A 288,358-nucleotide genomic window follows, 5' to 3' on the forward strand; every position below is an offset into this window, starting at 1 on the left:
GATAGATATTTACTTTTTTTTTCATCAGGTGTCATCTGATTTAAGTGTAGAAGAAAATCTGCAAACTGCATGTGCAGTACCTTGTCATAGCATTTACATACAGTGGCCTAGATATACTACTAAATATACTAAAAGGCACTGCAATTCTGGTACAATTTACATCAGAAAGTTATGCGTTTTTGACACTTTTGTGTACATATCTGTCAGAGAAGTTTAGTTTCGATTATAGCACAGTTCAATCCAAATAGTAGGTTTGTCTAAAACTAAATCTACTCTGTATCCACCAACCCACCTCACCAAACCACTAGTACCATCCGTTTGATGAGAGTAAGTCCTTCCCGGTTTTGTTTTTTAAAATGTGCCCGGTGCCTTGGTTAGAGCAAAAATAAATCTTTTAATCTGCAGCGCTGTGTCATACTGGCGTGACCTAGAATGTCTGTGCCTCAGGTCTGCAGCGCCTCTCCTTTCTTCCTCCCCACCCTCCTCATCATTAGGAACGCCCCCAGGCAGGATTTCTATCCATTGCTCGTCTAAACAGTGCACCTGTGTCGTGAACAGATGAATAGAAATCCTGTCTGGGGTGTTCCTAATAATGAGGAGGGTGGGGAGGAAGGAAGGAGAGGACTCAGACCTGGGGCACAGACACTTTTGGCCATGTCAGTATGACACAGCGCTGCAGATTAAAAGATTTTTTGCTCTAACCAAGGCACCGGGCACATTTTAAAAAAACACGACCGTTTTTAAATAAACATAGCATTAATGGATATACTTCATTTACACACATTTTGTGATGCTATTTCAGTGCCATTGTGCTGGATAATAAGACTCTGCCCCCCTCGTTTCCACTGTCATCTGGACGGCTTCTCCATCAATAAAATGGTTTTATTATAGTTATTGGGAATACAAGGAAATTGTGAGTGGTGCCCATTCTATTTTACCTTGTATTCCACAGACTTGCTGGTTGCAGTTCTCCCCGTCTGTCATTATCACAGCTGATTCAGGTGAACTACGGAGTAACAGGATGTAGTGTGGTGAAGGGGATTGTGGGCCTGAGTAGCGTCGGGGCCCGTTGCGACCCTTATAGCTACGCCACTGCTTATTCTGCCACTTATCAGCTCGAATAAGCTCTATATGCATGAATCTGAATTGTCTGCCGGAAAGTAGATTAGTCACAACGGCCTCGCATGTTAAACCATATTACAGGTCTATATACATATATATACTATAAGCTCTCAGTTGGGTAGAGGCCTTGTGAAGAATAAATTTGGTTATTGCATGACAGAAGAAGGAATTATTTTAGCTTCCTTGACTGCTGTCCATTACTTCTGTGATGTCGCCTGTCTTGGTCTCATGATTGTTGTTCTCGTGTTGCATGACTGTCAGCTGACCAGCTGCATTCGTCTGTGCAAGCAATGTTCTGTACAAATTGTCTTTATTTGAAAAGTTTTAGAAACATCAGTGTCAAGGAATAGAGCCCGCAGCTATTTGTAACAGTACACAGAAAACGTTTCTATTTATTTATTAGAATATACACAGATTTTGCTTTAACACGTATAAATATGATGATTTATCTGATATGACAATGTGTGCAGGGGCAGAACTACCGCCGTAGCAGCCGTAGCGGCTGCTACGGGGCCCCGCCGCATCGGGGCCCGTGGCGCAGGCCCCCGGAGCTCACGTAGCCTGCAGCACCCGGTGGCCGAACAGGCCTCCCGGGTGCTGCATCTGTTTGAGATGTCCTGGGGGTTCCTGGGCAGCACAGGTGACAGGCTCAGCGTCCGCCAGGGCAAGTACTTCCGAGGCAGGGAGCATCTCTAACAAGCGCTCCTGTGCCGTGCCGGAAGTACAGGCTGGGGGTGGACGCTGAGCTCACTGGTACCTGTGCTGCCCGGGATAGGACGGGACGTGCGAGATCGCCGTCCCGGCAGCACAGTTACCAGTGAGCTCAGCGTCCGCCCCCAGCCTGTACTTCCGGCACGGCACAGGAGCGCTTGTTAGAGATGCTCCCTGCCCCGGAAGTACTTGCCCTGGCGGACACTGAGCCACGCTGATCCCGTCACCTGTGCCCAGGAGAAGACAGCCGACGGTGGAGTTAGGTGAGTTGTGTTTTTTTTTTTTTTATCTGCTTTGCAAAGGGGGATATTCAGGGGGGCATCTATTGGGGATAATACAGGAGGGGATTTATTGAAGATAATACAGGGGGGGCATCTATGGGGGATATACAAGGGGGGCATCTATTGGGGATAATACAGGGGGCATTTTTTGGGATATACAGGGGCCATCAATGAGGATATACAGGAGCCATCTATGGGGGATAATACAGGGGGGGAGCATCTATGGGGGATAATACAGGGGGACATCTATGGGGGATAATACAGGGGGGCATCTATGGGGGATATACAGGGGGCCATCTATGGGGATAATACAGAGGGGGGGCCAATCAAAAGTTTGATGTGGGGCCCAGCCATTTCTAGTTACGCCCCTGAATGTGTGTCATTAGTAGGGGTCTTCATTACCATAATCTATGTTAGGGGTGTCAAACTTAAAGTGTCACTGTTGTTTCATTTTTTTTGCAGAAATCAATAATAGAGGGGATTTTAAGAAACTTTGTAATTGGGTTTATTAGGCAATGCCATTATCTGCATTCCTCCTCTCTCTCTCATTTACTGCCCATTATCAGGAAATCTCGACTCTTACATCAGTCGAGCCCTGTCTGTCTATGGAGAGGGGAGGGGGAGGAGGGAGATTAGTCGCCAGCAGAGAACAAAGGATTACACAGTGGGAGCTGTATGAAAGCCAGTATTTAGAGGTCAGTGCTGACTTCAGAGTAGATAGCCTAGTGATGTAGCTGTAAATTAACTATTTGTTGTCGTGTTTCGGTGCCTCATCTCCCTCCACCCCTCCCCTCTCCAGAGAGAACAATGAAAACAGGGGGGTGAGCTTCAAACTGCTTTTTCATGATAAAAATGCATTTTCCGGCTAATAAACCCCTAATACAAAGTTTCTTAAAATCGCCTGTACTATTGATTTCTGCAACAAAAAATTTACGACAGTGACACTTTAGGCTTTATTTTTGGCTTTCCAGGAATGATGGGAATTGTCGTTTTGTAACAGCTGGAGGACCTGAGTTTGACACCTGTGATCTATATAAATTATGAATTTTAAGTATTTATTTCTATGTTTATATACAATAAAAGTCCAATGCACACGAATCGGCTGTTGCCTTGACTTGCCAGCGTCCATGCCCCACTTTTAATTGCATGGAATAAAGCAAGTATTTTTATATCAGCAAGATGGTGAGTGCCGCCTCTTGTCTACGTGTGCATCACTAGCGACCCAGTGCCACTGGCAGTCATGCATGCCCAAGCCAATACACAGTGTACGCCGTGTCTTACAGATAGATAATGTGTGTTATGCTTTGGATCAGGAGCTATACCATGCCTTCACAGTACTTTTCTTTCCATCATTCTGGGAAAGGTTAATCTTGGTTTCGTCTGTCCAAAGAATGTTCTTCTGGAGGTTTAAAAATCAACTTTTATGACATAACAAAGGAATTGCCATAACTGCCCATGAAACAGCCTTCAAGTCAATTCTCCAATTGCTTTTGGTCCTATTTAGGGTCCATTCACATGTACAGGTTCTGCAGCGAAATCTGCTGCAATCCTGTCTCCTATCATTTCCTATGGCTTTACGTACTGGCAGCAGACTTTTCATTCTGCTGCGAGAATGTAAAGCCCCTAACCACTACCTGCCCTCTCCTACTTGCTTCTCAAGCTCCCAGCTCCCTGGTGACCCGCTCAGCCAAACAGTGGGTGATAGGGAGATAGAACAAATGATGCTTTTGTCTTTGCTATTGGCCATTGCAGTTAGAAAATTTCAGATTTCCTTGGAAGCGGAAGTGCCGCAGAAGTGATACTGAGCCACAGCATGCACACCTCCTCCCCCACCTCTCCCTGCAGTGTTTTAGTGTTCCATGTGGCACTCATACTCAAAACTGAATGAATTAAGATGTTTTGAAAATTTTGTTTCCATTTATCAATCATCTGCCTATTATTAAAGGAGAAGTACGGCAAAAATTTTTATTTAAAGGACAACTCCCACGAAAATTTTTTTGGGCTTATTTAACACACATTACAAAGTTATATAACTTTGTAATGCGGTTTAATGCCCGGTCTGCCCCCCCCCCGGAAGTTAAAGAATGTATGCATTACCTATTACGATCGTCACGGTCCTCTTCTCCCGGGAGGCATCTGGTGACGACAACGTCTGATTGGCTGAGCTTGCTGGAAGCCATGTGATGCGCTCCAGCCAATGAAAAGGCTGCCGGTGCGCAAGCGCACTGGCAGCCTTTTCTCTCCCATGGACCCGGAAGTAAGAGGCATCGCTGAACGGCGGACGCAGGTGACGGTGAGGCGTATGGCGGGCGAATGGAGTGGCGATCGTCACCGGAGGGATGCTGAGTATGGTGTCTGTGTGTGTGTCTGTGTTTTTTTTTTTGGGGGGGGGGGGTCCCGCCGGAGTTGTCCTTTAAAGGGGTTGGCCACTTTTTAGTAAAATAGGTCAGTACAAAGTATTAGTAGGTGTACTCACTGTATATACTGACAGCAGTTCCCTGTGTACCTCATAGAGATAAAATCAGACTCCCCTTCGCCAGGCTGGGCTGCCCTGCTCTGTTTTGTTTCAGTCCATAAAAAGGCCGACATGGAGGAGCATGTGACCATGCCCCGTCCCCTGTGTCCTCCATAGACATATACAGGCTCTGTGGTGGACACAAAACATCACTTATGGACCAAAACACCACAGAGCAGGGTAGCCCAGCCTGGAGGAGGGGAGTCTGATATATACACAGTGTCAGTATATACAGTGAGTATACTTACTAATACTGAACACAGCAATTTTACTATAAAGTGGCCAACCCCTTTAAGTATTGTATTGCCCCCCAAAAGTTATACAAATCACCAATATACTTTTATTACAGGAAACGCTTATAAAGTTCTTTTTTCCCTGCACTTACTACTGCATCAAGGCTTCACTTCCTGGATAACATGGTGATGTCACTTCCTGGATAACATGGTGATGTCACTTCCTGGATAAAATGATGATGTCACAACATGATGATGGCAGGGGGACACTGAGGGACACAGGGCACTGGAGGGACACTGAGCATCCCTCTACCTTCATCCTCCAGCAGCCACAGCCCACACAGCTCTGGGAGTTGGGTTGTGACATCATGTTATCCAGGAAGTGACATCACCATTTTATCCAGGAAGTGACATCACCATGTTATCCAGGAAGTGACATCAGCATGTTATCCAGGAAGTGAAGCCTTGATGCAGTAGTAAGTGCAGGGAAAAAAGCACTTTATAAGCATTTCCCGTAGTAAGTGTATATTGGTGATTTGTATAACTTTTGGGGGACAATACAATACTTCAATAAAAATTTTCGCCGGACTTCTCTTTTAACATGTATTAGTCCTGTGACTTCCATGGTTCCATGATTTTTATTTCTTGGTTTTGCAGTTTCAGTGTTGAAGAGTGTATTTAGATATAGACAAGTATAGGTGGTATATAATATACTTTGTATATAATTTATTGTTTTGATAAGAATAAAGTGAAAAAGTAGATAATCAGGTGGAAAAAGTAGAGTGGCATGCAAAATACGGTAATAATTCTCAAATCTGCTAATGTTTGTTGTGCAATTTCTTGAATACACATGTTAGGAAAGTCAAATAGTTTAATGATTTTGAAGACTTAAGTATAAACTTGAACTTTAATGACGTTAATAAACTTGAACTTTAATAACTTTAATAAGCAGTTTTCTTCCCTTTTTTTTTTTTTCAGAATATTTCTCAATAGCACTTGTACTTGTGATGAGCGGCAGGTAGGTCATACTTTTTACTACAATGCACCTGGTGTTAAGTTGGACCTGCAGTTTATAGGAAATAGTTCTTTTACGCTAGATTCACATGTAACTGATCTGCATCTGATTTCAAGCTGCGAGTTTTCTGTGAAATCCACTGCGGATCCCTTAATGTCATTCTGAATAGGGTTACATATTCGCAGCAGAATTTTCATCTCGCTGTTAGCAAGTAAACTCCATCCCCCATAACCTGGGGCAGCCCGGTGCATACATTACCTGGTCCACGCTCCGGCCTCCTCCTGTCGCTCCTGGCACCCTGACGTCCCGCTCAGCCGATCAGCATCCCCATACGCTTGGTTGGCACCATATGTGCAGCTCAGACCCTCTTTTGCCTACATCAGTGGCAAGTAAGATCACCTAATGATTCCCCAAACGGGAGAAGAACGTTTTTTTATTAGCATTTAACTAGGGTTCCTAGGGGTGAGAGTGGCGGAGTCGTCGTTATTAGGGAGGGAGCTCAGTCCTAAGGGACAGAACGAGTAGGGTGTACTAGGATAGTGTCAGGGACCGGCTGTCCTATTCTCCCATAGAGTGTGCAGCCTATCCTATCTTCTGTTCACATCATTTATTAGAAGATTCCTGCCGCCTACTGTGGAAGTTCGTCCACCTCAAGACTTTACCCTTTCTGGATTTGAATGGTCCACAATCACTCCAGTATATACCGACTCATCATCACCGGTTGAGTGGTAAGAATTCTTTTTTCTAGTTTACATATTTTTTTATTGCTTGGTTTATTATTTTGATATCTTTGTATACATATTTTAACTAGAGATTATTAAAAGTCACATTTAAATGTCTCATTATTAGTTACTCCATTTCAGTGAATTTTGTATGTCCTGCAGGAAGTGCTGTATTCTTTCCAGTCTGGAGAGCAGGAGAGGTTTTCTATGGGATTTGCTGCTGCTCTGGACAGTTCCTGACCTGGACAGAGGTGGCAGCAGAGAGCACTGTGTCAGACTGGAAAGAATACACCCCTTCCTACAGGACATACAGCAGCTGATAAGTGCTAGAAGACTTGATATTTTTTAGTAGAAATTACCACTTTCCAAGCTTAGTTGATTTTTCAAAATTTGTTTGATTTTATTCATTATTTTTATTTATTATTTATTTATACTTAGGGGCTATGTTCACACTACGTGAACATCCGCTCGCTCCGTGACCCCGGCCGGGTCACGGAACGGCCGGTCTTAGATGATCTTTCCTCCGTGGAGCTCTGATGCAGGCGCATCAGCGCGCGCCCGCATCAGATCTTCCCATAGCACAGAGTGAAGCGAGCGGCTGGAGCCGCCCGCTTCACTGTGTGAACTGACAGGTCCTTCTGCGGGCGGAATTCATTGAATTCCGTCCGCAAATAATGGACCTGTCAGTTGTTTGCAGCGGCGTATGGGAACCGGCCGGAGCGTATACGATGTGTGTACGCTCTGGCCGGGATCCCATAGCAATTAATGCTATGTTCCACCCCGCAGTGAGGAGAGAGGTAGTAGCCGTAGCAGCCAGGCTCCAAGGGTAGATGCCGAGATCCCAAGCCAGGAGATCAGGGAATGGAGAATGGTAGATGAAGTGTCGGATCCTCGGGGTAGGCGGGGACCACAGGAGCCAGAATGACGGCGCTTCACGGCTTCAGGTTTAATGAAGTAAAACAATGAATTTTAATGGTCTCATAAACAACGCGTTTCGAGGCATAAATTGCCCCTTTGTCAAGTAGGAAAGACATAGTGTATCATAGGCAGAGGGTCCTTTATATATATGCCAAAGTATCTGTTTGGCAGGAAATTGTAAAAAAGGTGCCGCCCCCTGGGGTCAGAGGTGACTGAAACAGATCAAATCAAATGATAACAATATACACTTGAATACAACATGATTACATTTGTTAAAAGTATAAAAGACTCTTATGTGCATACAATCACGATTTCTATTATTTAAAATAAAATAAAAGTGACATCACAGAGGTCCGTATCACATGTTCATTTTTTTGGTGGGGATTTTGAATAAACTTTATTGTGTGCACTTTTTTCTTTGTTGGTAGAGACATAACTTTATTTATAAGACAAATGATAAAAATTACTTGATCAGTTTTTTATATATATATATATATATATATATATATATATATATAAAAAAGGGGTTTATAGATTTTAAACTGCATGCAGGGGACAATTATAAACACGGCCAATAATTGCTTGGTGTAAAAGGGCCTCTAGAGATAGTCAAACCTTACAGCTGACCAAATCAGAAGAGCTGACCAAATTTGTATTTTTTTCTGTAGTCAAACCTTATGTAATAATTGAGCCTTGTCCTTTAAATTAAAGGATTTTTCCAGATTTAACTGGCCACTATTTTCCTTTTTTTTGTTGCGAGAAACACAACTTTTGCCCTTAGTTTGGTTGTGATTTTGCAGCTTAATTTTATTAAAGTGAATGGAGCTGAATTATAATACCACACACAGCCGGAGGACGTATGTAGTGCTGCTTTTGATAAAAATTAGCTTTTTATAATCCTGGATAACCCTATTAAAAGAGTTAAAGAATCACTCTGGAAAAAAAAAATACACATATAGTGATAACTGTAATTCCCTGCGCTTCCGTTCCTACCTACTTGGAATTCCACCTTAAGGGCCCATTCACACTGGGTAAATAGGCGGAAATTCCAAGTGGAATCCCCGCTGCGGACTCCACTCAGAATCCACCAGTGTCTCAATGTAATGTGTTGCACTTTTCCACTAAAAGAGGGGCGGGGGTTCCACTCGGAATTTCCTCTTGTTTTCCTCCTGTGTGAACATACCCAAGAAGTGACAGCCCAACTGGGAGGAAAAAAATTGCGTCAGAAATCCAGCAGATCAGCACAATACCAAGAGCAATAATGATGCAGGAAACTACAATCGCAGTTAATACCAGAGCGTAATACCAGCCTTAAAGAGGTTGTCCAGGAAAAAAAATCACTTTTCTCCTATCCACAGGATAAGAGAAAAGTAGGAGGTCGAAGGGGGGAAGGTTTCCAACCTCTGTATCCCCGGCAATCTCCGTATGGGGCCCTGCCGGCCCTGTTATGACTAAAGCCACGGGTCCAGCATGTGACCCACGGCTCTATTCATTCCTATATAGCCAATGGAAAGAGCAGAGTACACCGGAAGAGCAATGTACTCGGCTCTTTCCGTCCACTCCATAGGAATGAATAAAGCCGTGGGTCACATGCCAGACTAGTCATAACAGAGGCGGTAGGACCCGATTTGGAGACCTCTGAGACCTCCTACTTTTCCCCCTCTCCTGAGGATAGGGGAAAAGGGATTTTTTTCCTGGACAACCTTTTTAAAGTAGAAGTCCGGGTTCTGACTTTTTATTTCAAAAGAGCTGGAGAGGAGGTGGCTGAACATAACAATATGCACCTATGTTCCCAAGACCGGACCCAGCTGGGCTGGCCTGACAAATGACAACCCGGGTCCCCGCTCAGACCAGGAAGCAGCCGGGGAACCGGGAACTGGAGCGGAGGACAGTGGACTCCAACACTGGAGCTGGGGAGGTAGGTGCATGTTGTTATGTTCAGCCACCAGCTCCCCCTCTTTTTAAATAAAAATAAAAAACTCTGTCCCCCAGACTTCTCCTTCTAATTGAAGTTAGACTGAAGAGCTGAATTAAAGAAAAAAAAAAAAAAAAAAAAAAAGGGACGCAAGGAAAACAGCCAAGCCACATTTTCGGGCTAGTTACATTATTATAAGGCTGGGTTCACACTACGCATATTTCAGTCAGTATTGTGGTCCTCATATTGCAACCAAAACCAGGAGTGGATTGAAAACACAGAAAGTATCTGTTCATACAATGTTGAAATTAAGTGGATGGCCGCTATATAACAGTAAATAACGGCCATTATTTCAATACAACAGCCGTTGTTCTAAAATACCAGCAAATATTTGCCATTAAATGGCGGCCATCCACTCAATTTCAACATTATGTGAACAGAGAATTTCTGTGTATTCAATCCACTCCTGGTTTTGGTTGCAATATGAGGACCACAATACTGACTGAAATATACGTAGTGTGAACCCAGCCTTAGACATAAAACCCAAAATATTGAAGACCATTTTTGTTCTCAATTCCTTTTCATAAATGAGGCAGCAACCCTTAGTAATAATGCTACTATAGCATGAAACCTCAAAGACAAAGCGAATGTACCAGTAGGTATATTGTTTAAGATTTTAACATCAATAGACCTTCTCCGACACGGGGAGGCCTGCCCGCCCTTAGTGGGAGGAAACACCCTCCCCTCTGTGATGTGGCTTCATTGATTTTAATGGAGCCGCGTCACAGAGAGGAGGGCAGAATGTCACACTGGCCCTGCCTCCAGTGCTTCAGACAGGGATGATGGCTGGGATTAGACCGGCACCATGCATGCGAACCAGGCTGCGGTTCAAAAAAAGGACCATGGCATCGGCATCCCCATGCCAACATCGATCTATTGCTGATAAAGTCTTGGTTCATTCGCTTACAATAATGGAAATTTAGTTGTGGGCTCCATGTTAATATTAACAAAACAGTCACACGTTACAGATGAGAATCAAAAAAGTTAAAGCGAGTTCCAGTAAATTGAACCCAAAAACACCACAGCTCTTAGAAACATCATTTTATTGTTTTCGCTATTAATATATACAATACATAGATAAACATGGCTTTTTTGCTGCCCTCGTTGATAGAATGTTAGCGGTTTAAAAAGATGTATATATTGCACTTAGAAATGTTATCCTGTACCGAAAACATTTTACCAACAGCAGTAGACGTTATGTATACATTATATATATATATATATATTTATATTTATATTTATTTATATATCTTCTATTGAAGCAAAAAGAGAAACAACCCATGATTTATACATGTCCAAAGAAGTGGAATTTTTTTCTTTAAATACCATATTAAATACAATATAAATGAGTCAATGAAATTAGCTTTTTTTTTTTTCTTACAGGCCCTGTTTCAAATAGTAGTGGCTGGTTTATTGATAATACAGTAAAAACAGTTACAGGTAATAGCAAAAAAATCATGTTCACGTGATATGAGATGAGCATTTATGAAAGATACCACAGCTTAATGGCATTGTATGAGTGCAGAAGCCGTACATAACTCTTTGTATTCTAGTTTACACTATAAGATATGTTTATTATTACCGATAGCAGAATCGTACTCAAAACCGAACTAACTCATAGACAGAATGTGTGGTTTGGTTACAGTAGGTCGGAGTATATTGTCATTCTCATAAACATCTATCTCCTATATTTAGTATAAAACAACGTCTTCCTTTATAACAAGAAATGAATAAAACAGAGACTCAACATCAGGGATGGGGAACCTTCGGCCCTCCAGCTGTTGCAATACTACAATTCCCATCTTGCCTGGACAGCCGAAGCTTTAGCTTCGGCTGTCCAGGCATGATGGGAATTGTAGTTTGGCAACAGCTGAAGGGCCGAAGGTTCCCCATCCCCGCTCTACATGATTGAATGGGAACCAGTCAGTATGATCTGCCCTATAATAAAAAAAAGGGTAGTGCACATAAAATGATTCCCCAATAACTTTTCCTAATATGTTTTTTTTTTTTTTTTCTTTTGAGGTGTCAAAAGTGCTGAAATAATAATTTTGTGTGATATGCAAATTATGTCTAAGTAGACATCAGTGTGGAAACTGAGAGGTGACTAGTCACCGAGCTCGGTCTGTAATCGCACTGTGCGTACATGATTGACAGGCAAAGAGGCTTCTAGATCGCATGATGCCGGGACACACATGCAGAGTGCAATTATAGACTGAGCAGGGTCACTAGTCTCTGGTCAATGCCTGCTTAGATATCATTTACGTGTGCTGCATTAAAACTATTATTTTGACACTTTAGATTTAGGCTGGATTCACACTACGTTTTTGAAATCTGTTTTTTTTTTTCATCCGTTTTATGCAAAAAAAAAAAAAAGGAAAAAAACTGATATATTTGTATGCATCCATTTTTCCACCTACTTCCATTATAAAAAAAAGGATCAAAAAAGCATCCATTTTTAGGCTATGGTCACACATAGTAAGAGACCAGCCGTTCCGTGACCTGGCCGGGTCACTGAACGGCCTGTCTCAGAAAAAATCATCCCGGCCGGTACTGCAGTACTGGCCGCATGATCTTTAGCGCTGCTGAGTTCTGATGCGGACGCATCCATGCGCGCCCGCATCAAAACTCACCACTGCACACAACGTAGCGTCCGGCGGGAGCTGCATGCTCCATTTTGTGAACTGACAGGGTTTTCTGTGGCCGCAGAAAACTGACATGTCAGTTTTCTACGGTGCCGCTAGGGATCCCGGCCAGAGTGTATACTATGGCCGGGATTCCTCAGCCTGCAGCACTACGTAAGTACCGCAGAAATCACAGCCGTTGTCACAACAGCCGTGATTCCTGCGGAACTTACATAGTGTGAACATAACCTTTTAGCGTATACAAAAATGTGGTCGACATTTTGATTTTTTTCTTTATAATGGAAGTCAATAGAAAAACTGATCGAAACGGATGCACACACATATATCAGTTTTTTAATCTTTTTTTTTTTTTTTTTTGCATAAAATAGATCAGAAAAAAAATTGCAAAAATGCATTGTGAACCCAGCCTCAGCACCTCGTGTTAGGAAAAAAGTTATCAGGACACCCCTTTTGTGTGCTGCCCTTAGTGTCACTGGACAAATCGTGCTGACTGGTCAAACCAAATTAATTTCAATGCTGTCAACCTTTACAGTGTCACAAATAAAGGCGGCAATGAAGTAGACACTACTCTACATTGCAGATGACTTTTATCATTTTTGGAAAACATATGACACTCCATAGAGGGAATAAATAAAAAAGGGAAAACCAACAACCAATCACAGCTCATATTTCATGTCTGAGTTTTGATGGGTTACTATGGGCAAAACCAGGCAGTTCAGCATTTATTTACTGAAGGAGAGGTCCGGGGAGGGAGACTGAAGGAAATAACATGCTTTCACCTCCCCAGCTCCAGCGCTGATGCCGCGTACCGCCACTCCGGTCCCCCAGACCCGGGACCTGAGTCGTGACTTGTCAGGTCCTCTCAGCCAGTCAGCGGCCATAACGGGGTCCTGCCAGGAAGCAACTGGGTGACTGGAGCGTCGGTGCATGGCATCAGCAAAAATTCACCCTGCCTGGACTTTTCCTTTAAAGGGGTTATCCAGTGCTACAAAAACATGTCCACTTTCTTTCAGAGACAGCACCTCTCTTGTCTCCAGTTCAGGTGTGGTTTGCAATTAAGCTCCATTCACTTTAATGGAACTGAGCAGCAAAACCCTGCCCAATCTGGAGACAAGAGTGGGGCTGTCTTTGGAAGAAAGTGGCCATGTTTTAGTAGCGCTGGATAACCCCTTTAAGTCAACTCACTATAATTACTAACTTAGATTTCAGATTGTCCTTCAAACTGCCCTGGAAGAGATCAACCCATCTCGTAGCCATGAAGCCCCCCGGTTACACATACTATCATTGCTACATGCACAATCTTTGAAATGTTCATTTAGCAGCTTGACATGATGGCCTGAGTGCCGTTACTGGAAGGAGATGCAGGATTTGTAGAAAGCAGCAGCAGCAACCTATAGAAAGCATTGCAGACCCTCCCAGCATGGCCTTCACATAACAAAAACCCAGCAGCAAACCTCATATACCTTCACTTGTCAGGTTTTACAGTAATCAGAATTATTTTTTTTTTTTAATTGCCACATAAAATATGATCATGGAATGTAGTGTAAAAAAACAAAAAACATTTCACCTTTTCTGTAAGTTTTAGCAATCATGCATTCAGTATAATGTTTGGCACTAGGTAAAGGAGAAACATTAGATAGATAGTTATTTATTTTGTATAAGTGAGTTCCTCAGCTGTGGCCCCCTACACTGCAATAGATAGGAGGTAATGAGAGGTCTAAATACATTTGATATAGTGTCCCCATTTTCCCAATTCTTTCCCTATATTTTCAGTCTCTACCTTCTATACTAAGAATAATTACATAGGTTATTCTTTTGTGTCTTGTAACTTATACTCATTGGCCCAGTAAAATATAGACTGGTATAAACGGCTGACAGCAACCAATCACAGCTCAGCTCTCATTTTACCGGAGCTGAAAGCTGAGCTGTGATTGGCTGGTGGGGGCAGTTTACATCAGTCTATGTTTTACACTCTTTGATAAATCCCCCCCCCAATAATTATGTTTAAATAGCATTTAGATAATGTTTCATTGCTGGTGAAATTTTGATATTGATATAAATGTCCCATTTCCCTCATTTCCCTTGAAAGCTATTATTTAGGCATTATTGAACCTTGGCTCTCTAGCTGTTGCAAAACTACAACTCCCATCATCCCGGGACAGCCAAAGCTTTAGCTTTGGCTGTCCCGGCATGATAGGAGTTGTAGTTTTACAACAGCTGGAGAGCCCTGGTTCCCTATCCCTGCTATAGTGGTATACCAGGACCGAGATGAGACACAAATTGTTTGTGAATTTGCTTACATGTAGTAATGAGTAAGGATATAAACCAGTATGGACTGGGAGGCTTGGTACAGTGTATGCCCATTCCTATCATAATATTGATTTCTTATAATCCTCTGCTCTGATTACTAAATATATTTACATATATGCATATATATATATATATATATATATATATATATATATATATATATTCATTAAAAACATATACATTCATCTTTCAATTACACTTTAAGGCGATATGGTAATTCATCTTTCTAGATAAGACCTTTCAGAATTCATACTGTTTCCTCCTATCTAGTCAACTGGAGACAATGAATGGAGATGAGAAGTGAAAGATGCATTTCTAGGTTAACTCCATAGACGTCACATGCTTTAGTATCTGCCTTCTGGAAACACCTTAGGGTAACATATATGTAACTTAATATTGCAACCTTCATTCCTCAGTGTCTTCAGGCAAATGACAGGCTTGGTGGTATGCGGACCGATAAGTAAAGTGCTTTTCAATGTGATATTATGCTACGTTCACACAATGCACCATTTTGAAAGGAACGGACGTTCTTTTAAAAAAAAAAATAGTATGTTGTGTGAACATAGCCTAAAGGTTGTAGTCTGTGATTATATTATTTGCTCCTAGAATAGCTACCATTGTGGTAGTATACACTAACTTGTGTACACCGGCCTTATCAGAGTAAGTATCTCATTATTAGGTTGATACAATCAATGTTCTGTTTGGCACATTAACACATTTTATAGTAACATTTTTTATAGTTATTTTGTTTGTCTCTTGTCTCTAAAAATGATAGAAAATTATTCTACAGTTGTAAATTATGGTTGGTAAATAGGTCAACGCTTGGTTCTTTTTCTTTCCCATTCAAAAAGATTACTGAACTTCAATAAAAGACCTAAAAACACTATTGTTACGTTTTGACACGTCATTAAAGTGTAACTGTCATTTAATTTTTTTTTTTTTTGCAGAATAGTACAATGATACAAGCGATTTTAACCCTTTCACGGCCTGGGGTCATTGATGCCTGGTCGTTTTTGGACATCAGCTTATGGGATCATAGTGATCCCATATAGATGCTGCGGTCGTGCTGACCACAGTATCTATAGGGTTAACTCTCAGCACCGGAGCGTGGCTCTGGTGCTGAGAGTTGTGGCGGGTCACCTGCTATCACTGATATCCGGGACCCGCCGCGGATGACACAGGTGCAGCTCCTGCGTCTGTGTCATCGTAGATCGTTAATTAACATCGCTGCAGCCTTGGGCATAGGCTGCAGCGACATTAATTAACAGTGGAGTGGCGGGAGAGGATTAAGAAACTCTGTAATAGGTTTTATTAGGCAAATAAGCCTCTTTCTGTACCCAAAAAGCTGTTTTCCTACCTCCCCACCTCACTTATGATCTGTTGATTATCAGGCAAAGCCATCTTCATGACAGAGAAGCAAAGTGAAGACGGGTTTGCTGAATCCATTACAATCTATGGAGGGGGGAAGGGATGAGGGAGATTAGAGAGCAGACAAGCAGCTGTACAGTTTGGAGACTGTCTGGGCACATAAAACGCTGAATTCACAGGTCAGAAAGGTCAGTGCTTATCTTGGAGCTTGGCGAGAGAAGATTGCAGGATGTTGGGTTTTGCAGGGCTGCCTTTTCTCCTCTCTGCGCTACCTCATCCCCTCATCCCCTCCCCCCTGCATACAGTATAATTGACACAGAATTCTTGCTTCTTCTGAAATGAGGGGGGTAGTAGGAAAACAGGTTTTTGAATACGAAAGGAAACTCTTTCGCTTGTACTATTGATATTTTTTGTTTTCTAAAAAATTACATTTAAATGATAGGTACACTTTAATATTACTTAGTGTCCAGTTGCTATTACTTTTACTGATGTAACAATAACTCCACTGAAATCTGTGGGTTTCCCAGCTTCAGGCTTGGCAGAATTTTCCAAGATTACATGTGTTGGCCATGCTTCACTTTAGCTTAGAAGAGTTTTCAAAAGCAGCATTTAACATATACTGTAAGCTGTTTGGTTATATTTAGCTACTGATATTCTCATTTGGGAAATGTGCTGATGATAGTTTAATGTCTTTATGGTCTTGTTAGATTCAGCACTTTAGACTTTTGGTCATAAGGTAAATGACACAACATAAAGACTATGGGTGACATCTATCAAGACTGCCCCCACCTCCCCGCCCATGAGGTAACTTGGGATACGGCAGGAGTATGCCAGGAGGAAGGGACGAATCTGCACCTTCTTTCTGGCATACACCTGGGGTTCAATGATAGTACATGTCTGTCATAGAGATCAATGCAGTACATATATATTGCATTGATCTCTGAGAACCATTACTATGGGCTGCTGGGTGAATGCAGGTGAATTTCAAGCCATTTAAAGGAGAAGTCCAGCTGGCAGGGAGAGGGGGGGAAATTGATTACAAATATCTGCTTGGTTTAGGACGTTCATTAATATAATATTTTTGTTATGATAAATAGTACCTTGCTTTGTCTGGAGCATATGTAAAGCAGCTCTCTGGTGCCAATGATAGATTTTTTTTTTTTTTGGATATCAAATTTCTAAGATGACATAAAAAATGGTGTGGAGGTTAAGAATGGTGCAGAGTATTTAGATGCATATGTTAGTGTACAGGGTATAGTATGTATCATATGATATATATTGCCTTATGGAGCTTCCATGTGTCTCCTTGGGTCATTGAATTCTTACATGTAATCAATGCACTTGAATATGGATGTGCGGTCATATGTGTGAGACCTCATAGGGAGAATGGTTCATATTAAAAAGATTATTTACATATAAAAATACCCTATAGATTATGTATGCAATAAAAATGGAAGTACTACTTTATACTATGCTGACTATATTGATTTGGTTTTGAGCAATTGCATGTACATTACTATGTTCCATTCTAAGTAACTAATGTTATAGTTTTACTGTGCTGCTAATAAGGCCTGTACTGTCAGGAGGAGCACTTTTTTTTTTAAGTGACCCTTTAAAAGTGTTCGGCCCTTGACAAATTGGCTTCAGGCAGATTTTGCCAGTTTTACATACAGATTCAGTTTTTCTTCATTAGTAGCAGAATAATAAGTATTCTTCTTTTTGTTGGTTTCTAATTTCAGCTGGTTTCTAACCAAACAAGTAGTCACAAGTTGGTGTGAATATCCAAATGGCCATTCACACTAGAGAAGAGTAAATTGTTGTAAAATAAATAGTTTGGGAACAACATAACATAATTCTCTCTAAGCCGGCAAACAACGGATAAGTTCCTTGCTTTTCCTATTAATATAGGGAAGTTTACATATTCATTGGGAGAGAGTTATCAAACATGGTGTAAAGTGAAACTAGCTCAGTTGCCCCTAGCAACCAATCAGATTCCACCTTTCATTCCTCACAGACTGTTTGGAAAATGAAAGGTGGAATCTGATTGGTTGCTAGGGGCAACTGAGCCAGTTTTACTTTATACCATGTTTGATAAATTGTCTTTTTTTTCCCCCATTTAAACTTCGCCATTTGGGTAGATACATTTGTATATATATATATATATATATATATATATATATATATATATATATATATATATATTTTATAGATTATATTTACAAATATATGTCATGTAGTAAATAGAAGTATGACATTTGATTGTATTTCGTATTATATTTTTGTTATAATGCTATAGATTAGACTTAAGTATTTGTGATAAAATATAAAAAAAATAAACAAATTTTATATGGTTTATTTATTTTAAGAGAATAGATTATTATCTTTTTTTGGTTATTCACTATGTATTTTCTAAACAAATCCCTAATTTATTTGGAAACACAACTATTGTATTTCAAGGAAACAACATTGTTTCTAAGAAGATTGTTATTTAGATCCTTTTTTTTTAAGTCAAACTTTTAAGTCAAGCATTATTACAATGAATGACCAAATAACTGTAAGCTTCAATAAAACTTGATCCAAAAAAGTATGAAATGTAGTAGACATATACAGCTGTATAGGCATACGCTTTCATATGTCTAGCCACACATTATGCATTTGTCTATTTGAAATGGTACCACCGAAAGTGAACACTGCATGTTCCATTAGGGTCCATTTACACAGAAAGATTATCTGACAGACTATCTGCCAAAGATTTGAAGCCAAAGCCAGAAACAGACTATAAACAGAGATCAGGTCATAAAGTAAAGCCTGAGATTTCTCCTCTTTTCATATCCATTCCTGGCTTTGACTTCAAATCTTTGTCAGATAGTCTTTCTTAGTAAATGGACCCTTTAAGCCTACTTTAGCAATTTGCTTAAATGGAATGTGTCACCTAGATTTTCTTTTACTGATTTGAGCCAGATACTAAAACTTGTTCTTTTATTCTAATCTGTTTCTATTATCAGACTGTAATTTTTTTATTTCACTGTTTCTACATTGTTATGGGGAGTTGTTTTTAACAGCATTTAGTTACATGCTTTACAGCAAGCCTCACAGACATAGACAACAATAGACAGACTCTGTTCCCTTGAGATGAATGTGAAACATTACTGAGCGTGCTCTGTGACCTGTGAAGAGGTCATTCCAGAGGGAGCCGCAATTGTCTCCTCTATCTACTGGTGTCACATGATGCTGCAATGCTGTACAGATCACTTTACAGCAGCCTCCTCTTATCACCACCGACACAACAGGAAGTCTCAGCTTAGTTTTAGCCCCAGTGACGAGACTATAAACTGCAGAATATCAGGATTATTTTATAATATAGCCGGCAACATGGAAAATTTGAAAAAAAGTCACAAAAAATTCTTCAAAAATATGTTCAACATTAAATCACTTTTTATACAGTAAGTCATTTTCTGGTGACACATTCCTTTTAAGAGGTTAAATTACTTCAATCGAATCTCTAACTGCAGGTCTCCCCAATTGAACTAGAAGGCCTGCTGCTGGAAAAATTAGGCATTTAATGGTACAAAAAAGTACCATTAAGTATTGGGGCCCAAACACTTCCTTTAATTGAATGCTAAACACTCATTCAGCTGACATCTGCTTCTGCCCCACTTCCCCCATACATGCTTAGGGTGCCTTCACACGTACCGTATCGCTGCGTTTTTAACGCTGCGTTTTTATGCTGCCTTTTTTACATGCGCATTTTGATTTTCACATGATTTTCATATGAAAATCAAAACTTGCATGTAAAAATCGCACCAAAAACGCAGCAATAAAAACGCAGCGATACGGTACGTGTGAAGCTACCCTAAAGGAGAACAGAAAGCCACAGCTAGACACCTCCGGCAGCAGCTTATGTCTGGGGAGAACAAAGGGATCCGGTTTGAATATACCCGATCCTTCTCCTCCCGGACATCCTCTGCCGAGAAAGATCCGGTAGACCACCCTATGGATATTAGACAGTCACATACTTAGGGCCAACTTGTATGGGGGCCTTTAGCCTTTTCAAGCAGAGTATATAGAAATAGTCTAAAGCAAACAACCACTGTAACTGTAAGGCTTCAATTAGGAAAAAAAGGAGCAATAAACCAACACTACTTACTAAAAACACTGTAGGTAGTCTGTGGGTTAGAATTCTTACTAAATATTATGAATGCATTCTATTACGGGTAATACTATTTAAGGCTTTATGTGTTTGGGTCTGAACGCCTTATATCTGTCCAGTTTGTTTTGCAACCACAAATAGCTGCCATCTTGGAAGGATATAGCAGCTAAAGTTTGCGACATTTACAGTTATATATTTCCCCCCCCTCAACCAAGTTGCAGCTGTGAGAAAAATAAGCCCTTTCTGCTAGTCAGCCACACACATAAAGGGAAGCTTTATGACAGATCAGACAAGAAACTAAACCGAACACTGAGGTTACATGGTTCCTCTTTATATTTTTGCATACAGGAGATGTGAAAAAAATTTGCTACATTCCCTTTTATTTTTGCATGTGCCGTGCTGCCGTATTCCGAGACAATCAAGTTATTCATGGTAATTCTGGTTAAGGAAGAAAAATAATTTATATAAAAATAAATAAATTAATAAATTACAGGTGTAAACCACATATCACTATTACTATACCTTTTAAAATAACCATCAAAATGGAAAGATATTTACCACTTATAGTCATGATTTAAAAAAAAAAAATAATAATTATTTACCACTTTACAACCGGCATTTTTTTTTAAACAGCAAACATTCATATTTGTAAGGATGCCCCTGTCGACATGAATAGCTTTGTGTGGGTGGGTGTTTATATAGCATATACAACAGTGTATTAAATTATATACCTAATAAAATAAAGACAGATGTAAACAGAAGTGTAGGGTCCATGGAAGGAACGATTGACTATCCGTTTCACACTGGGTCTTAGAAGGTCTTTTTATTAAGGCATTCTGTTTGTTTCTTTCCACCGATACAATCGGGAAGTCTTCTTGTATTGAGATTAAAAAGTGGAAAGGGGTTCGCCCAACGTAGGGTTCCATATCAGATGCAAGAAGCCAAATTTCTACATTTCCAAGGAACTAAATGCATTAGATTATTAGTGACTGGTTGTGCAACCCGGTAGTGTGACTAGGAGCAGCATAGGAACCTATCGTATATAATGATCTACATGGAATAAACAGGAGGTCAGAGAGCAATGCATTCATATTCCCCTGCATTTCTAATGTGTAGCACCTTCTACTTGGAAAAGCTAATGCCTCTAATGATTGGTGAGATGTACCCATTTAGTTATTCTTGTTTCTAAAGATCATGTAATTTTATAAAAATAGAAATAGCCAAGAATTTTACGCTGGGTTCCATCTTGAGAGGTTTTTCACGTTGTCCTCTGAGAACATGTCGGAGAAGTGAGATCTCAACAAGCCCTATGCGATGTGAGCTGATCTAAAGTCAGGCATGGAGTAACAAAAACGAGAAGTTTTCCGCGATGAGTTTAGCAAAACTCGGAGGAAATGAAAGAGCATTCCACTGCGCTTATGGCACAAAGAGCACAATGACAAGGGCATATTCAGTAGAGAGATTAACTAAAAGGACCAGGTGTGCTACAAACTGTACAAATATGGTGTTTTTTTTTTTAAAAAAGACCTATACAGTGCTTTGTTCTTAAAGCCTAGTTTGGGCTTCAGGTATGTATATTTCAATGCTGTCTGCACGCTCACTGGCTGAATTCTGCCGAAATGAAGCCGCTCGTTTTGCAGCCATTAGCCGTCTTCTGGCTTCTTGTCTTTGACGGTCAGGTAGATCCAGAGATTTTTCTCTAGTGACAGGGAACTTTCCCCTGGAAGGTTTCTTTGGTATTGGAGGTGGGGGTTTCTTGTCATCCTACAATGATATAAAATGGTTATATTTTTTGGAGGAAAGTGGTTAGACTGGATAACTCAGCAGGGAATTATCTCCCATCTATAATGCAATCATGCTCTGGTGTATTGCATGTTCTTCTTTATAAACACACAATTGAGCCAATTATTGCACCATTGTTAATACAGGCAAATTTGGGGTGTGTTCATACATAACGAAATCTCAGCGAAATCCGCTGTGATTCCCGTACTGTCAGTTTGAATAGGTTTACAGCGAGTATGTAAACCCCACCCCCACCTTAACCCCCTGTGGCCCGGTGAATACTTTGGCGTTCTGCGCTCCGGCCTGCATCCAGGGCTCCTGGCTCCCTCACGTCCCACTCAACCAATCAGTGTGCTGTCCCGCTGCACCCACTGATTGGCTGAGTGAGACGTCAGGATGCCAGGAGCCACAGAAGAAAGCCAGAATGTGGACTGGTAGAGTATTCATTGGGTGGTGGCAGGTTAAGGGGGTGGCGTTAACATACTCACAGTGGGATGAAAATTCTGCTGCGAGTATGTAAACCTATTCAAATTGACAGTACGGGAATCACAGTTGAGTTTGCTGCAAACTTGCATTGTGAAATCTGCTGCAATTTGGTTATGTGTGAACACAGCCTAAGGGTATGTGCACACTAAGGAAATTTGATGGAAAATCCGTCGCGGAATTCGCCGCTCGTAGACTGTGGCAGGCGCGAACATCTTCACCTGTGTCATAGACTCCATTATATGCACAGGCGGATTCCGTCGTCCGTCCAAAGAATGAACACATTCATTCTTTGGACGGATAAAGGAATCCGCCTGTACAGAATATGTATAGAATGGAGTCTATGACATGGACGGAGACACGCGCACCTGCTGCAGTCCACAAGCGGCGGATTCCGCAAAGGATTTTCCGTCAGATTTCCTAAAATATATGCAAACCCATCAATAATAGAATAATAGTCACATAGTACCCCTTTAAAGGGAACCAATCACGCCGAAATTGCCCCCATTGATAAGGAAGCGTGCTGGTACATCAGCCAGCACGCTTCCCAAACATCCCCCTGTCCCCTCCGTCCCCTCTTTTGTTAGCCCGTAATCTTACTTTTGTGATGTCCCGCGCCGTATGCTAATCAGCCCTAAGTAGTCCGGGTGGGCTGAACTAGTCAAGGTGGGCTGTACTAGTCACGGGCCTGGGCGCTGTAATCACGCCCAGAGGGGCGTGATTCAAAGACCTTCGCTCCACCGACGTCATCTCTGGCCCGCGTTCACGTTGGCGGCGCGCCGCGTCTTTCGCATGCCGCGCATGCGCAGTACGGCGGGAGAAGACGCTGACGTACTGCGCGTGCGCGGCGTGCGGAAGACGTTAGCGGCGCTTGCGTTCCAACGCCGACGTCTTCCGCACGCCGCGCACGCGCAGTACGTCAGCATCTTCTCCCGCCGTACTGCGCATGCGCGGCATGCGAAAGACGCGGCGCGCCGCCGACGTGAACGCGGGCCAGAGATGACGTCGGTGGAGCGAAGGTCTTTGAATCACGCCCCTCTGGGCGTGATTACAGCGCCCAGGCCCGTGACTAGTACAGCCCACCTTGACTAGTTCAGCCCACCCGGACTACTTAGGGCTGATTAGCATACGGCGCGGGACATCACAAAAGTAAGATTACGGGCTAACAAAAGAGGGGACGGAGGGGACAGGGGGATGTTTGGGAAGCGTGCTGGCTGATGTACCAGCACGTTTCCTTATCAATGGGGGCAATTTCGGCGTGATTGGTTCCCTTTAACAGCACTGTTACTATTATTACAGATGACAGCAAGATTTGTAGTACAATACAGTCTATAGAAGATGAGCATAAGTTAGGGTCCCCATAAACCTTCAATAACTGACGTCTGTTATTTCTCCTGCCAGCCACCCGTCCTCCCCATACACGAATGGACGTTCGGCAGAGCACGGCACGGCTGAATGGGAGCTGCTGGGACAAGCTGAGTGTTGTGGTATGGATTTGGAAAATGCGGTTCAATGTTGATAAAAGTTATGGTAAGTTGTGCATCTGGGTACTAATAACCTGAGATTCACTGGTAGAGAAGGACATGGATGTTCTCATAGATAATAGACTACAGAACAGCATGCAGTGTCAATCAGCTGTGTCGAAGGGCAGCTGGATATTTTCATGTATTAATAGAGGCATGGACTCTCTTTTAGGCACTGGTTCATGGAAAGGATGTCCTGGAACTGGACAAAGGTGCAACTGAACAAATAAGGGGAACTCCATATATGGAGACAGGGGAACCTAACTACTTTATTGGGGCACAGAGAGGGTCTAACTACTATATATAAGGGCACATGGCAGACCTAACTACTATATAAGAGCACATAGAGCACTTACAATATACAGTATGAAGGCACAGAGGGGCTAGAATACTATATGTGAACACGAGGAGGCCTAACTAATATATGAGGGACACAGAGGGGTCTAAGTACCGTCTGGCGGTACAGGGGGTGTCCCTACTATATAAAGGTAAAGTGGAGCTACTACTACTATATGGAGGCATATAGGGGCCCAACTTCTATATGAATACACAGAGAAGGCCTAAATACTATATAGGGAGACAGAGTGGCCTAATTACTAAATGGGAGACTGAGGGTCCTCACTACTATTTCGGGGGCACAGAGGAGTCTACCTACTATATGGAGACAGAGAACAACCTGAGGGCCCAAATTGGACGTAAATAATACATGGGACACAAAGTGTGAAGCAATACACATAGGGACTGTATAGAGGTAAGGATAGTGTTGGAACTAAGAGAGTCTAAAATCGTGGAAGATTCTGCAGAGATGTCACCAGGAGAAATTTTCATGATGGACAATCCAGAAGAAGAAAAAGGCAGAGAAGATGACCCCCCCCCCCATCTCTCCTTTGTCGCTGGATGTAACTGCACTGTAATCACTTATATGTTGTGCAGAGCCTGTGTACAGTTGGTATGTACTTCTTTATGGTTCAGTGTATGGAGGGATACTGGTATTTGTATAGTGGATGTTATTTAGTAATAGTATGGGATATTAGTTACTATGTGGTGGTGAAGGTGTGGCAATAATGTTTATTTCTTATGCACTGGTATAATTGGTCTTGGTATACTGGATTTTAGTAATTGTAAGGTGGTATTGGTTACTCTGTAGTGGTAATTGTAATGGTCATGGTGTGTTGTTAATACAGGTACGTGTTTTTCATATACTAGTAATATTGGTCTTGTTGCTCGTATTATTGGTCTTGATATACTCAATTTTAGTAATGGTATGGTGGCATTAGTCACTATGTGATGAAGGTGTAGCTATAATATTTGTTTCCTATATACTGGTATCATTGGTACACTGGATTTGATCAGTAACAGTGTAATTGTACTGTGATATGTATGGTGATATATTTATGTGTGTGTATATATATATATATATATATATATATGTTTTTATTTATTTATTTTTTACTTGCACAGACAGGGGCCTAACTACTGTATAAGGGCACATGGTGGACCTAACTACTATATAAGTATATATATATATATATATATATATATATATATATAAGGCACAGAGGGGCCAAAAAACTATGTGAAGGCACAGAGGGGCCCAACTTCTATATGGATGCACGGAGAAGGCGTAAATATCATATGGAAGCAGAGGGGCCTAATTACTGTGTGGGGACACAGAAAAGCCTAACTACTATATGAGAGCACAGAGAGGCTACTATTATATGGAGGCATGGGGGGGGGTTATCTTCTAAATGAGGGGACAGATGGGGGCTACTTACTACTATGTTGATTTAAAAATAGAAGATTTATTACTCTAAAATGGCAGGGAGGAAGAAATGAAACAATGAAGAAATTAAAACTGCTACCTTAAGGGTTTTGTAAAATTGCAAATAATATTGTGCAAGCTATGTATGTTTTTTATGATTAGATGTTTTGAGCAAAAAATTTATAGGAGCAGAAATTTTGATGTAATTTTTTGTGTGTGGTGAATATATGTAAAGCTATGATGAATGGGACATGTTCCTGCTATGCATGCTCCCACCTTCTTTTCAGGAGAATCCATTGGTTTCCAATCATTGGCTTTCAACTGGTGCAACTTGTCAAACTTAATGCTTACATCTTCAATTGATAACTGCAATAGGTCCCAAAATCCTGCCAAGTCTTGTGAAGTAGGTCTAGGCATTGCACTCGGATCCTTAAGGTAAAAAGATAGAATCATTGCATAAAATATGAGTTAATATACTACAAAGTAATAGTTTAAAAAAACGCACAGATCCTGCTTATTGGCGCTCATTTGCGTCATGCTAAAGATCGTCATGTTTAAGAGGACCTTTACAGATGGTCTACCTGAAGATAGGACATCAATACGTTTTACGGGAAAACTTAAATGGGTTGGCCACTTCTTATATATTATTTTTTTTTTAGAAAGGGCCAATACTTAGATCTATGGTACCTTCAGGGATTCGCCATTTTTCCCTTTAGGTAAGGTCCTCCGGCCACTTATTACAGTCGCGCGTCCCTGCTGTGCTCCTCCTCTGTCCCCCGGAAGTTTGGCCCAGGAGAAGCATGTGATTAGCAGGGATGGAGGAGGAGCGCAGCGGGGACGCGCAGACTGTAATGAGTGGCCGGAGGCCCTTGCCTAAAGAAAAAAACAGTGTATCCCTGAAGGCACCATCAGTCAAAGTATTGGACCTTTCTAAATAAATCAGTAGTGTAATAATGTATAAGAAGTGGCCAACCCCTTTAAAAGATGAACTGATGATTAATTCATTGCCAATGGTTCAACTTTGAGGTTCTGAGAGGCTGACGTCTATATGCTATATGCAGTGGCGTAGCTACCATAAAAGCAGACCACACCATTGATACTGGCCCGTGCACCAATGGGGCCTGCAGGACCCTGGCCCTTTAACTGTTAAATGCTGTGGCGCTCTGACTGATAGAGCAAGAAGCCCTTGGCTGGAGGCAGCATTGCACCTCCAATCATAAAGACTCCCCCATACACATACCCACCTGACCCGGTGCCGTCTCCTGACGTTCATTCCCTCAGCTCACGAGTGATGTCTTTCTTGCACACGGGAACTGGGAGAAGTCGTCCCTGGGCACTGCACCGTGCCAGGTATGTATTTGTGTGTGTGTGGAGGGGGGGCATACAAGATCCATGGGGCCCTGTCCAGTTTTTTTGCTATAGGGCCCCATGAATCCTAGCTACGCCCTTGGCCATATGTAATATGACAACCACCTTATTGCAGTCAGCATAAAAGCTATGGACACTTTTGAATGCACTCTTCTAATTGTTGCTTTGAACTTATAGTACAAAAATGCATTTAAATGTGTGTACAGCATTTATGTTGCAAATCCCTGTCTCTGAAACTGACAGCACTGGTTAGCTGTGGGCACGATGTAAAGATCCTATCTGTGACGGGTCCTGTGCTGTCTGTATAATTAGCAGATAATTTAACCACGGAGCTCCTTGGCACTGCACAAACCTAGCCATACTGTCCTGAACACCTTAATGAAACGCTCCACCAATGGGCAAGTACATTCATTTAAGAGATATAAATGCAAGATGTGTCACTATAAAAACCAATACGTAACATATATTCTTTATCATTGTTGATGAAAACATTTTACATCTGTAAAGTTTAGATTTTCCACTAGATGTCAGCATCTCCCTACTTTGTATTATAGTATAATTACACTACTATATACACAGTCAAAGAGAAAATGTCATTTGGGTTTTGAGCTTCATATTGGTGGTTTTCCTTATGGTCCTTTTACACGATCATCGATCATTTAACGATTTTGAGGCACCGATTTAGTTTTTATAACAATCAGTGTTTAGACAGAAAAATAAACCATTTGAAAAATCATTATAGCGATAGTTTTAAGATCGCTTAGGCCCATCTCACACATAGGGTGAATCTTTGAAAGACTGTTTAGACGAAGTGATCTGCGAATTTTCAGTGACCGACTAACAACGGTTTGAGAACATATTGAAAGATCACGATGACCGATTTGTCGCTTTTCGCTGTTCTAACAGCATTTAGTGACATGCTTTACAGCAAGCCTCATGGACATAGACGACAATAGACTAGGTCTGTCCCCTTGAGATGAATGTGAAACATCATTGAGCATGCTCTGTGACCCTTGAAGAGGTCATTCAACAGGGAGTGGCTATTGTCTCCTCTATCTACACGTGTCACATAATGCTGCAATGCTGTACAGATCACTTCACAGCAGCCTCCTCTTATCACTACAGACACAGCAGGAAGTCTCAGCTTAGTTTTAGCATCAGTTTTGAGAATAAAAACTGTTTTATGTGTAACATAAAAAACATTATTTAACCCCTTAAGGACCGGGCCAATCGTTGCTTTTGCGTTTTCGTTTTTACCTCCTCGTCTTCTAAGACCCATAACACTTTTATTTTTCCACCTACAGGGCCATGTGAGGGCTTGTTTTTTTCAGGAGCAGGTGTACTTTGTAATTGCATCTTTTAATCTGCCATAAAATGAATGATGGAACCCCCAAAATTTGGGTCAAAAAATGTGGTTCCGCAAATTTTGGGGGGGTTCCATGTTTACGTAATGCACTTTATGGTAAAACTGACATTTTTCCTTTATTCTATAGGTCAGTCTGAACACAGCGATATGCATGGTTACTAGGTTTTCTAACATATTAATATTTTTATTAGCAGTAAAACTTTTTTTTGCAAATAGGTATATTTAATATGGCCCTATTGTGACTCTTATTGCGCTTTTATTTTATTTACTTACGGGGTTGTTTGGGGTGTAATTTTTTGTGCCAGGATCTCTAGTTTTTATTAGTAACAGTTTTTCTAGGTCAGACGTATTGATCACTTTTTGTTCATTTTTTTATACATAAAATGTAATTTAAAAAAATCAATTCTTGCGTTTTTTACCGCTTTTTGTTCACGCCGTTCACCGTGCAGGAACAATATTGTTTTATTTTAATAGATCGGACGATTACGCACCCTATGGTATATTATATGTTAATTAACTTTATTATTTTTATGTGTTTTATGTTATAAAATGGAAAGGGGGGGGGGGTGATTTTCACGTTTATTGGGGGAGGGGGCTATGGGACATGTATTAAAACTTTTAATAATTTATTTATTTATTTTTACACTTTTTAAGTCACCTTAGGGGACTTTTACATTCATACATTAGATCAGTAACACTGATCTCTGCTATGCCACAGCATAGCGGGGATCAGTGTTATCGGCGATCTTCTGATACAGCCTGCCTGTGTGCAGACTGTATCAGAAGATGGAAGATCAGACTGCATGGAGGTAAAGAGCATACCTCCAGCAGTCAGGCCATGCGATCGGGACCCCCGCAGACACGCTGCGGGGGTCCTGATCTGTAAGTGACCGGAGATGCTCCGCCGCGGTCACAGCTCGATTGCGGCGCTTAAGGAGGGTTTAATGGAGGGCGGCCACACGATCGTGGCGGCCCACCATTGAGGGTGAGGGCTTGGCTGCAGATAGCAGTCGTTCCTTACCTGCTATGGGGCGAGTTAAGCTTGTGAGCCCGCTCCATAGCCCGGGACTGCACCAGGGCGTACATTTATGCCCTCCTGCGTCAAGGCCCAGGCAGTGTGTGTGTGTGTGTGGGGGGGGGGCGTAAATGTACACCCACGGTCGTTAAGGGGTTAAGCAATAAGCATTTTCTCGTGACATATTCCCTTTAAGTTTACACTATGTATTAGTTGGCTTATTTTATACCACCAATGTGAGCTAAATCTGCTGCATTTGTGGTACCTGACACAAACACATTTAAGCTATGTTCACACATAAAAAAAAAATTAGAGATGATCAAACCTGGAGCTGTGGCTGCTGAAGTTGGATAAAGCCCTAAGGCTATATGGAAATCATGGATATAGTCATTGGCTGTATCCATGTTTTCCAGACAACCTTAGAGCTTTATCCAAGTTCAGCAGCCCCAGCTAATCAAATACCGAATGTTCTGGTTCGGATTGACTCGAACCCGAACCCGGTTCGCTCATCTCTAATAAAAATGTAAAATAAAAGAAAAATACTGATGTACCTGTCATCAAAACAAAACTTTCCATATTCTGACAGAGGAATCAAGAATATGTGTAATTCAATTATTAATATTATTTTTTTTTCCTGTTTGTAATTTAGTTATAACATTGGACACTAGGTGTTACTGTTTTAGCTCCAATGCCCATTGTCAGTGAATGCTCATCCATTACAGCAGCACTGTTTGGATGTTTGGATGGTTGGACAGGAAGTGAGGGCAAGAGATTCAAAGCTCTGCTCCCATGCTGTCAATCACAGTGCAGGGATCCAGCAAGAAGGGACATCAAATCATCAGACAGCACAAAGAGTCATCAGATAAGCTCCTGAACTAATCCTGTATACTTTATGTATATGATTGTGACACCTAGGATTTGATACAAGAATTGCTTTCTTGTATGTTTTTAAAGCGAACTTACCATCAGGTACATCGCTCTGGGTTTTTTACATTAATAGATCGGCACAGGGATGCCGCTGGCACGGTCCTTTTTTTGAACCACTGCTCAGTTCCCGCACACAGAGACGGTCTATTCCGGAGCACCAGCCGGCTTGAAGCACTGGGTGTGGGCCCGCTGGCCCCCAGGGTGACCTAACCCCCTCTCCTCCTGTGACATGGCTCCATTGATTCTAATAGAGCTGCGTCACAGAGAGGGGAGATTGTCACACTGGGGGGCTGGCGGGCCTACACCCAGTGCATCACACTGGGCTGGTTCTCGGGAATAGACTAGACTAGTGCTGTGCGCTGGAATTGGGCGACTATTCAAAGAAAGAGATCTCCTCAACAAGGGTTTGGAGACCCTTTTGGTTCAGAAAAGCTGTGGATTTTCCACTGCAGGAAACTCATAGTAAATGCTCCACTTGTGGCCGGACTCTCTCTATGGTATCTGTGTATAATATATATATATATATATATATATATATATCTAGTATGGAGAACCTGAAAATTGGTCACATGATCTGGTCTGGATAAGGGGTGGTCCTTCCTGTTGGTCCATGTATGTACTCTCCTGTTAATACAATTCTGTACAGAAGACAATGTTACTATATTAAAAATAATAGCGATGGAGTGTTAAGGCGCTGCCAGTGGCGTGATTAATTACAATTCTTTGTCACGGCTTCATCAATGACTGCAGTGGGATGGCAGAGAGCACAATCTGCTCTGCCTGTCATTGAATGACACTTTTAGGTATTAATTCATTTTCGGATGGAATTAAATATGCATGACTGCCTCCCAGTTGAAACTTTTTGCATAGGAGAACCGTCTGTGGTGTGTTTGATATGCTTTTCAGATTAAGCACAGTAGCAATGCCAAACACTAATGGAATTTAAATCCTCTGCCACTAAATACATGCAATGTAAGGCTAATTTATGCATCGCAAGCCGTATTACTTTGAAGCTAGAGATTGCTATTTAGTTCCTCTAGTGCTACTGGGTGAAAGTCTGCACCGTATTTGTTCTCCTTCAGACTGTGCAGAAGTTCATTTTGTGTGTGTTTGTTGTAAAAAAAAAAAAACTTTTTAAAGAGACTGAGTAGATTTATGCTGTCCTATATAAGAGTAGCATAAACTAGTGACAGAGAAGCTGAACAGAATGATGTATCACTTACATTGTTCTGTGCAGCTGATGCAGAGATCTCCTCCTGAATAACATGGACAATAAGTAGTCCTCTCCATTATGTGCATGAGCCCAGTAGTCCTGGATATTCATGAGAAGCAGAAAACTCTGCCCACCAGCTGCTGATTGGCAGTTATCTATCCATGCTGTGTATAGGCAGTCAACTGTCAATCAGCAGCTGGAGGGCGGGGGGAGGGGTGTGGCATGAATCCTATTCTCCTGCATATTAGGAGAATGGCTGAACAGAATGATACAAGTAATACACCGATCTGTTTAGCATTTCTCTCACTAGTTTATGCTGCCTTCATTTAAGGTGGAATAAACCTAGTGACAGATTCCCTTTAACCTCCTAATGACCAGGCCTGTAGAGATCCTAATGGCGTTCTTTTACTTGTGCTCCTCTGTATTTTAGCAGCCATAATTTTAGGCTGAAGAAATTGTTTTTCTTTTTTCTTTTTTAGGAGGTGTTTATTTTTTTTTTGGGTGATAAATTTCGGTATTAAATTCCCATTACATTTTTTAATCCTATTAGCATATACTACTATTTTACAACTCTGTTCTATACTATTATGTATTAGCATACTCCTGTATGTTAATATATTCAGATTTGTATCACTATGACAGAAGCCACTGTTATGACAGCACTTGGCATGCTTTACCAGCTGAATAGACAGCCCTGACATCCCTTGTACAGTAGGTCCCCGGGGATGACTGCACAAGGTTTCACCAGTCTGTGCTGAGAAGAGCAGACCGTGCATGCCCTGTGACAACCTCAGAACTCTACACTATTCCTACACTAGATTTCAGGCATAAATTGTAATAAATTAGGTGCATGGGGAGGCCAAGTGCCCTTCACACAAATCCATCTCCCCTTACCACCCACTTGGTGAGCGTGGTGCAGACCAACAAAAAGCTAAAAAATGTTGGTGCAAAGTTAGTGTCTGCGCAAAATGTGGCGGTTTTTTGTTCCAGTCTGCAACAGACGAGCTCTATGCTATGTCCTGTTTTCACCTACCGACAAAAAAATATTGTGACCAGTCACTCTGTTTGAGACGTTTTTCAGTAGTAGTGTACACCTTACACTTGGGTTACCATTTTTACCTCGCAGTGCCCGTTGGTCCAGGGGTGGGTTCCAGCACCATTCCTGGCCACTGTGACAAGTGCCCAAGTGACCCAGCACCCACCTGGCTGCCACAACACCTAACAGCTACCCTGGCATATGGCACTTTAATATACCTTGTATCCACAATAGTGATTCCTTAAAGCGTTTAAACAGCTTTTTCACTTGAAAATACTGAATCTAATCTTACCTCTTGCTTTGACGTCCTGATATGCCTGATGCAAAGGTAACCATATTTGAAAAAACAAAACAAAACACCAGAACATGATTCTGTAATACTTACGGGAGCTGTTTAAGCTATCTGTGTCTATGTGGGGCCACCCGGTGGTTCAAAGGTGAATTGCATTGTGCTATAAATGTCAGTTAAAGGAGAAGTCTGGCAAATATTTTTATTAAAGTATTGTATTACCCCCAAAAGTTATACAAATCACCAATATACACTTATTACGGGAAATGCACATAAAGTGCTTTTTTCCCTGCACTTACTACTGCATCAAGGCTTCACTTCCTGGATAAGATGGTGATGTAACTTCCTGGATAACATGGCGATGTCACTTCCTGGATAACATGGTGATGTAACTTCCTGGATAACATGGTGATGTAACTTCCTGGATAACATGGTGATGTGACATAACCATGTTATCCAAGAAGTGACATCACCATGTTATCCCGGAAGTTACTTCCTGGATAACATGGTGATGTCACGACCCGACTCCCAGAGCTGTGCGGGCTGTGGCTGCTGTAAAGGATGATGGCAGGGGGATGCTCAGTGTCCCTCCAGTGCCCTGTGTCCCTCAGTGTCCCCCTGTCATCATTGTCTCCAGCAGCCACAGCTCGACAGCTCTGGGAGTTGGGTCGTGACATCACCATGTTATCCAGGAAGTGACATCACCATGTTATCCAGGAAGTGACATCACCATGTTATCCAGGAAGTGACATCACCATGTTATCCAGGAAGTGACATCACCATGTTATCCAGGAAGTGAAGCCTTAATGCAGTAGTAAGTACAGGGAAAAAGCACTTTATAAGCATTTCCCATTATAAGTGTATATTGGGGATTTGTATTACTTTTGGGGGGCAATACAATACTTCAATGCAGACATTGGTTACATACACTGCCTGCCGAAAATCCTATACATATCATATAATATTAAACCAAATAGGAGATGGGATTGTAGTATTTCTGTACACAGTGTTTCTGCTTATGTGTATTTTTGATTTGATTTGTCTTTTTACAAGGAGAAAGAAATGATAATTATATAGGGATTTCTCTGGGGATCTATGTGATCAGAATATGTGCAACCCAGTCACCTGTACCAAAAACCAAGCCATTCTCTTACCAATATGAGGTACTTTGTGTGAAGCACTGCACTACTCTGACAGAATGGAAGCTTTTACCATGGTCTGATGGATGCAAAATCTATTCTGACATTTAAGGCACTTCAGCCTCATTGATTTATGAACTGTCTTCTGCTTCAAACTATTGAGTGACATTACAATGTGAATGTTCTTCTGGACACCGACGTATCTTATGAAGTTAGATTACATAGGGCAGGAAATTTGACAATTCAGATGCTACATAACTGAGCTCCTTTAGTCATCTGAATAAGGATCCATTGTCATACTCATTACTACCTAAAAGCTATGTCCACCTTTGCTACAGATACTGTTTTATTGCTTTGATGCATTTAATAAAAGAAGTAAACAAGTCTGAATTGAAAACATTCTACTTTGAAATTTAAAGGGGTACTTCGGTAAAAAAATCTTTTTCTTTCAAATCAACTGGTTTCAGAAAGTTAAATAGATTTGTAATTTACTTCTATTTAAAATTCTCAAGTCTTCCAGTACTTATCAGATACTGTATGTCCTGTAGGAAGTGGTGTTTTCTTTTCAGTCTGACACAGTGCTCTCTGCTGCCACCTCTGTCCATGTCAGGAACTGTCCAGAGCAGGAGAGGTATTTGATGGGTATTTGCTGCTGCTCTAGACAGTTCCTGACATGGACAGAGATGTCAGAAAGAATACACTACGTCCTGCAGGACATACAGCAGCTGATAAATTACAAATCTATATAACTTTCTGAAACTACTACTTACCCCTCTCTGTGTCCGTGCAGTGCTGCCTTAGCACTCCGGGACTCTCACCGAGCTCCTGGACCTTCTTTTCCAGCGACATAACAACTGATAGATTTCCCGCTCGGCTAGTCAGTGACACGGGCAGGACACTGCTGCAGTCACTGATCAACTGAGCGTCCTATCTATCAACTAGGTCAGGTATTTTCTTCCAAGTCATGACGATAATGGAAAGGGGGAAAATTAGTTTTAGCGGAGGTCTAGGAGCCTGTGACACTGCACTTTAGGGGGATGGGGAAAGGTAAGTAGCACTTGCTTATTATGTTCCCCCCTGCCCCTGCCTGCTGGGGAAAAAAATATTTTACCAGACTTTCCCTTTAAGACACAGAATTTCTATAGACACCAAATGAAGGATTTTCTTAATCAAGATTATGTGAAGTGACAGAAGTCGATCTACAACAGAAACCCTTAAAGTTTACCTGTCATTATAATTTTCAAAACCTACATCAACAGTAAATGTGATATAAAGCAAGTTTGCAATTTACATTCATTATTTTTTTTTTTTTTATCATGGAAAATACAGCGTTTCCTGTGTTCTCTGTCTAAATACAGGAAGTCCAGTGTTTCCTAGGTTATCTGTGCTCACAGAGAAGGCAGTCATGTGATTGATGGACACATTGAGCTGCGACTTCGTACAGGCCAGGATTACATGTGTGTGTTCAACCAGCACAGAACTAAAAATCTTCAGGAGACTGGACCTGGATACAGTAAGTAAAGCTGTTATATAGCTGCGTTCAGGATACTGGACCTGGATACAGTAAGTATAACTGTTATATAGCAGCCTTCAGGAGACTGGACCTGAATACAGTAAGTATAGCTGTTATATAGCTGCCTTCAGGAGAATGGACCTGGATACAGTAAGTATAGCTGTTATATAGCAGCCTTCAGGAGACTGGACCTGGATACAGTAAGTATACCTGTTATATAGCTGCCTTCAGGAGACTGGACCTGGATACAGTAAGTATAGCTGTTATATAGCAGCCTTCAGGAGACTGGACCTGGATACAGTAAGTATACCTGTTATATAGCTGCCTTCAGGAGACTGGACCTGGATACAGTAAGTATAGCTGTTATATAGCTGCCTTCAGGAGACTGGACCTGGATACAGTAAGTATAGCTGTTATATAGCAGCCTTCAGGAGACTGGACCTGGATACAGTAAGTAAAGCTGTTATATAGCTGCGTTCAGGATACTGGACCTGGATACAGTAAGTATAACTGTTATATAGCAGCCTTCAGGAGACTGGACCTGAATACAGTAAGTATAGCTGTTATATAGCTGCCTTCAGGAGAATGGACCTGGATACAGTAAGTATAGCTGTTATATAGCAGCCTTCAGGAGACTGGACCTGGATACAGTAAGTATAGCTGTTATATAGCTGCCTTCAGGAGACTGGACCTGGATACAGTAAGTATAGCTGTTATATAGCAGCCTTTAGGAGACTGGACCTGGATACAGTAAGCATAGCTATTATATAGCATGTCTTTAGGAGACTGAACCTGGATTTCTGGTAAGGATAGCTTTGTTTTACAGCATGATAAAAAATAAAATAAAAATGAATGTATATTGCAAATTTCTTTATTTCACATCTACTGTTAATTTAGATTTCGAAAGTTTGAAACGACAGGTACACTTTATGGTACTCATATGCATAAAGGCTAATGAAAACGACTAACTTTATCCAAAACAATCAGATAGAATTTTACAATAAAAAACAACTGGTGGCAAACTGTGAATATCTCAAAAATATTCCCAGAAAGATTGTTTGCCCTTTACTAATCAGGTAATAGTCAATATGTACTGAACTGTATACGGCTACACCAGCAAGACTATGGGTTATTAGATGATCATTCATTTAACAGCTGTTCAATCATAAACCTATCTACACCTATGTATAGAGAAAATCTTATTCCAAGAGTGAACTACTTAGTAGATATTAGTACTATTATTTTTTGCATGATTTACATGGTGCCATTATATACATAGGGCAGTACAAAAAGTGTAAGCAGAAATGCAATAATGGTAAAATAATGATCACAAGCAAGTTGCAATCTATACTGTAAGCATGGATGAAACTGCAGTAATCAGTTACTATGGAGCGGACTTAAAGGCTATGGACACCTTTTGTATTGATTTTTGTTTTGATTATTCGTTTGTTTACTGAATACAAAATTGAGCAACTTTCAAAATAGTCTCAATAAAATATTTCTACAAATAGAAGGAATTACAACCTTGCAGATTTTATAGAATAAACCCAATCCAACTGTAATAAAGCAATTATGTAAGTAAAAACTCCTTTAAAATTCAATTTATTCAGGAGACGTCTATGAAGACTATATTCTATCTATTAGAATATATTATATTATATTTAATCTGCTGCGGATTTCACACTGCAGATTTCATGGTGTGCATTTAATGCTGCAGATTTAATGCTGTATTCATATTGGTTAGAGATGAGCGAACCTGGAGCATGCTCGAGTCGATCTGAACCCGAACGTTCGGCATTTGATTAGCGGTGGCTGCTGAAGTTGGATAAAGCCCTAAGGCTATGTGGAAATCATGGATATAGTCATTCGCTGTATCCATCCAACCTTAGAGCTTTATCCAAGTTCAGCAGCCACCGCTAATCAAATACCGAACGTTCGGGTTCGGATCGACTCGAACCCCAACCCGGTTCGCTCATCTCTAATACTGGTTAAAGAGGACCTGTCACCCCCCGCGTCGGGGTGACAGGCTCTCGACCTCCAGCTAGATCCCCTTATAGTTACCTCATGTCGCCGAGCCCCGCTGCCGGAGCCGCTCCCGGGACGGAGATATCCCGGTGAGAAGCCGGCGCGCGCGCTGTGGAGATGGGTCCAGCGCCCATAGAGAATGAATGGAGCCGGACTCATCTCTGCTGCACGCGCACGGCTCCATTCATTCTCTATGGACGCCGGACCCATCTCCACAGCGCGCGCGCCAGCTTCGGACCGGGATATCTCTGCCCCGGGACTGGCTCCGGCAGCAGGACTCAGCGACATGAGGTAACTATAAGGGGATCTATCTGGGGGTCGGGAGCCTGTCACCCCGGCGCGAGGGGTGACAGGTCTCCTTTAAATCTGCACCATCAAATCTGCAGCATGAAAATCTGCAGCAGATTAAATGCATTTGAACATATCCTAAAGGAGATTTTTTTTTTTTAGTTATCAGAAAAGATGTCACGCTTGTTCATGGTTGGCTATTTATTGAAAATTAAAATAACATTGTGTTCTATAGAAGTCCGACCAGAGTGTATACACACTGTATACACTCCAGCTGCGATTCCATGTGGCCGCACAAAACTGACAGTGCAGACAGTGTAAAGTGCGGCTCCAGACGCACTTTACATTGTCTGCTATTGTAGGGCACATGGCATTAAATATTTTTACCCGTTAGCCTACCCCCTGATCAATTGTCTAAAAGGGCCGTGCGCGCTCAAGCGAACACAGAGACCTTTTCTTTGTTTACGTGGCTCCATACCCCTGAAGGCAATAGTTTTAGTAGTGGCTGTGCAGCCTTGTCACTTTTACTAAAATTAGACAAGGATATTATGCCACACATCCTCTGATAAGGCATCCATATTCTTATCTCAGAAAACTTTAAGAATCTTATAGCAATTTAATGTATTAATATGCTTTTTACTGTTTTCTATTTCAGTGTCCACTGTATTCAGGTCCCCCCCCCCCAAGCTGAAGGTACCGTCTGTCTGCTGAGATGAAGTCCTTCCCGGGCATGTGTCTCATAATGCACCTAGTACCTTGGCTTGCCAAAAAAAAAAAAAAAAAAAAAAAAGATCTGCAGCAGCTGAGTCAATGAGGCATGGCTCAGGGCTTCTGTGCTCTAGGCCTGCTACACCTTTGCTTCTACTTCCCAAGGGTAATAAAGATGATAAGGAGGGCGAAGAGAGTTGTAGCAGGGCTAGGGCACAGATGCCCTTGGCCACGCCTCAATGACTCAGCTATTGACTGCAGATGAAAAAACATTTTTTTTTTTGCCAAACCAAGGCACCAGGCACATTTTGGAGCACACGACCGGGAAGGACTTAAGATTAGCAGACGGACGGTACCTGTGGTTTGGGGGAATGGGTAGCTGAATACAGTATTACTTTAACTAAAATCTGATAGATGTCAGAACTCTGTTACCTGTAAGACCACATGATGTTTGGACATTATATGAATAATCCATTACTATCTGATCTGTGCTTTTTATCACATGAAGCTTATATTTTTGGAACATTTATTATTATAAAAAGTGTCCTATAACTAATAAAGTGACAAAATAATCTCCAGGCACCTTCATACCCCCCCCCCTTCCCTTCCCTTCATTGGCAAAAGTGCAACAAAGATGAAAATAAAGCAATATTCACTTACCAAATTTTGCTGACAAAGCCAATAAAACTGTTGAAACTTTTGGGACATGAGCAGCTGAGCGCTTCCTACTGCACTCCGGATTTTCCCTAGAACTGAACATAAAAACACTTTGTTAACTGCATGTAAACAATATAGGCCACACTTAAAGTGAATCTGTCAGCTGCAATTCATGTTTTAAACTGCTGACTCTTCTGACTTTTCCTCGCTCCCCCTCCCATCACTGATTTTGCATGATTGACAACTGGAAGCTAAGTCCCAGACAGGTATATGGATAGGAAGGGGAGTAAGGAGGCATTCCAGCTTGCAGATATTTATGGATACTCATCGATTTCATAACATCCTCACAATTCCTCACATTGCATTGTAAGATTATGCAACATAATTCTGCTTCTGATGTTAAAGTTGTTGAGTAAAGCAAATAGGCTAAAAAAGGTCCCTCGTTCTCCCCTACTTATTCAAATATTATAGGTATGCACCACAGAAAATACCCGACTATGGGGGGAGACTTGTTACAACTGGTGGAGGCTATAGTAAGAGGGAAGATCTGCTGTAAATACTATAGAGCAGATAGACTCTGTTGTGACTGTTGTTACAGGGGTTATCCAGCCTTATATAATTGATGGCCTATCTCCAGGATTTGCCTTAGTAAACCGGCAGCCATTGGCATTAAAAATCCATACTGGGTTGATTATCGACAACAAGTGTTCCTAGAGACACGCATTCAGCCGATAGTTGGCCCTTGTAAAAGTGCCAACGAGCAGAAAACCGCCGCTTACTGGTCAATCGCCTCTTTTTTGTGGCAGCTAAATTTATTGTGTAATATGTTGAATGAATGTTAAAGGGGTACTCGGGCAAAAAAAAAATTCTTTCAAATCAACTGGTTTCAGAAAGTTATATAGATTTGTAATTTACTTTTATTTAAAAAATCTCCAGTCTTCCAGTACTTATCAGGTGCTGTATGTCCTGCAGGAAGTGGTGTATTCTTTCCAGTCTGACAATGTGCTATCTGCTGCCACCTCTGTCCATGTCAGGAACTGTGCAGAGCAGAGGGAGATTTTCTTTGGGGATTTGCTACTGCTCTGGACAGTTCCTGACATGGACAGAGGTGGCAGCAGAGAGCACTGTGTCAGACTGAATATAAAACACCATTTCCTGCAGGATATACAGCAGCTGATAAGTATGGGAAAAATGGAGATTTTTAAATAGAAGTAAATTAAAATCCCATATAACATCCTGAAAAAAGTTGATTTGAAAGAAAAAGATTTTCACTGGACAACCCCTTTAATGGGATCATTTGTGCAGCCCAGCTGTGCGATTAGTCATGCCTTGTGCAGGCTCTGCAAATGAGTGCCGATCTTGCTGATTGGTGTTCGTTTGAAGATTGTTTCATGTCAAAGGATCATTACAGCAGGGTCTGCTTATCCTGGAGTAGATAATGAAGTCAGTGCAAGGCCTTGCTGACAATCAGCCTTTATTATGTATACACATATTGTATGTACTGTATATGTCTGTAAGATTCGGTGGCCTAGATTTACTAAAACTGTCTAATTCTTAGACCTGATTTGAAGCATTTAGGGCTGTTTGATAAATATGGCATATATAAAGACTGCCTAGTAGGCTTAGGGGACAAACACACTTGCCGGATCCGCAGCGAGTCCTCTCGCTGCGGATCCCGGCCCTATTCTTTCAATGTTAGACATAATCGCAGCAGGGATGTACAACCCTGCTGCGAGTTTGTCCCCAGCCCGCCCCGTTAACCCCCCGGCCGCCGGAGCATATACTTTAGCTGATCTCGGCTCCGGCTTGCTTCGGCGGTTCCCGGAGTCTTCAGCAAGCCGGAGCCGGGATCAGGTAAAGTATATGCTCGCTCCAGCCGCCCGCCCGCAGCCCCGGCCGGCTCCCCCGCAGCCCCGATCGCCCGCCCCCCCCCCCCCCGCAAACACGGCCGTCTGATCACCCCCCGCAGCCCCGATCGCCCCCCGCAGCCACGGCCGTCTGATCACCCCCCCGATGCCCCGATCGCCCCCCGCAGCCACGGCCGTCTGATCACCCCCCCGATGCCCCGATCGCCCCCCGCAGCCCCCGGCCGTCTGAACCAAGTGAAGGAGACAGATAATGTAATGACACGTATGGAGTAAATTGTTAGTCTCCAGGAGGCGGGATGATTCAACAAATATTTTCTCGAACCAGATAACCCCTTAGTCAATCAGCAATATTGCTAAATAAAAATCTGAATAAGATTGCAAGTAGCGTCATCTATTTATTACTGAACATTTAATAAACGTCCATAATATTTTTAATGGTCGGTGTAAATTGCTCAGTTGATTTATCCAGTTATCATTACAAATTCTGGAAATTGGATCTGGGCAATAGTGACTGTGTGAAGGGGCCTGTAGAACTTTTAACAAACGTAAAACAAATCAGCCACCAGCAGCCAAGTCTGAATAAATCCCGCTAAATGGGAATGTGTAGGAACCGTGAAACAGATTGATGAAGCCATTCTAGGGGATGTGTAATTATGCCTCTTAATAGCTTCATGTACATTTCCAAGCACAGGCGTGACAGCAGAATGCATTACTCTATATCAGGTGTTCAGTATACTGAGTCAAAGTAAGCTTGGCATGTTATGTTAGAATAGCACCAGGCACGGCAAAATCACAACTATATCACTACTACAATGTATCTATAGCCGTATATATACATATAATATTTATGATTCTAGTGGTTCTCTCTATTCCTCAGGAGCAAGACAATCTGCCAATAAACTTGTCTCTATGACAGTCCTTGTCCCTTGACCACTAAGGGTACTATTACACGAAACGATTTTTCGACGATTAACGATAAACCAACGCAAACGACCACGATGGCAAACGACCTGAAATCGTTCACCCAATTACACGGAACAATGATCGTTACTTATTATAGTTATTGCGGTCATCCTGTCGTCGCCACTGCGAACGACCAAATGACGTCTTATTACATGCGTACGATTTGCAAATGATCAACAACAAAAATAGGTTCAAATTCTATTAAACGACCAATGATTTCTCGTTGGTCGTTTAATCGTTGTCTGCTATTACACTAAACGATTGTCGTACAAATCCGAACGATTTAACGATTTTTTGAATGATAATCGTTTAGTGTAATACCACCCTAACCCTCACTCCCAGATTTCTGATCCCTATCTAATCCACTTTAGTGTACTACCTGTAATAGGCACTGTACACATTATGAAAGGGGTAGTTCATAAATTTTTATTTATTTATTTTTTCAAATCAACTGGTAGAAGAAAGTTATATAGATTTGTAATTTACTTCTATTAAAAAAATCTCAAGTCTTCCAGTACTTATCAGCTGCTGTAGGTCATGCAGGAAGTAGTATATACTTTCCAGTCTGGAGAGCAGGAGAGGTTTTCTATGGGGATTTGCTAATGCTCTAGACAGTTCCTGACATGGACAGAGGTGGCAGCAGAGAGCACTGTGTCAGACTGGAGAGAATACATCACTTCCTGCAGGACATACAGCAGCTCATAAGTACTGGAAGATTTCAGATTTTTTTTTATCATAGAAGTAAATTATAAATCTCTGGCACTTTGTGGCACCAGTTGATTTAAAAGAAAAAAAAATTGTGAACTACCCCTTGAAGGAGAAAGAGAAAATCTTAATCCCTTTGGTGCCACAGCAATTATAGTCATATTCTTTTAATGTACATTCTCACTTCCATTCACTGGCGAAACGCCCCCCTCTGCTGCCACCAACCTCGGTAACTGCAGGGCCATCTAAGCCAGATACAGCAATTGTTATCTGTAAAATATTCTTATTATTGAAGAAATATTAAGTTGATGTTTCTATTTATGTTGCTTTATACTTTCAATATAACCCAATGAACTAATATCAAGCCGGCAGATTCATCTGACAATGGAAAATAAGCCATGTAGACCAATGTCACTTTATCTTACCATCCAAAGGCAAATCAGTTTATACGCATTCAACAAACTAAATTACAGCTCCTCAGAATGTCATGGAACACGAGACATAATGCAGATTTTATGCCCTTGCAGTTTTGTTCATTAACTTTATAGGCGCTGATGAAACACAGCCCTTATGGTGTTTTTTGTAGAAGAAACATTGATTAATGCCTTTGGAGCTGGTAACATTGGCATACAGGACAACCTTTTTTTTTTTACCGTAGCTGTACTACCATAGGCCCAAAACCAAACATATCAAAGCTAACATCTAATATATTATTACTAGAATTAAAGAAAATGGCTAGGAAATAAAAGAGGTAATACATTGCATATGTGGTATTCCACCACAGGTGTTTCTTGTCTTTACACCCCTCGCAAAAGTCTGTAATTCAAAGTAAAAGTGGTATTGAAGTAGTACCTAAGTTTTGCCACTAGATGTCGCTAATGTGTATATTGTGTACCTAAATATTGCACAGCTGTAGGTAATAAAGGGTTATTTTTTCTAGGACCTGTGCACTAATGGGAGCTCTTTCTTTTTTCTACCTATCTCTATTCTTCTCTTTCTCATGCACTCCCTTCTCACCCACTCACAGCACACATTACAGATGCTGTAGGAGAAAGTCACATGGGGAGAGGAAGTGTAGTCGCACCTTAGTAAATCTTACTCTGGCTTTGGTAGAGGAAGGATGCAAGCCAGAACGGTCCATGCAGTAGCCAAGTAGGGCCCTGGCTTATGCCAGGTCCCCTGTGGAGAGTTTTGGGTTAGTCTCTGTAGAGCACGGACGCACATGGGATACCTTAGCACTCTTTTCCAGAAAGCGGCACTTCTATACACTATGCAGTGCTGAACGCACACCTAGAGAGGAAAAGTCAGGGATCACCCCAGCCCATGCCGAGAACCAGTCTAAAAGTGCAGGACAGTATCCTGAAGAAAGAGGAACTGATCCGGATAGAGCAAAGTTGCTAGAAGCCTACGTATCTATCTTGCAGCGCGGGTGTCATCAGAGAACTCTGACCACTCTACTCATCCCAGATAACAAGGTCTGGGGCTTGTGTCACCCTCTAGGACGGGTCACCAGACACTAGTGGGCAAACAATGCCTCTCAAACAAATATTTAGATTATTAGAACAGCACAAATACTAAAAGTTTTTCAACATCAATGTAAGCTACTTGCCTGGGAACAAAAGGGGGCATTAGGCTAGGTTCACACTAAGTTTTTGCAATTTGTTTATAATATAATGGCATGTGTCAGGAAGAGTTTGACTTTACTCGATTTTCTAGCTAATTTGTGCACTTTCGGTATATTAACCCTATTTGTATTTACAAGTGCCGGTCATTGTATTGTACCGAATGACATAATATAAGTGTCTAGGTCCAAGTATAATGCTTCTGCACACATTTAGAATAATTTATTCAAGTCCATTGTCTCTGTGGGACTGTTTATGATAAAACCATCACACAACTCCACCTATCCACTCTTCTTCATTACGCTTTGGCTTATATACAGTGTAATAATTTGAGGTTACTATGTTACGGTATCTTGTGTACATTAGGAAACATAAAGTGTGTCAGCTGTCAGCAGGAAAGATTTACGAAAGGAACAAACAGTGAAATCTATTATACTGGCTGAGGAGAAAATAAGCAACATATATACCACTAGATGCTAATCCTATAATCTTGGCATGCAGCACAAACATGCTTTGCTAAACCCGGCTAAAGCTCTGGGGAAAGATGAATTGAAAGAAGTAGTCACTCGTAATCTTCAGGCTTTTAAATTAGATGGTGGCTGCTAAGCAGTTAACCTCCCCAGACCTTAATGGTTTTTGTATTGGTTCCACCACTAAGGGCTATCACATTAATGATTAGGTGGCAATCATTGTAGCTCCATCTATTACACTGGCAGTTCGTTAAGACTCTTTTTTTTCCCATAGCACTTCAGTAAATTAAAAGTCAGCATATTTTGGAGGGGTGCTCCACTTTGGACAGTCCCTATATCAGGGTCTCTCTGATATAAGCAGATAATATAATTTACTGCCCTTGAAAAGGTATTTGTGGTGCAAGAGTCAATTTCCCTGCAGCATCACTATAGAAAAGTTTAAATAGGTCCAGGTCTTATAAAGCGATCAACGATTTCTCGTTCGGTCGTTAATCGTTAACTGCATTTCAACCGAACGATTATCGTTTAGATTCGAACGATTTAACGATAATCTGAACGATAATCATCCGGTGGAATAGGGCCCTTAGAAAGAGAATGAGAATCTTAAACAGAGGGACGGCCCTTATTAACCTCTTCAAAGGGGAACAGGGATCAGCAGGTTTAGAGATGAGTGAATTGCTCATCTAAACGATGCGAGACACTTTGTTTGATCAATTATCCGCTCATCAAGCTGGCTGCTTTTCAGTGCTTTTCCGCTCCACCCTTGGTGCTTGAGAAAAGCTGGATACAATCCTGGGAAACTAGGAGAAGTTTCCCAGGATTGGATCCAGCTTTTCCTGGCATCCTAAGAGGAGTGGCAGGGAGTGGAGCAGCACTGAAAGGCAGTCAGCTTGATGAGCCGAGCGCTGATCAAACGAATCACTCATCTTTAAGCACATTAGACGAATCTAACTTGATAATACCTCCTACTGCACAGGAAATGCCAAGGAGGAAGGTATGTCTTTTACCTTCCTCATCAGCAATGTTCCGGTGCAGTTAGTACTTTGTCCCATGGTCTGGTGAGACCAGTGGGAGCACTGGGACACATAGTGCTGATCCCACCAGCACAATGGGGACAGGCAGTGCTCCTAATGGTCTCACTGGACCACGGAGCAAATGACTAATTGCACTGGAACGGCGCCGAGGATGAATGTAAGAGACATACCTTCCTCCTCAGCATTTCCTGCGCAATAGAGAGTTAGCAAAAGGTTAGATTTGTCTAACCTCCTGCTGATAGTGCCCCCTTTAAGGCCATGTTCCCACTTAGTATCACACCGGCCGTTCTATGTCGCCCACATCCAAATTCACCACTGCACACAATGGAGCGTGCGGCTGTGTGAGCTGACAGGTTCTCAGCGGCTGCTATTCAGTAAATGGCGGCCGCAGAAAACTGATATGTCAGTATTCCGTGTGGCCAGATGGAATGCCGGCTGAAGCGTATACTACGCGTATACGCCCCGGCCAGGATTCCATTCATTCCAATAGAACGTATATGTTGTATAAATCACGGGCGTTGTTGAAAATTGCAACAATGGCCGTGATTTATACAACATATACTCTGTGTGAACATGGCCTAAGGATACAATGTGACAATTCAAGAATTTATTCAATGTGTCTATCTTTAATAAAAAAAAAAAAAAAATTTATATATATATATATATATATATATATATATATATATTTATATATATAATGTATATATATATTTTTTCTGCAGCCTTTGGAAGACCAGCAAACAATATGCAGATAAATGTTTCTTACTTTCTTCAGACAGGTCATTCTCCTCTGCCTCTCTCTCCATGTCCTTACACCAATCTTCCATTCTCTTTGTTTCAGCATGAAGCAACTTCATAAACCACGTTCCATCTTGTCGGCTGGGCGATATTCTGCCCGAGTCCACGATGTCATGAGCAGGCTCTAGCCAGGGATCTGGTGGGGGTAGATTTGAAGTGTCCACAGGCGTCCTATAATCTTCCCTGTAACTAAACAAACCCTGAGTCCGGACTGTTCTTACTGCCCCGTACTGAGTTGGAGTACTAGGTTCAGAATGTCTTTGAAATGACGAACCAAACTGGAGGCCTTTATCTTCCATTGTGATATGACCTGGAAAACCTTCTAATTCTAAGTCCGCTTGAACGGCCGCTGTCACGCTGTTTGACCTCTTGAAACGTCCTTGGCTACAGATGAGGAAAGAGAGAATAGTAATAGTATAGTAAGTACAATAGGCTGCAGTTGTAAATAGAGTAGAGCAGAGTAGAAACTCTGACTTTCTAGTCAGTGCTTTCAAATGATTCTCCATATTCATGCCATCTGACCTAGACAACCAGACTTTAAAGTGTCACTGTCGTTTAAATTTTCTTTGCAAAAATCAATAGTACAGACGATTTTAAGAAACTTTTTAATTGGGTTTATTATCCAAATTATGCATTTTTATCATGAAAAAGCAGTTTGAAGCTCTCCCCCCTGTCTTCATTGTTCTCTATGGAGAGGGGAGGGGTGGAGGGAGATGAGGCACCAAAACAGGACAACAAAGAGTTAATTTACAGCTACATCACCGGGCTATCTCCTCTGAAGTCAGCACTGACCTCTCTGACCTTGGAATACCGGCTTTCACACAGGTCCCGCTGTGTAATCCTTTGTTCTCTACTCTCTGCTGGCGACTAATCTCCCTCCTCCCCTCTCCATAGGTTACACAGGGCTCGACTGATGTTAACAAGACACAATTTCTTGATAATCAGCAGAGAATGAGAAAGGAGGGGGGACCTGGGGAAAGTCTTTTTGAATGCAGATAATGGCATATTTGCCTAATAAACCCAATCACAAAGTTTCTTAAAATCACCTGGACTATTGATTTCTGCAAAAAAAACAAAAAACACGACAGTGACACTCTGAGCTAACAGTTTGTACTGAAACTAATAAGAAGCAGTCCCTACATAGCATCCTATCCGTGTGAAGGTCTAATAGCTGAGGAGAAAACCGTAAGAGGAGCTGCAGCCATGCATACTCACTCACAGACACACACACTCTCACACACAGCATATTTGATACAAGTCAGCAGGTGCCAATCATACAATCAATATCTTATAGTGTACTTTAAAGGGGTTATCCAATAAAAAATCTTTTTCTTTCAAATCAACTGTTTTCAGAAAGTTATAAATATGTGTAATTTACTTCTATTTAAAAAAATATCCTCCTGTACTTATAAGCTGCCGTATGTCCTGCAGGAAGTGGTGTTTTCTTTTCAGTCTGACACAGTGCTCTCTGCTGCCACCTCTGTCCATGTCAGGAACTGTCCAAAGCAGCAGCAAATCCCCATAGAAAACCTCTCCTGCTCTGGACAGTTCCTGGCATAGACAGAGGTGGCAGCAGAGAGCACTGTGTCAGACTGGAGAGTATACACCACTTCCTGCAGGAGATACAGCAGCTGATAAGTACGGGAAGATTTGAGATTTTAAATAGAAGTAAATTACAAATCAATATACTGTAACTTTCTGAAACTAGTTGATTTGAAATAAACGTTATGGACGTTATTTACCAATAAATGACGGCCATTCACTAAATCTCAGCTGTGTGTGAACATAGCCTTTCTGTGTTTTCAATCCACCCCTGGTTTTGGTTGCAAAAATACTGTGTGTGAACATAGTCTAAAGCTGTGGAACTGGGATAGAAGATCGGGATGCTCAGGCCAGTGGTGCCCCCTTCAGTAGTAACCTCAGATCTACCCAGTGCGACTCCAAACTTCCTTAGGCCGACCCTGGATATGGATATGTTTAAGCAGTCTCGTTTATAAGACAGATACCTAGCCATCTGAATGACCTTTTGCTCTCATACATTATCGGCACTTGATCATCACATAAACTGGTTTGAACAATACATGTTCCTAAGTTTACAGGTAGCTGTAATGGGAAAAAGAGCGAAAGTCTTGAAAACATGTATTTTGCATCTGATAGAGGCTTCCTGCTGGGTATTTTTTTAGTATCATAGGTTCTATGTTGTCACTGTCGTTTCAATTTTTTTTTTTTTTTTTTGCAGAAATCAATAGTCCAGGCGATTTTAAGAAACTTTGCAATTGGGTTTATTAGGCAAATATGCCATTATCTGCATTCAAATAGACTTTCCCCAGGTCCCCCCCCCCCCCCCCCCTCTCTCATTCACTGCTCATTATCAGGAAATCTCGACTCTTTTACATCAGTCGAGCCCTGTGTAACCTATGGAGAGGGAAGGGGGGAGGAGGAAGGAGGGAGATTAGCGGGCAGCAGAGAACAAGGGATTACACAGCGGGAGCTGTGTAAAAGCCATTATTCAGAGGTCAGAGAGGTCAGTGCAGACTTCAGAGGAGATAGTCTGGTGATGTAGCTGTAAATTAACTCTTTGTTGTCCTGTTTTGGTGCCTCATCACCCTTCACCCCTCCCCCCCTCCATAGAAAACCATAAAGACAGGGGAGAGAGCTTCAAACTGCTTTTTTATGATAAAAATGCACTTTTCGGCTAAACCCAATGACAACGTTTCTTAAAATTGCCTGTACTATTGATTTCTGGAAAAAAAAATTTAACGACAGAGACACTTTAAGCTTATATTTAACTGCAGGGGGATTCTGAATTTGCTAAAAACTGATGAAGACCTGAATACGACCCCCCCCCCCCCCCCCCCAGAGTGATCCTGTGCAGAATAGAGGGTCTTACCGTTTCTCATCTTCTACCTGCACCCCCACAGAATGATATTCTCTCCCTTTGCTTTCTGTGTCCGAGTCAGCAGCTTCCACCTACAGAAAGAAACATGGAAAGATTCTTAGGAAATAAATTACATTAAGGAGGTGATAATGAATGCATGGTCACCTTGAAGGTCACATCTATTATAGAGACATCTCTTTGGTAGTGTAATAAAATTATTACATATACATTATGCACTTGAATTCACCAAAAAATATGTAACATTAAAGATTAAAATGCAAGTTGGTAACATGTTCATACAAAAAAATCATAAACAAAAGTGGTTTTGAATAAATTATATTAAAGGGGTACTCCGGAGAAAAAAAAATTCTTTCAAATCAACTGATTTCAGAAAGTTTTATAGATTTGTTTTTGAAAATCTCCAGTCTTCCCATACTTATCAGCTGCTGTATGTACTGCAGATAGTATTGTTTTATTTTGCGATCTGACACAGTGCTCTCTGCTGCCACCTCTGTCCAGAGCAGGAGAGGTTTTCTATGTGATTTTCTACTTCTCTGGACAGTTCCTGTCCTGTTCCTGCATTGTTCCCCCTCAACTTGGCATTGTTAAAGGGGATACTTTCCCCATTTTTTTTTTCTTTCAAATCAACTGGTGCAAGAGATTTGTCATTTACTTCGAATAAAATATCTCGAGTCTTCCAGTACTTATCAGCTGCTGTACGTCCTGCAGGAAGTGGTGTATTCTTTCCAGTCTGACACAGTGCTCTCTGCTGCCACCTCTGTCCATGTCAGGAACTGTCCAGAGAAGCAGCAAATCCCCATAGAAAACCTCTCCTGCTCTGGACAGTTCCTGACATGGACAGAGGTGGCAGCAGAGAGCACTGTATCAGACTGAAAATAATACACCACTTCCTGCAGGACATGCAGCAGCTGATAAGTATGGGAAGACTTGAAATTTTTAAATAGAAGTAAATTACAAATCTATATAACTTACTGAAACCAGATAATTTGAAAGCAAAAGATTTCCGCCCTTTAATATAATCTTCTCTTGCTACGAGATTTTGGGAATGTGCCATAACAATTCTCTGTACCGTATGATTAAATGAGAGAATTGACATTATAAATTAAGTGAAGCGCTTAGTTATCTCAGCAGTCGGCCTATCAGTTATTATTATACTCTGTGCCGCTCCGGATGCCTGGAAAGCTGAATCCAGTCCTGGTAAACTCCATTCTGTTATACTGTGTACATTGCTGAGTAAAGTAACAGAAATCGCTCCGCACAATGTGCCAACCAGTTATTAATGAAGATTGGAAGGGAAATATTTGCAGTTTTAGGAATCCTCTGACCCAATAATATTATGTACGCTCGCTTCACTTATCTTTAAGGAGTTTAATTATTAAGATTAATTCCTCGAGCTGCGGCGACTTTTCTGAGGAGGGTTTTGATCTACCAGCACACCAAATTGCTGTGCTTTTTATTTTATTTTATTTTTATTTTTTTTTTTTTATGTTGCCTTCTATCTTTATTCATTGGGTGAGAAGGAAAGTATAATTCATTAGCAGCCTGTTTTTTTTACAATTTCGCCTCAGCATATTGATTTCTACAAAAACACCCAGCTTACTTATGTAAATGGTAATATACCTAAGGGCTGAGCTATTACCATAGATCGTATTATAATTCATCATTACCGCGCTTCTACTTAGATCCTAAAAAATAGAAGCAAATAAAATCACTCATCATCCAATGGGTCATAGAATACAAATATATTTATTCTTCCCCGCCTGAGGTGCAGTAAAGCGCATTACTTGCACAGCAGAATCTCAAGGGTTCTGTTTTGTTTTTTTACCTACCCTTACGGAATTCTCGCGGATAACATCCCGCAGATTCCGCCGCTCGCCCCTGCTTGACTCTCCGCCCCACCATAGATTCCATTCTATGCTTGAGCAGATTCCGCTGTCCGCCTGAAGAACAGTGGTGCTGCCTCCGAGAGAAAGTGGACGTGTTTTTGTAGCGCTGGATAACCCCTTTAAGAAATTGAGGTCTATAACGATGCATTATATTACTGCCAGGTGGTCCATAGCAGGGACCTGTCTTGGCCGCTGACTGGCTGAGTGGAGCTAACACATCACCACCCGGGGCCCTACTCAGACCAGAACGCGGCCAGGGATCCGGAGGGGCTGACAGCGGACTCGGGGAGGAAGGTGCATGTAGTTAGCTTCAGCCACCTCCTCCCTGACTCTGAAAAAAAATGTTGGGCGCCAGACTACCACTTTAACCTGTTCACACAAACAGTCTAACACATTATTAAATGGCCACATTTCAAGGCCCACCATAATTGCATGTGTATTGTAAGGTATTACTCACCCTAATCTACATTATTCTGCAGGAAAAAAAGCGTGTAATGTAGATGTCGGTATAAAATTCTAAGCCCCCCTGCACATGGCCTCATTACACTCTTAGAAACCTCCAAATTGTACTGTATAGAGCTGTAACGGAGGAACCATGAAGGAAAGTAGAAGACTGTCAGCATATAAAGACCATCTGGTCCATCTAGTCTTCCCTTATACCAACCATATTAGGCTTTAATGCACTGCTGTGTGACCTTGACTTAAAGGGGTTATTCAGTGCTACAAAAACATGGCCACTTTTCCCCCTCTCTTGTCTCCAGGTCAGATGTGGTTTGCAATTAAGCTCCAATTACTTCAATGGAAATGAGTTTCAAACCCCACCAAATCTGGAGACAAGAGTGGTGCAAAAGTGGACATGTTTTTGTAGCGCTGCGTAACCCCTTTAAAGGGAATGTGTTACCTAAATTTTCTTCTGATTAGAGCCGGGTACTTAAAACTTCTTCTTTTATTCTAATCATTTACTATTTTCTAACTGTAACCTTTTTTTATTTCATGTTTTGTACATTGTTATGTGGGCCTCTATCCTGAGCTGTTTTTTTTTTTTTTTTTTAACAGCATTTAGTGATGTGCTTTACAGCAAGACTCATGGACATAGACGACAATAGACAGACTCTGTCCCCTTAAGATGAATGTAAAACATTACTGAGCGTGCTCTGTGACCTTTGAAATGGTCATTCCACAGGGAGCTGATATTGTTTCCTCAATCTACTGGTGTCACATGAAGCTGTAATGCTGTATAGATCACTTTACAGCAGCCTCCTCTTATCACTATATACACAACAGGAAGTCTCAGCTTAGTTTTATCCCCAGTGGTGAAAATGAAAACAAGAAGATATCAGGATTATTTTATAATATCGATAGAAAAATGGAAGATTAGTAAAAAATGTCACCAAAAGTTCTTTAAAAATATATTTAACAGAAAAACATTTAAACAATAAGTAATTCCCTGGAGGTTTAGGCTAGGTTCACACAACGTCAAAAAACAACCGTTTTTATATATATATAAAAAACGGCAGTTTTTGCTGACTTAACTGACTGCAATGGCAATTCATTAAAGTCAATGGGAGGACGGACGTCCAATGCACACAATGCATTGAAAAACTGACTTTTTTTTAAATATAAAAACAGCCTTTTTTTGGCGTTGTGTGAACCTAGCCATACAGATTTTTTTTTCTGACATTCCATGTCAGTAGGAAGCCGCAGCAGACCAGATGTATAGCCCAGCAGCCACCTCATGTTGTGTGCGTGAAACCCAAATTTAAAAACAAAAACTAATTCTAACAAAATTACTGACAAAAACATAATTTTTTTAGCAGTTTAGTCAGTTGTTTCTAACTTACTTTGAACAACATATGGATAATCATATTTGCTGGCGCCAATGTTCTGCGACAGATAATAAACACTGTCTACAAAACATTGTTAAATGGCTGCGATTCTATATGCATTTACCGCAGTGGCCTCTGACTGGCAAACAGGAAAGTAAGTAATTCCTTTTTAAGTGCTAGTTAACACGATTGGCCCCTTTAAACGATCCAATTTAATGCGTGAGTGGTAATTGTTCAGTTTTGTTCTCTCCTAACATTTCGTAGAGCTTAAATGGAATGGTGTGTCTACAAGTCTTACCCGTAATAAACTTGTATTAACTCATTGCTGTTTGTTATGTTATCCGCAGAGATTCACAGTGTAGTAAAGGGGCACTCCGGCGAAAATCTTTTTCTTTCAAGTCAACTGGTTTCAGAAAGTTATATAGATTTGGAATTGACTTACTATTTAAAAATCTAAAGTCTTCCCATACTTATCAGCTGCTGTATGTCCTGCAGGAAATGTTGTTTTCTTTTTAGTCTAACACAGTGCTCCCTGCTACTACCTCTGTCCGAGACAGGAACTGTCCAGAGCAGGAGAGGTTTTTTTATGTGGATTTGCTGCTGCTCTGGACAGTTCCTGTCTCAGACAGAGATGTCAGCAGAGAGCACTGTGTCAGACTAAAAAGGAAACACCATTTCCTGCAGGACATACAGCAGCTAATTAGTATGGGATGACTTTAGATTTTTCAAATCGAAGTAAATTACAAATCTATATAACTTTCTGAAACCAGTTGATTTGAAAGAATTTTTTTTTGGCAGAGTACCCCTTTAGGCCATGTTTACACAACGTACATTTTCTATTACTCACGGCCATTGTTGCAAATTGCAATACTGGCTGTGATTAATAGAAAATGTACATTGCACTGAAGTCAGAGGAATCCCAGCCGGAGTGTATACACATAGGGGGACACTTATCAAAGGTCCGCCTGAGGCGTACGCTAGGGAGAAGGTGCAGATTCGGCCCTTCTCCCTGGCGTACACCTGCAGTATGCCCACTCGCCCGATTAGCTTAGGGGTGTGTGATGAGACGGGGAGGAGGCGTGGCCTCCTCCTGCGCCTCACTTACCATGATTTACGCCTGCTCACAGGATGGTCACCAATGCATAATATAATATGTATAGTTTTCTTTTGTCTAAATATCAATAGTGTTGAAACGTGCATGTGGGTCAGATAATTTAATAACTATGAGGGAGATTTATCAAACACGGTGTAAAGTGAAACAGGCCCAGTTGCCCCTAGCAACCAATCAGATTCCACCTTTCATTCCTCACAGACTCTTTGGAAAATGAAAGGTGGAATCTGATTGGTTGCTAGGGGCAACTGAGCCAGTTTCACTTTACACCATGTTTGATAAATCTCCCCCTATATGTTTTTTTTTTAAACTGCTGCTCCTATAGACGGAGGCAGACCTCTTTTTTCAAACATGACAAATCCTTTGACATTAAAGTGGATGTTGTTCACAAGAAGGATATTTTCCCAGAATCGTCACTTTGAAAACTTCAATATATCTAGAGTGCAGTATAAGTGCGGTTTAAATGAGATTATCTTTCTGAAACCAATCCACTCTTTGAAGTTATCCTTGAATTGTTTAGCACTCAGATACCCTTATGAACCAAGTCTATATAAGTACTCCTCTGATTTTTAAGTCAATAAAACCCAATTACATTTATTTGAATTTATACTGTTCATACTTACCATTACTTACCATTATATTCTAGGAATTCCAATGCTACCAACATATTTTTTTATTTATATATTTTTTATTTATAGCATAGCATTGCACCAGAATTAATATTTATTCTGTTTATTACGTTGTGCTGGTTTCTAATTGTTTTTGCTCCTATACAGCTATCAGAGCTATAATCTCAAATGATGATTCCAATTAAGAGGGATATATGTAATATAGTTTCCAAATTATTCATCTTAAAAATGGCAATATTTTTTTTTCTTTTTGATAAGTAGGATTCTATCTTATGCTGTAATTCAGAGAAGGTCCTCCTCGGGATTGTGGGGAGAGGTTCTTCATTTTGTTTATTTAAAGAAGAACTCTGACAGGACCCCTTTTTTCGGAACGCTCGGGGAGTGGGTAAAAAATATAAGATCTACTCTGGGGCGTAACTAGAAAGGGCTGGGCCCTATAGGAAACTTTTGATTGGGTCCCCCTGCTTGCCCCAATCCCACTGTAGATAATCCCCCTGTTTGTTAGCCCTCCTCCCAGTAGATAGCATATGTTAGTCATCTCCCCTGGTATCCACTCCAGATAGTGCCCCCCATAGTAGACATCTCCCCTAGTGTCCTCCATGGTAGGCATCTCTCCTACTGTCCCCCATGGAAGGCATCTCCCCTACTGTCCCCCACGGTAGGCATCTTTCCTACTGTCCCCCGTGGTAGGCATCTTCCCTACTGTCCCCCATGGTAGGCATCTCCCCTACTGTCCCCCATGGTAGGCATCTCCCCTACTGTCCCCCATGGTAGGCATCTCCCCTACTGTCCCCCGTGGTAGGCATCTCCACTAGTGTCTACCATGGTAGGCATCTTTCCTAGTGTCCTCCATGTTAGGCATTTCCCCTGGTATTCCCCCAAGTAGATATTAGCTAGTCATGTCCCCGAGTGATAGGCATCTCTCCTAGTGTCCCCCATGGTAGGCATCTCTCCTAGTGTCCTCCATGGTAGGCATCTCTCCTAGTGTCCCCCATGGTAGGCATCTCTCCTAGTGTCCTCCATGGTAGGCATCTCTCCTAGTGTCCCCCATGGTTGGCATCTATCCTAGTGTCTTCCATGATAGGCATCTTCAGTAGTGTCCCCCATGGTAGGCATCTCCCCTGGTATCTGCCCTGTAGATAGTGTCCCCTAAAATAGGCATATCCCCTAGTATCCTACCCCCCAGTACATAGTGTCCACCATGGTAGGCATCTTTCTTGGTAGTATAATGACAGCTCAGGAGACCCAGTGTAGGGATGGGCCCCCTGAGGCGGCGGCCCTTAGTATTAGTTACGCCCCTGCATCTTCTTACCCCCCTACTGCCGCCTGCAATCTGCCCATCCAGACCCCGGCTGCTTTGTGGTCTTGAGATGAGACATGGGATGTGACATGGCGTGCCTGCTCAGCCATTAAGCAGTAGAGGCGGGACACAGTGGCTGAATGCTGGCCAAAGTCGGGGAGGTAAGTGGATGTTATTGTTTTCACGATCCCCATGCTTTCTAAAAAATGGTTTCCAGATGGAGTTCTCCTTTAAGTTAACCACTTAAAGCATACCTATCATTCTGTGACCATGGCAGGAAAGGCTGAAAAAATTCTGTAGGTGAACTGTCTTATCTATTGGGAGCAGGGGAGGAAACTTCCAGTAGCGCTATAGACTACATTGTAATATACAGTGGTGCCTTGGATTACGAGCATAATTCATTCCGGGACCGTGCTTTTAATCCAAATCCACTCTTATACCAAAAGAAATTTCCCCATAATAAATAATTGAAAAGCAGAAAATGGTTCCACAACCCAAAAATAATGATTTTTTTTTAAAAATTCTGAATAACAGGTAAAACAAATGAAACAAACATTTAGAAAGCTGGATATTTCATATTATAAGTTACTGTACAGTATAGCAAGCATGTGGCGTATAATGTATAGTGAAGTCTATAAACCTGAAAAACAGCAGCAGTTTGTAGATACAGGATGGAACTGCAGATCCCAATATTGTAGGAGTGTAGTACAACAGGCCAGAATAGAGAAGCGGGGCTGCTGTCAGAGGTCTGTGTGGTCACATTACAGCAATGGGGATGGGGGGGGGGGTGTTCAGCATGGGCCAATCAGAAAAAGTGAGAATCACAGAGCTGTGCAGGAGGACAGTGAAAGAAACTTTTCTATACAGCAGTGTAAATAGCTAAGTGTAAGTGCAGGCACATTATAGCAGCAGTATGTATAGCTGAGTGTAAGTGTAGGCACATTATAGAAGCAGAATGATAGATACACTTTAATAACCTACAATATATCCTGTGTTTTAAGAAGAATACTTCACCATCAACCTATAAAAACAAAGATTACATGGAGATCTTGCTACAGATTGACTGCAGACTGCACCTCTGTGCAATCCAAAGTCTGCTAATATTTCTGTGGGGAAATTCAGAAAATCTCATGTACTGTATCATCTGCAGAATATCCACCATGCAGGAACTTAGCTTAAAAAGTAACATGGACAAGTAGAATCATACCTGGATCCCTATTGAGGAACGCCGTTTTTTAAGGAACTCATCTGACTTGGTCACAAGAACCGCTTTGTCGCTGGTGCTCCTACCAGAACTGCTTTTGCTCTCAGAGGCATGACGCTGTGCTGCAGCTGATTCCAAGGCAAGGTTCATGGCCTTGTTACTATCCAGGCTGTCCGTGGAGTTGTAATGGCCCCGGCCATCATGAGGCCATGGGGATATCCTTTGAGTCCGGCTATCGTGATAGGCATCCTGGGTAGACTCTGTACTGCTTTGTGCTGTCACTGAGATAAGCGGTTTAGAGGTGGTGCGTGGCGGAACCGGAGGAGGTGTCTTCTTATAATTTGGGTACGAAACAGCTGTAAGTAATATAAATCATAAGTGAGAAGGTTATTTATTTCTAAATGTCAGGTAAGAATAATCCAAATGATTTTTACTCATGCAAAAATGGCTGTTAGGGTGCCAATAATAATGATCATAATAATAATTTTTATTTATATTACGCCAACAGATTCCGCAGCACTTTACAATTCTGGGGACACAAACAGACAAAAATTAGACATTACAGACATATACATATAATTATCCATACATGAGGAGTGAGGGCCCTGCTCACAAGAGCTTACAGATTATTAGGGCACCCTTAGATCTGAATGGAAAAATGCCAATACTTCTGCAAAAGACACACCATGACCAAATGTTTACTATTAATTCCCAATGACACAGGACGATTATCATGCAAATTATCGTTAATCAATTATTTAATTAAAGCAATAATCGCTTTGTGTAAATGCAGGCATTGATCAAACGACCAACAAGAAAATCGTTCATCGTTCTTTTGATGCTGATACCAAAATGATCGCTAATCGTTTAAAGGGGTTGTTCACCAATTTTTTTTTTCTTTCAAATCAACTGGTGCCATAAAGTGCCAGAGATTTGTAATTCACTTCTATTAAAAAATCTTAAGTCTTCCAGTACTTATCAGCTGCTGTGTGTCCTGCAGGAAGTGGTGTTTCCTTTCCTGTCTGACACTGCTCTCTGTTGCCTCCTCTGTCCATGTCAGGAACTGTCCAGAGCAGCAGCAGATCCCCATAGAAAACTTCTCCTGCTCTCCAGACTGGAAAACCTCTCCTGCTCTCCAGACTAGAAATAATACAACTTCCTGCTGGGCATACAACAGCTGATAAGTACTGGAAGGCTTGAGATTTTTTAATAGAAGTAAATTACAAATCTCTGGCACTTTATGGCAGCAGTTGATTTGAAAGAAACATTTTTTTGGTGTACAACCCCTTTAATATTTCCCGCTGTTTGCAGGTCCCTGAAGCTCCAGTTGGTGGCTTCATTTTTTCTTTACTTCCTGGTTTGGGCTTTCCCATGATGCACTTTGTCTCCTATGATGTCAAACTGAATCTGTAAAACTGTTATATAGCTTACATCTTATTCAGCCAATCAGAGCTGAGCAACCTGAGTCATCTGACAAAGGGAGGCAGGCTTAACAGGGCTTAGACCTGCCTCCCTCTTGATGATGTCATTGACACAAAATGGCTTCCTGGGGTCAACAATCATTAGGTAAGAATGAAATTACTTCACTTCCTGGTGGGGGGTTGAGGGGGGAAAAGACAGGGAAGGGGGGCAGATAGGTGATTGAAACATATGACAGAGTTATATAACTTTGTAATGTGTTTCAATTACTGGGAAAAAGCTTTTCGCTGGAGTACCCCTTTAAGCCCATCTCACACATAAGGTGAATCTGTGAAAGACTGTTTACACAAATCGATCTGCAATCTTATTGCGAACGACGATTTGAGAACATGTTGAAAGATCACAATGAACGATTTCTCGCTCATCGCTTGATTGTTCGCTGTGTTTACATGAGCCGATTATCGCTCAAATGCGATCGTTATTGTGAAATTCGAACGATAATCGTTCCTTGTAAGCGCACCATAATTCCATATTGTTCCTTCTTTTGCTGGGATCAGATGGAGTAAACGATCATAGTAACGGTCATAACTAACGCCTATTGTTCTGTGTAATATGGTGAACGATTTCAGGTTAATGATAAACAATCTCGTTTGCAATCGTTTATCATTAAAAATGGCTTCTTCTAATCGGACCCTTTAGGCTCTATTAGACAAGTGATTATCGACCGTTGGTCTAATAGCTTCTGTTAAAAGACAACAATCAGCCGACATGCACAATGTCGGCTGATCCTTGTCTTTCAAGATGTTGAAAAAAATAGAACGATAACAATGGTCTGCTGGTCATCACCGTGTAATAGGAGCAGTGGCAGCAGACTGCCACTATCTTCCCTGGGCCCCTCCCGCAGCCCCCCTGCTTGCTATCAGTGCGTGTAATAGTGCCTGCAGCAAGCAGGGAAGGAGGAGCAAGCGAGCACTGACCTGACAGGCCGGGGCTCGCTTGCTCTTCCAGATCGGCTGTGTAATAGGGGCTTTATTCTAAAGTATGAGTCACTGATATACGGCCATTTCTATATCTTTAAAGGAGAAGTCCGGCGAAATTTGTTATTAAAGAATTGTATTACCTCCCAAAAGTTATACAAATCACCAATATACACTCATTACAGGAAATGCATATAAAGTGCTTTTTTCTCTGCACTTACTACTGCATCAAGGCTTCACTTCCTGGATAACATGGTGATGTCACGACCCGACTCCCAGAGCTGTGGCTGCTGGAGAGGATGATGGCAGGGGGACACTGAGGGACACAGGGCACTGGAGGGACACTGATCATCCCTCTGCCATCATCCTCTCTAGCAGCCACAGCCCGCACAGCTCTGGGAGTCGGGTCGTGACATCACCATGCTATCCAGGAAGTGACATCACCATGTTATCCAGGAAGTGACTTCACCATGTTATCCAGGAAGTGACATCACCATGTTATCCAGGAAGTGAAATCACCATGTTATCCAGGAAGTGAAATCACCATGTTATCCAGGAAGTGACATCACCATGTTATCCAGGAAGGGACATCGCCATGTTATCCAGGAAGTGACATCACCATGTTATCCAGGAAGTGACATCACCATGTTATCCAGGAAGTGACATCACCATGTTATCCAGGAAGTGAAGCCTTGATGCAGTAGTAAGTGCAGGGAGAAAACACTTTATAAGCATTTCCCATAATAAGTGTATATTGGTGATTTGTATAACTTTTGGGGGGCAATACGATACTTTAATACATTTTTTGCCAGACTTCTCCTTTAAATTGAACACAGTAATAGGCAAAGTCTGTAAGTTCTTAGTGGTAGAATGAAGTAGAATTTAATGAAATAGGAACCAGTCTATTACGGTCTTAAACATATGTAGAAGGGTGAGGGCCACCTAGGCAATGCTGGTGGCTGTGTCTCCAATATTCCCATGAGGCTACAATGTAACGTAACACATTGACAGAAGGGCTCGGGAAGGCTTTACTGCCATATCTGCATGCCATACACAGCACAATTCCTTATTTAAAAGAGGTATCCGAGAAAACCTTTTAATGGGAGAAAATGAGAGCAGATCGCAGAAGACGGAGACAAAGAATTGCAATTTATTAAATGATAGATTAAATAGATTGCTGGAAAGCTCTTTGCATCCGTCTTACGGTTTACACAATCCCCAATTACCACAAAGTGTTGATTAGCAGAATTTTTGCATTTCTTAATTAAAAATGTCTCTTTTTTTCCCCAAATGTGATCAGGAAAACCTGATTCAGGGATGACACAATCTGCCCCGGGGCAGAACGACGGTACAAGAGTAGGAATGGTTTGTGACATCAGAATGTGAAGCCGTCCATTGACATTGGATCCGTGTGGCGAGCTGTCTCCTTCCATTGTCCGCTGGATGATTGGACCTGTCTTTTACTATTGTAAGTAAGTGGCAGAATGAGATGGAAATGGATGCCATATGGTAGCTGCTCATCTGCCTCCTCTTTAGTCTATCATATCTATTAGCACTCGGGCTGTAAGTATATGCAAGAGACATGTCAGAATCTTCATTGCTTCTATCTAGTCTCTTTTTCTATTGGTTGTGATGATATATTTTACAGAACAGGTTTTGCCTCCAGCTTTTCTGATTAACAATTTTTGGTTGGTGACTGATCGTCATGGTTTATTAACAAGTCAGTGGGAGTGTTATCTGCCGTACCCATCGCTCCATTTTCCCAGTGTAGATATGACTAAATCTGGCACCGATACAATAATAGAATCATCTAGAAGTTATTAGTTATTTACTGGGAGCTTCTTTAATATTAGAGATGAGCGAATTTACAGTAATAGCGAAGTGAAGCGCTTCATTATCTGCAATCCGCTCGTCAGCCGGCTGCCTTATAACTTACAGCTGCTCCGTGTCGCTCCTCCCCGGGTGCTAAGAAAAGCTGGATCCAGTCCTGGGAAACTTCTCCCAGTTTCCCAGGACTGGATAAAGCTTTTCCCCACACCTGGAAATGAGCAACATGGAACGGCGGTCAGTTTAAAAGCAGCCGGCTGATGAGCAGATTGCAGATACTGAAGCGCTTCACTTCGCTATTACTGTAAATTCGCTCATCTCTAGTATTAAAGGGGAACTATCAGCGGGTTAGACAAATCCAACCTGCTGATAGCCCCCTATAGTGCTGGGGTCGCTGAGGAGGAAGGTATGTCTCTTACTGTTCCTCCTAGGAGCTGGTCCTGTGCTGTTAGTCGGGGGAAAACTCCGCTCTGTAGCACCCTCATCCGGCTCCCCCCTCTATTATTTATAATTTTAAGGGATTGGCCAGATGACGTGGCAGGGCCCCTAACGGTGCTCCAGAGCGGAGTGGGACTGTTGCAGATGAGGAAGGTAAAACACATATTTTCCTAATTGTCCCGGCCCCCCCTCCATTGATTATCATTGGAAGGGGTGGGTCGGATAATGCAACAGTGCTCCTAACGGTGCTCGGGAGCGGACAGTGTGGGACTGGAAGGTAAGACACATATCTTCCACCTCAGTGCCCCAGTATCTAACCTGCTGATAGTTCCCCTTTAAAGGAGCTCACAGTAAATAACTCATCTCTATACTGTAGCGTGCATTATTGTCCGATCTATTAAAATATAACAATCACCATCCCGTACGGCGAACGGCGTAAACGAAAAGAGGGGAAAAAGTGCCAGGATTACAGATTTTTTGTTACATTATATGTAAAGAAAATTAATAAAAAGTGATCAAAATGTCCGATCTACACATATATGGTGTTAATGAAAACTAGAGATCATGGCACAAAAAATGACACCCCATACAGCCCCATAGGTGAAAAAATAAAACTGTTATAAGAGTCACAATAGGCACAATAGTCAAAAAAAATTTGAAAAGTTACAATACTGCATTCTTTTTTCCAATTTCACCAGTTTATATCTTCATAAATAATAATTTTGGGTTTACATCATACATGTTATGGTAGAATGAAAGACGCCATTACAAAGTACAATTACTACTGAAAAATACAAGCCCCCACATGGCCTTGTAGATAGAAAACTGAAAGTGCTAGAGCTCTTAGAAGAGGAGGAAAAAACGAAAGCGCAAAAATGAAAATTAGAGCCGTCCACTGCGTCATTTTGGGGCTGGTCTTCAAAGGGTTAATACTCCACTATTTAATAGTTTTCTTTTTTTGTATTTATCATTTTATGGAACAAACACTACAACGCTACTTACCAAAATTCACGCAAGGAGTTTTATGGAAACTAGTGCAATGGAAAAGTGGAGGGGTTGTTCAGGGCGACCAATAAGGTTGGCGCTATCTGTGTTGCCATAAGCAATGTCTCCACTTTTATATTCCATTACATATGACGGATCACCCCATTTAATCTAAACAAACAGTGTAGTAAGCCCTCCGGCACGCTTCGATTGGAATACAGTGAGAGTTCCTATAACAAGGACACTCTATACTTGCAGCCATATTATTAACATATTCCTTTTTTTTTTTATTATTATTTGTGAAATGTGTTTATTTCCTTTCTCACAGCAATATTCTTTATTGGCAGCATTGTTCATTGTTCTATTAGACAGGCTGATGGTAACCCGATCACTAGTGTAATGCTAGATAGGCGCTCGTTTACTGGGCCTTTTACACAGCTCAATGATCGTTTAGCAAGGGAGATATATATATATATATATATATATATATATATATATACACACTACCGTTCAAAAGTTTGGGGTCACCCAAACAATTTTGTGTTTTCCATGAAAAGTCACACCTCTTTACCACCATACGTTGTGCAATGAATAGAAAATAGAGTCAAGACATTGACAAGGTTAGAAATAATGATTTGTATGTGAAATAACATTGTTCTTACATCACACTTTGCTTTCGTCACAGAATCCTCCTTTTGCAGCAATTCCAGCATTGCCCACCTTTGGCATTCTAGCTATTAATCTGTTGGGGTAAGCTGGAGAAATTGCCCCCCACGCTTCTAGAAGCAGCTCCCACAAGTTGGATTGGTTGGATGGGCACTTCTGACGTACCATACGGTCCAGCTGCTCCCACAACAGCTCAATGGGGTGGTGATCTGGTGACTGCGCTGGCCACTCCATTACCTATGATAGAATACCAGCTGCTGCTTCTGCTGGAAATAGTTCTTGCACAATTTGGAGGTGTTTAGGGTCATTGTCCTGTTGTAGGATGAAATTGGCTCCAACCAAGCGCTGTCCACTGGGTATGGCATGGCGGTGCAGAGTGATAGCCTTCCCTATTCAGAATCCCTTTACCCTGCACAAATCTCCCACCTTATAGCACCAAAGCAACCCCAGACCATCACATTACCTCCACCATGTATAACAGATGGCGTCAGGCATTCTTCCAGCAACTTTTCATTTGTTCTGCGTCTCACAAACGTTCTTCTTTGTGATCCAAACACCTCAAACTTGGATTCATCCGTCCACAACACTTTTTTCCAGTCTTCCTCTGTCCAATGCCTGTGTTCTTTTGCCCATCTTAATCTTTTTCTTTTATTGGCCAGTCTCAGATACGGCTTTTTCTTTGCCACTCTGCCCTGAAGCCCAAAGTCCCGCAGCCGCCTCTTCACTGTAGATGGTGACACTGGTGTTTTGCGGGTACTATTTAATGAAGATGCCAGTTGGGGACCTGTGAGGCGTCTGTTTCTCAAACTAGAGAATCTAATGTGCTTATCTTTGCATCGCGGCCTCCCACTTCTTTTTCTACTCTGGTTAGAGCCTGTTTGTGCTGTCCTCTGAAGGGAGTAGTACACACCGTTGTAGGAAGTCTTCAATTTCTTAGCAATTTCTCGCATGGAATAGCCTTCATTTCTAAGAACAAGAATAGACTGTCGAGTTTCAGATAAAAGTTCTCTTTTTCTGGCCATTTTGAGCGTTTAATTGACCCCACAAATGGGATGCTCCAGAAACACAATCTGCTCAAAGGAAGGTCAGTTTTGTAGCTTCTGTAATGAGCTAGACTGTTTTCAGATGTGTGAACATGATTGCACAAGGGTTTTCTAATCAACAATTAGCCTTCTGAGCCAATGAGCCAACACATTGTGCCATTAGAACACTGGAGTGATAGTTGCTGGAAATGGGCCTCTATACACCTATGTAGATATTGCACCAAAAACCAGACATTTGCAGCTAGAATAGTCATTTACCACATTAGCAATGTATAGAGTGTATTTGTTTAAAGTTAGGACTAGTTTAAACTTATCTTCATTGAAAAGTACAGTGCTTTTCCTTCATAAATAAGAACATTTCAATGTGACCCCAAACTTTTGAACGGTAATGTATATATATCTAATGTATATATATTGTCAGTGATGTCTGTGCAGCCCTTGCTCTACACTCTTAGGCTATGTTCACACTACGTAAGTTCCTTGGAAATCATGGCCGTTGAAACAACGGACGTGATTTCCACAGAACTTACGTAGTGCTGCAGGCTGAAGGGATCCCAGCCGGAGTGTATACACATAGTATACACTCCGGCCAGGATCCCTAGCGGCGCCGTAGAAAACTGACATGTCAGTTTTCTGCGGCCACTATTCAGGGAATAGCGGCCGCAGAAAACCCTGTCAGTGCACACTATAAAGTGCAGTGGAGAGTTCTGATGCGGGCGCGCATGGATGCGCCCGCATCAGAACTAAGCGGCGATAAATATCATCTGGTCTGATCTGATCTGAGCAATATGAAGGGTTTACCACATATGACCATGTATGATACCCACCACTGATGAACCAGCACCACAAACATCTATGTTTGACAGATGGTCAATAGGTTTTTGTATGTCAATGAGCACTCCTCCCACTCCTTGCCCTTAAAGGGGTACTCCAGCGGGGGGGCACTTTTTCGCTGGGACCGGGGACGAGGTGGCTGAGGGAAGATGTCCACTCACCTCCCCGGTTCCAGCGGCGGGTCCCGCATCGCATCGTGACGTCTCAGGTCCGCTCAGCCAGTCAGTGAAGGAGGCGGGATCCGTTTCAAGGACTTGAGACGTCACGGCTCGGGCCCCCGTCAGACACCAGGAAGCGGCCGGAGCGCCATGATGCGGGAACCGCCGCTGGAACCGGGGAGGTGAGTGGACGCCTTTTCCCTCAGCCACCTCCTCCCCGCTCCCAGCGAAAAAGTGCCCCCCCCCCCCGCTGGAGTACCCCTTTAAAGGGGAATTCCACTCAAACATAACTTTTGATATATTGCTATCCATAGTAAACTGAAAACACAAAAATCTCTGTGTGAGCTTTTCTCTGTGTCTCCCCCTCTTCCCCCCTCCCTTCTGAGACAACTGATGTTAACAAGTCCCAGGCAGGCTTTATCTACAACGTTGTACTTTTTTTGTAATGCTGGGACAGTTCATCAGCAACTTGTCCTCAGAGCAGGGCCGGCCTTAGGGTAGATGGCGCCCTGTGCAGAATATTCTTTTGGCGCCCCCCCCCCCCCCCCCCCCCCGGCTGATTGTAGCCCATCCCAAGCCTATCTCTTGGAGACACACACTGTATATACTGCTTACACAGATAGATATACACATACAGACACACAGGGGGAGATTTATCAAACATGGTGTAAAGTGAAACTAGCTCAGTTGCCCCTAGCAACCAATCAGATTCCACCTTTCATTCCTCACAGACTCTTTGGTTTCTAGGGGCAACTGAGCCAGTTTCACTTTCACTTTACACCATGTTTGATAAATCTCTCCCACAGTGTATATACTGTTTACACAGACACATACAGACACACAGTATATATATCCTGCAAACACAGACACACATACAGCCACATAGAAACCACACAGGAGCATGCTGGGAATTGTTGTCCACACACAGCCGCACAGGAGCATGCTGGGAGTTGTTGTATTCCACACACAGCCACACAGGAGCATGCTGGGAGTTGTAGTTGTCCACACACAGCCACAGAGGAGCATGCTGGGAGTTGTCCTACCACAAACAGCCACACAGAAACATGCTGGGAGTTGTTGTTGTCCACACACAGCCACACAGGAGCATGCTGGGAGTTGTTGTATTCCACATACAGACACACAGGAGTATGCTGGGAGTTGTTGTTGTCCACACACAGCCACACAGGAGCATGCTGGGAGTTGTTGTTGTCCACACATAGCCACACAGGAGCATGCTGGGAGTTGTATTCCACATACAGACACACAGGAGCATGCTGGAAGTTGTTGTCCTACCACACACACAGGAGCATGCTGGGAGTTGTTATCCTACCACACACACACACACACACACACACACACACACACACAGCCACACAGGAGCATGCTGGGAGGAGTTGTCCTACCACACACAGCCACACAGGAGCATGCTGGGAGTTGTTGTCCACCACACACAACCACACAGGAGCATGCTGGGAGTTGTTGTCCTACCACAAACAGCCACACAGGAGCATGCTGGGAGTTGTCCTACCACACACAGCCACACAGGAGCATGGTGGGAGTTGTTGTCCTACCACACACAGCCACACAGGAGCATGCTGGGAGTTGTTGTCCTACCAGACAGCATGCTGGGAGTTGCTGTCCTACCACACACAGGAGCATGCTGGGAGTTGTTGTCCTACCACACACAGGAGCATGCTGGGAGTTGTTGTCCTACCACACAGCATGCTGGGAGTTGTTGTCCTACCACACAGCATGCTGGGAGTTGTTGTCCTACCACACACAGCCACACAGGAGCATGCTGGGAGTTGTTGTCCTACCACACAGAGCATGCTGGGAGTTGTTGTCCTACCACACAGCATGCTGGGAGTTGTTGTCCTACCACACAGAGCATGTTGGGAGTTGTCCTACCACACAGGAGCATGCTGGGAGTTGTTGTCCTACCACACAGAGCCCTAACACACACAGAGCAAACACAAACTCCACTAACACACAGACATACACACAGAGATAGACATATATACTCACAGTCACACAGAAGGATCAGTAGAGGATGTCTCTGCCCATGAGGAGGTAGAGCGGAGGATCACACTGCTGGTGTCTCCGTGGGGAGAGGGTGCGGGGTTATGGGCATCTGTGAGCCGGGAGACGCTGTGGGGGGCGGGGGATGGGGCCAGGCTGCAGTCACATGTACAGGGAGAAGGGCTTCTTCCTTGCTGTCTCTCAGCAAGGCCGCTGTGCAGAGGCAGGGCCGGATTTATGGGCTCAGGGGGGCGCAGGTGGCGCCCCCTTCCTGCTGGGAGTGCACAGCGCTCTGTGCGGCCGCACTGCTCGCACACCCCTAAGGCCGGCCCTGCCTCAGAGTAATCCTCCCAGCATTACAAAGGAGCTACAATGTTGCAAATACTGCCAGTCAGGGACTTGTTTACATCAACTGTCTCAGAAGAGAGGGGAGAAGGGGGAGACAGAGGCTCACACACAAATTTTTGTGTTTCCAGCAGAAAGCAGCAGCTGAGAACTGGGGGAAGGAGACTAAATAGATAATAACAAGTATGGAAGGAATTGTTAGTCTCATCATGGGCAGCAACATATCAAAAGTTATGTTTGAGTGGAATACCCCTTTCATATACATTTTTGGCTTGGCCAAAACGGCTTTTTAATGTAGGTAGAGATTGTGTGTGTGAGTGGAACTGCAAAATGCATAATCTGTCTCCTGTCCTAACAACAGTCCCAATGTACATCTAATTGTTAAAAACATGGCCACTTTCCCTCCCTCTCTCTTGTCTCCAGATTGGGTGGGGTTTGGAACTCAGTTCCATTGAAGTAAATGGAGCTTAATTGCAAACCGCACCTGAACTGGAGACAAGAGAGGGGGAAAAGTAGCCATGTTTTTGTGGTGTTGGATAACCCCTTTAGGGTACGTTCACACTTACCGGATCCGCAGGTGATTTTCTGCTGCGGATCCGCAGCAGATTTCATTTAATTAACTGAACACAGCATCAAATCTGCACCATCAAATCTGCTGCGGATCCTGTAGGTGCGAACGCACCCTTAAGCGTAAAGGTAAATATCTGTATACCACTATAGATCAGCTCTGATCCTTACTGTCCTGGGACACTTGTATGCAGTGCCGGACTGGCCTACCAGAGGACCGGAGAATCTCACGGTGGGCCCCCAGCTTTACAGCCTGCACTAACACTGACTGACATGTTGTTTCTCACTCGTTCCTTATTGGTGGGCCCCCAGGATCATTTCCACTGGTGGGCCCAGATACCCCAGTCCGACACTGCTTCTGTGTGACACATATCAGTAACCCTCTAGTAACAACCATCAGTTCCGATCAGATTCCCGTTTATGATGTCTTGCTACAAAAGCTTCCAGTGATTGAGAAGAGAACCGAATTACCATAAACCATGTTCCATAATTTATCTAAATAAATTAATCCAGTGATATCATTTTCAAGAGACGAACATGTAATTAATTCTTGTCATGGAACGTTTTACAACTAAGTAACCAGCAGTGAAATATACCAATGAAATTCATCTACATTTAATTATCTATTGGCATATTAAAAGTGCTTGCGGAAGCAGACTTGATAATGAGGAGGAGAATGGATTGAATCAAGTCCCTTTACATATTTAATCATCTCTCTGTAACATTCTCCGACAGTTCCTATATAATTACTGTTATACCGATCTACTGTATAGAGACAGTGGAGGAGATTTATCAAACATGGTGTAAAGTGAGACTGGCCCAGTTGCCCCTAGCAACCAATCAGATTCCATCTTTCATTTTCCAAAGAGTCTGTGAGGAATGAAAGGTGGAATCTGATTGGTTGCTAGGGGCACCTGAGCCAGTTTCACTTTACACCATGTTTGATAAATCTATCCTATTCAGACAGATAAAGATTTCAAAGATTATTCTGATTATTTTAGAGTGCCCTTGGTTCCAAGGGCTTACAATCCGTAGCAGGGGTAGGGAGGGACACAGTAGGTGGGGAGAGCAGCTGGTCTTAGGGTCCTATTACACGGAGCGATTTTTAACAATAAACGATCACAAACGAGATTGTTTATCGTTAACCTGAAATCGTTGACCATATTACACAGAACGATGGTCGTTAGTTACGATCATTACTACAGTCGTTATTGCGATTGTTACTATGATCGTTTATTCCTTCTGATCCCAGCAAAACAATGAACAATGTACAATTACACTGAACGATTAGTGAAAAAATGCGGAACTTGAACGAACGAACGTGGAATTACAGCGAATGATTAGCGGACGATTAGCGATCATTTTAGGTTCCGATTTAAATCAACTATGAATGACATATGAACGGTTTTTCGATTGTTGCCTGCAATTACACAGAACAATTATTGTTTAAATTCAAACGATATAAAGATTTTTCGCACAATAATTGTCCCATGTAATAGGGCCCATAGTGTGGTGCAGTAGCAGCAGAGTTAGGGCCCTATTCCACCAGACGATTATCGTTCAGATTATCGTTAAATTGTTCGAATCTAAACGATAATCGTTCGGTTGAAATGCAGTTAACGATTAACGACCGAACGAGAAATCCTTGATCGCTTTATAAGACCTATTTTTATCGTTGCTCGTTCGCAAATCGTTCGCATTAAATAAGACGTCGTTCGCAGTAGATACGAACGCAATAGCGAAGAAATAGCGAAGAAAAACCGATCGCAAATACGATCATAAGTAACGATTATCGTTCCATGGAAATGAGTGAACGTTTTCAGGTCTTTCGCAATAGCGGTCGTTTGAGATCGTTAATCGTTATCAATTATGCGAACGATAATCGTCCGGTGAAATAGGGCCGTTAGGGCCCTATTACACCGGACGATTATCGTGTGAAAAATCGTTATATCGTTCTGTGTAATTGCAGGCAACGCTCAGAAAATCGTTCATGTGTCGTTGATCGTTGATTTAGATCTGAACCGAAAATTATCATTGATCGTTCGCTGTAATTCCACATTCGGTCGCTCAAGTTCCGCATTTTTATACTAATCGTTCAGTGTATTTGCACATTGTTCATTGTTTTGCTGAGATCAGATGGAGTAAACCATCATAGTAACGATCGCAATAACTGTCGTAGTAACGATCGTAACTAACGATTATCGTTCTATGTAATATGGTGAACGATTTCAGGTTAACGATAAACAATCTCGTTTGCGATCGTTTATCGTTAGTCGTTAATAGTTAAAAATCGCTCCGATAGGATTGTAAATTGAAGTCTAATCTGAAGATACAGGTTTTCAAGTTTCTTTGGAAAGACTTTATGTTGGGTGGGAACCAGATGAGTCAGGGCCCTATTCCACAGGACGATTATCGATAGCAAAATTGTTAGATGTTCAAAATTGAACGATGATTGTTTCGTGGAATAGCAGACAATGCTTAAACGACCAGCGAGAAATCGTTGGTTGGTTGATTGATAGAATTTGGACCTCTTTTTATCGTTGATCGCTTGCAAATCAATGCAGGAACGATCATAAGTAACAATCGATGTTCTGTGTAATTGAGTGAATGATTTCAGGTCGTTCGCGTTCGCCATAGCGCTTGTTTGAGATTGTTTATCGTCATTCGTCGAAAAATCGCTTTGTGGAATAGGATCCTCAGGTAGTGAGTTCCAGAGTATTGGGGGAAGCTTGGGAGAAATCCTGGAGATGTCTGTGTGAGAATCGGACGTACTGTACTAATATCAGGCTTTTATGCAAATACTGGAGTGCAGATAAGGCTGGGTTTACACTACATTTTTGCAATCTTATTTTTTTTCCTTCTTTTTTTTTAAGTGGAAAAACTGATGCATTTCCATGACTTCCATTATTTTAAAAAACGGACGCATTTTGATCAAAACAGGTGCACAGAAATGCATTAATTTTTTCATCCGTATTTTGCAAAAAATTAAAGTAAAGAAAGAAATGCAAAAACATAGTGTGAACCCAGCCTAACACTGACATATATGACTTCTCTAATTAATTACATTATTGTGCATACAGTTGATATACTGGCTCTATACATGACTTTATAGAAAATAAGGCTTTGAGAAAGAAGCACCGACCGGCTATTTATGTTGATCGGGCCACATTCTCAGGACCATTCTTCTTCACACTAATCCAGTGGCTATAGATAATAAGATAGCTCTCCAAAAGCCAGGATATTGCTCAATATGTCTAATAACTCAATCAGCCTTAATTTCCTTTGTGCATTGAGGAACCTTGGGGCACCCATAACCCTGTTGCCCAGTTGGCCAGTTTTCCCTACTTCAAGCACTTTTGATGGTACTTATAAGAGATAAGCGAATTTACAGTAATAACAAAGCGAATCAATTTGTTATCTCTGCGATCCACTCATCAGCCTGCTTTCCTTTAACTGACTGCTGCTCTATGTCGCTCCTCCCCGGGTGCTGGAAAAAGCTGGATCCAGTCCTGGGAAACTTCTTCCAGTTTCCCAGTACTGGATCCAGCTTTTCCCCACACCCGGACACGAGCAGCATGGAACGGCGGTCGGTTAAAAGAGCTGATTGCAGATAATGAAGCGCTTCACTTCATTATTTCTGTAAATTCATCTCTAGTATTAAAGACAAATCTAACCTGTTGATAGCCCCCTATAGTGCTGAGGGCGCTGAGGAGGAAGGTATGGAGGAGCGGCTAAACTCCGCTCTGTAGCACCCTCGCTCCCCACCCTATTGATTATCATTGGAAGGGTTTTGCTGAATGACGTGGCACGGTTCCTAACGGTGCTCCAGAGCGGGGTGGGACCGTTGCATAGGAGGAAGGTAAAACACATATTTTTCTCCTCAGCGTCCCCAGTGCTCAGCAGTGGAGCACCCTCATCCGGCTCCCCCCTCCATTGATTATCATTGGAAGGGGTGGGTAGGATGATGCAACAGTGCTCCTAACGGTGCTCTGGAGCAGAGTTTACCCCGTCTAACAGTGTGGGACCGGTGCCGAGGAGGAAGGTAAGACACATATCTTCCTCCTTAGTGTCCTAGTGTTTAACCTGCTGATAGTTCCCAGTTAAACGATGCAGGACTGGATCCAGCTTTTCCCAGCACCTAGGGAGGAGCGGCACGGAGGGGCAGTCAGTTAACTGGAAGCAGGCTGATGAGCAGATATCAGAGCTAATAAAAAAATTGTCTTTGTTATTACTGTAAATCCGCTCATCTCTGGTACTAACCATTGCATAATCAGAACCCCCCACGAGACCTCCTGTTTTGGAGACGCTTAATCCAGTCATTCGGCCCTGGTCAAAGTCACCTTGCAGTTTTTCCATTTCAAACTCATCAACTACAAGAACTAATGATTTTAATGTTATGGCTGATCAGTATCCAGCACAGTATGTATATAGATAGATAGCGCTGCTCCAATCCGAGGGAGAAATGATGCTGAATGGCATCTCCTTATGGTTCAGCAGAGACATCTCTAATGAGTCATTTATTTTTGCCCTGTGACTGGCAGGTAGTGATACATGTCAGGACAATTATTGCAGCCTCGGCACTTTCCTTTCTGGGTTATTGATGCTTAACGGCCTTTATAACACTATTAATAGTCCACTTTGTACTTAAGGTCTCTCAACATCTTTAGAGGGTGAATTTAAAAACAGGCTAGACAGTTGTTCGTGTGTCTCCGGGGATACTATAGTGCTGAATACCTGCACAAATTATTTTATTTTATCTTTTAGGGTTTTTTTTGGTTTGTGCATAACTTGCAATTTATACCACTTTACTTTTTTTTTTTTTTTTTTTACTACACATTTTGATTATTTTGTCAAGGACAACATCTACAGAACATAACATAAGCAGTTTTATTTATGTATTTATTTTTTATACTTCATACATTATCTAATGAAGGGGCAGGACCCTGAAACACATTATCAGGCTATGTTCAGACTTGGTAAGAGACCAGCTAGGGATCACGGCCGGAGCGTATACTATGGGGGAGATTTATGAAAGGATGTAAATATACACCTGGTGTAAACTGCCCACAGCAGCCAATCACAGCTCAGCGTTCAGCTCTGGTAGAATATAAGAGGAGCTGTGATTGGTTGCTGTGGGCAGTTTACACCAGGTGTATATTTACACCCTTTCATAATTCTCCCCCTATGAGTATACACTCCGGCCGGGATTCCCTCAGGCTGCAGCACTACGTAAGTGCCGCAGGAATCACGGAAGTTGTAACAACGGCCGTGATTTCCGCGGCACTTACGTAGTTTGAAAAGTGTTTCCCTGGGTCCCCCCCCCCCCTCACTTCCTATCTGCTCATTATCAGGCAAATCTGTCTTCATTACAGATAAGCAAAGTGAAGATGGGTTTGCTGTGACCATTATAACCTATGGAGGGGGGAAGGGCTGAGGGGGATGAGTGAGCAGGGAGAGCAGAAAGGCAGCTTTACATTTTAGAGACTGTCTGGGCACATAAAACGCTGGATTCAGAGGTCAGAAAGGTCAGTGCTTATCTGGGATCTTGGCGAGAGAAGATTACAGGATGTAGTGTTTTGCAGGGCTGCCTTTTCTCCTCTCTGTGTTCACTCTTCCCCCTTGGCCCCTCCCCTCTCCACAGAGCATAATGGGCACAGAAATTCTGCTTCTTCTGAAGTGAGGGGGGATGTAGGAAAACAGCTTTTTGAGTACAGATGGAAACTCTATGAGAAGCAGCACTATATCTGGCCATTATTTATCTTGCAAATGATCCCTCAGCTGCTACAAGTCAGTACCAGTAATCTATAGTCACTGCTAAGCTGATTTTGAGGGTAGATGATAGTTTAGCAGCAAGGGGGGGGGATGCATGCTAACAGGAGAAGGAAGGATTTTTTGCTGAAAGTAACAATCGCGGTGTAAGAGGACCAAAAAATTCTTTATATAAGATAAATTCTGGCAAAAATAGTAGCAAAAATAGACCAGCGCCATGCGCGAGAACCTGACCGCCATTCAAAAAAATTACTTCGGCATCAGCATCCCTATGCCGGCGCCAGTCTATTCATGGTAAAAACAGAAAAGCGATGCACCCCCAGTACATTCACTTTAAGGTTCGGCTCGGGCACACCAGAACTTTATGCCAAAGTTTGGCCATGGTGCCGAAGTAAACTTTTAAAAAGTTTGTTCATCTCTAAATATTATTATTATTATTATTATTAATATTAATGTGAGTTTTGCCTACTTGAAAAATTATATTAAAATTTCATAAAATAGTCTGTAAACTGATGGTAAATTCACTTTAAGGATTGTATGAATCAAATATTAGCCTTTTTGCTTTAGTGGTTGGTAAAAAAAAAAAAAAAACTTGATAAAAATGAGTCTTTTTAAAGAAAGCGGCACTGCTATCAGCTAACACTATAACACTTCATATCTATTTTTCAGTTTTTAAATAATAGCCCCCAGTACCAGGACGTCTCAATTACATTCCTACAAGTGAGGTTACATTTTCGGTATCTATCTTGTTTAGTAGAAGTGCAGTTAAGAACGATCACTCTCTCAGACATTGCTTGCATTTGCTCCAGGAACAGCAATCTTTGCCACCAGAGTATTCCTGTGTCTGGAACAGTCCATCACTTTCTGCAAGGCAGTTCTGTCCTTAAGCATCTTGGAACAAATTCGGGAGGTTAGGTGTGTTATCAGAAGCAAAACTCCGTTATCCATTCAAGTACAAGATTCAGTAGTTGAACTGTCCATTACTTCTGGTTACAATAACATTTCGTAGAGATTTTCCCAGACTTTGATATTGATGGCCTCTCCCCAGGAAAGGCCATCGATATCAGATATCAGATCAGATGGAAGTCAGACTCCCAGCACTGGATGGGCTGTCGTAAATTTTATAGCTGCTATGCCTGGTATTCCAGCTCTCTGCAGGTTAGACAGCAGTGGGGAAGTGGTGTGTGTTCAGCATGGACTTATCAGGAAGTGAAAATCAGAGCTGTGCAGGAGGACAGTGACAGAAAGTTTTCTATATAGTAGTGTGTATAGCTGACTGTAAGTGCAGGCACATTATAGCAGCAGTATGTATAGCTGAATGTAAGTGCAGGCACATTATAGCAGGAATGTTAATATTAAAGGATATTAACTACTCACTATATCGTGATTTTATCGTTTTTTTGTTTTTTTACAGTAATTTTTAGGATCTATACACAGGGGAAAATAAGTATTTTATACACTGCCGATTTTGCTGAAGTTTTCCCACCTACAAAGAATGTCCTGGAGTAACATCACCAGTCTCCAGATCTGAACCCAACTTACCCGAGCCTGCGGTGAGTGGCGGGATCGGCCTTGGGACCCCTGCCGGGTTCTGCTAGAGAATCAGTGACTGGGGAAGTACACCACTCCAGTCACTGATTGGCTGAGCAGCCAGTCTATCAGCCAGAACAGGTCTTTTCCTTAGAGTTGTGACGTCATCACATGTCAACTTCTAGCGAGTGTCCCAAGGCCGGTCCTGCTGCTCACCACGTGCATGGGGAGAGGTAAGTTCCTAATCAATTTCTCCCCTGCTGGGTTCAAGACTCGCTCATCTCTATTGTGGATACTTGGGGATTTGTAGCAGCGGTGACACCTGCTGTGAATCCGCACCAAATTTTGTGCTGGCTCTTTAATACATTATATTATAGTATAGGCAATATAAGTTTTAGATATGTTAGTGGGGACTCCGGGTAAACGCGTATACAAAATCGCGTAATGAGCCTATTAACAATGTGGCTCCTTTAGTACTAGGTAGACAGTAGTCACAGTACGTTATACTGACCCATGTCATCCGCGAGCGGTCTTAACTTGGAGGTGTGTATTGAGGTTATCACCTCCAAGTGTGTATAGTACAGTCGATAGAACGCTAAGTTCATTAACTTGGTGTCCAAGGCCAGGACACCTCTATTGGACCGCACAACGTTGTAAGAGATAGGTGGGACACGCACCCCGTAGTAGAACCCCACAACATTTTTAATCACTTTTGCACTGTTGTTTATGTATGTAGGTGTTTATGGGACATAATTTTAACTGTTACAATAATAAAAGTTATATTTTAGCCACCAAGTAAATTGAGGTACATCGAGACGTAAGTCTCTTAGTATAAGTGTATATCGTACTTCTTGGAATAGGCTGGGATCTCCCCACTAAGGCTCTTTAATACATTACGCCCTTTAATACGTTACACACACAATGTTAAACGTTCCAATGATAATCCAATTGAACATTTTACCTACTAAATTCCTATTACGGAAAGAACACACAAAGACGAAACAAAAAACAGCTCATAGTAAGGATAAATAAGCTGAGTGGAGAAGCAAGGAGCAGCGAGCTCTGCTAATCAGTATATGACGGCACACGGCAGCCATTGATTGTGCTGGAGAGCTTTAGATTTAATCACTAGAGAACTTCTTGAAGGGACGGGAATCACGTTAAAGAGTCACAAAACAGAGCTAGAGCTAATTCAATTTATTTAGGATTAGAACATTGCCCACGAGATATAAATATATATATATATATATATATATATATATATGGAAAATAATGCTACAACATAGTGTTGTAGTGTACGAGTACTACTGTAACATGTCTGCTTTCTTTAATTAACCCCTTAAGGTCAAAGCCAATTTACATTTTTGCGCTTTTGCTTTTTCCATTTTATGTTTAAAAGACCATAGCGCTTGCATTTTTTCACCTAGAGACTTATTTGAGCGCTTATTTTTTGCGAAACCAATTGTACTTTGCAATGACAGCCATTATTTTTCCATAAAATATGCTGCGAAACCGGAAAAAATCATTTGCGCTGTCAAATTGAAAAAAAACAAAAACGAAGTTGTTTTGATTTCGGGGAGTTTTGCATTTACGCCGTTTGGCCTATGGTAAGACTGACTGGTTATGCAAGTTCCTCAAGTCGTTACGATTACGACGATATATAACATGTATAACTTTTCTTGTATCTGATGGCTTTCAAAAAATTCAAACCATTGTTAACAAATATACGTCACTTAAAATCGCTCCATTCCCAGGCTTATAGCGTTTTTATCCTTTGGTCTATGGGGCTGTGTCAGGTGTCATTTTTTGCGCCATGATGTGTTCTTTCTATCGGTACCTTGATTGCGCATATACGACTTTTTGATCACTTTTTATTACATTTTTTCTGGATCTGATGCGACCAAAAATGCTCAATTTCGCTTTTTGGGATTTTTTTGCGCTGACGCCGTTTACCGTGCGAGATCAGGAATGTGATTAATTAATAGTTCGGGCGATTACGTGCGCGGCGATACCAAATATGTTTATTTATTTGTTTATTTAATCATTTCTATTTATAAAATGGGAAAAGGGGGCTGATTTGGACTTTTATTAGGGGAGGGGATTTTTTATTAATAAAAACACTTTTTTACTTTTTTTTTTACATAAACTAGAAGCCCCCCTGGGGGACTTGTATATAGACAGCACTGATCTCTCATAGAGATCAATGCTGTGTATATACACAGCAAAGATCATTGTAATCGGTGATAGATTGCTATGGCCTGCTGCAGGCCATAGCAATCTATTGCCGAGCCGGGATCAGCGTCAGTGCGACGCTGAGGCCCGGGCCGGCCAGAAGAACGGAGATCCGTGCCACTAGACACCAGGGATGTTGTTTACAAAGCACTTCAATGCAGCTGTCAGGTTTGACAGCTGCATTGAAGTGCTTAATTAGCCGGCACGGCAACGGGACCCGCTAATAGAGGCACTGCAGATTGCAGCCGGGATCAGTGCCGTTCAGAGCGGGGTCCCGGCGGGACCGCGCTCTGAACACCCCCCGCGGCACATGATGTACCAGGTACGTCATGGGTCGCTAAGGGGTTAATAGCACCTCTTCTGTCCTCAGTTTGGATGTGGTATTGCAGTTTAATTTCATTAAAGTGAATGGAGCTGAATGGTAATAACACACACAACCTGAGGACAGAAAGAGAGACGAGTTTACAAGAACTTAGCTGTGTTTATAGTTTTTTTTTAATCCCGGATAACCCCTTTAAGAACTACTTTGAAGCAGTATACACCTGTCTGAAACAGAATCTTGTACTCATATGTAAGAACATAGAACTGATGTAGTTTCTGTATGGCGTATGGTCTTCAACCAGAACACCATACAGAAATGTACAGTCTAAGGCCATGTTCACACGGCGTATGAGACTGGCCATTCTGTGTCGGAGAAGACCGTCCGGAGTCGGAGAAGATCATCCCGGCCAGTACTGCAGTTGGCGCCCGCATCCCAATTCACTGTAGCACACAGTGGAGCGTCCGGCCGGAGACGCACTTTCCATTGTGTGAACTGATATGTCTTTGCGGCTGCTATTCAATAAATAGCGGGAACACAAGTCTGACACAGTCTGACACAATGCTCTCTTGCTCTCCAGACTGGAAAAAATACATAACTTCCTGCAGGACATACAGCAGCTGATAAGTACTGGAAGACTTGAGATTTTTTAATAGAAGTAAATTACAAATCTCTGGCACTTTCTGGCACCAGTTGATTTGAAAGAATTTTTTTTTTTTTTGGTGAACAACCCCTTTAAAGACTCTCAACTCTCTCCATTTAATTTTGCTGTATAGAAATTCAGAGACCTATTTTACTTTATCTGTTTCTGCTACGTAAAGGAGATATATCAGGGATGTTTCTTTTTCCTTTTTTTCCATTTATGATTGAGGCTTTAAAGCATATTGATATAATGCTTGTATTGCTGTACAATTCACTATATTTTGGTGTAAATTTTGCCATAGTTTTGGATGTGGAGTCACCCCATCAAATGAGGCTAACCCATGTCCTGGTCTCCCTTTTTTTTTTTTTTACACACAGATAAGAAAAAAAGCATTTGTAAACAAGCATTGATCTCGGTGAGCAGCACTTGTTTACAGAGCAGGCGGGAGGCTGGGCCACATGAATGATCGCTGCATCATTTGTGCGTCCCCTTTTGACAATCAGCCATTAACTGCACACCATCTATAACATGGTCATCAATTGTGGAGAATTGTGGCCATTTTTCTCAGTGTCCTTGTAAATTGCGCCACCGATCCCCATGAGTATCATTAGTGAGTATTCAAGCAACAGTTTACAACTCAGTAGAGGACTCCTATATAATGGAATGAGCCCAGGACTCTTGGCTTTTCGACTGCTGCAAGTATAATGTAAATGTGACTATTATTATAAAAAAGACATAGAAAGAAAGAGGAAAAGCAGAAAAACATCATTTGTCCCATTTAGTCTGTCCGTGCCTTGTTTACTGGTTTCACTTTCATCTCAGAATAAATATAAATGCTGCAGAATCTGTTGGCGCTGTACAAATAAATATTAAAATTATATACATTAAGGCTATGTTCACACATAGTATTTTTTTCAACCAAAACCAGGAGTGAGTTGAAAACACAGAAGTTGTGCAAATCTTTCCATTTTAATTTTGCCCTGTCAGTTCCACTCTTGATTTTTGTTGAAAAAATACTGACCAAAAGACTGACCGAAATACTGGGTGTGAACATAGCCTAAAGGTGCAAGAAAAAAAAACCCATAACTAGCAAACTTGATTGTGACACATACTTGAAGTACCTCAAAATGTACCACATCAGCAAATGGCCTATTACTTGAAGTGGGTATACCTTTCTTTTAAAATCTAAATCAAAAGTAAATGTGATATAAAGCACATATTTGACCTGTACAGACAGTCACAGCTCAATGTGTCCATCAATCTCAGCACTGCCTTCTCTGTGAGCGCAGATGGCTGGGACTCCCTGTCTCTTTTTTCAACCATCACAAGACTAAAAAGCTGCCATCAGGAGACAACCTGAATACATCAGGAGACTGGACCTGTATACAGTAAGTATAGCTGTTACATAGCAGCCTTCAGGAGAATGGACCTGGATACAGTAAGTATAGCCGTTATATAGCTGCCTTTAGGAGACTGGACCTGGATACAGTAAGTATAGCTGTTATATAGCAGCCTTTAGAAGACTGGTCCTGGATACAGTAAGTATATCTGTTATATAGCAGCCTTCAAAAGACTTGACCTGGATACAAGTAAGTATAGCTGTTATATAGCTGCCGTTCAAGAGACTGGACCTGGATACAGTAAATATAGCTGTTATAAAGCTGCCTTCAGGAGACTGGACCTGTATACAAGTAAGTATAGCTGTTATATAGCTGCGTTCAGGAGACTGGACCTTTATACAAGTAAGTATAGCTTTCTTATAAAGCATGATGACAAAAAATAATCTATGTAAACTGCAAACATGGCTTATATCACATCCCCTATTAATTTTAGATTTTGTAAGTTATAACCACAGGTAGCCTTTAAATCACATCTTTATATTAACAGAAGAAACGAATAGTTTACTATATGCCGGCTCATGCTGTAAAACAATAAAAGAACGCATTCCGCCTACTCTCCTGGCACAGCAGCTCTTAGATCTTCCAGTTACCACTCCTGTGTTGTTATTTACTTGATCCAGGAACTAATTCTACTGAATCAGCAAATCGTACTATTAGCGAATCCAAATCCTAATATGTGGTTATATTAAAAATTCTAAAAGTTTCCCCAGACAGGTTATTTACCCCTGTTCACAGGTGCCAAACTCAGACCCTCCAGCTGTTGCAAAACTACAATTCCTATCATGCTTGGTCAGCCAAAGCTTTAGCTGTCCAGGCATGATGGGAATTGTAGTTTTGCAACAGCTGGAGGGCCTGAGTTTGGCCCAGTTGCTATTTGTAGGACATACACGTTACCTGTTGTTGACCTGGTTGTGGAAGTGACATTGGAAGAGTTCATTACAGGGACACAATCGTCATCCTGGGAATATCCAGCCTGTATCGCCCTTAAGTAGCTGTGACTTCTAGTTCGGAAGCATCCCGGGAGGTCTAATGCATCCATAGCATGAGAGTCAACTTCACTGAACACTGACTCACACACCGACTCATATTGCCCATTAATTTCTGTTTCACTCATCTGAAAGGAGAGAAGACAAGGAGTTGGTGCTGCACATGAGTGAGCGGAGCGGCCGCTTACAGCAGGAACGCTGCCTTATCAAACTATGGTGACAACATGTGCTCTACCGACAGAATGGAAGAAGTGAGAGAATGTGTTATCACTGCAGGAACAGCAGACTTTGCTCTAATGTCAGGTTTCTCCGAGCCCTCGGTACTGATAAAAAATATGGGGTCTGTCTACCATTTAATGCTATTATATTTATTTCTATTAACTGAAAAGTAAATTAAAGGGGTACTCCAGTGCAAATACTTTTCTTTCAAACTGGTTTCAGAAAGTTATATAGATATGTAATTTACTTCTATTTAAAAATCTCAATACTTCCAGTACTTATTAGCTGCTGTATGTCCAGCAGGAAGTGATGTATTCTTCCCAGTCTGACACAGTGCTCTCTGCTGCCACCTCTGTCCATGTCAGGAAATGTCCAGAGCAGTAGCAATCCTCATAGAAAACCTGCTCTGGAAAGTTCCTGTCTGGGACAGAGGTGGCATCAGGGAGCACTGTATCAGACTGGAAAGAAAACATAACTTTCTGCAGGGAATGAGAGTGCACTCACCCAATTAAACTTGTCCTTTATTTGGTTATTTCATGCAATCCATAAAACACTTTGTGGCTGGAACGCCGGCACCTTCAGCACGCTTGCTGAAGGTGCCTGTGTTCCAGCCACAAAGCATTTTATGGATTGTATGAAATAACCAAATAAAGGACAAGTTTTATCGGGTGAGTGCACTCTCATTTTCTTCTTTTTTTTACATTGACACGCATAAACGTCATTGTTCTTGAGAGTAGCACCTCCATAGACACCCCGAAGGTTCCTTGCACCCCCATTACAACTCTTCAACTGCTTCTTACCTTGGTTAAGACACTTCCTGCAGGGTATACAGCAGCTGATAAGTACTGGGAAACTTGAGATTTTTAAATAGAAGTAAATTACAAATCTATATAACTTTCTGTAACCTGTTCATTTAAAAGAAAAAAGATTTTTGCCGAAGTACCCCTTCAACATCATGACAGATAAAATAATTCTATTTTCTCACTGTTTGGATATAAAATAAAATGGCATGTCCAATACATAGCAGCCAAATGATAAATGTACTATTATGACATATTGAATTGCACTGTACAATGAATACATTATTGTATTGATTGTAGTTATATATCAGAAACCAGACAGAAAGAAAAGCCTTGGGATGTACTGTTTGGCTTGTTTTCAGATGAATGTTAGTAATACTATAAATTTAAAGAGCAAACTGAATATAAATACATATTTTGACAAGTCATAGGCATGTCGGAAGACGCCATCGGCAAGTCCATGAGCTCAGGTCTACAGCACTCTTTAGTGCCTGAATCCATATGGAGTCAATTCGACCTCTCCAACAGTATTAAGCTGGCTTCATATGTAATACAGAGTCAGTGTTGTTTCTGTATTTTCCTTGATGATACCAGCTTTTTGACTGTAGCAACGGCAATGGCATAGCCAATGTAGTAGCCAAAAAACAGTACAATAAGGTTCCCAATACAAATTATGCATAAGAAGCACAGTAAAGTATATGCATCACTGAGAAAGGTAATTCCATGAAAGCGATTCAAAGAAAAAAGGATCATTAATGCACAGCTACATCATGAGTAATGGGCAGAGTTAGATTGTATGAATTACGCCTGAGAGGCTGGAAAGAGACTGTAAACTGCACCTGGACTGATTTTCAGCCTGACCCAATGATCCAGAGGGGAATTAAAGGGGAAGTCCGGGGGGGATAAAAAAAAAAGTTATAGTGACCTGTCCCGGCGCCCATGCAGAGCTGCATCCCGCTCCTGGTCACAAGTCACAACCTGGCTGATGGATGCCCCGCTCAGCCAGACAGTGACTGGAACGGGATACCACTGCAGTCACTGATTGGCTAAGTGGGCTAAATTCTACCCCTTTGTGACATTTAGCCCAGGTTGCGACCTACCCAGAACCCAGGAGAAGATGACAGCTGGCGGGGTTCGGGAGATCTTTGATGTAGCGCAGCGCGAGGTCTCCAGGAGCAGAAAGCATATTTGCTTTTTTATTTCCTCCCCCACCCCCTGTCCGTAATTAATTTTTGCCCCCGGACTTCTCCTTTAAGTAAGACCGGAGAATCATGTGCCAGACCTAGATAAAGTCCCGCAGGTGTTCCATCTGCTAGATTTGTAGAAAGGCGCACGGCTCGGAACAAATCTAACTCTTCAGCATCTGTGCACTGTGCTGCACTTTGTAGTCAGGTATGTAGGAAAAATATTTAGAATTATGTGACACTAGGGACAGGAATTTAGAAGCAGAGTGTAAGGAGTGGGTGTACTATGATAGATACAAAAGCATCAAGTATTCTCCCCCCATATATAAATACTACTCACAAAAAGTTAGGGATATTTTGGCTTGCGGGTGAAATTTATGGAAAACATAAAAAGCTCACGCTCCAGTAGGGTATTTAATAGAGATTAGCGAACCGGGTTCGGTATTTGATTAGCTGGGGCTGCTGAACTTGGATAAAGCTCTAAGGTTGTCTGGAAAACATGGATACAGCCAATGACTATATCCATGTTTTCCACATAGCCTTAGGGCTTTATCCAACTTCAGCAGCCACTGCTAATCAAATGCCGAAAGTTCGGGTTCGGATGGACTCGAGCATGCTCCAGGTTCGCTCATCTCTAGTATTTAAGTAGAAGCGTGTAATGGTGATTTCCTCATCTTAAACACCAACAACAGTGGTGGACAAACCTCAACAAAAAATGTCAATGTCTCAATAAATTGTCATGGGCTCTTGAGCATCAACTACAGCTTGACAAAGTCAGTAACTGGGGTAGGGTGCTGAGGGGGCTGTCCATCAGCTGGGACAGGCATTTTCCTGTTATCACAACTCGGGGGAAAATGCCCTCCGGCGGGGATCCCACTACTCATCGTGGGCACGTTGAGAGGTAAGCAATACTTCATTGTTACTCTCTCCCCTGCCCCTGCTGCCTGCGAGGAGTTGGCTGAGGCCAGACTTCTCTTTTAAGAAAGTAAAAAATAACAGTCACCACGTTGGGGGTAGCAAACAAAGTATGGTACATAGATGTATGTCCATGAGATGGGCAGTCTATTATACAGTATTACACATCTTTGCCCTGGTATGTCCCTATCTGATGACTAGAAACCGCTTGGTTTGGGCATCTCCTGAGCCAGATGCGGCTCATTCTAATAGTCTTTTGTGGTAGATGTATCCTATGCTACCGACTAAATCATTGTGTGTAGCCCCATATGTAAAGAAGAGTCAAGATATTAAAGAAAGTCCTCAGCGTCCTTTGGCATATGGTATGGAAGGAATACAAGTTCAAAAGGCCCTGTTACGTAAACTCTCCTCAAAGTATGCTGTATGTAAGTACGTGGTGGTCCACGTGCTGTTGGTGTCCTGTGTACATTGGTGTAAATTGCTGTTGTATGCCAACTAATGCATATCGCTCTTCTACTCTGGATGAAGGACCTATGGGCCTCAGTGCTGGTCACTGATGAAAGTCGACCGACAATGATGAAAGTGATGACCGACAATGATTTTGGAAACGTCAAGAAAAGCGCTATTCATCAGCTACTTTTGGTGGTGTTACAGTGTGGGCGGGAGTGTCTACTGGTGGTGGTGTTACAATGTGGGCAGTTCAGTCTAGTGGTGGTGTTGTTACAGTGTGGGCCTGTGTGTCTAGTGGTAATGGTGATGTTACAGTGTGGGCTGGTGTGTCTGGTGGTGTTACAGTGTGGGCAGGTGTGTCTGGTGGTGGTGGTGTTACAGTGTGGGCTGGTGTGTCTGGTGGTGGTGGTGTTACAGTGTGGGCAGGTGTGTCCAGTCAATGCAGAACTGCTCTACACTGTGTGAATGGTACAGTGACAAGCACACACTACTTTAATAACATCAGTAATCCAGTCATTGTGCCTCTATGAACAACACAGCCGCCTAATGTCATCTTCATGGAGGACAATGCTCCAGCTCATCCAGGTCGCATCATTAGGGAACAGCTGCTAGAGACTGGGGGACCTCAGATGAAGGGGCCTGCACTTTCTCCAGACCTGAATTCCATAGGAATGGGAAATTTATGGAAGCGTATGGGATCAGATGAGTCACTATATAGAGACTCCTAACTCTGGACCCCAGAACCTCAATGACCTATGGGCCGCTCTTCAAGAAGATTGAGATGCCATGCCTCAGCAGACTATAAGTCAACTTGTGAACAGCATGAGAAGTTGTAGTCAAGCTGTAATAGACATTATTGAGACATTATATGTTGGGAGTATACCCACCAATGTTGTTGGCTTGGTTGTTTTTTTAATAAATAGCTTGAGATGAGGAAATGATCATTATTTGCTTCTACCTAAACGCCCTATTTTCATAATATAATATCACTGTAAAGGGAACTTTTTATATTTTGTATAATTTTCCATTTCCATGAAGTGTACTAAATACTTAAAGGAGAAGTCCGTGCCCACAATGTGCCACTTGACCGATCTCGGGACCCCCGTCGGAAGGCATTTTCCCCCGGAAAATGCCCAACCCAGCTGATGGACAGCCCGCTCAGCCAATCAGAGACTGGAGCAGTGTCCCACCTCACTCACTGACTGGTTGAGCGGGCTGTGACATCGGCTGATGATCCCGGAGGCCGGCGGGGGTCTCGGAGCGGCAAACCGGTGTTGGATAGGCATGGGGACAGGTGAGTTAACCTTGTTTGTTATGTCCCTCCCCCCACCAGCCCCTGCTGAGAAACTAGAAAACACATCCTACATTACATCAGGCCCCATACTGTAAAGAGAATAAGAAAACAAATGCAAATGACTTCACAGTCTACGAAAGAAGAAGGGAATAGAGATATAATCCGGTCAATAGATAAACTGATCTCAATGAGAAAAATTCTCGGCGGCAACTTGCCTAGATTTTCTCTAAAGCTGTCAGGTGACAATTATTATGGATTCTATACCACATTCTGATTACATTGTGAAGCTATTCCCTTCTTCATTCCTTTAGAGTAACCAAGATGGCAGTTGTAATGGCATATCACTCCCAGAGAAGAAGAAGTCTTACGTCAACTCACAACAATTCAGAAAGAGGGAAGAAAACAGATATATTCACCAGATCTGTTTTCGGAGCTATAAAAGCTACTTTCTGATTGGTTGGTTTGTGACTTTGTGATTTTAATCTTATATATTCAATGTAATTTTTTTTAAAGACCCTTTTAATAAGATGTATTGCATCCATCCCCATCACATAATGTATATATAATAGAGTAGTAACATTCAGAAAAGGTTTTAAAAAATATATATATATCTTACACTGTTAATAACTGCATATAAATGAAACATGGATTGAGTGTAAAGTGTCCATACAATACGATGAATGTAAATGACAAGGGATTGACTATAGAGGCGATGTAGAATGTTAGAATGATGGGAACTTGGCTGTGATGCATACTTTATACACAGAATTCTGGCATTGCAAATAACTTGCAGTTTATTGCAGCATGGGTCATAGCTGTGCACCCTTCACTACTAGGAAGATTTATTATAGCTGTCAGAAGTGATATTCACCACCATAGAGGCTTGCATGTTTCAACTATACACCAATTTTTTTGGTTCTCAACTGGAAAGCCACTCAATCCAATGAAGGTACAGGGAACAGCGGCCATTGTTTAATACAGTGCATGAACAACGGCTGTTTTCCCCATAGAGTTCAATGCAATGCATAATTTTAAACTGACTCAATCCCACAATCTGCCCCCCCCCCCAAACCACTTGTACCGTCAGATAGCTGATTTTAATTCAAGATCTGTCCTGGGGTCCGTTCAGCAGGTGCTGCGGTTATTATCCTAGAAAACAAATTTTAAACTTGCAGCCCTGTGTCACACTGGAATGGCCTAGAGTGTCTGTGCCCTAGGCCTGCACTGCCTCTCCATCCCTCCTCCTTGCCCTCCTCATCATTAGTAACGCCCCCGGGCAGGATTTTCCTATTCATTACCCATGTGCAGTGTTCAGAAAATGATGATTGGGAGAAATCCTGCCCATGGATAATCCTAATGGGAGGAGGGATGAAGGGGCAGTGCAGGCCTCAGGCACAGACACTCTAGGCCACGCCAATTTGACACAGGGCTGCAAGTTTAAAAGTTGTTTTTAGGACAATAACTGCATCACCTGCCGAACGGACCCCAGGACAGATCTTGGATTAAAAGCAGCTATCCGAAGGTACAAGTGGGTTGGGAGGGACAGATTATGGGTACAGAGTCACTTTAATTTAAGAACGGGGACTTCAGCCTACAATAAAAGCACAGATAGTCTTACTACTTACATAGCTAGGTAGCCATGCAGAGTATGCTCTTAAAGGAGAAGTTACATGAAAGTAAAAAAAAAATCAGAGGCAGGCAGGGGGTTGTGGGAACATAAACAAAGTATACTTACCAGCCCCACAGCGCTGTCTGAACAATATCCAGAAGCCGCTGGCCTCCTGCAGCTCCTGCAATGCCACATACCTGGCTGATGGACTCAGTGACTGGGGCGGGACACCTCTGCAGTCACTGACTTCCTGAGCAGGCAATCCATCAGCAAGGCCATGACTCTGCAGCAGCAGGAGCCGGGGCTGTGACGTATCAGGAAGTTGGCCGAAAATGACATCTGCCAGCTGTCCCCAGAGATCCAAGAGCAGCGCTATGGGGGCACAGTGATGGTTAGGTACACTTTCTTTATTATGTTTCCACACCATCCTGCCTGCCTCTGATTTTTTAAGTTTCACAGGAGTTCTCCTTTAAGGGTCTGTTCACACGTACAGACTCGCTGCGTAAAACTGACACAGAACTCGCATCAAACTCGCATGAAAGTAGCTGTGTTTTTTGTGGTGTTGAACTAGCCTGTTAAAATCATGTGAAAATCAAAACTCGCATGTATAAATACGCAGCGAGTCTGTACGTGTGAACAGACCCCTAAAGGAGAAGTGCGACTGTGCAAATCAGCCGGCAGGGGCAGGGGAGAATTTGATAAAAAGTAAGCACTTACCTCTCCCCGTGCCCGTGTGAGCGTCAGGAGCGGCCTGGGGACTCTCGACGGAAGACCTGGACTGGCCGCTCAGCCAATCAATGACTGGAGCGATGTTCCACCCCAGTCACTGACTGGCTGGGCAGCCAAGTCCAACAGCTGGGTCCTGACATGTCAATGCCGAAAATACCGGAGCCCGGCGAGGGTCCTGAGGCCGGTCCTGCTGCTCATCGCAGGCCTGGGGAGAGTTAAGTTCCCTCCTGCCCCAGCTGGCTGCGAGATTTTCAAAATGGCGGGACTTCTCCTTTAATGCTTTTATTGATATTTATCCATCAGGGCCGCCAGCTCGGTACAGGCAGTCAGGGGGTGACAGGTTCTCTTTCACCTTCTAAAGCCAATGTTTCTAAGATATAATACATCATGCATTGCTTCTATAAAGGCAGTGAATGTTCTACTTCCGCCAACCCTACCACTGATACTATAGTTTAATAAACACTTGATTGATCAAGCGCAGCCTTTGCTTTACACTGATCTAGGTTATGGCCAATCTAAATTTAAAAATATTTTTTATGTGATTGCAAAAATATTTACACTAATACAAAAATTCTGGTTTTATAAAATGGTATTTAACCTAATTTTCAGTAAAGAATATACTTTCTAGTCCTGACCTACTATATTAGCATTGTCTTATTGCGTCCTTCCATCTTTATTCTTATTAGCATTACTTGCTGCTCTTGCATTGTTCAGAATTTGCAGTGTATTTTGGTATGATGGATATAGCCATTGCTCTCGATGCAATCGGCTATGTTACTTTCACACAGCAGTGAAATAAGGTCATCACAGCTGTAGAAAATGAACACAGGTGACTGTCTAGGTTGGAAACAGTGAAGTAAAGATTTCTCCTAGCCTGGGAATATACAGGGTACTGCCACCTTGATCTCAGGATAATCCTTTGAGGTAAAGCATTCTTGCAGACTTTCAATGAGGAAATCCTGCAAAAAAAAGAAGAAAACATGCTCTTGTTAGATTTCACTGAGATCTTAATGGAATTACCATGTACAGTTCCTTCAAGACACTCCATGGACCCTGCAGAATCACTTCAGTTACCCTGGTAACTTGAAGAAACACGTCATACTGTACATATTTGACATTATTTTTTGTACGGCTATGTTCACACACAGTAAAATAAAAGCGAAATACGACGGATTTCGGGGAAAAATAATACTCAATGCATAAACAGATAAAAAAAAAATAAGGTTGTAAATAATGAGAATAATCGTTATTTGGACGGCCGTAATCCACTACAGAAGTTTTTTCTATACATTGTGTGTGTCTGAGTTGTCAGTGACTTCATTAAAGCGCATTAATGGACTGAAAATAGGGCCATATTTTACTTTTATTTTACACTGTGTGAACATGGCCTTAAAGTGTAGCTGTCATGTAAATCTTTATTGTAGAAATAGTACAAGCGATTGTAAGAAACTCTGTAATAGCTTTTATTAGGCAAAAAATCCTCTTTCTGTACCCAAAAATCTGTTTTTCTTCCTCTGTCTTCATTACAGAGGAGCAAAGTGAAGACGGGTTTGCTAAGTCCATCATAACCTATGGAGGGGGAGGGGTTGAGGGGGATGAGCGAGCAGGGAGAGCAGAGAAGCAGCTGCACAGTTTGGACACTGTCTGGGCACATAAATGTTGGATTAAGAGGTCAGAAAGCTCAGTGCTTATCTGGGAGCTTGGTGAGAGAAGATTGCAGGATGTTTTTTTGTACAGCTGCTTTTCTCCTCTCCGTGCTCACTCACCCCCTCAACCTCTCCCTTCTCCATAAAGCATAATGGACACAGAAATCCTGCTTCTTCTGAAGTGAGGGGGAAGGCTTGGAAAACAGCTTTTTGAGTACAGAAGGAAACTCTTTTGCTTAATAAAACCTATTACAGAGTTTGTACTTGTACTGTTTGTACTATTGATACTTATTTATATCTAAAAAGTGAAACAAGTTTTTCAAGCTCTTCTTTCATGATCTAAATTGTTATATTACCATATGCTATAAGCTAATTCTTGTACATTTCTTTTCTTCTCTGGTCCTACTTTGTCATAGAAAAAGCGTAGCTAAAATAACCGCTTTGCCAAATCTCCTGCATGGCGAACACTGATGGCTCCCAATAGACCCTATTGACTTTAATGGCATCCCTTGGGTTTTTGTCATGGTGTTGGCATTTTACCTGATAAAATAACTCTGACCGTCGAAGCTTTTGATATAAATGTGAACTTGCAATATGGTTGGAAATAATTGTATTCATAATCATTATTTCATCAAAATGGTTGGTGAATTTTATTTAGCTGACCTTATTTTTGCCTCTGTTTTTTAATTTTTTTTGTTGCAAAAACTAATGAAAAAAACAAAACAAAAAAACTGAATGCAAAAAGGTAGTGTGAACCTAGCCTAATCCTCTGTATTTTTCCAACTATAACCCTCCATTCAGTATGTAACTATGTAGTGTGTTAATTGTCTGCTAGGTTCTTTCAGAAGCCGAGCTGTAAAATTACTTGTTTACAACCTTAAATTTCTTCTCTAGAGTTCACGGCCCGGGATCTGTCCCTTGGACATTTCTGTTTAGAGGAAGTAAACAGTTTTATTCAGTATTAATAGTCCGCCACTCCGCGGTATCTTTTCTCAACAATTACGGTTGATGTTAAATATTTGTCTTTTCAGTTGTTTTCAATAAAGATTTCAAAAGGTCGTATTGATTTTTCAAGTGGAACTGTGCTCCCCAGATGAAGCTCTAGTCCATGCGGATAGTTGTGGTTTAGGCCAATTATTGCCGAAACCTTCAGTATCCTCCCAGGAGAGTAAAAATTACATTGTAAAACAGAGTGCAGCAAACACATACAGAACTTATTTAAAAGACAAGAAGGGGATTGACATTTTTTATTCAGTTTCTTTTTCATTTTTTTTTTTTTTTTAGACTTCAGTACTCGCAGGGTGAAATACACCTTCTTTTTCAATCCACCAGCCAGTATGGTCATTTTCCCCCAAGCTGTGACATCATCAGAACTCAGGGGGGAAATGCCTCCTGTTGGGGGTCTCGGTGCCTGTCATGTGGGTGCATGGGGAGAGGTAAGCAATAATTTTTATATGGCCGGGCTTGTACCTTAAAGCGAATGTACCAGCAGGTACATTGCTTCAAGATTTTTACATCAGTTGACCGGTGGCGGCGCAGCGATGCCTGTGCCACAGTGCTTTTTTTATCTATTCCTTTTGGTCTATTCCCGGCCTGAATCACTAGTGATGGGCCGGCCAGTAATCCCCCCTCCCCTCTGTAATTCAATGGGGCCATGTCACAAAGGGGAGGGGGTTTCGTCCCACCCCCAGTGCTTCATGCCGATTCCTGGGAATAGACCGGGCCATGCGCAGAAACCAGGTTGTGGTTCAAAAAAAGGACTGTGGCACAGGTAGTACCACACAGGCGCCGGTCTATTGAAATTAAAATCTTAAAGCCATTAACCTGCTGGTACATTTACTTTAAAGTAAGTTGCAGCAAGAGGCTTCTTGCTCTTCTAATCTACTATAGCAATATGTTATGTCTCGTTCTACAGAGATTTTCAGCTTCTGGATATAAAAGAAATGTCTTCACACACTGACAAAAATCTTGAAAATCACAAAAAATTTAAATATAAAATAGATCTGCAAAATAGATCAAAATAGATCAAAGTGCAGTGTGTTCAGCCTGTCAGCATTATGCAGACATGGCCGGGTACTCAGGCATCCATAGCAGCTCTGGGGGTCTTCACAAGCCCCCCGGCTGCTATGAAGTCCCATCGGCATTGTCATCTAGATACTGATAGGGAAGTAGTGCATACACTTCCTAACTGACACAATCTGACTGCAGCATGTAAAGGGTTAATCTACCAGGAACGGTTTCCCCATTCCTGGTAGATACCATAACAGCGGTCATACTGACAGCTGAGCTCACGTGATCCCCACATGATGGACCTACATCACCTTATCCTAGGCCCATCTTAAAAAGGTGGTGACATAACATAAGGACCCTTAAAGATCGCTGTAAAAAAAAAAAAAAAAAAAAAAAAAAAAAAGGGGTTAACCTGCGTCTAACAGCCTGTTTAACTGTTTTCAACCTATTGACCACCTTCAGCTGCTGCAAGCAGGCTAAAGGGGCCAGGTAGCCCTGGATCTCAAGGTCTCCAGAGGTGGGTCCTGTATCTATCAGACCTTTACTATACTGCACATCATGTGGATAGTCCATGGGAATATCCCTTTAGGGCCCGTTCACATTGAGCAAAACAGGTAAAAATTCTGAGCGGAACTCACACCGTGGACTGGAATCCCCCTTGCCTCACTGTCTCACCTGCCTCCACTCTCTGCTCAGAGGATTGACATGCCAATTCTTTGAGCAGAGGCGCACGAGACATCACATTGAGACAGGGGGGATTCTGGGCGGAGTCCGTGGCATGGCTTCCTCTCAGAATTTCCGCCTGTTTTGCTCAGTGTGAACATACGCATAATATGTGACTTCAACTCATCTACCTTGCCTGAGTTCATAAATCTTCTTGTCTGATGTTGATGTCAAAAACTCCAGATGTTGCCCTCCTTCCCAAGTCAAAATCACTAGCTAGCTTCCCCATAATAGTTGCATTGTATAGAAATTTAGCACAATGGGGGAGATCTATCAAACCTGGTGTAAAGTGAACCTGGCCCAGTTGCCCCTAGCAACCAATCAGATTCCACCTTTCATTCCTCACAGACTCTTTGGAAAATAAAAGGTGGAATCTGATTGGTTGCTAGGGGCGACTGAGCCAGTTTAACTTTACACCATGTATGATAAATCTCCCCCAATGACTATTACTAAATTATATGAAGGCTGAAAAATGTATGCATTTGCGCCCATGCATTTTGATCAGTTTTTTTTCATTGACTTTCGATATAAAGAAAAATGGATCAAATCACATCCTTTTTTTTAGCATACACAAAAACGTGGTCGACCAAATTTTTGTGTATTAGAAAAAAAAGCATGTGTTTTGATCAATTGTTTTACCCTTTTTTTTTTTTAATGGAAAAACTAATCAAAATCAATGCACACAAATGCATACATTTTTCTATCCATTTTTTGCATAAAAAAACAGATTGCAAATGTGAAACCAGCCCAAGAAAACTGATACCTGCTAACTGCTTGATAAATGGTGAATGACTATTTTCAATTTGGCTTTAAGTATTTTTTAACATGTTATTACTTATGGAAAGTTAGACAAATTCCTAATGTACATTAATTATGGGAAATGCATATTTACTGCTTTTCCCCTTAATTTAGTAGATCAGGCAGGCTTCTGAGTCTGTAAAAAACCCTGACGTCACGAATCAGTTGTAATTCCTATGGAGTGTCCAGCAGGGGGCGCACTATATATAGAAGTCTATGGCACTGTATTGTTTCTATGGATGTCTATGTAAAGTAATGTAATGTACAGTATGTTTTATTGATTGAATACATTTAAGGAATACTTTGGGGAGCAAGTGTCCTTGCTCCCCAAAGTATTCCATAAATGTATTTAAATCTGTACATTTGGAGGACACCAAGCAGGGAGGGAGAGAGGTGCCTGTGCATTTAACTACCCCCCCCTTCCTCCCTGCTTGGTGCTGGACACATATACACTGTACTACTACTCCCATCATCTGCTCATAGTATGAGTAGATGATGGGGGAGTAGTACCAGGTCCAATCCTCATCACCAAACACCAAACAAAAATGTAGAGATTGGCAGAATTAGAGGATGTTAGATCGCTTTTCGCTAAAATACTGTAGGAAAAAGAAAAGTGATTAAAGCCCCCCAGAATCTCAAAGTCTCTAACCTGACTGACGCAGCTGGCTTGGCTTAGTGTGCTGACTGCTCTCATGTAGCTCTGGTTCCTCGAACGAAACTTTGGAGAGTTATAATTCCCTGATGGGTCCAGAACTTGTCCTGCGGCCATTTCACTTGCTGCTTGTAGGTAACTCTGGCTACAGAGCATGAAAGAGAAACTTGATGAAAATGTTACACAGGTTTATGCAGATAGATACAGATTTCATCTTTTTCATCAAATTCTTTAAAGGGGTTATCTGGCGCTACAAAAACAGGGCCACTTTCTTCCAGAGACAGCACCACGCTTGTCTCCAGTTGAGGTGTGGTTTGCAGGTAAGCTCCATTCACTCAATAGTTACAAAACCTGCACCCAAACTGGAGACAAGAGCGGTGCTGTCACTGGAAGAAAGTGAACCTGTTTTTGTAGCGCTGGATTACCTCTTTAAAGCGACTCTGTACCCACAATCTTTCCCCCCTCCCCCAAACCCCTTGTACCTTCAGAAAGCTGCTTTTAATCCAAGATCTGTCCTGGGGTCCGTTCGGCAGGTCATGCAGTTATTGCCCTGAAAAAAAACTTTTAAACTTGCAGTCCTGAGTCAAACGGCCGTGGCTTACAGCATCTGTGCACCACCCTCTTCATCCTGGCCCTCCTCCCCACCCTCTTCATCATTAGGAATGCCACTGGAACATTTTCTCCTGTCTGAAAACTGCACCGGTGTCTTAACGATCCAGCCCATGTGCCGTGCTGACACAGGTGAGGAATAGGAGACAATCTGCCTGGATCATTCCTAATGATGAGGAGGGCGGGGAGGAGGGACAGAGAGGGTGTGCCAGCCTAATGCATATACAAATGTAAGCCCTGGCCGTTGGGCACAGGGCTGCAAGTTTAAAAGTTGTTTTATAGGACAATAACTGCATCACCTGCCGAACGGACCCCAGGACAGATCTTGGATTAAAAGCAGCTATCCGAAGGTACAAGTGGTTTTGGGGGGGGGGGAAGGGGAGTCAGATTGTGGGTACAGAGTCGCTTTAAAGTGTACAAAAAACTTTTTACATGTCATAGAGACATCATAGAGACGTGTCAAAAGCTCCATTATATGTCCAACTTTTTTTTAACGTGGAGAGTAGACATGCTGCATTGAACCGATTTGTACAGGAGTGAAGACTGAGATCCGGACTGCTCCAAACTTTTAACATGTCTCTATCACATGTCAAAAGTTCTTTGTAATAACAGTGAGACTTTAACAATTGTTAGAACAATCATTTATTGTCCAAAATTACAATTTAGTAAAACATCCATAGGCTATGTTCCCATGTTTTTTTTATCGTTTTTGAAAAAAAAAAAAAAAAAAAACGTTTGTAATTTTGTTGTTCGGCCGCCCATCAGGGCAATGACGGCTGTTGGTACTTTATTCTAGTTGAGGCGGACTCATTGCCCTTTGGGTGTGTCATTAAAGGGGTTGTCCAGCAAATTTTTTTTTTTTCCAAATGAACTAGTTTCAGAAAGTTATATAGATTTGTAATTGACTTCTATTTAAAAATTTCTTTACAGCTGCTGTATGTCCTGCAGGAAGTGGTGTTGTCTTTTCAGTCAGACATAAGCTCTCTGCTGCCATCTCTGTCCATGTCAGGAACTGTCCAGAGCAGGAGAGGTTTTCTATTGGCTACTGTTCTGGACAGTTCCTGTCAGGGTATGTGCACACTGAGTAATTTTGATGGAAACTCTGTCGCGGAATTCTCAGCTCGCTCCCGCTCGTAGGCTTCTTTGGACGGATTAAAGAATGCGCCCGTGCATAGAATGGAGTCTATGACACGGGCGGAGATGCGCGTGACCGTCGCAGCCTGCGAGCGAGCATGAGCTGAGAATTCCGCAACAGAGTTTTCGTCAAAATTACTCAGTGTGCACATACCCTCATACTGGAAAGAATACACCACTTCTGGCAGGGCATGCAGCAGCTGATAGCTGAAAACTTAAGATTTTTAAATAAAAGTAAATAATAATTCTGTATAACTTCCTGAAACCAGTTGATTTGAAATAAAAAGATTTTCGCTGGAGTACCCCTTTAATTGAAAAGTCCATTGAATTTAATAGTAAAAATGGTGAAAGAATGGTAAAAAAAATAAAAATAAAACTGTCCGCAGTTTGCAAAATATTCATGATCATGATATTGACGTCTGCCATTGTATACACTGCGTACATTGGGCGCCCATCATCCCATGGACTTCAATGCAATGCAATTGAAGTCGATCAAATCAGGCCTAAAAATGTAACGTCTTTTTAAATCGAAAAGGCGGACACCTTTTCTGTTATTTAAACGTAGTGTGAACATAGCCTTACAAGCACATTTTCTTTATTATTGAAGAAAGGCAGATAAATTGCAGGTGGCGGTCAGCAGTCAGGTATGTAGCATTGTAGACAATGAATACAGCTGTATACATTAAGATTGAGATGATATGTGATATGTATGATGATATATGCAAAGATTGAGATGATATGTTAGGACCATTCAGCTTATATTAAGAGGTCGGAGTGGCAGGAAACACAATGCAGCCGGATCGGTAAGTGGGACTGTGTAAGAGCTGAATCACTGTATTAGCCAGAATTGCTTCTGTTTGCAGTATATCATTATTTATATAGAGAATATTCCCTACAAAAAGACTGGCTCATGGATTTGAGAGAGAATTCTATTCTAAGAAGGATGCTAACAAAGCAAATGCTTCAGCAGCTCTTTTGTCTATTTTTTTTAGTTTGAATGACGCATTCTCCAACCTAACACGGCTTTATTACTAAACCTTTAAATGAATAAACGTTGTGATGGCAAAGAGGTTGAATGGAGAATATTTTTACACATGGAAAACTACCTAGACGTTAAAGTGTTCCTGTCACCATTGAAAACTATTGGGGTGCTATTACACGGAGCGATTTTTAACGATTAACGACTCACGATAAACGATCGCCAACGAGATTGTTTATCGTTAACCTGAAATCGTTCAACATATTACACAGAACGATGGTCGTTAGATACGATCGTTATTGTGATCGTTACTAAGATCGTTTATTCCATCTGATCCCAGCAAAACAATGAACAATGTGCAATTACACTGAACGATTAGTGAACGAACGTGGAATTACAGCGAACGATTAGCGATGATTTTAGGTTCAGATCTAAATCAACGATTAACGCCATACAAATCATTTTTCGATCATTGTCCGCAATTACACAGAACAATTATCGTTTACATATGAACAATATAACGATTTTTCGCACGATAATCGTACCGTGTAATAGGGCCCATAGAGACATGTCAAAAGTTTAGATCGGTCCGAGTCTGAGTGTTCACACCTGTACCGATCGTAAGAACGAGCCAGGAGAAAATCTGTGCTAAGGTGCAGTGCGTCCTCTCACCGCTCTGCGTCAGCATAATCAGTCAGGCTCAACAGACTAAGGGCCCTATTACACGGGACGATTATCGTGCAAAAAATAGTTATATCGTTCGAATTTAAACCATAATTGTTCTGTGTAATGCTGTGTTTACACGTAACGATTATCGTGCGAATTTGCTTGATAACGGTCGAATTCGAACGATAATCGTACGTGTAAACGCAGCGAACGATCGAACGACGCACGATAAATTGTACATTTTGATCTTTCATCAGGTCATCAAATCGTCGTTCATCGTACGCAAAAAATTCGCAAATCGTTCCGTGTGAACAGTCGTTCGCCGATTTAACCAATGTGTGAGATAGGCTTAAACGATCGCAAAATGATCGCAGTGCGAATTTTCTTACGATATATCGTACCATCTAAACGCTGATCGTTATAAAAAAAAAATCGTAAATCCGACATCGCTAATCGTACGATCGGGCCAATAATCGTTATGTGTAAACGCAGCATAATGGCAGGCAATGATCGAAAAATCGCTTGTATGTCGTTAATTTAGATCTCAACCTAAAATTATCGTTAATCGTTCGCTGTAATTCCACGTTCGTCCGCTCAAGTTCCATATTTGTTCACTAATCGCTCAGTGTAATTGCACATTGTTCATTGTTTTGCTGGGATCAGATGGAATAAACGATTATAGTAACAATCGTAACTAATGATTATCGTTCTGTGTATTATGGTGAACGGTTTCAGGTTAGCGATAAACAATCTCGTTTGCGATCGTTAGTCGTTAATCGTTAAAAATTACTCCGTGTAATAGGACCCTTACATTATGAGACTGACTGATCACATGACAAAAAGCCGGAAGAGAACCACGCTTAGCACGGTCTTCTACCCGCTCTATCTCCCGATCAGTACGGGTCTAAACACTGAGACCTGGACCGATCAAAACTTTTGACATGTCTCTATGATGTCTCTATGACATGTCAAAAGCTTTTTTTATGTTGACAGTCACACTTTAAAGGACAACTCCGGCGAGCTAAAAAAACAAACAAACAAAAAAAAAACACAGACACACCCACATTTCATACTCACCATCCCTTCGGTGACGATCGCCGCTTAAATCTCCCTCCGGCCGAGTCCCCGTCCCAACCGGCCGGCGCCTTCACAATTCCCTCACTTACCGGTTCCAGTCAAGTGAATGGGAGAGAAAAGGCTGCCGGTGCACATGGGCTCCAGCAGCCCGTTCATTGGCTGGAGAGCATCACATGGCTTCCAGCAAGATCAGCCAATCAGGGCTTCACAAGCTGAAAGCCAATGAAAAGGCTGCTTGTGGGAAAGTGTACCAGCAGCCTTTTCCTCTCCCATTCCCTTTACTAGAAGACCAGGCCCGTCCCCTGCTCTGACAACATCGACACAAGATTGACGCCAGGGAGAAGAGGACAGGGTCAGTTATTTGGCGTGTATTTTTTATTTCACTGTTGGGGGGGGATAGGGACATATAGCTAATAAACACACTTGACAAAGTTATATAACTTTGTAATGTGTGTTAAATAAGCTAAAAAAAAAAATAATCGCCGGAGTTGTCCTTTAAGTTAGCTTTTTCCCATAAAGTACCAATTATGGGACATCTTTTTCACTGATAGCAAAGGTAAATCCCCATAGAAAACCTCTCCTGCTCTGGACAGTTCCTGACATGGACAGAGGTGGCAGCAGAGACCACTGTGTCGGACTGGAAGGGATACACCACTTCCTGCAGGGCATACAGCACTGGAAGACTTGAGATTTTTGAATAAAAGTAATTTACAAATCTGTATAACTTTCTGATACCAGCTGATTAAAAAAAAATTGCTGGAGTTTCCCTTTAAAAAAAAAAAAATGTGATCCCAACCCATTAAATATTTTATTTTATGCAAATGAAAGCAGCATCTTCCTCAGCCTCTTGAAATATACACCAACCAATTTTAAGACTCCGAGAAATAATTATTTATATAATTTACTATTATATATCCTAATCAGAATCTTATTCAGTAATAATTGATTGAGGAAGAGGAAGTAGCGGTGCTCGGCAGCTGCACAAGGATAAAGGAGGAGAAATTGCTCTCTTCATACCAGCTAAAAACCCATTTTTCATCAGATTGTAGAGTAGAGGGACTGGCTTGTCAGGACTGGCAGAACTGCTGCATTAGAGGAGCCCGCCATGCTGGATTAGGCAGCATAACATACACATGTATAATACTGGCTTGGGCTATGTTTGCAGAATGTAAAAATAAGGACAAATAACAGTTGTTATTAAAGTTCATGTTCATTAAAGGGGTACTCCAGCGAAAATCTTTTTCTTTCAAATCAACTGGTTTCAGAAAGTTATATAGATTTGTAATTTACCTCTCGTACAGAGGTGGCAGCAGAGAGCATTGTGTTAGACTGAAAAGAAAACATTTGATGCAGAACATACAGCAGCTGATAAGTATGGGAAGACTTGAGATTTTTAAATAGAAGTGAATTACAAATCTATATAACTTTCTGAAACCAGTTGATTTGAAATAAAAAATTTCGCTGGAGTACCCCTTTAACCCCTTAAGGACAGAGCCTGAAATGGCCTTAATGACAGAGACAAATTTTATGAATATGACCAGTGTCACTTTAGTCATTAATAACTTCGGGATGCTTTTACCTATCCGGCTGATTCTGAGATTGTTTTCTCGTGACATATTGTACTTTACATTTCTGGTAAATTGGAGTCGATACTCATAACAAATCTTTATGAAAAAAACCCAAATAATGTGAAAAAATGTAAAAAAAATGCATTTTTCCAACTTTGAAACTTCTTTGCGTATACAGAAAGTGGTTATACCACATAAATTATATATTAAATAGCATTAGCAACATGTCTACTTTATGTTGGCGGCATTTATTAAACTATCTTTCATTTTTTTTAGACGATAGGAAGCTTAAAACATTAGCAGCAAATTTCCAAATTTTCAGTAAAATTTCAAAATCAGATATTTTTAGGGACCTGTTCAGATTTAAAGTGTATTTGAGGGGCCTATATGTTAGAAAGCCCCACAAAGCACCCCATTTCAGAAACTGCACCCCCCAAACTCTGCAAAAGCACATCCAGAAAGTGTTTTAACCCTTTAGGGGAGTCACAGAAATAAAAGCTAAGTGTGTAAGGAATTTGAAAATTTTAATTTTCTGTGCAGAGATTTTATTGTAATCCAATATTTTTCATAATTATAAACCTATTACCAGAGAAATGCACCCCAATAATTATTGCCCCGTTTCTGCAGTTTATAGAAATACCCCATATGTGGCCCTATTGCGCTATTTGACGCAACCACAAGCCTCAGATATAAGGGAGCGCCTAGTGAATTTCAACGCCTCCGTTATATTTGGTCATTTTTGACTGTACCACTTCAGGTTGGCAGAGGCTCTGGGGTGTCAAAACCTAAAAAACACCCCTAAAGGGACACCATTTAGAAAACTACACCCCTCAAGGAATGTAACAAGGGGTGCGGTGAGCATCTGGACCCCACAGGTGCTTCACAGATTTTCCGAACAATATGGCGTGAAAAAAGAAAAATTTATTTTTTACACTAAAACGTTGTTCTAGCCTTCAATTTTTCATTTTCATAAAGGGATAAGAGGCAAAAAAAGACAAAAAATGTGTAGCGCAGTTTCTCCCGAGTACAGAAATACCCCACATGTGGCGATAGAGTGCCAAGGGGGCGCAGGACGAGCCTCCAAAGGGAAGGAGCGCCAATTGGCTTTTGGAAGCTGAATTTCACTGAAAAGGATTTCAAGGGCCATGTCGCATTTACAGAGCCCTCGTGCTGCCAAGACACTGGAAACCCCCCACAAGTGACCCCATTCTGGAAACTACACCCCTCAAGGAATGTAACAAGGGGCACAGTGAGCATATGGACCCCACTGGTGACGGGCACAAATGTGGAACAATGTGACGTGAAAGGGAAAAATTTAATTTTTTCACTTTCATGGCACAAATGTGCCCGTCATCAAGGGGTCCATATCCTCACTGCACCCCTTGTTAGATTCCTTGAGGGGTGCAGTTTCCAGAATTGGGTCACTTGTGGGGGGTTTCCAGTGTTTTGGCAGCACGAGGGCTCTGTAAATGCGACATGGCGTTCATCATCCATTCTAGCCAAATCCAACCTCCAAAATCCAAATGGCGCTCCTTCCCTTCGGAGGCTTGCCCTGCGCCCACATGGCGCTTTATGTCCACATGTGGGGTATTTACGGACTCGGGGGAAATTGCTCTACACATATTGTGTGTTTTTTTCTCTTTTAACCCCTTGTGAAAATGATAAATTCAAGGCTAAACCAACATTATAGTGTAAAAAATGTAATATTTCATTTTCACGCCACATTGTTCCACATTTGTGCCCGTCACCAGTGGGGTCCATATGATCACTACACCCCTTGTTACATTCCCTGAGGGGTGTAGTTTCCATAATAGGGTCACTTGTGGGGGGTTTCAACTGTCTTGGCAACACAGAGGCCTTTTGAATGCAACATGGCCCCTCAAAATCCATTCCATCCAAATCCAGCCTTCAAAAACGAAATGGCGCTCCTTCCCTTCGGAGGCTTACCCTGCGCCCACATGGCGCTTTATGTCCACATGTGGGGTATTTACGGACTCGGGGGAAATTGCGCTACACATTTTGTTTTTTTTCTCCTCTTTTAACCCCTTGTGAAAATGATATATTCAAGGCTAAACCAACATTATAGTGTAAAAAATGTAATATTTCATTTTCACGCCACATTGTTCCACATTTGTGTCCGTCACCAGTGGGGTCCATATGCTCACTAGACCCCTTGTTACATTCCCTGAGGGGTGCAGTTTCCATAATGGGGTCACTTGTGGGGGGTTTCAACTGTCTTGGCAACACAGAGGCCTTTTGAATGCAACATGGCCCCTCAAAATCCATTCCATCCAAATCCAGCCTTCAAAAACGAAATGGCGCTCCTTCCCTTCGGAGGCTTACCCTGCGCCCACATGGCGCTTTATGTCCACATGTGGGGTATTTACGGACTCGGGGGAAATTGCGCTACACATTTTTTTTTTTCTCCTCTTTTAACCCCTTGTGAAAATGATATATTCAAGGCTAAACCAACATTATAGTGTAAAAAATTTAATATTTCATTTTCACGCCACATTGTTCCACATTTGTGTCCGTCACCAGTGGGGTCCATATGCTCACTACACCCCTTGTTACATTCCTTGAGGGGTGTAGTTTCCATAATGGGGTCACTTGTGGGGGGTTTCAACTGTCTTGGCAACACAGGGGCCTTTTGAATGCAACATGGCCCCTCGAAATCCATTCCATCCAAATCCAGCCTTCAAAATCCAAATGGCGCTCCGTCCCTTCGGAGGCTTACCGTGCACCCGAATGGCGCTTTATGTCCACATGTGGGGTATTTCCGTACTCAGGGGAAATTGCTCTACACATTAAATGTTTTTTTTATCTTTTAACCCCTTGTGAAAATGAAAAAACATGACAAGATTAATGATTTAGAGTAAAAATTTTACAAAAATTACACTAAATGTTGGTCTAGCCTTGATTTTTTTCCATTTCCACAAGGGGTTAAAAAAGAAAATGAACACAAAACGTGTAGGGTAGTGTCCCTTGAGTACGAAAATACCCCACATGTGGGCATAATGTGCCATATGGGCACAGGGCAAGTCACCAAAGGGACAGAGCGCCATTTAGAGGCTGGAATGGAGGATGGAGGCCATGTCGCAATTACAAAGCTCCTGTGCTGCCAGGACAGTAGAAACCCCCGACAAGTGACCCCATTCTGGAAACTACACCCCATAAGGAATCTAACAAGGGGTGCAGTGAGCATATGGACCCCCTGGTGACGGGCACTTACGTAGAACATGTGCCGAGAAAATAAAAAATACAATTTTTTTCATTTTCACGTCCCAAATGTGGCCGTCACCAGGGGGCCATATCCCCGCTGCCCCCCTTCTTAGATTCCTTATGGGGTGTAGTTTCCAGAATGGGGTCACTTGTGGGGGGTTTCTACTGTCCTGGCCGCACAGAGGCTTTGTAATTGCATCATGGCATCCTCTAATGGGAATGGCGGCCATACCTACTTAGCTGGGGAAAAGGGACAATTCTAATTTATTTGGGGGTATTAGGCCAATTATTAGTTTATAAGGTTGGAAATGACAGGTGTCCATCAAACTCAACCTGTGTTGATCCAGAGGAAGGCAAAAAAAAACCCTCGTAAGGCAGACGACAGTAGCCTCATCACAGGGGAAAATTCCTTCCTGACTCCATAATGGCGATCAGAATAATCCCTGGATCAACGTGACCCCTGAAATAGGAATAAGGGACAGAATTTAGATAATGTAGAACCCCAGTGACGTGTGGTGCGCCTTGGAGCGATCCAGTATGCAGAGGCCGGGGCGATCAGGACAGGCGTCACACTGGAAAATGGCGTCCTTCCTGATCCCCCTGTTACGCCACACTCTGCACTTCTTCTGGGGTCTCCTGTTCTCCAGTGTGGGGGACGTCACCTGGAAAATGTTGTCCTGGTGCGATACGGGGTCCTTCATATCCAGAAGCGCTGGGTCCGCTCCATGGCTGCTAAATATTAGGGCGCTATTACTACTTCTGATATGTTCGGATCGTGCCGCAAGCTACAGGGCAGCGAGGGACCAGAAGAGGGGGTGCTGGTATAAGAGTTATCCCCGTACAGGTGGTAACCTTTATCCAGCAGTGGGAAGATCAGTTCCCGGACGATGTCCCCACTAACTCCGAGGATTGGGGGTGGGGGGCATCTGGGGGCTGGATTTGGGTGTCCCTTCCTACATACACTCTAAGGGTACATGCACACTGCGGAATCGCGACAGATAACCCTTCGTGCATTCCACAGCTGGCACCCACCGGCGGACTGATGCAGGCACACGTCTCCGTCCGTGTCATAGACTCCATTCTATGCACGGGCGGATTCCGCTCTCCGTCCAACGTGTTCATTCTTTGGATGGATGATGGAATCCGCCCATGCATAGATTGGAGTCTATGACACAGGGGGAGACGCGCGCCTCCATCAGTCCGCCGGTGGGTGCCAGCTGCGGAATGCACAAAGGGTTATCCTTCGCCATTCCGCAGTGTGCACGTACCCTAAATCTGTAAGTGTACCCAGAGGTACTCTCACAGAGTTTGTAGAATTTCACACCATACCGTCATCTCTTATTGGGACGGTACTGGCGGAAAAGACGTGTCTGGGGGGCAGCGTACGCTACGCTACCCCCAGACACGTCACTGGATGATGAGGATGATGAGGATGAATGGAGGAAAGAAGGATCCCCCCATTCATCCTCACTGGCTGTTTCGGTGTCGGAGGTAATAATAACGTATCCCTCTGACGCCGAAAACACCCTGAGGGCCATCTTTATACGGGGATTGGTATATGGGGTATGTAGTGGTGTAGTGTCAAACTTTATTCAATGTAGTGTGGTGTAATGTAGTGTTTTTTACGTGTTTTTTTACAGTAAGTATAAAAAAAAAACCTACGCCAACAAAGGAGTTGCTGATAAATGCCGCACTTATGTGCGGCACTTATAAGCAGACCGTGGCAGTAGAATATAGAAAAAAAACACCCTACGCCAAAAAGGAGGAGTTGCTGATTAGCAGCGCACTTTCGTGCGATGCTGATCAACACTCAGCGGCGATAGGGTGCGGAAAATAGAAAAAAAAAATTTGAAAAAAAAAAAAAAAATTTCTACATTCTGAACATCCCTGTAACTGCTGATAAGTGTATTACACATATCAGCCGCTAGAGGGCAGCAGAGCGCAAAATACGGAAAGAGCCGACGCTGGAGCCGAAAATAGCCGAGAGAAGCCGAACGTGACGTCACGGAAGAAGCCGAAGACCCGAACGAAGACGAGGATGCCGCGAACCCGGAAGACGCCGATCAGGAGCCCGGGACAGGTGAGTAATGTACAAATACCTGCTCTGGACCCCTCGGCTACCTAGCTGAGGGGTCCAGGGCAGGTATTTACTATTCTGTGGGACTCTGATCGCCGTGCCACCGGCCCGATCGCCGTGAACGGCCGGCCGGCCGTTCACGGCGATCGGGCCGGTGGCACGGCGATCACCATTACTTTTTACAGTAATGGCGGTCGGTGCCGTCCTCGGACAGCACCGACCGCCATTTTTTTCCGGGTCATCGGGTCGCCGATGACCCGGAAAGGTTCCGATCGCCGCTATTGGCTGATCTGAATTGATCAGCCTATAGCGGCGATCGTAAGCACGGGGGGTGTTAACCACCCCCCGTGCCGTGAAGCTATGATGGCCTGCTATGATTTATAGCAGGCCATCTTCCCCGACCGCTGTGTGTGAACACGCAGCGATCGGGGAAACATCGGGCGTAAATTTACGCCCTGATGCGCCAAGTACTAGGGCGCGAGGGCGTAAATTTACGCCCGATGTCGTTAAGGGGTTAAGGCTGGGTTCACACTACGTTTTTGCAATCCGTTTTTTCATTCGTTGAATGAAAAAAAACGGATTGCAAAAAACGGATTGCAAAAACCTATGCATTTGTGTGCATCCGTTTTGATCCGGACACAAAAGTAGGGTCAGCTACATTTTTGTGTGCAATAAAAAAAATGGATCCGTTTTAATTAGTTTTTTTTTTATAATGGAAGTCAATGAAAAAACGGATCAAAACGGATGCACACAAATGCATAGGTTTTTGCAATCCGATTTTTTCATCTGTTTTTTGCAAAAAACAGATGAAAAAAACAGATCGCAAAAACGTAGTGTGAACCCAGCCTAATAACGGCTGTTGTTTTGCAAAAAATGTTATTTGCCCTTATTTTTACATTGTAGAAACATAGCCGTAAAAGGTGGCCTAAAATTTGATGTTAGAACAGGGGGAACAGTTATCAAGGGCTTTGCGCCTATTTTTGGGTGAATAATGTGATTTTTTTCCCATTTGTGGTCTACGTTCTATTTATGACCCAATATTCGACAGACGAATATTTTTTAGATGCAACTTTTTTCTTTTTAAATCTGTTTTGAGTATTCACCCAAAAATTTGCATAATCCGTGATTTGCTCCCAATTTTTAATTTGCGACTTTTTAAAAAGTCTCACAAAGTGCTGCAGGCCTACGTCTGGTCAGTACTAGGTGAATGTGTTTGTGCAATTTTTTGCAAATATTCTGAGAACATTTTATTCTGAGAACACTCACCAATTCAAGTGAGCCAAACTCAACATTATTCAGGAGAATGTAGAGAAGACCCGGCACTCACCAATTCAAGTAGGCCAAACTCAACATTATATAGGAGAATGTAGAGAAGCCCCGGTACTCACCAATTCGAATAGGCCAAACTCAACATTATTCAGGAGAATGTACTGTAGAAAAGACCTGGCACTCACCAATTCCTTTTGCTCTTTTATTATAGTGCAGTATGCATCAGGTTACAGTAAAGATGTGTTTCAGCCAAGCATGGCCTTCATCAGCTAGCTTAACTGATGAAGACTATACTTGGCTGAAACGTGTCCTTACTGTAACCTTACTGCACTATAATAAGAGAATAATGAATTGGTGAGTGCCGGGTCTTCTCTACATCCTCCTGAATAATGTTGAGTTTGGCCTACTTGAATTGGTAAATGCCGGGTCTTCGTTACATTCTCCTCAATAATGTTGAGTTTGGCCTACTTGAATTGGTGAGTGCCAGATCTTCTTTACATTCTCCTAAATAATGTTGAGTTTGGCCTACTTGAATTGGTGAGTGCCGGGTCTTCTTTACATTCTCCTGAAGAATGTTGAGTTTGGCCTACTTGAATTGGTGAGTTCCGGGTCTTCTCTACATTCTCCTGAATAATGTTAAGTTTGGCCTACTTGAATTGGTGAGTGCCGAGTCTGCTCTTCATTCTCCTGTATACTACTCTACCTCAAGCACCACCGACCTTTGTAGTGCTTCCCTCCAACTCTTCCCAGGTAGTAGATATCAGGGGAAACAAAGATCAGGCGATTGGTCCACAGTAAGTTTTTGTTCTTGTACAATTTTTTTTTTGCGCTTGTGCCAGGTTTACTACGGACACGTGCCATAATTGTGGTGTAAAGTACATATACAAAGAAAGTCTACTAAGGTGGCATAAAGAAGAGAAAAGTGTCCAACGTAGCTCGCAAATCCCACCGAATCTATCATCCAGCGACTGCCACTTTGACAAATCTGGTGCATCTGCTGTTTGCCCGGTCTATTTCAATGCTGTCCAAATCGAAGACGGTAATAATTAATCTCTCCGTTGTTTGTTCTCGGACGGACTGAAGGGGAGTAGGACCTATGCTAAAATCATTCCCATGCGTCCGTTCGCCTTCTAATTGAATCTCACTTCCTCTCGGTCCTGTGTGTTTTTCTCGATGCAATTGTTAAGTTAATTCTTTTAATGGATTGTAAGGTTGATGTGTTTACTGATGATAAACAGCGTTTGCTTCCAATTACATCCCAGCCACATGGTTTTAATGCCTTTCCTTCCTTTTCTGGTGAAGATGATTTAATAAAAGGCCTATTCTCTCCACATTAGTTACCTTTGCGCTGCTGAGCGCTCGCTAATGTCAGTCTGGTTTTCTTGATTAAATATAACAGCTCCCAATTAACTCTTTCAATATCACAACATTTATTAACCCTTAGAGGACCGGGCCAATTTTCGTTTTTACGTTTTCGTTTTTTTTTCCTCCTTGTGTTTAAAAGGCCATAGCACTTGCATTTTTTCACCTAGTAACCCACCCTGCAATGGTAGACTTAATTTTTGCATAAAATATGCTGCGAAACCAGAAAAGAATGCGCGGTAAGATTGCGCAATTATATGCGCGATAAGATTAAGAGAAAAAAATTAAACTGCAATTCTTTTTCTTTGTGGGGTTTTTGTTTTTACGCCGTTTGTCCTATGGAAAAACTGACATGTTATCTATGTTCTTCAAGTCGGTATGATTAAAAGGATATGCAACTTGCATAACTTTTATATTATTTGATGGCTTTTAAAAAACTAAAACCTTCTATAGAAAAAAAAGGTTCCTTAAAATCCCTCTATTACCAGGCTTATAACGCTTTTATCCTTTGGTCTATGGGGCTGATTGAGAAGTCATTTTTTGCGCCATGATGTGTTCTTTCTATTGGTATCTTGATTTGATGCGACCAAAAATGCACAATTTTTGCACTTTGGCGGGTCTTTGCGCTTGCGCTGTTTGCCGTGCGAGATCAGGAATGTGATAAATTAATAGTTTGCGCCATTACACACGCGACGATACCAAACATGTTTATTCATTTTTATTTATAAAATGGGAAAAGGGGGGTGATTCAGACTTTTATTAGAGGAGGTTTTTTTTTTTTATTAATGAAAACACTTTTTTTTAACTTATACATTAATCAGAAGCCCCCCTGGGGTTAGGGTTATTCCCCCTGGGGTTAGGGTTATTCCCCCTGGGGGACTTCTAATACAACTACACTGATCTCTCATAGAGATCAGTGTAGCTGTATTATACAGCACCGATCTATGAGATCGGTGCTCTATTGCTTTGGTCTGCTGCAGACCATTGCAATAGAATACCAAGGCGGGATCAGCGTAAGCAATGCTGAGGCCCGGCCCGGTAAGACCAAGGGATTCCCCCTCCGCGATCGCATATGTCCTAAGAGGTTAAAAGGGGTACTTTTTTTTTTTTTTTTTTATCTACTCGTGTCAGAAGGTTATATAGATTTGTAAATTACTTCTATTTAAAAATCTCCAGTCTTCCAGTACATATCAGCTGGTGTATGTTCTGCAGGAAGTGGTGTCTTTTCTCCAATCTGACACAGTGCTCTCTGCTGCCACCTCTGTCCATGTCAGGAACTGTTCAGAGCAGGAGAGGTTTTCTATGGGGATTTGCTACTGCTCTGGACAGTTCCTGACATGGACAGAGATGTCAACAGAGAACACTGTGTCAGACTGGAAAGAATACACCACTTCCTGCAGGACATACAACAGCTGAAAAGTACTGGAATACTGGAGATTCCTAAATAGAAGTAAATTACAAACCTGTATAACTTTCTGGCTCTAGTTAATTAAAAAAAAGTTTGCTTGTTTTTTTGCTGGATAACCCCTTTAATTATCCACCCCTGCCATGCGCCACAGAAAAGGTGCCTTTTCCGTGGCATACGCCAGCCTTAACCCTGCTCACATCTAATTCATCATGGTTTACTCCTGCCATAAACTATGCAAAAATCTATACCAATTTTGGAACAGGTGTAGATTTTTGCGCAATCCCTTCGAGGCACCATTTACTAATGGAACTGCAGTATCACTTTCACCGTTAGGTCATGTTCACACACAGTACAAAAATCTACTGTATACCGTGAAGTAGATGTTTGGCTACTTGTTGGCTGCCTAATAACTTAAAAGAGGACTTGTGGTCAGTATTTAAAAAAAAAAGTATATAATTTTGGACCCAGATTCCAGTGCTGATTCTCTGTGTGTATGAACTGACCTGCAGTACTGCAAGAAAACCCAGCTGTGGCAGATTTTACAATAAATTAATTTCCAGTTAAAAGAAAAACTTTTCACAAAGTTAAAAAACTTTTTAAAAATTCGACACTGTCGTGCTCCTTCACTACTCTGTGCACCTGACCTCCACTGATGACACGTCCTGTCGCCATGTATATCAGGATTTTCAACAAGAGGATCTACCACTAAATTAGAGAAACTTGGTGTGGATCTTTTTTAATGGTCAGATTTGAAGGAATGATCCACAACACAAACAACCCGTGTGAACTTACCCTTTAAAAAAAAAAATCCCACAATATCTCTTGAATGTTGGCTGCTTTGGAGAGGCACAAAGTCTTAGAATGTTCACCGGCACTACTCACTGCGATGTTTATCCGACCTTGGACACAGTGAAGACTGCAATCAGTTCGCCTCAGGGTGCACCTCTCAAAGTAGACAAAGGCAAATGTAGTAGAAAGTTGAGGGCACTCACCGGATCGTTGCGATACTTCTTTATTTCAACATGGATAAAATAATTTGTAGATACATGTCAAAGGACAGCAGACGCCAAAATCCTACATGTTAACCAAACACTACGGTCATTTCGCACGCATGAACACTTCATCTGATGAAGCACGCATGCGCGCGAAGTGGCCGTCATGTGTGTGGTTAACATGTAGGATTGTGTTGTCTGCTGTCCGACATGTATCTACGAATTATTTTATCCATGTTGAAATAAAGTAGTATGGCAACGATCTGGTGAGTGCCCTTAACTTTCTACTACATTTGTCCTGCTTTGGAGAGGCCTACTTGACGTAAGACCATAAAAACATATCAGAAAGAGCAGAAGCTATCCTCACTGTTAGATGGCAGGTAACAATTCTTTGGTGATGGAATTCTTGTTTGGATATGATACACCCAGTATTTCCAGTAGGAGAGGACTTACCTTTGGATGTCTCCATGTGATCGCTGTACTATTGATTTCAGTAAAGGTTCAGGTCTTGCGGATATTTTAGGGGATGTTTTTGGACTTGTATCCGAGTCTCCACTATCCTCTTCCATGGCTTTTATATAACTCCCACTTCTCATTCTTCGACATGGAATCTCCTCATCTTTACTCCCGGAGGGATACCCTCCCCATTCATCTTGAGGCACCTGGAAACATCCAACAAAGAATTACATCACATCTACTCAAAAGTCTTAGCGTATTCATGGTTCGGCGCTATACTCGTTCCTGTTGCGTAAAGTCCTCCATATACATTATGAGATGATGGCGGAGTGAGCCCACCAGACTGGCAGTGACTTACCTCATCTCTCCTTATTCTCCATGGGGGAACAGGGAAAATAGCTGTTGACCGACCTCTAGGCTGACAAAACGGGAAGCATGGATGTAAGGCTTAGTTCACACTACTGTTTTTTCCGTCCTTTTTTTTAATTTGTTTTTGCAAAAACCAGATGAAAAATGGATTCATTGTGTGCATTCATCTTGATCCGTTTTTCCATTGACTTCCATTATAGAAAAACGGATCAAAACACATTTTATTTTATTTTTTTTAACATACACAGTATCATAGCTGGCCTTATTTTTGTGTATGTTTAAAAAAACTGATACATTTCGATCCATTTTTATTATTATGGAAGTCAATGGAAAATTGGATCAAAACGAATGCACACACATGCATCTGATTTTCCATACGTTTTTCATCTGTTTTTTTTTTGCAAAAACGGATTAAAAAAAGGTAATGTGAACCCAGCCTAACTAAATTGTATGGTTGTGTTGTCATCAGTATCACATACTGGGTGCCACATATAAATACTGTTGCAGGGGTGGGGGGGGGGGGGACAATGGAACTGTGCAACAATAGTTTTGCAGCGATGCCAGAAATGCCTGTCTATAATTTTTTTTTTTAATGCTGCAGACAACTGCTTGGAAGTTGCTATATCAAGACTAGCCTACCCAATGTATACACAATGGGGGAGATTGTCCTGCAGGAAGTGGTGTATTCCGTCCATTCTAACATAGTGCCCTCTGCTGCCACCTCTGTCCGTGTCAGGAACCGTCCAGAGCAGTAACAAATGCCCATAAAACCTCTCCAGCTCTGGACAGTTCATGACATGGACAGAGGTGGCAGCAGAGAGCACTGTGTCAGACTGGAAAGAATACACCACTCCCTGCAGGACATACGGCAGCTGGTAAGTATTGGAAGATTTGAGTTTTTTTTTTTAAATAGAAGTAAATTACAAATCTATATAACTTTTTGACGTTGTCAGGTGATGTCTCCCATGCACTGCACACACACAGAAGTGCGGATCCTGGGTTACTGTTTAAATCCCCGTCCCTCTAGTACAGTGGATGGGATTATCTTACATACCAGTGGATTGATCACTTCTACAGTGTTCAGTGATTTCCGGGCTGTATTCAGCTTATCGTTCTCTCCATGCACTGATCATTGGATAATTGTAGAGAGGGGATAGAGAGCGCTATAATGCTGTACAGCCACACAGTTCTATCTGTGATTAGTCACAGTGTTTTATGAACGCCTCGCCTGTTCTCAAAGAGCACCGATGGCGAGGTCTGCATAGGAACACACCTTACCTGAGTCTTTAGGTTACTTACTCAGCTTTAAAGGAGTAGTTCACCCCAATTATTTTTCTTACAAATCAACTGGTGCCAAAAAATGCCAGAGATTTGTAAATTATTTCTATAATAAAATTTCGCCTTCCATTACTTATCAGCTGCTGTATGTCCTGAAGAAGTGGTGTATTCTCTCCAGTCTTACACAGTGCTCTCTGCTGCCACTTCTGTCCATGTCAGGAACTGTCCAGAATATCAGCACATCCCCATAGAAAACTTCTCCTGCTCTCTAGACTGAAAAGAATAACCACTTCCCGCAGGACATACAGCAGCTGATAAGTACTTGAGATTTTGTAATAGAAGTAAATTAATTAATTACAACTCTCTGGCATAAATAAATAAAAAAAAAAAATATATATATATATATATTTTTTTTTTGTGAACTTCTCCTTTAAGGCTATGTTTATATACTGTAAATTAAAAGAAAACTATGGACGTAATTCTAAGGTCAAAATATGGTCGTATTTTCAATACAATAATGCGTCCTATTGAAGCCAATGGGAAACTGGACGTCTGTATAGAAAAACCGCCATTTGTTTTCATCTGTTCACACGTTTTTTAATTATTTATTTTTTTTCAAAATAATGGTAGTATTGGTAGCCTAAAGGAGATGTTGGCAGATCGGAGCGACCATAAGGCCCCCTATACTCACGCGCTGGGCAGGTGCAACATCACACATAATCATACAGCACCTAAATAGCAGAGCTGTGAGTATGTGACTACAAAGGGGATGAACTTCATCTGTTCTCAGCTGTATACAAAGGACTGCCGGTATATATTTTTGTATGCTGTATATAACTTATCAGGCCGTATCATTTTGTGCCCCATCATGTGGTCCAGTGTGTAAGGATCAAAACTGCAGTATCGTCCACTGTCTCTAGATGTCAGTGTTGTTGCAGATTTATATAGAGCTGTTCTAGAACTTTTGCAGGGGCCGCATGGCAGACAGAGATCCCCTATGCTGAGGAACCAGACCCCAACCTGAAGCCTGATGAAGATCACTGACAAAATGGGAAGCTCACAGATGACGGTGGGAAAGGAGAGGGGGGACTATAAGGAGGAATCCATAGTTGTGGTGGGACAGGCCTGTGAGGTGGCTGGGGCCATTAGTGTGTCCTAGCTTGCACAACCTGGGTAGTAGGGCTGATTGAGACAATCCCGATAGCAATGCACTGAGCATAGTCAACATGGAAATAAGGTTGGTTCCTTGACAGTGGGGTTTAAATAGGCCAGACCAACCCCTTCTGTATATTTTGTATAAAATTTAATTAAAAATTTAGAAAAAAAAAGGAATTTTTTCCCCTTAACAGGGTTTTCTGGGTGACTATAGTACATTGTTGTATGCCTCCCTGTGCTTTACAGATAAATGCCTGCATACTTACCTTCCCCACTCCACTGCTGCCGCTGTTAGGTTTTCTATTTCCTGCTGTCCTGTTCTTCCCTGTCCTAAAGAAATCTTATGCCCACAGGAATCACTAAACGAAGGGAAACATCATTGGAACTGGACAGTAGTGAGGATCAGAAGATTTCACAATGGCACCAGTAGGGAAGTGGGAGAGGTAAGTATGCTTTTTTTTTTTTTTTTCTTAATGCAGAGGGAGGCAAATAAAGTTTTATATTTGGTCAGAAAACCCCTTTAGGCGGTCTCACTCTTGATGCGTATTTTAGGAAAAAACAAACCAGATTCTTTAGAACACAAGCCAAAAAGACAGAAATGGCTGCACATCGCACCCATGGCTGACACAAAAGCTAATTCAGCTACATTTAAAACCAACATCAAAAGTTAGTATATAATTTGGCCAAACCATATTGCCTCATGTACCACGCGCAGGTCTTCTGATACACATGAGTCCCCAACCAAAAAACATCACTGTGCCGGTCAGTGACCACAATCCCCGCAAAATGTGCGCAAGCAGAGAAGGGGGGCCACGGAATGGCCCTGCAACCCCATTGTCACAGGACCAGACCCTAAAGGGACCCCCCAGACCCCGCATGTACCACGCACAGGCCCCCCTTCTCTGCTTGCGCACGTTTTGCGGGGATTGTGGTCGCTGACCGGCACAGTGATGTTTTTTGGTTAGGGACTCATGTGTATCAGAAGACCTGCACGTGGTACATGAGGCAATATGGTTTGGCCAAATTATATACTAACTTCTGATGTTGGTTTTAAATGTAGCTGAATAAGCTTTCGTATCAGCCATGGGTGCGATGTGCAGCCATTTCTGTCTTTTTGGCTTGTGCATATTTTATGTATTCTGTCCCTTTTTTCATTGTGGCTAGCACTCGTGCTTTATAAGACCCATGTGATCCAATTTAGCAGGAAGCACCTGTGTACATAAGGGGAGGATCTCCTGGTATTCTCCCATTCTACCTGCAGAGGAATGGAGAGAGAGGTAAGAGCTTGTTCTCACTTGTGTTGCTTGGTGTCCATTTTTTCTGCCGGTGGCGCCTGCGGGGTCCGGGGGGTCCCTTTAGGGTCTGGTCCTGTGACAATGGGGTTGCAGGGCCATTCCGTGGTCCCCCTTCTCTGCTTGTGCACGTTTTGCGGGGATTGTGGTCGCTGACCGGCACAATGATGTTTTTTGGTTAGGGAATGTGTATCAGAAGACCTGCATGTGGTACATGAGGCAATATGGTTTGGCCAAATTATATACTAACTTCTGATGTTGGTTTTAAATGTAGCTGAATAAGCTTTCGTGTCAGCCATGGGTGCGATGTGCAGCCATTTCTGTCTTTTTGGCTTGTGCAGATTCTTTAGAACCACATTACATTGGGAAATAATGTAACATAAGATAATACTGCCAGACTGCATACATAATAACTCGGGATACAGCAAACAGATGAACACTTAAAATTAAAATTAAATTAAATCTTAAAATTCCCCGCACTGCACCATTTAGTAAAAGTGGATGTGGAGAAAGCTGGGCCAGTGTTGAGGCACAAAGAATAAATAAACCTATCCGGTATTCTCCCATCCATACTTGTGATTATCTATTCAGTCTCCTTCCCCCAGTTCTGAGCTGCCGCTTTCTTCTGAATACACAAAAATCTGTGTGTGAGCTTTTCTGTCTGTCTCCCCCTCCTCCCCCCTCCCTTCTGAGACAGCCGATGTAAACAAGTCCCTAACTGGCTTTATCTGCAACATTGTAGCTTTTGAGATTAAGTTGCTAACAAACTCACTGTGATGAACCCTCCCGCATTACAAAGAAGCTGCAATGTTGCAGATACAGCCAGTCAGTCACTTGTTTACATCATCTGTCTCAGAAGGGAGGGGGGAGACAGAGAGAAAGGCTCACACACAGATTTGTGTGTCTTTATGAGAAAACAGCAGCTCAGGACTTGGGGAAGGAGACTGAATAGATACTAACAAGTAGGAAAAGAATTAAAACATCCATCTCTTCATTATAAATATATACAAAGTAGACCAAGCGTAGGGAACCTTGGCTCTCCAGCTGTTGCAAAACTACAACTCCCATCATGCCTGGACAGCCAAAGCTGTATAGTAGATCACTATGCAAAGAAATATCATACAGTTGTTGCCTCACAAATGAAGGTAACCTAAGCAGACATCACTAATGGAGTTCATGGGGGGAGACTATCTTGTTAGACTGTAAATGATTATGGATGAGCAGATGAGAGCAGGAAATGTTTCAGCCTCCACAAATTTGATTTGAAGCAACTAGATTAACTGAGGAAAACCAAGATTAATAAATGTTCCTGGATCCTCCTACAGATAAAAAGGACGTTTTTTTTTTTTGTTCTTTTTACAGACAGTGAAACAAGGTAAGGAGGACAGACAACAGCACGGTTCTAAACAATTTGTTTTCTTAAAGGGGCTCTTCTTTTTCTTTCAAATCAACTGGTTTCAGAAGTTATATACTGTAGATTTGTAATTTACTTCTGTTTAAAAATCTCCAGTCTTACAGTACTTATCAGCTGCTGTATGTCCTGCAGGAAGTGGTGTATTCTCTCCATTCTGACACAGTGCTCTCTGCTGCCACCTCTGTCCGTGTCAGGAACTGTCCAGATCAGGAGAGGTTTTCTATGGGGATTTGCTGCTGCTCTGGACAGTTTCTGTCTCGGACAGAGGTGGCAGCAGAGAGCACTGTGTCAGAATGAAAAGAAAAAAAAACAAAAACACTTCCTGCAGGGCATACAGCAGCTGATAAGTATTGGAAGACTTGAGATATTTAAATAGAAGTAAATTACAAATCTATATAACTTTCTGAAACCAGCTGATTTGAAAGAAAACGATTTTCGCTGGAGTACCTAATCTATAGACTTTACTCATCAATTCGTACATCCTCTTACTTTTATTTGTATAGCACCAACTTATTCCGCAGCACTTAACATGGTTTGCCAATTTTGGTCCATGTCCCCATTAGGGCTCACAATCTAAATTGACCTATCAGTATGTTTTTTGGGTGTGGGAGGAAATCGGAGCAAACATGGAGAGAACATACAAACTCTTTGCAGATGTTGTCCTTGGTGGGATTTGAACCCAGGACCCCAAGGCTACAGTACTAACCACTGAGCCTCCATGCTGCCCTAAAACTACCATGTTATTATTATAGGGCCTCAAAACATGTAAGTCTTCCTGGAGCTCTGGAGAATTGGGAAGCATAACTGTGCTCTTATGGGCTATGTTCACACAACGTTTTCTCAGCTCCAGTTAAAATAACGTCCGTCATTTTGAGTCTAAAATAACAGACGTTATTTAGCAGCCTGGCCTCCCCTTAGTGCACTGACTGGCGTTTGTACATTATACTAGTTTGGTTACTAATTGGACTTTGGATGCGGCTTAATTGAAAAGTCCATTGAGTTTAATAGTAAAAACGAAGAAAGAAAGGTGACAAAAGAAAAACTGTGTGTGAACAACTACTAAGAAACGTCCGCTGTTTGCAAAAAACGTCCAGTATTCAATGCATTGTTTGCATTGGACGTCCGTCTTCCCATTGACTTCAATGCATTGCCATTGCAGTCAATTAAATTGCTGCAAAAACTGTCATTTTTTTAAAATATCAAAATAGGACGCCTTTTCTCAATTGACGTTGTGTGAACATAGCCATAAAGTGATTGATGACCCAGACCCAATCTGGTGAGGGCACAGGTTAATGTATGGGAAAAGATGGCGAGATGGTAGGTGCTTCTCACGGACGGGTATTCACCCAAATATACTGTAGTAGATGACTGTCACACACGCTTGATACGCCCAGGACAGTGCCCAATCTATGGTCGAAACGTCCATCAGTCGCCTAAAAAGCTTTCCTTATATTTTCACCAGTGATGCGTTAGGCTGGGTTTACACTGCATTTTTTTCAGCAATTTTTTGCAAAAACAGATGAAAAAAAAGGATGCATTTGTATGAATCCGTTTTGATCTGTTTTTCCATTGACTTTCATTATAAAAAAAAACCAAAACGGATCACAATTAGAGATGAGCGAACCTGGAGCATGCTCGAGTCGATCCGGACCCGAACTTTCGACATTTGATTAGCCGTGGCTGCTGAACTTGGATAAAGCCCTAAGGCTATGTGGAAAACATGGATATAGTCATTGGCTGTATCCATGTTTTCCAGACAACCTTAGAGCTTTATCCAAGTTCAGCAGCCCCAGCTAATCAAATGCCGAACGTTCGGGTTCGATCAACTCGAACCCGAACCCGGCTCGCTCATCTCTAATCACAATGCATCTTTTTTTTTAAACTGGGGCACAGATGCTCTAAGCCAGGGATAGGGAACCTTCGGCCCTTCAGCTGTTGCAAAACTACAATTCCCATCATGCCTGGACAGACAAAGCTTTGAATTGCCTGCTACAGACAATTTTTTTGCGCTAAAGCCCAAAATACACGCGGCGGCAGTGAACGGTGGGTAAAGAAGGGGGAGCGTGGAGCTGCAGGGGGGGGGGGGGCTGCCCGAGTGATCGCTACAAGTTATAGGGAATCGCACATAAAACTTTACAAGGATTAACAAACTTTACAGTGGTTTGCAATTGAACCTTTATACTTGCAAAGTTCAGCCATGTAAAAATCATAGAATAGAAAAACATGGCTGCTTTCTTCAAAAACAGCACCCCACATGTGCTTAAAGGGGTATTTCTCTGAAACATAACCTTTGATATGTTGCTGCCCATGGTGAGACTAACAATTCCTTCCATACTTTTTATTATCTATTCAGTCTCCTTTCCCTAGTTATAAGCTGCTGCTTTCTGCTGAAGACACAAAAAACTGTGTGTGAGTTTTTCTGTCCGTCTCCCAATTTCCCTCTCCCTTCTGAAATGCCTGATGTAAACAAGTCCCTATCTGTAACTTTGCAATGCTGGCAGGGATAATCACAATGAGTTCATCAGCAACTTGACCTCAGATTAATCCTCCCAGCATTACATTGAAACTACAAAGTTGCAGATAAAGCCAGCGAGGGACTTGTTTACATCAACCATCTCAGAAAGGAGTGGGGAGGAGGGGGAGGCAGAGATTTTTGTGTCTTTAGCAGAAACTGGGGAAGGAGACTGAATAGATAACAACACGTGTGGAAGGAATTGTTGGTTTCACCATGGGCAGCAACATATCAAAAGTTATATTTGAGTGGAATATTCCTTTAAGCCTTGTATGATAATTATACTTCAATGGAACTCAGCTACAAAACATACAAACTGAGTATATGTGTGGCGCTGATTTTGAAAGAAAGCAGCTACATTTTTCTGTTCCTTCATAAACCTTTAAAGGGAAACTAAGAGCAGTTTAGAAGACTGTAGCTGCTGTCATGTTTCCATAGTGTTGTTGGGGATGCTGAAAATAATGGTCATTTTCTTACCTTCATCCTCTGCACCAAATCTCTGTCACTTTCTGGTACCAGGTGATTCAATTTTTTTTTTTTTTTTAGTGAACAACCCTTAGAAGACCATGACAATTTTAATTTTTTGTGCTTTTGTTTTTTCCTCTTCGTGTTTTAAAAATCCATGGCACTTGTATTTTTTCACCTACTGCTCTTATTTTTTTATACCACTAATTGTACTTACTGCAATAAAAATGAAATGAAAAAAAAAATAAAAAAATGAAATCTCAAAAAAATTATATATGTGGTGAAATTGAAAATAAAATGCATTTTTTTTTTAATTTGGCGGCGTTGTGTGTTTACGCCATTTGCCCTATGGTAAAACTTATATTAGAGATGAGCGAACCGGGTTCGAGTCCATCTGAACCCGATCGTTCGGCATTTGATTAGCGGCGGCTGCTGAACTTGGATAAAGCTCTAAGGTTGTCTGGAAAACAGGGATACAGCCAATGACTATATCCATGATTTCCACATAGCCTTAGGGCTTTATCCAACTTCAGCAGCCACCGCTAATCAAATGCCGAAAGTTCGGGTTCGGATGGACTCGAGCATGCTCCAGGTTCGCTCATCTCTAACTTATATGTTGTACATGTTCCTCAAGTTGGTATGATTACAACAATATGTAACTTCTATAACCTGTATATTATTTCATGGCTTTTAAAAAATTAAAACCTTTAAAAAAAAAAAAAAAAGTTCCTTAAAATTGCTCTGTCATTTTTTACACCATGATTTGTACTTTCTAGCGATACTTTACTTGCTTATATGCAACTTTCTGATCACTCTTATTACAATTTTTTTTAAATTTAATGCAACCAAAAATGTGCTTACGCCGTTTACCGTGCAAAATCAGGAATGCGATAGTTTAATAGTTTGGGCGATTATGCATGCGGAGATAGCAAATATGTTCGTTTATTTATTTGTTTTCATTTATAAAATTGGAAAAAAGGGGTTCAGAACTCCCCCAGCGATGCCAGAACGTGCAAACATTTACGTCCTGGGTCGTCTAGGGGTTAAGCTCATGGGATGGAGTTATTTTAGCTGACAAAAATGCCAAACAAAGCGCCAGCGTCAATTCTTTGAATGATGTTATGTATTTACTATAATATGGAAACATCTATGAGATGAGCCATAAAAACAGGCATAACATTCTCCTATTTATTATTACATTATTACTAGAGTAGAGTGAACCAGTTCGGCCGGTATGGGATCCGGGTCGGATTTTCCAAAAAGTCTGAGTCCGATCGGATTCGGATTTTTGGAAGTCCACTCCGATTTTTTTTTTCTTTTTCTTGCTTTCTAAAATGGCGGCTGTTGAAATTGAGTGGATGGCCGCCATATAACGGTAAATAACTGCCATTATTTCAATATAACAGCCGTTGTTTTAACAACATTGTGTGAACAGATCCTTTCTGTGTTTTCAATCCACTCCTTGTTTTGGTTGCAATATGAGGACCACAATACTGACTGAAATATACGTAGTGTGAACCCAGCCTCACAGATATCCAAGTACTATAGTGGCACCCTTGCGAGAGTGTATATGACATACGTGTTTTCCTGAGACACAAATATATATCTCTTATGCATGTGTGTATAATAGTAAAAAAAAGTGCTATACAGATATCCAAGTACTATAGTGGCATCCTTGTGTATATGACATAGACCCTGTAATGGTGAATATTGAAGTCTAAAGAAAAAAAAAATTGACTGACATGTAGAGCCCTAAATTCAACCGAATACACTACCCCCGTATCATATAGATGCTTTAAACTATGAAATCCGGAGAAATCTGGAAGTCTGGTCGGAACGAACTTTTGAGAAGTTAGCTCATCTCTAATTATTACATAAAATTTATACTTATAATGAGGAGTTATAATTATAACTTTATCTGATACTTTTGTACATCTGTATCTGGTACTTTTATACATTGCTATCGGCAAAAGGAGTAAGCCGTACAGTGTTCAATCCAGTAATGCTCATCCTGTTTCTACGTAATGCCCCCCCTGGCACTGATATAACATTACTGCCACATAAAAGAGCCATAAGCACATTACAATCCCCTGCTAACATAAAAGGCAACATTACATACAGTATATATCTATATAAACATAAGCAACTTAGAAATGAAATACTCCCAATCTATATATAACAACACACAGCTGAACGAGGAGTAAAACTAGGCGGAATGCAGCTTCATTATGGCCGTCTTTTTTTTCTCTGTTCATTGTCTCATGTGGAGTAAATGTATTTTCCCTGACTAGCTGATATTGCCAAAAAGTACATAGAAAATCAGCGTGACTTGCTTCTACTTTTCTTAATGATGATGTATTTTGGGACTAAACGTCAATTACTAACGCTGACTCATGCTTATGGAAGGATTCACTATCGTCTAAGAACAGCTAACGCAGCAATAAATTGAGTAATCTGCAAATATCTAGAAGAAATTTAAAGAGCTAAGCTCACTATGGGGCTTGGTAATCACAATGGAACTATAGGTAAAAGCTTTATACAGAAGATTTACCCTCTTAAAGGGGTATTCCACTCAAACGTAATTTTTGATATGTTGCTGCCCATGGTGAGACTAACAATACCCTCCATACTTGTTATTATCTATTCAGTCTCCTTCCCCCAGTTCTAAGCTGCTGCTTTCTACTGAAGACACAAAAATCTGTGTGTGAACTTTTCTCTCTGTCTCCCCCTTCTCCCTTCTAAGACAAATGATGTAAACAAGTCCATGGCTGGCTGTATCTGCAACATTGTAGCTTCTTTGTAATGCTAGGAGGGTTCATTTGAGGTCAAGTTGCTGATGAACTCACTGTGATTATTATCCTTCCCGGCATTACAAAGATGCAGATAGGGACTTGTTTAAATAATTTGTCTCAGAAAGGAAGGGGGGAGAGGGAGAGATGGAGAGAAAAGCTCACACACAGATTTTTGTGTCTTTAGCAGAAAGCAGCAGCTGAGAATTGGGGATGATTGACTGGCTTTATCTGCAACATTGTAGGATCTTTGTAATGCTGGGAGGGTTATTCTGAGGTCAAGCTGCTAATGAGCTCACTGTGATTATTCTTCCGAGCATTACAAAGAAGCTACAATGTTGCAGATAGGGACTTGTTTACATCAGCTGTCTCAGAAGGGAGGGGGAGACAGAGAGAAAAGTTCACACACACATTTTTGTCTTTAGTAGAAAGCAGAAGCTTAGAACTGGGGGAAGGAGACTGAATAAATAATAACAAGTATGGATTGAATTGCTAGTTTCACCATGGACAGCAACATATCAAAAATATGTTTGAATGAAATACCCCTTTAATGTACCAAAACATCTCTTTAAAGGGAGTTATCCAGGCTTTTCAAATTAAAGGGGTCTCTTGTCTCCAGATTGGGTGGGGTATCAAACTCAGTTCAATTGAAGTAAATGGAGCTTAATTGCAAACACACCTGACCTGGAGACAAGAGAGGGGGAAAAGTGGTCATGTTTTTGTGACGCTGGATAACCCCTTTAATCGCCTATCTTGTGGATAGGAGATCAATATAAGATCAGTGGGGCTCCATTTCCCAGCACCAATGCCGTTCTTCTGTTTGAAGGGGCTGCAGCTCCCGTGTTAAGTGCTTAACCCCTTTTAATGTTTAGCAGCATTCATCCCTTTTATTTCCAGACTTTTTATTAACAGTGGTGTAAGGTCCTGCAACATTGCAACGCTGCCGCCACTATACGTAGTATAGCTATAGAAGAACGAGCACTGGTCATCACTGAAGTGACCCTGGTGCTGGTTTGGTGCACTGAAGGTAGGACTACCCCCCTCAGTCCATCTATTCACCCTGGCAGCCCTTCTAATGAGTCTTCATCTGTTGCTCTACAGTGATGAGTTCCAAAGTGACATCACTGTAGAACACCTCCCCAATATTCATTAGAAAGGGCGGGCCAGTAGTGGTGGATCGGTGCACTAAGGGTTGTAGTCTGCCCCCCCCCCTTCCCCATCACTGTCATCATAGAAAACTTTTGACATGTCATAGAGTGTTCTCCGATTGGGAGAACGAGCCGGGAGAAGACCACGCTAAGCACAATCCTCTCCCGACTCTGTGTTATGTGATCAGTCGAGCTCATAATGTTGTCATAATAGAGCCTGACTGATTATGCTGACAGAGCGGGGAGTGGACGTGCTGCAGCATGGTCCTCTTCCTGCTAATTCTGATGATCGGTACAGGTCTGAACACTACCTGACTGATCAAAACCTTCGAAATGTCGCTATGACGTTCAGAAAAAATTGATCCGGCAGCATCTAGTGGTCAAACTCTTAGTGAGGTTTATTCAAGCAACATACACCATGGCAACGTTTCAACCCCTGGGGATCATTCTCAAGCCAGGGGTCGAAACGTTGCCATGGTGTACTGTATGTTGCTTGAATAAACATCACTAAGAGTTTGACCACTGGATGCTGCCGGATGAATTGTATCCGGATGTTACTTGGCCTCCTGTTGGGATTGGTACTAGAGATGATAGAACATTGGGAATTGTCGGGTTCAATCGAACTCGATCCTTCAGCATTTGATTCCCGATGCCTACCCGTTCTGTGGGGAAGGTGGAGACAGCGCGCGTACCGCCTGGAAAACAGGGATACAACCTATTACCTAGGCTGTATCCCTGTTTTCCAGGCGGTACGCGCGCTGTCTCCACCTTCCCCACAGAACGGGAAGGCATTGGGCTGAAGGTTCGAGAAGGTTCGAGTTCGATCGAACCTGACAATTCCTGATGTTCGATCCTCTCTAATTGGGACCTCCAGGCATGCATCCTTCTCTACACATTTGTGACTGGTGCCGTTGGACTTTTCTTTTGATGGTATATCTCTATGACAGTGACAGACATTTACTCTTTTCAATGTAAAGATTTTACGTACCCTCTATGCAACTTTGTTGAAAATGTCCATGGAGTTACCATGATTGGAAATTCCTAAGTACATCTCAATGTAAATTCGTAATCTCTCTACGAGGCTACCAACATCTACCAAACCAATGGTGAGAACCTGTGAATAGGCATCATGCAGTAACCCTTATAACGGCGGCCATCATTCGCTATCTCACCTGAAGGTAATGGCATGGTCTCAAGGAAGATTTTATTTCCTGATGGACTAAAGGTTTATCCAAATTAAGGGATGATTTTCGATAGGCTTCTTTTGCTTGGCTTACAGTAAGTGTCGACCATGAGCTCCTTTTCATATATTTTCCTTCCGGGGTCATAGAAAGACCTTCACAGGCCGAACATTTCATGTCGTTGTTACTTTTAGAAGTCTTAAGGGAAAGATCTCCAAAGTGTCCCTGCAGAGATTCAGGATAACAATGAGATATATGGTCTACATGATGTCTATTCATTACACTAGGGGTTCTGTAAGTGCTATCACTGTCCAAATTATCATCCGAACTCCACCACCCTGTCATCCCAGACTTATGTTTGCTGTCTGGTTTTCTTTCCTTACTTTTACTCCTTTTGCTATGCTTTGAGTAATGGCCATGATGGTGGTCATCTCCGCGGCTGTCTCCTTTAGTACCGTTTACGTTGCCTTTGGAGGATCCTTCTAGAGAGTGGGATTTGGTGAAAAGTTTCTGTACAGAATGGACAAGGTGACGTATCCTTCCGGGGCTTTCCGTTCTCTGTTCCGTAGCGGTGGACGTCTTTTGATATTGTAACGTGTGAAATCCATCCCGGTGAAGAGGAAGTTGTTTTTCGAACTGGTCCAACAAGTTGGCGGGAATTCTGTTAATTTTACTACTACTAGTATGGGAGACAGCGCAGTCGTCACGGGTTTCGAAATGGGAACTATAGTGCATTCTTGGGAAAGTGCTACTAGACATATGATCGCTCATCATCACAGGCATCATCATGCATTCGGAGTGGATGGAACTCCGCGGGGAGCAACGGTGGTGGTCCATCTGACAACTCTCCGTAGGACTAAGTAGATAGGACTGCCTGGCTTCTTGCCCATGGTGCCCATGATCATGCACATGTTCACAATCCTCAGGAGATGCTAAGCCACAAGTATGACCGGAACATAACTGGGATTGATTCCTGCTACCAGATAATCCTTTCATATTCCTAAGGACGGGAGAATATTTTTCTTCATTGAAGTGCTGGGAAGGCGACCATGAGTATTGCTGTTGATCTGAAAAGAAGACAAAGTCATTTAAGCAGGGCAGAATAAATCTATACGTTTTTTAAAAAATAATACATATAGTAGGAATTTTTTTTTTTTTTTAATCAAAATGATGTATATGTGATCACTTTTAACATGAGTATAAGTTTGACCTCTGGGACCTGACCAAGCCTAAGATTAAAGGGGTAATTCAGCGAAAATATTTTTCTTTCAAATAAACTGGTTATATACAACATTGGCATTGTTATATACAGAGCCTGGTTATCTACAACATTGGCAGTGTAATACACAGCCTGGTTATATACAACATTGGCAGTGTTATATACAGAGCCCTGTTATATACAACATTGGTAGTGTTATATACAGCCTGGTTATGTACAACATTGGTAGTGTTATGCTGAGCCTGGTTATATACAACATTGACAATGTTAGCGGAGGTCCTGTATACCTGTAGTATATACTTGTTGGAGGTCCTGTAAACCTTTAGTGTATATTTCGGTGAGGACAACACAGAAGAGGTTTCAAAGTTTCTAATACCGTAACCCCCCCTTCCAGGTAGCCACCGCACTGTATACACTCCCCCCCTTGCAGGTACTCATATACTGTATACACTCCCTTCCTGCAGGTAGCCCCCATATTGTACCCCCCCCCCGCAGGTAGCCCCATACTGTATACACCCCCCACCCCTGTGGGTAGCCCCCATACTCTATCCATTCCCCCCACTTGCAGATAGCCCCCATACTCTATACACCCCCCCCCGGCAGGTAGTCCCTATACTGTATACACTCCATCCCCGCAGGTAGCCCCCATACTCTATACACTCGACCCCCGCAGGTAGCCCCCATACTCTATACAACCCCCCTTCTTGCAGGTAGCCCCCATACTGTATACACTTCACCCCCGCAGGTTGCCCCCATACTGCATACACTTCCCCCTTCTTGCAGGTAGACCCCATACTGTATACAGCAGCCCACCCCGTTAACCCCATGGCCGCTGGAGCGTATACATCACCTGGTCCCCGCTCCGACAGACAGACTTTAATTTTTATATTATAAAAATAGAAAAATACTTAGTTACTAAAGTGTCATTTTTTTTTCTCTTCAGTAACTATACAGTAACAGAATGACTCTCCCAGTTATTTAACATTCATCCCATAATGAGTGTTTTATAACCTTCCAAATAAATGTCAGCATTTCTAACTGTATCATCATGGAAATAAGCGCCGGGAAGTTGTATGTTTTAACCTTTGCGATATGTTTGTCGGCCATAAAACCAGTAAATGATCCGTTATTTCTCAAATGCTTCTTAAAGAAAATGTGACAAGAAAATCATAGGCTTTACTTATTAATTTCTTCTCAGAACTGCAGGACCCAAAGGAAATGCAGTGTATACAGACTGGAAGGGATCAAGAACGGCGCCGATACGTACAGTAACCCCGCTATTCCTCCATCACTACTGGTAACAACATTAACATACAGGACTGGGCCTAATGTTTATATCCCAGATAATAGATTGATGGCGGGAATGAACGGCGGCAATAATCATAGCATTTAGTCATCATTCTAGCATATTATCCTTTATTCACAATCCAATACTAATGCTCTGTAAGTATTCACGTAAAACGCACTCGAGAAATTACAGGGTGGATATTTAGATACAATTATTCCGATCCTTATCACTATTATAGTCGCATAGCGGTAATAGAGACGGCAGAACGGTAGCGGCAGGTGGTCAGGCTGGATAAATCCAATTTTATCCTGTTTCGTTGCAAAGAAATGACCAGAAATCTAACGCAACGCGTTGATTCTTAGGGTCCTATTACACGGAGCGATTTTTAACGACTAACGATAAACGATCGCAAACAAGATTTTTTTATCGTTAACCTGAAATTGTTGACCATATTACACAGAACGATGGTGGTTAGTTACGATCGTTACTACGTTCGTTATTGTGATCGTTACTATGATCGTTTATTCCCTCTGATCCCAGAAAAGCAATGAACAATGTGCAATTACACTGAACGATTAGTGAAAAAATGCGGAACTTGAGCGAACGAATGTGGAATTACAGCGAACGATTAACGATAATTTTAGGGTCAGACCTAAATCAACGATCAACGACATACGAACGATTTTGCGATCGTTGCTCGCAATTACACAGAACAATTCGAACGATACAACGATTTTTTGCACGATAATCGTCCTGTGTAATTAGTTTTCAAAAACTTATAAATGGCAGCAAATAAATCCGGTACAAAGAGAACTGAACGTTCCTTTAATATCAATGGAAAATGCCATGACTGCCTACGGTTAAAGGGGTAGTTCACAAAAAAAAATCTAATCAACTGGTGCTAGACAGTGCCAGAGATTTGTAATTTACTTCGATTAAAAATTATTTCAAGTCTTCCAGTACTTATCAGCTGTTGTGTGCCCTGCAGGTAGTGGTGTATTCTTTCCAGTCTGGGGAGCAGGAGAGGTTTTCTATGGGGATTTGCTGCTGCTCTGGACAGTTCCTGACATGGACAGAGGTGGCAGCAGAGAGCACTGGGTCAGATCAGAGAAAAGACACCACTTCCTGCAGGACATGCAGCAGCTGATAAGTGCCTGAAGATTGGACATTTTTGAAGAGAAGTAAAATACAAATCTCTGGAACTTTCTGGCACCAGTCAATTTGAAATAATTTTATGGGGGGGGGGGGGGGAACTACCCCTTTAACCCTTAGCACTGGTTACTGTTACTGGGCTGGGTGGCCTCTATACATAATACTTTCTCACATGACAGGGCACCATATGGCACAACATAAAGTCCCCATTGTAGACATAGGCACTCTGTGCTTTTTTTTGGTACTGATTGCGCAATAATCAACAAAAATATTTTACCACATTTTGCTTAAAACCACAGGAATGTGTAGATATAATCTGGGGTTAAAGCCATAGTATGAATGTGTACGCAAGCTTTACTATATAAAAAAAAGTGTGGGGGAGATATTTCAAACATGGTGTAAAGTGAAACTGGCTCAGTTGCCCCTAGCAACCAATCAGATTCCACCTTTCAATTTCCAAAGAGTCTGTGAGGAATGAAAGGTGGAATCTGATTGGTTGTTTCTTTGAAGACTAAATTCAACCACTAGGAGGTCCCCAAGTCCACAATGACACCCCAGAAAATGTTGCAAACACCACTGGAATGCAACTGGGACAGCAGGGGAAGCATGCCTCTAACACGCCAAAGTCGCATCATCATTACGCCACTATCACAGCCTTTCAACTATACACTCCAAACACAATATAACCTCTTTCTAAAGTGGAAAAAAATAACAGGAAACCTTATTTCCTCTACATTAGCATTGACAGAAAGCCATACTGTAAGAAAAAAAAAATTACTGCACCCCTATAAATCATGTTGCCAATGACAACCACAGGTGGCATAGGCAAGGGGGAAATCAAAAGAGCCCCCACCCCTAACTGTCATTGTGTCTGTGATGTGGTCACTTACTGCTAACTTGCCCCGCTACAATTACAATGTAAGGCCCCGTTCACACTGAGCAAGAACGTCGGAATCCCGCCATGCTCATTGTGGTGTTATGAGTGAAGGAGAGGGCGCGCGCTCCTCCGCTGCCGCCGATCTCCGCTCGAAGAAATGACATGTCATGTCTTTGAGCAGAGAGGGGAGGAAGCGGACACGTGCGCTTCACTCACAGTGAGACACTGAGCATGGCGGGATTCTGCGAAGTTCTCACTCAGTGGTGTGAACAGGGCCTAACAGTAAAAAGGTCTGGAGAATCAGCTGCCTGCCTGTCTGTCTGTCTGTCTAAGTAGATGATGTGCTGGTAGCCAGCCTATTCACTGTATGGACGGAGCTATATACTGTGCTGTGTAGTAGCTCTAAAAAGGGCTTTTGGGTTTTTGTCTGCCTACAATCACTTAAAATCCTAACTGTCCCTACTCCAAGATCTCTCCCTCAACTTGTCCTGCAACAATTAGACTGTGGCTGCAAATAGATGAACTGAAGCCTTTTCTTCACAGTGAGCAGCTGCCTGCCTGTCTGTGAGAATAAGCAGCAGATGTTCTGGTAGCCGGCCTATTCACAGGGAATCTGTAGATATATGCCGACATGTGTATAATTGTAGCCCTAACAGGGGCTTTTGGGGTCTTTCCTGCCTAGAATTAGCTAAATCCTCACTTTCCCTTCTCCAGCCTCTCTCCCTGACTAGCAGCAACATGGCATTTGATGACGAGCAGGAAAAGCCAAGTTCCTATACTCTGGAGGTCACATGACTTAGGGGCCTATTCCATGGAACGGTAATCGGCCAAATTGGCCTGCAAATCTAAAATCATCGGGCGCAGACCAGCCATTGCTGTGTGGAGTAGCGGTGAGCGGCGGGCAACCGACGATTTCACAAACAGCATACATTACCTTACCAGGCTGCAGGTCTTCTCTTGCCCTCCTTCTCTCCCGGTCCTGCGCGCAGCAGCAGCTTCGAAGCGGCCTGTCTGAACTGACAGACTGCTCAGCCAATCAGTGGCCGCAGCGGTCCTGGCCAGTGATTGGCTGAGCGGTCTGTCAGCTTAGACAGGCAGCTCTGAAGCCTCTGCTGCGCGCGGAAGCGGGAGGAAGATGGAGCGCAGGAGAAGCCCTGCAACATGTTTAGGTAAAGTATGGTGTTTAAACAAGGGCTGCAAGAACATCAGTAACGATGTCCCTGCAGCCTTTGCTAAACGATTATTGGGCCGTGGACTAGGCCCAGGCCCGTGGAATAGGCCCATGTTTACATTATTGATCGGGCCCCCATCGGCCCGTGGAATAGGACCCTAAGCCAGCCAATGAATGTAGACGCTAGTTTCACAATGTCAGCGTGCTCTTAGGGCCTCTCACACCCCCTGCATAGTTATTGGCTAGAAAAAGGCGCCAGGGTAGGTGGGAGGAGAAGCAAATTCCTACTGTGTTTTCGGTTGGATGCTCGATCGAAAACGAGTATTTTGAATAGTGTAGTATTTGGTCGAATAGCTAGTCAGTCAAGTAATACTCGCTCATCATAATAATTATGTCTTCGCTTGATTAATTGTTGCTGAATGTAAACAATGCACACTAACGGCAAAAAGACAAAAACATCAGTTTCCATGGGAATGCATAAGTCATCAAATGTTTCTAATATATTAAATTTAATTAAACATACACCGTGCCGCAAAATCTTAAAATAACCGGCATAAGATTCTAATACAAGAGCCATAAATATCGGTTTCTAATTGACATTTATTTTGTTTTTATTTGTTTGTTTTTATTGTATTAAAATGTTATTGCTGTGAATTAGCACAAGGTTACTTTGTTACATTGTTCTCTTTGATGCTGATATACAGAATAACACAGGGGTAGGGAACCTTGGTTCTCCAGCTGTTGCAAAACTACAACTCCCATCATGTATGGACAGCTAACGCTAAAGCTCCTACTATTCAGGCATGATGGGAGTTGTAGTTTTGCAACAGCTGGAGAACCAAGGTTCCCTTCCCCGGATTTATTATGACATTCACAAATAAATGCACAAAACTTCTACAATGCATCTTAGGGTCCTATTACACGGGACAATTATAGTGCGAAAAATCATTGTATCGTTTGAATTTAAATGATAATCGTTCTGTGTAACGAAAAATTGTTGAACGTTGATTTAGATCTGATCCTAAAATTATCGCTAATCGTTTGCTAATTGTTCGCTGTAATTCCATTAGCGATGTCCATGCAGCCCTTGCCCGAATACCTGATGCTTCTCTCTTGGGCTCCGCAGCTTCCTGGTCCCGGGGGCTGCAGTGTCAGCTGACAGGCCGATCAGACGCTGCAGCTGCCGGGATGGGGAAGCTGTCAAGCACAGGGGAGAAGACCGGGAGCGGGAAGGGTTACGGTGTCAGATGTTTGGGCAATCATCAGCCGTCAGCCACGCATCGCTATTACACGTACTAACGATCATTTCATCGGCTGATCATTGTTTAAATTATATGGAGTGATTCGACCGATTATAATCGCTTTGTGTAATAGGGCCCTTAGATTGGACCACATTGACTCTTAGTATATTCTCCAGCTTTGGAACATCTCCCCGCATTCGGTATAATCTTCCGTGCAGAAAACCTCGAGTTTTTAGGAGAATTCTATTTACAGTGTAGCTTTATTGTTTTATAAATGTAGAGAGATTTCATTGTTCTCCTGCTTACAGTACAGAACGATTAGCTTCTCGGCGGGAAGTCATTGCCTGAGACAAGAAGGCAAATGTTTACCGTGGATCCGTCTGTAGAGCTGCCACAGGTTGATGGGGGGTGGAGGGGGAGGTGACGAATTAAGCAATAAAATAACTTTTATTATTAGTCAGAATGTGCAGCAAATAAATTTTCCTCTGTTTTGCTTTGATTAATTTCTTACAATCTAGTGAAACAGTTATTATTTGTAATTTTATACTTCAACAAGAAAACAATTGTGCAATTGAGATGTAAACTCAGACTCGACAGGATCTCGAGGATCAAGCACTTTACTTGTGATGAGTTTAGGTTCTGTATCCCAATGGCTTAAATAAAAACGTAGTGGGGGATGGGGGAGGGGGATAAATGCTTTTGTAGTGTTGTATGATATTATAGGAGTTATTTAATGTCAGTACATTTATTACTATAAAGAACTAGGAAGATCGTCATGACCATATACTGCCATGTGCTTATTTAACCCCCTGTTTTCCTGCTGCAACATTTACTACATTAGGTTTACCAACCACATCTACTGGAAGTCTCTTCCAAGTGTCTACTACTCTAGCCTCCAACTTAGATTGTGCCCCCTTGTTTTTTTTTTTAGTTTTTTTTTTAAGGGATAAATTATTTTTTTAAAGGATAGATCTAACATGCTGATATGTCCCTATTGCACAGGAGAAGCCTCCTTGGCGCTGTTCCGGTGCAGTTAGTCTTTTGCGCCATGGTCCGGTAAGGAGCACTGGCCGCCCCCATAGTGCCGATCCTGCCCGGGCTGGCCTGCTCCTTTCTAATGGTGATGAATGGAGTAGGCTGGATTGACGCTATGGGGTTGGACAGGGCTCCTAACAGTATGAATGGACCAAGGCGCAAAAGACTAACTGCCCTGAGGAGGGAGGCAAGAGACATATCTTCCTCCTTCACATGTCCTGTGCAATAGGTACAGACTCCTCTAACCTGCTGATAGTTCTCTTTAAAGGAGAATACTGGCAAAAATTTTTATTAAAGGGAACCTGTCACCCACCCCCCCACCCCCCGTGCCAGGGTGACAGGCTCCCGACCCCCCATTAGAGCACCCTATACTCACCTAATCCCGGCGGGTCCCGCTTCTGGAGGTGGTCGGGTGACGGAGATCTCAGCCGCTGCAGCCCGGCGCACGCTGAGAGATAGAGAATGACGGAGCGCTGGACTCTCCTGTCATTCTCTATGAGCGTTGGACTCATCTCTCAGCGCGCGCGCCGGGCTGCAGCGGCTGAGATCTCCGTCACCCGACCACCTCCAGAAGCGGGACCCGGCGGGATTAGGTGAGTATAGGGTGCTCTAATGGGGGGTCGGGAGCCTGTCACCCCGGCACGGGGGGTGACAGGTTCCCTTTAAAGTATTGTATTGTCCCCTAAAAGTTATACAAATCACCAATATACACTTATTACGGGAAATGCTTATAAAGTGCTTTTTTTCCCTGCACTTACTACTGCATCAAGGCTTCACTTCCTGGATAACATGGTGATGTCACTTCCTGGATAACATGGTGATGTCACTTCCTGGATAACATGGTGATGTCACTTCATACAAGCCAAGTAAAACAATTAAGCGTCTAGCAGAATAATGTAGAGGCCGCAGCTGAGCAGAATTATGTGATACAGTGCGCATTAAGCCGCCACAACCTCGCTGCACACCGGTCTTGTCAAAATTAATTACATTTTACTATGGGTGCACCTGATATCACAAAACCTCCATGAACATTGGATTCGGTAGGAATTTAAAGCCAAGGAACATATCTGAATAAAACAAAAAGCCAGGAGATAAATAAGTCTGTGATGTGATTCCCTGAATAGTCGTGCAGTGATATTAATTCACTGTAATATCACTGCACGGGAACCAGAAAAATACTCTCCTGCTAATGTCCTATAACCCTGCCTATAATATGCAGCAACAAGACCTCAGCATTAGCTGCTGTGTTATTACACACTTGCCTTACCCATGTGCAGGCATCGAGTATATATATATATATATATATATATATATATATATATATACACACACACAAATTGGGTAGAGTTGAATGTATCTTATGCACTGATGCTTTCGTGAGAGGAGCTTACAATATAGATGTGAGCAGAGCACATGGATGTCCTAGATATGCCAGGAGGAGAACTGCTCTTTGCAGCATTGTTTCATTCTGACTTAAAGGGGTACTCCGGTGGATTTTTTTTTCTTTCAAGTCAACTGGTTTCAGAATGTTATATAGATTTGTATTTTACTTCTATTCAAAAATCTCAAGTCTTCCCATACTTATCAGCTGCTGTATGTCCTGCAGGAAGCCGTGTATTCTTTCCAGTCTGACGCAGTGCTCTCTGCTGCCACCTCTGTCCATGTCCGGAACTGTCCAGAACAGGAGAGGTTTTCTAAGGGGATTTGCTGCTGCTCTGGACATTTCATGTTATGGAAAGAGGGGGCAGCAGAGAGCACTGTGTCAGACTGGAAAGAATACACCACTTCCTGCACAACATACAGCAGCTGATAAGTACTGGAAGACTGGTGATTTTTAAACAGAAGTCAATTACAAATCTATATAACGTTATGCAACCAGTTGATTTTAAAGAAAAAGATTGTTTCCAGAGTACAATTGTAACGTGAGCATAGCCTTATCCTGAAAAGTTATTTGAACTTCAGGTATACGTTATTATCCCATCCCCCCCCCCCCCAAACCTCACTATTTTCAGAAGAGAATACATTACTTTGTCTACAATATAGAATATGGTGCCATGGATACCAAAGATATTGCTAGAAGTCCAGCCAAAATAAATCTGCGGAAGGCATAATAACGAACATAATAAAGAACATAAGAACATAATAAAATGTATACTTACCCATCCCTGTGCCCCCGCAGCAATACATCACTTCACAACCCAGGCTCAGGAATTCCCATTCAGCCAGTCAGTGACTGAAGCGGGACACCGTTGACTGAGCAGGTACTACCCCCTAGGTTGTGATGTACCAGGAAGAAGCTGGAGCCCGGCGGGCGTCAGGGAACTTGTAATGTGGTGCAGCAGGGGCACCAGGACAGGTAAGTATACCTTCTTTATTACCTTCCTTCTGCAGAATTTTCATTTTTGACAGACTTCTCCTTTCACAAAATGACCTCATATTTTCTGTCGACTAGAGCTGTACTTTCAAGAATATACATTATTATTTTTATGCACTTTCTAGTATAAAGTTTAATACTGAACTAAATGCAGCTAAACCCTTGGAATATTCAACATTAATACTGCAATAGAAGTAGCTATGAATTTCATATAACGTTTAGAAATGACAATACTATTTATATGGAGACCTTGCCATCAGGTTTATTAGACTTGTGATAACAGTGAACGCTTCAAAGACAATAATAGTTACACACACAATCCAGAATCTAGTTCCCTTGGAAACAGCAATACAGTTCCCAATGGGCCCTCTCGCCTTTCCATTCCAGCTCTATGTGGCTGCAGCAGCTGCCTCTCAGAATACCTGAGCTGCGTCTCTGAAAGGGATAAATACAATGAAAACTGTAGCTATAACCTCAGAAGGAAAAGACAACAAGGGTATCCAAGGGGGTGTTTACAAATGAAGACTTCTGATGCGGAGATGTTCCATAAATCCAATCCTTATGCAGCGGAGACCATTCAGATGTACGGAACAAATATTTGTATCGTATTTGTATTGATAGTTAAAGAAGTCTGGTCGATTATAAAATCCAGCAGCCAGTGAGAGCTGAAGGGGGGGGGGGGGGGAGAATTCATTACAAGTACTAACTTACCTGTCCCCATGTCCATGATGGGACCGGCCTCGGGACCCCTGTCGGAAGGCATTTTCCACCGAGTTGTGATGACGCCATGACTCCCGACTCATGGACTGGCCGCTCAGCCAATCAGTGACTAGAGTGGCCACTTCCCAGTCCCTGACTGGCTGAGCGGCCAGTCCATCAGCCGGGTTGTGATGTGTCAGCACTGGAGATCCCAGACCCTGACGGGGGAACTGAGGCCGTTCCTGCTTTGGCTGTCCAGGCATGATGGGAATTGTAGTTTTGCAACAGCTGGAGGGCTGAAGGTTCCCCATGCCTCATTTAACCCCCCTCCCGCCGCTGCAGTGTAAATTAATGTCGCTGCAGTCTATGCCTGATGCTGCAGCGACGTTAATTTACGCTGCAGGATGACACAGGCGCAGGAGCTGCGCCTGAGTCATCTGCGGCAGGTCCCGGCTATCAGTTAACCCTATAGATACTGCGGTTAGCACCACCGTAGCATCTATAGGGCTCCTGACAGAGAATTCTCCCTCTACAGAGGTCGAATTCTCTGTCCGGTGTCCATCGGGGCTCTGCGAAGTGATCTCAGAGCCCCGATGGTAGCCATGGAAACGTAAGCCTCAGGCCCCCTCCCCTGTCTCTCCCCTGCCGCTGTTACAAGATTGTGGCAGCGGCAGGGGACAGGGGAGAGGGGGCAGACACAGGGAAATGAGCTTATGGGATCATTATGATCCCATAAGCTGATGTCCAAACACGACCTGGGCATTGATGCATTAATGACCCCAGTTAAAGGGTAAGCCGAGTAAGCCTATAAAGTGCCAACCTCTTCCTGACTACCCTGACAATCCTTTATTGCCTCTTGCTTTTTGAGAAAGCAGAAATCAATAGTCCAGCCGATTTTAAGAAACTTTGTAATTGGGTTTATTAGCCAAATATGCCATTATCTGCATGTAAAAAGCATTTTCCCAGGTCCCCCCTCCTCTTCTTTCTGCCATCCACTCCTCAGAATCAGGAAATCTCGACTGTTTTTTCACCAGTCGGATCTGTCTGGTCTATGAAGAGGGGAGGGGGAGGGGGAAGGGGCGAGATTAGCGGGCAGCTGAGAGCCGAGAACAAAGGATTGCCCAGTGGGGGAGCTATTCATAGTGCTATTCAGAGGTCCATGGTGACTGTCAGAGGAGAGAGCCCTTGATGTGAATGTAAATGAACTCTTTGTTGTCCTGTTTTGCTGCCTCTACTTTCTCTCTTTTCATAGGAAAACCATAAAGAAAGAGGGAGAGCTTCAAACTGCTTTTTCATGATAAAAATTCATTTTTTGGCTAATAAACCCAATTACAAAGTTTCTTAAAATCGCCTGTACTATTGATTTCTGCAATAAAATTTTAACGACAGTGACACTTGCCTGTTATTGCATTCAGTGTACCAGTCCTTTGCCTAGTTTCCTGACTAAATTCTGCCTGCTGCCTGCCCTGACCTGTCAGCCTGTCCATGAGTAGACACCTGTCTTACATTCCTGTACCTCGTTTCACCTGGGCTGCCACCGCAGGCGAGTTGCGCCAGATCACCAGAGTCAACCGGTCCCCCCAAGTCTACTGCCAACTCTATATGTTACATATTACTTACCCATGTCTGCTTTTGTGGCTGCTCTTACTTTACCTTCATACTTTTAATTTGATGAGATTCTATTAATCATAACATTAATGTAATAAAATGAGATGGTGCCCTTGTCTGACAGCAGCAGATATGACATTAGACCTTCCGGTAAGCGCTGTGCCAAGTCGGCAACCTTACAGGGCTCTCTGGCCAGACACACAATGTCCTGCACTGATTTCTAATGACAACGATAGGAACAAAGAAGAGGGAGTTACTTGCAGCATCAACTGTTTTCTAACTGTGAGACATCAAACCATGAAGCAGGTAAGTTTTCTTTTACTATGGAGAGTCACTATGGCAAATACAACTCACTCGTGACTGATAAGTAATATGTATCTTAAAAGAGACTGTCAGTAGGTTTCTATGGTGTCCTTTCTCAGGGTAGCATAAACTAGTGACCGTAAAGCTGAACAGAATGATGTATCACTTACATTGTTCTGTGCAGCTGATCCAGAGATCCAGAGATCTCCTCCTGAATAACATTATGTGCATGAGCCCAGTAGTCCTGGATATTCATGAAAAGCAGAAAACTCCGTCCACCAGCAGCTGATTGGCAGTTATCTATCCATGCTGTGCATAGTCAGTCAACTCTCAATCAGCGGCTGGAGGGCGGGGGGAGGGGTGTGGCAAGAATCATATTCTCCTGCATATTAGGAGAACGGCTGAACAGAATGATGTAAGTAATACACTTATCTGTTCAGCATTTCTGTCACCAGTGTATGCTGCCCTCATTTAAGGAGGAATAAACCTTGTGACAGGTTCCATTCAAAACATCATATCATAGCAGTTAAAAAATAAAAAAAATAAATTGTAACATATAAATTCAGTATAGCTTAGACAGAAATAAAACAGATAATAAATTTAAAAAATCCCATAAACCCACCAATTCAAGAAGCAATTTATCTCATACTATGTTTACAAAATGTTTCTGTTTAATCTATGTGTTGGAGGATTCCTTTATGTACATGGCTAACATTTACCATTTAGTGACATTCTTTAAAGGGGAAGTATCAGGGGACGAATAGCCCCCTTTTGCGCACGTGGCGCAGAGGAGGATGGTATGTCTCTTACCTCCCTCCTCTGTGCCATTCCCATGCTATTAGCAGTGCAATCTTTGACCCGCAGCACTGCTAGGAGCACTGCCCCGCCCCCATGACACTGAGCCGCCCCACCCCTTCTAATGATAACCAATGAAGCAGGCGGGCCGCATCGGCGGAATGGGGGTGGGGCAGTGCTCTTAATGGTGCTCCAGGCCAAAAGAAGACTACTGGAAAATATCTGTTACACTCTTTTAGCTGCTGTTGAGTAATGGAAGGGTCTATGGATACGTTAACCATAAACGCTGGATGCTTCTAAAGCGAATACAGCAAAGAGACACAGCCAACGTGCTTTAAACCTAGCCTCATACAGTATGCATTAGGAAAGCAATGTATGCTGATACACTATGACGGTTATAATGGGTAACGAAAGCAATATGTTTTGTAGAATACGAAACATAGAGCAAGAACATAAAAAATGAAAGTCAAATTCACCATAAAAACTAGTAATGTACAGCTTCTGGTCTCAAAAGAAGACGTTGAATTCAAAGTGAATCTCGACCTGTGTAACTCAAGGCATGATTCATCGGGGAAATCCATTTTATTCTTGCTACGTCTTCAATGAACTGTAGATCAACATAATGGAGACATAAAATAGTGCAACTCTAAAAGTAGAGAGCACAGTGCAAAGGGGGAAAACAAATCCTAATAGATCTAACATTACAACGGACGGAAGTGATCCCCTGGAAATTAACCCTGTAAAAGCAGCCAAATGCTACGGTATAGCATTGATCAGTGTATGGAATGTAATAAATGAATGTATAAATGTCCCTTAAAGGGGTAGTGCGGCGGTAAACAATTATTCACAGAATAACACACATTACAAAGTTATACAACTTTGTAATGTATGTTATGTCTGTGAATGGCCCCCTTCCCCGTGTCCCACCACCCCCACCCGTGTACCCGGAAGTGTGGTGCGCTATACATACCTGTCACGTGCCGACTCGTCTCCGATCTTCAGTCAGCGATGTCATCTTCAGCCGAATCCCTCCGTCCGTCCTGAGTGCCGGCCGTCCTCTGCCGTGTCAACAGCATAACTGTGCTCAGCCAATCGTGGCTGAGCATCTGATGACGCTGAAGAGGGCGGCCTGCACTCAGGACGGACGGAGGGATTCGGCCCGGCCGTCCGAAGACGACATCGCAGACTGAAGATCGGAGACGTGTCGGCACGTGACAGGTATGTATAGCGCACTACACTTCCGGGTACATGGGTGGGGGTGGTGGGACACGGGGAAGGGGGCCATTCATAGACATAACATACATTACAAAGTTGTATAACTTTGTAATGTGTGTTATTCTGTGAATAATTGTTTACCGCCGCACTACCCCTTTAAGGGGACCTAAAAAGTGTATAACAAAATTTTTTAAAAACTTTTAAAAACAAGACATAGCCCCTCCCTCAATAAAAGTTTAACTCACCCAATTTCCCCATTTTATATATAAAACGCCTAAAATAAATAAATAAACATATTGGAGAACATTTATGAATGTCACGACAGGGTAGTAACCAGCCAAAAGCCGCAGATTCGTCTCTTCTCCCTGCTGTTTCCCCTGCTAACTTGTTGGGCGAGCAGGGGGGCGCAGCAAGGTGGGGAGGAGGCGTGGCCTCCCCCCATGCCGCATTTATCATGATTTACACCTGCGCAATCATAATCCAAATCTGCACCTGCTGAAAGCAGCCAGGTTGGCTGGATTTATCAAGAGGCGTGCGTCTCTTAGTGAATTTAGTCGGGGGAAAGGGGGCGGGGTCTAATTTAAGACTGACGTATGAGTATGCCGGTCTATCTAAACCCCCCCCATTATATATTGTAGCGTGTGTTATTGTTCGATCTATTAAAATACAACAATACTTCCTGTACGGTGAACGGTGTAAATGAAAGAAGCAAAAAAGCATCAGAATTGGATTTTTTTTTTGTTACATTATATATAAAAAAAAAAAAGAAGAAGAAAAAGCAATAAAAATTTCCTATCTAAACGAATATGGTGGCAATGAAAAGTAGAGATCATGGCGTAAAAATTAAGACCTCAATCAGCTCTTTTGCCCTCAGAAGGTGAGGAGGGGAAAACAAAAACTAAAAAATGAAAATTGGCCTTGTCCTTAAGGGGTTTAAGTGTCACTTTCGTTTGGAAAAACTTTTGACATGTCAGAGAAGCATGTCAAAAGTTTTGATAGATCTGGGCCTAAGCGGTCAGACCCGTGCCAATCGGGAGAATGAGGACCGCACTGCAGCTCTGTGATCTCATTCGGCTCCATATTCTTGCATAGACAATTAGTCAGAGCCGTAGTCTTCTCCTGGCTCGTCCTCCTGATCCGACTGGACCGATAAAAACTTTTGACATGTTTTTTTTTATGATATGTCAAAGGTTTTTCCAAATGGCAATGACACTTTAAGGGATTAAATCTAGAGTATTTAAGGGAAAGTTCAATCCATGTTGGCCCCACTTCACAACTTATTGGACTTAACCGATTTTCTATTTCACAATTCCCTGGCTTTCTTTTCATTCTAGAAGCCCTGTTAACCCAGCTGTCACATCACATGACCACATATCGGACTTGCTGAATTCCACAGCGTCTGCTGTTTAGACCAGAAGTCACTTTCACTATTGATTTCTATAGGACGCTTGATATCAGTCCCATAGAAATGAATAGTGAAAGTGACTTCTGGTCTATGCTGTGGGATTCAGGAAATCAGATGTGCGGTCAGGATGTAATAGACGGAACGGCTGAGCCCCTAGCTTAAAAAGAAAGTCATGGAAATTGAATTTAATAAATCTTCAAAATATATATAAAAAAACACCAGTGTGCTGCTTTAAAGGGTTTGCTCCTAATATAAGCCAGGTAAGAAATAGAGTACATGAACGGTACATGAACGTTTTTCGCGCAGCAGCGCTTTGTCAAGTCTGTGTGCTACAGACTTGACAAAGCGCTGTGGCGCGAAAACATTCTGTGCTTATTGACACCACCTCTTTAAAGGGAACTATCAGCAGGTTTGGACGAATCTAACCTGCTGCTATGTCCCTATTGCACAGGAGATGCCGAGGAGGAAGATATGTCTCTTAGTCTTTTGCGCTACGGTCTGATGAGGCCGATAAAAGCACTGCCCTCGTCCCTTTCTACTAATAATGAATGGAGCGGGCCGGATCAGTGCTATGGGGGTGGGCAATGCTCCTAATAGTCTCACCGAACCATGGAACAAAAGACTAAGGGCCCTATTCCACAGTAACGATTCGGCCGATTATCGCTCTGTGAAATAGAGAGAACGATCAGCTGATGATCGTGTCATCGGCTGATCGTTCATTTAGGGCCAGACCTAAAATCATCGTTCCCCCACCGCGCATCGCTACGGTTGAATAGCGGTGCACGGCGGGCGACCGACGATTTTAGAAGCAGCAGCATACATTACCTGTCAGGTCTTCTTCTCCGCTCTGTCTTCATCCCCGGGTCCGGAGCGCTCTGGCTTCAGAATGGTCTGTCAGCTGACGGAGCGCTCAGCCAATCACAGGCTGGGACCCCCGCGGCCTGTGATTGGCTGAGTGGCCTGTCAGCTGACAGGCCATTCTGAAGCCAGAGCGCGCCGGACCCGGGGAGGAAGACGGAGCGGAGCAGAAGACCTGACAGGTAATGTATGCAGCAAGGGCTGCAAGGACATCAGTAACGATGTCCCTGCAGCCCTCGCTCAACGATCATCGGGCCGTGGAATAGGCCCAGTAAACGAACGGCGATCTAGCAGATCGGCGCTCGTTTACATCGTTGATCGGGCCCTCCTCGGCCCGTGAAATAGTACCCTAAGGCTGAGTTCACACTACATTTTTGCAATCTGTCTTTTTCCATCCGTTTTTTTGCAAAAAACAGACGAAAAACAGATAAAAAAAGCGTGCATCTATTTTGATCCGTTTTTTCATTGACTTCCATTATAAAAAAAAATTAAAAAGGATCAAAATTGATCCTTTTTTACCGGACACAAAAATGCGGTTGTCTACGTTTTTATGTACGTTAAAAAAAAATGGATCCATTTTAATACTCTTGTTATAATGGAAGTCAATGGAAAAATGGATCAAAACTGATGGATCATCTGTTTTTTTGCAAAAAATGGATTGGAAAAAAGTAGTGTGATCCCAGCCTAACTGCACTGGAACAGTGCCGAGGATGAAGGTAAGGTAAGTAGGAATATATAGATTTGTCTAACCTGCTGAGAGTTCCCCTTTAAGCATTCAGGAAATCAGCTCTTACATTCTAGTAACCATGAATTTAGTGACAGAGCCCGGATTTGTTCCACTTGTCACAGTACAGAGATCAGGCTGTCACTGTGACCAAATCCAGTTGAACAAGAGCTCTTCTGCCATAAAAGAGCAGATGTGAATTAATGCCAGGATGGAGCAAGGACCATTTCATCCATATATTAATTTATGTTCAGCAGCCGGGAAGGAGTCAATGCAGGGTAGTGAGGTTTCCTTCTTTATTATAAGATTATCACAGAACCAAATGTAAATGGAACAAAATGAAATATTTCTGACAACAGAAGCCCAAGAACATAGAAAGACCTTGATGTGAGGAGATGACTCATTAAAGCCGGATGAAATACGATGTATTATCATAGTCTCCATAAATCCTTACCGTCAGCTAGTCACCCAGTTTACGTGTTTTACGGCATCAAAGGACACCGAAAGTATTCATCAGGCAAAAATAAATTCCGCAGAATGGAAATGTTTATTACTAATATTACTATAACAGCTAATCTATTGCTTTACAGTACAGCACTAAACTGAGATAAGGAGGGTAAATCATAGGCAGCAGAGGGCTGAGGTACTGTAGGGATAGATATAAGGAAACGTAGGCAAAGGAGGGCTTAAAGGGAAGGTGTCACCTACATTTTCTTTTACTGATTAGAGTCAGATACTAAAACTTGTTCTTTTATTCTAATCTGTTTCTATTTTATGACTGTAATTTTTACTTATTTCACTTTTTGTACATTGTTATGGGGGCGGCCATAATGCCTCGGCTATTCATGCTGGTACTGCAGTACTGGCCAAATGAAATTCATTAATATTGGGATGCGGGCGCATTTCGGTGTGCCTGTATTCCAATTAACCATAGCACACAATGTAAAGTGCCTCCGGAACCGCACTTTACATTGTCTGCACAGTCAGTTTTGTGCGGCCGCTATTTAACGAATAGCAGCTGCACAAAACTGACTTGTCAGAAAGATTAGTCTAAGCTGCTGACAGTTCCCCTCTAAGGCCGTGTTCACACTACGTATGACACTGTTCATTCTGTGACACGACTGTGTCACAGAGCGTCCGGTGTCAGTAAAGTTCATCCCGGCTGGTACTGCAGTACTGGCCGGATGAAGTTCATTTATATTGGGATGTGGGCGCATTTCGGTGTGCCTGCTTTCCAATTAGCCATAGCACACAATGTAAAGTGTGACTGGAGCCACACTTTACATTGTCTGCACAGTCAGTTTTTCATGCAGTCGCAAGGAATCGCAACCAGATTATATACACTCTGGCCGGGATTCCATAGACTTCAATGCAATGTATATTTTCAATTAATCATGGCCGTTGTTGCAATTTGCAACAACGGCTGTGATTAATTGAAAATATATAAGTTGTGTGAACTCTGCTAACTCTGTACAAGTTGGGGCTCCACCTTAATAAATGATAAGAATAGCAATGTAAAAAAAAAAAAATACAACAAAACAGCGCATAACTGAAACCTAAAAATAATAAAGTGTGAACTATAACATCTAAATACAAACAGTATATCAAAAAGGTGATAGGTTTATGACACCATGAAATATACCTAGGGAAATATATCCCCCGCCATCCCATTGGGTGAATCATTCTTTCCAAGCTTCTATCAGTTTACTGTACAGTCCATAACATCCACTGTAAATAGCCACCATGGTTATGGGTATAGTCTCTTGTCAACTCACACAAATATTAATAGTCTTGTGTAAAAAGCCATGGTTACGTTGAATAGACGACCTTTAACTTCATCCATTTAAATGACAAGGGGAATGACATTGTTATTCAGATAAGTGGTAGATATGATTGGGTTCTAAGTCTATCTGTATGACTGTACTACTGGCTTAATTACAGTATGTAAATGCAGCATCCATGGTAACGTAGTCGTGTGGGTTGATGTAACCGGCGTTTACAAGCTACCTTTCTAAATTTAATCTGCGCTCAAAAACTTTTTATCCAAGTGAAAAAATTAAAGTTTTTTTCCAACATATAGCAAAAGATTTGTTACTCCCTGACATCATGTCATACAGTATGTACAAAGTATTATTGGAAATCTGCAACCTGACTATATGACTAATGTATTCAGCAATTACTGCACAGTTTTGTTGTTGTTTCCTTAAAGTGACACTGTCCACCCCCCTTTTTGCATTCTGACACAGGTGTAAAGGGTAAATTTAGCAGTTTTCATACCTTATTTTATATCATACGTCATGGTGCTTGTTTCAGTAAAAAGTGGTCTTTTATCATCTGCGGATTGTGCCACCTGGGCCACCACTGAGCCCCGCCCCTCCGTGAAATCATTGCCCCACACCCTCAGTGGCCATTGGAACAGGCCAGCCTAAAGGGCTAGGCTCCACCCCCACTAGGTTGGCCCACACCAATGGCCGCTGAGGGGCAAAGCCTATGCAGCAATGACCGAAGGGCGGAGCTACTGTGGCGATGTGGGCAGGGCTAAATGGTGCTGTAGCCATGGAGCCCCGCCCAGGTAGCACAATCCACAGATGATAAAATTAATGACATGACTTTCGGTATTACCATAAGAAGCTGAGGGCTTCGACTCAAGAAGGACACCTAGGCCTCTGACTCCCAAACAACTACAGTAAGTTGTTGAGAGTTAGGGACTAAAGAACCTTATTTATTATTATTATCTTTATTATTAATAATATAAAGCACACTTGATTCCAGAGCGCTATAGAAGCGATGGGGGTAACAAGCAGAACATTACAAAATCAAAATATGTTACATGAATAAGGTAAACGACAGACTGGTACACAGGGATAGAGAACCCTGCCCCCGAGGGCTTACAATCTACAGTTACCTTCCTTAGAATATTCTAGAAAAGCACTCCAAGGGTAACTTCACACTTAGCGAATTGCAGCAGATTTCACACTGGAAATTCCGCAGCCCCTGATGAAGCGCACAGTGTGTTTGCTATAGCGTAACTATAGGATACAGTAGGATACAGTAACAACTGACCCAGGTATCTGAGTGGCCAAATCCTCCTTGCAACATGAGAGAACGGTGATATGACATAGGTCACGGTATGGACAGTAATATGAATATTACATCTGGACGCCAGAGCTATAAAGCTTAACATATTTTACAGAAAAAAAATCAGTCTGTCTAATCTGGTGAACTGTGAATCCACATTGAAGGATGTATTTTGTAGTGGGTATGCTGCTAGAGATAAAGAGAAGTGAGTGACAATGTATTACAGGTTTTTATTCCGTTACCAAGGAAACACTTTTAGAAATCCAAACCTATTAACTATTAAATTGGATTTATCAGCTACATACTGTAACTCTCACTTGAAAACTCTTAAAATTTTGAAGTGATAATAGTCATATACTGTCATGGGCTGAGGGATGGCCTGCGCCCTTCTATTGCTCACCTATCTGAGTCCTATGTACCTGGCCGCCATCGCTCTGCATATAGTTTTCTCCATGCCCTGGCTCCTGATCAATACCAGTCCTCGTCTCCTGTGTACCTGAGTTATGTTATATGAGCACAAATGCATTAGGCCAAAAAGGTGTTGCTCTTTTCTATGCCATCTCATTTTATAAAAAGAATTCTTCACCCACTCAGTTCCCGAGCAAGAAGGTTCTTGTGGTTTCTGATCTCTGTTCACTGGCTATTCATAGTGACTTGGATAGCTGCTTTTAATCCAAGATCTGTCCTGGGGTCCGTACGGCAGGTGATGCAGTTATTGTCCTAAAAAACAACTTTTAAACTTGCAGTCCTGTGTCAAATGGCCGTGGCCTAGAGTGTCTGTGCATTAGGCTGGCACAACCTCTCTGTCCCTCCTCCCAGCCCTCTTCATCATTAGGAAGGCTCCAGGCAGATTGTCTCCTAATTATCAGCTGTGTGAACACGGCACATGGGCTGGATCGTTAAGGCACCTGTGCAGTGTTCACTGCAGAGGAATAGGAAAAATCCTGCCAGTGGTATTCCTAATGATGAGGAGGGTGGGGAGGAGGGACAGAGGGGTGGTGCAAGGTTAGGGCACAGATACTCTAGGCCACGACAATTTGACACAGGGCTGCAAGTTTAAAAGTTGTTTTTTAGGACAATAACTGCATCACCTGCCGAACGGACCCCAGGACAGATCTTGGATTAAAAGCAGCTATCCGAAGGTACAAGTGGTTTGGGGGGTCAGATTGTGGGTACAGAGTTGCTTTAAATGCATCCATAAATGAAGCACGAGCCATACTGATAATGTATAAGCCTTCTGCCATGTCAGAATCCTGTACAGCCTTTGTTTTTGCATCTTAGACCCCGTGGCGAGTGAATAACATGACTTTAGATTACATTAATATAATTACTTGGAATGAAATCAGACTGTTATTTATGTGTTTATGTTTATGGTAGATTTCCTTTCGTCTTAATCAATAATATTGACATTTCCTCTGCAGAACCAATCCATGTTTTCCTGTCGGAGCCATAGTAAGTAGTAATAGTGATACTATGGCTGCAGCACAATCTGCCGTCCTCTGCTTCCCTCTAAAGATCCTTTCCAGGGATAACAAGGAACCTTTCATCTAGCACTTTACCCACTAGTGTAATGCTGCAGAGCCACTTTCATTTCCGACCCTCTCATCTCACCTTCTCTCAGGGCTCTCTGGGAATTTTTATTATTATTATTATTATTATTATTATTATTATTATTATTATTATTATTATTATTTTGCATGGAATATATAATGGTGACCTGCCACAAACAGCTTGGACTAAGATTCTCATCAGGTCCACAAGGTCAGAAATAGAGCAGCAACCTCTAGAGCAGCTAAGAAGAGATGGTCCGAACCTGCCTAGCTTTGGGTTTGTACGAACCTGAACTCTCGGCAATGATTCGCACTGTCTGCCCGCTGCGTGCAGCGGGTGGATACAGCCGGAGGACCGCCTGGAAAACTGGGATACAGCCATAGCCATATCCCAGTTTTTCAGGCGGTCCTCCGGCTGTATCCACCCTCTCCACGGAGGTGGAAGACAGCGGGAATCATTGCCGAGAGCTGAGGTTCGTACGACCGTTCGGACCATCACTACAGCTGTGAATATTTCCCAGCACTTTTACAAATATGTTTTCTAACATGAACATCCATTCCTTTGGGGTTTGTTGAAATTTTATTTCATCCCATGAAACTGTATTGGAAAAGGAAGCAAGAAAACACTGGTTAAAGGGGTACTCCAGCGAAAAACGTTTTCTTTCAAATCAACTGGTTTCAGAAACTTATACAGATTTGTAGTTTACTTCTTTACTTCCCATACTTATTAGCTGCTGTATATCCTGCAGGAAGTGGTATTTACTTTTCAGACTGACACAGTGCCCTCTGCTGCCACCTCTGTCCATGTCAGGAACTGTCCAGAGCAAGAGAGGTTTTCTAGGGGGATTCCCATAGAAAGCCTCTACTTCTCTGGAGAGTTCCTGTCTTGGCCAGAGATGTCAGCAGAGGGCACTGTGTCAGTCTGAAAACAAAACAACATTTCTTGCAGGATATACAGCAGCTGATAGCAAACTTGTAGAACAGCTGACAGATATGGGAAGACTTGTGATTTTTTAATAGAAGTAAATTACAAATCTATATAACTTTCTGACATCAGTTATATTTTTGCTGGACAACCCCTTTAAACCATGATGACTTAGCTGTGGGAGGAGGTCATGCCTCCTTGCCACACCCCCTGCCTGTCTTTTAGGGGTTACGGCTGACACAAGCCACGGAGAAGTTACAAAATTGCACCTTCTGCGTGGTGTACACCAGGGGCGCATTCTAAATAAATTTCCCCCAGTATTGTAATACTGTACTGAAAGTCATTAAAAAATAATTCTGTCAGTGTACATATATCTATGATTTTTGTATAGTATACCAATCGTGTACCATATGTTAATATGTCACCTTCTTCCGAATCAGATTAAACCAGTTTAAGGGTATATACACTGCAGTTTTACTGAAGGTTTGTTGATTTTTTCATTATTTTGTGTACAGAATTTTTGCATAAATCTCCTTCAGTATTTAGGCTTATTAAAAGAGCCACGTACAGAACTTTCTTTCTTAATTTTCTTAAAGTGACTCTGTACCCACAATCTGCCCCCCCCAAACCACTTGTACCTTCGGATAGCTGCTTTTAATCCAAGATCTGTCCTGCGGTCCGTTCGGCAGGTGATGCAGTTATTGTCCTAAAAAAAAACTTTTAAACTTGCAGCCCTGTGCCCAAGGGGAGTATCTGTGCCCTAACTTGGCACCACCCCTCTGTCCCTCCTCCCCGCCCTCTTCATCATTAGGAATGCTTCAGGCAGATTGTCTCCAATTCCTCACCTGTGTCAGCCCGGCACATGGGGTGGTGCAAAGTTAGGGCACAGATACTCCCCTTGGGCACGGGGTTTCAAGTTTAAAAGTATTTTGTTAGGACAATAACTGCATCACCTGCTGAACGGACCCCAGGACAGATCTTGGATTAAAAGCAGCTATCCGAAGGTACAAGTGGTTTGGGGGGGGGGGGGGGGGGGTCAGATTGTGGGTACAGAGTCGCTTAAAACATGGTTATGTAAGGTAATGTTATTACTTTAGGTGATCTTGCATTATGTAGGTAGCTAAATACTGCACTATTTACAGTGTATTAAAACTTTGCCAAAGGGCAACAAAGAAAAAAACTAAAGTGAAAATAAAAGGTCAGACTTTAGTATAAATGTCATCTGGTCTCAGTCAGTATTCTGAAATTTACTGGAAAATACACCATCTGTATAATGTAAAAGAAATACGTTTAGGATTTAAACCACTTATTTTATTGCAGTGTGTAAAATATGTCGCATTTAGTTGGTTTCCTGGTTACATATTTTATTCTCTGAATATGCCACTTACCTGTCATGTCAAACTGCAATACAGAACAGCAGTATTTTCTGTGTCATACGACAAATCTACTAAAAAACAACAAGGTCAGGATAGACCAAGAGTACTTTCCTTTTTATTTGAAACACCGCAATGGAGACGTGCTGACATGTAGTCTCATTACCGTGACTGCATCTAATACAACTCCAAATGCCCATAGTATTATTTTCTAAATGGCATTGTTATTTGAAAACATAAATAATAATAATAATTTTTATTTATATAGCGCCAACAGATTCCGCAGCACTTTACAATTCTGGGGGTACATACTGTACATAGACCAAAAATAGACATTACATATCTACATATAGTTATCCATACATTAGGTGAGGGCCCTGCTCGCATGCATGAGCTTACAGACTACTAGGAGGGGGTGCGAGACAAAATGGCAGAGGGGCAAAGTGCCTCATTGTTCTTATGGTCCAGACAGCTTTATAAATAAGGCAGTGCAGGTAAGGGTGGGCGAACCTGTCACCAACCAATGCCTGCATGCACAGGTCTAAGTGCTTAAATGCTTGGCGTGTGTGTATGTATGTGTCTGTGGGTGCCTGTGCGTGATGGTGGTGGTGGGGGGTTGAGGGTAGCAGTCAAATTAGAGAACCCGGTAAGCCTGTTTGAACAGATGTGTTTTGAGGGCACCTTTGAAGCTTTGTGTATTGGAGGCGAGTCTGACAATCTTGGGTAATGCATTCCATAGAACTGGTGCAGCTCGGGAGAAGTCCTGGAGACGGGAGTGAGAGGTGCGGATTAAGGTGGATGTTAGTCGTAGGAGGAGATATAGGGAGGTGCAGCACTGTGGAGAGCTTTATGGGTGAGCAGGAGGACTTTGTATTGTATCCTGTGTTTAATAGGGAGCCAGTGTAGTGACTGGCACAGAGGGGAGGCATCAGTATAACGGCTGGACATGGGGATGAGCCTGGCCGCTGTATTGAGAATGGACTGGGGAGAGGAGAGTTTAGAGGAAAGAAGTCCGATTAGTAAGGAATTGCAGTAGTCTAGACGGGAATGAATCAAAGAGTTTTAGCAGATTCGACAGTAAGGAAGGGAAGGATTTTAGAGATGTTTTTTAGATGAAGGTGACAGGAACGTAAAAGAGATTTAATATGAAGAGTGAAGGAGAGATCCGAGTCAAACATAACCCAGAGGCAGCGGGCTTGTTGTGTAGGGGTTATGGTTGCACCACAGACAGAGATGGAGATGTCAGGTGGGGGGCGGTTAGTTTAGCGAGGGAAGACAAGCAGCTCAGTCTTAGCAAGGTTTAGTTTAAGGAATAGGGAGGACATAACGTTAGAGACGGCAGACAGACAGTTACTGGTGTTCTGTAGAGGTGCGGGGGTGACATCACAGTGCTGTGTAGGTTCTCATCACCTACATTGGCAGTGTTGGACTGGGGTACAGTATCTGGGGCCCACCAGAGGAAATGATCCTGTGGGCCCACCAATAAGGAACCAGTGAGAAACAACATGTCAGTCAGTGTTAGTGCAGGTTCTAAAGCTGGGGGCCCACCAGAGGATTCTCCAGTCCAACACTGCACATTGGTCCCTGTTTTGAATGGGGGCTCACAATCTTAACTTAAAATCGACCTATTACACAAACAATATACAAAATACACAAACTCCATGCAGATGTTGTCCTTGGTGCTAAGTGGTGAGCCACACACAAAATAGCCATCCGTCTCTGGTTCCCTCTACATCAGGGATAGGGAACCTTTAGTGCTCCAGCTGTTGCAAAACTACCATTCCCATCATGCCTGGGCAGCCAGATTGGGTGGGGTTTGAAACTCAGTTCCATTGAAGTAAATGGAGCTTAATTGCAAACCACACCTGAACTGGAGACAAGAGTGGGGCAAAAGTGGCCATGTTTTTGTAGCACTAGATAACCCCTGTAATGTAATCCTTGGTCCGGTAAGACCGTTTGGAGAACTGCACCACCCCCAGAGTGCCAGTCAGCCTCCTGCCTTCCCGTCCCTTCTACTGATTATCAGTGGAGCAAACCAGGCGGGGTCGGATTGACGCTCTGTGGGCGGGGCAGTGCTCCAAACAAGGCTTAATAAAACTGCATGAGAACAGTGATAAAGAGACATACCTTCATCCTCAGCACTCCATGCACAACAAATAAGGCAAGAAGCAGCACTTCAGATGTTCACCCACTCGTGAATGATTTATTCACTCATCATTCAGAGACACATTTTAGCTCATCCATTTCCCAATGAAATGTTGCTTAAAGGGGTTTTACAGGAAAAAATTAAGTAGGAGATAGTATTGGGTTCCGGCTTCTGTGTAATGAATAGAGCCGAGGGTACAGCACATGATCCCGGCTCTATTCCTTTCTATGGAGCCAACAGAAAGAGCAGAGTAAGCCGGAAGAGTGTTGTACTTGGCTCTTTCCATTGGCTCCATGGGAATGAATGAAGTCGCGTGTCATGTGCTGTACCTGCGGCTCTGTTCATAATACAGAAGACGGAGGCCCGATACGGAGATCGGCAGGGGGTACATAGGTCAGACCCTCTGCGATTTCTTACTTTTTTGCTATCCTGTGGATAGGGAAAAAGATTTTTTCACTGGAATACCCCTTTGAAATGATGAAAGAAGAAACTTTTTACAATTTGCTGAGAATCTAATAATTCCAGATTGTATGGCGCCCAATGACTCAATGACACAATGTTTTTGTGGCGTGAGAGGCTCTGTCCCCTTCTTTTGAAGCTATATATATGTCTTTAAGTACAGTATTGTTTAACTCATCTTGTTGACTCTAACAGAACATTGTCCCAGGGACAAAATTACCAGGAAAAATGGCTGTATAGATATTTGGTGTTACCAGGCACTGACTGAAGAATAAATCAGCTCGGAACTGGAATAAACCACATATGTATTCAACCATTCATTAATACACAGCTAGGAAACCAATTCTTGTTCAACTGTGAATCTACTGCCTATATTATGACCACGTAACTAACTTTAGCTCTAAGGGTCCTATTAGATGAAGCAATTATTAATGATTCACTATGCCCTATTAGATGAAGCAATTTTTAACGATTCACCATGCTCTAAACCAAGAAAATATATTAGTTTTTTCAGGTGGGGGAAACTGTGTAAGTAAATATTAGTTCTCCGATGTTACATTTTGTTCTACAAAAGTCAAATGTAAAAGCTGAACATAGAGTAAGTGCTGTAAAAAATAACACTTAGAGACATTTACCCTCCAAGTACTTCTTGAGAGCGCCTTATCCACTGTCATTTATCATTTCTATCGAAAACCTTTTTTTTTTTTTTTTTTTTTTTTACATTTCCTATAATACTTGGCAATTCCTCCGACTTTCAGTATCAGAAACCATTGTACCATAGCATAGTATAAACAGCACAGAATGTCAACATTGTTCTCCTCAAATAATTGATCTGTTCTACTCTATAGGAGTATACTCTATACATTCACAGTTCTGTTTGTAGTTGCGGGTCCTTGGCTATGGACAACACTATGGATGTGTGAATTAGGCTTCAAGGGGAACTATTAGCTGGTTAGATGTATGATATGTCCCTATTGCACAGGAGACTCCGAGGAGGAAGGTATGTCTCCTACCTTCCTCCTCTGCGCCGTTCCAGTGCAGTTAGTAGTTTGCTCCACGGTCTGGTGAGACCATAAGAAGCACTGCCCGCCCCCATAGCCCCAACCTGGCCCTCCCCTCTCTAATTATAATCAATGGAGTAGCCAGGATGAGGGTGGGCAGTGCTCCTATTGGTCTTATCAGACCATGGAGCAAACTTCTAACTGCACTGAAACGCTGCAGAGGAGGAAGGTATGTCTCTTACATTCCTCCTCGGCGTTGTTCTGGTGCATTTAGAAGTTTGCTCCTGTGCAATAAGGACTATCAGCAGGTAAGATTTGTCTAACCTGCTGATTGTTCCCCTTTAATCACTTTGGGGGAGATTTATCGAACATGGTGTAAAGTGAAACTGGCTCAGTTGCCCCTAGCAACCAATCAGATTCCACCTTTCATTTTCCAATCTGTGAGGAATGTAAAGTGGAATCTGATTGGTTGCTAGGGGCAACTGAGCCAGTTTCACTTTACACCATGTCTGATAAATCTCCCCCTTTCTCTTTAAAGCAAATGTACCGTCAGGTACAGTGCTTTAATGTTTTTTTTATATGAATAGACCATTGCCGACACAGGGATGCCATCAGCGCCCAGGTCCAGTTCCCCCACAAGGCGCCGATTTATTCCCGGGCATCGGCCCGGCCTAAAGCGCTGGAGACAGGCCCTACGGCCCCCAGTGTGACAAACCCTCTCCCCTTAGTGATGCGGCTCCATTACAAAGGAATAGACCAGCGCCGTGTGCAGGAACCGGGCCGCTGTTCAAAAAAAGCACAGCAGCACTGACATCCCCCCACGGGCGTCGCTCTATTCATATAAAAACAGATGTTACATTCGCTGAAACTAACCTGTTCCTATATGCAATAAATTGTGTGCATGAGGCCGATGTAGTTCACTTATTCTGTAGTCGCTACAGTAAAAATGTACAAACTGGAATAACATTGCTCTGAATCGCGTTTAATACGTCTTATGTAACAGCGCGTTTAATCACCCAAGATACAAGGTCAAAATCAACCTCAAACAGCCAAATACCAAATGTGACTGTTTTTCACTTGATTTCCCTTTTCCATAAATTGTTTCTTTTTAAAATGAGCCACTAAATTTAATAAGAGAGTGAAAGTGGTGCTGGGGGAAGTCTCCGGGATCAGGCCCAATTTATTCTTAGATAAATCCGGGACTCTTCTGCATTGTGAATGCGTTTGCTTGGAGGGTTCCGCTCGGTTACACACACATTTCTCTTACTTTTCTGCCTTCTCTCTCCAATCCCGCTTTGATGTATGTCAGCCTGAACTACTACTCCTAGAAACCATTTGCTTCATGTTAAGATTGACCTTCTTTTCTGCTTGTCTATATTTTGTCTTCACTCCATTTATTCCTCGCTGCATAGGTGACAGAATTATGTATAGCAGTATAACCTTGGATTACAGCAATCTGCATTTCAATGCCTTCAATCAGAAAAGGGAATGCGATACATGACACGACATGAAAATCCATCTACATAGAAATTTAGAATATACACCTCATTGTAGAATATATATACATATATATGCAGATATAGCAGCTCTTGCTTTTCCCAGTTCTAGCCCGGCCCGGATTGTCATTGGACACAAGAGCGGTGCGGTATCATGGTCTAAACGCTTTCCCATGATCACAGCGCAGAAAAGCACAAGAGGCGGGTATAATACGCTCATATTAGAGATGAGCGAAGCAGTCGGAAATTCGTTTTGCGAGCTTCGCGAATTTTGGGTCAAATCTGTTAACATTCACGAATCAAATCTTAACGAATTTCAATAAAACGGACAAACTATAGTAGTCACAGTACTGGGACTATTACAAAAGGGCGAATTTGTTAACACACGTTCTTGTAAAAGTGTCAAAAATTGGAAAATCACAACTTAAAAAAAAAAAAAAAGTTAATCAGCCAGTCACTCATCCAATCCAATGAAACCCAACTTGTATAGGTGGAGTGCGACCAATGATTACACTGGTCAACAGCCAAAAGGTTCCGACATTAAAACAGTTGAACTTAACTTTGGGGGCTGAGATCGAAAATGATGTTCAAATTTAGAAATTGGCTCTAATTTTCAAGATATAGACGTACTTTTTATACTTCTCACAGCCTGTGATACAATACTAGGAAAAGTTTGCATCATCAGTATTGCATCATCAACTGGTATATTGCATCATCTTATGCTGCGTTTACAAGGACCGATAATTTGCCCAATCGATCGTTTAACGATTTTGAAGCAACGATTTGGTTTTTATAACGATCAGCGTTTAGACGAATAAATCGTTAGAAAAATTGTAAGAAAATTCGCAAGAAAAATCGTTAGTGCGATCGTTTTTAAGCTCACTTTAGCCCATCTTTTACATAGGGTCAATCTTTGGAAGACTGTTTACCCAAAGCGATCTGCGAATTTTTAGCGAACGATGAACGACGATTTGAGAACATGTTGAAAGATCAAAATGAACGATTTTTCGCTAATCGCTTGATTGTTCGCTGTGTTTACACGGAACGATTATGGCTCAAATGCAATCGTTATTGCGAAGATTCGAACGATAATTGTTTCGTGTAAACGCAGCATTAGAATGACCAATAGTTCTGGTATAAGGCTTGGTTCACACTGCGTTTTTGCTATCCGTGTTTTTCATACGTTTTTTGCGAAAAACGGATGAAAAAAACAGATGCATTTGTGTGCATCCGTTTTGATTTGCTTTTCCATTGACTTTCCATTATATAAAAAAAGAACGGATCCGTTTTTTTTTTTTTAACGGACACAAAAGTAGTGTCAACACTACTTTTGTGTCCGTTAAAAAAAAAATTGATCCGTTTCGATCCGTTTTTTTTTTTTTTTATAATGGAAGTCAATGGAAAAACGGATCAAAACGGATGCACACAAATGCATCCGTTTTTCATCCGTTTTTTGCAGAAAACGGATGAAAAAAAAAGGATTGCAAAAATACAGTGTGAACCTAGCCTAAGGTATCGGGGTAAATGGAAGCCATCAATGCTTGCAGATTACTGTTGGACAGTTATAAGAGACAATCCCATGTATGAATACAAAAGACATGTGTAAATGCACCGATCTGCCTGTAAATTGTAGTTGATTTCAGATAGAACTAAGTTTCCTATGAATATATTTCAAAAGTTTCTGAACAGTAAACTTGCTTCCTTATGATTGCAGAAGTAATAAATATGTCGGCTATTATACTGTATTCTATACAATTCACAAACATTCACAGTAACATGAGAACTCTTCCATATCATAGAAACTAGAGACAATTCACATTTTTCCTTGTGATATTTGAATTCAGCACATAAAAATTATTAAGAAATGGATCATTTTATTTCTGAACTAAACAACTTTAGAAAATTTGCTGACCAGTGTTATGTAAGCTGCACGCTTCATTCATTGATGCTAGTAAATTGGTATAGAGTTTAGAGTGCCCAGTGAGGGAATAGTATGGACTGTGTCTTCACTGGTCCCAGTGAATTCCTATAGGCACCCAGTTACTTGGTAAACTGGACACTTGGTTGGCAGCTACAACAAATGATCAGTTCTCCTCTCTGTCCCTATATCTCTCTGTAAGTCTCTCCCTGCGGCCCCCTTCACACGTCCGGAAAATCTGTCCGGATTTCCGGACTCATAGGCTAACATTAGACACGGACACCCTTCCGGATTTTTCCGGAAGGGTGTCCGTTCCGGAAAATAGGACCGGATTTTTTAGATCCTGTCCTATTTTCGTCCAGAAATCCGGCACAGACGCCCCCATAGAAGTCTATGGGAGCGCCGGAATCACGGGCATTTTCCTGATGTATATCAGGAAAGTGCCCGTGATTCCGGAATGGTAGAGAGCCAGGACCTCACAACGGGGCCGATCACCGGGGCCGACCACCCGCACCGCACACTGTGCCCGGTACTACAGCCCGCTCGCTCGCCCGCTCCACTCGCCCGCTCTGCTGACAGGCCATGATGGGAGTTGTAGTTCTGCAGCCTGTGGCCATCCAGGTTGCAGAAGTACAACTCCCATCATGGCTGTGCTGGCAGGCCATGATGGGAGTTGTAGTTCTGCAGCCTGTGGCCATCCAGGTGCACTAGGGGCTGTGTGGGTACCTGTGATTTATGTTGGCATACTAGACCATCTCATCAGGAAATCCTGAAGGTTTTTCCTGATGGTTTCCTGATGGTAAAAACGGATTACTGTCAGGAAACCCTGATACTTTCCTGATGACATTTGAGGTCTCCTGATCAGGATTTCCTGACAGTAAAAACTGACACGGACGTGTGAATGGGGCCTGCTCTGCTGTAACTGCCTGCTGCCATCCTGCTTTCTGCTCCACACACAGCCGACTGGCCGCCTCCGTTACCGAACCTCCTTATATAGAGGGGGAGGTGCTGACATCACAGAGGGGCCTGCAGCTGATTGGACGGGTGTTATTGATTATGGTTAATCCCTTTCTCCCGCCCAGTGTCGCTCCAGACAGCATGTGTTGCCATTTTGTTTGGTTTTTTTTTCGCAAATTTTTCTAATAAATTGGCAGGAATTCACTTTGCAGAACAAAGCAAATTATATATAATAATATGTATACAACTTGTTGCATTCATTTATATAACCAAAAGAAGCTAAATTACTGAACTCATATGCAATGACTTGCTATTAGCCAAAATATATCCATTAGAAAATTATTTTAATCCTGTAATCTGGAAGTTTCCATAGTATCCCCCCCCCCCCCCAATATATCTCATACTCAACTCATACTCATACTCATTTTCAACCTCAACTTGAAAATTGATCCTCATCACCAGAAAAAACACCAGAAAAAAAACCAATGTGGCACATGGCATCCCCCCCATTCATTTGCATATTTTTTTGTGTTTTTGACTTAATGTGCGAATGATCTTTTTTGTGGTTTAGGTGTTTTTGTGTGCTGAACTTTTTTTTTTCCTGACATGGACAGAGGTGGCAGCAGAGAACACAGTGTCTCACTGGAAGGAATACACCACTTCCTGCAGGACATAAAGCAGATGACAAGTACTGGAAGACTTGAGATTTTTTAATAGAAGTAAATTACAAGTCTCTGGCACTTTCTGGCATCAGTTGATTTGAAAGAAGTACAGGCCGACTATGTGTGAGTGTGTGTGTGTGTGTGTGTGTGTGTACATATATATATATATATATATATATATATATATATATATATATATATATAGTATATATATATATATATATATATATATTTATATATATATATATTTTTTTTTCTTTTTCTTTTACATTTTCAGCATAAGAAGTATATATGCTATTAAAAACTGTTCTTCCTATCTTCCAGCATCAGACACATCACAGCGAGATATTTCACACTGCTGATCTGCTGTTTTTCACCTACAGAGATATTGTTACCGAGGGCCAGAGAATGACCCCATCATTTGACAACTCATACTGTTCAGAAATGTAGGAGATAATACTGTGAATCTGTGAGGTCTCCGCATTGCAAAGTGATAAAGGTAATAGCTATAAATGTTATGTACAGCAGGGGGCAACATAGCAGGATGATGGTGAAGGGCTCTACTGTGCTCCGTGTCACAGGGGACATCATGGGAGCTGGCATTTGGTGTTTGTTTGGGATGGTCCACACGTCATAGAGCTCATGGCCAGATATACCTTCTCTATCAAACCCTGCAGAGACATTCTGTATGTGTACTAGGCACATAAACCTCTCATAAACCCAACATCTAGATATATTAAAAAAAAAGTTAGATAACTTGGCCTGTAAGTATTACCTGAAAGTCACCACATAACTTTAACTTCTACAAAAACTACAACTTGGCCTCTTGGTTAAACTGCCATATGGTCATGACCCGGGTTCCCACTCAGACCAGGACCCTTGGGCCACAGAGCCTCATCAGGCCCCTCATCCATCCTCCGTGCACCCACACACTATACAAACGCCCATCATCCATCCACTATGCACAGTCACTTGAGACACCACCAACATACACAAACACACATTACTAACACACACACACACACACACACACACTTACTGACACACATATTACCGACACACATACACAGTGACTGACACAGACACTGACTGACACACACGCACACATATACACAGAACTTACAGCACAGTCTTCTCCACTTCCTCATTGTTGGGCTGCTCTCCACATTGTGAGGTTGAGGACCTCCGGGTCATGTGATCAGGACCTTCACCCCTCTCTCTCTCTGCAGGACGCTGGTAGGTTCTGCCCCTTCTGTGTCTTCAGATGTTCAGCCCTCACCTAGCACTACAGTGAGCGGGCTGAACATGAGAACATGGGGCACCTCTCCCTTTCTGGGCCCCTAGAAGCGCTGTGGGCCCAGACACTTGCCCGGGTAAGCCCTGTGCTGACGCCAGCCCTGCGGCGAACAGCGTTGCAGCCGGGGAGGTGAGAGCATGTTATTTCTTTTATTCCCCCACTCGTTAAAAAATAGGTCTGCCTGGACTTCTTTAAGATAAACCCTGCCCTCTGTTTCTGCCTACCTGACGTACTGTCCTAGGTGGCAGACCCCAACTGGGTGACAGTCCCTACACTGCTAATTGCTGAGGCTGTCAGAGAAGCATAGTCAACAGTCCATGTCAAGACCACCAGGAACGCATAAGCCACAAATCAGAACCAGAGAGAGGTCAGATACTAAGCCAAGGGGTCAAAGCCAAGAGTGTGATAACAAGACAAAGTCTGAACTGAAGACAAAAAAACATATAACAAGCCAAGGTCAGAAGCACAGACAGTAGCGCAGAACAACATCAAAGTCAGAGCAGAAGTCAGCAAAACACAAGCTGAAGTCGGATACACACAATATCACTAGGAGAAGGCGAATAAAATCAGAATTTTTGTGACAATTTTAAACAAACACCATTGATGAACAGTTCTCTAACACTCAAGGACCATTCACACTGAGTAAAAGAGGCAGAATATCAAGCGCCACTTAAAGTTTTCCCTGTCCCATTGTTTCAATGGGATTTCTCACGTGCCTCCGCTCAAAAAATTGACATGGAACCCGTCAGGTTCCTGTATATTGCAATAGGCAGAATAGCACAACAGACTGCCCTATTCTGTCTGTCAAATAGGAACCTGACAGAACAGAACCTACTTTTAGGCTATGTTCACACAACCGACAACGGCCATTGTTGCACTGTAAATAGCATTGAAATCAATGCACAATGGGGGGAATAATTGACATGTCGATTATTTCTACGGCTATTGCAAACAACGGCTGTGTTGCATTGTAGTCAATGCAAACAACGGCAATTTTTTACAAATTTCTCTATGAGAAGAACAGCTGTTGTATTAAAGGAGAAGTCCAGTGAATTTTTTTTATTGAAGTATTGTATTGCCCCCTAAAAGTTATATAAATCACTAATATACACTTATTATGGGAAATGCTTGTAAAGTGCTTTTTTCCCTGCACTTATTACTGCAAAAAAGCTTCACTTCCTGGATAACATGGTGATGTCACTTTCTGGATAACATGGTGATGTCACTTCCTGGATAAGCTGGTGATGTCACTTCCTGGATAACATGGTGATGTCACTTCCTGGATAACATGATGATGTCACTTCCTGGATAACATGGTAATGTCACTTCCTGGATAACATGGTGATGTCACTTCCTGGATAAAAATCCTGGATGTCATGACCCGACTTCCAGAGCTGTGCGGCTGTGGCTGCTGGAGAGGATGATGGCAGGGGGACACTGAGGGACACAGGGCACTGGAGGGACACTGAGCATCCCTCTGCCATCTTCTTCTCCAGCAGTGACAGCCCACACAGTTGTGGGAGTCGGGTCGGGACATCACCATGGTATCCAGGAAGTGACATCACCATTTCATCCAGGAAGTGAAGCCTTGATGCAGTAGTAAGTGCAGGGAAAAAAGCACTTTATAAGCATTTTCTGTAATAAGTGTATATTGGGGATTTGTATAAGTTTGGGGGAGGGGGCAATACAACACTTTAATAAAAATTTTCGCCGGATTTCTCCTTCAATAAAAAAAGGTGTTGTGTGAACATAGCTTTTAGGCTATGTTCACATACTGTATAACAGCATAGTTATACTGGCCGAACACCTGACAGCTGCAGGAACATTTATTTCCATACGGCCCATTCAGGGTTTGAACTGTGAATAGAATACATATCTGGCAAAAAACTTACTGGCTATAGTAAAGAGGCAGCTGATGACAAGGGCAGCACAGTGGTTCAGTGGTTAGCGTTGTCGCCTTGCAGTACTGGGGTTTGAGGTTAAAACTCGACCAACAACAGCAACATCTGCGTATACATTAGTATGTTCTCCTCATGTTTCTGCTAGTTTGCTCCTGGCCTCCACCCTCACTTCAAAGACATGTAGTAATGCCTGGAGAGTTTGAACTTTAGATGTGAGGCCCAATGGGGACAGGGAGCCGTGTGAATAGTGACAAGCTCTGTGCAGTGCTGCAGAATCCAAGACTGAAAAGCACAGAAATGTATGAAGTATGACATCTAGATCATTAGCTGCTTAAAGGGATATTCCACTCAAACATAACTTTTGATATGTTGCTGCCCATGGTGGGACTAACATTTCTTTCCATACTTGTTATTATCTATTCAGTTTCCTTCCCCCAGTTCTGAGCTGCTGCTTTCTGCTGAAAACTCAAAAATCTGTGCATGAGCTTTTCTCTGTCTCCCCCTCCTCCCCCTCCCTTCTGAGACAGCTGATGTAAACAAATCCCTGGTTGGCTTTATCTGCAACATTGTAGCTTCTTTGTAATGCTGGGAGGGTTATTCTGAGGTCAAGTTGCTAATGAACTCACTGCGATTCCAGCATTACAAAGAAGCTATAATGTTGCAGATAAAGCCAGTCAGGGACTTGTTTACATCAGCTGTCTCAGAAGGGAGAAGACTGAGACAGAGAGAAAAGCTCACACACAGAATTTTGCGTTTTAAGCAGAAAGCAGCAGCTCTGAACTGGGGGAAGGAGACTAAATATATAATAATAAGTATGGAAGGAATTGTTAGTCTCACCATGGGCAGCAACATATGAAAAGTTATGTTTGAGTGGAATACACCTTTAATAAAAGATATTTTTTATAATTATTATTATTATTTAACTAATAGATCAGAATAATACTCAAGCCCACTTAAGATCATTTAAAGAATTATCTACTACTAACAGGAACCCAGCTTGATTTTACATATACAATCATACATTACAAAACGGTACGTCTTTATTTTTCCCCTCAGCCAGTATTCCGACAATTCAACAAGCGAATCTCTGTCTTCATTATAAGATAAGGATGGATGCAGAGAAGATCTGTCAGGATAATTTCTCTTCTACCAGCCACAGCGAAACGTGCATGACAGTGTAATCACAGTAATGAGAGGATGCTGGGAAATAGAAATAATGGGTCACATGATATCCAGGACATGTTCTATTAGTGTGATGGGAAAGATCCTCAGATACGAGGCACAATATTTAGGGGAAGTAACAGGAAGGCGAGATGATGTGCATAAAATGGTGTAAAATAACCAAAGGTAAAAAAACAAAACAAAACAAAAACCCACTTATTTGTTCTCTAATAAATAGTTTCACACAGAAATATCATTAATATTTTTTTGGTAGAAACACAATAATAAAAAAAAACAACAACTAAGTATTACAGCATTATTTATTGTCTTAATCTCTATTGCATACTTACTTAAAGGGGTTGTCCAAGCTTAGAAAAACATGGCCGCCTTCTTCCAGAAACAGCAACTCTTCCATCCTCAGTTTGGGTGGTTTTTTTTGCAGTTCTGGTCCATTAAAGTGAATAGATCTGAATTGTAATACCACACACTACCTGAGGACAGGGGTGGCGCTGTTCTTGCAAAAAAGCTTTGCCATTTATTTATTCTAATTCTGCAAAACCACTTTAATGTATACCCAATGGAACAAAGGCTTTGCTAAATCTGATTTACTACCCGGTGAAGACAAGCCATTCTTATAGCATTGACCACCAGAGATCATTTAATCTTTTGTTGATGAAACAGTTGTTAATATTGGGGTTAGCTCCAGTTTGGGTGACCAAACATTTTTCCTGCAACTAAAAGTTGTATTGCAAAGTGGCCATTTACAGTAAATGAATTGATTATCATTTAATACAAGATTGTATTAAAGTGTAATGGTCATTTAAATGTCACTTTTCAGAAATCAATAAATATCAAACGATTTTAAGAAACTCTGTAATAGGTTTTATCAAGCAAAAGAGTTTCCTTCTGTACTCAAAAAGCTGTTTTCCTAACTCCCCCCTCACTTTAGAAGAAGCAGGATTCATTATGGTCTATGGAAGCAGGGTCCATTATGGTCTATTATGGTCTATAGAGAGGGGAGGGGTTATGGGGTGAGAGAGCACAGAGAGGAGAAAAGGGAGCCCTGCAAAACAGTACATCCTGCAGTCTTATCTCACCAAGCTCCCAGATAAGCACTGACGTTTCTGACCTCTGAATCCAGTGTTTTATGTGCCCAGACAGTTTGCAAACTGTACAGCTACTTGTCTCCTCTTCCTGCTCACCCCTACCCTCTCCATAGGTTATAATTGGCTCAGCAAACCGTCTTCACTTTGCTCCTCTTTAATGAAGACGACTTTGCCTGATAATGAACAGATAAGAAGTGAGGGGGGGGGGGGGGGGCTAGGGAAACAGCTTTTAGAGTATAGAAAGAGGCTAATAAAACCTATTACAGAGTTTGTTAAAATCGCTTGTACTATTAAATAATAATTAAATGATACAGTTCATTCAAAGGAATAGTAGTGGCAACTCACCAATTAGAAGACTTGTGTAGATAACTTTATTCAGCGCATGGATAAAACATCGGGCGGATGCCAGACAGGTGTAGGTTACAAATTTGTTTCGCGCAGCCGCGCTTCAACAAATTTGTAACCTACACCTGTCTGGCATCCGCCCGATGTTTTATCCATGCGCTGAATACAGTTATCTACACAAGTCTTCTAATTGGTGAGTTGCCACTACCATTCCTTTGAATGAACTGTATTTGCCGTAAAGGTTCTTGACAATTAGTGAGCACCACCAGAAGTTATCCAGTGCCAGTGCATGCATTTCAGTACTAACGTACTCAGCCATTACCGGGTCTATGTTAGGAGCTGTAGTGCCGATCACTTTCTATAATTGCTATAATAATTACATGATAGTTACACTTTAATGTGTCACTGTCGGTTACATTTTTTTTGCAGAATTCAATAGTACAGGCGATTTTAAGAAACTTTGTAATTGGGTTTATTAGTTGAGAAATGCATTTTTATCATAAAAAAGCAGTTTGAAGCTCTCCCCCTGTCATCATGGTTTTCTATGGAGAGGTGGAGGGAGATGAGGCACCAAAACAGGACTACAAAGAGTTAATTTACAGCTACATCACAGGGCTATCTCCTCTGAAGTCAGCACTGACCTCTATGACCTCTAAATAGCGGCTTTCACACAGCTCCCATTGTGTAATACTTTGTTTGCTCTCTGCTGGAGACTAATCTCCTTCCTCCCTCCTCCCCTCTTCATAGGTTACACAGGGCTCGACTGATGTAAAAGAGTCGAGATTTCCTGATAATGAGCAGTGAATGAGAGAGAAGAGGGGGGGGGGGGGCTGGGGAAAGTCTTTTTGAATGCAGATAATGGCAGATTTGCTTAATAAACCCAATTACAAAGTTTATTGAAATCGCCTGGACTATTGATTTCTGGAAGAAAAAAAAAAAAAAACACAACACGGACTCTTTAAGTGTTCTAGAGCAGCAACTATTCTTCCTAAAGGTTCTCCCCTCATCACATTAAGATTCACATGTCATCATCGTCATCGATATTATTATTATTATTATTACTATTATTATTGCTTTTATACTGAAGGTTCTGTCACAGATTCAGTCATTTTTGAAGAAAAGAACGTTTTTATTTTATGATGGAGAAGAGTAATCGAGTTGTGTAATGTAAAGTAAGCCCAAGATGCAAAGTCAGCAAACCTGAAGCTGTGACCGAGATTATAGAGTGTGATCTCTAACTCCATCATAAACGGGAGACGTTTTCTAAGCCTTTATCTCTATTTCTGCAGCATGGATGGTTTGCACAATATCCGACCAGTCTTCAGATAAAATAAGTGATTCACACCCTCCGAGAAGCATTTTAGCACTTCTTTTACATATATTATTACTCGGCGGTGTTATGTATGCAGACTGCCTAATCCAGACACCTACTCACAAAATGCAACCAGCATGTGAATAAGTTCTTGCAGAAGAATATGACCTTCAAAATGAAGATAGAGGACAATATAGATGATGGTATAAATGTTTAACCACAACTAGGAATTTATTCTTCCCTACTAGACAAATTGTATGAACACCAAAAGCAAAATAATAATAATAATAATTATATATTTTTTCTTTTTTTTCATAACCTTTAATTAAAGGAGAAGTTCGGCCAAAAAATGTATTAAAGTATTGTATTGCCCCCCAAAAGTTATACAAATCACCGATATACACTTATTATGGGAAATGTTTATAAAGTGCTTTATTCCCTGCACTTACTGCTACATCAAGGCTTCACTTCCTGATAACATGGTGATGTCACTTCCTGGATAACATGGTGATGTCACTTCCTGCATAACATGGTGATGTCATTTCCTGGGTAACATGGTGATGTCACTTCCTGGATAACATGGTGATGTCACTTCCTGGATAACATGGTAATGTCACTTCCTGGATAACATGGTGATGTCACTTCCTGGATAACATGGTGATGTCACTTCCTGGATAACATGGTGATGTCACGACCCAACTGCCAGAGCTCTGCGGGCTGTGGCTGCTGGAGAGTATGATGGCAGAGGGATGCTCAGTGTCCCTCCAGTGCCCTGTGTCCCTCAGTATCCCTCTGCCATCATTCTCTCTAGCAGCCACAGCCCGCACAGCTCTGGGAGTCAGGTCGTGACTAAAGATGAGTGTACTTTTCGGATTTCTGGTTCGTGAGAACCAGAACGATCGGCGTCGGATTCCCGCTGTCTGCTCGCTCTGTGCAGCGGATGGATACCTCCTAAGAAACGCCTGGAAAACTGGGATACAGCCAATGCCAATGGTTTTTAAACACAGATCAGACTCAGTATCACTATAACTTTGCCAGGACCAGAGCTTGTGCAGCCCTGCAGTTCTCAATACAGTCATTGGTGGCAGCAGAGGGACCATGTCATGCCTTACCGCTGCTACTTAATGTAAAAAAAACAAACATTTTCTTTAGTTATATAACTGTATTTAAAAAAAGTGAACAAATATTTTTTATTTGATGGCAGACAGCGGGAAACTTTTTGGCTTCCATCCCCTAATAGGGCATAGTGACCATGCTTGTCCCGATAAAAAGACTCCTTTACTCATTTACTGAATATAACTATTTTGTCTAAAATATATTTTACGGAGGATCTTAAAATTTATAATTTCGTAAGAAATAATACTGAAGAACAAAATAAGTTTCAGGAATCTGTATTCTAATAAACCTAAGGGGCCAGGTCTTTGTTGTTTGGTAAAATAGATGAGTTAGGCTGGGTTTGCGCTACGTTTTTACAATTCATTTTTTTTTTCATCCGTTTTCTTCCAATAAAAAACAGATTTAAAAAAAATAGATGCATTTGTGCGCATCCATTTTGATCTATTTTTCCATTGACTTCCATTATAAAAATAAAAAGGATCAAAACACGTCCGTTTTTTAACATACACAAAAATGTAGTTGACCTTATTTTTGCGAACATAAATGAAAAAACGGATGCTTTTTGATCAATTTTTTTTGTAACTGAAGTCAATGGAAAAACAGATCATAACGGATGCACACAAAAGCATTCGTTTTTCCATCCATTATTTGCAAAAACGTAGTGTGAACCCAGTCTAATGTTTCAATTGAAGCAAATACAGCATCCACCCAAATATACTATACATAAATTCTTCTTCTGTCATCTTTCCCATGCAGAATCCTAACAGACGCTTTCTCTGCATGTTATAACAGATCAAGGACAAGTAAATGGCTGAAGAGTTCCTTTAATTACCATTGCTATTGATATTAACTGGCATCCATTCATCTTCATGACTATTAAATAACACTTTCATTGTTTAGTGTAAGTAGCTAACGTGGAGGTTATTACCCATAAATCATTTTTGGTGCAAAGTCATGCGTTAGGGTCGTACATTTATTATTCTGTTTCCATTTAAAAGTAGTTTACCCTTATGTGCCGTTACGCATTAGAGAGAAGTCGTCTGGACTCGCCAATCTCGGTGGCGCCTACTAGTTTATGATGAGCATATTCATACAGTATGTTGAAGATCTATGAACGGCTTTATCCAAATCCTAACAATATCCTTTGTAATTATTCTTTTCTACTTTCAGAATTTCTCTAGAGATGAGCGAACTTTTTAAAAGTTTGGTTCGGCAAAGATTGAGTTAATCTGTACCGAACCGTAAAGCAACTCTGTACCCACAATCTGACTCCCCAAACCACTTGTACCTTCGGATAGCTGCTTTTAATCCAAGGTCTGTCCTGGGGTCTGTTCAGCTGGTGATGCAGTTATTGTCCTAAAAAACAACTTTTAAACTGGCAGCCCTGCGTCAAACGGCCGTGGCCTAGAATATCTGTGCCCTAACCTTGCACCACCCCTCCGTCCCTCCTCCTTACCCTCTTCATCATTAGGAATGCCACTGGAACATTTTCTACTATTCATCACCTGTGTCAGCACGGCACATGGGCTGGATCGTTAAGGCACCTGTGCAATGTTCAGACAGGAGAAAATGTTCTAGGGGCATTCCTAATGATGAAGAGAGCAGGGAGGAGAGACGAAGGGGTGGTGTAAAGTTAGGGCACAGACACTCTAGGCCACGGCCGTTTGACACAGGGCTGCCAGTTTAAAAAGTAGTTTTTAAGCACAATAACTGCATCACCTGCCGAATGGACCCCAGGACAGATCTTGGATTAAAAGCAGCTATCCGAAGGTACAAGTGGTTTAGGGGGAGGGGACAGATTGTGGGTACAGAGTCACTTTAAATGAAACATGCTAAATGATTGCAGGCGTTTAACTATTTTAGTGCTTTTCAGCAAGTTCGCTTATCAATACTTACCTGTCTAAACCCCCCCGTGTTTACCATGTTAATCACAGCCGCCTTCACTATTGGACTGAGACAAGAGTGACAACCTGCTCAGCAAATCACTGACTTACTGAGACAGGGGTAACAGCCCACTCAGCCAATCATTGACTGACTAAGATTGGACAGCACCGCGCCTAGTCTGAGTGGGCTGGAACTCCTGACTCCTACTGAGAGTGCCAACCACTTAGTCACTCCTTACATTGTCAAACTCATTAATTCCCAAAAATGCCATCCCATGGGTGGTTCTCATAGGGGCAGACCCACAGTAATGGTTCACCAAGGTGGCAGTATATCAGTGCTCCCATAGAGACACACTCATGGAAACACCCATAGGGCTGGTAACTATGCCAGTCTTACAGTCTAAACCCAAAGTATAAAGTAATGCCCACACTAGAACAATCTCTCCACTGGACATAAGATGATTGGGAAGGAAGTGCCCAAAACCTTATCCACTAAAGCTAATAATGCCACAGGGACACATAGAGCACAAAGTACCAACCTCCCTTGTCTAATAACACTTTTGGTGGAACTACAAGGCTTGCAATATAGAGACTGCTATATAGAGACTGCTACCGAGAGGAGAGTGACAGCCTGCTCATCCAATCACTGGCTGCGATGCTGTCCTTTCACAGTGAGTCAGTGATTGGCTGAGTGGGTTGTCACTCTTGTCTCAGTCAGGAAATGGAGGTGGCTACAATCAGTGGGCGTCATCGGAGACACAAAGGAAAACACCGGGGAACATGGACAGGTAAGCATAGGCTCTTTTTTGCTTTCTATGTGTTTTGGAAAGGGTTTGCATGAACTTTGCAAAAAGTTCGGTTCGGTAGTGAAACAAACTTTTTGAAAATTTTGTAACAAATCTTGGTTCAGGAAATTCGGTTCGCAACGGCCACTGTTTTACATAGTGTGAACATGGTCTTAGACTACATTGTTCCCACTACTATAATTAAAGGGGTTATCCAGCGCTACAAAAACATGGCCACTTTCTTCCAGAGAAAGCACCACTCTTGTCTCCAGTTCAGGTGTGGTTTACAATTAAAGGGGTACTTCGGGCTGGGGGACTTTTTGGCCAGTGGCCGGGGAGGAGGTGGATGAGGGCAATGACGTCCCCTTACCTCCCCGGTTCCAGCGTTCTGTCCCGGATCGCGATGCTCCCGATCCATGCTGCCCGGCCGCTTCCTGTCCCTGACGCAGGCTTGAGACGTGATGTTTCAAGTCTGCTCAGCCAGCCAGTGGCAGAGGCGGGATCCCGGGAACCGGGGAGGTAAGGACGTCATTCACCTCCTCCCTTGCCATAGGCAAAAAAGCCCGCCAGCCCGGAGTACCCCTTTAAGCTCCATTCACTTTGATGGAACTGAGTTGAAAACCCCACCCAAACTAGAGACGGTGCTGACTGGAAGAATGTGGTCATGTTTTTGTAGCGGTGGATAACCCTTTTAAAAAGTAAATGGTCATGAATGGGCATCACCAATGTGGTTGAATAATGCGATACATGTAAATCAAACTAACTGGAAATGGCATAATAAAATAGCACAAACAGAGAGCTGGTTTACAATATATCAAGCCTAGTAAATGGCAAGCATTAGTAAAAGTGTCTATGGAGTCAGTGTCACGCAGACAGGAAATTGATTCTGCAAACAAGCGGTAGATTTCGTCTAGGAAAGAATATCCCTGTCCACTTGTCTATTTATACAACAAAACATATTGTTTTATTATACGTCAATCACCGATAATATATTTTTGGTGCGCTTTTCTTGACATCTCTCTAGGAGACTTGTTCTAGAAGACGAGAGCATACTAAGCTAAACTCCCTGGGAGATCGAAACATAATTACTTGTGCTAAGCTGCTTAAACCCTTAGTTATTGTAAGAATGAAATGTTAAAAGAAATAGACAAAATACCTGTCCATTCCCTTTCTATTAACCGGGCTGATGGCATTGTGCGTCGGGAAGAAGGCAAATTATCTGGAAATCCTCACAATGGGAACTGGAGGCTCTTCACTAATATTTGTTTGGAGCATAACGTGTAATGAGCCCGCATTCAGTCCTAAGTACATCCTCTATTCTTTCAGATCGAGAAAGATTATCTGGCGTTATAATAAAAGAACATTTTTTAAGTGGGTTGAGACATGATAGTGGGTGCACTCACTAAATTGTGTCTGCTCTTTGGCCAAAGTCTATGAAACACGTAAAAATATTAAACAAATTGATAACGGGAGTAATTGAACACAATTCTTCTTCATATACTTGAAAAAACTATTAGACAAAGCTAATTTTTTTTAACGATTAGTGATTAACGATAAACGATCCCAAACGAGATTGTTTATCGTTAGGGTTCAGAAAGATTATCTGACGGATTTATCTGCCAAAGATTTGAAGCCAAAACCAGAAACAGACTATAAACAGAGATCAGGTCATAAAGGAAAGCCTGAGATTTCTCCTCTTTTCAAATCCATTCCTGGCTTTGGCTTCAAATCTTTGGCAGATAATCTGTCAGATAATCTTTCAGTGTAAATGGACCCTTAACCTGAAATCGTTCACCATGTTACACGGAACAATAGTCGTTAGTTACAACCGTTACTATGATCGTTTACTCCATCTCATCCCAGCAAAAAAAGGAACGATGTACAATTACACTGAATGATTAATGAACGATTAATGATGATTTTAGGGTCAGATCTAAATCAACGATCAACGACACATGAACGATTTTTTGATCGTTGCCTGCAATTACATAAGAAATTATTGTCTAAGTTCTAACGATTTTCCATACGATAATCATCCCGTGTAATAGGGTTCCTTATCTGGGTGAAACAAAAACTGGTGTAATTTGCCCATACCAACCAATCACGGTATAAGGCTATGTTCATACACCATAAAGACAATGGGCGTTGTGTGGCACTCAACGTAAAGACACCAGAAAGACAACAGCCTTTGCATTAAGTGTCAAACAACAACCTTTGTTGCAGTAAAAACTGCATCGAAATCAATGCAGAATGGCCGGAAATAATTGACGTAATATTGTGTAAACAACGGCTGTTGTTTGCATTGACTTTAATGCAACACATTTCACTATGAAAAAAACGGCTGTTGTTTTTAATTAAAACAGCCGTTCTTGTCATAAAATGTACGTTGCGTGAACATAGCCCAAAGGTCACTTTGAGTAGAGATCAGTGAAGCGCTGCTCTCACCCATTTCACTGTCCCGTCCTACTTGGACAATCACCCTTTAATGGCAGCTTTAACTGGATGACCCTACACTAAAATAGGTGATCAGGAGAGGAAGGGAGGTCAGACAGGCAAAGTCAATACCGAACAGGGCAAAGCCAGAAAGTTAGATGGAGAAAACAGGTCTGGCAGGCATTCCATACTGGAAGGTCATGTCAGATCCAAATCATCAGGCACATGCAAGGTCAAACACAAGATGGAAATAAAGATACCAGGAGAGCTGGATATATACCAATAGTAATGCTAAAGAAACTCAGAGGCACCAACCATGGGGATAGGAGTGTTCTAGCTGGAGGCTTAAATACACAGGCTAAGTAGGCATGCGATGCTAACACCAAACCTTGTTGACCCAGTGGCTCTGTCTCCCGATTGTGAACATACCCTAAGACTAGACATGAGCGAGCATGCTCATCCGAGCTTGGTAATCGTTCGAGTATTAGGGTACTCTATGGTGCTCGTTACTTGGACGACCATCTTGCGATACTCGAGACAATGGCATCTTCCTCTTCCTGCATGTTTGGCGGCTTTTCAGCCAATCATCATGCAGGAGAGTCTTTGGGAGCTCGTAGCATCATGTGGGAACCCTACATGTCGATAGCAGCGATTGGCTGGCCAGATCAGATGACCTGGGCATATAAGAATAGCTTATAAGGTGTCATCCATATAAATATAACAAGAGGGTATGACCTCTGACCATACCTCCCTTACTGCTAAAATGGGTTAGTCCACTCAACTTGCTTGGTCTCTTGACCAATTCTACCAAGTAAACTTTCTACTTACTCCCCACCTTCATAACTGTACCTTTTCATCACAGCCAGAGGGAATGCTTGGACTATATCGGAATGCTTGGAGTATATCGGAATGCTTGGAGTATATAGATATGCTTGGTGTATATAGGAATGCTTGGACTATATCGGAATGCTTGGAGTATATCGGAATGCTTGGAGTATATCGGAATGCTTGGAGTATATAGATATGCTTGGAGTATATCGGAATGCTTGGAGTATATCGGAATGCTTGGAGTATATAGATATGCTTGGAGTATATAGGAATGCTTGGAGTATATAGATATGCTTGGAGTATATCGGAATGCTTGGAGTATATCGGAATGCTTGGAGTATATAGATATGCTTGGAGTATATAGGAATGCTTGGAGAATATCGGAATGCTTGGAGTATATAGGAATGCTTGGAGTATATCGGAATGCTTGGAGTATATAGGAATGCTTGGAGTATATAGGAATGCTTGGAGTATATCGGAATACTTGGTTATATAGGAATGCTTGGAGTATATAGGAATGCTTGGAGTATATCGGAATGCTTGGAGTATATAGGAATGCTTGGAGTATATCGGAATGCTTGGAGTATATAGGAATGCTTGGAGTATATAGGAATGCTTGGATTATATAGGAATGCTTGGAGTATATCGGAATGCTTGGAGTATATCGGAATGCTTGGAGTATATAGGAATGCTTGGAGTATATAGGAATGCTTGGAGTATATAGGAATGCTTGGAGTATATCGGAATGCTTGGAGTATATAGGAATGCTTGGAGTATATCGGAATGCTTGGAGTATATAGGAATGCTTGGAGTATATAGGAATGCTTGGAGTATATCGGAATGCTTGGAGTACCTTCTCAAGTTTAAACACTCAACATCCTTTCATGTTAATCTTCTCTCTTGTGCACAGGTTGTACAGCAGAGTCATGGGATTCTCACTCATAGGTTTTTACATACTAATGTGTTTCAGATGAGTAAATTTCTCATTTGAAAATTGGTTCCAATGGGGAAAGTCATCTCAACTGTCTCTAATTTTAAACTGGCTCAAAAAATTATTTTGAATATTCTGTTTTACCAAACCGAACAAAGCAATAGAAATAAATGTAGCGTAAGGCTATGTTCACACTATGTAAGTTCCGCAGAAATCACGGCCGTTGTTACAACAGGCGTAATCCCTGCGGTACTTAGGTAGTGCTGCAGAATGAGGGAATCCCGGCCAGAGTGTATTCACATAGTACATATATACATACACATAGTATACACTCCGTACGGAATCCCTAGCGGCACCTTAGAAAACTGACATGTCAGTTTTCTGCGGCAGCTATTCATTGAACTGCAGTTCCGTCTGGGATGATCTTTTCTGAGACCGGCCGTTCCATGACCCGGCCACAGTAGCATTTAAAGGGGTAGTTCAACATAGAAAATAAATCTTTCAAATCAACTGGTGCCAGAGATTTGTTATTTACTTTGATTAAAAAAATCTCAAGTCTTCCAGTACTTCAACTGCTGTATGTCCTGCAGGAAGTGTTATTCTTTCCAGTCTGGAGAGCAGGAGAGGTTTGCTATGGGAATTCACTACTCCTCTGGACAGTTCCTGACATGGCAGAGGTGGCAGCAGAGAGCGCTGTGTCAGACTGGAAAGAATACACCTCTTCCTGCAGGACATACAGCAGCTGATAAGTACTAGAAGACTTTTTATTTTTTTAATAGAAGTAAATGATAAATCCCTGGCACTTTCTGGTACCAGTTGATTTGAAGGATTTTTTTAAATGAACTACCCCTTTAAAAGCAAAGACAGATACAAGTTTCAATAAAGTTAGGGCTTTTTGGAATACGTTTGCTGTGAGCACATACGCCAAGTGATTTTCCTGGTGAATCGATTGCCATGGCGTGAATCAAGCGTTACAAGGATCATTTTTGGGAAACTCTTTTCTGCGGACTTTCCGTACAATGACTCAACGCACAGTGATTCATTCAAAATATACCTGGTGTGAACGTAGCCTGTGTCTGATCTCCCCAATCTTTAGTAGGTTGTGAGCCACTTTCACATACCTAAGACAGAGGTCGTTGAGCTAAAGAAAAAACCCATTACCAACCGCTATTGCTTTTACGCTAGTGCTACTGACAGGGATACGGTTTTGACAATAGCACAAAGTACTCTGGAACCAAGTAACCAAAATGACCAAGTAATTCATATTTACATTGACAACTCTGTGTAATACTAAATACAGATTTATTATAAAAAAGACACAATGGGGAAGATTTATCAAACATGGTGTAAAGTGAAACTGGCTCAGTTGCCCCTAGCAACCAATCAGATTCCACCTCTCATTCCTCACAGACTCTTTGGAAAATGAGAGGTGGAATCTGATTGGTTGCTAGGGGCAACTGAGCCAGTTTCACTTTACACCATGTTTGATGAATCTCCCCCGTAGTGTAAAATAATAAATATCAACTCACCTTACTGCATTCCCGGGCGTCCTCGGAGACCTTCCACGCTGTATGCAGCTCTGCCTGTGCTCCAGTCTCTGCGGCCAGTGATTGGCTGAGCGTCCATGGCCTGTCACTGCTAAGACCGTAGCAGAGACAGAGCTGCACACAGCGTGGAAGGTCTCCGAGGACTCCCGGGAACGCAGTAAGGTGAGTTAATATTTATTATTTTACACTATATCATTGGCCGCGCATGGCTACATGTAACAGATAATTTTAGGTCTGAACCTAAAGAAACGATCAGCCAATGATCGTTTCATCAGCTGATCATTCTCTTTATTACACGGAGCGATAGTCAGCTAAATCGGCCTGATTCGGCCAATTATCGCTCCATGTAATGGGGCATTTACACAACTAGCTACATGTTGACATGTAGGGAGAGAGGTCATCTAAATTTTTGGATACAGTTACGTACGGTGGATATGAGTGAATTGCTCAGCCTCATCTTGCTGTTTGGTAAGTCATTTCCCCCTCTGTATTCTTATGCTGCGTTTACATGGAACGATTATCGTTCGAATTTTCACAATAAGCATTTGAGCGATAATTGTTCCGTGTAAACACAGCAAACGATCAAGCAACGAGCGACAAATTGTTCATTTTGATCTTTCAACATGTTTTCAAATCGTCGTTCGCTAAAAACTTGCAGATCGCTTTGTGTGAACAGTCTTTCAAAGATTCTCCCTATGTTAAAGATGGCCTTTATTTTTCTTACGAATTTTCCAACGATTTTTCTAACGATTTATTCATCTGAATGCTGATTGTTATAAACAACAAACTGTTGCTACAAAATTGTTAAACGAGCGATTGGCCGAATTATCGCGTCGTGTAAACGCAGCATTAAGGCCCTATTCCACGGGCCGACAATGAGGAGCAAACGAGCACTATAAGCGCTTGTTTGCTCCTCGTTCCCCGCTCGCTGCTGCCGCTATTACACGCACCAGCAGTGAGTGGGTGAGTCCGGGGAGGGCCGGGGGGAGCTGCGGGGGGCTGCCCAGGTGATCGCTGATCGTCCGGGCAGCCCATAGGATATAGCGGTGGTCTGTTGAAAGACAAACAACTTCAACGATCAGCCGACATGTACGATGTCGGCTGATCGTTGCCTCCTATTCCACTGGACGATTACCGGCCGTAACAGCCGATATCGGCCGAATACGGACGATAATCGCTCCATGGAATAGGCCCCTTATGGACTGGTGAATCTGAATCCGCTTAATCAGTTCAGGTGAAACCATTGATTCATCTATACAAGAACAGGCAGGATGTATGTGACTTGTAGTGACATGGTTTATACTGACCTTCGGTCTTCTTCCGCCAAGAGAGTTTTCTATCCATCTCAGTATATATCCCTCAAAGCCATTTTTGTTAAAATTCCTGTATGGTGCAGTGACAATTGCCTTTTGGAAGTCCAGATAAAGTCCACTGCCTCCCTCCCATCTGATCTCTATGTTGCGCTGTCGAGGAATTAAATTATATTTGTTAGATGCTGTTTGCTGGGACATCTCTCCCTATTCTCTCTCGCTCTATTTTGTAATATATGTACAATAGGAAGCCAATACATTATACTTCAATTGTCAATATAAACACACTGGGGGAGGGAAGTGAAACAGGCCCAGTTGCCCCTAGCAACCAATCAGATTCCACTTTTTATTCCTCACAGACTCTTTGGAAAAATGAAAGGTGGAATCTGATTGGTTGCTAGGGGCAACTGGGCCAGTTTCACTTTACACCATGTTTGATAAATCTCCCCCACTTACTCTATATCCCAAACACAGTTATGACTCCCTCACTAACAAGTGTAAAGTACAACATCAACTTTAAAGGGGTAGTAACTGGAGAGTAACTTTTTTAAAATTATTAGTTTGTAATATAACTGCATTAAATAAATGTATAGTAATTTTTTTTTTAGATCATTTCTGCTGCCAGCAACATTTGTGTCTGGAACTTCAGGGCTGCCAAAGCCTTGGTCCCTGCTCCCCTGCTCTGATTCGGTGCTGCCGCATTCAGAGCGCTGTTGTTACATGCCCCCCCCCCCATGTACTGTATATTATATCTTATTATAACATGCAATACACAGGGGGAAGCTGGGTGTCAGTACTGCTTTGTGTATAGCAGCCTCTGATGACCAGGGCTTGAGCAGCCCTGCAGTTCCTGACACATATGTTGGTAGAAGCAGAGAGGCCTGTGTCCTCCCATACTGCTGCCACTCAATGTCAAATGATTAAAAAAGAATTGAGAGCTTCCCCAGCTCCTCCTCTTAGCTTTGATTGACAGCAATAGTGTTATTCTGATTGGATTCCAGAGCAGTCAATCAGGGGAAATGTCCATGAAATGTCCAGAAAATGTCGGCTGATCGTTGCCTTCTATTCCACGGGACGATTATCAGCCGTAACGGCCGATATCGGCCAAATACGTACAATAATAGTTCCATGGAATAGGACCTTCAGTTTCTGCTAATTACTTATGTTATCAAATTAACTAGCTTTTTCACTCTTTTATCTGTTGTAGCACTACAAACCCCAACACACATGTACATGTTAGGAGTTGTAGTCCTGGATAACATATACACTACAGTAGCCATCCTACAGGTGGGTGGGGTTTCAATGAGGCAGGATTCTATTACCTCAGCAAGAAATAGACAGAATGGTGACTGTCATGAGGTGAAGTCTCCTCTCTCCTCTCCATATTATAGACAGCAGCAACACTGCCCTAACACTGTACTGTACCACTATATAGTACAATAATAACACTATAGGGGGAGATGTATCACAGCCTGTGCAGGGGAGCTGTTACCCATAGCAACAAACCAGATTGCTTCTTTCATTTTTAAGGATTTTGAATAATTTTTAAGGCCTTGAAAATTGCAACCTAGAATATGACTGGTTGCTATGGGCAACTGTTTCCCTGTTCCTCTGCACACATTTTGATAAATCACCCCCTTATAGTTCCATTATTTACTGTTTATAGCTCCAACCTATGCTGCAGCGCTGTACACAGATTGTAGTCTGTCATACTGTCCTTACTGCTGCAGTTTCTTCTGGCCTCAGATGTTAGTTAGATGTTAGGGGTGTGGCTAAATAAATGTGGACGTTTAACCCCACCCACCTGATGACTCACTGTTCCCTTACTGGCAGGAACAGGAAACAGGAAGGGAACGTGACATCACAGGAAGAAAAGAAAACACCGGCAGAGTGGTCATGTGACTAGGCCTGAGAACACAGTAAGCGCTCTAAATAAAAAATAGAAGTGTATGTAGAATTTGGAACATCCACAGAGGTCAGTGCAACGCTAGTTTATTAAAAAATCCCGGACAACCCCTAGACCGATGCCGGCACGGTCTATTACCGAGCACCAGTCCAAACTGAAGCACTGGAGGCGGGTCGGCATCGGTCTATTCATGGTAGAAACAGAAAAGCAATGTACCGCTAGTACATTTGCTTTAAAAAGTCTAGAACCTTTTTGGTCATAAATGGGAAATGTTGGAAATTTTTAAAGTAATAAACAGAATTAAAAAAAAAATATATAATTATTTATAAAAGATATTAACCTAAGTAAAATGACGATGTATGTACAGTAGTTATGAGTATTCTATCTCAGAAATATACCGTAGTTTAGCACTCATTAGCACTTAGCAAACAGCACGATACCAGCAGATAGGAGACACTTAAGCTTAAGCACTTGGAAATATATAGTAGTGTAACATTTATAAATAGTAAAGAAAATCAATTTACATTACAAATTACATTTACAGGCATGCTGTTGCATTGCTGCTTTTATTACTACTACTTTCCATAAGAAAAATGCACTTGAAAGAGGTGACTTATATGAAAGGTTTTTCATAGAGATGAGCGAAGCAGCTGGAAATTCCTTTCGCGATCTTCGCTAATTTCCAGGCAAAGATTCGATTCGCGAATTTTAACGTAACAGACAATACAAAATAAAAACGTAAACTGGAAAAATATGTAGAATTAAACTCCTTATTCTATAGCCATTGGCTATGTTCACACTATGTTAAAAAAAATAAATAAATAAATAAACAAAACAGAAAAGGCATCTGCTTTTGCCGCAATTTAATTTACTTCTTTCAAATCAACTGGTTTCAGAAAGTTATATAGATTTGTAATTTACTCCTAATTAAAAATCTTAAGTCTTCCAGTACTTATCAGCTGCTGTATGCACTGCAGGAAATTGTGTATTCTTTTCAGTCTAACATAGTGCTCTCTGCTGCCACCTCTGTCCATGTTAGGAACTGTCCAGAGCAGTAGCAAATCCCCATAGAAAACCTCTCCTGCTCTGGACAGTTCCTGGCATGGACAGAGGTGGCAGCAGAGAGCATTAGGTCAGACTGGAAATAATACACCACTTCCTGCAGGACATACAACAGCTGACAAGTACTGGAAGATCCCCATAATGCAGTAGCGTAGAACAACAGGCTAGCATAGAGAAGCAGGGCTGCTGTCAGAGGTCTGTGTGGTCACATGACAGCAACAGGGAAGGGGTGTTCAGCATGGACCAATCAGGAAGTGAGAATCACAGAGCTGTGCAGAAGGACAGTGACAGAAACTTTATATAGAGCAGTGTGTATAGAGGAGTGTGAGTGCAGGCAGATTATAGCAGCAGTGTGCATAGCTGAATGTAAGTGCAGGCACATTATAGCAGGAGTGGAGAGGATGGAAAAGACGAGGACTGGCAGGGACTGCAGGGAGCATGAAGGAATGAGCAGGGCAAATGTGGGCACATAACTGTAGCACTCTCTGTCTAGGGAGAGAGGGGTTACAGCTATGAAGAGATTACCTCCACAGTCCTGTCCCCTGATGTGAGCCCCAGCCTGAAGTGGATCTGCTATGCTTTGGAAGGTGAGGGAGACTTCCTGGGTCAGAGTACAGAGCTGTAGACCCCGCTATGCAGACCATGCCCCTCCCCCACTCCCCCTCCCACCCAGTACAGGGAGCTCTTAAACCAAAGCAATGCTCTTAATCCAAGTTTGTAAGCTCTTCTTGCAAAACACTCTCAATCCAAGTTACTCTTAAACCAAGGTAGATGTATCAAAGTGACATTTTAAGTCTTTTCCTTTTAGCTTGTTTTTTTTATATGTTTTTGATCCTTAATACTTTGTAAACATGTAATTGTTAGAGGAAGGAAATGGAAATCAATTTAAAGTAACCAGGCTGGAATAAAAAGAAAGCAAATGGTAATTTCCAGAGAGCCACTGGCAAACCTTATGTTATAACTGTACAGTGCATTGTTGTGTGTAACTAATTCTCTCCATGGCATCATGCCGGCTATGCTTCTCAGTGCGCCATTATGCCGTAACCTAACTGCTCACTTTAAGTCTCTGGAGTTATGTTGGTTTTTATAGTCTTTAAATTATCTGCAAATTTCACTCCGGCTCTTTACAGCATGGAATTAACGGCTGTTTTGTAATTTCATGAAATACAGGTTGACAATATGTGTTCATAAATTCCCTTTACGTAGCCTTCATGGCAAGTAGCAGTTACTTTAGATGCCCTCAAGAAAGATCTGCTGAGATGAGAGATCAGCAATGGATGAACCCGCTCGTCATAATCACAGCCATCTGTTCATTTTACTGTAGCCTAGAGATCCTTTATAAATCAAAAATACACAAACACGGCATGTAGCGCTTGGCTAATAAATTAGACTCAGCCTAAAAAAATGTTTAAAAGATTGAATAAAAGAAATAAAAATAAAATTGTATGGGGAGGGGGGGGGGGGGGCTTTTAGGGGCTCAATAAAGGGTTAATCTGACAAAACCATGTAGGTTTTAAAAAAATATTTTTGAAACAATAGTTTCACATTAATAACAATTAACAACAGTCCCACAAGTATCTTTTAAGCCTTAAGTAACCAAGTTATTAAAAATAGAGGACCCTACACAATGGCCCAGATTTACTAAATTAAATGCCATTTAGATGCCATTAAAACAGCTCCCCTGGTGGCCTAGCGGCAGGATTGCAATTATAGAATGTCTGGCCGGGCCGGGCCAGGCCTCAGCACCGCAATGACGCTGATCCCAACTCGGCAAACGCTTACTATGAGCTCCCACAGCCCATAGTAATCAAGTACTGATCTCATTGATCAATGCATTACATATGTACTGCACTGAGCTCTATGACTGATCTGTGGAGTTATTACAGAAGCACTTCAAGTTACTGTAAAAAAAAAAGTTTTTTCATCATTAAAAAATCTCATCTCATATCAAAAGTTTAAATCACCCCCCCCCCCTCCTTTTCCCATTTTATAAATAAAAACAAATATATTTTGGCATTCGTGATCATGCACGGTAAATGTCGTAAGCGGAAAATAAAATGCCAAAGTGCAAAATTGCACATTTTTGGTCACATTAAATCTAGAAAAAAAAATTAACTGTAAAGTGATCAGCGCTGAGACCAGGAAGTGGTCGGGGAACTGGGAACCGAAGCGAAGGACAGCAGACCCCAGTGCTAGAGCCGGGGAGGTAGGTGCATGTTGTTATGTTCAGCCACCTCCTCCCCGTCTTTTTAAAAAAAAAAGGAAAAATAAAGTCAGAGCCCGGACTTCTCCTTTAAGTAAAAGCAAAATTCATGGGTTATTAGCAGGATACTAAGGTCTGCAATATAAATATGGTACAAATATAAGAGATAAGTCTATGAAATAAAGCATTGTTGTTTAGCCTAAATTTAGCCTTTTATGTAATATTATTTTTATGTTCATTATTCGGAAGTGCTAGCTATAAAGGTGGATTATGATATTCCGCGGTTACTATAACAACAGACCTAAAGCAGAAAACGCCTCATTTCCAGGCCTTGGAACTGATACTTTATAGATTCACTGCATTGTTTTCATTGTTATCACTGTTGCTATAAATAGTTTATTGTGCATCTGTTTGTTGCAGGTTTATTTGACCACATTTGTTCTTTAAAACGTACTTGATTTATTATATATACCGTATTTTATTGCCAGTAATAGTCAATAGCTTCACCATAACAGTATATTAATTTACGCATCACAGAGACCGAGGATGTCAGTATTTAAGCCCCCAGGACCACCAGGGAGATGAGTAGACTTAGAAAACACAGAAATCACTGAGCTCAGGGAGATCAAATGAAATCCTATGAAGTACTCACTCAAGAGTCTCCATTGATACATTGCCCCCTATAAATTTAAATATGCAAGAAAGGGGTCAGTGCAGCCTTAGTTGTGAGTCTCAACCAATATCTGTTGCCAAGGGTTGCCTCCCAGTGGGGAGATCACCAAACCACCCTGATACATAGCCCCTTTGAGACTCACAACTAAGGCTCCACGGTCCCTTTTTTGCATATTTAAAGTTATAGGGGGCAATGTATCAATGGAGACTCTTGAGTGAGTACTCCATTGGATTTTTGTCGCTCATCTCCCTAAGCTCAGTGATTGCTGTGTTTTGTTGGTCTACTTTTTATTGCCCCCATTAGCCAGAATCCAGCTCCACACTGATGAAGGGCAATACACCAAAACAGCAGTCTGTGGATGAATGCCTGGCTTTAGTAAACCCTTGTCATGTCACAATACTCGCAACAGAGTTAGACATTGACGTAAAAGGTGCCACCCTGGTGTTTCCCTATATATGTTCCAATACTCGCTACCAAGTGGGACTTGAAATGTATCTGTCATTCTAACTTTTAAGATCTAAATCAACAGTATATGTGATATAAAGCAAACTTGTAATTTACAATTATTATTTATTTTTTAGTTATCATGGAAAGCACAGCACTTGCTGTTTTCTGGCTCTTTTTTCTCAAAAACAGGAAACAGGAAGTCCTGTGTATCCCAGGCCATCTGAGAGCTCACAGAGAGAAGGCAGTCATGTGATTGACGGACACATTGAGCTGTTACTCTCTGTACTGGCTGGAATTCCTGTGTTTAGTCTGTTTTTTTCAACCAGCACAAGTCAGAAAATCTGCCTTCAGGAGACTGGACCTGGATACAGTAAGTAAAGCTGTTATATCGCAGCCTTCAGGAGGCTGGACCTGGATACAGTAAGTATAGCTGTTATATAGCAGCCTTCAGGAGACTGGACCTGGATACAGTAAGTATAGCTGTTATATAGCTGCCTTCAGGAGACTGCACCTGGATACAGTAAGTATAGCTGTTATATAGCTGTCTTCAGGAGACTGGACCTGGATACAGTAAGTATAGCTGTTATATAGCAGCCTTCAGGAGACTGGACCTGGATACAGTAAGTATATCTGTTATATAGCAGCCTTCAGGAGGCTGGACCTGGATACAGTAAGTATAGCTGTTATATAGCAGCCTTCAGGAGACTGGACCTGGATACAGTAAGTATAGCTGTTATATAGCTGTCTTCAGGAGACTGGACCTGGATACAGTAAGTATAGCTGTTATATAGCAGCCTTCAGAAGACTGGACCTGGATACAGTAAGTATAGCTTTTTTTATAGCAGCCTTTAGGAGACTGGACCCTGATACAGTAAGTATAGCTGTTATATAGAAGCCTTCAGGAGACTGGACCTGGATACAGTAAGTATAGCTGTTATATAGCAGCCTTCAGGAGACTGGACCTGGATACAGTAAGTATAGCTGTTATATAGCAGCCTTCAGGAGACTGGACCTGGATACAGTAATTATAGCTGTTATATAGCTGCCTTCAGGAGACCGGACCTGGTTACAGTAAGTATAGCTGTTATATAGCAGCATTCAGGAGACTGGACCTGGATACAGTAAGTATAGCAGTTATATAGCTGCCTTCGGGAGGCTGGACCTGGATTTCTGGTAAGTATAACTTTGTTATACAGCATGATAACAACAAAAGAAATAATGAATTTATATTGCAAACTTGCTTTATATCACATCTACTGTTGATTTAGATTTTGAAAGTTATAACAACAGGTACACTTTAAGGGGCTATGTATCAGGGTGGTTTGGTGATCTTTCCACTGGGAGGCACCCCTTCGCAACAGGTTTTCCTTCCCTGGAGGGATATCTGGCTATTTCCGTGTTTTCAGACTCACAACTGAGGCCCCACTGACCCTTTTTTTGCAGACTTGGCGTTATCTCTCATTATAGGTATGTGATTTAATACTTTTTGTTATTGTGAATTTACATGGACGTTGTGCAATAGAGTGTTGGTAGGAGAGTGATGATGGCTATGGTTACTATGCAGTGAGCCTCTTGTTCTATTACTAGTCTGAGAGATTGGAGTGAAAGTAAGTCAGCTCATTGAACCTCCGCTGGGAAACCTAGAACGTGCATGGGACAGCTGTATGGCACACAGCAAATGCAGAGACAAGGAAAGAAGGATGTCCGGCTCCAGATATCCAGTCCCATAAAAACAAACTTTATTTGAAGATGTAACAGATACTTCTAGTCCAAAGGATCAACATGTTTCAGGCTACATGTTTTGTGCTACACCCCCAGAAATCAATAGTACAGGCGATTTTCAGAAACTTTGTAATTGGGCTTATTAGGCAAATATGCCATTATCTGCATTCAAAAAGACTCCCCCAGGTCCCCCCTCCCTCTTCTCTCTCATCCACTGCTCATTATCAGGAAATCTTGACTCTTTTACATCAGTCGAGTCCTGTGTAACCTATGGAGAGGGGAGGGAGGAGGAGGGAGATTAGTCGCCAGCAGAGAGCAGAGAACAAAGGATTACACATTGGGACCTGTAAGAAAGCCGCTATTCAGAGGTCAGAGAGGTCAGTGCTGACGTCAGAGGAGATAGCCCAGTGATGTAGCTGTAAATTAACCCTTTGTCGTCCTGTTTTAGTGCCTCATTTCCCTCAACCCCTCCCCACTCCATAAGAGAACCATGATGACAGGGGGGGAGAGCTTCAAACTGCTTTTTCATGATAACAATGCATTTTTCGGCTAATAAACCCAAGTGCAAAGTTTCTTACAATCGCCTGTACTATCGATTTCTGCAAAAAAAAAATTTAAACGACAGTGACGCTTAAAGGGCATGTTTACTCTTGTTTACTAAGGTTCTACCATCTGTAAAATTACTGCATTAGCGGGAAATGGCTAAACTTGAGCCTTAGAACTTGAAGCAATGCAGCAGCTGAACTTTTCCTTTCTCCCCAGATGCTTAATAAGGTTGTCAGTGCTGATCAAGCAGCTGCCAGTGTTCTCCAGACCTCCTGAGATATGTAGTATTCTTCGTTCATCATCACAGGGCAAATAATTGAAGCAATCCGTGTGCTCCAGGGTAGCTCTGTCAACTGTCATACGTCCCTGTCTATGATACTTGTCTGTTAGCGTGGCTCGGTTTCTTTGGTGTTCTCATGGAGAGTGCAGAGCAGGCACAGATGAATGCGCTTTCATAGTCAGGGTTGAGTTTTGTTTTCTTTCTTGAAGAACAAGACTTAAGAGAGTAATGTTGGTGCGGGCTCCTACTCCCAGTGAAATGGCGTCTTCTTTTTAAATCATAACTGTGCATATTTCATGAGCATACATATTAATGGCTCGGGGATGTAACAGAAAGGTTGTCTACCTCCTTCGGATGAAATGTCATCGGAATTAAGCTTCAAAACAAAAAAGAGACCCGGCAACGTCTCTATGTCCACTGCCCGGCGAAGAGGAATTTGAATAATCTATTCATGGAGAAATGTTAAAGCAGATTTTACTTATCTACGGCAAATGGAAATTCAGTAGAATGCAATTTAGGATAATGGCAGCGGCCTCACCTCGAATATTAGCTCTGCTACTTCCATTTACTGCGTATTAGAGAGGTACGGCCGTACAAACTTATTGCGCGAAGACACAAAATGTGTCTGTCCTTAAAGGGCATATGGGCAGAGGTTGTCTTCATGAACAGCCAGCTTACAATTCTACAAGAGGGCGAACTGTAGTTTTGTTTCACCATGGTTGTAGATCTTTGTAAGAAACCTCGGGTCTCCAGCTGTTGCAAGACTACAACTCCCGTCATGCCTGGACAGCCAAAGTCCCCTCTGTGAGGGCTAGATTAGAGCAGGCAGGGCCTAGGTCTATAGCTAGGCCCATTACGATGATGCCACAGAGGGGGTGTGGCTTGGGAAGTGATAATGTCACAGAGGGGGTGGGGCCTATGGCACCAATGTAGGCGGGGATATGGGGCACCACGGCTTTGAAGCCTCACGCATACGCCCTGTCCACCAATAATAACATGCATTTTTGAGGGGGACGACCGCCAAGAAATCCTTTATACGATAACATATGAAATGTCCAAAACATAAGCTTAAGAAGGTGCTGAGAACAATATGCCCAATATGCTCCTGAAATGGTGGACAGTGCCGCTGAGGCAGGGATTCTCAGCCATTAAAGGAGAAGTCCGGTGAAAATTTTTATTTTATTTTTAGTATTGTATTCCCCCCAAAAAGTTATACAAATTACCAATATACACTTATTACAGGAAATGCTTATAAAGTGCTTTTTTCTCTGCACTTACTACTGCATCAAGGCTTCACTTCCTGGTGATGTCACTTCCTGGATAACATGGTGATGTCACTTCCTGGATTACATAGTGATGTCACGACCTGACTCCCAGAGCTGTGCGGGCTGTGGCTGCTGGAGAGGGTGATGGCAGGGGGACACTGAGGGACACAGGGCACTGAAGGGACACTGAGCATCCCCCTGCCATCATCCTCTCCAGCAGCCACAGCCCGCACAGCTCTGGGAGTCAGGTCGTGACATCACCATGTTATCCAGGAAGTGACATCACCATGTTATCCAGGAAGTGACATCACCATGTTATCCAGGAAGTGAAGCCTTGATGCAGTAGTAAGTGCAGAGAAAAAAGCACTTTATAAGCATTTCCTGTAATAAGTGTATATTGGGGATTTGTATAACTTGGGGGAATACGATACTTTAATAAAAACATTTCGCCAGACTTCGCCTTTAAGTCCCCTCTTCCTGCCTTAGTCTAAGACTGCAATCTACCCCCCCCCCCCTCCCCAGTGACATTGCGGTGGGGATTTGGGTTTCAGTGCTGGTTTAAGGTAGCTAAAGGAGGAACAGGAGAGTTTTAACAAAGGTCATTTTAGAACAATCAGGAGAAGCAGTTTCACTTTCCACCATGTTTGATAAATCTCCCCCAAAATGTTCTAAGTATCTATATGACACCTATGTACTCCATGGATCAAGTTACACTTTGTAGTAACCAGTTTAATTACAATATATTGGACATCCTTCCTGTTCCTATGGATAGAATGGTTTTCTTCCTCCCCCGACCATATTCTCTGTATGATTCTTCTCCCTCTGACTGCTCATGTTATCGCACATTGGCACAGTCTGCAGATCCTGACTAGACAGGCTTTGCATACCAATTTCTTTGCATTGAGCAGTGCAGCAAACACAATATTAGGAGATATATTATGGGAAGACTGGGGGTTTTGTGTTTTTTAAATTTCTCAAGAAATAAGTGAACGCTATAATTATACCATTAAACTTGTTACAAAAATAAAGGGCAAATTTAAATGTGTAAATTCCTCTGGAGCATTGCTGGTAATGTTACGTTGTGAATCTCATTTGCTGTAGAGCCGATCTGGGTTTACAGGCTGTAACAATGAAAAGTTGCGGCATTCCTGTTCATGTCAAATGTTTGCTGATTTGTACCAAAAATAGGAAGACAATTACACTTTCGTCCCTATAAATGAGATCCTACATAGCCGAAGGTTACTGAGTCACCATAATTGGACCAGTTCATGTTTCTATTACCTGGATTAGGGTATGGAATGGTGCCACATGGGGGTATAAACGGGGTTACTCACCAATTTTTTTATTCTTTCAAATCATCTGGTGCCAGAGATTTGTAATTTACTTCTATTAAGAAATCTCCAGTCTTCCAGTACTTATCAGCTGCTGTATGTCCTACAGGAAGTGGTATTCTTTCCAGTCTGGAGAGGAGAGGTTTTGTAAGGGGATTTACTACTGCTCTGGACAGTTCCTGACATGGACAGAGGTGGCAGCACAGAACACTGTGTCAAACTGGAGAGAATACACTACTTCCTGCAGGACATACACTAGCTGATAAGTACTGGAAGACTGGAGAAGTAAATTATAAATCTCTAACAATAAACAATCTTGTTTGCTATTGTTTTTAATGTTAGTCGTTAATCGTTAAAAATCGCTCTGTGTGATAGGACCCTTATTTACATACACACATACACACAACAGTTACTATAGCAACACCAACTTAGGGCCCTATTCCACGGGACGATTATCGTTAACAATAAACGATCCAAGCGACCGCTATTACGAAAGACCTGAAATCGTTCACCCATTTACATGGAAAGATAATCGTTACTTACTGTATGATCGTTCTTGCGGTCGTCTTGTTGTCGCTATTGAGTTCGTCACTACTGCGAACGACTTCTTATTCAATGCGAATGATTTGCAAACGAGCAACGGTAAAAATAGGTCCAGGTCTTATTGAACGATCAACGATTTCTCCTTCGTTAGTCGTTAACTGGTATTCAAACGAATGATTATCATTTAGATTCGAACGATTTAACGATAATCTGAACAATAATCAGATTACTCCTTAGTGTACTACACTAGCTAAGATAAAGGTCCAGAAAGAGGGCGGGGCTATTCTAATGAGCTCCCCTAAAGAGGCAGCTGTGACAGGAATTCCCTGGGTAGTTGAGTGCAGCTGTGGTAGGAGTAACATCCTCTGATGGAACTACAGCCTGTGGGGAGATTTCTTTGAGGAGATTTTACTGGAGTCAATATAACAACTAACGGAGATAGTGTGACCCATGGGAGTTGTTGAGCCAAGGAGACTTTTTTAAATAGATGAACTCACCAAGAGGGCGAGCCTGATCTACTTACATGTCAAGGTCATCACACTGAGGGGCAACTCCTTGAGATACCCTTAGTATATGCTGGGAACCGAAACGTTGTGGCTTACAGCCTGGCCCAGATACCTTTACAGGACTCCCATTCCACTTGGTTGTGGTTCACTATCTATCCAGTTGACAAAGGGCGACTCCACATACACCACCATACCTCCAGATTAACATCAGTGACCCATCTCTAGCAGTCGGCCATACTGAGAAATATTTAACATAAAGAAACTGTTTGAGTTATATACTTCTTATGCTTCAACTTCACGTAAAAGTCACTGTTGTACCTCACGGCCTCGACTTCCTGTTGTCTGATTTTCTCTGCACCTCATCACCATCAAGGGCTTCTCCATTACCACCTCAGGCGGCAGTACTAGAGAAGCCCCAGGGGGAACTACAAGTACCATCATCACCAAACACCTAGGTGCAGTCCCTCCCTGTAACCTCTGTGGCAGGATTTACCTCAGAAGAGGGAGAATGTTAAAACCACTCGGCCTGTGACAGGATAATGTGTCTGCCAATCTAAAGTTGCCATGTGGCTAGGGGATATCTTGCTCGGTAGCCTAAACTATGTCTAGGTATCATAGGTTCATTATACTGCTATTTTAATATGCAAAAAAATGGTGAATAGAGCTGATAGCAGTGATATAATATGATGGTGTATAGAGCTCATGATACCAGTGTCATAGAATTGTGTATAGAGCTGATACCAGTGATATAATAGGATGGTGTATAGAGCTGATACCAGTGATGTAATAGAATGGTGCATTCTGTAGATCCTGATACCAGTGATACAATAGAATGGTTTATACATCCTGATACCAGTGATGTAATAGAATGGTGTATAGAGCTCATGATACCAGTGTCATAGAATGGTGTATAGAGCTGATACCAGTGATATAATATGATGGTGTATAAAGCTGATACCAGTGATGTAATAGAATGGTGCATAGATCCTGATACCAGTGATGTAATAGAATGGTGTATAAAGCTGATACCAGTGATGTAATAGAATGGTGCATAGATCTTGATACCAGTGATTTAATAGAATGATGTTTAGAGCTGATACCAGTGATGTTATATAACGGTGCATAGAGATTTCTATAAATAGTTTTAGGGCCGGGCAATACTTCCCATACTGTATGAAAAAAGGTCATAATACAGTACTGTTTGCTGTATGAATGCTGTCTAATGCTGTCTCAGGCTATGGTCACACACTGTATGATACCGCCCATTCCATGACTCTACCGGGACATGGAACAGTCGGGCTCAGAAAAGATCATCCCGGCCGGTACTGCGCCGCTGAGTTTTGATGCGGGCGCATCCGTGCGCGCCCGCATCAGAACTTCTTACTGCACACAATGGAGCGTGTGGCCGAAGCCACACACTCCATTGTGCACACTGGCATGTCAGTTTCTCGCGGCACCGCTAGGGATCCGGCTGGAGTGTATACTATATGTTTACTCTCCGTCCGGGATTCCATAGACAGCAATGTAGCGTATATTTTCGTATTAATCACGGTCATTGTTGCAATTGGCAACAACGGACGTAGTTTCATGAAAATATACATATGTGAACATAGCCTCATGCTGTTAATGCTGTATGAATGCTGCCTCATACTGTGAATGCCATGCTCATTCATTATTATATATGTATAAATGTATACTGTACATGTTCCTGCTTCACTTAGACACTTAATTCTGCAAAGACAGATTTTTTTTTAGCACAATTGAGTGGTCGGCTCATAGTCGCAAGGCTCTGCAATATTGACCTGCATCATGGTGAGATTTTGATGGTTTGTAGGAGCGCAGACAGACGATATACAATACAATACACTGAATCTAAAAAAAAAACATTTTCATTCCACCAAATGAAACTACCAGGTCTTTTCCAAGACTCTATGTAAATGAAACATTGCATCTGGTGAAGTGTGCTGCCACTTTATAAAATACTGTATTTGGTTCTCCTTGGTAAAAGACACATAAAAAGCCTTCTGGAGTTTGCAAAACAGCCTCCTCCCGTTGCCACTGCCCTCAGGGGAGTCGGGCAGTTAACCCGTTAGGCATCTATAGGGCATCCAGGGAGAGATATGCTCCCTCCGACCCCCCCCGACGCCGCTCGAGCAACTCGGGGCAGGGGTCTGATCGTTTGAATGAGCTGTCAGTGTTCTGACAGCTCATTCACTCTATAATACATTACAAAACTGATCACGTGCTGTAGTGTATTATAGAGGTACCTGCAAAAGTTAAAACACGCACAAATATATACATGCATAAATAAATAAATACACAAATAAATAAAATAAAGAAAGAAATATAAATAAATAAACAATATACACATTCCCCATCCCCCTTTATAAATGATCCCCTATAAATGAGATACATATATTTGGTATTGCCGCGTCCGTAATAACCCCGTTTATTGACCCATTACATTAATTATACCGCAAAAAAATATGCTAGGTCAAATATTTAGTAGATGTCTTATTTTTCTTTGAAGAAGAATTCACATGCACAGCAGGGACGGAGTGTATGGTATGGCGGCTTCCAGCCACCAGGGGGAGCTCACCACAGCACTCTTGTACAGCACAGCAGGGATAGCGTACATTATCGCGGGAGGCGACGGGATAATGGCAGACTGTGTGCAGCTTTGCATCTGACAATAGGGGACAATGGGGATGTCGGCAGGTGACGGGCCTCTTGATGCCTTGCCTGCACATTTACAAGTGTCGGCTATGGAAGGGAACATCGGGGTTGGCGGCAGGTGACGATCTTCATGTCCTGCATGCAGCTGCTCTGCAACGGACAGTGGCGGCAGGCTAAAAAGAATCACAGCTGCATGCCCTGGTGTTCTGTTCGGCGGGTATGCATCCAAACAAAAACTTTACTAGGTCTTACTTTCACTTTTACTTATATTTAGCAATTCAGTAAAAGCTCTACTAGGTCTTATTTTTCGGATAAACAGGGTACGTCCAGACTCATCAATCTGAGTCAAACAAAAACTCGTCTAATTTGCTTACAGCAACCAATCACAGCTCAGCTTTCATATATTAACCAGCTCTGTTAAAATGAAACCTGAGCTAGGATTGAATGTCGGGCCATAGTGCGTAGAGACTGAGTCCCATACATCTGTCAGGAATTTATGGCATATTCCATTCTATTCTGAAATAGGAATACCCCTTTAAGCTTAGCAAAATAGTATGAACATAAGAATCAGCTCTCCATGCCCTGATTTCATACAAAGAAACACAAATACTCTTGAATACCTGCAATCTTATATACTAGTGTGATTGTACTGAGTATATACAAATAACAAATGCCTTGTGTGCTAACAAAAATCTAATGTCCCAGCAGTTATTCATGCAAAAAAAAAGATGTATTGTGGGAAATTAAACACATTCACAAGAAAGCAATTTATTTGTGACATCATGTAAAGAACTGTTGTTAAAACACCCCGAGGGAAATAAAAGGATTGATGGCAAGTTCTCTACTAATGGCGTCGGTGCCAGTCTATTACACATACTGTAAGGTGCAGGCGTAGGTTATCGTCTCCCTTTACACCAGTGTATTAATGTTACATTTACAGTCTGACTGTACACAGGATAGATGAATAAACCAAGACTCTAATACACTGCACACTCTGTATTAAACACGTCGTGTCTTCTTGCGGTATTTTCACTCATTGTGAACATTGATGTATTGGTCATTACCCCTGATGTATGGCGCACTGAATTGTATGTCAACTGCCCTCTCAAAGTAATGGCTGCTAATGTCCACCGTAAGATTCATCGCTCTTTTTTTTAAATTAAAGGTTGGTTTTCCATCATTTAAGGACTTGTCAGCTCAGGCGTTCCGGTTTATATTCTCCATTAGGCAAGACGGATGTCGAAAGGTTCCTTTACTTGGGAGTCCTCATTTAGCTACAGTAGAATAGCTACTCTTCCTTTGGAGGCCCTCCAAACTGCGGCCCTCCAGCTGTTGCGAAACCACAACTTCCATCATGCCTGGACAGCTAAAGCTTTGGATTCGGCTGTCCAGGCATGATGGGAAATGTAGTTTTGCAACAGCTGGAGGACCGCAGTTTGGAGACCCATGCTCTAGATAATCAGGTTCTTCTAATTTGGGTACAGTGAGACATCTATCTAACATCTATCATCTAGCAGTAAGAAGAAGGATTGCTCCAATGACTTGAAGCACCATTCCTTGCTGACATTCTATATATAATTACTATGAAACACTGAAAATTTTCTGAATAAATCATATATCACTATAAAGACGGAGCCTGTCTCTGTTTCACAGTGCCCCTGGTTGAGCAGATTCTCTCTAATCTTTAAAAGGAATCTGTCCAAATTAGTTTTCCAACTTTTTTTTTAATACAATGGTGAGAAAAAAAATATATAGTTATTTTTTTTTCCAACTAATATGGCCCTGATTGGGAATTCAATAATGAGAATACAATAATGAGAGAAAAAACAAACAAACTATATTTGATTTTGATCAGGGGAATCAAACCAAAGAAAAAAAAACTGGTGCTGGTTTCTGGACAGGTGATTTACCCCTATACCTCAGTTCCTACACAGGCTAGGAGATTCAACTATATCTGATTCCAGATCACTCCTCTGTTGGCAGATGCTGAGTGAGCAGGAGGCCGGGCAGCATTGATTGTTCATGAATAAGAGGGAGGGAGAAGGAGTGGTGAGGAGTGCCAGAGTGCGGCACAAACAATCAGCCCCAACTCCTCATTGACTCTTCAGTACAGTAGGAGACATCAGATTGTGCAGAATCCACTGCACAAACAAATTACCAAAAGACACCATGCTCACTAGGGCACTGCCAGCTCTAGCACACTTTCACCTCCTCAGGTAGGGCCCGGGTGCTGGCAGATTCCCTTTAAATCATTAGGCCATGGCAAAAGTGAGCATAGCAAAACAACACATGCATTTATGTAGCAGGAGGGCAGCCCTTTAGTAGAAATTTATGTCTATTAAGTCTAAGGGCCACATGTATCATCCGGCGGACGGATGATTTTTGGCGGAAAGTGCCGATTTGCGTATTATTTTATACGCAAATGGCCGATTTGCGAATAAAATAATCGCAAATCGGCACTTTCCGCCGAGTACGCCAGGGGGCGGAAAGGGGGCGGAAAGTAGGCGGGAAGCGGGCGGAACGGAGGGCGCGGACTCAGAGTCCGCGCGATTTATCATCCGTTCCGCCCAAATGTACGCCGAAAACCTACTCCAGTCCTCAGCTGGCGTAGGTTTTCGGCGGTGCGCACCGGCGCGCACAGGATTTATGTACAGGCAGTCCGCCTCTACATAAATCCCCGTACCGCCGGAGCTGCGGGGGCATTTTTAAGTCCGGCGTAAAAAACGCCGGACTTAATAAATGCCTCCCTAAGCCTTGTCATCAGAAGAGATGCATGATACCGACTTCAAAAATTAGAAATCTTGCATTGCCATCAGGCCATTGAATCTAGGTATGTTACCCTACTTTTCAAGACTTCAAGACTTTCAAGAAAAAAAAAACAAAACAACCATTTTTGTAAAATAGAAACAAAGCCAGGAAAGTAATTTACCGTATTGCTGTTTTCACACTATGTTTTTTCAAAAAACGGATGGAAAACCAGATAAAAAAACAGATGCAATTGTGTGCAATCCGTTTTGATCCATTTTTCCAATGACTTCCATTATAAAAAAAAAAAAAAAAGTTTTTTGTTTTTTTTGCGTATACAAAAATGGATAATGGCCCTAGCCTAATGTATTATACATTAGGCTAGGCCTAATACAAAGAGCACTGTCTATTGTTAGTACTGAAGCATCCCAGAGGTTCCCTGCATTTCTTTAAATGGATTTGGCGATTTTGTCAGAATTAATGGGATCCTCTATGCTGAGCAGATTGTGATGAATCTTCAGAAAAAAAAAAAAAAAGAAAAAAAAAAAGAACAGGGAGTTTCGTGACAGACGGTATAGCCTCCACAGTTCCCTCATGTCAATGCAGACAGAGTCTCCGAGATGCTTGGAAACATCTACTGTACCAGATGATGGCCTTATAAAACTGCGCGAGTAAACTGAAGGAGAGGGACATTGAGTTATTCGGCTTTATATCACTGAGTTTTGACGAGTGCCTATTAGAAGAAGCAAAAAACAGGGTCATTATTTATATCCAGGTTCTTGATCTTTGGATATATGTAGCTGGTAAAGCCTTTCACAGTGTGGCACTCTGCCAATGGATCACAGCAAAGATGGGAATGACCCTTTAAGGTTGTGGTTTATGTAAAATTTAGTCACTAATATCTCATCTGTAATCACTAAATAAACTCCACTATATGGCAAGTCTCTAATGGACTAAAGATACAGTATATGCAGTCTTCTGGGCTGATCCCTTCATATTAACATGTTAATAGCCACTGCCTATAGTATATTCTTTACATATAAGAAGGTAGCTGGAACAGAAACATGCAGTTAAAGGGGTACTCCAGTGAAAAAAAATTCTTTACAGAGGAACGTTTAGCAGGTTTGATGACTCTAACTTGCTGATAGACTCCTGTTGCGCACAGGGTGCAGAGAAAGAAGATATGTCTCCCACCTTCCTCCTCGGCGCTGTTCTCCTGCTGTTAGCAGTGTAATTCTTGGTCCGGAGCACTGTTAGGAGCCCTGCTCAGCCCCCAGAATGCAAGTTGGCCCGTCTGCTCCATTGATTATCATTAGAAGGAACGGGCAGGATTGGCACGCCAAGAATGGGGGGGGCATGGGGAATGCCTGTGTCGGCTGATGGACTGGCCGCTCAGCCAATCAGTGACTGGAGCAGCGTCCCGCCCCAATCACTGACTGAGTGAGCATCCAGTCCATCAGCCGTGTACACCCCAGAGATCCCGGAGCCCATCCGGGGTCCAGAGGCTGGTCCACTGATCACCGCGGGCACAGGGAGAGGTAGCTACCCACTGGATATCAAATTCCCCCCTGGCCCGGCTGGCTGCAAGATTTAAAAAATGGCTGCACTTCTCCTTTAATTGTCTTGTCTGCTCCATGTAACCTGTTTTGTCTTGGAATAAAGAAACATACGTACGAACATGACGCTAATTGTTCGTGTTCGCCAATCATGGACAATTTTTCCGATGATCACAATGGTTATAACGATAATTTTCGAACATATTCAAACTTGCGAACGTACGCAACAGCGTAATTTACGCTTTGCACCTGATAACCTGTAAGCATGTGCAGAAAAACGTACCCTTAGAAACGTACGCTTCTACTGTTTGTTCGTTATTTGTTCGTGAATGTTCGGCGAACACAAACCGGTTCCGATTATTTTTTTTTAATGTTCGCTCATCTCTAGTCTCTACAACAATGGGCATTGCAATCACAAAGAATGTATGTGCAGCGTTGTATATAAAATTCTATTTCCACAATCCCTCGCAAATATTACCGCATCTGTACCCAGCGCCAAGGCTCATCTTACCACGAGTACAAGTTTAGCTGATATACTCCAGAGATCTGTAAGTAGTAATAAGGTTCAGACCACTCTCCGGCTCAGGAAATGATTAGGAGGCCTGTACATCCCCGGCTTTATAATTCCTATGTCTGCAGAATAATATCCCTGTGAAGTAGATCTAATAAAGCATACATGTTATTTTCCGGAGAAGCCCTCCTTTCTGTGCTCAGCCGAATTACTTCTCCTCATTCGTATATTGTTTTTAGTGAATGGTTCCATAGGGGGTATAAAGAAACAATAAATTTTCGTAATGTTTGGGGTTTCGCTACCTTAGCTGTATCTAAAACATAAATGATACCACAGTTTTCAACTCTCAGAGTCCCAAAGCTTTTGTTCCAGTTGAAATCAATACAAGAATACAAGCTAGGGAAGCGATAGTACACTTAATTCCCCCACCGCACAGCATAGGGATCATTCATTTTTTCTGTTAAGCTAAGCGTTTCCAATAGAGAAACATTGCAACTAATGAAAAGATAAAAACAGAGTATTAATGGGCTAAAATTCTAATTGCATTGAGTCAAATAATAAACAATAAATAATAAACTAAAAAATAAATAGAAAAAAAAAACACAATACAAAGATTAGGTTTAAGGGATAGCTCGCACAAAAAAAATAAAATAAATAAAATTCTCTCAAATCAACTGGTGCCAAAAAAGTGCCGGAGATTTGTAATTTACTTCTATTACAAAAAATCTCACGTCTTCTTTTATCAGCAGCTGCTGTATGTCCTGCAGGAAGTGGTGTATTCTTTCCAGTCTGGAGAGCAGAAGAGGTGGCAGCAGAGAGCACAGTGTCAAACTGGAGAGAATACACCACTTCCTGCAGGACATATGGCAGCTGATAAGTACTGGAAGACTGGAGATTTTTTAATAGAAGTAAATTACAAATTTCTGGCACCAACTGATTTGAAAGAATATTTTTTTGGTGAACTACCCCTTTAACTTTCAGATTCATCAGCCACTGAAATTTTACAAGGCAAAGTAGTTTACACCTTAACCTCTTAAGGACGCAGCCAATTTTCCTTTTTGCGTTTTCATTTTTTCCTCCTTGTGTTTAGCACTTGCATTTTTTCACCTAGAAACCCACATGAGCCGTTATTTTTTGCGTCACTAATTGTACTTTGCAATGGCAGACTTAATTTTTGCATAAAATATGCTGCGAAACCAGGAAAAAAATTATATGCGCTGTGAAATTGAAAAAAAAAAAACAACAATTCTTTTTCTTTGGGGGGCTTTCGTTTTTACGCCGTTCGTCCTATGGAAAATCTGACATGTTATTCATGTACCCCAAGTCGGTACGATTAAAACGATATGCAACTTGCATAACTTTTATATTATTTGATGGCTTTTAAAAAAATAAAACCTTTTAAAAAAAATAGTTCCTTAAAACTGCTCTATTCCCATGCTTATAAAACTTTTATCCTTTGGTCTTTGGGGCGGATTGAGGTGTCATTTTTTGCGCCATGATCTGTACTTTCTATCGGTACCTTGATTGTGTATATGCGACTTTTTGATCGCTTTTCATTACAATTTTTCTGGATTTGATGCGACCAAAAATGCAAAATTTTTGCACCTTGGCGGGTTTCTGCGCTTATACCGTTTATCATGCGAGATCAGGAATGTGATAAAATATTAGTTCGCGTGAATACGCATGCGGCGATACCAAACATGTTTATTTATTTTCATTTATACACCAATCCTCATAAGATCAGTCGCACACATTAGACGTCCCCCATTGTCTCTATTTTATGATCGGGAAGAAATGAGACTGCTGTTTCTTATAAGGATGCTAATTCCAGGGTTCCTATACAGTAGTATCATGCTGCTTTTTCTAATCTGATTATAATGAATATTAAATAGATATTTCTGAAACAAATAATATTAATATCATAAGGACCTGCCACCAATAAATATGGGGAATGACAATATGGATGCATTTGCAGCTCTGCAGTATCTGTCATTATGGCTATAGGCAGTAATCACCTCCATAGTGAGTGCATTAAACCGCTGTGCAGGTCAATTCAATCTATCCTGTGATTTACACTGATTCCCAGGCTCCAGTAACCATTCATGTGTATGTGCTCCCAGCAGCTGGATAGCCAGGAGCTACATGCTCAAAGCTGGAGAGAATATAGAGTGCAATGTATCTGGGCAACAACACTACTACCACTTCTTAAAGAGTCTCTGTCTGTAGGATTATGGTGTCCTATCTCAGGGTAGTATAAACTAGTGACAGAGAAGCTGAATAGAATGATGTATCACTTACTTGGTTCTGTGCAGCTGATCCAGAGATATCCTCCTGAATAACATGCACAATAAGTAGTCCTCTACATTATGTGCATGAGCCCAGTAGTCCTGGATATTCATGAGAAGCAAAAAACTTTGTCCACCAGCTGCTGATTGGCAGTTATCTATCCATGCTGTGTATAGGCAGTCAGCTGTCAATCAGCAGCTGGGGGCGGGGGGAAGGGTGTGGCAATAATCCTATTCTCCTGCATATTAGGAGAACGGCTGAACAGAATGATGTAAGTAATACCCCAATCTGTTCAGCATTTCTGTCTCAGAATAAACCTAGTGAGAGATTTCTTTTCAGCATAAGATGGGTAGCTAATGAGAACAAAAAAAAAATATTAGGAATTCTATGTTAAATCTAATTCTTAAAAAAGAAATGAGAGGTGATAACATCCGTAACATACAGTTACATTGATGCGTTACTATTAGAACAAGATAAAGTATGTTGGGGAAAAAATGCATAATGACTACTGTAACACTGACACTGAATCACAGGCCACAACTGAAGATTCTCTGACTAAAGATTATTCTTGTAGGTGAAATCTAGTATATATTGGTCACTATTTTTTTTTTTTTGCAGAAATCAATAGTACAGGCGATTTTAAGAAACGTAGTAGTTGGATTTATTAGCCAAAAAATACATTTTTTATCATGAAAAAGCAGTTTGAAGCTCTCCCCCCTGTCTTTATGGTTCTCTATGGAGAGGGGAGGGGTTTAGGGAGATGAGGCACCAAAACGGGACAACAAAGAGTTAATTTACAGCTACATCACTGGGCTATCTCCTCTGAAGTCAGCACTGACCTCTCTGACCTTTGAATAATGGCTTTCACACAGGTCCCGCTGTGTAATCCTTTGTTCTCTGCTCTATGCTGGCGACTAATCTCCCTCTTCCCTCCATAGGTTACACAGGGCACGACTGATGTAAAAGAGTTGAGATTTCCTGATAATGAGCAGTGATGGAGAGAGGGGGGGGGGCTGGGGAAAGTCTTTTTGAATGCAGATAATGGCATATTTGCCTAATAAACCCAATTACAAAGTTTCTTTAAATTGCCTGGACTATTGATTTCTGCAAAAAAAACCACAAAAAAACAACAACAGTGATACTTAAAATTAACCTCACAACTAATATGATTGACTTCAATTTTACATTACATTGCTTTGATTAACACAATTTTCTATTCTTATTGTTTTTTTTTTGTTCCTATAAAGTCCGCCCCCACCGCCACACTAGGCTTGTGGACTGACAGCCAGGGTCACACAAGGGGCATCGTCAATACCGATAGCTCCTGAGTCCTGTTACAATGCCGCTTTTATTCTTTGTAGTTCAAGAGGGAAAAAAGATAAGATTCAGGAGACAGCAGCATTTAAAGGGGTATTTTGGCAAAAATCTCTTTTCTTTCAAATCAATTGGTTTCTTAAAGTTATTCAGATTTGTAATTTACTTTATTTAAAAATCTTCAGTCCTCCAGTACTTATCAGCGGCTGTATGCCCTGCAGGAAGTGTTGTATTGTTTCCAGCCTGACACAGTGCTCTCTGCTGCCACCTCTGTCCATGTCAGGAACTGTCCAGAGCAGGAGAGGTTTTCTATGGGGATTTGCTACTGCTCTGGACAGTTCCTGTCTCAGACAGAGATGTCAGCACTGTGTCAGACTAGAAAGAATGCACCACTTTCAGCAGCTGATAAGTACTGGAACACTGAAGATTTTTTTTAAAAAAAAGAAGTAAATTACAAATCTGTATAACTTTCTGAAACCAGTTGATTTGAAAGAAAAATATTTTCCTTGTCTAACTCCTACTGAGAGGTGGTGGTGGTGGTGGTAGTGGGGTGTCGGGTTCATATCACCAAAATCAAGGAGAATGATCTATAAATCTGATCTTTTGTGTCTCCCTTCCAAAATCCTACATAACATTGCTATTGCATCAAGCTGCCTATATCTTTCTTCATGTGTATATGTCAGTTGTCAATGTATTTCAACCCAACTGTAGCAAATTACTGTCCCGCGGACATACCGGTAAGCTCCACCCCCTTGCCACACTATGTATGAACAGTCCTGGCAAGGGTCTTTATAGATCTTTATACATAAAAAAAAAATAAACCATTGCAGGTAATGCACTGAATGAAGCTTGACGTCTTTTAAACTTTTGGAGTTTTGTTTTCTCGTTTTTTGAACGTTTTAGCACCATCTGGAGAGTCAGATGCTAAGTTGCATAATTACTCACTGTAATTATTTATAACATAGATACGGATGTAATAATAGAGAATTTGCCAGTTAGTGAAACCAAAGTATATACAGGTCTATGCCATGCTATTTTAAAGGGGTACTCAAGAGAAAATCCATTTCTTTCAAATCAACTAGTTTTATAAAGTTATACAGATTTGTAATTGACTTCTATTGAAAAATCTCAAGTCTTACCATACTTATCAGCTGCTGTATGTCCTGTAGGAGATGTTTTCTTTTCAGTCTGACACAGTGCTCTCTGCTGACACCTCTGTTCCAGACAGGAACTGTCCAGATCAGTAGCAAACACCTCTCCTGCTCTCCTGTCTCGGACATAGGTGGCAGTCTGGCATACAACATTGACTGGCAAGTCAGCGCAGCCTACTGATACAATGTCCTCCGCCGACCACTACCTCCTCTCCCTTCAGGATGACAAACAAGTGGGGAGATCTATCAAACATGGTGTAAAGTGAAACTGGTTCAGTCGCCCCTAGCAACCAATCAGATTCCACCTTTCATTCCTCACAGACTCTTTGGAAAATGAAAGGAGGAATCTGATTGGTTGCTAGGGGCAACTGAGCCAGTTTCACTTTACACCACGTTTTATAAATCTCCCCCAAGATCCTGGTATCACCGACAACTCTGATACTACTGAATTACACATTTCTCTAAAAAGCTTTGAAAAATTTTATAAGGCAAATGTCAGCTCCGTCAAGACAGTATGAAACAATCCAGTAATAGCCGATTGTAATTACAGAGACAAATTGTAAAAGTAATTCTTCTAGGTCTCCAAAGTGCAAAGCAACTAGATCTGTCAAATTGCTATTTTCCCATGTAATTATATTAGTGAAATAATAATGCCACTCAAATAATCTTCTATCATAGACAAGCAATTAGAGGAAGGGGCAGGTCGGCAGCATCATACACATGACCTAGTCTGTCCTCAGTCTATAAAGTGAAATGATTCTGCAGAGTTACAGCAGGATAGTTATTGTATATGGGGGAGATTTATCAAACATGGTGTAAAGTGAGACTGGCTCAGTTGCCCCTAGCAACCAATCAGATTCCACCTTTCATTTTCCAAAGAGTCTGTGAGGAATGAAAGGTGGAATCTGATTGGTTGCTAGGGGCAACTGAGCCAGTTTCACTTTACCCCATGTTTGATAAGTCTCCCCCTATATCTATATTCTTCCTTAAATCACTGTACAGATATCAAATGAGGCAATAATGTTAAAGTTTGAAGCTGATAATGACTAAAAAGGTCGATGGAAGTCCTATGTCATAGAGAACTCACATCACTACACTCCATCTTTTTGGAAAATTAAGGTGAAATGACCACTAATGCACATAAACAACTGTTTCCTACAGACTTGGAGAACACTTTGCACATTATCAACCCACTTTCTCCACAATCATGTCAAAGGGGTATTCCACTCAAATATAACTTTTGGTATGTTGCTGCCCATGGTGAGACTAACAATTCCTTCCATACTTGTTATTAGCTATTCAGTCTCCTTCCCTCAGTTCTCAGCTGCTGCTTTCTGCTAAAAACACAAAAATGTGTGAGCTTTTCTCTCTCTCTCTCCCCCTCCTCCCTTCTGAGACAGCTGATGTAAACAAGTCTCTGGCTGGCTTTATCTGCAACTTCTGTAGCTTCTTTGTAATGCCGGGAGGGTTAATCTGAGGTCAAGTTACTAATAAACAACAGATCACTGTTATCATTGTCGTTTGTCTTTCAACTGATGGTTGCCTTCTATCACACAGGACGATTACCGGCCGTAACGTCCGAATACGGCCGATACTTGTTCCGTGTAATAGGGCCTTAAGTTTGCACTTTTAGTAAATGTAGGTATATATACCAACTAATCTAGCAGTGTGCCATTAAAAAAAAATTCATTTCATAAATTGCAATAATGTTTATTGAAAAATATATTTAAAAAGAATTATAAAAAAAAAAAAAAATAAAAAAAAAATAGGAGGACAGAACAGGTAAGAGCAATGCTGGCTACCACCAGTATACATTCATTGTCACTGAATAGTATTCAGACATTCACAGTTATATGCTGATATGTAATAAAACACTGATAAGTCATATGCTCATATATCTGTATATAACACACAGCCTGATGTAAAAAAGTGCACAGTGTTATACAGTACAAATAGTGGGCAACATAGAGTAATAGAGATGCTGCAGTATTCGTAATAGAGCGGTATAGGCGATGCATTCAGTCAAATGAAATAAACCTCAGCAGTACAATAGCGGAGACTTAGATAGTGAACTACTTATCCGGGGGAAAACAGCTCCCAGAACACGGCCCTATTCATTCTTCAAATGATGTATTAATAACTTCTCTCTAAATAAAGATTACTATTACAATCTCATTGCAATTTATTAAAAGGTGGAATTCTTTACGGCAAATTATTAGATTACTTAGGTGTATATTGTAGAGGTCTATAGTACTTTTAAAGGGTTGACCACCTTTAGGCATTCTCTTGTAAATAAATACACATTATTCAAATGAGTCTCTTAAGGTCCTATTTAGGGATGGTCCGAACCCGCCGAGGTTCGGATGAACCCGAACGCTCGGCATTGGATTCCCGCTGTCTGCCCGCTCCGTGCAGCGGGTGGATCCAGCGGGAGGACCGCCCGGAAAAATGGGATACAGCCTATGGCTATGGCTGTATCCCAGTTTTCCAGGCGGTCCTCCCGCTGGATCCACCCGCTGCACCGAGCGGGCAGACAGCGGGAATCATTACCAAAGGTAATGCGGATTTCTTAGCGGATCCGCATTTTTTTGTCTGTAGCATCCATTAAAAAAATGTGGATCCCATAGATTTCTGTGCCGCAATTATGGTTCGTACTAGGACAGGTCCTTTTTTTGGATCTAAATTTGTCGGCGGACGAGTGAATAAGTCCTTAAAGGAAGCCTGTCACCCCAGCTGCCAGGGTGAAGCCCGCCTGACCCCTCCGTGGAGCCCCTTATACTTACCTCTTCCTCTAAGTCCCGGTCCCGCCTGTCCCACCGCTGAGAAATCCCCATTGGAAGCCGTGCGCGCACTCACCAGAGATGAGTCCGACGCCCATAGAGAATGACTGCTCGAGTCATTCCTATCGGCATCGGACTCATCACTGGTGAGCGCGCGCACGGCTTCCAACGGGAATTTTTTCGGCAGCAGGATGGGGTCTGGGGCCGGGACTTCGAGAGGAGGATGTATAAGGGTCTACACCGGGGGGTCGGACGGGCTTCAGACTGGCAGCCGGGGTAACAGGTCCCCTTTAACTAACAGTTAAAAGGCTAAAGAAACCAGTTTGTACAATCACGGAACACAATAAATATGCCCATCTTGAATTCCCCTCCTCCTTACGAATCCCTCAGATTACAATAGTGCAAGGATGTACAAGGATAGAGGAGGACTGCCATGCTTTCTACTACAGCTAGGAAATAATCTGCACCCTAAAGCATGTACTGTTCTTAATTTAATTCAATTGCTTCTTTCTGTTCTGGAGACTCTGACAATTGGGTTAGCCAATGTTTACAGACAGATGACTATCACCGATAGGCCATGGATGATATCAGCGCACTCACCTTCAGGTTCACCACACAATGTGCATTGAGACTCTGTAAAGACAAGAAACAAGAAGAGATCAGCTTTTCCACATTTTATGCTGACCAATATATAATATTTCATTGTATTTGAAAAGAGAAAAGCTTGTCATAAAGTGAAAACCTATCAAACGCATTATTAGAAATAGATCGACATATATAGCACAAGATAGAAGTGTGATCCTATAATCCTTTAAGCCCTTGGTGCCATCAGACAGGCACTTATGGCTCAGGCCCTATGCAGTTAAAGGGATACTCCAGCAAAAATCTTTTTCTTTGAAATCAACTGGTGTCAGAAAGTTATATAGATTTGTAATTTACTTCTATTTAAAAATCTCCAGTCTTCTCATACTTACCAGCTGCTGTATGTCCGGCAGGAAGTGGTGCTTTGTTTTCAGACTGACACAGCGCTCTCTGCTGCTACCTCTGTCCAAGACTGGAACAGTCCAGGGCAGGAGCAAATCCCCATAGAAAACCTCTCCTGCTCTGGACAGTTCCTGTCTTAGACAGAGGTGGCAGCAGAGAGCACTGTGTCAGATTAAAAATAAAACACCGCTCTTACAGCAAAGGGGTGGTGAGCACAGAATACCCTGGCTCCCAGGTCCACGCTACAAGCGTCTCTGGGGCAGGTTCTGGAGCACTGTGAGAGTTGCTCTGAATGCCATCCCGATGGGGTGTGGGGTGGTCCATGTCAAGTGCTCTGCGGAGGCACGCTCTCCCAGTGGTCGGGTGAACATTGTAGGTCCATGGGGGGGGGGAAGGAGTTGGGCAACACTCTAAGATGCTGCTGGGGGGCAGCTAGTAGCTCGCAGTTAGTACCATGGAGGGCAGCACGGCCCCATAGCTGCTGCGTGGTCTGCTGCCTTGGTACCAGCACCAACAAGTGTCTGATCACGGATCCACAAAATTTGCGAACATATAAATAGGCACGTAGAAATTAATCAGATATAAATCTGAGACTACGGCGATTAGAAACAGTATCGGCACAGCAGACGTACCTTCCCATAGGGCACACTCCTTTATCCAACCTGTAAGGAGTTAATCCTTGCAGATAGATGGAATAGGTATTATGCTATGTGGGGTGCTCAGCTGCTTAAACATAGTCTCTCTGTATGTAATATTATAAAAAATAAATAGCGGCACTCACCACGTTGTAGCAATTCCTTTGGTCCTGTAGAAATGCTGGAAGGGGTGCAAAACAGCTGTAATCGGCAACACAGTTTGGCTCGCACTGGCGTCTCACCTGCGATAGTATGTTTTAACTTTTTCAATAAAGGAACGATGGAATTGCTACAACGTGGTGAGTGCCGCTATTTTCCTTTTTTATGACATAAATCTAAGACTAGCTGTTGCCAGACTTTTTTTTATGTCAATTTTTCCACTTATTTTCGGGAGGCTACAGCATTTGTTGTAGCTAGGCTAGACTGAGCATCATCTTTGCAGATAGGGCATATACATTTACAGTCATTGACATATTAGCCTTTCCACTTTTTCTCCGCAGTTTCCAGGAAAACAAAAGATAACCTGGCTTTTCAGAACTGTTGTATTTATTCACTCAGGCTGCCTGGAAAAATTTCTATATTGGTTGGAGAATCACATGGAATTATACTGCTGAGAACCTCGAAAAGAAACCTTTTACTCCGAAGAGATGTAGGTGTAGCAGTTTTCCATGTGTAATTATCCGTACTATTCACAAAGGGATTGTTACAGTGTATACAATGATGACTTATTGTTATTGTTCTATTGTTGGGACAACAATATACGGCAAATGTCCAACGAGCAGTGAAGCTGAAAGGAGATGAAGTGGCGCAGGGCTTTCCTAAGGGTGGTATTACATGGGACGATTTTTTGGCGATTAACAATAAACGATCTCAAACGACCGCTACGACAAACAATCTTAAATCGTTCACCCTATTACACAGGACCTTACTTGCGATCGTTCTTGCACTTGTCCATTCCTGACTGATAGACCAGGAAACGACCGAATGACGATGTTCGAACGATTTGTGAATGATCGATAAAAATAGGTCCAGATTCTATCAAACAATCAACGATTTCTGAACAAAAAGTAGAAGCTACAGAAGTACAGATACAAAAATGCGGTATATACGGAGTACAATCAGGACTAACAGTATGGACTAAAACAGGTGATGCAAACTCCCCCAAAAGCCGCATACAGTCCATTGAAAAAAAAGTTAAAAAAAGGAAAGAATGGAGTGCACTCACCAAAGTAGTCTTCATAACTTTATTTCTTCATATCAAAAAATTGTACATAGTGCAGATACGGACAAGGCAGACGCTAGGAAACAAACAAGGCGGTGACAGACTGTTTTGCGCATGACCACGCAAAGATATGAAGAAATAAAGTTATGAAGACTACTTTGGTGAGTGCACTCCATTCTTTCCTTTTTTGATCAAGGATTTCTGGTTGGTTGTTTAATTGTTGTGTGCTACTACATGATACAGTTATTGTTAAAATCTTAACGATTTAACGGTTTTTCCAATCATAATCGTCCCGTGTAATAAGGCCCTAACATTGCTGATATTTCATTGTGTTGGACGTCACAGTGGTCACCTCCTCATTTACCGGGCACGCTTTGCCTATCCTAGTGATATGCCGTCACCGTACTGAGACGACCCTTCAAGTTCGTGATGGAATAAAAATTCCACAAGGTAATTAATCATTCAAAGCCAGAATGATTTTTCTAACAAGAATCTATCCGATGCTTCCCTTCAGTTGCTCAGCGAAGCTTTCATTAATGACACATGTCTGATGCTGCTGACACAATGTAATAACTTTACAAAAAGTTGAAGTTATATCATCATTCATCTCAATGATACGTGACGAAGATACATTTTAGTGTTACAGTAAGTCTAAACCATTTTTTAAAGCAAATATGAAAGAAAAAATAAAAATTATACTACATGGCTGCCGCCAGCATGTAGATCCAGGTGGTCCGGTCCATTTTTTTAAACTGCCGCCCAGTTCCTGCCATCTGTGCCAGTTTTCTTAATCTGCAATTTGGCCCACTTTATGCACTGGAGGCAAGCCCAGCACCCCCAGTTCACAGAACGAGAAACCGGGGCAGATGGTGGGAACCAGTCAACTATATGAAAAATGGACTGCGCCACCGGGATCAATGTTTTGGTGCCTACTAGGTAGTATAACTTTTTTTTTCAGTAAGCTTCACACGTTTGAAGGTCTATGGGGTTACATATTCGCAGATGAATCTTCATTCCACTCCGGATATGTAACCCGGCCCCTTTAACCCCCCACCGCCCGTCGCCCGCAGCCCCCAGCCCGGAGCATACATTACCTGCTCGGCGCCGCAGCTGTGTGTGAGGCTCCTGGTTTCCTTGGGTCCTCCTCAATCAGTGCTGTCGTGCACTGATTGGCTGATGGGAAGCGAGGGGAGCCGGGAGCCTCACAAACAGCCGCGGTGCCGAGCAGGTAATGTATGCTCTGGGCTGAGGGGGTTAAAGGGGCCAGGTCACATACTGGCAGCGGAATAAAAATTCTGCTTTGGGTATGTGACCCATTCAACTTCACACTACCAGGATCCGCAAACTCACAGCGTGAAATCCGCTGCGGATCCGGTACACGTGAAGCTACCCTAAAGGAGAAGTTTGGCGGGGAAGTAAAAAGTCATTAGGGGCAGAGTGTGTGTGTGTGTGTGTGTGTGGGGGGGGGGGGAATAAAAAACAAGTTATTCTCACCTGTCCCGGCGCCTGCGCAGAACCACCTCCAGCGTCTGGACCCTGACAGCTGTCTACTGAGCTCCCTTCTGGCTACATTACTACCCGGGCTAACTCCCACCTGTCTATGACGTGAAACCCAGGTTGGGACAAACCCAGAATGAGGGAGAAACTGGGGTCCAGGAGCACCATGGTGCGGGCTCCGGGAACAGTAAGCAAAATGTGTTTTTTTATTTTTCCCCCACCCCCTGTCCGTAAAGATTTTTTACTTCTCCGCCGGACTTCTCCTTTAAGATTACTACAAACTGTCCCTTCAGTGAACAACTTCGGAAAGGAATTAAAAAACATTCTCCAACACTGACTATAAAGCTGCCAGGCCAGTACAATGCATTGCTTTGAAGTCAATCAAATTGCAGCAAAAACTGAGGTCGTTTTAAATAGAAAAAGCGGATGCCTTTTATGTTTTTTGAAGGTAGTGTGAACATAGCCTTATTATACTAAAAATCTGTTCTCTCTGTTCTTACTTTCAGATACTGTAGGTAGAGCCTGTATAAACAAGAAATTTTGTATAAAATATGGGGTAGAGCCAGAAGCATTTATTTTATTGAACATGTTTATGTTGTTTTTTCTTTTATCGTATGACAATGATCATTTCTGATCTATAGTAACAAACATCTTTAGATTGATGTACATGTAAGTGTATGCTGAAATCGACATGTGCTGCTATTTTGTTCACAAAAAAAATTATATATTTTAAATCACCTGGTGCCAGAAAGGGTAAGAGATTTAAAATTTACTTCTATAAAAAAAAATTTCGTCTTCAAGTACTTATCAGCTGCTATATGTCCTGCAGGAAGTGGTATTCTTTCCTGTCTGGAATGCAGGAGAGGTTTTCTATGGGGATTTGCTACTGTTTTGGACAGTTCCTGACATGGACAGAGGTGGCAGCAGAGAGCACCGTGTCAGACTGGAAAGAATACATCACATCCTCTAAATACAGCAGCTGGTAAGTACTGGAAGACTGGAGATTTTTTTTTAATAGAAGTAAATACAAATCTCTGGCACTTTCTGGGACCATTTGATCTGGAAAAATAAATAAATAAAATAAATAAATGGTTTTTTTTAACTACATCTTTATGCTATGTTCACACTATGTATGTGTGCGGCTGTATTTTTTATGCGGCTGTAAATGTGCGGCTGAAACTACGGCCGTGGAAAAAATAGACATGCGGCTGAAAACATACGGTCATTTACTTGGAAAACTGGTTCAACTAAAAATAACAAATAAAATCTTAAGAAAGTGATTTAAACACCTCTGGCTGCATCTGGGAAAGCAGGGAAACAGTTTACAGGAATCGCTATTACCGGGGTTTGCGATCCTCTGCAGTATGCCGATGCCGATGCCTCTCATGGTTAATATATTGAATTAATAAAACACATTTTCGTTGTAATAAAGTGCCTTTCGTTGTTCAATAATTAAATTTAAACGATTCCATCATTTTGCAATTAAATATACTGTTAAAATAAATATATATATAAATAAATGTATATTTATAAATATATATATATATATATATTTATTTTTTGACAGTCTATTTAATTGCACAATGATGGATTCGTTTAAATTAAATTATTGAACAACGAAACTGATTTTATTTAAACGAAAATGTGTTTTATTAATTAAATATTAATTAGTACAGGAAGCTCCAGTAAGCCGTTAATTCATATTGCCGACAATAGAGCATTCTGTACTAATCATCACTTTACTTTAATTAAAACATCAAATGTTTCTTCTAATTATGTTATCACAATAGCATTATTAGAAGAAACATTTAGAATTATATGTGCGCTCAGCTGATTGGCTGATCGGCTGAGCGCACATATAATTAGCGGGTCCGCAGTACAGTGACTTCATTGTGCTGCGGACCAGCGAAGAGGACACATCGGGGTGAGTATAGAGCTCTCCCCACCCCCTTCCCTGCACTGCACCCCTCCCAGCAAGGAAGGGGGTCACTTAACCCCTTCCTTGCTGGGATGGGTGCAGTCTGACATCAGTCTGGCCCCCAAGGGGTTAAGGGGGATGCAATACATCCTCCCTTAACCCCTTGGGCGCCAGACTGTAAGCAGCGATCTGTAAAGATACTGCATACTGTAAGGAGCACAACACCGCTCACAATAATAATAATAATAATAATAATAATTTTTTATTTATATAGCGCCAACAGATTCCGCAGCACTTTACAATTCTGGATGGGTGTTGTGCTCCTGTTTGTGTGTTTTTTGTGTGTTTCTCCCTTTTTGTTTTTCAGATATCGGTATCTTGTGGATTACGTTGGATTCGGTGGACTACGTCGATGACCAGCGGTTGTTTGTTGTTTTTTTTTTATAAAATGGTCAATGAGGGGTGTGGGGGTGTTTTTATTTGAATAAAAAAAAAATTCACTTGTATCTTGTCTTTATTTCTTTACTTTATAGACTTAGTAGTGGAAGCCGTCTAATAGACGGAATCCATTACTAAGTCGGGGCCTAGTGTTAGCCGGTATAAAATGGCTAACACTAGCCCCCCATTATTACCCCAGTACCCAATGCCACCAGGGGTACTGGGAAGAGCCGGGTGCCAGTGGTCCCGGAGCGTCAAAATTGGCACACCTGGACCGGGCGGCAGCAGGCTGGTAAGATTTAGGCTGGGGAGGGCCTAAACCAATGGCTTTTCCCACCCTGGTGTTACCAGGCTGCTGTCGTTTGGTTTTTAACCCGGCTGGTTATAAAAATAGGGGGGACCCTATGCGTTTTTTTTTTTAAATAAATAAATAAATAATAATAAAAAAAAAATGAGGATCGCAAACCCCGGTAATAGCAATTCATGTAAACTGTTTCCCTGCTTTCCCAGATGCATCCAGAGGTGTTTGCATCACTTTCTAAAGATTGTATTTGTTATTTTTAGTTGAACCAGATTTCCAAGTAAATGACCGTATGTTTTCAGCTGCATGTCTATTTTTTCCCACGGCCGTAGTTTCGGCCGCACATTTCCAGCCGCATAAAAAATACAGCCGCACACATACATAGTGTGAACATAGCCTGAAGATGAAAAAAACAAACAAACATAATTTGTTTTCATTTCGGAGTGTTTCTTGTTTACACAGTTCGCCTTATGGTAAAACTGACAAGTTATCTATGTTAAACAATGATAGGCAACTTTTTTATTTTATTTTATTTTTATTTTATTTGATACCTTTTGTAAAAAAACAAATAAAAAAACTGAATGTTCTTAAAGTTTCTCTATTCCCATCCTTATAACACTTTTATCTTTTGGTCTATGGGGATGTGTGAGGTGTCATTTTTTGCAGCATGATCTGTACTTTATATCCGTACCTTGCTCGCATATATGTGACTTTTTGATGGATTTGGCATTTTTTTCAGCTAACGTTGTTTACTGTGCAAAATTAGGAATGCCATAATTTTATAGTTTGGGCGATTACGCACCCGGTGATACCAAATATTGATATAATATTTATATTTATTTATAAAATGGGAAAGCGGTGAATTTAAGCTTTTGTCAGGGGAGGGTATTTTTTTTTTATTGATGAATAAACTTTTTTTTTTAAAGCAGTAATTTGTAGCCCCCTTGGAAGACTTCTATAATAGCTTCACCGATCTCTCATAGCCATCAATGCTGTATATATGTACTGCATTAATCAATTAGATCAGTGCTCGATTACTATGGGCTGCTGGAGCCCATTGTAATCAAGCACTGAGCCGGGATCAGCATCACTGCGGCGCTGAGGCCGGGCTCGGGCCTAAGGGTTGCATCCAACTTCTGCAGCCGCTGGTATTCAAATGCCACATGCTTGGGTTTGGATGAACTTAAAGGGGTTATCCAGCTCTACAAAAACATGGACACATTCGCCCCACTCTTGTCTCTAGTTCAGTTGTGGTTTGCAATTAACCTCCATTTACTTCAATCGAACTGAGTTTTAAACCCCACCCAATCTGGAGACAAGAGTGGTGCAAAAGCTGGGGGGACAACATAGGGGGAGAGGGGGCCATCTATAAGGGGGCTACATAGAGAGATGCATATACTATAAGGGGGATCACATAGAGTCAGCCTACCCACTAAACGAGGGTGTAAAGGGGCCAATACAGATGTGCAGTTTGTAGAGAGATGAGGATGGTGCCAGTATAAGGAGCCTAATATGTGTGTCTGGGAGATTCTGTGGATTCGTGGCTCGGAGAAGTTCTCATGATTGCCCAGGACAGATGAAGATGAAAAGGGAAGAACTCCGATTAGAGAAGACGTCCCCTGTGAGTCACCTGATGAAACTCCACTGTAATGTCCACTGTGAACCTGTGTGGAGCTGGGTACCTCTATATGACTGTATGAGGTGATAGTGATCTGTGTACAATGGATGTTATTCAGTAGCAGCGGCGGTATTAGTCACTATTAGTGGTGACATTAGTCAGTATGCAGTGGTATTAGTCAGTATGTGGTGGTGGTGTTAGTCAGTATGTGGTGGGGGTGTTAGTCAGTATGTGATGGTATTAGTCACTATGTGGTGGTATTAGTCACTATGCGGTGACATTAGTCAGTATGCGGTGGTATTAGTCAGTATGCGGTGGTATTAGTCAGTATACTGTGGTAATAGTCAGTATGCAGTGGTGTTAGTCAGTATGCAGTGATATTAGTCAGTATGGAGTGATATTAGTCAGTATGCGGTGGTGTCAGTCAGTATGCGGTGGTATCCGTCAGTATGCAGTGGTATCAGTTAGTATGCGGTGGTATTAGTCAGTATGAGGTGGTATTAGTCAGTATGCAGTGACATTAGTCAGTATGAGGTGGTATTAGTCAGTAAGTGGTGGTATTATTCAGTATGCGGTGGTATTAGTCAGTATGTGGTGGTGGTGTTAAACTCAGCACGATGACTGGGGCCAGAAGCAGTCTGTCTCTGTACACTGTGTAGTGGTGATGACCTGTAACTGCATAACCGCTACACAGTACAGAGACAGAAGCTTCTGACCCCATTTACTGTGTTATTATCTGTAATTCCAGTCATGGCCGTGATGATACAACATGTAACTGTGTTGCACTCACAACATCGTCTCATAACTTATCACCGTGTGGCGAGTGGGCTTGTGTGCTCTGAAATGCCAGGGCCGATTTTCAGTCCCTGTACGGCCCTGCTAACATGTGCGCAGTGTGTCGGCACTAGGGGTGCTGGGACCGGAACATGGACCATTCTGGGCTGGGGGGAGGGGAGGCTGCCTGGCAGTGGGACCGGACAATGATTATTGGGGCAGGCTGCATAGGGGGGCCAGATGGCCATATGTTAAGGGCAACAACAGAAAACCAGGTGGCAAGATGTTAATTGGGAGGGGGGGGGGGGGCACAGCAGAGGAACAGATGAGGTGGCAAGATGTTTATGGGGAGGGGGGGGCAGGTTGGGTGGACAGCCCGGGGCCCAGGGTACATTTAATACGCCACTGAGAGTCACACACATTAGACTCTTTAGAGTCCTATTAGACAAAGCAATTTTTAACGATTAACAACTAGCGATAAACGATTACAAACAAGATTGTTTATCGTTAACCTGAATTCATTTACCATATTACACAGAACGATGGTCGTTAGTTAAGATTGTTACTATGATCGTTTATCCCTTCTGATCCCAGCAAAACAATGAACAATGTGCAATTACACTGAACGATTAGTGAATAAATCGGAACTTGAGCGAACGAATGTGGAATTACAGCGAACGATTAACGAGGATTTTAGGTTCAGATCAAAATCAACTACCAACGACACACAAACGATTTTTCAATCGTTGTCTGCAATTAAACAGGACGATTATCGTTTAAATTCAAACGATATAACGACTTTTTTGCACAATAATCATCCCGTGTAATAAGGCCCCCATAGTCTTCTACAACCAGTATTTAATGTTCCAGAGAGGACATCGACTTTCTAAGGGTATGTGCACACAACTAAATAGTACAGACAGTTGGCAGGCAAAGAGTAAAGGGCTATGACCTTCCCTTAAAGGCTTGTAACCAGTATTGGAGGGGGACTACTTTTTCATGGCTCACTTCGTAGCAGATTTAAAGGGGTTATCCAGCGCTACAAAAACATGGCCATTTTTCCCCCTCTCTTGTCTCCAGTTCAGGTGTGGTTTGCAATTAAAGGGGTATTCCCCCCAAAATTATTTTTGCATTAATACGCTGCCCACCCGTAGCTTTCCATCTTTCCAATATAAAGTTATTACGGATTCTGCACAGTTGTGCTGTTATCCAGCTGCATTCACCCCCACGGATTGCTTAGAATCATCTGACCTCAGTCCAACCCGGCAAGCTCCGCCCCCCGCGATCACCCGCGGCAATTTCCGCCCCCGAGATCTCCTGCGACAAGCTCCGCCCCCCCCAGATCTCCCACGACAAGCTCCGTCCCCCCCGAGATCGCCCGCGACAAGCTCCGCCCCCCCAGATCTCCCACGACAAGCTCCGTCCCCCCCGAGATCGCCCGTGACAAGCTCCGCCCCTCGCAATTGCTGCGTCACCGCCAACTCAGCTCTGCTACATCGTCACCGCCAACTCAGCTCTGCTACACCGTCCCCCCAACTCAGCTCTGCTACACCGTCCCCCCAACTCAGCTCTGCTACACCTTCCTCCCAACTCAGCTCTGCTACACCTTCACCCCAACTCAGCTCTGCTACACCGGCATCTTCAACTCAGCTCTGCTACACCGTCACCGCCAACTCAGCTCTGCTACACCGTCACCGCCAACTCAGTTCTGCTACACCGTTACCCCCAACTCAGCTCTGCTACACCGTCCCCCCAACTAAGCTCTGCTACACCGTCCCCCCAACTAAGCTCTGCTACACCGTCCCCCCAACTCAGCTCTGCTACACCGTCACCGCCAACTCAGCTCTGCTACACCGTCACCGCCAACTCAGCTCTGCTACATCGTCACCGCCAACTCAGCTCTGCTACACCGTCACCCCCAACTCAGCTCTGCTACACCGTCACCGCCAACTCAGCTCTGCTACACCGTCACCGCCAACTCAGCTCTGCTACACCGTCACCGCCAACTCAGCTCTGCTACACTGTCATCCCCAACTCAGCTCTGCTACACCGTCACTTCCAACTCAGCTTTGCTACACTGTCATCCCCAACTCAGCTCTGCTACACCGTCACATCCAACTCAGCTACACTGTCATCATCTCCTTCATTGTCTCAGCTCTGCTACATCGCCATCATCAGGCATAAGCATTGCATGATGGGAAATGTAGTTTCCTATCTTGGATATAGATCGGCTTTTAGAAAAACTTGTAACTCAGGAACGGCAGCAGCTAGAAAGATGGGAGATGGCTCAAAATACTCAGGGGGACTTGGTGAGTAAGAACAGCTAGGTTTGGGAGCATTTCATTTTTTTAGCTCTTGGGGGGAATACCCCTTTAAGATCCATTTACTTCAATGGGACTGAGTTTCAAGCCCCACGTAATCTGGAGACAAGAGCAGGGGAAAAGTGGCCATGTTTTTGTAGCACTGGATAACCCCTTTAAGGTTGATTAAGGTTGTTTCAATTGAAACATTTCCTTAAAAGACTGAAGACAAAGCCGGAGAATAATATCAGCTCACAGAACTCGTGTCTCATTTAGCCGGATGGCAAAAGTGGTAGCAGAAATAGAAACAGATGGAAAGTGTGGGTCCGACAAAGCAGAAGGCGCCAAATTAAACACTCACAAAGCTTTGTAAAGCATTAAGGAAGCTTCATGAAGCTTTACAAAATATAGATAAATCCAATAAGTGCACAGTCCCCGTAATCCGCTTTGGAACCAGCCTGAAGTCTCATGGTTAGGTATCTCCAGAGAGGAATAAAAGGGAAGTTGGATAGATGCATAAAACCATTATAAGAAAATATCATTATATTACACACTGGTTTAAATGGGTTTACAACTCATCTCAAAGTAAATGGTGGACCATAGGAGATGGAGCTCTGTAACTGCATTATGTAGCGTAATTCAGAACAGATAGATTGCTGGTTTACGGATAATGATATATATAAAAAACATATATATAAATAAAAAATAACAATAATTATGATATATATATATATATATATATATATACTTATATTTGGGGGGGGGGGGTAGGAAGGGCCTGTCCTTATGATGTTTACATTTTCCAGATGACCCATAGCTGTCGCAGTTTCTTTTACGTGAGGCGATGTCCAGCAGACCGTCACTATCATTGTTGCTTTAATTCAACATGCTGAAAGACAACAATCAGCCGACATTGTGCAGGTTCACCCCAAAAATTTAAATAAGTCTTTTAAATCAACTGGTGTCAGAAAGTGCCAGAGATTTGTAATTTACTTCACTTTAAAAATCTCCAGTTTTCCAGTACTTATCAGCCACTGTATGTCCTGCAGGAAGTGGTGTATTATTTCTAGTCTAACACAGCGCTCTCTGCTGCCACCTCTGTCCATGTCAGGAACTGTCCAGAGCAGTAACAAATCCCCAGAGAAAACCTCTCCTGCTCTCCAGACTGGAAATAATAATAAATACTAAAAGATTTCAGATTTTTTTTAATAGAAGTAAATTACAAATCTCCAGCACTTTCTGGCACCAGTTAATGTGAAAGAAAAGAAAAACACCGGTGAACAATCCCTTTAAGGGTCTAGGAACTATTGAATGATAAAATTTCCAAAGGCTGAGCCAAGTCACAGCATGTTTTCTATGACAATGTTTAGTCTCATGACAAAATGACTATATAGTGAAAGGCTAACATTGGTCCTTATGAAGGTTCTTGTTATCCTACACAATAATTCCACACACATTATTGTACCTCCAAATTTTTGATTTCAAGTACAGAATATGTATACCAGTTCTTTCCCAGTCACAATAACAGAGGAGTAAATAGAACACTTTGAGCTATATACCACACTAGCAGCCTGAGTCAAGATGGCAAGAATAAGATGGCGAGATACCGGCACCACTGCAAAACCATATTTTAATTTGATGACACATAAATCCACATTCCTCTATGGCTGATCCCAGCAGTGGCGTAGCTACTACAGAGGCAAGGTAGGCAGCTGCTATAGGGCCCGTGGGGGAGGGGGGGCCCAGGGATGCACAGGGAAAATAATAGCTGTCCTGTGTCTTTCTGCCCAACCCCTTATTTACTGTAGTTTATAGGTGACCCAGTGTTCACCTACACGTTGCAACACAAAAAAAGGCTTAATAGGCAGAGAACAAGGAGATCTCTGCTTCACTGCTCTGATAACCCCTGACCTCTGTTCTCCGGCTGCTGCAATCAAGTAGGAAAATGTACAGAGCTCTATCCAAAGATTAGGGGTTATTAGTGCAGGAGGAGTGAAGCAGAGATCTCCTTGTCTTCCTTTTTAACTTTTTTGTTTGTGTAGCAGCATGTAAGAGAAAACTGGGTCACTCACACTGCAGTATATGAAGGGTTAAGCAGAAGGTAGTCTGCTCCTGCTCCTACAGCATGTATTTAACCATAAGGGCTCCTAATGGGCCCTTATAGTTTAAATACAGTGGACTGACAGAACGAGCAGCCATTGGCTCTCTGCTCTGCAAGTAACTTTTGCAGCTGCAGGCAGAAATCTGCCTCTGGTCACAAGAGATTTCATTTTTCTGGCCACATTACCGAGCCTATATATACTGTATTTATGCAGTGATTTGTGTTGTGCAAAGGGAAGGGGGGCCCCTACAGTTATTTTGATATGGGGCCCCATGAATCCTAGCTACGTCCCGGACAATGTAGGGTCCTTTCACTTGTACTGCAGACCTGATGCTGTGGATTTAATGCTGCTAAATCAATATAAATGAATACTTGAGCACATGACGAAACCTGCGGCATCACCTGTGCAGTGTATATAGTGTATACAGTAATGGGCATACTGATGTGACATCCAGAGCAACATCACATGACCACAAATGCCAATTACACCAACCCTGATGACTCTCTCTTCATTGTGACAGAAAGAACACAAACTGCAGAGCGACCATAGGCAGCAAAGGCAAATACAGATTGAGTAGAAGTATTTAAAGGGGAACTATCAGCAGGTTAGACGAATCTAACCTGCCTATATGTCCCTATTGCACAGGAGAAGCAGAGGAGGAAAGTATGGGGCAGATTTATCAAACATGGTGTAAAGTGAAACAGGCCCAGTTGCCCCTAGCAACCAATCAGATTCCACCTTTCATTCCTCACAGACTCGTTGGAAAATGAAAGGTGGAATCTGATTGGTTGCTAGGGGCAACTGAGCCAGTTTCACTTTACACCATGTCTGATAAATCTCCCCCAATGGCCTCTCATGGGCCCCATATGGAATACAGCATCAGATTACAACACATCTAATTAATTAGTTCACGACTTTTGGGCCTAGCACTTACGTGATTGGCTGAAAGATGTCAGCCAATGAGCAGAGAACATGGCAAACAGCCAAACAGCATGAACATTGTGAACACTGATTGGCTGAGGACTACCTGGCACACTGAATGTATAGCATATGCTGTACCATAGAGTTGGGACAGTATAGTGGTGGACACTGGTCCTTACACAGTTTACAATACAGTCCAACATCTGACAGCCCCAGTAGTCACGCTTTATAGTACTGATCAGTTCTGAACATCCCAAAGGCACTCAAACCCTCCTTCCCCACCCAAAAAGGTTTGGAGTTAAAGGGGTACTCCAGCAAAAATCGTTTTCTTTCAAATAAACTGGTTTCAGAAAGTTATGTAGATTTGTAATTTACTTCTATTTAAAATTTTTAAGTCTTCCCATACTTATCAGCTGCTGTATGTCCTGCAAGAAGTGGTGTTTTCTTTTCAATCTGACACAGTGCTCTCTGCTGCCACCTCTGTCCATGTCAGGAACTGTCCAGAGCAGGAGAGGTTTTCAATGGGGATTTGCCGCTGGTCTGGACAGTTCCTGACATGGAGAGAGGTGGCAGCAGAGAGCACTGTGTCACACTGGAGAGAATACACCACTTCATGCAGGGCATACAGCAGCTGATAAGTATGGGAAGACTGGAGATTTTTAAATAGAAGTAAATTACAATTCTATAACGTTCTGAAACCAGTTGATTTTCGCCGGAGTACCCCTTTAAATCAGATCTCCAGTTATCTCTTATGAAGCTTCGTGTGGAGATCTCTTATGACCTGTTCATTGCTGCAAGAATATTGCATTCCAGGTGAATAGGCTGAACTAGATGGACTAATGTCTATATATATATATATATATATATATATATATATATATATATATATATATGACAAGCGCTGCGACGTGTTTTAAGAAATCTCATACAATTAGTATCATTACTGGCCTGTCTGGGTGTTTATATTCCTCCTGTAGCCAGCAGCTGCTCCAAGGTTATTTTAGATTATTATATTGAGTGTTTTCCCAGTCGATAGCTGTGCTTTCTCCTGCAGTGGTAGTGAGGTTTTTTTTTTTTTAATACTTTGTAATATTGATCTGTTTTATTGTAGGATTAATTAATTGTACAGGATTCTGGAGGGGGCTGCTCCATTTAGCCTATTCTACATGTTTCTGAGAGGCTATCTGATCCTAGGCCGCAGAGCACCAGGCTGCTGAGTGACAGTGACAGAATGCTGGGGTCTAAGCTGCACAATAAACTAGATAACCCCCAAAGCAATGTAATGGGCAATTGTAATTTTCATAAAAATAAAAGTAATATTACTTTAATATATAAGAACTTAAAGAGGTAGTCCGGCGAAAATCGTTTTCTTTCAAATCAACTGGTGTCAGAAAGTTATATAGATTTGAAATTTACTTCCCATACTTATCAGCTGATGTATGTCCTGCAGGATGTGGTGTATTCTTTTCAGTCTGACACAGTGCTCTCTGCTGCCACCTCTGTCCATGTCAGGAACTGTCCAGAACAGGAGAGTTTTTCTATGGGGATTTGCTACTGCTCTGGACAGTTCCTGACATGGACAGAGGTGGCAGCAGAGAGCACTGTGCCAGACTGGAAAGAATACACCATTTCCTGCAGGACATACAGCAGCTGATAAGTATGAGAAGACTTTTTGAATAGAAGTAAATTACAAATCTATATAATTTTCTGAAACCAGTTAATTAAAAATTTTTTGAAAAACATCGCCGCAGTACCCTTTTAAAAAGCAAAAGGTTCATTAATGTCATCTAGGGCTCAACAATATTTTTAATTTCTAACTATTGCTAAAGTTATTTCCTGTGGCTGAATGGCTAGGTTGACACTATGTAAAAAATCTCGGCCGTCTTTTACAACAACGGCCGTCACTGTACAAATACAGTCCAATAACAGACGTGTTATGCACAATGATGGTTGTTGTTATGTAATAGGGACGTGATTTTTACATAGTGTCAACCTAGCCAATCACTGGAGTCATGTTTACACGGCGTATGACACGGACGTTCTGTGACCTGGCCGTGTCACAGAACGGCCGGTGTCAGTGAAGATCATCCCGGCGGGAACTGCAGTGAATTGGGATGTGGGCGCGTCTGTGCATCCCAATTCGCCAGAGCCGCACTCTCCATTGAGTGACCTGTCAGTGTTGTGCGGCCGTCATTCAATGAATGGTGGCTGCACAACACTGACATGTAATTTTTTTGTACTGTCTCTATTGATCCCAGCCAGACATTTTTTATGCCGGGCTTACAAATGTCCCGCAGCTCCGGAGCTCAGGGGATTTGCCCGTCCGTGCAAAAATTTTGAAACCTACGCCAGCTCAGAGCCGGTGTAGGTTTCAGTATCGTCCCCTCTTTGCCCCACTGGCGAAGGTAGCGCAGATGTGAAAAAAAATATTCGCAAAAATACCATTTGCGAATATTTTTACACCAATCGGGCCCATCTGCGCCTAAAAAAGCCTTTTCATACTTCTATGTACCCCTATGTGGATACACTCCGGACGGGATTCCCTCTAACTGCAGAGCGTGTAACTTGTGTATAAATCACGGCCGCTGTGTGAACATGGCCAAAAACTGTTCAGACATGAGGTTCAGTTCTGTTTTGAGTAATGGTCTTGGCCATATTTTTTGGTGAGGAAATTTCCTTTTTACATATAAAAACCTGAGGCCATTAAAGGTGCGTTTACACGAAACGATAATTGGCCCGATCGTACGATTAACGATGTCGGAGTAACGATTTTTTTTCCATAGACGGTACATTATATCCTACAGAAAATAAGTTTTGCGATCGTTTTGCGATCGCTTAAGCCTATCTCACACATTGGTTAAATCGGCGAACGACTGTTTACACGGAACGATCTGCGAATTTTTTGTGAACGACGAACGACGGTTTGAGAACATGTTGAAAGATCAAAATGAACGATTTCTTGTTCGTCGTTTGATTGTTCGCTGCGTTTACACGTACGATTATCGTTCGAATTCGATCGTTATCGCTCAAATTCATATGATAATCGTTACGTGTAAACGCACCTTGACTGAATTCACACTACGTATGTTTCAGTCAGTATTGTGGTCCTCATATTGCAACCAAAACCCGGAGTGGATTAAAAACACAGAAAGGATCTGTTCATACAATGTTGAAATTGAGTGGATGGCCGCCATAAAATGGCAAATATTTGCTGTTATTTTTAAAACAACGGCTGTTATATTGAAAGAATGGCCGTTATTTACTGTTATATGGCGGCCATCCACTCAATTTTAACATTGTGTGAACAGATCCTTTCTGTGTTTTTAATCCACTCCTGGTTTTGGTTGCAGTACTGACTGAAATATACTGACTGAAATATTCGTAGTGTGAACCCAGCCTAAGGGTCATTCATTAACAGCAGCCATTAATAATTCATTACAAACCCAGCTGGGACAGCATGTCCGTGCAGGTTACGGCTGCATATGCTCCTATATCCCAACAGTCACCTATGGGTTCATTTCCTCCTCCATGCCATTACCCTGACATTACATAGGGACTTCTGCTCCACCTACACATACTATGCACAGTACAATGCCGTCACACATGTCACCATGCAGCATATATAACACCACTCAATAAATCACACACAATGTAGTATTCTTGTAAAACACAGCACATGCTTTACCTTATGTTTCTATCATGGCGGAGGTTCGGACTCTGCCGGCTGCTGCATTGTGATCAAACACCATTCACTGGTTGCATTTTTTTTTTATATATATATATTCCAGCTTCAAGGTAGGAGCAATGTGATGTGCATCTATGCTCTGCTGCACCGGCCTGGATGCCGGCCGCTTTTCTAATAATACCAAATGCTGTCAAAGGGCTGTTTGGGTCTATAAATCACTTAACGACACTCTTCCAATAAGACTACATTATTGACCAATGGTACATGACGTCTAAAAAAGCAATTGCAGAGAATTTCAATAAGGCCGGGATTGTTTTTTTTTTTGTTTTTTTTTTAATAGGGTTTAGGTAAATCACATAAGGTCGCTGTTTCATAGCTGTGTATAGGTAAATAAATAGATAGCTCAAGAACATAAGAAGATGCGGCACTCACCGCTGAAGTATGAAAAATAGTGCTTTTATTCACAAGTATCCATGTCGATACCGCGATAGAGCTGCGGGATCCTGGCGTCTGTCCCCGCAGCTCTATCGCGGTATCAACATGGATACTTGTGAATAAAAGCACTATTTTTCATACTACAGTGGTGAGTGCCGCAACTTCTTGAGGGGGGGGGGGGATTTACGAAGCCACAGGTGTACGCCAGGGAGAGGGTGCGTACACCCTTCTCCTTGGCGTACGGCCCTTCTCCTTGGCGTATGCCTCCCTTACGTCCCACTCGCCCGATGGGCGAGCTGGCAGAGCTTGCGGGGCATGATGAGGCGGAGAAGAGGCGTGGCCTCCTCCCGCACCTCATTTACGCCTGCTCGCAAATCATGACGGAAATCTACACCTGCTGGAGGCAGGTGTAGATTTGGTACGCCGGGCACAGATTCGGGCGCCCAGCCAGCCGGATTATCTAAGAGGCATATGTCTCTTAGTGAATCCTGCAGCGAAAAAGGGGGCGGGGCTTCTTGTACGTCGGTCTTAATAAACCCCCCCCCCCCCCCCTTATGTTCTTCAGCTACTATGGACTGTTGAAAATTTCTATTGCTGAGCACAGCACTAGGGGTTAATAGCCCTCACTAATGGTGGTTTTACACGGAGCGATAATTCGCCCGATCGCACGATTAACGATTTTGAATGAACGATGTTTTTTTTTTTATAACGATCAGCGTTTAGACGGAACGATACATCGTACGGAAAAATCGTTATGCGATCGCTTAAGCCTATCTCACACATAGGTGAAATCGTTGAAAGAATGTTTACGCGGAACGATCTGCGAATTTTTTGCGAACGATCAACGACGATTTGAGAACATGTTGAAAGATCAAAATGAACGATTTCTCGCTCGTCGCTTGATCGTTCGCTGCGTTTACACGCACGATTATCGTTCGAATTCTATTGTTATCGTGCAAATTCGAATGATAAATCGTTCCGTGTGAAACCACCATTACCTGCACAAGTGGATCTCTTAGGGCCCTATTCCACGGGACGATTATCGTTCGAATAATCGTTAATGATAAACTATCTCAAATGACCCCTATTGCGAACGACCTGAAATCGTTCACCCAATTACACGGAACGATGATTGTTACTTACGATCGTTCTTGCTCTCGTCTTGTCGCCGCTATTGCGTTTGTCGCTACTGCGAGTGACCGAACGACGTCTTATTCCATGCAAACGAGCACCGATAAAAATAGGTCCAGGTCTCATTAAGCGATCAGCCATTTCTCGTTCATCGTTTGATTGTTAACTGCTATTCAACCAAACGATTATCGCTTCAATCAGAACGATTTCACGATTATCTGAACGATAATCGTCCGGTGGAATAGGGCCCTTGAGAGCTAGTCCCTGGAACTAGAGGTATATTGCTGTGCCGGTTACTGTGTCTTATTTGACAATTCGTGAACTAGATCTCCATCAATTCTAAATCGATCTCTATCAATTCTTTTTCGTTACTTTTGTCCGTCAGCATCGACATGAATCCTATCCTCAGATTCCTCTCACTTTAAGCCTTTCCATTGGGCATGGTGCTATGCTTCTGCATGGAGCTATAAGCACCACTTAACCTATGAAGATACCTCCCACTGCCGGAATACGCGCTCAGCTCATTTCCTACACTTGGAGAGCTTTGTTTTCTCATGTTACAGCTGTGTTATAAGAGTGCCGACAGGAGCTGGGATGAAGTGTATTACCGTATCTTACTCTCAACGCACCGAAATTCTGTTTCCTAAAATAGAGTAAAGTATGGCGATGTTCACATCTTGTTTTATGTTTACATCCAGTATATGAGCCATTAGAGCTTCATTTATCTGATCATCATCTCCATCCAGCTAGCAGGCGTTGCATTGTCTTTTATTATTATTATTTATTTTTACGTTTACATTTTTAGGCTATGTTCACACTACGTAAAACTAAGGCCGTAGTTTGAGGGTGGAACATAGCCTTATTTTCAATGGGATCCCGGCCGTAGCGTACACACATGGTATGCGCTCCGGCCGTGATCCCATGGGGCGCCGGAAAAAACTGACATGTCAGTTTTCTGCGGCCGGAATTCAGTGAATTCCGGCCGCAGAAAGCCCTGTCAGTTCACACAGTGAAGCAAGCGGCTCCGGCCGCTCGTTTCACTGTGCGCTATGGGAAGCTCTGATGCGGGCGCGCGCTGATGCGCCCGCATCAGAGCTCTGCGGCCGGAAAGATGATCCGGCCGGTAGTTAAGTACCGGCCGAGATGATCCGGCCACAGACCGGCTATTCCGTGACCCGGCCGGGTCACGGAACGGCTGGTCTCTTACGTAGTGTGAACATAGCCTCACATTAGAGCCAACAGGTAACATATGCTGTATACTCCTGACAGCGAGGAGCGAATTTACTGTAGGAAGGAAGCAAAGTGCTTCGTTCCCATCTGTATTTCGCACATCCAGCTGCTTATCGGCATTCTGCTTATCGAGCTGCTGGTTTTGAAGTCTGCTCCGCTTCCTGCTGCTCCTCCCCGGGTGCTGGAAAAAGATGGACCCGGTCCTGGGAAACTGGGAGAAGTTTCGCGGAATTGGATCCTATTTTTCACAGCACCCAGGGAGGAGCGGCACAGAGCGGTGGAGACTTCAAAGCCAGAAGCCCGATAAGCAGAATGCCGATAGGCTCTTTGCTTCGTTCTCACTGTAAGTTCACTCATCTCTGCTCCTGACATATGCATCAGTTGAGATGTGAACAGAGCCTAAAACATTTGTAATGTGTAGGTAGGGCCTGTAATTCTGTACAGCTTTTGAAATTGTATTTAGGGTCCTATAATTTTATTAAACGAGCGCCGATCTGCTAGATCGGCGCTCGTTTACTGGACCTATTAGACGGCCTGATAATCAGGAAGTAATCCATGCATTCCTTTCCCAAACACCTGATACCTTACCTCACCCCGCTCCCGATCTTCTCTCCTGTGCTCCGCAGCTTCCCGGTCCCGGCCTGTGATTGGCTGTGTGGCTTGTCAGTTGAAACTGTGGAGCATAGGAGAGAAGACCAGGAGCGGGGAGAGGTAGGGTTTCAGGTGTTTGGGCAATCGTCAGCTGTCGGCCGCACATGGCTTTTACAAGTGATAATGCCCAACAATTTTAGGTTTCATCGGCCGTTTTATCGGCTGATCGTTGTTTCTATTACACAAAGCAACAATCAGCCAAATCGGCCAATTATGGCTCCATGTAATATTGCCCTTAGAGTGGACTGTAGCATGTATGTTCCCCTACTTTTAATGTTTTTGAAAAGTTAAAGGGGTACACATTCTACACATACAGATACACAGTTTGAGTAAAATAATAATTATAAACATTTTTAGGATTGTTTAGGCTACTTTTGTGTGTGTAGATTGGGCATATGCATATATCTATATGTCCCATACATCCAACACAGGCCAAACAAGTGTAATTCTGGCATCTATTGGGCCTATATACCAATTTTTTTCTGTATGAAATTGTATGGCAGACTCCATATAGTCATTTATTGCTGCAACAGTGCTCTCGGAAGATGGGTGTCCTTTGTTTAGCTTGCATTGCTGATCCCATGACTGGCCAACCATCTAATGTGTATGGTGGATCCATGACATTGTCCTCGTTAAAATCTAATTCCCTGATAAGCCATTATTACGGGTGCCTGGTAGAGATGAGCGAACCTGGAGCATGCTTGAGTCGATCCGAACCCGAACTTTCGGCATTTGATTAGCGGTGGCTGCTGAAGTTGGATAAATGGATAAAGCCCTAAGGCTATGTGGAAATCATGGATATAGTAATTGGCTGTATCCATGTTTTCCAGACAACCTTAGAGCTTTATCCAAGTTCAGCAGCCCCCGCTAATCAAATATCGAACGTTCGGGTTCGGAACGACTCGAACCCAAACCCGGTTTGCTCATCTCTAGTGCCTGGCTATCGCTTACCCCTTCTCTCCATTGAAAACACACGGATACTTGTCTAAGCGGAGTGCATGTGTTTTGGGGGAATGACTGAAGGGATCCTGACGTGCTTGGCTGAGTTAGGCCAGTTTACAGGATATGGCTATGTTCACACTACGTATATGTCCGGCCGCATATTTTTCGCGGCCGGACATATACGTGTAAAACTCCGGCCGGGATTTACGCAAGTTGCGGCCAGCTACGTACGGTCCGCGAACTTACGCCTGTAATCTATGTACGCTTCCCGAGCGGCGTACGTAGCGATCTGACAGCGGTATTTTACTGGGATATCTTCGGCTAGCCCCGGACACCCCAGAGAACCTTTTGGATCGGCAAATCAAAGTGTAAAAAAGAAGAAATCACCACTCCGTACGGGACCGCATGTTACGCTACGGGCGTAAGTTACAGCATTTCCGTCCTGAAACAATGGTTTGGTTCACTTTTTACGGCGCCGCATATGATCCGGGCATAAGTACTTACGTAGTGTGAACTGTGCAGCCGTACATCGTATACTTTCCATTGTACGCAAACTACGCAAGTCTCCTGCCGCTTATTCACAGAGCGCGCTACGGCCGGAAACTTACGTAGTGTGAACCTAGCCTTATATTGTATATAGAAATACAGTGGTGCCTTGGATTATGATCATAATTCGTTCCGACACTGTGCTTGTAATCCAAATCCACTCTTAAACCAAAGCAAATTTTCCCATAAGAAATCATAGAAATGCAGACAGTTGGTTCCACACCCCATAAATAATGATTTATTATTTTGACTAACATGTAAAACAGATGAAACAAACATTCAGAAACAGCAGAATATGTGATATTATAAGTTACTGTACAGTAATGGAGAGGATGGGAAACACAAGGGCGGACAGAGACTGCAGGGAGCATGGAGGAATGAGCAGGGCAGATGTGGGCACATACATGCAGCACTCTCTGTCCGGGGAGAGAGGGGTTACAGCTATGGAGAGATTACCTCCACAGTCCTGTCCCCTGATGTAAGCCCCAGCCTGGAGTGGATCTGCTATGATTTGGAAGGTGAGGGAGACTTCCTGGGTCAGAGTACAGAGCTATAGACCCCGCTATGCAGACCATGCCCCTCCTCTGCTCGCGCTCCCACCCAGTACCGGGAGCTCTTAAACCAAAGCAATGCTCTTAAACCAAGTCACAATTTTTAAAAACTGTGAGCTCTTAAACCAAAACTCTTAAACCAAGTTATTCTTAAACCAAGGTGCCACTTTACAGGTTTATGTAATTTGGTCAGCTGCTGATTATATAAGTGTATATATCTGGAATTTATCTAAAAGACTGTAATCACCCAGACTGCAGCTGCATCAGCACTGACTAATGTGACTGGGTCTCTGAAGGTCACCACTGGAAGCATCATACAACTTTCCAAGGCTTTGCTGTTATAATTGATTAATCTGACATAAAGCTTGGGTCAACTAATTTGATTGTTGGCAATTCCAAATCATTTATTATTGAAATTCTTACGTCAAGCTGTCTAACACAATTCATTTACAGTATAGGAGGCGAAACACACATGCATACATATATACACATACATACATATATACACATACATACATATATATATATATATATATATATATATATATATACATACATATATACAGAAATACATACATATATATAAACATACATATACACACACATACATACACATGCATACATACTCACATATATACACACATGCATATACACACACACACACATACATATCCACACACACACACACATACATATATACACACACACACACACACACGCATACATATACACACATACATACATATATACGAACACATGCATACATATACACACACACACACACACACAGGCATATATATTCATACACACACACATGCATGCACACATACAAACATGCATATATATACTCACACAAACACACATACATCTACACACACATACATATACACACATAGATATATACTAGTGATGAATGAAAACTGTTCGATCGATAAGCGTTCAAATCCCCCAGCTTCCGGTTTTTACCTCCAAGTGGTAGAATAGATGTTTTTCAATAATCGAATACTTGTTCCCATTAACTTTAATGGGATCGAATATTCGAATATTCGGGAGATATTCGTACAAATATTGAATATTCAAATATTTCACTATTCACTCATCACTAATATATACACATAAACACACACACACATATACATACATATATACACACACACATATACATATACATACATGCATACATACACACACACATACATATACATAGATATACAAACATGCATATAAATATATGTATATTTATATATACATACACACACACATACATAAACACATACATACATACACACATAGATAGAAACACACATACATACATACATATACACACACCTTCATACATAGATATATGCACATACACACACATATACAGTATATATATATATATATATATATATATATATATATATACACACACACACACACACACACACACACACGCATTAAACAAAACTGTACACAGTCATCACTAACAAAATCATAAGCTGAATTAAATTTGTTGGGAAAGTTGACACCCATGCTAGGCTTACTTTGCTTTAAAGGGGTAGTCCACCAAAAAAAATTTTCTTTCAAATCAACTGCTACCATGAAGTGCCAGAGATTTGTAATTTACTTCTATTAAAAAATCTCAAGCCTTCCAGTACTTATCAGCTGCTGTATGCCCAACAGGAAGTTGTATTATTTCCAGTCTGGAGAGCAGGAGAGGTTTTCTATGGGGATTTGCTCCTGCTTTGGACAGTTCCTGACATGGACAGAGGAGGCAACAGAGAGCACTGGGTCAGACAGGAAAGAAAACACCACTTCCTGCTGGACACACAGCAGCTGATAAGTACTGGAAGACTTAAAGATTTTTAATAGAAGTGAATTACAAATCTCTGGCACTTTATGGCACCAGTTGATTTGAAAGAAATTTTTTTTTGGTGGACTACCCCTTTAAGTGTTAATGTCATTTGTGGTGGTGGTGGGATTGACACGTAAAAGAGGTACAGAAAAACGTTTTGATCAGTTGGGGTCTGGATGCTGAGACCTTCACTAATCACTAAAACAAGTGAAAAGAAGTTCCCAGCTTATTGCTTCTCTCCCTATCCCCCTAGTCATTACATAAAATATGCTCCATAGAGTTTTAATAGAATTTGCAATCTGTGAAAAAAGTAAAGAAAATTAACTATACTTACCTATCCCTGGTCCCCGTTTACCTCCCTGGGATGGGAAGGAAGGAGGGAGACCCACAGTGCACCAAGGGTGGGTGAGTATAGCTTTTCTTTCTAGTTTGTCACAGCTACCGCAACAAATGAATTTTTGCAAAATGCCGGAATACCTCTTTAAATCTAAACCGGAGGATTAAACACTGGCTTGCCGTAAAATTAACCATGTATTTTGAAGTGGACCATTCAGCATATACTTGTGTGCCTTGCACTGGCTATATTTACATGGCGTTTTTTCTGTCCGTTTTCCTTTTCTCAGTCTGACGTCTGTCATTTTGCGTTTTGGGCCCCCGTCATTACAATGAGGGCCGTTGGTACATTATTTTAGTTTACACCCTTGTGGGTGTTGTCCTTTATTGAAGGTCCATTGACTTCCATTAAAATTCAGTAATAAGGGATGTTATTTAAAAGAAGGAAAAAAAACAGAATCCTTTCCTCTCCCCTTCACACAGAAAGATTATCTGACAGATTATCTGCCAAAGATTTGAAGCCAAAGCCAGAAACAGACAATAAACCGAGATCAGGGCATAAAGGAAAGCCTCCTATCTTCAAATCCATTCCTGGCTTTGGCTTCAAATCTTTGGCAGATAATCTGTCAGATAATCTTTCTGTTTCAATAGACCCTAAGGGTGCTAATACACCAAGCGATTTTTTGACAATTAACGATGAACGATCTCAAACGACCGCTACAGCAAACGACCCCAAATTGTTCGCCCAATTACACGAACGATGATCGGTACTTGTGATAGTTTTTGCGGTCATTTTGTTGCGGTCGTACGATTAACGATTTCGAAGTAACGATATATCGGGCAGAAAAATCGTTTTGCGATCACTTAAGCCCATAGGTTAAATTGGTAAATGACTGTTTACACTGAACGATCTGCGGATTTTTTGCGAACGACAAACAACAATTGAAGAACATGTTCAAAGATCAAAATGAACGATTTCTCGCTCGTCGTTGGATCGTTTGCTGCGTTTACACGTACGATTATCGCTCGAATTCGATCGTTATTGTGCAAATACGCATGATAATCGTTCCGTGTAAACGCAGCATAAGGGTCCTATTACACTGAGCGATTTTTAACTATTAACGACTAACGATAAACGATCGCATACGAGACTGTTTATTGTTAACCTGAAATCGTTCGCCATATTACACAGAACAATAATCGTTAGTTACGATCGTTACTATGATCGTTATTGCGATCGTTACTATAATCGTTTATTCCTTCTGATCCCAGAAAAACAATGAACAATGTGCAATTACACTAAACGATTAGTGAAAAAACGCGGAACTTGAGCAAACGAATGTGGAATTACAGCGAACGATTAACGATAATTTTAGGTTCAGATCTAAATAAACGATCAACGACATACGAACGATTTTTCGATCGTTGCCTGCAATTACACAGAACGATTATCGTTTAAATTCGAACGATTTAGCAGAAATCAGAGAAGCAGAAATGCTCCTATCCAGTATGTGCTCCTATATACTAGCTAGTATGTATAGACATAAAAATTAAAAGCAGAATGACCCCCTTCAGCAGAAATTGTAATTATCTTTCACTATATTTTGCTCTCTTCCATGTAGAACGCTCCGGATTATATTTGTGCCTTAAATAAACTGATGAAAAGGATAATAATAGTCATTTTGAATTTCTCATATCCATTGTTAATATGGAAACTCTATACATACGTTCTTTGTAAAATTGGAAGCTGTTTACTAGTTGCCATTGTTCCCAGTGCATAAAGAGACCACATTACTCTACCCACAGGGCAAAGCATTTTGCCAATAACAATAATCCGCATATGCAAATGCCTATTTTTTTTTATTTTTTTTTTTTGCTTGTCTAGTGTGTGAGTGTCAAGTGTTGAATATTTTTTTTCCAGCATTTCTATAGATTGTGGTTAAAATGCATCCAAACAGCAATTTCAGGCTACATGGAAAATAACATAAATGGATATGTGCAGTGTGTATTCATGCACTAAACCTTGACTCGCCAGCTATTACAAAACTACAACTCCCATCATGCCTGGACAGCCAAAGCTAAAGCTTTGGCTGTCCAGGCATGATGGGAGTTGTAGTTTTGCAACAGCCGGAGAGCAAAGGTTCCCTACCCTGTACTAAAATGTGAATTTGTATCTACATACATGATATATGGATATTTCTAATGGATCATATTCTAGAAATGTGGGCATCACGTAAAGAACACTCCACGCCTTTCACTGTATAAAGGTACGTGCACACTACAAAACCCGGCATGGATTCCGCAGCTTGCACCTGCGTCTCCACCCGTGTCATAGACTCTATTCTATGTATGGGCGGATTCCGTCATCTGTCCGATGAATGAACCATGGTCCGCGAGCGGGCGCGAGCTGCGGAATCCGCAACGGGTTTTCCGTCGCGATTCCGTAGTGTGCGCGCACCCTAACTCAGGAATAAATCCTGAGAAAAAGTGGCCGGTGTGGCCAATCATACAAGAATATCACAGAATCATACCCCTACTTAAGAAGAACGGCCGTTGTTGCCGATTGCACCAACGGCCGTGATTAATACAAAAACATACGAAAATCCCAGCCAGAGCGTATACACATAGTATACACTACGGCCGGGAACTCTAGCGGCGCCGCAAAAAACTGTCAGTTTTCTGCGGCTGCTATTCATTAAATGACAGCCGCAAAAAAGCTGTTAGTGCACACAATCAAGCGCTCGCCTCCGGCCGCACGCTCCATTGTGTGCAGTGGGGAGTTCTTATGCAGGCGCACACTGATGTGCCCGCATCAGAAATCAGCGGCGCTAAGGATCATCCGGCCGGTCCGTTCCGTATCCTGGCCGGGTCACCGAACGGCTGGTGTCATACAATGAGTGAGCATAGCCTAAAAGTAAGGCCTTATCCAGTGGCGTAGCTACCGCGGTCGCTGCCGCGACCGGGCCGCTACCAAGGGGGGACCCCCCTTGCCACTGTACTGCTCCCACTCCCTCTTGTGACCGCAAGCAATGTTTTGCCTGCGATCACAAGAGGCAGGCTGGGACGGCCCCCGGCTGACTTGCGGGGCTGGGAGCATCTTGAGGGGAAAAAAACAGGTCCCGCGAAGCTCCGCCCCCTCCGCTGGAAGCCCCGCCCCCCAAGCGCGGTAAGCCCGCCAGCGCGCGTGACAAGAAGACTAGAGGAACCATTCAGGTGAGTAAATGATGATGAAGGAAAAAGAGGATGATGGGGGGTGTAGTAGTATGATGATGGAACAAGAAGATGATGGGGATGTAGTGGTATGATGAAGGAACAAGAGGATGATGAGGGTTGTAGTGGTATGATAATGGAACAAGAGGATGATGGGGGGGTGTAGTGGTATGATGATGAAAGGGCAGGAGGATGAAGGGGGTGGTAGTATTATGATGGAGGTGTTTGTAGTATGATTATGAAAGGGCAGGAGGACGAAGAGGTAGTAGTATGATGATGGAGGGGCAGGAGGATGAAAGGGGTAGTAGTATGGTGATGAAGGGGCAGGAGGAGGGGACAACATGGGGGGCATCTGTAAGGGGGATAAAATGGGGGGCCATCTATATGGGGGGCATCTATAAGAGGGACAACACAGGGGGCCATCTATAAGGGGGAAACATTGGGGGCCATCTATAAGGTGGACTACATGGGGGTGTATACAATAGGGCATGCACAGAGGGGGGCATGTACTGTAAGGGGGGGGTCACATAGTGTCAGGGCTACCTACTAAATGAGGGTGTAAAGGGGACAGTACAGATGTGCAGTTTTTAGAGAGATGAGGATGGTGTCAGTGTGAGGAGCCTAATATGTCTGTCTGGCAGATTCTGTGGATTCGTGGCCCAGAGAAGTTCTCATAATGGCCCAGGGCAGATGGAGAAGATGAAAAGGGAAGAACTCCGATCAGAGAAGACGTCCCCTGTGAGTCACTTGATATAACTGCACTGTAATGTATATGGTGTATAGATCCTGTGTACAGTGCGTCCACCTCTATATGACTGTATGAAGTGATATTGGTCTATGTACAGAGGATTATATTCAGTAGCAGCGGTGGTGTTAGTCACTATGTGGTGGTAATATTTGTTACTTGTTATCTGGTACTGTGTTTTATTGGATTTAGTATACTGGATTTGGTCAGTAACAATATGGTGGTGATGGTTGTGGTGTGGCGGTAATATTTCCCCTTGTGTACTGGTAATATTGGCAATATTGGTCTCAGTAAACAGGATTTGTTTAGTAACAGTATGGCGGTGATAATATTTCCTGTATACTGGTATTATTGGTAATATCAGTCTTGAGATATATATATATACCAATAGCATCGAAAAAGGGGGGGCCCAAGTTGACCTCTTGCACCAGGGCCCAAGAGACATTAGCTACGCCCCTGACCTTAGGGCCCTATTACAAGGGCTGGTAATCGTGCGAAGTATCGTTATATCGTTCAGATTTAAATGATAATCGTTCTGTGTAATTGCAGGCCTTGATTGAAAAATCGTTTGTGTGTTGTTGATTGTTGATTTAGATCTGAACCTAAAATTATCGGTAATTGTTCGCTGTAATTCCACATTCGTTCGCTCAAGTTCCGCATTTTTTCACTAATCGGTCAGTGTAATTGCACATTGTTCATTGTTTTGCTGGGATCAGATGGAGTAAACGATCGTAATAACGATCGTAACTAACGACGTCATTCTGTGTAATATGGGGAACGATTTCAGGTTAACGATAAACAATCTAGTTTGCGATCGTTTATCGTTAGTCGTTAATCGTTAAAAATAGCTCCAAGTCATAGGCCGCATTAACACGATAAAAATGGCGATCTTACCCAAATTCCTGTATCTCTTTGAGACCCTCCCGATTATGGTACCCCGCCCCGCCCTCCGACGCATCCAGGCTCTGTTCCTCAGGTTTCTCTGGAAGGAGGGGCGCCACAGGATCCCTCTCTCGGTCCTCACCTCGCCACCTCATAGGGGCGGGTTGTCGCTACCTGATATATCTCGCTACTATCTGGCCGCACATTTGCGCACTATCCCCGCCTGGGCGTCCCTCCGTTCTTACAAGAGATTTGTGGAAATTAAGAAGCTCTGGATAGCCCCTATTCATCCTTGCGCCCTCCTCTGGGCACCACGACGTGTCTTGCCAGACTCGGTGCTTCTAGCCACCATGGCTTTTCTCATATCAATTTGGTCCCAGTGTCGTTCTAAATATGATCTCTCTGCCCACTCTTCCCCGCTCGAACCCTTCCTCTTCACCCCCGACTTCCCAGTCAGTGTCACCTCCTCTATGACTCAACTCTGGACCGCTGCGGGTCTGTTTAGGTTCTATGACCTAGTCAACCCGGTCTCCCGGAAATTCCCGGACTTCTCAGCCTTGCAAGAGAAATACGGCTTGACGCAGCGTCCTTACTTCTCTTACTTACAGATCCGTGACCTCTTCCGCTCCCGTTTGGGCTCATTGACCTGCCCTCGCCCTAACCAATTTGAGCTCTGTTGTTTGAGAGGTGCATCCTCCAAGGGGCTGATTTCAGACCTTTACCGTCTGCTCTTTCCGGCAGACCCCTCGGGACATGGTTATATGCGCAAATGGGAGAGGGACCTAGGCCTTACGATCACGCCATCTACGTGGCAGGTAGTGTGGCGTAAAGCGGCCACTTCTTCCTTATGCACACAATACAAGGAGGCTCAGTACAAACTACTCATGCGATGGTACCACACCCCTCACCTCCTCCATAAATTTAACCCTGCTTTCCCCAACACTTGCTGGCGGTGCTTGTCCGCCCCTGGGACACTACTCCACATATTCTGGGACTGCCCCCTGATCGCCCCGTATTGGGCGATGGTGCGAAACACCACACGAGAGGTTCTCGAGATACAGGTCCCACTGACCCCCCTACACTTCCTCTTTAATATCCCCCCGAGGTCTATTGGGACACGCACTGCCAAGATGCTCCTACACATTCTTACGGCGGCGAAGTGCCTTATTTCCCTTCATTGGAAGAGCACCTCCCCCCCGTCCTCGCTGGATTTACTGACGAGGATTAGAGATGTCCGCAGTATGGAATCCCTTACGGCCATCTTGAATAACACAGTAGATAAATTCAACGAGGTCTGGGCGCCGTGGGATGCGTTCTGGGACAGACGTCCGAGATAACCCTCCCCTCTTACCCTTCTCTTTCCCCCCTTCCCTCTGATCCTCCTACTAGCCCCTCTCTTACTCTACCTCCTCTTTTTCTCTCCTCTTCTAATCCGAGTCCTACCCCGGAATCGGGTCTATCCTCACACTGCATTACCTGAGGGGCCTAAGGTGTTCCTTATGCCCTGCTATCAATCACTGGGTCTCCCCTGACCCACACCCGTCCGGCCCACCAGGTTCTGCACTCTCTCAGTGCCTGCCTGCCTTGGTCGTGCCCTCTATGGACCCTTCTCCGGGCAACTGCTTGGTTTGTGTTTGCAAATTGTTTTTGTTTTAATTGCTTGCTAGTCATATTCCCTTACTCTCCCCATGGACTTCCTGGTTATTCTTACTGCCCATGACTATGTCAGCTTTTTTCATTTTGCTTAATTCTGTTGTGTTGTCTTATATTGAAAATCTTTAATAAAAAGACAATTATTAAAAATAGCTCCAAGTAAAAGGACCCTTATTCACACCATTGGCAAAGTCGTCAGTAAAGTCGTCTCACCTGCTGATAGTTCCCCTTTAAATTAGACGGTGTTTAAAAGTTCCAGATTAATTACAGTGGCTCAGGCAGATTGATAAACGTGTTGACGGTTTAGTCTCAGTTTGGGCCAACTATTACTTAGACTGAGCAGCGGAACTGAGCCAGGATTCTGTCACATTTGCGTTAGTACACGTGAGCCAATATCTTATGAAGTTAGCTAAAAATAAACAGCTCAGAAACACCAAGTGGGATTTTTTTGTTGTACATTTCCTCACCATTTAGTGTTTTTTTTGTTTTGTTTTTTTGCCTCTACTCAATCTTGTAAAACATGAAGCTATGAAATAAAATAATTTGCTCTCATGGCTTCAAGCTTTGTTCCACGATGACACAATGTTCTGATAATTAAGGGGTACTCCGGCAAAAAAAAATTTCTTTCAAATCGACGGGTTTCAGAAAGTTATATAAATTTGTAATTTACTTCTATTTGAAAATCTCAAGTCTCCCAGTACTTATCAGCTGCTGTATGTCCTGCATGAAGTGGTGCATGCAGGAAAGTTTTTTTGTGGGGATTTGCTGCTGCTCTGGACAGTTCCTGACATGGACAGAAATGGCAGCAGAGAGCACTGCATAAGACTAAATAGAATACACCCTTTCCTGCAGGTCATACGGCAGCTGATAAGTACTGGAAAACAGGGTAATTTACAAACTGATCTAGCATTCTAGAATCAGTTGATGTGAAAGAAAAAAAAAATCGCTAGAGTACCTTTAAAAGTATTCTCCTGTGTCCTATTTGTGATTTAACTGCTAAAAAAAAAAAAAAAAACATTAAGTGAATACATACAAGACGTCCATAACTGCTGATATTGGCCGATAATAGTTTCGTGTAATAGGGCCTTTAGTATGGAGAGTCCATGATTTTTGCAAAGTGTTGTAAGAACAGATTGCTAATAAAGTTGTCTGTGCAGACATGTCTTGATATAGAGACACGTCTTAAAACTGATGAAAAACGGATGAAAAAAACGGATGCATTTGTGTGCATCCGTTTTGATCCGTTTTTCCATCGACTTCCATTGTAAAAAAAAACGTATTAAAAGGGATCTTTTTTTTTTGACGGACACAAAAGTAGTGTCAGCTACGTTTTTGTGTCCGTCAAAAAAACGGATCCATTTTTCTTACAATGGAAGTCAATGGAAAAACGGATCAAAATGGATGCACACAAATGCATCTGTTTTTTTTCATCCATTTTTTGCAAAAAGGGATGAAAAAAACAAATTGCAAAAACGCAGTGTGAACCCAGCCTTAGTGATGAGCGAATAGTATCCGCTTGGATAGTACGCTATTCATGCCATTCGATTGCTTTCGAATATTCGAACAAAAATGCAGTAAAAATTCGATTCGCCCTCCCACACCCCCTGGCGCTTTTTTCCAGCCAATAAACATGCAGGGGGAAGGGATAGGCACTAGGAATATGCAGGACTTTAAAAAAAAAAGCCTCTAACTGTGATTGGCTGGCTAAACTACATCACCTCCTGAATACAAGAATAGTGGATTTCAGATTTGTGTCACTTGCTGGTTGGAGCTAGAGAGGGACAAACTGTTCATCAGGGAGAGAAAGCTTTTAGGTGAAGTTAGGTAGGAAGGAACCCCCAAAAGCCCTTGTTAGGGCTAAAAGTATAAAAACCATGTATTTAGAAGCTGTTGTGAGACAGGCAGTGTGTTCAGACATCTACTGATAGTGTATATGGCTGTATACTGTGATTGCGGGATAATACCTGTCATCTTGCTACTACTGATTTGCGCAGTCTGCGTCCTGTAAAGGCATTGAAGAGCCCTTTGATTTTATTGTTGTAAAACACCTGACCTGATACATACGCAAGTGCGTAATGCTAGGCTGAAACTTACGCTTTCTACTTTACGTTCAATTGAATGACGATGTCATCTTATCCTGTACTTAATATCACGAGTAAACTTCTTCTTCGTTTGCGCATTGTGAGAGATAGCACCAGCAGACACTGTTACTGTGACTTCTTCAGGCACCTGAATCCTACCTTAAGGAGCCTTTTTAATGTAACCAAACATAAACATTTCTCTGGCCTCCTGAGTAACACTGTAGAATTAACTATAACCCCTGGTTAAACTGTTTATAGGAATCGAATTTAGACTCTATATTGCTGACTGTTCCTACAAATGTCCAACATTAATTCCAAAGACATAAAACCATATTTTATCCACTTAATACATAATATTTGCACGTCATTACTTTCGTCATCGCTGTATATCTTACACATAGACTATAATGGGATTGGACATTAGTTTGAATATAAAAATATTGGGAGCTATTCGAATCGAATATTTCACTATTTGCTCATCTCCAGTCTCTATGACATCTCAAAAGTTTTCTATGATGACTGTGACACTTTAAAAAAAAAATCACCAGTCTCTCTAAACTCACTATGGCACTACCTTTCGGGATAGCTTTTGATCCCAGTGTACATTGCAGGACCCAAAAAATACTATGTTGCTCCATTTCTTGTTTAGGACAAAGCTTTCTGCTAAAGGTGAGAGGTAGGAAGAATCTCTGTGTGTTTTATATTGGTCACATAATTGACGGAACATTTGTCATTTTAACTTCTTTTATTACATTTGGAAAGTGAATGCTTTCCTTATGGTGAGACGTACAATTTAACCCCAGGGAAGCCTCAATGGCCGAGGATCATAAAACTCATTTGTTACCCCCGGTCCTTGGTGACCCGACTAGATTTATGGTCTCTTTGACTACTAACCTCTTTCTGCTGATCATGAACACTCAGCAATGAAAATAGGTTCTGGATTTTTGCTGAAGATATTGAAGTTCTTTCCTGGATTGTGTAAGAGACGGAGAAGAAATATGGTGTTATTTATTATCCCCTTCATGGATGGCTTGGTTTCTCACTTATTAGAACATTTATCAATGAGTTTTCTCATGGGGACACTCCTATCAATAGCATCCACGCTTAGCATCTGCCGGCTTTGCTTCAGTACACTAAATATTACAGTCTTTCTATATAGCCTTGAAAGTTGTGTACTGGTTGCCAGTTCCTTTGTAAAAGTGAAGGTGAGAGGTGCATCATCATCATCATCTGTTTTTAAAGTACACAGCATAGTTAAAGCTAATGGACCACCAGGTACATTGCTTTGGTATTTTTACATTAACAGACCGGCGCTGGTGTGGGGGTGCCGGTGGTGCGGTCCTTTTTTGAACCGTTGCCTTGTTCCCGTACATGGTGTCGGTCTATTCCTGAGCACCATTCCGCTCCTGGAGCACTGGGGGAAGGCCCGCCAGCTTTGATTTTGATGAAACCGTCTCCCCCTCTGTGACGCGGCACCATTAGAATCAATGGAACAGCAACATAGAGGGGAGGAGAGATCGTCACACTTGCTCCGGGGCCGTTGTTTGGGAATAGACCGGGGCCGTGCATGGGAACCAAGAAGCAGTTTAAAAAAAGGACTGTGCCACCGGCATCCCCGTGCCAGCGTTGGTCTGTTAATGTAAAAAAAAAAGCGATGCATCTGGTGGTCCATTCGCTTTAAGTCTTTCTTTATATTGTTAAATGGGTTATCCAGCGCTACAAAAACATGTCCATTTTTCCCCCTCTCTTGCCTCTAGTTCGAGTGTGGTTTGCAATTAATCTCCATTTACTTCAATGGAACTGAGTTTGAAACCCCACCCAATCTGGAGACAAGAGAGGTTGGGAAGTGGCCATGTTTTTGTATAACCCCTTTAAGAACTGTGAACTGGTTGCTGGTAAATTTGTAAAAGTGAAAGAGGGAGGTGCAAACTGTATGTGCAAGATTTATAAATGCTAGACTAGTTATGTAACTGTAACTCTTTGTAGCACCTGCTCGGAGATCACTTGGAAAGACAACACAACCATCCTTGGATGGATGAGGCATTGGTCCTTTTAGGAGCCAAGAGGTGGGAAGCAAAGCATGAAACCGAGCAAGAAGAAAGGAGGGTAGCAACAAAGAGCTTCAGTAAAGCAGGGTGGGGTAGAATGTGCTCAGCGCTTGTTGCAAATCCTGTATCTGACTATGACTGGCTTCCAAAGCCCAGAGCAGCACCGAAGTAGCCTGCAGGTACCAAGCCAATACAAAGCAGACGCAAGCCAAGGATCTAGGCAAAAGTCTACCCCTTTCCCTAGAGACATAAGGCCACGTAAATGGTCTATTATCCAATGAGTGTTGGAGTCTGTCAAAAGAGCTTGGCCCAGCTGTTTGCCCGGTGACCCATGTCAAACGTGTACTAATAGCTCATTGTTTTCTTGAAACTATTCCAGAGGTGTCTTCCACTATTGTCTCTTGTTAGTATAACAGAGGCTTCCATCCGGTGAGTGGAGCATAAAATGAAGTGGAACAAGTGGTCTAAATGATTTGGAATAAGGTTCGTCCATCGGTGCCAGACTTGGTACTTCACCAGAGCTGGTATTTCAAAAACTGCCAACCACGTGAGGTTTTATTATATGCGCGAGTTGTTTGAGAATATTATGTATGTGAATAATGTGATTGAGAAACCAAAAATCAGCCATAGGGGATCCTCTGGATGTAAACAGCTCAGCCATCCCTGACATCCTAAGTCAAGCAAGTTGCAGCCAAATACATTGTAGGTTCAAATTAACGCGTTTAAAGAACTCCTTAGCATGGACATGCTATAGCAGCAGATTCCCATCTGCCGTTGTTGCACAATAGCTCACTGGGCAAAGGGGCACTTCGAAGATGTACTTCTACGGAGAGAGAAGAAACATGGCCACCCATCCACATCTTTAACACGGATTCACTGCTTCTCAGAAAAATTAAGACTAACATCAAGCTATACTATACAGTTTGTTAAATTTGTATAAGCCAACACACCACGGTTCCTGATTTATGTGGATCTCTAACCAAAATGGCATACTTCTGGGCGGTGACAACCATCATTAAGACACCAGTGGCCCATATGACCCTGTTGCTGCCAGACTAAGACGTCATGCCCCGATTCCCCTCAAAAGAAGTTCTAATGGCAACCAATAACTGGCTCAGCAGGAAAAACAGGAACCGGGAAGAAAAGAAGAGCAACAGAGGCTGGACACCATTATGTGCATGAGCCCAGTAGTCCTGGATATTCATGAGAAGCAGAAAACTCCTCTCAGCAGCTGCTGATTGGCAGTTATCTATCTATGCTGTGTATAGGCAGTCAACTGTCAATCAGCAGCTGGAAGATGGGGTGAGGGGTGTGGCAAGAATCCTATTCTCCTGCATATTAGGAGAACGGCTGAACAAAATGATATACTGTAAGTAATACACCGATCTGTTCAGCATTTATATCACTAGTTTTTGCTGCCCTCATAAACTTAGTGACAGATTCCCTTTAAGTGACAGTGATATGGACATGAGATATAAGCTGAGGCCATTGGGTTGTGTAAGAGAAAGCTATTGAAGCCACATTCTTCCTAAACTCAGACGACAAAGTTAAAAAAAACGTGATTTAAATGCACAAAATCTCCTCGAATTGCATATTAACATGGTAAAATAATTTTATGTTACAGCATCACGACAATTAAATAAACGGCCATAATAAAGTGTTTATTATTCATCAGTCGGATGGTAGACCGTCACTATGGAATATACTGTAGAATGCAATATTTATTGTAAGAGAAGAAAAATGTTCTTAATTTAGTGCGGTAAACAAATGTTTTCTTCACTTACTTTATTTCAGGTAGTCATGGTAACTGTACAGAGAAGTAGGGAAGATGTTAACACTCTGGATATTATCCTAGTCATACTGCACCATCTTCTCGCAAGGAATGCACGTCTGCTATAGAATGTGTTAGAGCGAGGCGGTAACAGCTTTGCTACTATGGAGGATATGTCGGTTCAGTAGGTGACTATATATCAACTACTGTACATTAAGATTTTTTTTTAATCTAGATATGCCTTGATGTAGTTGCCACATACGGGTGTTAAAGAAAAAGTCCGGCTATTTCTAAAATCTGGCAGCCGGTAGGGGAAAGGGGAAATTTGACCCGGCTGATGGACTGGCTGCTCATACAGTCAGTGACTGGGGCGGGACACCGCTCCAGTCACTGATTGGCTGAGTGGCCAGTCCATTAGCTGGGACAGTTTTTTCCCCCCAAGTTGTGATGTCATCACAACTCAGGGAAAAAATGCCTTCCGGCGGGGGTCCTGAGGCCGGCCCTGCAGCTCACTGCAGGCACGGGGTGAGCTAAGTTTCTACTCCTGATCAAATTTCCCCCCTGCCGGTAATAGATAGATTTGGCATGTTTAAGACCCATTTTATTAGATGTAACAGAGTCCCACTTGAGAGACTTATTTCTGAATATTATGTGGATTCTCATAGATATTAATGCCTGTTGTGTCAGGTTTTATTATTTATGCAGCAATAGTGACATAAATAGCAAGCACAAAAAAAAAGAAAATAGAAGACACTCACCATAAAATGTGTAGCTTTATTTGTAGAAAAACATCAAAACACCATGCAAGGCACATCGTCCTCGCTGTCTGCTGTACCCTGCATGGCATTTTGAAGTTTTTCTACAAATAAAGCTACACATTTTTAGGTGAGTGTCTTCTATTTTCTTCTTTTTTTTTTTTTGTTCTATGGAGATGTTGGTTTTGACACCCATTCTAGAAGTACAGCAATCGTTTGCCTAAATCTGTACTCATTGGACTGTATATTCCCCATACTTCGGTAGTGCCAATCGCTATGTCTATTTGTGGAATTAATAGCAAGCATCTGCTTTCCTATGAAAACAATGCGTACCAGCAGAATCCCTATCACTGTGCAATCAGATCATCGTAGGGCAAATGGGGCACACCTTTTTCAGAGCCTGGTACGTTTACACAGAGAGATTTATTTGACAGATTTTTTAAGCCAAAGCCAGGAATGGATTTGAAAAGAGGAGAAATCTCAGTCTTTCCTTTATGACCTGTTCTATGTTTATAGTCTGTTCCTGGCTTTGGCTTAAAAAATCTGTCAGATAAATCTCTCAGTGTAAATTCACCCTTAGACAAACTTCTCCATAGAACAAAAAAAAAAAAAGGAAGAAAATAGAAGGCACTCACCATAAAATGTGTAGCTTTATTTGTAGAAAAACTTTAAAATACCATACAGGGTATAGCAGACAGCAAAGATGCCAAGGGCGTCCTCGCTGTCTGCTATACCATGCTCAACGTTTTAAGGTTTTTCTACAAATAAAGACAAAAAAAATGGGGCACACCTTTTTCAGAGCCTAAGACAAACTTCTTCATAGAAAAAAAATAAAATAAAATAGAAGGCACTCACCATAAAATGTGTAGCTTTATTTGTAGAATAACATTAAAACACCTGTCAATGTTGTTTATTTATTTATTTATTTATTATTTTAGGAAACTTTGTAATTGGGTTTATTAGCTGAAAAATGCATTTTTATCATGAAAAAGCAATTTAAAGCTCTCCCCCTGTCTTCATGGTTTTCTTATGGAGAAGGGGAGGGGTGGAGGCAGATGAGGCACCAAAAACAGGAAAACAAAGAGTTAATTTACAGCTACATCACCAGGCTATCTCCTCTAAGGTCAGCACTGACCTCTCTGACGTCTGAATACGGCTTTCACACAGGTCCCGCTGCCGACTAATCTCCCTCCTCCCCTCTCTCCTCTCCATAGAACAGACAAGATTTCCTGATAATAAGCAGTGAATGAGAGGGGGGGGACCTGTGAAAAGTCTTTTTGAATGCAGATAATGGCGTATTTGCTTAATTAACCCAATTACGTTTTTTTTTTTAATCGCCTATACTATATACTATTAATTTCTACAAATGGAGCAATACATTTTGTGGTGAGTGCCGTCTATTTTTTTTTTTTTTTTGTTCTATTGAGATGTTGGTTTTGACACCTGCACTCATTGGACTGTATATTCCCCATACTTTGGTAGTGCCAATTGCTATATCTATTTGTGGAATTAATAACAAGCACCTGCTTTCCCATGAAAACGAGGCGTACCAGAGGCATTCCTATCACTGTGCAATCAGATCATCATAGGACAAATAGGGCACACCTTTTTCAGAGCCTAAGACAAACTTGTAGCGCCGGGGATACTGAGTATAGTAGCCTCCTAAAAACCCAATAATTCCTGACCCCATATACATGGTAAGTACTTTTATTTTTGGATCCATGTGAACTGATGGTCAGACTGTTCTTGATATTTATAGCTTATGAGCTAAGCGAGCAAAAACTTCCGAAAGGGCAAGATTACAAAGAAAAACAATGCAAACAAAGCAAAGTGCCTTTTAAAGATCATCCTCGGTCCACATCCCCTATGGTGTAATTGTTACATTTGGCAGAGCCACAGCAAGACAAATAGGTCAGCGCTTTATTGGATAAAGTTGGTTTTAAAATGGCAAACTAGACTCTCGCAGAGACATCCTGGAGCCGATACTTCTTCAAATATATTTGCCTATTTTTAGCCTAAATTATTTTAAGGTAACTTTAAAAAGAATAAAAACTTCATAATTTATAATCCTATTCTAAGGCTAATTACTTTGTAGTTTTACAGACTTAGAGTCCTATTACATGGATCGATAACTGGCCGAATCAGCCCGATCTGGCCGGTTATCACTCCGTGTAAGAGACAATGATCTTTAGTTCTTTAGCCCCTGACCTAAAATAATTGGGAGCTGACCACACATCGCTACCTGTAATATTGATGCGTGGCCGACGGTTGAGGATTGAGCAAACAGTTAATACTTACCTGTCCATGCACTCTGTATGTGCCCCAGCACAGCGCACTGCAGCTGCAGAGTGGCCTGTCTGAGCTTACAGGCTGCTCAACCAATCAATAGCCAGGATCACTGCCAGCTGTCAGCTTCGACAGGCCGCTCTGAAGCTACAGCTAGGGGCGCCGGGATGCATAGAGAGTGCAGGAGAACACCGGGAGCGTGGGAAGGTAAAGTAATAACTATTTGGGCAAAGACTGCACGGACGTTCGCAAAAAATTTGCAGATAGTTCCGTGTAAATGGTCGTCGCCAAAGTCCGGCCGCCCGCAGCCCGGCCCCCCGCTCATCCGCAGCCCGGCCACGCATCCTACAGCCCCCTGCGCCGGCTCAATCGCCACCCCCGCCAGACGAACAGCATACCTTACCTGCTCGGCATAGCGGGTGTTTGAAATTCCCGGCTCCCCTCTTCAGTGCATTGATTGGCTGAAGAGGGGAGTCGGGAATTTCAAACGGCTCCTCTTCAGCCAACCAGTGCTCCTCTTCAGCACTGATTGGCTGAAGAGGAGCTGTTTGAAATTCCCGGCTCCCCTCTTCAGCCAATCAATGCACTGAAGAGGGGAGCCGGGAATTTCAAACACCCGCTACGCCGAGCAGGTAAGGTATGCTCGTGGCCGGGGCGGCGGGGGTTATCGGAGCGGCGGGGGTGGCGATCGGAGCGGCAGTAGTGGCGATTGAGCCGGCGGGGGGGCTGCGGATGAGCAGGGGCCGGGCTGCGGACGGGCAGGGGGCTGGGCTGCTGGCGGGCGATCTTAAAACGATCGCAAAATGATTTTTCCGTACGATATATCGTGCCGTATAAACGCTGATCGTTATGTAAAAAAAAAGTTTCTCCGACGTTGTTAAGCGTACGATCGGGTGAATTATCGTTTCGTGTAAACGTAGCATAATAGTCCCAGATTTAGCATGGTGAATGTGATTATATGGTTCAGGGAATGCGATTATATAGCTTATGTCATGAACATGAAACTACGCATTATGCTTCTTATGTTACATAATTATACTGACCAGGGGCATAGCTAGGGGCTCAGCCTGGGGGGGGGGGCTCAGTGGGCCCCCAACAAATTATGTTACTCATAGGGAACCTCAGTAGATGACAATGCTTTCCGAATAATAAAGGGTATTTTCTACTACATTATTCATAGTGAACAGGGACTGAGAATTGTGGAAATGACTTTCTACATCTCACATATATAACCATGTAAAAATTAAAGGGATTATCCAGCATTGCAAAAACATAGCTGCCTTTTTCCAGAAACAGCGCCACTCTCCTCCAAAGCTTGGATGTGGTAGTGCAGCTCAGTCCCACTAAAAGAGAATGAAACCAAGTTGTAATACCACAAACAACATAGAGGAAGCTATGGCGCAGTGTTTGTTTTCTATTTAGCCGTCCATCCATTCTTCTATCTCTTTATCTCATATCTATCTGTCTGATATCTATTGGGCAGCATGAGGACTACACCATAGCTGATGGTCAGTGACCAAAGAGGCAACACCCGCAGGGGATACCCGCAGAACCAATAGAGTAACTGTATAGTACAAATGCTGGGTAATAACAATAAATAGTCCCGTGCAATCTAAGGCAACTAAACTAAATAACCTATATATAAAAAAGCCAGAGTACTGCAACATAACTAAATGGAATAATTACTTTACTAATTCATAGAAACAATACATGACAATACATTAAATATGTCGGAGAAATCAGCTCCGATAATCATGATGTACAGGGTATATGTATTCCCATGCAGCCACCCCCTTCCCAAGCGGTAATCTCCCTCGTAATCCTCCTGGTGGGTAGACACCCCCACCACCACTGTGAGTAGACTGTACCTCCTTTTTCGGTTAGCCAGAACATCCCATACCCCAACCCCCATAGATATCATCCTTCCCAGGAGTTAGCCCCATCCACCCACATAGGTCTCCTCCTCTATAACTAAGGGGAAAAAAGCCATACTTACCTGCTGTGCGGTTGCAGTACTAAAGTCTTCTGATGTCAACTCTCTGCCTGCTCTGTGAGCGCACTAGTGACATCACTCATGTCCCACAGCTCTAAGGGAGGGAACAGCCTCTTGTGTCCACAACCATGATTGGCAGGGTGTAGAGCCAATGCTCCTCACCTTGTCAATCACCTTGCTGCATTCAACTGTATGTTCTCCTCGCATAGAAGCGCATACAGCTAAATGGTCAGACACAACATTCGGTAGCCGTGTGGGCCCTCCAGGAGCACTGGTTGTTGGCCAGGGGCCACATACAGCCAGTAGACATTTGTTAAGTCTGTCTGCAAAAGCAATAGCTTTTGCGGACAGCATTAACTGGAAAAATCTTCAGTGGGCCCGGGAGCGGGAGCCCCCTTTACCCCCACCAAATTACGCTACTGCTACTGATCCTGAGCTTACACTTCTTTTAATCTTAAAGGGGTATTCCAGGGAAAATCCATAAATTAGCAATGGAAAGGGTTAACCAAGGTTAACCCTTTCCTAATATACTTACCTGTCCGTTTTTGGCCCCCCAAGGAGATCTCCGGTCCGGTCACGTGATGGTCCGGGCTGCAACTTGCGGATCCTCTTCTTCCGGTTCGGTGACGTCACCATAGCGGGCCGGCGTCGGCTCTCCTATTAGCAGCAGAGCACTAAACCCTGACTGGCTTGGTAGCGTGTAGCCAATCAGGGTTCAGTGCTCTGTGTCCCTGCTGTACCAAGTTAGCCGGGTGCTGATGTCCCCGGCCCCCCTCCTTCATGTATTATCACCCCGATCTCTCCCCGGCCCTCTGTATAATTACCCCGATCTCTCCCCCGGCCCCCCTCCTTCCTGTGTATACAGTCCTATTCAAAGATCGCTCAGCCCCCGGTGTAACTGCTGCCTGCGCTGGCCCCGATCTCCGCACCTGTACTCAGCTGACAGGCGCTGTGTACGAAGCAAGGAAGAAATCTCTCCTGCACTCACTTACACAGCGCCTGTCAGCTGAGTACAGGTGCGGAGATCGGGGCCAGCGCAGCCAGCAGTTACACCGGGGGCTGAGCGATCTTTGAATAGGACTGTATACACAGGAAGGAGGGGGGCCGGGGGAGAGATCGGGGTAATTATACAGAGGGCCGGGGGAGAGATCGGGGTAGTTATACAGAGGGCCGGGGGAGAGATCGGGGTAATTATACAGAGGGCCGGGGGAGAGATCGGGGTAATTATACAGAGGGCCGGGGGAGAGATCGGGGTGATAATACATGAAGGAGGGGGGCCGGGGACATCAGCACCCGGCTAACTTGGTACAGCAGGGACACAGAGCACTGAACCCTGATTGGCTACACGCTACCAAGCCAGTCAGGGTTTAGTGCTCTGCTGCTAATAGGAGAGCCGACGCCGGCCCGCTATGGTGACGTCACCGAACCGGAAGAAGAGGATCCGCGAGTTGCAGCCCGGACCATCACGTGACCGGACCGGAGATCTCCTTGGGGGGCCAAAAACGGACAGGTAAGTATATTAGGAAAGGGTTAACCTTGGTTAACCCTTTCCATTGCTAATTTATAGATTTTCCCTGGAATACCCCTTTAAGCTGGGTTCACACTACGTATATTTCAGGCTGTATTTGGTCCTCAAGTCAGGTCCTCATAGCAACCAAAACCAGGAGTGGATTGAAAACACAGAAAGGCTCTGTTCACACAATGTTGAAATTGAGTGGATGGCCGTCATATAACGGTAAATAACTGCCATTATTTCAATATAACAGCCGTTGTTTTAAAATAACAGCAAAAATTTGCCATTAAATGACAGCCATCCACTCAATTACAACATTATGTGAACAGATCCTTTCTGTGTTTTCAATCCACTCCTGGTTTTGGTTGCTATACAGCCTCACAAATACAGCCTCAAATATACTGTGTGTGACCCCAGTTAAAGAGAACCAATCATGGACGAAAATTAAAAAAAAATTATTCCCTAATTAGATGCAAATCATAATTTAATTGACATTTGCAAATATAATTAATTATTTTTATTGTCACGTTTTTGAATTATTCCCTTTTTACTTTCCCGTCTCGAGTCGGCTCTTTTCAAAAGAGCCGGCGCGAGACAGGAAACTCCCGTCATGCAGAGTGGCAGGAAAGGTTCCCATGATCCTTTGCCTGCCGCTCTGTTAACATACAGCGCAAGATCGCTGTGTATTATCTAAAGTCCCTCTTCTCTAATCTATTTATGAAGATACAGACTGCCTCTGCAGTCTGTATCTTTATACTTTACCTAATCCTCTTCTTCGGTGCAGCAAGGCCGGCGCCGCCATCTTGATTACGTCACTTGCGTTCCAGTGGTGGAACGCAAGGCCCGTAATCAAGATGGTGGCGCCCGGCCTTGCGGCACTGAAGCAGAGGATAGGTAAAGTATAAAGCTACAGACTGCAAATGCAGTCTGTATCCTCATGAAGTCTATCTATGAAGATACAGACTGCCTTTGCAGTCTGTATCTTTATACTTTACCAGATCCTCTGTTCCCTGGCTGTTCCGGCGGCGCCGCCATCTTGATGACGTCACGCTGGAACGCACAGCTGGAACGCAAGTGACGTCATCAAGATGCCGGCGCTCACCGGAACAGCCAGGGAACAGAGGATCAGGTAAAGTATAAAGATACAGGGAGGCATTTATTAAGTCCGGCGTTTTTTACGCCGGACGTAAAAATGCCCCCGCAGCTCCGGCGCTACGGAGATTTATGTAGAGGCGGACTGCCTCTACATAAATCCCGTGCGCGACGTTGCGCACCGCCGAAAACCTACGCCAGCTGAGGACTGGAGTAGGTTTTCGGCGTACATTTTGGCGGAACGGATGATAAATCGCGCGGACTCTGAGTCCGCGCCCTCCGTTCCGCCCACTCTCCGCCCCTTTTCCGCCCCCTTTCCGCCCCCTGGCGTACTCGGCGGAAAGTGCCGATTTGCGAATATTTTATTCGCAAATCCGCCATTTTTGCTTAAAAAAAGACGCAAATCGGCACTTTCCGCCGAAAAACAGCCAGTCGCCGGATGATACATGTGGCCCACAGACTGCAAAGGCAGTCTGTATCTTCATGAATAGACTTAGGTAGAGATGTACTTTCATAATAGGGACAGTTATATTTAGGTGATTGGTTCTCTTTAAAGGGGTTATCCAGCAGTACAAAAACTTGGCCACCTTCTTCCAGAGCAGCACCTCTCTTGCCTCCAGGTCAGGTGCGGTTTGCAATTAAATCCATTCACTTCAATGGAACTGAGTTTAAAAAAAACCTGCACCCAAGCTGGAGACAAGAGTGGGGCTGTCTCTGGAAGAAAGTGGCCATGTTTTTGTAGCACTGGATAACCCCTTTAAGAGATTCTATTCTCTACCAAAACATCACATGGCTGAATAATATAATCTATAGAGCTGTGTAAATAGCTGCTGCTGGTATTTCATCTGTAGCGATGGACATGAAAGGGAATGAATCAATAGTATGAATAATTGTACTTCAGCCGCTGTAAGGCCTGCCTCCCATGGTTAGCTTATTGATATTCTCTGACCTGGACCCAGTATTTGCCTATGTAACATTATGTACAGTATAAAATGTAAACCCTTTTGCGACTCTCCTGTTTCCGACTGACCACCATAATCTAAATACTGGGCTATGTAAGTGAGCCTGTACTTTTCACTTCATCAGATATGTTCTGAACTTGCCCATAGAATTTCTGAACGTGCCCAAAGAATTTCTGAATGTGCCCATAGAATTAGTGGCCTCTAAATATTCCACAGGCATTTACCAATGTCTACCTTTCTATGATGAGAATGTTATATTTTGCATTGTACACTTTAATGTGCAGGAGGACAGTGACAGAAACTTTTCTATGCAGCAGTGTGTATAGCTGAGTGTGAGTGCAGGCACATTATAGTAGGAATGGAGAGGATGGGAAAAACAAGGGCTGCCGAGACTGCAGGGAGCATGAAGGAATGAACAGGGCACAGTATAGCAGCACTATTTGTCCAGGGAGAGAGGGGTTACAGCTATGGAGAGATTACCTCCACGGTCCTGTCTCCTGATGCAAGCCTCAGCTTGAAGTGCATCTGCTATGATTTGGAAGGTGAGGGAGACTTCCTGGGTCAGAGTACAGGGCTGTAGACCCCACTATGCAGACCATGCCCCTCCCCCACTCCCCCTCCCACCCAGCTCTTAAACCAAAACGCTCTTAATCCAAGTTACTCTTAAACCAAGGTACGACTGTACTTGTATCTATATAGCATTAATGTTCATAGAATGAATACATTTTTAATGCCTTTATTAAAAAAAAAAAAAAAAAAAACTAAAAAGAAATTATATATATGCTAGTATTAGGAATGTAATGCTACAATAAGGTTGTGTTTACACTACATTATTCCAATCCATTTTTGCAAAAAATAGATGGAAAAACAAATGCAATTGTGTGCATCCGTCTTTCCATTAACTTTCATTATAAGGAAAAATGGATTAAAACACATGTTTTTTTGTTTGTTTTTTAACCCCTTAAGGTCATAGCCAATTTTCATTTTTGCACTCTTTCCACTTTATGTTTAAAAGTCCATAGCACTTGCATTTTTTCACCTAGAGACCCATATAAGCCCTTATTTTTTGCGAAACCAATTGTACTTCAATGACAGGCTCTATTTTTCCATAAAATATGCTGCGAAACCGGAAAAAAATTGTGCTGTTAAAGTGATATAAAAAATGAATTTGTTTTGATTTCGGGGAGTTTTGCATTTACGCTGTTTGCCCTATGGTAAAACTGACTTGTTATATATGTTCCTCAAGTCGTTACGATTACAACGATATGTAACATGTTTAACTTTTATTTTATGTGATAGCTTGTAAAAAATTCAAACCATTGTTAACAAATATACGTTCCTTAAAATCGCTCTATTCCCAGGCTTATAGCGCTTTTATCCTTTGGTCTATGGGGCTGTGTGAGGTGTCATTTTTTGCGCCATGACATGTACTTTCTATCGGTACCTTGATTGCGCATATGCAACTTTTTGATCGCTTTTTATTAAATTTTTGCTGGATTTGATGCGACCAAAAATGCGCAATTTTGCACTTTGGGATTTATTTGCGCTGACGCCGTTTACCGTGCGAGATCAGGAATGTGATTAATTAATAGTTCGGGCGATTACACATGCGGCGATACCAAACATGGGTGGGCATTTTTTTATTAATAAAAAAAAACATTTTTACTTTTATTTTTACATAAACTAGAAGTCCCCCTGGGGGACTTGTATATACACAGCAATGATCCATCAGATCAGTGATCCATTGCTATGGCCTGCTGCAGGCCATAGCAATGGATTGTCGAGCCGGGATCAGCGTCATTGCGACGCTGAGGCCCGGCACGGCCAGAAGAACGGATCTCCCCCCCCGCGCGATCGCATCCCGGGGGTGGGAGTGGGGAGACCTGTCCCACTAGACACCAGGGACAGGGAGAGCAAAGCCTCTAAATGCAGCTGTCAGGTTTGACAGCTGCATTTAGATGCTTAATTGGCCGGCGCAGCAACGGGGACCGTGCCGGCTAATTGAGGCGCTCCCCGGCTGTACATATCAGGCGGGACCCCTCTCTGAACACCCCCTGCGGCACCATGACGTATCAGATACATCATGGGTTGCTAAGGGGTTAAAGTACACAAAAATGTACTCGACCTTATTTTTGAGAATGTTAAAAAAAAAAGGTGATTTGATCCCTTTTTATAATGAAAGTCTATGGAAAAACGAATCAAAACGGATGCACGCGCATCTGTTTTTCCATCTGTTTTTGCAAAAAAGCGGATTGCAAAAATGTAGTGTGAACTCAGCTTAATTGTCAATATAACAATTTGAGGTTTTTATAAGGGTAACGCAGCAGTGATCAGGTATGCCTCTGTCTCTACTACTCCTTAAGTCAGCTACATCAAGGAGCTGTCTTCATTGCTACTTGGTTGCTGGAACTAGCAGTAGTGGGACTGTCAATCACACTAAATGTTCTCACTGTAAATGTATTGAACTGTATCTCCACAAATAGCTCTGGCTGTGTGAGATGAAAGAAGGTGACTGGTGTCGGCAGCTGAGAGGACTGTGCGTTCACGGACCATGTATGCCATCAGACCGAGTCTCTCTGGATCTGTATTATGGACCCCTAGGCTCTGCATGCCAACATATGGTATCTCCAGAAGCAGAGGATAGGCCTTAGTTGTCATTAGAGATGAGCAAAGCAAATCTGACGAATTCTGATTGGCAGCGAATCGGGCATTAACCCCTACACGACGCAGGGCGTATCGGTACTTCCTGTGTTATGAAGCTCGTTCCAGAGAGGAGCGCACTTCATAGGAGGTGGGGGCCGGCTGCAATCAGTAGCCGGGCCCTCACCATTAATGGCAGGCTGCAGAGATTGTGCTGCAGCCTGTCATTAACCCCTTAAACGTTGCGATCGATACGCGATCACAGCAATTACACAGATCACAGTCCCTTGTCATTTACCGATCAGGACCCCCGCAGTGTGACAGCGGGGGTCCCGATCGCTGTGTCGGACCGCCAGAGGTCTCTTACCTTCAACCTTGTGGTCCGATCGGTGATCTGCTCATTGAGTCTGCCACAGGCAGGCTCAATGAGCAGAGCGCCTATAACACTGATCAATGCTATGCCTATGGCATAGCAATGATCAGTGTTTGCAATCTAGTGTATGCATGTAAAAGCCCTCCCAAGAGAACTGATTGGCTAATTTTTAAAAATACCCCAAAGCCCCTCGACCAAAAAAAAAAGTTAAAATCACCCCCTTTCCAATAACATAAATAAAACATATAAAAATAAATAAATAAACATATATAATGTAGCATGCGTAATTGTCCGCATGACAATTGATATTAAAATACAACAATCGTCATCGCGAATGGCAAACAGCGTAAACGAAAAGAGGGGGAAAATTGCCAGGATTACCGATTTTATGTTACATTATATATAAAAAATTTTTATAAAAAGTGATCAAAACATCCGATCTACACAAATATGGTATAAATAAAAACTAGAGATCATGGCGCAAAAAATGACACCCCATACAGCCCCGTAGGTGAAAAACTAAAACAGTTATAAGCGTCACAATAGGCCCATTTTATTAATAATAAATGGCAAAAGAAAAGAAAAAAAAAAAATTAAAAATATTAGAGAATCTGTGTAAACCTGCATATGGTTGTGTTTGGGCTGACCTATAGAATAATGGTAACATGTCGCTTTTATCATATAGTGAATTACGTACACACAGAAACCCCCCAAACGTTACCATATTGCATTCTTTTTTTACGATTTCACCAGTTTATATTTCCATAAATAGTAACTTTGGGATTCCATCATACATGTTATGGTAGAATGAAAGACGCCATTACAAAGTACAACTATTAAATTGTCTTTGAATCAATTCACGAATTCACCCGATTTGCTTTGCAAATCCGCTAAACATGACGGGCGCACGTGTTAGCTTACAGAACTGTCTTTTGGCGGCAGCACGTAAGTTGCTTTGTACTCACAAAGGGTTTTTTCTGCTGCATATCTGCTGACCCCGGGCACTTGGACTATATTGCAGTATGCTGTGGGTTAGCTGCATCTCTTCCCGGCATACTATAAATTGCTCTTTTATGCTATTTAATGTTATTATGGTCCAAAAAGTTTATATACCGTGAAAGTTCTTTGTATTAGATGAAGGCAAATGTTGGCACAGTAAATAAGAGCGCTGCCATCTAGACATGTATTTCTGTGCAGAACCTCCTTACAGTATGTTGCAGCAGGTAGAATACTATTATGTTGCAGCAGGTAGAATACTATTATGTTGCAGCAGGTAGAATACTATTATGTTGCAGCAGGTAGAATACTATTATGTTACAGCAGGTAGAATACTATTATGTTGCAGCAGGTAGAATACTATTATGTTGCAGCAGGTAGAATACTATTATGTTGCAGCAGGTAGAATACTATTATGTTGCAGCAGGTAGAATACTATTATGTTGCAGTAGGTAGAATACTATTATGTTACAGCAGGTAGAATACTATTATGTTACAGCAGCTAGAATACTATTATGTTGCAGCAGGTAGAATACTATTATGTTGCAACAGGTAGAATACTATTATGTTACAGCAGGTAGAATACTATTATGTTGCAGCAGGTAGAATACTATTATGTTGCAGCAGGTAGAATACTATTATGTTGCAACAGGTAGAATACTATTATGTTACAGCAGGTAGAATACTATTATGTTACAGCAGGTAGAATACTATTATGTTACAGCAGCTAGAATACTATTATGTTGCAGCAGGTAGAATACTATTATGTTGCAACAGGTAGAATACTATTATGTTACAGCAGGTAGAATACTATTATGTTGCAGCAGGTAGAATACTATTATGTTACAGCAGGTAGAATACTATTATGTTGCAGCAGGTAGAATACTATTATGTTGCAGCAGGTAGAATACTATTATGTTACAGCAGGTAGATCTATTATGTTGCAGCAGGTAGAATACTATTATGTTGCAGCAGGTAGAATACTATTATGTTGCAACAGGTAGAATACTATTATGTTGCAGCAGGTAGAATACTATTATGTTACAGCAGGTAGAATACTATTATGTTGCAGCAGGTAGAATACTATTATGTTGCAGCAGGTAGAATACTATTATGTTACAGCAGGTAGATCTATTATGTTGCAGCAGGTAGAATACTATTATGTTGCAGCAGGTAGAATACTATTATGTTGCAACAGGTAGAATACTATTATGTTGCAGCAGGTAGAATACTATTATGTTACAGTAGGTAGAATACTATTATGCTGCAGCAGGTAGAATACTATTATAAATCGGTTAATAAAACAGTGGGTTTCTTTGCTCGGCAACTCCTGAGATCTATTACAGGCGACCATTGGGATTTCTCCAGCGCTCCATGAAATCTCACTGGAAGAGAAAACTAGGACACTAGGTATCTCTGTTATAGACTGATCACTGTATGTGCCTATGAGAGATCAACTTCTGCTCTATTTTCAATACTCTCTGATCATTAATTTGACAAGAAATATACATGTTATAGGTTATAGGCATAATTTACAGTTTTTTCATTTAATAGGCAAAAATGACTAGATCTTCTTCTCCCTAATGACTGACCATCATTACTTTAGTTTTTTTTGTTTTTCAGATCAACTGGTGCCAGAAAGTGCCAGAGATTTGTAATTTGTGTTCTAGTACTTATCAGCTGCTGTATGTCCTGCAGGAAGTGGTGTATTCTCTCCACTCTGACACAGTGCTCTCTGCTGCCACCTCTGTCCATGTCAGAAACTGTCCAGAGCAGTAGCAAATCCCCTTTCTGGCACATTGATTTAAAAGATTTTTTTTTTTTGTGAACTACGCTTTTAAGGGGTAAAATAATAAAGATTATGCTTACCTGTCCACATTCCCTTGGTGTCTGCAATATCTCTAGGTCCCCCATCTAGCGCAGCTGCTGCTGAATCACTCTCTGCAGTGACAGCCCACTCTGACGAAGACAGGACAGAGATGGAGACTGTGGTCAGAGATTGGCTGATCAGGCTGTCAGTACAGAGATGGGTTTCGTAGTGTCAACAGCTTCAGCGGGGGGATGTCGCAGAGACACAACAGGAGGACACCGGGGGAGTGTGGACACGATTCTATTTCTATATACTGATACCCCTTAGATCATTGATCAACTGCGCATCAGCCAGTACACGGGGCAATGCAAGATTCGCCAGATAACATGAGGAACGCGGAACGTGTAAATGCAGCCTTAGGCTGGGTTCACACACAGTATATTTCAGTCAGTATTGTGGTCCTCATATTGCAACCAAAACCAGGAGTGGATTGAAAACACAGAAAGGCTCTGTTCACACAATGTTCGCTATTGTCTCTATTTGTTTGTGAATGTTCGGCAAACACAAATATGAACCGATCACAATCATTTTTTTCGGCATCTGAACTGAACATCGGGACATTCGCTCATAACTAATATCCACCAGAACTGACAGCGTCATAGATCTCTATGATGCTTTCCTTTTAAGACAGGGGTTGGGAGCTTTAGCGTTGGCTGTCCAGGCATGATGGGAGTTGTAGTTTTGAAACAGATGGAGAGCCAAAGTTCCCTACCGCTGGTTTAAGACATCGGAGACGCAGTCCTTGCAGCCCATCTCATCTAGCTTCCTCTCCTGCCCAGAACCGATCAGTGCAGGATAAGGCTCCGTTCACACAGAGCGAAACTGACATAATTCCACAGCGGAATCCAGCCTCCATGTCATAATGAAAGTCTATGGGAGGCTGGCGTGCCTCCTCTCTCTGCGCTGAAGAATGAACATGTCCATTCTTCAGCGCGGAGAGAGGAGGCCTGCGAGCCTCCCATACACATTGGGACACGGAGGCTGATGGCATTCCGCCAGTTTTGCTCCATGTGAACGGAGCCTAAAAGGACTGTGCAGAGTGAATGGAATCATTGCTCTCTCTGCAATCCAGGACAGCTATGAATCAGTGTTTCACCCAATTGTTAAAGGGGTTATCTAGCTCTACAAAAACATGGCCACTTTTCTCCCTCTCTTGTCTCCAGTTCTGGTGTGGTTTGCAATTAAGCTTCATTTACTTCAATGGAACTGAGTTCCAAACCCCACCCAATCTGGAGACAAGTGGGGGGGGGGGGGGGGGGGGGGGAAGTGGCCATGTTTTTGTAGCGCTGGATAACCCCTTTAAGGAAGCAGTCGGAGCGTTCTGACACTGTTGAGCAGTCCTGACTGCAGGCAAGAGGACACAGGCACATTTTAGTAATATATTCTCTAGTGTGTTATATGATTTTCCCTCTTTCTAATTCTCTGCACATATCCAAGCCTCCTGAATATTTTCCTCAATGACTTCCCGGCACATTCCTTGCCTGTACGGTTACTATGGTTGCCATAGTGACTGGAACTCCGGCTTTTTAAATGACTCAGTGCAGCATTCTGCAGATAACCTGTATCTAAAGCGCAGCCTGAACTCAATCCCTCTTGGTGTCTGATCCATCGCATCTCAAATCGCAATATCCTGGAAGGTGGTTATAAAACTGCAAATTTTTGGTTTAATTTTAGAAATTTTCTAGCATTATATTTGCTGCTAGTAGACATACCATTGATGGATGTATGGATGGAGAGTACTATTAAGTACATTTGAGAAAAAAAATAGAATTTGCTATCCAACCCTATACAATTTATGCATTCTAACTGTATAGTATAATGCTGCGTTTACACTGAGAGATTTATCTGACAGATCTTTAAAGCCAAAGCCAGGAACAGACTATAAACAGGGATCGGGTCATAAAGGAAAGACTGGGATCTATCCTCTTTTCAAATCCATTCCTGGCTTTGGCTTCCAAAATCTGTCAGATAAATCTCTCTGTGTAAACGCACCCTAACTATTATAAGTTTAGAGTAATCAGCAGCAGGTTGTTGCTATACTTGTTTTACTCTACTATGTTTTCTTTCAAATGAACTGGTGCCAGAAAATTGAATATATTTGTAATTTACTTCTATTAAAAAAATCTCCAGTCTTCCAGTACTTATCAGTTGCTGTATGTCCTGCAGGAAGTGGTGTATTCTTTTCAGTCTGACACATTGCTCTCTGCTGCCACCTCTGTCCATGTCAGGTCAGAGTAAAGATCTGTAAAGAACTTTTTTACATTGAGGACAGGGCCCTGTACAGTACACACAGGCGCCCCAGATTTACTTAACTATCCAAGTGCAAATTTAGATGGTCAGACTATTTATGCGTCAGTGTATCAGGCTGATTGATAAGTCTGGTCAATTTTTTTTTCTTTCAAATTAACTGCTGTTAGAAAGTTATATAGATTTAGAATTAGAAAAATATAAAGTTTTCAAGTACTTATCAGCTGCTGTATGTCCTGCAGGAAGTGGTGTATTCTTTTCAGTCTGACACAGTGCTCTCTGCTGCCACCTCTGTCCATGTCAGAAAGTGTCCAGAGCAGGAGAGGTTGCAGTTCCTGACATGGACAGAGGTGGCAGCAGAGAGCACTGTGTCAGACTGGAAATAATACACCACTTCCTGCAGGACATACAGCAGATGATAAGTACTGGAAGCCTGGATATTTGTTCAAAGAAGTAAATTACAAATCCCTGGCACTTTCTGACACCAGATGATTTGAAAGAAGACTTTTTTTGGGGGGGGCTGGAGTACCTCTTGAAAATATAATAGGAGAAAATATTATATAAAATAATATAGCAATCATATCTCATGAAAAGGATAAATTAAAAAAAGAGGTACAAATAACAAATTAGTAATATATAATACACTGCATACTGTGATGATGTAATAAAACCAAAGGATATTCTGTAGATGTTTACCATGGACTAGATCCCCTTTGTACCTCTGTATGTATAATCTGTAATTCATACAAAACAAGGATGTAAACCCAATGAGCATGGAGCACTGCACCCGCTCTCTACCCCCTTCTCCAGTCACAGTCCCCTTATCTCGCTTATTAAATTACACTTGCTTCATCTGTTAAGTCATTTAATTACGTTATCCGAATGAAACTGATTTCAATGTCGGACACAAATTATATCAAGCTAAAAGTGTTTAGTAACCTTATGACATGAAATTTCCATGCTCGTTGCTGACCTGAATAAAAATTGCTCCAGCTGGGATGAGGGTTGTTGTACAGCATACATGCATACTGTTAGTGGTTATTGGAACTGATATTGCTGAATTGTTATAGACTAGAAATAGCAATTGCATATTAATGGTGGCATGTTTAAAGGGGTATTCCACCTTTCTTTTTAAATCAATTGGAGTTGCAAATTTATATAGATATGTAATTTACTTCTATTTGAACATTTTCAGTCCTCCAGTACTTATCAGCTGCTGTATGTCCTGCAGGAAGTGGTGTATTCGTTCCAGTCTGACACAGTGCTCTCTGCTGCCACCTCTGTCCATGTCAGGAACTGTCTAGAGCAGTAGCAAATCCCCATAGAAAAAAATCTCCTGCGCTGGACAGAGGTGGCAGCAGAGAGCACTGTGTCAGACTGGAAAGAATATGCCACTGATAAGGACTGAATGACGGGAGATTGTTAAACAGAATTAAATTACAAATCTATACAACTTTCTGACACCAGATGATTTGAAAGAAAAAGATTTTCACCGGGGTACCCCTTTAAGCAATACAAATCAGGAACCCCTTTAAGCAAACAAATCAGGAACTGATAATAAAGTAGGTATTTTAGAATCTGTTTAGGTCCACTAAACTAAAAACAACCAAGAAAGTAACTATAACAACTAAAAAAAAGTGTGTGTGTGTGTGTGTGTGTGTGTGTGTGTATATATAAATAAATATATATATATATATATATATATATATATATATATATATATATATAATATGCATGCATGCATACAGGGTGGTCCAAAAGTAGATGGATCTGTGAAATGGGCTCAGTTGCCCCCTAGCAACAACCAATCAGATTCCACCTTTCATTTTCCAAAGAGTCTGAGAGGAATGAAAGGTGGAATCTGATTGGTTGCTAGGGGCAACTGAGCAAGTTTCACTTTACACCATGTTTGATAAATCTCCCCCAATATGTTCAGTTACTTTGTTTTATTGAATAAAGTGCAAATTCCAAATGGAAGGACGCACCCCCCATCGCCTTGGCCAACGGACGGTTCTATAGGACTATAGAAAGCCCAACATCGCAATGTGGCCATTGGCTGAAGCGAGCAGGTGCATCTTCACAAATGTGCACTTTATTCAATAAACCAAGCTACTGAACATATGATGAATGACATCACATACTCTTTGTATCCATTCAGAAAAAATACGAACCCGAACCATCAGCATTTGAATTCTACTGTGTTCCCGTTCCATGGGGAAGGTGAAGACAGCCCGAGACCCGCCTGGAAAACAGGAATACAGCCTAGGTCCCGGCCCGACTTGCTCATCTCTACTTTCAACCCTCTTTCACAAAGAAGACATAGGACCCTCTCGCCCTTACCCCACTCACAACAAGGGGCCCTCCCATCACTCTGCCACTCACAAAACACATGTCCCGCTAATGCTCTTCCTTGTCCACACACAACCAGGGCCGCTTCTGCCATGAGGCGGAATGAGTATTCTGCCTCAGACAGCAGATTCTGGGGACCCGGAGGAGGCGGCATTATCTTCCCTTCTGCTGTCATATTAGTTAAGTTTAACTTAACCAAAAATGACAGCAGCCACGGCCCCGCTTGGCAGCCGCTTACCTACACTCACCGCCATCCCACCAGGATTGGTCTGTTACATCGCTGTCATCCGGCTGCTCTCATCACCCGCCTTCACACTGCACTTTAGTGAGTACCCGGGGTCAACAGTGGAAGCGCCAGGCGGGCGGTTACCTTGTTGAGCATGGAGGTGTTGTAGGGGGGTGATCGGGCGGGCAGTTAGTGTGTAGGGGGTGGATGTATGAGGTTATGTGATGGGGCGGCTGTCTGAGTTTTGCCTCAGGCGGCAAAAAACTTAGAACCGACCCTGCTTACAACACACAAGACTTTCTCCCCTCCCCTATACCACCGTATACTCCTGCTGCCAATTTCACTGTAAATATGGACCCAATGCAGGAGATTTATCAAACATGGTGTAAAGTGAAACTGGCTCAGTTGCCCCTAGCAACCAATCAGATTCCACCTTTCATTCCTCACATTTTTTTGGAAAATGAAAGGTGGAATCTGATTGGTTGCTAGGGGCAACTGAGCCAGTTTCACTTCACGCTATGTTTGATAAATCTCCCCTAATGTGTATGTGTAGGCCCGGTAGTATGTCTATGAGGCCAGGACATGCAGTATTGGTTATTGTGCTGTCTGTATTACAGCCACACTGATAATCTGCAAGAGATTTTGTGCCGGATGGTAAAATATGTTTCTACAATGAGCCGCGGAAGGGAGCAGTGTAGAAGTAGGCCTAGGAGAGCTATTTCTGTGTTAAATCCATTTGCATGCTGTACGATTTCCATAGCAACTAAATGACACATGTTTATTATCATGGCTCTCAGCAAGACAATACATAGATTATAATTGGGCACAGGGAAGCGTACGCCTTGGGTTGCTCAAAATGCACCAAAATCTTATGCTAATCCTTATAGGCCAATAATATATGATCAATGGGAGCCTGCGCTATGGGACATCTACTGATCAGCACAATGAAGAGTCCAAGGTGGGGGGGGGATTTAACCAAATCCTGGGCCCCATCACCCATATTGGATTTATTGAGAGGTGCACACCTCCAAGCTTATATTAATGGTGAATTGGTTGCATAAGAAGGTCACGACCCCTCTGCCCCTTGCGGCAGCCCCTACCTGCCCATCAGACATGCAGGGTGTATCTTGGCAAAAAGTTGCAATTTTTTCCGCAAACCAGCAGCTGTGTGACATTTTGCCCATTAGACATCACCCAATGGTCAGCTAGGCATCTTATTCTAAAGATGAGCCATCCATTTTACAGACTAGTTAAACCTCTTGAGAGAATCTTTAAAAGTTGTCACTATTTGGTATGTCACTTTGCCCAGTTCTTAGAGCTTAAAGGGGTTATCCAGCACTACAAAATCATGGACACTTTTCCCCCTCTCTTGTCTCCAGATTGGGTGGGGTTTGGAACTCAGTTCCATTGAAGTAAACCACACCTGAGTTTTTGTAGTGCCGGATAACCCCTTTAAACGTTTTCATACTATATGATTTCTTTGCATTTACTTGACATAGGCTACTATCAGCCTCATGATTCTTTAAAGTTAATGTGCCATCAGAAAATTACTTATTGTTTAAAAAAAAAAAAAATTATGCTAAACATATTTTTTAAGATTTTTGGGTGAAATTTTTTCTAATTTTCCATTTTTCTATTTAAATTATAAAATAATCCTGAGATTATTTTCATTCTCACCACTGGGCCTAAAACTCCTGTAGGCTGAGACTTCCTGTTTTGTGTCTGTAGCGATAAGAAGAGGCTGCTGTAAAGTGATCTGTACAGCATTGCAGCGACATGTGACACCAGTAGATAAATAGCATCAATACAAGACAATAGCAGATCCCTGTGGAATGACCTTTTGAAAGGTCTCAGAGCACACTCAATTATGTTTGACATTAAACTCAAGGGGACAGAATCTGCCTATTGTCATCTATGTCCATGAGTCTTGCTGTAAAGCATGTCACTAAATGCTGTTAAGTACAGTCGGAGCAATATGGCAAAAAAAAAAAACAACAAAAAAAAAAACACTATTGTTGAGTCTCATAGCCACATATTGTTACTCTTTCCTTACTATTAACTACATATTTATCAATCATTTTCATGTTTCTCTCTTTTTATCCTCATTTGGTTCAGCTTTATTATCTTCATCTGCTGGGATGGCTTCACACAAGAGATTTTTACAATAATACGGAAGTATAGCGCTTCATTGTCTCTGCACTCCACCCATCATTTGGCTGCCTTATAACTCAGTGCCGCTCTGTGCCACTCGTCCCCGGGTGCTGGGAAGCTTCTCCCAGTTTCCTAGGACTGGTTCCAGCTTTTCCAGGCACCCAGGAAGAAGCGGCACTGAGTTAAAGGGGAACTATCAGCAGGTTAGATTAATCTAACCTGCTGATATGTCTCTATTGCACAGGAGATGCCGAACAGAAAGGTGTGTGTTTTACATTCCTGCTTAGGCCCCGTTCCCACTGAGCAAAGGTAGCGGAATTCTGAAGAATGAACATGTTCATTCTTCAGCGCGTACAGAGCAGCAGCGCGCGCCTCCCATAGACTCCCACTATGAACGGGAGGCTAACGGCATTCCGCGGCGGACAATTCCGTCGCGGAATTCCGCTAGCTTTGCTCAGTGGGAACGGGGCCTTAGCGCTGTTGTGGTGCACTTAATAGTTTGCCTCACAGTCCGGAGCACCCGTTAGGAGCACTGCCCATCCCCATAAGCCTGATCCTCCCTTGGCCGACTGGCGCACCCGCTCCTCTCTAATTGTAATCAATGAAGCGGGACAGGCTGGATAAGTGCTAGTGGGTCAGGGCAGTGATCCTGATGGTCTTACCAGACCATAGAGCAAACTACTAACTGCACCGGAACGGCGCTGAGGATGAAGGTAAGAGACATACCTTCCTCCTCCGCATCTCCTGTGCAATAGGGACATATCAGCAGGTTAGCTAGTCCTCCTTTAAACGGCAGCCGGCTGATGAGCAAATTGCAGAGATAACGAAGCGCTTCATTACTGTAAATTCGCTCATCTCTACTTCACACGTAGATTAAACAAATGTTGTGTGATGCAATTTAGAGTACATCAAATTTTACCAATAAATTGTGCACACTATGCTATATTACTGGACCCCGTCCTGCTTAGAGTGCTCTTTAATCAACATTAGAGATGAGCAAACCTGGAGCATGCTCAAGTCCATCCGAACCCGAACTTTCGGCATTTGATTAGCGGTGGCTGCTGAAGTTGGATAAAGCCCTAAGGCTATGTGGAAATCATGGATATAGTCATTGGCTATATCCATGTTTTCCAGACAACCTTAGAGCTTTATTCAAGTTCAGCAGCTACCGCTAATCAAATGCCGAAAGTTCGGGTTTGGATGGACTCGAACTCGAACCCAGTTGGCTCATCTCTAATCAACATACAGTATTAGCAATGTGAAATGAGATGTAGTGCTGTGTAAGGAGATTTTGCAGCACTTACATCTGTAGATCGGTTTCTGCTTTTAAAATAAAATATAAGATCGCTGCATTCGATGAACAAAACTACCAAGTTTCAATTTCAATCATGTGCAAGAAAGTCGCGGACCCGTCAGCTATCTAATCAACTCACACATTTACATTCCGCCAGCCCTGATTCCAGACCATCCCATAGAATTTAAATCCCGTAATGCATTAAAGCTGACTAAGAGGATATTAAACAATTCACTGACTTCACTGCCCCGCTGCAGTCTCCGTCAAAACATGTCCGCGGAGAGAAGCAGCATAGAGGAGCCAACTAAAGTGGCCGATACAATAAAACAGAACTGCTCCTCTGATAAACTTTATGAGAAAAGCCTTAGTAAATCTCACTTTCCTTCAGTGACACTCGCCTTATTTTATATTTTTATGTAGCGATGTAAAACATAGAGCTAAAACATATATATAAAAAAAAAAGTCTGACTATAAAGCAATAACCAACCAAAGGTATTTAGTTTGCAAAACTTGGTTTTCTTACATTATTACTTGAGAGTGGTGCCAAGGTGTTTGTAGTGTTATCATTGCTGTTATTGAGCCCACGAGAGCCCCCTCCATGGTGCACAGCTATTTCTTATTCTGTATTTCAGAGCGTGGAGCCATTGCTGGGCTCTTTGCCAGTAGCAGTAGCGTAGCTTCCATGATGGCAGACCACGCAGCTGCTACAGGGCCCGGGCCCCGGCAAAGCCCGGTCTGCCATCATGGCAGACCACTCTCAGAGAGTCCCCTGCAGCACCACCACCCCGGGAGGTGACAACAACCCCCCTAATCGACTCAGCACCTAACAACCCCCTCCCCAAGCTGACATGTTTTGGTTAGTCTGAAACAAGTTGGCTTTTGCTGTTTTTTCCCTCTGTACTTGACAACAAAGCACAGTATCTGCCCAAAGACATAGGACTTAGTTGTTCTTCTTTGTATAAACTTCTATGTATCCAAACACAAAAAATTGTCTTCAAAACAATGTGCAAGATTCTATCAAAACTATTAAATATGTAAAGAAGAATCAAAGTGGCTGTGGATTTGCCCAGTGAATTAAAAGCCAACATCTGTACAGCATGTCCTTCACCACTTGCTAGATGGTGTTTAAAGGGGTTATTCAGTGCTACAAAAACGTGCCCAATTTCCCCCCTCTCTTGTCTCTAGTTCAGGTTTGGTTAGGTCAGGTGTGGTTTGCAATTAAGCTCCATTTACTTCAATGGGACTGAGTTTAAACCCCCCACCCAATCTGGAGATATGAGTGGTGCAAAAGTGGCCATGATGGCCAGTTTCATTGAAGTGAATAGAACTTAAAGGGATAGTTTTTCTTTTAAATCAGCTGGTGGCAGAAAGTGCCAGAGATTTGTCTTTTACTTCGAATAAAAAATCTCAAGTATTCCATTACTTATCAACTGCTGTATGCCTTGCGGGAAGTGGTAATCTTTCCAGTCTGGAAAGCAGGAGGGGTTTGCTACTGGGATTTGCTACTGCTCTGGACAGTTTCTGACATGGACAGAGGTGGCAGCCAGAGCACTGTTAGGCTATGTTCATACAACGTCAAAAATGGAGAAAAAACATCCGATTTCGCTATTTAAAAAAACGTCCGTTTTTGCAGCAATTTAACTGACTTCAATGCAATTGCATTGAAGTCAATGGGAAGACGGACGTCCTATGCACACAATGCATTGAAAAACGGACGTTTTTGCCGCGAATGTCAAAATAATGAACATAAACATTATTTTCGGACGGTTTTTGCAAATAGCGGACGTTTTGTATTAGTTGTTCACACACAGTTCTTCTATTGTTCTTTCTCCGTTTTTACTATTAAATTCAATGGATTTTTCAATTAAAGAAGCAGTTCAGTTTTTTTTTTTTCGCCCCCCCGGGTAACCGCTGTCATGTATGCTTACAGAAGATGATCGGTGTCCCGTTCCCGTCAGTCAGTTCCCGTCCCGCGGTGCCATTCAAATCGGACAAGCTCACGTCCGCCGGCGTTGTGACTCCTCTTCTCGGCCTTGTAATTTGAACGCCGGAAGTCACGGGCTTCCATAGCGAATGCATGGAAGCGAGTGACTTCCGGCGTATAATCACTGGTCAGAGAAGAGGACTCGCAGCAGCCGGCGGACGTGAGCGCGCCCGATTTGAACGGCACCGCGGGACGGGAACTGACCGACGGGAACGGGACACCGATCATCTTCTGTAAGTATACATGACAGCGGCTACCCGGGGGGCCGAAAAAAAAAAAACTGAACTGCTTCTTTAAGCCACAACCAAAGGGCAATTAGTAACTCCAAACTAAGATAATGTGCAAACACCCGTCATTGCACTAAGGGGATGCAAGGCTTCGAAAAACGTCTGTTATTTTAGACTCAAAATAACGGACGTCATTTTAAACGGAGCTGAAATAAACGTTGTGTGAACATAGCCTAAAACTGGAAAAAATATACCACTTTCTGCAGGACATACAGCAGCTAATAAGTACTGATAAACTCGAGATTTTTTAATAGAAGTAAATTACAAATCTCTGGTACCAGTTAATTTGAAAGAAAAAAATCTGAAGGTGAACAACCCCTTTAAAGCAAGGACTACATAAGACTGGAAAGAATACATCATTCCTGCAGGACATTCAGCAGCTGATAAGTACTGGAAGGCTGGAGATATTTTAAAAGAAGTGCATAACAAATGTCTAGCACTTTCTGAAACCAGTTAATTTAAAAGAAATTTTTGGGGGAGTGAACTTCTCCTTTAATTGCAAACGACACCTGAATTTGAGACAATAGCGGTGCTTTCTCTGGAAGAAAGTGACCATGTTTTTGTAGCGCTGGATAACCCCTTTAAGAAGACAATTTCTATTCTGTTCATATTGAAGTACTGAAGATTGAAGAGTGACATCACTTACTGGAGGAATTTGTCACTTTTGGCACTTTCATCCCTGCCAGGAACGTTCAAATGGATTTATGTTATCATCACTAATTTTAATGGGACTGTCATCCTTCAACCTTTAACTGGATAGAAAAGAGCAACTTCGTACACGGTATTTTGACCAAAGCATTTCGTGCATGCCTAAAGCATGTGTGAACACAGACATATGCTCGAATCTCCATGTACATGCTTGCTTCAAGCTTATACTGCCAAAGAAGTAGACCGATTGTACATAATACCAGAAAGGAGAGCTACAGTAAAACCAAAGCTGTAGCCCCTTAGATGCAGCTCAAGAGGATCCTGCACACTCTTCCCATAACACAAAGGACCAGAACCTCTAAGCTGTATCATCCTTCACATTTCTCCTAATAGAGAGAGGGGAGGGTGAGTATTCTTTTTTCTCTGCGGTGCCTGTGGAGGTTTGGAGCCCGTCACATCCTTGAGGAACAGAGGCAATGCCAGCATGAGCTGGAGATACTCCACTTGTACCCACAGGATCTGTATTTATTAGGTGCATATTGTGCAGCAAATCCAGTAAGATTTTATTATATTACTATATTTAAAGGAGAATTCCAGGCAAAAGTGCGAAGAGGAGGAGGATGAAAGAAATAACATGCGCTTACCTCCTCGGCTCCAGCGCTGGTGGCTGCATACTGCCGTTCCTGGTTAGAGAGAGGACCTAGGACATGACGTTCCAACAGTCAGCAGTTTTAGTAGGTTCCTGCCTCTGCCACTGACTGGTTGAGCAGGACTGACACATCACTTTCCAGGTCCTCTTTCTAACCAGGAAGTGGCCAAAGACCAAAGCGGCGGTATGCAGACACCAGCGCTGGAGCCGGGGGAGGTAAGTGCATGTTATTTTTTTTTATCCTCCCCCTCTCAGGCACTTTTGTAAAAAAAAAAAAATCAGTCTGCCCGGAATTCTCCCTTAATACTCCTAAGATAAAGTAGTACTTTTGCAAAATAATAATAATAATAATTATTAAAAAAAAAATTACACCTCTGTTGTTTTTCTGTTTTCCCTCCTTGAAATTGAAGACTTAATTGACAACTGGGTGTAATCATTTACTTTGTCAAATAGGTGTGTCCGCCCACAGTCTGGCATTTTCAAAATTGATTGCAGTGTCCTATTTGGTACCAAGAATTGTAAGAAGGAATAACAAAGAGGCTGCACAATGATACAGTCTTATAAAAAGAGTCTCCAGAATTATTATATCATAAGGAATACAATTATTTACTAAAAGAAATAGTCCAGTAGAGACCACACGTCCTTATTAGTTATTACCCAAACTCAATTGTATATTTACAGGACTCCTCCATGGGAGTGTCTTTCCTTCCCACTCTGTCCTCATGGTGGGAGACAGACTTCCATATTAATGGTGTGTTCACACCTACAGGATCCGCAGCAGATTTGATGGTGCAGATTTGATGCTGTGTTCAGTTATTTAAATTAAATCTGCTGCGGATCCGGTAAGTGTGAACATACCCTAAAGAGGTATTCTACTCAAACATAACTTTTGATATGTTGCTGCCCATGGTAAGACTAACAATTCCTTCCATACTTTTTATTATCTATTCAGTCTCCTTTCCTCAGTTCTGAGCTGCTGATTTCTGCTAAAGACACAAAAATCTGTGTGTGAGCTTTTCTCTCTGTCTCCTTCTCCTCCTTTAAACAAGTCCCTTTCTGCAACTTTGTAATGCTGGGAGGAATAATCACAATGAGTCCATTAGCAACCTGACCTCACAGCATTACAAAGAAGCTACAAATTTGCAAATGTAGCCTGCCAGGGACTTGTTTACATCAGCCGTCTCAGAAGGGAGGGGGAAGGAGGGGGAGACTAAGAGAAAAGCTCACACACAGATTTTTGTTTTTTCTGCAGAAAGCAGCAGCTCAGAACTGGGGGATGGAGACTAAATAGATAATAATAAATATGGAATGAATTGTTAGTCTCATCATGGGCAGCAACATATCAAAAGATACGTTTGAGTGGAATACCCCTTTAAGTCTATGAACCTCTCTCCTGCAGTGAGATGGGAAGACTGGAAGGTAAGCACTCAGCTCTATGTTTTTCCCTGCTGCTTCTTATGATTGGTTGGAGCCTGAGCATTCAGACCCCAACCAATCAAAATTTTTGACATGTTAATAGGACACATCAAAAGTTTTTTTTAAATGAGATACACCTTTTAAAGTCAATTAAAATAAAAAAAAAAGTCAGATGATGTTGAAGCCTTTAATAAACAGACACAGAAACAATAGACAAAAGATTTATCAGTCTATCTAATGTTTGTCTTGGATGGCGACCAATCACAGTTCATTTGGAGAACAAAAGGAGAGCTGTGATTGGTTGGGAGACAAAAATCTGATGCATAATAGAAAGTCATAGTATATAACTATGCACTGAAATGCAGCGGCAAAATGAAAAGATGTGTTGATAACACAAAGATGAAGGTGTTTCTTAATTTATGGGGTGTTGAGATCAAGGTTTAGCTTTCAGTACATCAAGCTTACATAATCTATGTGTATGTTTCATTGTTAGCCACAGTCAAGATGAAACACAGGATTTCATAAGCATACATACCCTCAAAGATCTAAAGGAATTGTCTGTACCTGGTGCAGGTAGTCATACTGAGACATAGAAATCATATGTAAGGCCATGTTCACACAACAAATGTTTTGTATAAATCACGGCCGTTGTTGCAACAACAGCCGTGATTTATACAAAATATACGTTGTATCTGCATCAATGGAATTCCGGCCGGAAAGCATACACATAGTATACGCTTCAGCCGTGTGTCAGCTCACACAATGGAGCGTGCAGCTCTGGCTGCACGCTCCATTGTGTGCAACGGCGAATTGAGATGTGGGCACACACAGAAGCTCCTAATTCATCAGAAATGAAGATCATCCGGCTGGTACTGCAGACTCCACCCAGATGACTAGTTCACTGAAGTAAATATTTTAAATATTTAAAGGGAACCAATCAGCAGTTTAGAAGCATCTAACTTGTGTTGGTCACATAAGCATCTCTTCAATATGTACAAATGTGTTGTCTTTGAGGAGAAATATTAAGTGGTAATGGAAGTTAGTGAGAGCTGCACTAGTCTTGTGTGACGCCGTGATTTGTTTTGCTCTATTTACCTGAGCTGCAGACTATTTCACCATATCTTTTAAAAATTCTCCAGTGATTTTACTTCAGAGACTTTTAATTCTCTGCTAAACCATCCAGCTCCAATCTATATGCAAAAGGCTTCAGGTATAGATACAATTACAGATGTATAGAACAGGGACTAGTCTCCCATTATCATTGTGTAGGATTGTACAGCCCATATTTATACATGTAGCTACACGGCCGCTCCATATTTGCCGGCATATTGCAGTGTTTGCAGCCCTGGGATGTCTGCAGACTCTAATTGGGTGTGTATACAGTGAGGACAGTATGGTGCCACATTGGGACCATGAAATAATGAACTAATATTTTGCTGACGAGAGACCATTAATTCTGAGGATTGGCAAGTTTATAGAGAAGGCAAACAGATGGGACGTTTACATCTGCTCAATCATTTCTGAGTACTTCACTTTCTATAGTCCAGTAAATATTCTCAACAAGACAGGAATAGAAGAAGACTGAATTATCCAAGATTACAAAAGTATAGTGTTTATTTATCAAAAAAATCCCCCTTTGCAGCTCAGTTCCAGATAATAAATAAAGCTGAGTTGTAATACCATACACAGGACAAGTGTGGCGCTGTTTTTTCTTTGGAAGAAGGCAGCTATGCTTTTGTAATTCTGATTAAACTTTAATTGTTTATTTGTATAGCGCACACAGATTCCGCAGCGCTTCACCTACCTGTATGGGGTTTTTTTTGGGTGTGGGAGGAAACCCACATGAACACAGAGAGAACATACAAACTCTTTGCAGATGTTGCCCAGGACTCCAGCACTGCAAGGCTACAGTGCTAACCACTGAGCCACCGTGCAGCCCTTCTGTGAGAAGTCTTACATGTATGGAATTGGAGGGTATGCTGCCCCCTAACTAGTATGTATGCTGCCCCCTCACTAGTATGTATGCTGCTACCTCATTAGTATGTATGCTGCCCCCTAACTAGTATGTATGCTGCCCCCTAACTAGTATGTATGCTGCCCCCTCACTAGTATGTATGCTGCTCCCTCACTAGTATGTATGCTGCCCCCTAACTAGTATGTATGCTGCCCCCTAACTAGTATGTATGCTGCTCCCTCACTAGTATGTATGCTGTCCCCTCACTAGTATGTATGCTGTCCCCTCACTAGTATGTATGCTGCTACCTCATTAGTATGTATGCTGCCCCCTAACTAGTATGTATGCTGCCCCCTAACTAGTATGTATGCTGCCCCCTCACTAGTATGTATGCTGCTCCCTCACTAGTATGTATGCTGCCCCCTAACTAGTATGTATACTCCCTCACTAGTATGTATACTCCCCCCTCACTAGTATATATGCTGCCCCCTTACTAGTATGTATACTCCCTCCCTAACTAGTATGTATGCTGCCCCCTCACTAGTCATTGCCCAGATTCCACCCTGATGACTAGTCACGGCCCAAACTCCACCCAGATTAATTGTCATGGCCCAGACTCCACCCACATGACTAGTTCACGGCCCAGACTCCACCCAGATGACTAGTTCACGGTTCTCCCCCTGCACTGTGCACCAGATTAGACATTAAAGGGGTAGTTAACCCCTTTTAAACTAACAGCTGAATAGACCGGTGTATTACTTACATCATTCAGCCGTTCTCCTTATATGCAGGAGAATAGGATTCTTGCCACACCCCTTCCCCCTGCCCTCCAGCTGCTAATTGACTGGCTGATGCTGATTGGCATAGATAGAAAACTGCCATTTGGCAGTTGGTGGGCGGAGTTTTCTGCTTCTCATGAATATCCAGGACTATTGAGCTCATGCACATAATGGAGAGGACTACTTATTTTTCCATGTTATTCGGGAGGATATCTCTGGATCAGCTGCACAGAACAATGTAAGTGATACATCATTCTGTCCAGCTTCTCTGTCACTAGTTTATACTACCCTAGGACACCATAATCCTACTGACAGAGTCTCTTTAACTGCAATGTTATATACATCATATATCTGGTTTATCGCTCCGGAATGAACATAAAATATGTATAATAATTCTTACGATAATAGTAAATGGTGGTTATATCGCTATACAATGGGACATTGCGATTGCGGAACTGAGGACCGACTACCGGTTTGAACATTAAGGCCTTAATTTCTTTTTTTGTAGATTAAACCAATTACAACCTGAAGCATTGGGGATTACTGCGGCAAGTTGATTTCTTTATCTTCCTCTATTAATTTGTGATTATTATTTGCTGCAATGTGTCATTCGGGTTGAACAAAGAGCGCTTCTTTTGTCAGTGTAGTGCGGAGCTTTTCAATCAGGCATGCTCTTCAGGATTTTCAAAAGCCCTGCACTTATTCTTCAAGGAACCATTATGCTCAAAGATACCTAGAATGACAACATATTTTTCAAGAGAAAGATTTTTTTCAAGGAACATGTAAAGATAATGTTCTCGGTTGCTAGGGACAGACATGTTTTATATCTGCTACCACAAATTCCCCAGCTATGATATACGCACCAGCGACACTCGTCAAAGTGTGTAAGAGGTCTTAGGCCATGTTCACACAACATACTTTTTATTCAAAGAACGGCTGTTTTTTCACACAATGGGGGAGATTTATCAAAAGTAAAGTAAAGTAGAATAGGCCCAGTTGCCCCTAGCAACCAATCAGATTCCACTTTTCATTCCTCACAGACTCTTTGAAAAATGAAAGGCGGAATCTGATTGGTTGCTAGGGGCAACTGGGCCTATTCTACTTTACATCTCCCCCAATGTATTATACAATGGCTGTTGTTTACTATGGCCATCAAAATAATGATCATGTCAATTATCTCCATAGTTTTGAGTGCTCTGTTGTACATTGTGTGAGCATTGTTGCTTATACAGCTTGAGGACACGTTCACACTACATGTTATTACAATAAACAATGGTCGTTGTTGCAGATTGCAACAACGGCCACTGTTTATTGACAGTGTGGCACTACATTAGATTGAATGAAGCAACGTCCATAGTGTATACACTACGTATAAGTAATTGACAGGTCTATTTTGTGCGTCCACTATTTATTAAACGGCGGCCGTAAAAGATAGCCAGTTCTTACAGTGTAAAGTATGGTTTCTGGCCATACCTTACACTGTGGTCTATGGCTAATTCAAGTGTGGCCACATTCCAATTAAAATGAAGTGATGTTCACCTGGCCGATACTGCAGTATCGGCTGGGTGAACATCTGAAGGCCCTATTCCACGGAACGATTATCAGCCGTTCAGATCTAAATCAACGATCAACAACATACAAACGATTTTTCGATCGTTGCCTGCAATTACATTAAACAATTATTTAAATTCGAACGACATAACGATTTTTTTGCACGATAATCGTCCCGTGTAATAGGGCCCTTACCCTCTTTGTTCCTCTGCTGCCTCTAATCAGGTGGTTGTGCTCAGTAATTGACAGCCATCTGTATATATGTGTGCACGGAGAGCTGCCAATCACTAGGAATCCGGTAGGACTGTCAATGAGTAAGTAGGACCACCCACTTGACTACTAAACCCAGAATGAGCAGAGTTGTACATGAATAAATTGCTATACTAGACCCCCCCCCCCAAAAAAAAAAAAAAAGATTGAAGTGCATTATCAATGTGACAGGATGCCTTTTCGGCGCTTCTTGTCTAGTGTTGTTGTTTTTTTATTTTTAGCTGCCATAATAAATTTTATATGAGAGTAAAGGGTACACATAGTTACATTAATAGCAGTAGAAAATTAGAAACTTTTAAATATTGAAAATTATTATTATTTTTTTTTTAACATTACTTCTAGATTTCCAACTAATATGTTAAGAATAGTATACAAATTGTTAATGACATTCAGCAACATTTTTTTTTTCTTTTTTTACTATCAAGGCCAATACCTATTGTGCCGTTCACCCAAAACTTCACCATGTGGTCAGGACTCCATGAAGTCCCTTTAATCACTAAAGTGCCATGGCTGTGATCATGTGGCACCTAAAGGGAATGTGTCACCTTAATTGTTTTTTACTGATTAGAGTCAGATACAAAAATTGTTCTTTTATTCTAATGTTTCTATTTTCTGACAAATTTTTATTTATTTCACTTTGTTATGGGGGCTGCCATATTGCCTGGGCTGTTCTTTAGTGACAGCATTTAGTGACTCATGGACATAGATGACAATAGACAGACTCTGTCCCCTTGAGATGAATGTGAAACATTACTGAGCGCGCTCTGTGACCTTTGAAGACGTCTTTTCACCCGTATCTGCTATCATCTCCTTTATCTACTGGTGTCACATGTTGCTTCGATGCTGTACAGATCACTTTACAGCAGCCTCCTCTTATCACCACAGACACAACAGCAAGTCTCAGCTTAGTTTTAGCCCCAGTGGTGAGAATGAAAACGACAGGATATCAGGATTATTTTATAACATAGATAGAAAAATGGAAAATTAGAAAAAATGTCACCAAAATTCTTAAAAAAAATGTTTAACATAAAAACATTATTTACACAATAAGTCATTTTCTGATGCCACATTCCCTTTAAACGACAAATTCAAGCCCTAACTGAGATGCAGCTTAGTAGGAAACCAAATAACACATCATCAGGGGATAGAAGCATCTGGCAGGGTTATGATGGGCTGCTGGTAACTTACTTTGACTACACAAATTTAAAAGTGCAAAACTCTGGTTAGAATATTTACTGGTGTGTGAAAAAGATTATTGGAGTGACACATTGTAAATGCGGGTTACCAATGTTTGTTTTGCTATAAGAATTTCCGACAACGTACGCACAAATCTCGTAATCAAATCTGGCAAGGAAATTTCTTCTGCACAGAGGCGACTCGGCTGTTTATTACGGAATAAATCACATGGAGCACGCGGAAAAATGATTATTGGCATTTCACTAACCTTGTAAAAAATGACCCATTACAGTCTATCCACTAGAGCTATGAAATGTTGCCGCTGCTGAAGAGACACTTACATAGTAACTCATTCAAAGTAACAAAAATTCTGGATATTAATGGTAAATTTATATTCCTTCAAATAAATTGGCAATGATTGAGATGACTGAGTTTTCTTCTGCTTTATAGAGCAGGTTATTTACTCCACTACGGAGCAATGTACAGAAACCACGTGCTGACTATGTTTAGAAAATGTTTCCATAAACATTCTACCATGCAGCCTAGGGCCATGTTCACATGGTGTATGACACTGGCCGTTCTGTGACCCGGTCGGGTCATGGAACAGCCAGTGTCAGAGCAGATCATCCCGGCCGGATCTTCACTCTTGATTCGCCACTGCACACAATGGAGCGTGCGACCACAGTTGCATGCTCCATTGTGTGCACCGACAAGTTTTATGCGGCCTCTATTCAGTGAATAGTGGCCACAGAAAACTGACATGTCAGTTTTTTGCGGCGCCACTAGGGATCCCGGACGGAGTTTGTATTATGTGTGTACAGTACACTCCGCCGGGATTCCATAGAGGGCAGCACTATGTAAGTTCCATAGTAATCACAGCCGTTGTTGCAAGTCGGCAAAAACCGCCGTGATTACTACGGAACTTACGTAGTGCGAACATAGCCTGGAAATTTATAGGTAATGCAGATTCATGACACTTTCCAACAGAAGTGCTTTGTGGTCAACGTGAATCACACAAAGCTCCTCAAACACAGGGTACAGTTGGAGCATGGTTGGCCAATATAGGCATCCGATTGAAGGATGAGAGTATTTTGTTTCCTCGAAAATAAGACCTAATAGAGGTTTTACTGAATTGCTAAATATAAGGCCTCCCGCCAAAAGTAAGACCTAGCAAAGTTTTTGCTTGAAAGCATGCCCGCAGTACAGGATACCGGGGCATGCAGTTGTGATTCTTTTTAGCCCGCTGGCGCTGTCCCCTACCTTCACCGTCCGTTGCAGAACAGCTGCATGCAAGACATGAAGAATGTCACCTGCACACAGTCTGATGTTATCCCGTCACCTGTCGCCATACCATATGTTGTCCCTGCTGTTCTGTACGAGTGCGTTGTGGTGAGCTCCCCCCGGTGGCTGGAAGCCACCATACAGTATGCTCTGTCCCTGCTTTGCTGTTCGAGTGTGCTGTGGTGAGCTCCCCCCGGTGGCTGGAAGCCACCATACCGTATGCTCTGTCCCTGCTGCGCATGTGATGTGAATTCTTATTCATGAAAAAATAAGAGAGGACATACAGCAGCTGATAAGTACTAGGAATAAGACGTCGTTCGGTCGTTCGCAGTAGAACGACCGCAAGAACGATCATAAGTAACGATTATCGTTCCATGTAAATGGGTGAACGATTTCAGGTCTTTCGCAATAGCGGTCGTTTGGATCGTTTATCGTTAACGATTATGCAAACGATAATTGTCCCGTGGAATAGGGCCCTTACACAATAGGATTCCTGAATTACAGCCCTTCATGCAGCTGAGCCTAGAGCCGGGTACAAGCAGACAGAACATAACCTCTAATACCCATATAACAAACATATTACGTCTGACATGAATGGTTCCCAGTGATTGTTCATGTAATATAACGCACTGGGTACACAGTAATATATTATTGGCGTCCATACATACATTGCTTGTTTAATCTCCATTGCAAATCACTGCAGCCACCAGGGTTTGTGTAAACTTGTCGATTAATGATCGGATCTCTGTTCAAGTGCAAAGGTGACTACGTCTTTATTTACAGAGAAATTATTGACTGATACATTGCGCCTATTATAAAAGGTAATGAAGAATTATACATGTTTGCCTATAGATTTCAGTAAACCACCAGCACTTCTAATGGTTTCAGGTTTATATTGCAGAGTAATACAGCAAAGATATATAGAGACCAGAACGGACTCTATTGCTATAAGCAGCACCCTAGGTAGATTGCATCTCCTGGATAAAGACTATATACAGTGATATCATTGGGGCACCTACCGGTGGTTTCTTATTGGCCTGGGTTAATAGATCTCTACTTATACCAATGCTAGTGGGCCATGGAGAAGCAACCAGGGACTGCACTGATGATTCTTTGGTTGGGCAGAATTAAAGGGGTAGTTCACCCCCAATTTTTTTTCCTTTCTGGTACCTGAAAGGGCCAGAGATTTGTAATTTACTTCTATTAAAACATCTTCAGTCTTCCAGTACTTATCAGCTGCTGTATGTCCTGCAGGAAGGGGTTTTCTTTCCAGTCTGGAGAGCAGGAGCAATTTTCTATGGGGATTTGCTACTGCTCTGGACAATTCCTGGCACGGACAGAGGTGGCAGCAGAGAGCACTGTGTCAGACTGGGAAGAATACACCACTTCCTGTAGGACATACAGCAGCTGATAAGTACTGAAAAACTTTTACTTTTTTTTTTTTAATAGAAGTAAATGTACAAACCTCTGGCACTTGCTGAGGCCAGTTGATCTAAAAGATTTATCAATTTATTTTTTTGTGAACTACTTCTTTAAAATAATTGAATCAAATTTAATGTCTCTTCCCCCAATGCTAATTTTATCTAGAAGTATTGGAGGGATTTTTTTTTTTATGAAATTGAAAACAGATTAGCAATTGTTATCCCTTATACAGCGGTTGTTGCAATCTTGGGTGACTTATTAGAGCTGGGAGGGGAAAAAAATCATAACTGCGAGAGTGTTAAAGGGGTTGTCTAGTTTTAGATATATCCCCCTTCCTGCCCTTCAGTGACCTTTCAGTTGAGCCATGACGTACCTCACAGCCAGGAGAAAGTGGCATCTGGTGGGGTACCGGAGCGCGGCGATGTAGTGCGGTGCAGCATGGGTGCGAGGTCCAGTAAGCTTATGCTTTTTGTTATTTTCCCCCATCCCCTGCCCAAATGTTATTGTATACCTCTATGCCTATGTAGATGACTGGAAACTCTATTTGCAGGGCTAACTGCTCTAAAGATATATGAAGTCATTGAGAAAATAATTCTATTTAACCCCTGTACGTCAGCAATCTGTATCTATACGTTCCTATTGCACCTGCCCCGTGCAGTAGGTACGTGTATATATTTGCTTCTGCAGTGAAGAGGCTTTAAATGTGTGCCGGGCCTCTCCAATGTGAGTGGTCCCGCACACATCAGGGTCAGCAGCAATGACAGGCAGCCACAGCAACGCAGCTGCCTCTCATTAACCCCCTTTAAATGCTGCAATGCATAGTGATCGACGTGTTTAAGAAAGACAGTGACAGGATGAGCACCTGTCACTGGCTGATCGGGACCTGCTGCGGCAGGAAGGGGTAAGCCACTTACCTCTGTCCTGTCCGATTGGAGATCTGTGCATAGAGTATGCTCCCAGGCAAACTCTATGCGCAGATCACAGATAATACTGATCAGTGTTATGCAATGGCATAGCATAGATCAGTATATGCAATCAATGCATTGGATATATAAGTCCCCTAAGAGTCCCCTAAGAGTCCCCTAGATCAGAAAAAAATAATAAAAAGCAATCAAAGTTTTTCTTTTACACCAATATACCAATAAAAACTGGAGATCATGGTGCAAAAAAATTATAACACCCAACCAGCTCTGTAGGTGGGAAATTAAAAGTGTTATGGCTCTTAGAAGGTGGGAGGAACATTGCATTAATTTGACCCGGACATCCGAACACCAATAACCTTTGGCATGAAAGGGGTTAAGTAATGAAAAAATGTGTAATAGAGTCTAATACACAGCATTACTGGTTTAGTTTTGCAAAATTCATTTAGGCTATACTGACACACTGTAAATTAAAGGAGAAATACGGCCATAGTTTTGAGGTTAATTTACGGTCACACACCATAAAGAATAATGTCCTTTATTGATTATGACCGTCCAAATAATGAACAGGCCCATTATTTACCACCCACTTTCGCAAACTTTTTTTTATTTTAACTAAATTACAACCATATTCTTGTCTTATTTTATTGTATTTGAACAAAGTCTTAAAGGGGTTGGTCACCAAAAATATTTTTCTTTCAAATCAACTGGTGCCTGCCACAAAGTACCAGAGATGTGCAATTTAATTCTATTAAAAAAATAGAATCTTTTAGTACTTATCAGCTGCTGTATGTCCTGCATGAAGTGGTGTATTCTCTCCAGTCTGACACAGTGCTCTCTGCTGCCACCTCTGTCCATGTCATGAACTGTCCAGAGCAGCAGCAAATCCTCATAGAAAACCTCTCCTGCTCTCCAGACTGGAACGAATACAACACTACCTGCAGGGCATACAGCAGCTGATAAGTACTGGAAGACTGGAGATTTTTTAATAAAAGTAAATTTCAAATCTCTGGCACTTTCTGGCACCAGTTGATTTTTTTTTTTTTTGTGAACTACCCCTTTAATGTTAAAATAATGTTTGACAGAAGTTGAGTGTATATTTAAAATACCTCACACAAAAATGGATTCAATGGCATCTCCTGTATAAAGAATATATACAGTGATAGATTTCAGAATGGAAGTGAAAATATGGACATAAGGTCAGATAAAAGCAGCTCATAAAACACATTTCAAAGGAAAATACCAGTCTTCTCCAAATAGAAGCCATTATAATTCATCACTTATCTTGACAGATTGTACAGAGCAGAAGCGGAGGGATGACAACCAAGACAAAATGTTTACTTTTAAAAGGTCAAGTGTAAGAGTCTCAGAACCCTTCCCGCTCCTGGTAGAAAATATACTCCACCAGGAAATCGTATATTCTTTTCAAAGAACATGTTGAATGAAGGTTGTTTTTATTTATATACACAAAATCAGTAAAACATGACCAAGGTTAAAGGGGAACTCTTGCCAAAATCTTTTTCTTTCAGATCAACTGGTTTCAGAAAGTTATTTAGATTTGTAATTTACTTCTATTTAAAAATCTCCAGTCTTCCAGTACTTATCAGCTGCTGTATGTCCTGGAGGAAGTGCTGTTTTCGTTCCAGTTTGACACAGTGCTCTCTGCTGTCACCTCTGTCCATGTCAGGAACTGTCCAGAGCTGGAGATGTTTTCTATGGGGATTTGGTACTGCTCTGGATAGTTCCTGTCTCAGACAGAGGTGGCAGCAGAGAGCACTGTGTCAGACTGGAGTGAATACACCACTTCCTGCAGGACATAAAGCAGCTGATAAATATGGGAAAACTTGAGATTTTTAAATAGAAGCAAACTACAAATTGATATAACTTTCAGAAACCAGTTAATTTGAAAAAGAAAAAGATTGTCATCGGAGTACCCCTTTAAAACAGAAGACTGGTATCTTTTCCAAGGTGATATAAATGATGATGGTGACACATAGGTACACAGTATTAGCAAGACAAGACATATGACCTCAGGTTTTTAGGTATATGGTTCAGGATACTGCACCTATACATTTCTATTGTGTACGACCTCACTCCATCTAGCTGTTTTAAGTATATATATATATATATATATATATATATATATATATATATATATGTATATATATATATATATATATTTATATATACACATACATTTATATTTATATATATATATATATATATATATATATATATATATATATATATATAATCTATATGGTGGTGGGAAAGACTACATCGCAAATAAAATATAATAATAAAATATAATAAAAAATAAAACATAATAATAAAGTCGAAATAAGTCTAGATGCAACATACACTTACTTGTGACCCCCTGCGTAAGCCGATTGCCCTGAAGACAATGTTACCCGGTTAGGCAGCAATGTCTAATTTGGTGAGTTGCTCCACATTCTCTGCCCAGGAATGGAGTGTTTTGCCCCCACTTTCTAATTAAAGGGTTACTTCACAAAAAAACTTTTCTTTCAAATCAACTGGTGCCAGAAAGTATCAGAGATTTGTAATTTACTTGTCTTGAAAAAAAATCTCCAGTTTTCCAGTACTTATCAGCTGCTGTATGTCCAGCAGGAATTGGTGTATTCTTTCCAGTATGACACAGTGCTCTCTGCTGCCACCTCTGTCTTAGTAACTGTCCAGGGCAGTAGCAAATCCCCATAGAAAACCTCTCCTGCTTTCCAGACTGGTAAGAATACACCACTTCCTGCATGACATACAGCAGCTGAAAAGTATTGGAAGACTTGAGATTTTTTTTTAATAGAAGTAAATTACAAATCTCTGGCACCAGTTCATTTGAAGGAAAAAAAAAATTGGGTGAACAATAACACAATAGCTGAGTGATAAACACAATAGATATTGATACCTTATTATATTCACTGCTTTATTGCTAAGCGCAGCGTCGTGCCGGATATCATCAGTCTAAATACTCTGATGTGATATTTGTGTAACTGCTACATACAGCATTAGTCTACGGTTAAGGCTGAGATGGCGGGATTACAAAGCAGAAAATGAGAAATTACGGCCCATCAGTTTTACGCCGTGCGTCAGTGCTTTACAAATCTTCTTTGCTGCCGTGATGAAGCTTCTTCTAACTCGCGCTCATCAACCTCTCTTAATGACTTTTAAAACCACATCTTGAAATTAGTTTTCACTTGATGGATTGACCAATAACTAAAAATCATTGAAGTGTAATTTATTGCCTTTTGATCTACTGAGAATTAAGATTATTTGTCTATTTTATTTTATTTTCCGTCTCCCGTTTAGGGCTTATCTTTCAGAATGACCTATGTATCATTTATTGCACCGTTCTTATAATCCAGATTTCTTTACACTGGAAGCATGTTGGATTGTCAGAGGTTTTATGATTTATAGACTATAAATTGCGTGTTCAATATATTGCTTTCACACTGGACTGTGTATTATTCCAAGCAGCAGAGTTGTCATATAGTCTGGTTCTAAATGGCTTTAATGGTGGTTTTACACGGAACAATGTATCGTTCGAATTTGCCCGATAACGGTCGAATTCGAACCATAATCGTACGTGTAAACGCAGCGAACGATCAAGCGACGAGCGAGAAATCATTCGTTTTGATCTTTCAACAAGTTCTCAAATCGTCGTCGATCGTTCGCAAAAAATTCGCAGATTGTTCAGTGTAAACATTCTTTCAACGATTTCCCCTATGTGTGAGATAGGCTTAAGCGATCGCAAAATGATCGCAAAACGAATATTCCGTACGATGTATCGTTCCGTGTAAACGCCGGATCGTTATAAAAAAAAAATCGTTCATTCAAAATCGTTAATAGTGCGATTGGACGAATTATCGCTCAGTGTAAAACCACCATAACTCCTTAACGACCAAGGGCGTTCCCTGGCATTGTTAAGGGCATTCAGAGGGAGGGCGACCCGGCTCTGAACCGCCGCGATTCGGGGTGCTATCCCGCGCTAATTAGCCATTTAAATGCAGCTGTCAAAGTTGACAGCTGCATTTAAAAGGTTGTTTTGGTCATCCCTGGTGGTCTAGGGGGGGGGGGGGATGGTGATGATCCTGGCTCAACAATCTATTGCTCTTGGCTGCAGCAGCCGACAGTTATCGAACACCTATACTGCATAGATCTCAATGAGAGATCAGAGCAGTACTACTAGAAGTCCCCCCAGGGGGAATAACCCTAACCCCAGGGGGAATAACCCTAACCCCAGGGGGAATAACCCTAACCCCAGGAGGAATAACCCTAACCCCGGGGGGAATAACCCTAACCCCAGGGGGAATAACCCTAACCCCAGGGGGAATAACCCTTACCCCTGGGGGAATAACCCTAACCCCAGGGGGGAATAACCCTAACCCCAGGAGGAATAACCCTAACCCCAGGGGGAATAACCCTAACCCCAGGGGGAATAACCCTAACCCCAGGAGGAATAACCCTACCCCAGGGGGAATAACCCTAACCCCAGGGGGAATAACCCTAACCCCAGGGGGACTTCTAGTAAGTGTGTAAAAAATTATTTATTTTTAAATCCACTTCCATAATAAAAGTCTGAATCACCCCCCCTTCCCCATTTTATAAATAAAAATAAAAAATAAATAAACAAACATGTTTGGTATCGCCGCGTACGTAATCGCCCAAACTATTAAATTATCACATTCCTGATCTCGCACGGTAAATGGCGTAGGAGCAAAAGAAATTCCAAAGTACAAAATTGCGCATTTTTGGTCACATCAAATTAAGAAATATTGTAATAAAAAGCGATCAAAAAGTCACATATGCTCAATCAAGATACCAATAGAAAGAACACATCATGGCGCAAAAAATGACACCTCCCCCAGCCCCATAGATCAAAGGATAAAAGCGATATAAGCCTGGGAATAGAGTTATTTTAAGGAACATTTATTTTTTTAAAAGGGTCTTAATTTTTTAAAAGCCATCAAATAATATAAAAATTATACATGTTACATATCATTGTAATTGTAACGACTTGAGGAACATGTATAACAAATCAGTTTTACCGTAGGGCGAATGGCGTAGACACGAAACCTTCCCAAATTAAAAATTGCGTTTTCTTTTTCAATTTCACCACACACATTTTTTTTTCTGGTTTCGCAGTGTCCTTTATTTAAAAATTCAGCCTGTCATTGCAAAGTACAATTAGTGGTGCAAAAAATAAGGGCTCATGTGGGTTTCTAGGCGGAAAAATGCAACTGCTATGGCCTTTTAAGGACAAGGAGGAAAAAACGAAAGCGCAAAAATGGAAATTAAGGGGTCCTTAAGGGGTTAAAGGGGTATTCCAGGGAAGAATTAACATTTCCCCTATCCACAGGATTTGACCTCTGTACCCCCGCTGACCTCTGTATCGGCCCTGTCTTCTGTGTAATGAATAGAGCTGCAAGTATGGCACGTGACCCATGGCTCCATTCATTCCTATGGATGTGTCAGATAGCTGAGTACATCGCTCTTCTAGCTTACTCAGCTCTTTACACTGGTTCCATAGGAATAAACAAAGCCGTTGATCACGGGCCGTACCTGTGGCTCTATTCATTACACAGAAGCCAGGGCCCGATACTGAGATCGGCGGGGGGTACAGAGGTCGGACCCCCCCTCTCGTTGTTTTTCCCTGGAATGCCTCTTTAAGGTTCCTGCCCCATAGTACTTTAAATGCAAAACTGTATTTCTTTAATTTATATATTTATTTTATTAAAAATTTAAACATAACAACAAATAAATACAGCAATAAACATTCTGTATCTTACCAGAACAAAATAATAAATAAAAATTAATTAAATGAAATGAAACCTACCATAAAACACCGTTCCATCCTTAAACTCATTCTTACACATTCTCACTCATTCTTATAGATAGATAGATAGATAGATAGGAGATAGATAGATAGATAGATAGATAGATAGATAGATAGATAGGAGATAGATAGATAGATAGATAGATAGATAGATAGATAGATAGATAGGAGATAGATAGAGAGATAGATAGGAGATAGATAGATAGATAGATAGATAGATAGATAGGAGATAGATAGAGAGATCGATAGGAGATAGATAGATAGATAGATAGATAGATAGATAGATAGATAGATAGGAGATAGATAGATAGATAGATAGATAGGAGATAGATAGATAGATAGATAGATAGATAGATAGGAGATAGATAGATAGATAGATAGATAGATAGGAGATAGATAGATAGATAGATAGGAGATAGATAGATAGATAGATAGATAGATAGATAGATAGATAGATAGGAGATAGATAGATAGATAGATAGATAGATAGATAGATAGGAGATAGATAGATAGATAGATAGATAGATAGATAGGAGATAGATAGATACATAGATAGATAGATAGATAGATAGGAGATAGATAGATAGATACATAGATAGGAGATAGATAGATAGATAGGAGATAGATAGATAGATAGATAGGAGATAGATAGATAGGAGATAGATAGATAGGAGATAGATAGATAGATAGATAGATACATAGATAGATAGATACATAGATAGATAGATAGGAGATAGATAGATAGATAGATAGAGAAACTAACCACAACATTTATAAACTTTATACACTACTATATACAATACACCTATATAAATACCTAAATGTGAACTCCCTGGCCCAGTTAGATAGTACACAACCTAAGGGCCCTATTCCACCGGACGATTATCGTTCAGATTATCGTTAAATCGTTCGAATCTAAACGATAATCGTTCGGTTGAAATGCAGTTAACGATTAACGACCGAACGAGAAATTGTTGATCGCTTTATAAGACCTGGACCTATTTTCATCGTTGCTTGTTCGCAAAACGTCGGCAAATCGTTTGCATTGAATAAGACGTCGTTTGGTCGTTAGCAATAGATACGAACGCAATAGCGAATAAATAGCGAAGAAAAATGATCGCAATTACGATTATAAGTAACTGAAATGACTGAACGTTTTCAGGTCTTTCGCAAAAGCGGTCGTTTGAGATCGTTAATCGTTGACGATTATGCAAACGATAATCGTCCGGTGGAATAGGGCCCTAAAACCACAGAAAACAATGAATCCTACACAAACCAACACCAACTAAACAAGACATCATCATACACAAATAAACTGCAACTAAACAAGACACACTCATTTTTTTTGTAATGCAAAACTGTATCCCTTATAGATTGTAAGCCCTTACGGGCAGGGTCCTCTTTCCCATGTGCCAGTCTGCCATTTGCCTTGATCTTGTATTGTTCCTGTTTGTTACCCCCTATCTATTGTATAGCACTCTGGAATTAAGGGCGCTTTATAAATAAGTAAATAAATAATAATAATAATAATAATAATAATAATAATAATAATATCCCCCAGCCCACTACAGAGCTGCAGTAAAGCTTTGTGCCATCCCTGCAGTCCAAGCTATCCATTGTGATGAAGTCTATGTACGATCTGAAGGAGAATTACAGCTGTAACTAAGCAATCTGCTGAGCAATTTTCCTGACAACTGTACTTTACATAAATCCAGTGTATATTCCGAGAGTTTTCACCAAATATTTAGCTATATAATAAATATCCATCCATGGTGTAATATAATAACGCCATGTTAATGAGTTCCGTAATTAATCTAAGCAGTAATTTGCATGACTCAAAGACGGGCGAGTTTGGGCGCTCCAGATGTTCCGTCATCTGCCCACAGCTAATGAAACGTCAGGGAAGGACAGTGGTGGAGAAGGCTGCAACCAGGGAAGAATGAAGGAGGAATAGCTTATGTGTCCTAGATGGGAAATGTAATGTGTCTTTTAGATTAGTAGATTTCATTTCTGACATATATATATATATATATATATATATATATATATATATATCATTATATTACATCATTATGTATTTATTATTCATCGTTTATATAATGCCAATAAACCCTACAGTACTGTAGACATAATGTATGTGATTACTGTAGTGATTCTCTCTAGAGGGGCTCACAGTTTCCCTAATCTGATATACATTTACAGGCTAGGAATAATAAAGCAACTGACTTAGTATGAATTAGAATACCTAGGCCGGGGGTAGGGAATCTTGGCTCTCCTGCTGTTGCAAAACTACAACTCCCATCATGCATTGACAGCCAAAGCTTTAGCTCTGTACATGTCAGGAACTGTCCAGAGCAGCAGCAAATCCCCATAGAAAACCTCTCCTGCTCTGAACAGTTCCTGACATGGACAGAGGTGGCAGCAGAGAGCACTGTGTCAGACTGGAGTGAATATACCACTTCCTGCAGGACATACAGCAACTGATAAGTACTGGAAGACTTGAGATTTTTTAATAAGTACATTTTAAATCTCTGGCACTTTCTAGCGCCAGTTGATTTGAAAGAAAAAACTTTTTGGTAAACAACCCCTTTAAGTTCCCGCAACCTCCTGCTGGCTTTGCTTCTTTTCTTTTTTTTTTTTTTTTTTTTTTAATGGCACTTCCCATTGAAAGCAATAACAATCTGTATTCTAGGCCTGCGAATATACTTAAGAAAAGGATTTCTGTGGTGTAGTGACACAGTTATTCTCTAGACGTGACTTCATTATTATGTTTTTTAGTTTCCATGACAATTCACATTAAGAGACACACACACCAAAAGAAAAAAAAGGACATTGGATATGAACACACAAAAAAAGATACAAATAGATTAAAAAAAAATATTATATATAATATATATATATATATATATATATATATATATGTGACAAAGTATAAACCTATTACAATACTTATTATAGCTGAACTACGTAATAAACTGGAAAGAAGGATTATAGATGAATAGTTCACTTTCCTTTTGTTC

General features: G+C 42.1%; 1 protein-coding gene and 1 long non-coding RNA gene across 3 annotated transcripts; one reads left to right on the forward strand and one right to left on the reverse strand.

Moving 5' to 3' along the window:
- Positions 1-5,838: 5,838 nt before the first annotated feature.
- On the forward strand, positions 5,839-108,076 carry LOC138795454 (uncharacterized). Of its 2 annotated transcripts, none has more exons than XR_011363613.1 (4): positions 5,839-5,880; positions 6,492-6,605; positions 23,629-23,757; positions 107,997-108,076. It is a non-coding gene; the product is annotated as an uncharacterized lncRNA (long non-coding RNA). The 2 variants fall into 2 exon arrangements; XR_011363612.1 differs by lacking the exon at positions 107,997-108,076 and adding an exon at positions 52,358-53,479.
- On the reverse strand, positions 21,064-201,415 carry DLGAP2 (DLG associated protein 2). Its single transcript, XM_069974533.1, has 13 exons — positions 201,174-201,415; positions 176,460-176,615; positions 124,970-126,045; positions 111,373-111,581; positions 94,554-94,701; positions 89,627-89,686; positions 81,436-81,655; positions 57,375-57,727; positions 49,407-49,486; positions 46,485-46,900; positions 39,060-39,151; positions 25,789-25,941; positions 21,064-21,726 (listed from the first exon to the last, which is right to left on the reverse strand). Exons 2-13 carry the CDS (start codon positions 176,494-176,496, stop codon positions 21,508-21,510), a joined length of 3,063 nt encoding a protein of 1,020 aa, XP_069830634.1. The 5' UTR covers positions 176,497-176,615; positions 201,174-201,415; the 3' UTR covers positions 21,064-21,507.
- Between the last annotated feature and the right edge of the window lie 86,943 nt (positions 201,416-288,358).

The sequence above is a fragment of the Dendropsophus ebraccatus genome, chromosome 6, assembly GCF_027789765.1.
Source record: "Dendropsophus ebraccatus isolate aDenEbr1 chromosome 6, aDenEbr1.pat, whole genome shotgun sequence".
NCBI classification, from domain to species: domain Eukaryota; kingdom Metazoa; phylum Chordata; class Amphibia; order Anura; family Hylidae; genus Dendropsophus; species Dendropsophus ebraccatus.

Coding starts and splice junctions, on each gene's coding strand:
- DLGAP2 (XM_069974533.1), bottom strand. CDS start 176,496: ATGGATAGAAAACTCTCTTGGCGGAAGAAGACCGAAG. Junction 94,702..111,372: donor TCACATGGAGACATCCAAAG/GTAAGTCCTCTC, acceptor CATGCTCTGTAG/CCAGAGTTACCTACAAGCAG. Junction 39,152..46,484: donor GAATGACCTGTCTGAAGAAA/GTAAGAAACATT, acceptor TTTTATGTTCAG/TTCTAGGGAAAATCCGGAGT.